Source organism: Sinohyriopsis cumingii, chromosome 8 (genome assembly GCF_028554795.1).
Source record: "Sinohyriopsis cumingii isolate HCF-2022 chromosome 8, ASM2855479v2, whole genome shotgun sequence".
In the NCBI taxonomy this organism is placed as follows: domain Eukaryota; kingdom Metazoa; phylum Mollusca; class Bivalvia; order Unionida; family Unionidae; genus Sinohyriopsis; species Sinohyriopsis cumingii.
In genome coordinates, this window is record NC_142968.1 from 21,730,631 (window position 1) to 22,011,074 (window position 280,444).

The 280,444-nt window shown below is 34.8% G+C and overlaps 2 protein-coding genes across 6 annotated transcripts; one reads left to right on the top strand and one right to left on the bottom strand.

Moving 5' to 3' along the window:
• The first annotated feature begins 1,377 nt into the window (after positions 1-1,377).
• Positions 1,378-123,594, top strand: LOC149793122 (disintegrin and metalloproteinase domain-containing protein 10-like). Of its 5 annotated transcripts, none has more exons than XM_089967031.1 (19): positions 1,378-1,583; positions 34,094-34,238; positions 37,388-37,509; positions 39,457-39,637; positions 42,356-42,494; positions 43,869-44,048; positions 48,764-48,904; positions 51,205-51,400; positions 56,195-56,367; positions 59,252-59,450; positions 60,635-60,803; positions 65,696-65,794; positions 70,479-70,563; positions 79,001-79,106; positions 93,386-93,523; positions 98,847-98,986; positions 101,883-102,092; positions 107,059-107,088; positions 114,755-123,594. In XM_089967031.1, exons 1-18 carry the CDS (start codon positions 1,520-1,522, stop codon positions 107,083-107,085), a joined length of 2,514 nt encoding a protein of 837 aa, XP_089823157.1. In that variant the 5' UTR covers positions 1,378-1,519; the 3' UTR covers positions 107,086-107,088; positions 114,755-123,594. The 5 variants fall into 5 exon arrangements, with proteins under 5 accessions (XP_089823157.1, XP_089823154.1, XP_089823156.1 ...); XM_089967028.1 differs by lacking the exon at positions 107,059-107,088 and adding an exon at positions 110,599-110,646; XM_089967032.1 differs by lacking the exons at positions 1,378-1,583; positions 107,059-107,088 and adding exons at positions 12,477-12,493; positions 110,599-110,646.
• A 24,272-nt stretch (positions 123,595-147,866) lies between these two features.
• Positions 147,867-254,101, bottom strand: LOC149793123 (disintegrin and metalloproteinase domain-containing protein 10-like). The gene is made up of 18 exons (XM_089967038.1): positions 253,844-254,101; positions 230,055-230,199; positions 229,125-229,246; positions 225,275-225,455; positions 224,426-224,567; positions 220,919-221,095; positions 187,803-187,943; positions 185,701-185,896; positions 184,986-185,146; positions 182,869-183,049; positions 182,187-182,343; positions 176,329-176,427; positions 170,188-170,272; positions 165,970-166,075; positions 159,128-159,277; positions 157,473-157,612; positions 154,375-154,583; positions 147,867-149,346 (listed from the first exon to the last, which is right to left on the bottom strand). Exons 1-17 carry the CDS (start codon positions 253,905-253,907, stop codon positions 154,395-154,397), a joined length of 2,436 nt encoding a protein of 811 aa, XP_089823164.1. The 5' UTR covers positions 253,908-254,101; the 3' UTR covers positions 147,867-149,346; positions 154,375-154,394.
• Between the last annotated feature and the right edge of the window lie 26,343 nt (positions 254,102-280,444).

Consider the following 280,444-nt stretch of genomic DNA (forward strand, 5'->3'; position numbering starts at 1 on the left):
AATCGTCTGCTTTTTTTATCCCTCTATTTCATCAATAGTGCTTTGGGTAAATCTATTAAACAATTTAAGTTTTTCTTTCCTTTCTTTCTTTTCTTTTTTTGTAATTGGTTCTTTGCCTTCAAGTTCTGGTGGAGGCTGAGCAACAGCTGTAGCCGGAAGATATCTTAAAATCGTTTTTGTTTGTTTGGTTCTTCTTGCTATCTTTTCAGTTTGCTCACCAGTTTGTTTTAATGCCGGAAGAAGGCCTCCGTAGCTTCTGCAACTCTTTCAGTAACCTTTGTAACAGATTTAAATAATTTTTCTGTACCTTCTGCATATTCACTTGTGCTTCTCGACGTTCCTGCAGTTTTTGTTTGAGAGCATCACGAACAGGAAGATATCTCCTGATTGCTTCTAATCTTTCTCTAGATAATCTACTAGTATAAGATTCCATTATTGATATAATACTGATTTAATTACTCACACATTTATAGCAGCAGAGAGGGTGCGACCACAAATAAATATCACGGTGGGTAAACAAAACTTTCAAAAACACGAACGACAAAGTAACAAAAAAAACCAAAAAAAAAACCTAGCCCAATTAGAGAACCTTTCGGTTTTAGTTAGAGGCTTCGGTTTGACGTTATTGACCTTTTCTATTCATTTTTCGTATGAAGCTTTCGTTTTCAAAAATGGACCTTCCAGCAAGTGGTCTGTTCATCCTCTCTGCTAATAACCTCATTTATTCTAATATCAATTTTTCTGTACTTAGATCGACTAATCCATGTATAGGTTGTTCCACAGAGAGAGAGAGAGAGAGAGAGAGAGAGAGAGAGATTGAGATTTCAGTCAATATTATTTTTCAGGTGAATATCGTATGTGTGTACAATGGGAGATTTTGACAGTCCAAGGTGTGATTGTAATTTATATCTTTGTGTAGTGAGCAGGAGTTATAATTTACATCAAATAGCTGCTATATAACCAAACTGTATTCACATGAAGTCACGATTTCTGTACATCATGCTTGCGTTAGGCATTAGTCATTGAAACCATCACACGACTGTGACGATTTAACCTAATTATGTATCATTCGTGTAGTGTATACACAACAAAATCTAGACGGATGAAAAGTGGAATCGAAAAATATTAATTTAAAAAACAAAAACATTAGGTTTAAATTATGTGATTTAAAAAAATATATATTTATATAAGAAAACTATTGGGCCTTGTTATTAAGTGATCTCATTCCTGTCATGTTTTTTGTGACTGGGAGCGTCTGCTCAACCCGGAAATAACGCCACCTGGTGCAGGTGCTCGACTTGTTCCCAGCACAGGATAAGAGATACAATCTATAAATTTTACTCATCAATTGTTACAAATGATCTTGAACACCAGTCAAGAATTTGTGCGCTTGCGCGAGAGAAGCCGAATGTGAAATGATTCAGATAGAAAACACATCTTGACAATTTTGTTTTATTAAAATCGACTGTAGTAGGATAAAACTCACAGAGTGAAGTCTCCTGGGAAGAATTTTGCCAACATGTTACACTTTTCTGTGATATGTAAATATTTTATATTCTGTTTGTTAGCAGTGGAATTGACAGGTAAGCATTACAAAAGCCAAACCACTTGTATGTCTATGTACACTTTTATCACCCCATCATGGTGGGTGGGGAATATAAACAGTGCTTCATGTTCATGAGTAGGTGAATTTGTATTCGTCGCATGTAAGTCGTAATTTCAGACACTTGATAGTGTGCATCACATTGAGGTCCCGATTACAGTGTCTAGATAGATGAAATGGTCTCGAGCAAGGAATAGTCTTGAACTATCATGAACCAATAACTTTTTTATTCGAAAGATAACTCAATCAAAATTCGCACACATGTAATGCTATTTGAAAGAAGCATCTGAAAGTTTATTTTATGAAAATATGTCAGAAATTTTATTTTTTATGACTTTTAAATGTCGACTTAATACTGTTTCAAAATGAATTCTTTTTGTGACAAAAAGTGGTATCATACCCAGCGTTTTTTTTATTTGTAGAGATATCAAAACCAAATTTGGCACATTTATAAAGGTTAATTAGCTGTTTATTAAATGTTTTGTTTTTTTAAAATTTGGACCACAAAGAGATTTTCTAGCTTTTTTAATATATTTTAGCAATTTTTAACAAGGGAGGACACTTCTCTCCTTTCTTGTGCGACCTATTTAACAATAAATGCTTATATTTCAAGCGTCATTTTGTGTAGTGTCATAAATTTGGTACTGATGTTTAGCCCAGGCATTTGACTTTGTATGCATATCCGAAGTTAGGCTTACTATCATTCCTTTAAGGAATGCCAGACCATTCTCTCATGCTAGTACTCAATATCGTCATGATCGTGTGTGCTTAATATGCAAGAACAGTGTGCTTAATGGACTACTGCCTTCTCATTGGCAGCTGAAAATAAGTTATAAACAAATGCAGGACATCATTTTCTTGTAACCAATGAGAGGACAGTATTCCATTAGCAGGATTTCACTTGCATAGTAAGCATCAACTTCCATCTTGCACCCACAACCCCTCAATTGAAATCAAAATAAGTTAAAACACTTTATGGTAATTACACATAAAATCCTTGAAGGTATGTATTTTTAATTGATTGAGCTTCAAAGCTAAGCTAAAATTAAAGCAGAGCAGAATCTAGTACTATGGAAATCAAGTTTCTGAAACTTTCAAAACAATTGGAATCCTCAATTCCAGCAGGTTTTTGGAACATAATGTGACTGCACTACAAATTTAGTATATCAAGAGTTTATATTAGATGTTAATTTTAAACTGCCAGTGAAAATAAACATGTGATTCGGCATAATAGAACACCCTTGAGAGTCCATTCAACGTGGACATGATAGTGATACTGTTGTTTTTAGTGCAGTAAGAATTGTGTCCCTTGCTGGTTCATGCTACTTGAACTCCCACAGAGAAGTTTTGAACTTTCAAATGGGGTTAACCCATATCTAGACTGTTAGGTGGTTATTTATGTGGTGGCTTTGTTCATAATTTTCAGTGTTCAGTTATACAATATACATGGCTGCTATGAACATAATTTACCTTATTCTCTAAACATGGTGACTAATTTATTACCAATAAGAAGAACTCTCCTTCCTTGCATTTTTGTTTCATTTAATTATTTTGTAAATGCAAAAGAAAGAAACCAGCAACAGTGAGAAAGGTCTTAACTGATACAGAGACTGAAATATAACATATAATGTGCAGTGTATTCATAGGCAGCTGTTAGAATCATTTATAAACATCTTTGGTATGATGCAGCCAGGGTTCAAATCTTCCACATCCAAGGCTGATGCTCTAACCACTAGGCCACCAGAGCAGTCATCTAATATATGCTGTTCGCTGGGTCTTTCTGCCTCTGTATTCAGTCATTGTAAATATCAGTACATTTTCCTGCCACTCTGCAGCTAGTCAAGTCTTGGAACTTGCCGCCAAGCCATTGGGTCATGTTCTTCAGATGTACTCTTAAAATGACAACATCAGCCACTGAATTTTCTCTTTGTAAATATCAGCACAGTTAAAATGATCATTTGATCAACACATTTTCCCACTCAGCAGATGGTTGAAGCAGGACTGGCAAGCCCTTGAATTTGCCGTCCTGCAAATGTGTGTGTATGGAGGACTCCTTTAAAAGTGATTTTCTGCCTCCCAGGTAAAAAAATGGTTGCATCCAGATACGTGTGATTAAGCATTTCTGATACCTCTGAGTATTGTAATCTAACTGGTGGAACCCACATCATCCAAAGATGAGGTAATGGTTTAGCGTAAGAAAAACATAGTTTGTGCAGCCTTGGTTGAAAACACAACTGGCAACGTTTTCAAAAAGAAGTTGAGTGAAGAATGTGACAGTTAAGATGCCATTATAATTTGCCATATATATACAGAGGCTAAAAAGAGCCACCATGACCAAATGTGCAAAAAGCAATAACTTTCAGAACAAGGCATGATGGGTTGCCAGAACACAAACTGCTGACTGAAGGTCCACAACACCAGGCAGATTTGAGTACATGGTTGCAAAAACATTCTTCCAAACAAGACATAGCAGTGAAAGTGCAACTTAAGTGTCTGTGTACATTGGCTGAGTGTAGAAGACATCCATTGTTTTAAAATACAATTATCCTCTTAATTTAATACACAACTTAGCTGCTGAAGAAATTGATGCCATTGGCATTTTGAAGAATTCACTCCACTTCCACTGTAGCTGGTCCTTTGACTTTCATTGGATTTACCTGTTTTGGTCCTCACTCTGTGCGTAGCACATAGATTCACAGATACGTTGATCTCATGATGAGTACGTCTCAGAATAATATGCCGCAGAGATAATTCGTCACAGGAGCTATTTTCTCCCTTTTTAAAAAAATATAAATAGAGACAACCTAAATTTCCTGTTGTTTATGAATACAGGGACTTGAATTATCCCCCTCTCATTATCAGATCTTACTATTGGTGCTAAACAGATGCTTAGGCTATCAGTCAGCTCCACATGTCCTATAATGATCCTAGTTAGTTTAATGGCTAATTCATCACGCATTAACATCACACATTAACACCATATGAGGCATAACGGTTCTGAGCCAGCCTTAATTTACACAAGTGAATAAATGAGATACATTACATGGCTTACTATGTCATTTCAGTCAATACACACTGTCCCTTAATCATATGTGAAATCTTCTAAATTCGGTGAATTCACACGGATTCTCGTAACTCATATTAACTAATGTAATGCATGAAATTCTTAGAACCTAATTCTTATGCAAACAATACGACAAATTCAAACATTTTGTCAAACTTATCTAAAGAACTCAACACAGTTATACCTCATAAAGCAGATTGATATACGAACGTAGAAATTAAATTCATGCAAATATAAGCAAATCAGCAAAGCTTTATATATGGCATCAACAAATTACGTGGAATTGTCACAACTACCTTTGTGCCTTCAGTGTTCCTTGCTTCTACCGCCAGATTTGTTTGTCGGTTTTTTCTCGACAATAGCTTTCTTGGACAACAGTTTTACGAGACAATTTTTCCCAAATTTCTCTCGGATTATTCTTTACACTTGTTTTTCTTTTGCAGAAAAGCTTAGACTGATTAAAATTTTCAATGTGGCGATATTAAAACTAGGAAATTTAGTGTGGGAAACATGCCCCTTATATAGCGTAACCAATCAGGATTAAGTATATTTGCCACCTTTTTCCAGAGGCGCCAAATCTGGGGTCAATTTGACCTTCTACATTGTGACTACGGGTTAATGGAAATTCTCAATTTGTGACTTTTTTACCATGAAATCAAAGTTTACCATGCCCTAGTAGTCCGTTTGGCTGCTGTATAAACAAATGCTTAATTAAGAATAAAATTCCCCCCCTCGAAAAGCCAATACCAATCCTGGCAGTCACATACGGCAATTCTCTGGTCTCAACTAATGTGTTCTTCATAGATCGCCAGAAATTTGCCCCTGTACAAGCACCTATCAAACTTTGTTGAGGATAGTCTTATACGCGACATGCAAAAATTTGTCATTTGTGACAGCGGTGGCAGATGAAAGCACTGACAATTATCCAACAATAAATGCCTTGTCATATATGCTCAGATTATGTCTGATGACATGAAACCTTCAGCAAGATTTTTAACAAATATATAATGTTCAGATGCTTCTGGCTTTAGTCACATTATATAACTATTTTCTTTGTGTATTTAAACAATGTAATTATATTTTAAAAACTACTGAAAACTGATCATCGGCTAGAATAAGACCCATAGGTTTGGATTTTGACTCTGTTCTTTGCCTTGATGAGTCAAATGACTTACGTGAAGCCATTTGTAGATAAAAACACTGGGAGTCTTTCAAATTTCAGAACAAAATTGTGATGAAAAATTACTTGATGGTTGAAAATTTAGATTATATTTTTTCGTTCCCACTTTTTTTTAATGGAAAGAGAATTTTCTCCCATTTTAGAATAGACGCTTAATAACTATAAAAGTGGATTACACACAAAATGAAAACAAAAGCACTCATCATTCAACAAAATGGTGTCAAGCAGATCTTCTGCATGCTGGTCAGCTTGAAAATCTTGTTATTGCCATTTCTGGATGGATAGTTGTAGCGATATGTGGTTTTCAGTTAAAGATTTCCTGTGTTATGCATTTGTTCCTAAATGTTTTCTTATTTCATGGTGTTTATTTTTTTGTATTCATATCGTTATATGTTTTTTATCTTATAGGTGTTGTCTAATGTGAAGTGCTTAGAGCTTCTAAAGATTAGGCGCTATACAAAGTCCTCATTATTATTATTATTATTATTATTATTGTTGTTGGATTTTGAAAAAAATTATTTTAGGGTTACAAGTCTTTTACTGATAAATAGAGAACAGTATATGGAAAGAAAGTAACGACAAAATTTGATACATCAGACCTCCTGACCAGAGACTAGGAAGTGGGACCCTCACTACTAAAATTTCAATACAGTGTTTACTGTTACACAGCAGCTATAACTTTTCTCCCAAGAAAATATAATGGGGTGGGTTGGGAACCTGGCTTGTATATTTCTTCGAAATATTTAAAAGTTGGGGAGTAATGAACTTACCATTACAAATTGAGACTGACTTTAAAAGCCATGCTAAGTGTTCACCTCTGCGTGGATATAGCATTTATGCCAAGAAAAGTTGCTGTAGGGGGCAGATTGATCTCTACATTTCTTATTATTTGAATAATATTTGTTTAATGGACTTGTTAGTGATCTTGGAGAAAAAAGTTTGAAAAAGAAATTATTTTTAAAAGTATAATAGAAGAAGTTATTGATTTGAATTTATTTGTTAGACAATCCAGATCCTTTTCCATAGTGTTAGTGTTGTTTTCCCAGTGGATATTTGATTCTTTTTCCCCATTTCATTCACACACATCCAATCTTCCAAGAGCCTCTCGCTGTCTCTCACCAGACTACTTAAACACTTTCTTAAAATTTCATGTTTTTTTTATGCAAAAAAAATGCACTTTGTTATAAAAGTGCAACTTCCTTCAACAAAAGTGCCCCATATCCCCTACACTCTGTAAAAAATACCTAGCTGAATAATGATATCAGATACATTTATGAAGTACTAAATGCTCTCAAAAGTAATATCATGACCATAGTCAGGTTATCTGTGCATGCACGATCACTTCCTGATGTATTTCCTGTATGTAACATAAACATGTATTTATTGTAAACATTGACCTCTTGTGCGTAACTTCCTGTTGTTATGATATGGCAGATAGTTTAGTCATACATGTACTTGCTTTTTTTGATTAATAAAAACACATTAAACCATAGTGCATAATATATAACATTTTTGTGTAATGAGATTTCCAGGAACTGAAATATTGCATAAAACTGAAATTATAACTTCATACTTATAAAATTCAGAACAACTTTCAGATATGTAAACAAAATTTTCATGAAGATATATTGCATGTTCCAGCAGATTTTAGTCATTATCTGACTTGCGGGCTACCAGAAACAAAGAATCTGTTTTGCACAGCGGGTTCAATAGCCAAGAGAAATCATTTTAATGTTAAACTATTCTGCTCAAGAGTCATCTGGGATACCTAAATCCAACAGATGATAGCCCAACCTATGTCTTCTTGTAGCCACTCTGAATACAAGACTTGCTGGACCCAGCCAGAAGTCAAACTTGTACACTTCCTTTATATTGTATGTAAATTTCAAGAAAGCAACATATAACCCCACTTACCCATGAAGCATTTTAACGTGTTCCAGCTACCTAGCTTTTTTATTACCCAGGTACTTGGTTGTGGTGCACACTGTTATATGAAAGGATTGATCAGAAACAAACACTGTAGTGATCTTTCTGTAGAGTTACTAAGTATGCATGCAACTTGCAGCTTGTTTTAGCAAGAGTAAATCAGATTACTTCTTGGCACCCATATATATATATATATATATATATATATATATATATATATATATAAAAGCAGGGAGTCTTCACAATTACCTTTTCAAGCCAGCAAACCTCCAAATACCTGGCCAACTTAATTTCAATGGCCTACAGAAAATAACCAAATATTACACTTACCATATTTCTAATGATGACGTTAGACTGCCATTAACCAAACATGTATTGGGTTAAAAATAAGAAAAGCATTGTAGATGTAATTTTCTTTAATTTATTCCCTCATAAAAGACTATATAATAGAATTTAGAAGTTATTCTGACATCTCCATTTCATAATATATAAAAAAAATCTTCACTTCATCAGTTGTCTGACTCCAAAATGTCTCCAACTTTTTTACTTCACTTTGATGGTAAAGTAAAACCTGTCTTGAAAGACCACTGTTATGTGAGATCACCTGTCTCGAGAGACTCGGTTCTCCATGCACAGGTTTATTGATTATATAGTGTTATGACCTTTTATGAGAGACCACCTGTCTTGAGTGACTATAATTTTTGGCAGAAGGGGTGGTCTTTTAAGACAGGTTGATCTGTATGCATTGGCTAAAGTTTTTACAAATGTGGATGCTGGCTCGTCATTCATTTAGCTTGAACCAACATCCAGGCCTTTTGCTTTAGTGTGTGTGTGTGTGTGTGATTTGGATTTTTAATGTAGCTTTAACAATTTTTCAGTCATATCGCTATGATGTCTGCAGTGTGGCAGTTTATAGTGATGTCTAGCACTGGGGCATCATGCCACAGACATGTAGATTAATGTCCCAACCAGTTCTAACACTAACCTCATTGCTGAGCACCAAGCGAGGCAGCTGTTGGTACCATTTTTAAAGGTCTTTGGTATGACTCAACCAAGAATCAAACCCACAGCCTCCCACAGCCAAGGCAGACGCTCTTACCATTAGTCCCGGACCGGAGTGGTCATTTTTGCTTTAGTAAGAAACACACTGTTGTACAGAGGTTGGTTAAAACTCCTATTATATTTTAATAGGGTTAGTAAGAAACATATTGTTCTACAGAGGTTAGCTAAAGCTCAATGACATTTTACTAGGGTATGTGCAATTCAAAGTTTATAACCATTTTGCCATATTCTGCTTGCTTATACAGGAATAAACAAGGTACTACTATGCTATTAAAAGAGAGATACAGTTTGCAAGCATTTTAAAAGCCTGGCGAGTTTAGATGGAGTTTGTTTTGCATGAAGAAAAGTACAGGATTTATTTCTCCTTGTCTTACCTCAAATTTGGGTTGAACGGAATACCATCACCTAGTTTGTTCATAGAATCATTTAGCATGCTGTGATTGCAGTTCATCTGGCATTTACATGGTCTTTTGCCATGTCTGCCTCCTCCCCAATATTGTACAAAATTCATTAAATGGTAACAACTAAAAATACTGTTAGAAGTACTGAAATTGGGAACAAAATAGGATGGTGTCAGGAAGCATTGAATTCAGATACTTAGTAACTTGAATAATTCAGTGCCCTCCATCCACAATGTGTGGGCTTGAAATATGCTTCATGTGCTGCCTGAATGAGACAGCCAGTTGGATATGTCCAATAAGGATGGTACTTATGATTCTTCACAGTATAAATATCTGGGTCAGTATTGATACTTTTAAATGGGGGACTATGATAATGATTTTGGGGTCAGATGGAGCATTTGCATTGATGGGCAAGGAAAAAGGAGCAGCAGCAATATTGAGAAGGGAAAATCTTCATATGCATAATGTTCACTGTGTTGCCCACAGGATGGCACTGTGTATCTTCCAGGCCGGAGAGAAAATAGAACCATTAAAAAAGCATCAGCAAATATTGTGTGATCTTTTCTACTATTTTAGGGGAAGTAGTCAAGAAGAGGCTAGACTACATGCCATACAGGAGGTTTTAGATCAACCATGTCTCATATATAAGGAGCTCCATTCAGTGTGGTGGTTGTCTTACTTTAGTGCCCTGACTGCTGTATATAGAACTCTTGGTAGCTTGCTTACCTACCTTGCTGAAGCCAGTCACAAGGATCACAAAACTGGAGGGATGAAGAAAAATACAGCTACTGAAAGTTTTATTTCTACAACATACATGATGATGGATGCAATGGCACCTGTAACCATTCTCAGCCAGTTCTTCCAGAAAGAAAATGTGGATGTGGCCCTTGTGAATGTGTAAACTGATGAGTGTATTGCTGATCTGCAGAAGGTATATAGCTTTGAAACTCCATACATGCAAAAGCTCCAAGAAGACCTGAAGGGCAGTAAATTTAAGGAGCATCATCAGGTCACAAAGAACAACTTCATCCTGGAGAAAATCACTAAACTCTTCATTTACTCATTAGTTGAGAACATTTAGTCTGGATTTCCAGCAGATGACCTACTTAGCAAGCATTGGTATCAGCATGATGTCAAAAATAGAAGTGGATACATACAGAGATGAAGAGATTGACAGGCTGTGTACATATTATGGATTTGGATTTTTTTTAATAAATGTAGCTTTAACAATTTTTCAGTCATATTTCAATGATGTCTGCAGTGTGGCAGTTTATAGTGTTGTCTAACACTGGGGCAAAGTGCCGCAGACATGTAGCATGATGTCCCACCCAGTCACATTATCCTGACACCAGGCCGACCAGTCCTAACACTAACCTCTTAATGCTGAGCGCCAAGCAAGGTAGCTGTTAGTAACATTTTTGTAAGTCTTTGGTATGACTCGGTTGGGGATCAAACCCACGACCTCCTGCATCTGAACCAGACGTTCTAAAACTAGGCCACCAGAGCGGTTGTACATATTATGGAGAAGCAAAAACTGTACAATGGGAAACTGATGGAAGTATTAAGAGAAAAAAACATCAGAACCTGTTATTCACTCTGTTAAGGCAAAAATAAAGTTGACTTTCCTTAAGAAAGTAGTTCTTGCTGAGAAGTACCCACAAGATGTGATGTGTTAACTGTAGGATTTAATTGACTGCCACCACAGAGAGGATTTTCCAAAATTGCTCAAGTTAGTCGCACTTGCACTAACAGTAGCAGTACAAACTGTTGGATGTGAGTGTGTGTTTTCTTCTCAGAACAGAATCCTGGTTAAAGCTAGAAACAGGCTGAATATTGAGACTCAGTACAAATTGATAGCTGTAAAACTGTGTACTTTGCCATTTGATTACAAGTCAGTATTACAGGCCTGGAGATCTAAAATGACAGGCGAATTTATGAACTAAATAAAGTGAAGGAGTTGTTCTTGTAGTTTATAATGACCTTGTTGTGATAATTCTGTATCATAAAGAAAAATAATGCATCTCAATGTGTATGCCATTTATTAGCAGAATCATTGTACTTATTACATTTGAGCAGGACTCCTTGTTTTAACATATGCGAGTCCTGGGACTCTTTGGGATGAAATTGTAGATTGATCACTGTCATTGGTTTGCAGCCAAGGTAGATCAGTCCTGGACATAAAACCACTGTAATTTTCATTGCCCTCTGATTGTATGTCATTATATTGTTATAATTGAGGGAACACGACATTACCTGTTTTAATATTATGTGTTTTGTGTTTGTCGAGGTTTCATGCCAAGCACAAACAGGTTTTCTTCTTATTATTGTGTAAATGAATTGCAAAAATAGTAGTTAAGTAGTCATTTACATATTAAAATTAATTAATAAACAGAAGAAATTTGAACGTGAAATAGCTGTAGTTGTTGAAAAGAAATAACAGTATTTATTATTAATATGTGCATTTGAAATGGGATTTATGTGTGGATATGACTTCATGGTCATTTGATAAAGTTATTTAAAAACAAAGTAGGTTTTAAATATGGTGACAAACTTATTTTTGTGTGAGATATGTCAAAATATACAAAATTGTGATTAGCTCATGGCAAGTTTATGTATTATTAATATACAATCCAAGAGCCCGACGTCCGGAACTATACATTTTCGAAGTCGAACAAGTACACGTTTCCAAGACGCTGGTACGGGACAAGTGTGGCATACTGTAAGCATTTGATGTAGTCATTCATGTCCTATGGACAAAATAGATAAATGAATCTATCTTCATTTACTCAGTCACGTCTTTTGTTAAGTCGGTAAGTAGTCTCTGACAGTTGTCGCATGTACGCGAGTTCTCTTATTGTTTGACTGCATTTTAGGCTCAGCGACCAAATTATCAGCCAATCAAAACAAATCTGGCGTGATTAATCGGCTGAACTTGTATGTTTACTCAACCGATACTCATCACAAATGGCTGACGAAGCTAAATGTTGAAATATAAACAATAGCCCGAAGGAAAATCACGACAAGTGGCAAAAGTCCGTCAGATTACTCATATTACCTATATCAGTACCGGACCCGTTTATCACTCCTTCTGGCTATTGATAATTATTCAACATTTACGATTCGTCTAGCGGAAGCCACAGGTCATATTCTTGAGCGGATCTCTCGTGGACTTCAATCCATCGAGTCCGTGCAATCAAATAATCAAAGGCATTTTATGGTCACGGTGCCCGTTTCCTTTATAAACTGAAATGATGACCGTAAGACGCTTATATATATTTTTTAATAATTGGTTATGCCTTGAATTCGACTTTAAGGTGCGATAGTGCATTTGTCAAATTATGTGGTATTTTCTATTTGTATATTATAAGTTTACGAAATTATTTCGCGAGGAACGTCATAAAGAAGATTCAGACAAGGAAAATTCACATAAAAGAAGTAGGGTAAAACGTAAGACTGTCACTGTCAGAGGTAGACCAACAAGTAAGTCTGTGCTTTTTTGTTGTTGGCATTACTGGTAGCAACCAGTAATATCAGATAAAAAAAAGTGGCGACCAACTTGTTGGTCTATGTCAGAGGCATCTATTCTTCAAGAGACATAAGCCATGGACTCTAAAGGAAAGATGTTTTGCAGTTTCATACTAAACTGGCCATGCACATTCATCAGTGGAACTGAAAAATTCAGTATTTAGTCCAGCAAGTCTGATGACAATATTAGACATGTATGCCATGCAGCATTATACACGACATTAGTGAGCATGTGCACAAAAAAATACCTGAAGTTAGAGTTGCATACACATCACTAGGAAAATGTTTTAAAACTAAATGACCCTGAAATGAAAAACAAATGAGTGCTCGTTTTAACATAGCCAACACATGAGTACAATATGGAAAACCATTTTTGATATAAAAATGCGCTGTCCACTCTTGGAGAAGAATGGTCTTCATGCTAATTATAGGAACAGATTGAGGGCAAGAGACTTTGTTCCATCAATTGATTTAGTCTTGATAGAAGAAATTAGGGATGGTCTAAATTACACAAAATTACTTAACATTCTTGAAGACAGAAGTACTGATACAACCATATTGGTGCAAGAAATAGTGTACATAAGATACATACCTTGACAGTAAAAAAAATATTAAACATTAAGCCATTTGAAGTAATAAATATGTTGTACAATTTCTTTTGTTTTTTAATATTAAAATACATCTTATCAGATCTAGACGAGAGACTGAAGGTGGGGGCACACCATTTCACAGAGTTTGCTGCATTTTAATCATAGATATGGTATATCCAGTGCCCGCCCTGGGACACGCTTAAGCAAGCACACACTTGCACTGGTCATGGGTGCTGCATCCTGTTTTAGTGCCAAACATATTTTTTTCAGGTGGTCTTATTTTAAATGAGAATATTCTTTTGTATAAAGTTTTACAAATTATCTTGATAAATTTTATTATTCTTGCTGTAAAGTACTGTATTTGGTTAAAATAGATGGGTAAATCCGTATTTACTGTTACTTTTAGTAACTAATTGCAGTTAAATATGATGTTATCTTTAGACCAGTGGCAAACATTACAATCACCCACAACAATGAAACCCGGTGTGTTCATTGACTACAATAAATCACTGATTGCAAGTTTCCCTTATTAACCAACATTTAGTTATTATCACCTTTTCTTGTGAAATTTGTAGCCTAAAATAGAGTTAAGTAGTTACAGTTTAATACAGCTTATAAGTAATTATGGGCACTTTGTAATTCCAGTGAATAATTTAAATAAATGATTCCTCTCAAGTTATACCTGGATTCCTCAGACTGAACTTAAAAACAGGAGTGAATAATTGTTTGCCTCAGCCTATTTAATTAATATTTGTAGAATGCCCATGATGTGGACAATTTAAAATAAAAAATTCCATTGAAATTTACAAAAAAGTTCTATTCAGGACACTAAAAGTTTGTAAATTAGGTTAGGCCTTGAACTCAAATTCAAGAGAGCATCTTTTTAAAAAACGACAAAAGTCAGGTAGGCCAAAACTGTACCTTCAATTGCAGACAAAGGCAAAGTACACAGTATAAGTTAAAGATACATAGCAATATAATAGAGATAGATAAATGTCAGCAATTGATACAAGTTATTGATATGTTTTAGGTGGCGCTCACCAGATAATATGTACTTTTGAGAGAGTGATGTATGTAAGGTGAAGTAGTTGCAGTTAAAACATGCACAGTGGAGAGAATGTTGGCATATCTCTATGCTACATTAATGTAATGTGGATGATATTTCTTTTGGATATTGTACTTTTGGAAATTTTACATGATTTAAGTACACTGCTAACTAAAATGACTGCTCCCTTGTGTTAAAAAATCAGTCTGAATTAGTCTAAAGTGCGCTATACATAGGAGCTATTAAAATAGGGAAAATGAATTTTGCCAGACTAGACAATATCAGCTTCTGAAAGTGCATTGAATGAATTACCAAATATATAAAATGTAAAAAAAAGTTATTGGCTCTTTTTTATACAATTGACCTCTGAAGTTCAGGAAGTGAAAATGACCAAGTAGAGCTAGCACTTTTTTGAAAGGTGCACATTTGAAGTAAGGCCAAGCTGTATACTCTCTAACCCATAGTACACCCATCAATCATACACCAAAATAAAGGGAATTAAAGGTTCTTTGCATTATACCTAAGATATACAAGGTCTTTTTAAAATAGCCAGTGTAACCAGTGAGGAGAGTCGGGGAAATTCTTTTTCTTTAAAATCCTAACCCTATGCAAAATGCGAAACTGTATAGCGCCACCTTAAACAAAATGTAAAAATGTTTGCAATTATTTTTTATATTTTCATATAATTATGTATGATGTTCTGAATAAAATGGTACATTCATATTGATGTTAAGCATGAAAATAAGCTAATTATGATCATTTTTCTCTTGCTTACATAATTTGCCTTGAGGTATGTTTGTGTGAGTAGTGACCTTAATTGTGGGGAAATTAGAAGTCTTAGAATGTAGGAATAGAGTCAACTTAAATTTAAAACTGTTGCAATAAGTGACAGAAATATATGGTGAAAATGTTTCTTTTCATTTATTTGCAATGAAATAAAAAAATAAATGAAGAGAAAGTGAATTCGCTTCTTCCATATTAAACAATAGGCAAATATTTTACACTTTGACCTTTGACCTTTATGAACCTGATGAGTTACCTCCCTTTTCTAATTGTAAAGTTCATTGTTGATCTCTCTGAAATAATTCTGGCTAGTTTCATGTTCCTGTCATTCAGCATAACATTGGTTGCTATGTTTACAAAATGTAATGTGCATTCTTAAAATAGCTCACTTTTATCATGGGGGGGGGGGAGGCTGGACTTGTTAGAGACTCTGACACTCATAAATACTGTTCTGTTGGGGGAAAGGCAGGAGAATTATTCAAAAGGATTGTTTTGATGCTTGCGACTTAAATGTTTCAGCCATATAAACATAATTAAATTATACAAAAATAATACCTATATCTTCTTTATGGTGGCACTCACCAGATAATATGTACTTTTGAGAGAGTGATGTATGTAAGGTGAAGTAGTTCGCATTTAAAACATGCACAGTGGAGAGAATGTTGGCGTATCTCTATGCTACATTAATGTAATGTGGATGATATTTCTTTTGGATATTGTACTTTTGGAAATTTTACATGATTTAAGTACACTGCTAACTAAAATGACTGCTCCCTTGTGTTAAAAAATCAGTCTGAATTAGTCTAAAGTGCACTATTCATAGCAGCTATTAAAATAGGGAAAATGAATTTTGCCAGACTAGACAATATCAGCTTCTGAAAGTGCAACGAATGAATTACCAAATATATAAAATGTAAAAAAAGTTATCAGCTCTGTTTTATACAATTGACCTCTGAAGTTCAGGAAGTGAAAATGACCAAGTAGAGCTAGCACTTTTTTGAAAGGTGCACATTTGAAGTAAGGCCAAGCTGTATACTCTATAACCCATAGTACACCCATCAATCATACACCAAAATAAAGGGAATTAAAGGTTCTTTGCATTATACCTAAGATATGCAAGGTCTTTTTAAAATAGCCAGTGTAACCAGTGAGGAGAGCCGGGGAAATTCTTTTTCTTTAAAATCCTAACCCTATGCAAAATGCGAAACTGTATAGCGCCACCTTACTCACATTACGTCTAGAAAAGTCTTCAGTTAATGCTTTCTCTGAGGTTCTCAAGTTTGATTTACAAGCTACGGTCAATCATAGTGCATCGAGTCAGCATATAGAACTAGAGGGTTCATGTGGAATTAAATCCATAAAGAAATGCCCTCTCATTTGTCTAGGTCCCTAACTGAAGCACATTTAACTCGAAATATGCTCTACGACTCACCACCCTTGACCAGATGGTGCTCTTGACTGACATCCAGAGGGGCTTCTGTGTATTTAATCTGTTGGACATCATCTTGCATTTTGGACATCATTTTGCCATCACTAACATCCATTTTTCATTTTCAGTACCCTTTTTTCTCTTAAATGCACCAGACGTGACTACCTTACTTACAATACCCTGACACTGTATGGCAACCAGCTTTCAACCTTATTGTCTCAGAACGTCACTGAATTGGATTAGGAAGATTCAACTCATGATACATGCAGAGAACAATCAAACTTCAAATTTTCACAAAAGCAGCACTACCTTGATCTTTTTAATTGACTATGTTTTGGGTTTTTTTTAACATGCAGATATGTGTCATATATAGTTTTACTGTCTGGACACATTTATAGTCAAGTCTGACTGCAAACTGCACAGACCCAGATCTGCCATCACATAATGCACTGGCAGATCATTGCGTATTGTGTCGGAAGTGATGGGTTTTCAATAGGACTTCTTTTGATGTCTTGTCAGTATTAAATGAGAATGGAGCCTGTCTTATATCCTGTATAGGTGCCATGGCAGCCATGAATGGATAGGCATTTCAGCTAAATGACTTTCGATGATATCTAGTTGGTCCTTCATGAAGTGGTTCCACATGGACATCCAGTATGGCCGCCAAGGCATACAGTTTGAAAAGATTGGTATTGCTATTATTTCAGAGTGAATAGTCATAATGAGACATTTGTTTCACCAGAAGACTTCTTATGTCTAGTTGGTCCAAAATAAAGATGGTGCCAGCTGGACATACAGTTGCTGCTCCATCTGAATAGTTGATTATATGATCATAGGATTTAACTATAAGACTTCATATGATGTCTAGTTAGACCTCAGTTAAATGGTTCCAATCTGACAGCCAGTATAATCACAACAGCAATCATCCTGAAAGTCTTTTTATTGCTACTCCGAAAGAGAAAGGCATATCAGCATGGGGTTTTCACTGGAAGACCAAGTAAAAATCTGAACTCTACCTCTATATGGAAAGTCATCTCAGCATGGGGTTTTCACTGGAAGACTAAGTAAAAATCTGATCCCTACTTCTATATGGAAAGTCATCTCAGCATGGGGTTTCCACTGGAAGACCAATTAAAAATCTGATCCCTACTTCTGTATGGAAAGTCATCTCAGCATGGGGTTTTCACTGGAAGACTAAGTAAAAATCTGATCCCTACTTCTATATGGAAAGTCATACCAGCATGGGGTTTTCACTGGAAGACCAATTAAAAATTTGGTCCCTACTTCTGTATGGAAAGTCATCTCAGCATGGGGCTTTCACTGGAAGACTAAGTAAAAATCTGATCCCTACTTCTATATGGAAAGTCATCTCAGCATGGGGTTTTCACTGGAAGACCAATTAAAAATCTGATCCCTACTTCTATATGGAAAGTCATATCAGAATTGGGTTTTCACTAGAAGACCTCTTGTGGTTACTAGTTTGTACTAAATGAAATGGTGTTGATCAGACATTTTTCATAGCTACCATCTTGAAAAGCTTGATAATGCTACTCCTAATGGAAAGTTGTATTGACATGAGGTTTTCACCAGAAGACTAATTTTGATATCAAGTTGGTCCTGAATGAATATGGTGCCAATCAGATCTCAGATATAGCTGCTTCAATGAACATATAATAAATCTTGTCTCTAATTTTACAAAATGGTCATCTTATTATCTTGACACTACTCCATGATGGACAAGCATGACATTTTCACGCAGTCTTCTAGTGCCATCCAATTAGTCCTAAATGAAAACAGTGCTGATTTTATATTGATTATGGGGTCCCTGAGTGGCTGAGTGGTCTAAAGCACTCACCGTTATGGATCATTGCCATCTCACTTCAGCCTGCGTGGGTTCGAGTCTCAGGTTCGGCCAATGTGGGTATGTGAAAAAGCATGCCAGTAGCTTCTCATGGTTTTGCTTGGTTTTTTCTGGGGTTTTCCCGGGTTCTTCCTCTACCATTGATACTGGTGGCCATGTACAGCCTATCTTGTGCTGAAAAATGACGTTAAACCCTACAACTACTTCTGCATATCCATTATGACTGCCACAGTGACAAATGTAACAGTTGTATCACTCAAGAATATGAGAGATGGTTTGAACAATCAGTATTTAAAAAGAAGAATGGGTCTTGTATCAGGACTCTTGTTTCATAATATTTTAATATTTTTTTATACATATAACCTATCAAAAGTCTTCCACATCTTTTCTGACAAGACACAAGTTGAAAACGGGGGAATTGAATGTAAAATTCATGATATTTTGAAAAACCTTGAAAATTGGGGAATTTAATGTAAAATTCATGATATTTTGAAAAACCTTGAAAATGACAAATTTACTTTTGATCATATCATATTCATGACTATTTGTATAGCAAATGCTAGTACTTGATCTAACTGGACTGAATATGACAAGCTGTCATCCTTCATATGTGATTAATCAGTCATTGAATGAGGAATTGACAAAGGTATTCAGGAAATGGCTTCATGTTATTACTAGCAACAGTTACTGTAATATTTAATTTCCTGCTTTATCCCTATTTCATTATGGTTTTTCATGTTGCTTTTGCCATTACACAATATATTTTGGTCATAGAAATCAAACTGAGTGCAACAAAAGCTGCACATTGTAATAAATTATCAAAGCTAGTATGTAATATCTGTATTACATTATGGTTATTACAAAAATTTGTTCACTTAGTGAACTTCCAGCCAAAATTAAAGTCCATCTTGATTAAAATTGATTGTCCAAACAAATATTTTTCAGGACAAACTTGTCACATAATACTCTGGATAGTTGATGTTTTAATATTTCTTTTTAATGGTAACTTAGACTTCTTTTGATGTGTAGGATTTACTTAATGGTGTTGATCTGCCATTTTTCATGGCATCCATTTTGAAAATCTTAATAATTGAATACACTGCTGATCCTATATCCATTATGACTGCCAAAGGGGCAGATGTAAGTCTTTGTCACTCAAGAATGTCAGAGATAGTTTCAACACTTGGCAGTTGAAAAAGATAGGCTCATATCTTGAAATCTCGGACAGTGGAGCATCTATCCCTTTGGACTATATATTTCATAATATTGTAATATATTTGATACATAATGCTGTTGATAATCAATGTAATAATGGATGTTATTTTTTGTTTTTAAAGGTGGCATCATGTAGAAAAATGTGATTTTCACATATAATACTGAAAAATAACTTATGTGGTTTAAGAAAGCTTGGTAATCCCACATCATATTAGTATGTAGAATTGATATGTTTTTGTACATATCATGTCCTTGGATGAGCATGATTTAAGCTTTTCAACTGGTTCATATCGATTCTAAATCCAGACCAGTGGAGATCGGATTTAATAATTGATCCATTAATATGAAAGCCGACAGTAGGTTTAATTGATTACAACATTGTAACCCTGATCATGTTGTACAGGTATAAGATGTACATGAATGAGTATTGTTAAGTAGGTTGTATTTGATCTTATACTAAGTTTCTGGTAATTGCTCACAAAGATTTTTTAGGATCATTGGAATTTAGATTCAAGTCAAGTATTTTTGGGGGAAAAAAAAGATTAATTGGAATACAGTTTTCAAGAGTACTTTTAAAAACTTGGAATGACACAGGATGCATAAATAGTTTATTTTGCGATGGGACTGTGTTGGTATCTTTAGTGAGGACTCATAAGAAGTCTTTAAATGGTGCATTTTTGTTGTCAGTCTCTATGTTATGGTTTGTTTATTTGTGCTTGAAGAAACATTATCTTGATTATTACATTGCTGTTTTAGGACAAAACAGGGGTCATGAAATGACATCAGTATTTCTGTATGTGTATATATTATGTTACATCTAGGATACCATGTGCATGTACACTGTCTCCCATGCTCCAAACCTGATGGATAATCAACATTTTTATGGGAACAAAGGAAAATAGTAGATAGTATACATTGATTATGCTACAATTTTTTTTTTTTATAGATAATTCTGATTTGAAAGTTTTCTCACCTTAATTTTGACCTCAGCTGTTTACTATCATCTTTTGTTATATATACAGTTACATTTTTGTAATACACATTTTATCAAGTGTGCAAGAAATTCATGGAAATATTAACAGGTCTTTTTTCATATGCTGAAAAATGGCATTAAAACCCACAAAAACCTATAAAAAATTGAAATTTTTGTGTCTGTATATTTGATTCACCTGGAATTGAGCTGCACTATTCCAGAGCTTGTTCTCATTTAACCCAGTATTTACCAGCATTTAACCCAGTATTTACCAGCATTTAATTAACCCAGTATTTACCAGCATTTAATTAACCCAGTATTTACCAGCATTTAATTAACCCACTATTTACCAGCATTTAATTAACCCACTATTTACCAGTATTTAACCCAGTATTTACCAGCATTTAACCCAGTATTTACCAGCATTTTTTGTAATAGTTCCTGAAATATTTTTCATTTTAAATTATTAATTAATTGATTTAGTAATGATTTGAGTATTTCCATAAATTTAGTTCTTTTTGTCATTATTTAGAATTTGCAAAAATGGAAATCTTCATCGCAGCAGGTGGGCATTTAATGTCAAGAATACAATTAAGCTATCAAAGACATTGCATTATAGCAGACTGCCACAAACATTGGACTGTTTATTGTCAAACATGTTTTAAAATGGATATTAATTACCATCTTAACGGTTTTTATTGTTGCAAGCATCAGTAGCCATATGCTTGCATCAGCATGGTTATGGATTGATGTGTATTGATTTGGCTCACTAAGCCCATGGGGTGGAGTGCATTTAGCAGTTTGTGGTATTTTTCCAGAGGTGGGGGGGATACTAAATGGGACACATCCTGGGCACCGTTTTGTCCAATCCAAAGTTGCAATGGCCATGAGTAAGGTGTGCTTGCAAGGATCCAGAGTTTTTGCTGAAATTAATAACTGAACATCAAAAAACAGAATCTTTTTTAGAATATCTGAATATTTGTTTATTGGTCAAATGTGCTCACTGTTACAGATCACTGCCATCTCACTTCTGTCTGTGTGTGTTTGAGTCTTGGGTGGGGCCTATGTGGGTATGTGAGAAACTTGCTAGTACCTTCTTGATGGTTGACGGTTCTTTCCAGGGTTTTCCTGGGCTCTTCCTGCACCATTTATACTAGCTGCCATGTATAGACAGACTATCTTGTGCTGAAAAATGGCATTAAACCTTACAATAACAACAACAACCTGTCTAGTTGACAATATTTCTAACAGAAATACAGATTGAAATGTGAACTTATGCAACACTGAGTCAGAATTGTGGCATCCTACTAAATGTTATCAAAATACAAAAATTATTTAAATTTGTGCTAATAAATTTCAGAATGTCTTGATTACTTAAATTTACCTATTTGTTTAAAACTATTTCATAAATTGTCCTATTGCAAATATCTTGCCAGTTTGGTCATTCTTAAAAAAACATAAATTGGAGCAGATATGCACAACTAGGTTAAAAATTTTCATCATCCACTTTGGAACTGTAATATATTCATCTGTTTTGTTTCAGTCAGTACATTTTTTCTTTTACATGTTTATGGTTAAATATCTTGGTGATGATTTTAGTGTTAACAAGAAAAGATTTGCTTTTGATGTAGAAATGACATCATAACTTATGTCAGGCTTTCCAGATTTGTATATACATGTATTGGTCATCTCTGAAAAACATAAGGATTATGTTACGCTTGGAATAAATGCATTTGCACTGCATAATTTATTGCTTTTAATTGTTATTGTAGGGTTTAATGCCATTCTTTATTGAGCCATCCTGAACATCTGCATGTAGTGAAATAAGCAGCCTTTATTATTTTCTTTATTATTTCACTGACATTTGTTTCTTCACATGGTTTCTTCTACAAACTTAAATAAACAAAGGGAATTCATTGCAACTCATTTCTGCTTTTTAAAGAAACGTGTTTACAAATTGATGTTGGTTAATATTTTTTAAACTTAATTTTTGATAAACACCCAGACCTTAGACGGTGTCTACTAATTCTTTTGTCAAAATCTGCACCATTTGAGAACTGGTTGTTGTCAAGAACTGGTGGAAAATTAGTACTGCTTCAATCAGTGTATCTTGATTTCATTGATTAATGAACTTAACTGCCACCTGTTTTCCTTATTGTTTTCATTGTAAACTGCTATGCTTTGAGATACTGTAGTCCAAGCATTCAACCAAACAAGTACTGTAGAGATACTGCCTTTATTTGATTTGAGCTCATCTTCAGCACTGAGGAACATTGTTTTTAGCTTTAAAGAAAAGCTTTTGGGATGGTTAGTTTTCTTTGTGTTTGCCCATCCATTATGACCAATTCGTTATGGCTGCTTCTCCTAAACTACTTGGAGGATTAACCAGAAACTTTACACACACACACATTCATCCTGTGGTCTAATTGGTCCTAAATGAATATTGTACGGGATCTGACATTCAGTATGGCCACATTCATGATGGCCATCTTGTTATTGTTGCTGCTCCTAAATGGAAGGTATATATACATGGGGTTTTCACTAATAAAACATGATGTCTAGTCGGCCCTAAATCAATATGGTGCTCATCAGAGCTCCAACATGGCTACAGCAACAGCCAACATCCTGTTATACCTTCTCTTGAACAGAAAAAGTCATATTGACAATAGTTTTCACTTCAGGACTTCTTGTAATTGGTCCTAAATGAAAATGATGCCAATTTTACGTCCAATACAGCTGCCACAGTGGCCATCTTGAAAATCTTGTTATGGCTGCTTTTTCACCAGCAGCCTTCTTATAATGTCTTATTGATTCAAAATGAAAATGGCGCCACTTGCACATCCATTATGGCCACCATGGCAGACTTCTTGAAAGTCTTATTGGCCAAGCCTGAGACTAAAACCCACTCAGACAGAGGTGAGACGACAGTGATCCATAATGGTGAACGCTTTAGACCACTCAGCCACTCAGGGCCCCTAAAATGGAGTTAAATACACCTATATAAGGAAAAGACTAGCAAGGTGGTGTCTTTTGGTAGTGATTTATAGCTTTTGCAAACAAGTCATGCAATTTAACAGTAATAAAATAATAATAAGATTGGCACATTAGAGAGAATGAGAGTGAAGTTACATGAAACGTCATTGCTGTGTTTCATATCTCAGCTATGAATCAGCAAATTTGTCTCACTGCTTTGATGATGCACAGTCCAAAATGTAACATGTTCATTTTAGAAAATAACCTCATTTATTGACCACAATTTGCTTTTAACAGGTGCTAAAGGTGAATGCATGATACATGCATGAGTATCTAGATAAGTGAGCTTCATGTAAATAAAAAATATTTAAATAGCACATTAGAAGTATTGTATGTCATTTCCTGGCAACATGTGTGCCTTCTGTTGTGGAGATTTTAAAAATGTGAACACACCCACCAGATTTAATAGCTGTACATGTAAACAGAAGTGGTCATGATCACATGAGTTTGAAAAGTGAGCCACTATGTATTTTGTCCAAGTACAGATTTCCTTAAAGCTTGCTGTCTTTTAGCTGAACCAATTGGGAACCATTTGAAAATCCATTTAATGAATGGAGTAACATCTCAGGGTGGGGTAGGTGGTGGGGATGGTGGGTGGGTGTCACTGAGGAATGTAGAGGAATTTCTGTAATTGTACATGTCTGGAGAACAGCATTGTGTAATATGACCTTTACATGTATTTAATGAATAGATGGGAACCTTTGACACAGTGCCTCAAGCATGCATTTTCAGTAACATCTTTGAAGAACCTTTGAAACAAAGTTAAAGCTATTCATTGCAAAGTTTATGGATGTGAAAGAAGATTAGCTTGTGTTTGACACCATTTTTCAGCATATGACGGTCTTACATAACATGGAGGCCAGTATATTTAGTGAAGGGAGAAACACTGTCCCATGGGGTGCTGTTGGCAAACTTTAGTGCATACCATGGTGGTTGAGCTGAGTCTAGAACCCACATGGACAGGGGTGAAATGTGAGTGATTTGTAAAGGCAAGTGCCTTAGACCACTGTTTTACATGGGGCCCCAAATGTGGAAGCAGTCAAGGAGCAGAAATGTCTCACAGGGATATTGAAAAGCTTTACCAAGCAAGTTGGGCTTGCCTTCTGTGTTTTTCTTAGCTTCATATTTTTACTGCTGCTATCCTGACTGTGTGTTTAGGGGTAGAAAAATTTATTTCCAGATCCTGGGACAAGGAAACTTTCATGTTGCACAACCATTTTCCCCAACATGAAGGCCTGGTATTACGGTAATATTAAAAACTGATCATGATAAAAATTATTATGGACTTGTTTTCCAGTGATAGATGCCTGAATTATCCTCCTTCAAGTCCATATTTAAGTGTTGGGAGATTGTTGTTGGTAAGATGTTGCATTAATCCCCATGCATCAGCTGTTGTTGGTAAGATGTTGCATTAGTCCCCATGCATCAGCTGTTGTTGGTAAGATGTTGCATTAGTCCCCATGCATCAGCTGTTGTTGGTAAGATTTTGCATTAGTCCCCATGCATCAGCTGTTGTTGGTAAGATGTTGCATTAATCCCCATGTGTCAGCTGTTGTTGGTAAGATGTTGCATTAGTCCCCATGCATCAGCTGTTGTTGGTAAGATTTTGCATTAGTCACCATGCATCAGCTGTTGTTGGTAAGATGTTGCATTAGTCCCCATGCATCAGCTGTTGTTGGTAAGATGTTGCATTAATCCCCATGCCTCAGCTGTTGTTGGTAAGATGTTGCATTAATCCCCATGCATCAGCTGTTGTTGGTAAGATGTTGCATTAGACCCCATGCATCAGCTGTTGTTGGTAAGATGTTGCATTAGTCCCCATGCATCAGCTGTTGGTGGTAAGATTTTGCATTAATCCCCATACGTCAGCTGTTGTTGGTAAGATGTTTCATTAGTCCCCATGCATCAGCTGTTGTTGGTAAGATTTTGCATTAATCCCCATGCATCAGCTGTTGTTGGTAAGATGTTGCATTAGTCCCCATGTGTCAGCTGTTGTTGGTAAGATGTTGCATTAGTCCCCATGCATCAGCTGTTGTTGGTAAGATGTTGCATTAATCCCCATACATCAGCCTGTTGGTGGTAAGATGTTGCATTAGTCATCATGCATCAGCTTATCATTATCTCATAAATAATATTAGTATATACAACCAACCCCTCAGGATGAACTCCTAAAGAAGCAAGACTCACAAATGTTTATATTTTGTCAACACACTAAAATATGGGAGTTGTCTCAATCATATTTGGCTTGATGCAATTATAATACCTTTAATCTAGTATTACCCTAGACTGATAAATCAGTCATTATCACTACAATTGTGTGGCTGATTTATCAGCCTAGAATTATGCTTCCTCGTTGGTGTTACACTTCTCACTGATGTGTAGGGCTGACAGGAGGGGCCAGGGAGCCACCAGTGAAATATCCGCTTTGCCCAGGCCCATAGAGGGACCCGGGCTAAACAGCACTTTTTAATTTTATAAAAGAAAACTTTTGTTTGAACAAGAACTAGTAGAGGCCCAAGAGTTCCTTACCACAGGGCCTGTGATCGCTTTCTACAGCCCTGGTGATGTGTTGAAGAAATTGGCACTCCATGTGGAGCACAGCAACTGTTGCTTCCTTTGGCTAACTTTAACTAAGGAATATGGCAAATTTAAATAATGAAACCAATACACAGTTGTTGTTGCAAGGTACATGTATCTTGGCTTCTTGGGTTATAGCTGAGCAAAATCACACGTGAATAGTTTATATATAGTTTCCTGACAGTCTTGACACCAGATTAATAATGGATTAAACTTGGACAAACTTGTGTGATGCAGTCATTGCACTTACGTAAGCCACTAATAGAATATATATTCTTTTTATTATTAAAAAAATAATTGGAGAGACTTGTTTAGACACATCTTCTCCACCTCCTTCCCATCAAAAGTTAATATTTTTTTATCATTACTGCTAATGACTGTTGAATATTTGCTGCATTAAAAGATATCTTTTGACCCAAGTTCTATAGCTACAAGCCCTTGGTTTGTGATACATTTGTCAACCAGCTGTGCCATTGTTTGTGGCCATAAAAGCATTTATGCATGCTTCACAAAATGTTGAGAGATGTATAAACCTCACACTGATGAAACAGGGATAATAAAATTAGTCAGGGACTTGGAGTAATTACACCATCCCATCAGACAGGAGGGAATGCCTCCGCATTCCCTGAGGCAGTACCTTTATATAATTTTAACTTAACTGGAAGTGAAGGCGACCCATTTTGGAATATAATCTTTTTGTCAGTGATCACAAATTTACCGATGTGAGGATTTTTCTTCGAGTTTAGGGGCATCTCCTGTCCCTTCTGGCACTCACATAAATCTCTTGTTTGAACATAATTATTAGCGAAAAATTTATTTTTTGCCTCACTTTTTTTTTTTACACATTCTGTATTCTGTGTACAGTAATACTGTCTGTGATCATGTGACTGAACTGGATTAATCATTGCTAATTTCACTCTTGATCATGGTTTCATTATTTGAAGTTTGTTGATGTGGATTATACTCTGTGTGAGCAGAAGTAATCTGAAAAGGATTAAAGATGTGAATTGATTGTGGTTGGGTTACTAAAGAGCTCAATCAGCATGAAGCAATGAACACTACTTTAAATCTCTGCAAGGTATGTTCATCTTGGGGGTTGAGATGGATTAGAGTCTATACTATCTATGATCAAGAGTAATTTGGACAGGATTAAAGATGTGAATCAGTTATGTAATACTTGAGAGCTCAAGTGGCTAAAACATGCCAGTGTCAAAACACCAAAATCAGAGCAATGGAAATATCACAAAATCTAGTCGTTTTTTGGAAATGGAAATTTCATTGCTTACAGTCACATTCATGAATATGTATTCTGATCTTACTGTAAAACTGATTTTAAAGTCTGTTATGGTGGCAAGAATGGCATTGCTTGTAATGCTGTATCCGAATATCATAAAAGTATATTAACCATAACAACAAATATGCCATCACTGAAATCCATTTTCACAGAATCTACATCAAATGAGACACTATTTGCCAGCTATGTAGCTGAGCATAATATCTTGTGAGTGACCATGTAAAGAACATGACCCGCTGTCAAGATTTTAGGTAAAATATGCACTTGACACTACTCTGAATAACTGTATCATAAAAACTGATATGAACAACACTGATCTCTATTTAATCCTTTGTAAACTTGAAAGTAAACCAGACTAATATACATGTCAATAACTGCAATTGTAATCTGTATTGCCTGGGGTGAATGGGATCATTGTCTCAGTTTATAATACTAGAAAGTGATAATCATGATTGTCATTATTACAGAGTGGTGATAGTGATGATAAAGGTGATAGCTGATGTTTCTAAATTAGGCTTAAAGTCACAAGGGTGTGATGGTAAGTGTTTGATTCATGTGAGGAATCTTACTAACATTAAAACAATATTAGAATTAGGCCAAGACAGTACTGATGTTGAGCAGTTCTGACAGACAGTCAGCAATTTTAATCTGCCCAAAGGATGAAAATGATTTAAACTTCTTGGTGGAATCAGTTGAGTTTTGCTGACATTGCCACATTCCATTGCAGATACAAAAAATACATTTTCCCTTGAGGAAAATTCAGGCTGACTCGACAGGAAACTTGGATCCAGTAACATTACATCAGTTGTAATTGTAAAGATCAATGATAATGAGAACTGCCACCTATATAAACAATCAATGGTCTAAACAAGGCTTGTGTTGCATATAAGAAGAGTTTGAATGGCAACAAGTTACTGTGAAAGGTCCGAATTGATGAGATGGTGTGCATATTTTAATATCTAAAAGATGTTCATTTGTTCAGTAGTTGTAATTTTTGTCCATTTGAATGCTGAAAATTAGGTCAGTGAAAATCCTCCATCATCTGAAGACAAAACTGACATAATTTTGGTAATCACCCGATCTGTCTGGACCTGATCTGTTTTTTCTATCACAGGGATGTACTGAGAGTAATTTGAGTCTCTATGGGAGGGCATCAGCACTATTTAGAGTCCCGATGGGAGGGCATCAACACTTCTGTTTAGCGTCCCGATGGGAGGGCATTGGCACTTCTGTTTAGAGTCCTGATCAGAAATAACCTGTCCTGGGCATCAGCACTTCTGCTTAGAGTCCCTATGGGAGGGCATCAGTACTTCTGTTTAGAGACCCTATGGGAGGGCATCAGCACTTCTAACTAGTATGCTACCAAAAACTAAAGATTAGATAAGATGCCACCAAAAACTGGATGACTCAGTGTTCCCCAAAGGTAAAGCATCAACTGCTTCCTAAGCATTTACTCCCCTTGTTGCAACAACACTAGGAAAATCCTATCCAAGTGTATCAAGTTACAAAAGATAACTGACTGCTCCAACAGTGCAGCACTTAAAAGCAAAGTGTACAAATTGCCCAGACTTTGAGCCTTCCTGGAACAATATCTTGTATGTAGCCTTGAAATAACTAGCCCAACCTTGACCCACACACACAACAGAGCAGATGCGTATGAAACAGTCTTTAAAAGTCCGGAAAAAGTTTGAGAGGGAACCTATTTGCAAATGAAATACTTGATTGTAATATAAGTTGCTCTACATGTATTTTGCATTTGCATCAACACTCTTTAAAAGCACTTATACATACCTCAGATATACTTCAAATCAAGAGGCCATTGTATCAAGTGTAACATTATTTACTCACCTGCCACACATGTGGAAAATAAAATGTGTAGGTGAGACCAACAGGGAATTTTAAGTGACAGTAAAGGAGCACCTTGTTGACATTCTCAGAAGGAAGGATAACCCAGTTTCAGAACAGTGTTCAGTGTCAGATAATATAAATTATTTCATTGGACTCGGATCTTTAAGTAGAAAAATCAAGCTTATGAGTTGAGATGATATATCCATAGCACACTGCAATTTGTACAGGAATCAACATTAGTCTTAAATGGGAATCCAGCCATTATGTTTTGATTTGGATAAGTTTTTGTTAGGGGTGGCCAATTACTTGAAAACTGATGGACATTGAGATAGTGTCTGGAAGAAAATTTGATGATAAAGCATTGCTCAAATAAGAAAATTTTCAGACACAGGCCATGGCTGTTGATTAAAAAAAGAAAAAACAACCCCTGACTCAAATTCCATGTGCCAAAAAGATGCTTATATAAATTTGTTTCAGGTACAGGCCCAGGACAAGCCACTCAACAAAACACTAATCCTAACTCAAATTCCAATATCCCCAACTCCTATTCCGTTTGCCCAAAATGGCCTGATTAATTTACTTAGGATATTAAATGATCTTTCCAATTCCGTTTGCCCAAAATGGCCTGATTAATTTACTTAGGATATTAAATGATCTTTCTAATTCTGTTTGCCCAAAATGGCCTGATTGATTTACTTAGGATATTAAATGATCTTTCTAATTCTGTTTGCCCAAAATGGCCTGATTAATTTACTTAGGATATTAAATGATCTTTCTAATTCTGTTTGCCCAAAATGGCCTGATTAATTTACTTAGGATATTAAATGATCTTTCTAATTCTGCTTGCCCAAAATGGCCTGATTAATTTACTTAGGATATTAAATGATCTTTCCAATTCCGTTTGCCCAAAATGGCCTGATTGATTTACTTAGGATATTAAATGATCTTTCTAATTCTGTTTGCCCAAAATGGCCTGATTAATTTACTTAGGATATTAAATGATCTTTCTAATTCTGTTTGCCCAAAATGGCCTGATTAATTTACTTAGGATATTAAATGATCTTTCTAATTCCGTTTGCCCAAAATGGCCTGATTAATTTACTTAGGATATTAAATGATCTTTCTAAAGGCTTTACTGTATTTTCTTTATTTTGATACATGTTGAAATTGCTGTAATTTAAAAATGAAAGAAATCAACAATATCATATGAAATTGATTTGTGTGTTTATTTGCTGCTAAATTGTTTTTTGTAAAAGCACTATTTTTCTCCACGTCCTGATGTCAACTATTGTCCATTTGCTCCAGTGCTCAAAGAGCATTGTTTGAGACGCTGACCTAGTGTGTCTGGCTTAAAAAAAAATTACTTGCTTTGATCTAAAATTCTCTTAACCCAGTGAGGTCACATTTTTTTACATGCTAACCCCATCCAGAAAAATTTAAATTGGTTGGCCCATTATAGATGTGATAATATTCACAAAGACTGAACACTTATTCATGTTGTGCTGAAGAGGGGGTCACAACAAACGAGATCTCCAATAGCTTCACAATTTATTTATCCTCGGGCAGTGAATTCTCAATAGTTGTGGCACACACCTCTGCTCTTCCGATCTCCAACTGTATACACTGAGCTATTCTGTCATGTTGATGATCATTTTGACTTTTTTCGACACGATCTGTGCACATTTAGAGTAGTTAGAATACCTTTGTTTTCCAAATGCTGCAAACATTTTGCTGTTTTTCAATCAAAGTTGAAAACAGAGTGGAGTTGGAGAGGCATTGATTATTTTCATCAGTAGTTTTAAGTTTTGTAATTTGTTTGTGTGATAGTATTGTGGGTGAGTCACAGATTACCCCCCCAATATTTACTCCATATCAGCCGAATAGGTAGCTCCCAACTCTTTGAAGTTAGATGGATTAAAATAAAAAGTGATGTTCTCAGTTCCTTTAATGCAATAATATTGGGGGCTTTCATGCATCACTAATGTCCTAGCTTATCTTAATTGTCAAAGCAATCACATGGGTTCTGCTCTGTAAATTTGATCAGTGATGCATTGTGAACTTGACATGATTAACGGACAAATTGTTTGTTACCCATGCTGTGTAAGAGAACGCTAATTGTAGATAAGTAATGAAATATAGAGAACATAAATAGTATTGTTCCCCTTGCATTGGTCATGTGCTTCACTTTGTATGTACAAAGTTTATAGCTTTTCATGTGTGTGTGTGTGTGTGATTTGGACCTTTCAGCATAGCTTTAACAATTTTTCAGTAACATCACTATGATGTCTGCAGTGTGGCAGTTTATAATAATGTATAGCACTGGGGCATCATGCCACAGACATGTAGCATGATGTCCCACCCAGTCACATTATCCTGACACGAGGCTGACCAGTCCTAACACTAACATTTTAATGCTGAGTGCCAAACATGGTAGCTGTTAGTACCATTTTTGTAAGTATTTGGATATTACTCAGCCATGGATCGAACCCAAGACATCCCACATCCGAGGCTCTAACCACTAGGCCACTATAGCTTTTAATACAATCAATTAAGAAGATGATCTAAATAATGTGAAGGGGCCTACAGATGCAACCCCATCAGGATATTGAATATTAATAATTTTCCAGTGTCTTTTATAAACATCAAAATAAAAATGATGCATTTCATTGGTGGAGCAAGCTTTATTTAAAAACAGATAACCTTTTTTTGGACAGACCCAGCAGGCAGCTTAAAAAGCTTAGGTAACATTGTTTTGGTCAGGCCCAATGGGCAGCTCAGAATACAAGAAAGGCCCCAATTTAGATTTGGATGAGTGTTGGGCTTTATTTGCTAATCATTGGTAGTTTAATTATTATACATTTGTGAGTTATATAATTTCCTTTACATGTCATGGTATATATATATATATATATATATATATATATATATATATATATATATATATATATATATATATATATTAGATTTATGTGTGACAGAAGTTATTGGATGATTTTGACTGTGGCAATCTTGGAGGGCAAATGCAGTAATTTTCCAGGCAATGAGAACACATCTGCTGGGTAATCAGATTTTCAATGCTGGTTATCTAGGAACAACCATGAATTCTGAATTTTGTTTTTACTCCTGGTGTTTTGTTGCTTAATTGAACACTAGGTGATCAATAACAATCAATACAAAAAATACCCATATTAGTTATTGGATATACACTGGTACACAGCTGGTGTAGCAGCAACACAGTATGGCTTGTTTGAAAAGCTAATACATGTTAATCATACAGAGGCATTATGCAATGCCTCCCATGCTTCTCACTTTGGATTACTTTTCACCTTTAATAATGCTGCTGAGAAAGCTATAATTTGAGATCATCTAAAAAATGTGCAAAAAAGTGTTTCTTTCTCAATTTACCTTGTTTTTGAAATTTTTAAAGGAATTGCAAAAAGCAAAGGATAAAATATGCAAATGTATAAGGTGGCAGATTGATTGCTGTTATGGAACATTTATTGATTTATTGATTTTTTTTCTTGAAACATTAATCTCTAAAATAACAAATAGCATTTCAAAAAGAGGTGGACCCTGCGATCAAATGGTTTGTGCAGCCACTTCTCACATGTTTGTGGTTCTTCCAGGGGTTCTCTTAGGTTCTTCCTGCACCAAATATGCTGGCTGTGATGTTTAACCTACCATGTGTTGAAAAATATGGCTAAACGCATAACAACAGGAAAAACAATACTTTGAGCACAAACCCATATCGTATACAGTAGGATGCAATGGACTTAGTACCACTGAAAAACAAAATACATCAACGTACTTTACCATCTGTATTCCCTTATAAATCAGATCCATATGGAAACTGTAGAGACCCAGGTCTGCTGTTGCATAATGCTCTGGCAGATCTGGGTCTAAGCAGATTGTTATGACTAATAAGTGGAACAGACAAGATAGAGCCTCATCTGCCAGTGCATTATACTTTGGCAAATCTGGGTCAGTGCAATTTAGAGTTGGGCACAACTTGCACATGCATATATATGCTAACTAGTCTGATATGTATACCAGTAGTTCAGGAAGGAGAATTAATATAAATAGACATACACTTAAATGTCATAAATTGGACAGTACATGTTTTGGGGAAGAAAATAATTGTTATGTAGAAGTTGTTATTAATGGAGATTCAGTTATTGATAGAACATGCACTAAAAGGGGACTAAAATATTGGCCAGACTGTAGAGGAGGTGGGGTTACAGAGGGGCAAGTTCATTATACAGTCAACTCCGCTTATATGCATAGCCTCAGGACCGGACCCAAGCTATGCATATAAACGGAGTATGCATTTAAGCAGAATTCATGTATATTTACAATGAAAAACGGGACCATACTTTCGCTATGCACTTAAGCGATCTATGCACTTCAGTGATATGCATTTAAGTGGAGCTGACTGTATATTTAATCCAAACTTTCATATTAATCTAATCTCATTAATTTCTTCTTAGATCTTCTGATCTCAAGCTGGATTGTCAGATTGTTATTTTTGTAGCCAGTTGGATGCCATTGGAAAAGTTTTTCTGACCCATAGTATCAGAAATGGTCCAGAATTCTTTGAGAGTTTTCATTGAACCATACTAATATATCACAGGTACATGTACTTGTATTACTATTTGACAGATTTTGATTTTCTTACTGTTTGCAGTTTGCTCAGGAGGCTTCAACCTTGATGACTATATTCTTCAATATGAAGAACTAAATTATGATTCCGCTGCTCTACACCAGCACCATCTACGCAGCAAACGCTCAACAGATGATGCTGTCCACTTGGCTTTTGATGCCTTTGGAAGGTAATAATAAAAGTTCTATAAAAAACAAATGTAATTAACATTAAAAGAATTATTACAATTTGTTAATCAGTTACACATGTTGCTATCAAAAAAAAATTGTGGAAATTTTCTTTGTACATTTGGCAGTGTTAATCTTTTATTTCTTGAACTATTTTCTTTAAGACAAGCAATCACATCATAGAAAATTTTTCAACTTGTCTAATCTGGACAATTTGTACATTTGGATCCAAAAAGGTTTGAACAAACAGATTTCAATTTTGCTGGGTTTATTCAAAAGTGATGTAAATCACAGGGACTAAAATGTACAGATTTGACAAGAATTCAGAGTAGCCAGGATTGAGAGGTTTCATGGCAAACTAAAACATGTGTATACAAAATACTGCTATACATTTAAACCTGGTCCATATAATGAGGCAGGCATGCTTGTATTTATGTACTTATGGAATGTGGTCTTGATATATGTGCTGTATTTATATGCCACATGAATCTGTTTGCACTTGAGTCCCAAGAGTCCATGTTACTTTTTGAATACTGTGTTATGAGTCATGATGGCTGAGTGGTTACCATGTGAGATTTGCATTCAAGTTTGCAGGTTTTAATGTTGCTCAGACCAGCCTGGGTCGGCTGCCACATTGTGTCAGTGAACAAGGCACTTAATTTTCATGGCTTGACGCTGAATGTTTTCACCAGCTGATGTGTTGTTACAGGACAATGAAATAATTTAGTTCAGACTGTTTCCCTTAAAAAACGTTCTTACACCTTCTTTTCATGTTTCAGTGATCAAGTTAATTCTGTTTAGTTTGATGCACACTCACCAGCTTGTACAATCATGAAACTAGGTACAAGAATTGAACCTGTTTCAGTTGTTATGTATATTTATGTGTTTTGTAACTCCTGGTACATGATTTTCTCTAAATATTTATACAGAATATCTTCATTTCATTTTGTCTATGTGATCGAATGTGTTTAAGATCATAATATTGCATAGGATCTATAAATAGATGTTTACATATGTGTTGACAAGTGTTAATAAGGATCTTAATAATTTGACTTATATGGCGCTTCAGGCTTAATTTCTCAGTGACAGATGGGTTTTCTATGTTTTTAGAATAATTTTGTAACTAGCCTTTGATTGGGCTAGGTCATATGAATAGGCTTAAGTGACACATTGAGTAGTGTATACTGTCACATGGGATCTGTTGCAAAATACAATCACAATATACAGTGTTTATAAGGAGAGCATTAATCAATCAGATTCATTCCAATTTTGGACTCGTTTACACTTAATGTGTTCCTGTTGTAAGTCTGGAGACATGTTTTATGTTGTACTTAGATATTATTTGAGAGGAAGAACATTCATTTGGAGTGATCATTGGAAATAGAAAGTACTCATTATTTGGACTATAATATTATTTTGGAACTGTTATAAATTATTTAAAGTAATTCTGGACAACGCCATCTTGATGTCACGGTTCTTGGAGAACCAGTACTGTTCAGGTTTAGAAATTTATAAGGAACTTTTCATTCATTTAGGACTTTTATAGACTTTTATAATGACTAGTTTGGATTTACATCATAATACTCTCACATTTTCATATATTTATAACTTTGATAATTAAATTATTTACTTAGTTTTATAAAACCTGTTGGGTTTGCTTTTTCCTTTCCTGTTGCTTAGTTTGTGACCATGGAGTCATAATTGAAAATTGGGGGGCTCATCTGGGATACAAATTTTAGAGAAATAGAAATAATTTTCTCTGATCTTTTTTATTTTTCATAGTGAAACCATCAAGCTTTCACAGTGTTAACTAAAGTGGAGAACTATTTTAAATCTTAGTCAGGAATGTTTAGAGTCCTTCAGAAAATGATGAATTGCTCCAATTTGCCAGACAATATGATCTTTCTGAGGCAAAGACATCTTCATTAAAACAAGCAATAAAACTATCTTGGTTCATTGTTTGATAGAAAAGAATATTTTAGACAAAATTGCTTTGGGTTTGATTAGTAAGTCTGATTCTGGCTCTGAATTTTGGAATTGAAATTAAAGTACAAGAATGAAATGAAGTTAAGAAAGGAAAATAAAGAGACAAATTCAAAAAGAAGAAAAAGAAATGAAAATACAAATACAATAAGAAGACATGCAAATGTAGGAAAAAGAAAGACAATTGAAGGAAAAGGAATGAGACAATACAGAAAAAAAAAGAAAGAGATACAAATTAAATTACAAATACAAAAAGAAATAGAAGAAAGGGAATTTCAAATTAGATTAAAAGAATTAGAACTGACAAGCATGAAGCATCCTACTCATGAAAGTTCAGTTTTTTGATGTTACAAAAATTACAGATTAGTAGCTCCTTTTAAAGAAAATGATGTAGATCTATATTTTTCTCATTTTGAAAAAATACCAGGAATTTAAAATGGCCAGGAGAGTGCTGGACTTTATTATTACAGAGTGTACTTATTGGCAAAGCTCATGAAGTTTATACTTCACTGTCAGTTGAAGCAAGTGCTGCATATGGTTTGGCCAAGGAATGTATCTTGAAGTGTTATGAGTTGGTACCTGAGACATATTGACAGGTTTTGGAATTGCAAGAAAGAAAATAACCAGACTGATGTTGAGTTTGCCTGGGATAAAGAACAACTATTTGTCAGTAGGAGTGCCTCTAAGCAGATTAATAAAGATTATGACAAACTTAGACCATTCATATTGGTCAGAGAGTTCAAGAACTTGTGTCCAAAGTGATGTCAAAATTTACCTTGATGAACACAAGATATAATTTCAAAAATGTAGCTCATTCAGCTGACATTAATAAACGTGAAAAATTTTGCACACAGACAAAAATCCAGGAATTTGTCTGGATATCAGGAATTATCACATGTATGCCATGCCATGGTGACAGGTCATTAGTCAACCTGATCATTTTAAGGTCCTTAAAAGCTTAGTACCCAAAACATTAGGTAATAAATCGAACAGAGCCCAACATAAGGTCCATCAGTTGTCCATCAGAATGGGCAGTGGTTCTTTGGAATGTTGAATAAACAGTGCTTGATGGACAGGTGGTGTTACGCAGTTAGAGCTTGGGGTTTCATCAGTTGCTTTATCTTAATGGAAGAGATTTAATTTAATACAAATGATGAAATTCTTGCAGGAACTTTAAATTGCGGTTACGTAGAGATACATCAGCTTTCACACCACAGTATATGATGAAAGAAGATGATGGCACGCTGAAAGATGTAGACCTTTCTTTTCTCTATACAGGAGAAGTTGTGGGTAAGTTGAACAGACTATGATGTTGATGATGTTGATATGTGTTTAGGCTAAGTCATGCCTTGCACCAGTCTCACCACTATTTGAGATGGCGCAATTTCCTTAACTCGCATGAATCAAATAGACATAATAAAATTCATGAAATTTTTATATGAATAATTTTATTCATGACAACAGCTGAAGGTTTATGACATGACCAGGTGCAGGAGTGTGGATGTATTATGGGTATCAGTGATTTACATTGGTTTGTTTATCATCCTGTTTGATGGTGCTGAGATATAAGGATACAGATGTGCAACTGTCTGTCCATTCAATGTTAGATGGGGTGGTTTCTGCAGCATGACTTGACTATTGTCTTTCATTCTCAAATATCATTTTTTTTACTCATGAGCAGAATCAGAAACCTATTTGATTTGCCGCTGCTAGGTCCAAGGACTAGGTCACTGGAGCTGAATATATGTGATGTTCCTTTTTGTGTGATAACATAAATTTCATCAGACTCCTGTAGTAGACTGAATGGTCAGAGGCTACCCCCCCCCCAAAAAAAACGGTGAAAGTTGAATATCATTGGTGGTGTTATTGTAATGGTGTGGGGTCTGCTTGACAAGTTAAGTTTCTTGGATCCAGTTTTCATGAACTTTATAGTTTACACATGGGTGTAGGCACCTCCCTTCAAATTCTTTTTCACAGTGATCAAAGGTCAAAGTCACTGAAGCTAAAACGTTCATTTCAAGCTTCATTTTAGTCAAGTTTCTTTCCGCAGTGTTATGAACTTTATTGTTGCATGACACTTGACAAAGGGCAGCTCCCTTTTGAGTCTATGATTGATGGACCAAAGGTCAAGATTACTGAATGTGAAATTGCAGAATTCTGTTAATTTTAATTGCCTGTCTCTCCTCTATAAACAAGCACCCCTTACTCCAGTTAAACTTAAAAGTTTGGTCCATATTGAACGTTTCTAATACTATCAAGGAGTTAGATTTCAAATTTTCAGTTGACATCAGTGTGTTAAATTTTTGAGAAAATGAACATGTTTTGTACATTAGTTGACCAGTACACAACACATATGGTTCTTGATTGAAGTTAGCACCAAATTTCTCAACAATTTAGATTATCTGCTTTGTGGCATTTTTTTGAGTCAAATATTCCTAAAAGCTGCATGTGATACAAGCAATCATATGTCTTGCCAATACAAGCTAGCTTAATCATTAGTCTTGCCAATACAAGGTAGCTTAATCATTAGCCTTGCCAATACAAGCTAGCTTAATCATCAGTCTTGCCAATACAAGCGACCTTAATCATCAGTTGTGCCGATAGAAGCTACTTTAATCATCAGTTGTGCCGATACAAGCTACCTTAATCATCAGTTGTGCCGATACAAGTTACCTTAATCATCAGTTGTGCCAATACAAGTTACCTTAATTATCAGTTGTGCCGATACAAGCTACCTTAATCATCAGACTTGTACTAGGTAGGCATAAGATAATTATAGCCTGCTGGAAAAAATCATAATCGTGTACATGCAGAGGCAGAAGTTTATGAAGGTCATGGCAAATTAAAGACAAATTCAAAACTGATATTGAAGCCAATTGCCTGATCTCTAGGTAAATAACTATACATATTAAGTTTCCCATGCATCATTGATTAGTAACCTGATCAATTAATGATTAGTGGTTTGGTTCCTCAAACATATATAAAATGTCCAGAAATCTGTATCTCCAAACATGTCACGTTTATGGAAATTTTACTGTATTGACGTTTTTTTAATTTTATAATTCTATACAGAAAAATGTAAATGTCGTGAACATCAGGATCTTTTTTAAATTATATTTTTAGAACTATACTTTTAATTGGAACTATGTACAGTAATCAGGATTGTGCTTACATGTTGATAAACTTTATACATACATACATATATAGATTCATATATACATACATTCTGTTGTACAGGTATACCTGGCAGTAAGGTCGATGGAGCTATTATTCAGGGAATGTTTCGTGGTGAAATCCATATTCCTGGAGACACAGTGTATCACATAGAAGTCAACAACCGATTTAATAAATCGCAGCTACGTGCAGATCACCACTCTGTCATATACAGGGATAAGGACCTAAATTTGGACCCTTACAGGTACACCATTATTCAGATTCTTTATGTATTTTTACAAATAATACAGTATAATTTTTGAATAATAATAATAATAATAATAATAATAAAAATAATATACTTTTTTATTGTTGTTAACTCAGCTAATTAAAGTACATAAAAAAAGTGGGTAACTGTAACCTGCATATTTAGCTTACCTGTCTTATGGCCAAATGTGCTGACTCTGCATCCGTTGTGTGTAGTTTGATGCGTGTTGTCCACTACAGCATAAAGGACTTTAATTTTATACAAATGATGCTGATCCATTGTCAAACAATGCCACTGTTTGATAATAAAACAACTGAAAAACCCCAATGAAATAAACTTCTTGAAAACCAATTAACAAAAATGGATGTAACTTGACAGAAAACATTCTGGTATAAAAACCATTCTGTGGGATCAGTTATGGTATTCTGCCATCAGATAGTTGTGAAGATACAAACAGTGCAGTAACTTGAAATAGTTGCAGGTTTAATCCTGCAGTAAAATGTTACAGTGGAATTTATAATTTTGTATCGCACAACAGTCGTCTGAGGGAATGTTGGTTACATAGGTTTCTGGTGTTTCTGACATACTACCTTTGACTACTGCTGTCCTTGTTTCATTTATTTCATATGCCCCATTAAAGAAGATTAAAAATTAATCTCAAAGACGTTTGTGTATAGTGTAAAACAAACATAGCTGCATAATTTATTTCTTTTGTAGAGATGATAGCTTTTGTTGGAGTATAAGTGGTGGCAATTGCTGTGTTCTGTATTTTAAAAAACCCAACTTTTTTAGAATAAATTCATAATATGAGACAGGGGACCTGAAGACATGTGTCTGTTTAATCATCAAACATAATATAAATCTAGGTTGCATTATAATAATTATTTGTTACTTACAGTTGTTTTTGCTAATAAAAGTTCTCTATAATTATGTACCATAATGACTGTAAGTTTTGGGACATGAAAAATAATAATTATTTTAATTCATGTCCCAAGATTTATGTGCATTTAAAAATTATAGCATTTTTGATGTTCCAGCACTTATAAATTATGTTGAGACAAAATGGGCAAGATTGCCATACTGCATACAGCAGTGACCAGCTCTTGTTCATTTAGTAACATCAGAAAAGTATTATGTTTTATAAACTACTACAATTGTATTTATGTTAGCATTTTGCTTGTGCATATTTTCAGATTTTTTGAAAACATGAAATAAAATTAAAGTAAATAAAAATTGTAATAATTCATGGGGCACTTAAGAGTTTACCTGGCAACAGGTACTATTATATAGTATACTGACCATTGCTTACACAGTGCAGATAGCATATCCTTGTTTATTCCCAAAAATACTAGATGGAGATTTTTGCTTTCTTCAGTATTTTTGCTGTATCTCATTCTTCCAAACCACATTTATAAAAGATGTCAGTGGCTCTTTTATTTATTTTGACCTGCGTGCTCAAGAGTTACTGTTTTTTGCAGATATAAGCGATCCATCAACATGATGTAAATCATATGAAATGACAAACATCTTTAATTATACAAGTCTCATAACCAGCATACAGTATATTCACTTAACTGATCATCATTAATACATTTTAGCTGTGTGTTTCGGCTTACTGTAACACAAATTCGTAACTTTAAACACGGTACTCATTCCACTTTTGATTTTGGACAGCTGGTTGTCTCAGTGTTTCCTTTTGTTTATAATTGGCAGATTTGTCTACTGACAGGAGACCAGGTAATTGTTTGATCCATGAAACTGGCATGTGAAGTGGGTGATTTTTGTCTGGCAGCAATGCCATTAACCATTTGTTCTACAACATACCCCACACAAATTAACTGTTGGAAAATCTAAAGTGGGTTGAGCAGGATGAGATGCCCTGCATAATAGCAGTACTAAATTAATTGGTCCCCCCTCAAATTATATTGGACTGACTGACCATTGATGTCAGTATCATTGTCAGTCAATTAAGGTAGGAACACTTGTTCTGTTGAGTAGCACGATTACCGATTACCGTAGCTGAGTAAACAGGTGCTTATTTATGTGGTCACTTAATCAAAGCAAACTATGTCTGAGCGTTTAATATATTACAATTATTTTCAAAGCATTATTTCTGAAATTTCTTTATTGTATTTGGAGGTATTAATATTTTTAGAAATGTATCAACCAATATTTATTGTTGATGTTGTGAGTCTGTTCGTTGTTGCCATGTTGCCGTATTTCCTCGACAAAAATGTCCAGCATATGTTTTGTGGGGTGGGTGGGTGAGTGCATGTATGTGTGTTTTTATACCACATGTAGTTTTCCTGTGCAAGTTCCCACTCCCCACCTGATTTCCAAACAAAATCACTATCTCTTCTTAACAAGAAAACCTTCTCAACCTTTCACAAATCTTTCTCAGGGTGTGAGAAAATGTGTTCATTTAGCCAGGTACCATGAAATATTGGATTTGGGTTTCCATGAGTTCAGTTTAGGTGGCCTTTTTGGGCCATAATATTATGCCATAAGGTTTTTCAGTGTAATTTTTAAACCACAGATATTCACATATTTCATGTAGGAAATAATTTATTATTACTTACAACAAAGACAAAGAGAAGTAACTCTGTCTCATATTAAAGTTCCTTCTTTGTGCTATTGATACGATTGGTTATTAGAATCATTTTCTTGAAATCCAATCTTGAACTTTGTTATCTAATTTTACCTTTTATTTTGAAGGAGTAAACGGGAGCGTGACAGAAGAGAGGCATCAAAGGCAACATCCACATCTGGTTACTGTGGTTATGACCAAGCTGTCCAATGGATGAGGTCAGTTGTTGAATCAGAAGTTACACAGGATGCAAACAGGAACAGGAGGGTAAGTTGGTGTCCACTTTTTAATACATATTTCACACTTGCAATTTAGGTCTTGGACTAGGTTTCTTCACACATTTAAGAGTTAGGCTGGTCTTGTACATATTAATTCAGGGTCGGCCCTGGGTCTGAAGTCAGTTCAGGGAGAAAGTACTTAACACTGATATGACAGGCTGTTTCAGAGATTATAATTTTTAAGTGTGAAACTAGTCAGTGAGAGTGCATAGATAAAAATGATGGCGGAAATGAAGAGGCAAAGAAGATTCTAGAGGAAAACTAAATTGTGTGGTTATTATTTTGGCCAACAGTGTTGAAATATTTATGCTTCCAGAATCTGAGGATAGAATTACACTATTGTTCTCATCAGAATTGATTACTAACTGTATGCAGAGGCTCATAGGAATATGCAGTGTGATTGTAAAAGTTCTTCATTGAAAATGTTATAAATTCCATTTTTGATACATAAAAAAAGGTTTTTTTTAGGAATCCTTCTTATCATTTCTCTGGTTAGCATCTCTGCTATTGAAACTACTATTCATATTTTTTTCATGGGGGAAAAGGTTTATGTGGGCAGTTAATAATAATAATGATGTTGGTTTAGTACAGTGCTTTATCTTGAGAAGTTCTAAGTGTTTTACAATATTAGTTAACACATAAGAACATACAAGATTACAAAAACAAACACTGAAATTACATAACAAAACCTTGCTAATAATAATTAAGGGCGTAAACAGTATTAAGTCTTTAAGTCTGTTCTTGTTGCAGAAATAGGTGAGGTTTAAGAGCACTCTTGAATGAGATGTCCTTTTGTCTCAGATCTATGTGCAATTCATTCCATGTAGTTAGGCCTGGTACGCAAAAGAATGTTGTCCATGTGGCTTTGTTTTAACAGTTGGAACAATAAGAATACAAGTATCAGAAGAGGAGCATAAGTTTCTAGATATGGGGTGTACGCATGGGTGAGGTCAGAGAGTTATATTGGACTGGAGCCTATCAAAGAAATGTAGCATAGTGAACAGATTTTGTGTTTGACTCACAATTGGACTGGTAGCCAGTGAAGGTTGAAGAGCAGGGGGAGGTGTGCTGAGTTCTTTGTACTTTAAGGATAATCTGAGCAGATATGTTTTGAAGTTTCTGTAGTAGATGTTGACATGAACCAGATAGAAATGAATGAAAATAGTCAAGTCTTGGAAGTATATCACTCATTCTCTTCCCCCCCCCCCCGACACCCATGTTTAAGATTCCTGGCTAGGTAAGTGGTGTTAAGTTGACAAATAACAACTTTATAAATATTGCAAATGATTGGTAATAGAATGTTTTATGTCTTAACATCTTTATAAATTTGTCAGAAGTGTTGAATCAGCACTTATCATTTCAGAGTGCTGTGCAATGGCAGGAAGTGTATGACTCCCGTAACCAGCACAATGCTGAGCATAATATGTACAGTGCCAGATTGAACCGGCAGAAGAGAGGAGGCCTAGGCCAGAAAAATACCTGTGCAATGTATCTCAGATCAGATCCATTGTTGTGGAAGCATGTTTTGGCAAAAAATTCAGGGGTCAGTATGCATGCATTATTTGAGGAAAACACATGGATACAGTTAAGATTTTGTTTTTCATCTATACACTGATTCATTAAGCACATTCAAGAAGCATACATACAAATTTGCTGATGAAACTTGTGTTTTGCTTTTAAAATAAGACCTTACACTTGAATAGACAAAATGAATTGTATAGGCAATGTTTTTTATGCATGTATTGATGACCTGATCAGATTTCTTTCATCCTTAAGATAATTGTGTGTGTTTTTAACCTTCTGGCCCACCATCATAAATATTATTCAGTAATTGGAGAAATAAAATACAGCTCCAGACTTGGAAATCTTATTCGAAATGTACAGATGCTGTATTTTGATTAGTCCAAATTGCTTCAAGTAAGACTTTGAGTTGAGTAAAGTTTTATGTTGTAGGGGCCAGGACTTATTGATATTTGGTGAAAACCTGGTAAGCACAATCATGCAAAAACTACTTGTTATAGACAAAAAATATTTGGTAGGCTTATTTGTATACACGTGCAGAATATCTGATTAGATTTTCATGTCATTTTATAAGTTTTGTTGAACTGTTTTAACTTAGACATTTTTTTTATTGAAACCTTATTAGCTTATTAGCACAAAAAAAACACTGTTAGCATACAAGCACATGATATTTGATAGGCTTGCTTGTTTGAATACAGTATTACATATTTTCGATTGCCCACTCCACACCATGGATGAGTACACATCACATAAGGAATTAGGTATCATCTATGGATGGTGGATATCCACTACATCTAGAGAAAGTCCATTTAGGCTAGTGTTGCTGATTTTATTACTGCCTTAATGGGTTTTATGGAACCCCTCATTGCTTTTTGGCATTCAGCCTGCAGGTCACCACAATAAACAAAAAGATGGGTGAAACCCCAACAGTCTAATCTTGACCATGGAAAAGATGTATATTACAGTAAAGATACCATGTTTTAAATTTCTTGCATGTATCCCATTCATGCCCCATGATAGAGTATATATCAATGTAGCATGACGGGTTTGTTAATGCTGCCACTGTGGTAAGTGTGTTATGGTTGGAGTGGGGTGCTTCCAATATTCTATTTCAATTATTATAAAATCCCACCTAGGCTCGATTTTGGTTGGAAGTTAAATTAGTGAAAGATAGATATAATGCTCTGAGCCCCCAGTCAGCAATGCCGACAGTTAAATGATTGAATATACAAAAGAGTGAAATTCAACGAATAACAATTTAAGAATGATTCAGTAGTCAAGTGCTTCAAATTTCCCAAGTATTCTCCTTCCGCTCAACCCTGTGATAGCCTATTGCATCATTTGATTAGTAGTGTGAGATAGCTTTCCACCTGTCCTTGTATTCTACTCATCTGTGTATTCTTCTTTCCTATTCCTCCAATTCCTTCTCTTCCTCTCGACTTCCTCCATATTCCCTCTCCTCCTTGACTTCTTTATACTCCTCCTCCTCCACTTTCTCCTCCTAGACTTCTTTTGCTCCTCCTTCTTGACTCTTTTTACCGACTAGACTTGTCAACTCTGACTGCTTTGCTAGTCCCACTTCCATGTCCCCTCTTAGAGACTTGGGACTCAGCTGAACCAGAAGTTCTGTCTCCCCAAAAGCTTCCCGTGAAAACACAAGTAGGGTACAATATTTTCCTGCGCCCTCTCATCTCACACTACACCCAGCCAAATCATCAGATAACGGCTATTAAATTTCTTCAGTCACGCATTCATTTGCATTGAAATACTCATACATTCTTGTATAGTAAAACAACGTTGCAGTAAAAGCACAGTTTCAGTTACTTCTCATACATAAATCAATAAATTGTGTCACATCAGTACATATTCCTAATAACATTATACTAAACAGTATCACATCAGACACATTTCTTTACATCGCAACTCATACAGAGTACACAAATATTCAAATATCCATGCATCCATATTAACTATTCTTACACGCTTCCACCATTTTCCAAATTCACAATTCAGGCATGTGTAAATTCTAACATATCACACGAATAAATGCGCTAGTTTACTACGAAGTAACCTATTAGTAAATTACAAAATTAATTCTGACCACAAGCTAACAATCTACATAATTATCTACATAATACTCAAATACACATGTAAATGAACACTACAATGGTACTTCTACATACTAAATAATCCTAGTAATTAAGTATACCTACTTCACCTGATTACAATTACAGTGCCGTAATATTCTGCAAAAATCGAGCAAATAACTTACTGACCTTTACGAAGCTTTATCTTTCCTTAGAATCTCCAAATTATGAGTGGCTTCCTCTGAGTAACCCTTTATTGCTCAGCAATCTTCCAAGGCAAGACTAAATTTTCACTTGCTAGTTTGAAGTTATAATTTGGATCAAAAATGTTATCACACCTTCTATCTCAATTCTGATTGGGTGTCACTTTGACCCAATCCAATCAAACTTAGCAGACAATGTCCTTCTCACTGTCTGTCCATGTGGGGATGGATTTACAACATGCCATATTTCCCCCTCACGGGTTCCTCTGATCTTAGGACTAAGCTGTAACACATAGGTAGGAAGTCGCACGATCTAACGCCTGTGCCATTTTAAGATACCGGATCTTCTCTCTGGTCACAGTATTCTTGCATAAGAGATTAACTCTAGCCTGCGGCAATGTTTAGACACCAAGCCATGGCTTGTAATAATACCTTAGTTTATACATAACTTAGTAACTGGGGCTGAGCAAACCTGATAATCAGTGTATCCCTGTTGATGGACTACATATTCATGTTAGCATACAGGAATTTGCATCCTGTTCTATATCAAGAATAAAGTTGATATTCTTTCTCAGTAAATGGTAAAGTTCCTTGATAATTCTTAATGGGATGGTCTGTTTTCTGTCTTCTGTCATCTGTTGTGTTTCCATCCATTAGGACACATTTCTTGTCATTACTACTAAACTACTTGGAGGTTTGCCTTAAAAACTTGACACACCCATTCATCCCATGATCTAGTTGATTCAGAATGGAAATGGTACTGCTTGGACATACAATCTTGAAAATCTATTTATTGCTACTCCTGAATGGATGGTCATATGATCATGGGGTTGATGTTTAGATGGTCCTAAAAGAAATGGTGGTAGGCTGACATCCAATATGACTACCATGGTAGCCATTTTAAAAGTCTTTTTATTACAACTCTTTCTGAATGGATGATCATATCAACATGGGGTTCTCAGGTAAAGACCCCTTATGATGTTTAGATAGTCCTAATTGAAACTGATGCTGATCTGATGTCCAGTATGGCCCCAATGACAGCCATCTTGAAATCTTGTTATTGCTACTCTTTCTGAATGAATGGTCATTTCAGCATGGGTTATTCATTAAGCTACTTTTTATGATGACCATTGTGTTATAAACTTCAAAATTTTATGCAATTTCAGTAATAAGCAAGGTGCTTGCATATTAATGAGTTGATGTTGCTAAGATTGTTGCCACTTTAGAAAACATGTTTCTGATCCCATTTTGATCAAACTTGAAATATTTACATGTATATTCAGGATCACAGTAACGAGTGAGATCCATGCATGCTTATTAATCATTTAATTATGGATTTGACTGGCTGAGCATGTTACTTTACTGGAAGCCACATTTGTAATTCGATTTTGATCCAACTTGGAATATATGCCTATATCACGCTGCATAGAATTTTATTTTATTCAAGTTGCTATAAGGTGGAGCATATCATATTTTGAAGTTCCTATTTTGTTTCTGCACTCTAGTTTTCCACTATCTACCGTTACCAGACTTTGCTTGCATTTTGATTTTGGGTTAAGAAAGTTAACGTCAAGTTCACTGACTGACTTAATACTGGTTTCTGCACAGTACATTTAGTTTTATTTAACAAATCCTTTCATTGGTTTTTTCTTCCAAGTATTATTGCAGTAAGGACAGAACTATATTAACTTGTATTTGTTTAACATTTCTTGTGCATCAGGCTCTGATGTCATCAGACCTCTCTGGTGACCTAAGTGGTTAGAGTGTCTGCCTCAGATGTGGGAGGGCACAGGTTCAAACCGTGACTGCATCATACCAAGGACTTATAAATTTGGTACAAACAGCTGCCTCGCTAGGCGCTCAGCATTAAGAGGTTAGTGTTAGGACTGGTTGGCCTGGTGTCAGGATAATGTGCCTGGGTTGGACATGATGCTATATGTCTGTAGCATGATTCCCAAGTACTAGACATCACTGTAAACTGCCATATTGCAGACATGATAGCAATACAGCTGTAAAATTGTTAAAGCTTTGTTCAAAATCCAAATCAAACTCACACACTCTCAGTGTTAAAATTTAATATTTAAGTTTTGTTTTATTGCAAGACATGCACAAGAGGGAATATTATTAACTGGGTCACAGATGAGGCACTACACTCTTGAGGTTTGTGTGTGAGGCACCTAATTTATTGTTACAGTTTAGGCACCTCATTCTCTTGGGCTAACAACTAAGGTACCTCTTTCTTTGGGGGTCACAGGTAAGACACTTTATTCTTTGGGCACTACAGGTGAGGCATCTCATTATTTGGGGGTCACATGTAATGCAATCCATTCTTTTCACAGGTGAGGCATCTCATTATTTGGGGGTCACAGGTAATGCAATCCATTCTTTTCACAGGTGAAGCACCTCATTCTGTTAGCTAACTCCTTACATGTCTTTTTTTTTTTCAGAATCAAAATATAGCCAAAGATGAAATCCTGGCTTTCTTCAGTAGTCATGTTAAAGCCATTAACAGAATTTATGGACAGACTAACTTCACAGACGGAAATGTGTGGTACTCTGGAGTCCAGTTTGCTGTGCAGAGAACAACAGTAAGGATTAGAAGTACACATTTTGCAAGAAAATAATTGGTGGGGAATAATTTTAAAACAACTTGTTCACAGTGTGTTAAAGTACTAACAGATAAAGAACATTGGGTGTGAAACAAGATTGTCACTATTTCAGTGCAGAGAAACATGTTAAAGTCTTGAGGCAGACAATGCAATTTTCATCACTCTGTAAATTGCAATCCTTGGCATCAGATCAATTATGTCAGTTTTCTTTTTCTAGTTTGACCAACAAAAATTGGAGCATCTTGATGGACCTAAATACCAAGAGTATTTTGGTTAAAATGGTGATTTTAAGTTAAGCATTGTGATCTAACAATTCATGTTTATTTTACTCTTAATACTTCTTTCTTTTTTATCTTTAAGCAAGTCGATATACACCTTGATATCTTTGATAGATCAATTTGCTGAGGGCTGTTCCATTTAAACATACATGGTACTCTGGGAAGATAGTTTATTAAAAAATATATGACAGGGTACTTTGATTTCAGAGTTCACATTAAGATGATAAGAAAATTCTAAATTGCATCTATGGGTGAGTACCTGACTTTAAAAGTGCCTTCCCTGCATCCCATGTAGGTTTTAATGGAACAGCCCTGAGTCATGAAAAGGCTTTGCTCATGCTTTAAAGATAAAGAACCATTTTAATACCTATAATGGGACATTTTTTGCACATGATAAATTTCTGCATAATATCTATTTTTCTATCTATGAATTCAAATCAGATTTGATATACACTGAAACTTGTATGTGATAGATCAAGCAAGTTTTATCCTTTGTAGACCTGGGTTGCAGATATGTAGGGTGTTTTAAATACAGGTGTCTGCTTAGGTATCTTTTCACCATAGCTTCATATTTAAGGATTGCTTTTGTTGCTTAGAAATGATATTTATTTAATGACTGATTTTAGTTTAGTTTAATTTATTATTATCAGAGATATGATAGGTACTTGATTTGTTAAATCAAATATTGCATTTATCTAGTGTTGGAATCATTTGACAGTTTTCCCAATCAGTTATGAATTGATATTTTTCATTAATAGGTGAAGAAAAGATGTAGGACCACCCATTAACGATGCTTATATTCAGTAAAAAATAATTTTTTCTCAGACACTTTATAAGCTGATCTTGTCCCAAATATATTGGAAATTTTTGCCAGTAAAAACAGGACAATTTTTTATCTCCATTTTATTTTTGTATGCCATCTGTATGAGATGTGCCCTATAATTGAACCTTTATCGTCACTTATGATCTAGAGTTATCAATGTAGCTGATGGTTTTGTCACATTTTTAGTCAGAAATACTGTGCACCTTTTTAAATCTAGGTTTTGAATTTAAACAAATGCTTCAGAAATGACCACAATATGATAGTTTTTTATTTTTTACCTTTTTTTTTTGAGAAATGGAGATTCAGGTACATAAAGTTACCTATTACCTGGCAGATTTCTCTGTAAAATCTTTCTGGCAAAACTTTTCAATTTAATCTGAAACATTTGGTACACATTTTTGCTTTTGTAAACAAGGCATTCATTTCAAGGAGCATAATGCTAGAAGCATCCAGTACAAACTGAATGCATAAATAACACAAGAGATTCAAACCAACAAAAGCATTCTTTGATTTTTCTTTAGTTACAAATCTAGGTGTTAAACTATGTAACAAAAAGAAGCGAAACCAGCAGGTTTAGTAAAATCCAGCAAACAATTTATCTAAGTTACAAAGTGAAAATTTAAGAGACACTTAAAGTATTGTGAATTAAATCCCAAACAGTTGTAAATTTTCCATTATGAGTGCATAATTATAGAATGTTTTATATTGATTCCAATAGTCTTGAATGTCCTGATATACAACTAGTCTTGAATATGCTGATGTACCAAATGTCATGGCTGTGTTCACAATAATCCCAAAGTAATAGGTTAGTCCAGATGCCAGTGAGCACATGGTAATTTTACTGAATATTTTAAATAAATACTCCTCTAGAGTTATATCTGAACAGAACTATTAACTCTGATAATAGATTCCCAAAGACCATTATGTTGAATAAACTATGTAAGTATGAGGATTGAATGTTGAATAAACTAAGTATGAGGATTGAATGTTAAATAAACTTTGTAAATATGAGGATTGAATGTTGTGTTCTTTACATCAATAAGATGAAGAAAAAAAAAAACAGTTGCTCACTTGATCATTTCCACAATTCATTGAATTTGCATGTAAACTGTTGCATGTTCATATCATGAATGCTGAATCAAACCTCATGAAAGTCAGCATAATTCTGTCTCTTGAAGGTGATGACAACAGACACTGCAAAGTGTGATGATGCTTTTAACAAATCCCCATATTGTGAAGACAACATTGATGTCAGCAACTTCCTGAACCTCAACTCTCTGGAAAACCATGATGATTTTTGTTTGGCATATGTCTTCACCTACCGAGATTTCACACAGGGAACACTGGGTCTAGCTTGGGTTGGGGCACCATCACGTAAGTTTTAAAGATTTAAGCTTTATGTATTGTACAAGTATTATTAAATATATTTTAATAACTTAAGTACTTCTGATCACTTAGATGTTGTCTTAGGGACATAATGAACTTGAGAACCTGGATCACTTCAGTTTTCTTGTATGTTTTTATCATATTTTGTATGGAAATTTCCTACACAATGTGGATCTTTATCATAGCAATTTATCAAGCAGGATCTTTTTCTGACAGTGCCTGAGACATCATGTTAATTTATGTCAAGCGGATTAGTAAGGAGTTGTTAGGAACTGTGGACACTTGAAATTAAAGAAATTTGATTTACTTATTACTCAGATATCAATAATTAAGATTTTCCTCCATGAAATTTGACATTGCATTTGCGGAACTAATTAATAGGTTGTCTTTGTGGGTGTGTGCGTGGAATGATTTGCTGAAATCAGCAGATTGATAGCGCTAGAAATAGTCTCATATCCACTTTTGGGGCCCCGAGTGGCTGAGTGGTCTAAAGCGCTTACCATTCCAGACCACTGCCATCTCACCTCTGTCTGCGTGGGTTCGAGTCCAAGGCTCAGCTAGCGTGGGTACATGGGAAAGCCTGCCAGTAGCTTCTCGTGGGTCGGTGGTTCTTCCCTGGGTTTTCCAGGGTTCTTCCTCCACCAGTTATACTGGCCGCCATGTATAGCCTATCTTGTGCTGAAAAATGGCATTAAACCCTAGAACAACAATGATAACAACAACATATCCACTTTTACATCATTGACTGGTTCAACTCTGCCTTAAGAAACTCAGTTGAGATCACATATTTCTTGACTAAAGTTTGATGCAGGTGTAAGTAAGCTTGTGATTAATTTGCTTTATGATTTGAAGATAGAGTACATCTATTGGCAAATAAGCATTAGGTATAGAAATGCCTGAATAATAACAAAGATTGCAGCAGAGTTGTGTGTCATAGATAAAGAAGAGAAATTTGTACCTGAGTGTGTGGAAACCCAATGAATGAAATTAAAAGCACAAACAAATAGTTAATATATACTAAAAGTAAATATTTGCAATGCATTCTGTTGAATTTTTTGGTGACTGTTTTTTTTTAAAAATATTTTCCACATAGTAACATCATGTTTCTTCTTCTTGTCTGATATTAATACATTAGGAGTACATTCACTAACTTGCAGATGTAGCCCTCCCAAGCTAACAATGATGTTTATGTCTTATGGCATGTTTTAGCAAAACTGCTAAAAGGATCATCTGCAAGTCTGGGTGGAAGTTACACTGGAGTGGTCTCCCCATAGATAAAGGAATTTGTGCCAAATTTCATCAGTCATCACTTGCATCTTCTGCTTGTGCTGGTCAGGAAACTATTTACAAATCTTTGCATGTACCAATCTACTTTGAGCCTTTCATCATTTTAAATTTTTGGGATGTTCTTCCATCAGGTAAGTTGTTGTGGTGGTGGGTTTAACACCATTTTTAAGCACACATAGGCATGGTGACCAGTATAACTGGGGGAGAAAAAACCTGTGAAACCCATGAAAAACCTTTGATGGGCAAGCTTTCTCACATTGTCCACATTAGCCCAAGACTCAAACCCACATCAACAGAGGTGAGATGGCAGTGAGTGGAAAAGGCAAGCACATTAGACCACTCAGTCACCCAGGCCCTTCTGTCAGGGAATTATACTCGGTCATAACATTGCTTTGTATTTGATCACAAACAACTAGCTATTAGCACATCAGATCTCAAAAACATCTCTTTTTCATTCATTTTTTATGATTCTATATAATGTTCTAGGATAGTGCAACTGCGGCATGCTATTTGTAACAACATAGATTTGTACTCTGTTATGTTTATATACTAATGTGGCATTTAGAATGCCTATCTTAAGGAATTAATCAGTGCCAACATACTGATCTCTTTGACTTCTATTTAATTGTAGTAATCAGAGATTAAATATCAATACTTTTTATGCATCTTGCCTTGCAGTCACAGAGATAATGTGCTGAGTCATCTATTTGTAACAGTTTGGTAGAAGTATTGCTTTGAATTAATTATCTCTTCTTGGTTCAGAAGTAAATAAAGCTTATCAGTTTAATTCAGTCTTTGTAATATTGATCTCAGTGCAGTGTGAAATGTTAGGTTCTTTTAACAGACATGATTTTTCTCTGTTTTAAAGCAGAATTCCACTTTTTTCTTGTCTTTAATAACATTTTTCTTGATATAGTCTGTTTTATATCATCTCCAATCCGGTTTTTTAAAACGGTCTTTCCAATCCCATTCTGCAATGACCCTTGTAAATTATTCGTTCCATATATTAGTTAGCACATGAATCTCGTAAAGAGTATTCTGATTGGGTTTAAATTCATCCAATGAATCTTCGTGTAATGGAAGCTGATGGCAGTGGAAAGAAGCATGCTTGCAAAACATGGCCTCCCCAGTTGTTGAGAGGAACCATGACACAAAAAGTTTAGATAAAGGTTTTAAAAAAACATATGGAAATGGGAATGGCTGGAGCGAAAAGTTGATGGAAATTTAGTTGGTCAGTTTATAAGACAACTGATTGCTAGAGGACTGACCTTTTGTGACCTCTGCAAGAAAGATCTGAATTACAGTAATCACGGTTGGGATAGTTTGGAACAGCACCTACAAAAGAAGCTGCATATGGAAAAATTGAAGCTCAGAGGCATCTGGAAAAAGTGCAATTAATTACTATAAGAAGAAAGATTTCTTGCATGAGAGAACAAATGTAGCCCTCTGTCAGAATATATGCACTGCATGTCGCCAATACATGCACCAGCTTGAAAGGAAAAAGGCTGGCATTGAGAAGGAAAAAAAAACGATTGCACATTGAGCCAAAAAAGTCAGTGGTGACAAAAAGGAAGGCGAAAGAAATCTTGGCCAAAGTCACAAAAAGAGCTCAACTGGCATATCAGCAGGTTGTGTTCATTGAAGAAAAAAATAAGTGAATGTATGGGATTATTTGTATATAGTTTATGATCATAAGTTGCACCAGGAGTAGTTTTTTATTAGTGTTAATTTGCATTTTTGGCTGGATTACCTATACCCTCTTCCTGATAACAAGAGTGCTCAAAAAGAGCGATTTTTTCAGCTGTGGGGAGGCTAATGGTAGACTTGTTTGCAACAAGGGCAAACAACAAGCTGCCAATTTATGTCTTTCCAGTTCCAGATCAAGTGCATGGGCAGTGGACACCATCTGTCTGATGTGGGATTTATTTTATGTGAATGCCTTCCCACCTTTCAGAATGATTTGTCAAGTTCTTCACTGAATCAGGACTGGTAAATCATAGCTTATCTTGATATGGTCCAAATGGTCATGGTTCAGTGGTCTTGACATGTTGGTAGATACATCTTGATATGGTCCAAATGGCTTCCAGGGAGGTAACATTGAGGATGGAGCTACTTTTGCAACACACTGCACTCTCTGGACAACTCTCCAGATTCTTCACCTTCATGCCAGGCTGATATTGAATGATTTATCTGCCAAGATCATTATTTTATTGGGTTTGAAGGCAGATAACTTTCAGCATGTACTATTCTGGATGGGGAGTCTTCTGTTTCTAGTGGAGTAGAGAACACATTGCTTTAATAAGCTCCTCTTTGACCACTTGATGTTTTCTTTTCTTCTCAAAAACTATGATTGCACTGTTTCCATTGTTTGGGGTTATAGAGCAGCCCTCTTCAATACCCTGGATTTGTCTGTTGGTTCTACCATGGGGTCTGATGACCATTGTTCAGAAATGATAATGCATTTTGAGCTTCAAAGACCAATCTCTCTCTCTTTTAGTCCAGGTGGAATGTTTTTTCATCATCCTCTTACTGAGAGATCTTTCCATAATGAGAAATAAAGCTAGTAAGGTTTGGGAATTGCTGTATCATAGGCCTAAGTCATATTTGGGGGTAATCTTTGCAATCTCCTCTGCCTTCTCTTTGACCTACCTTCTTTAGCGCCAGAGGAGCTATCTACCCATTAGGCCCATTTGTGTCAGCCCAGCAAGTCATCCAACCATCTTTATGTGTGAAGTAGAGCATTCTACTGACAATGGATGGTATGCCAACACAGACAATGATGACTATGCATGACTTCATCAGCCTCCTACCAGACTGCAAAACATCAGCATGTAATAATAATAATAGATAATGTATTACTGATATTAAGATGTTTTTTTTGTTGTTGGGGTGGTGGTGGTGGAATAATTTTAATTATGTGATACTTACCTGTATCCCTCCACCTCCACCCCCACCCCTCACATTCTTATGTCTGTTTAGGTTAAGTCCAAGTCAAAGAAGCACAATATTTCAACTGACAGAAGTGAATTGAATTTACCTTGAACTTGGGTACTGGTACCAGGGAAATTGAAAGCAAGCAATAATAAGAGTTAAGCATTACATAATTAAAAATAGTTCCTCTCCCCAAAAAATACTCTACATTGAGGCAAAATAACTTAAGTATTGTGGTTCAAAGAAAACTTGGTTTTGCCAAATAAAGTTTGTTGTTCAGTAATTTCCTTGACCAGACCAAACTTTCTGGTTGGCTTATACGTAGGGCAATAATAAAGCCAATGGATTCTGGTTTCTAATGATCAGAGGCCATGGCAAGTCTAATATGGAAAAATGGTTTCTGCACATTACATTTAGTGCATTGCTGCATAGCTGTCAGGGTCATAGAGATCCATTGATGAATAATCTTCAGTCAACCATATCCTAGTCATACCTACATTGAGGATTTTTAAACATGAGCAAACTTTTAATGTACTATTCACAATACTATTTTGCTCTTAACAGAGGCTTCCGGAGGGGTTTGTGAGAAATACAAGCAGTATATGGAAGGAACCAAAGGGGTAAAGAAGAGTCTGAACACGGGAATCGTTACCACAATAAACTATGGAAAGGAGGTTCCTTCCAGTGTCTCCATGCTAACATTTGCTCATGAAGTTGGACATAATTTTGGATCTCCTGTAAGTAGGGCTGCAGTGAGTTACAAAAATATGACTGCATCACTCAAAGTGGCAGTCAGCACTTGGACTTGAGTCCTCAAAATATGAATTTTATTAGGTAGTGTTTAGTAATGATTAAAGACCATTTGAAATTTATGGGGAATTAATCATAACATGTTTTTTAAAACAGCCTGTTGGAGTTGTCTCCCCCATTGCATAAACTTTATCTTGCTCGTACTCAGGTATGCAAGTGCACATTGATGAACTGCCTTTAAACATATCTATCTGTGATATAAGAAACATATTTTCAGGCCTTTTCTCCATTTGTTATAAGTGAAATTTTCTATCTATTATTTGTGGCATACATTTTGTTTTAAGAATTCACTAAAATCTTTGTTGAAAGCAGTGCTCACAGAAAAAATCTTTTTAGACACAGGCCCTGGGTTATTTATTTAAATAAACTCACAAGCCCTGACTGAAATTCCACAAGCTTGGACTTGATCATGCCCTTTAATATTGTCAAACAATGTTGCAGTTGTTACAATGCAAATATAAATTCAATGTGGTTTAAAGGGTTTTGAAGGTAATGCAAGTGTCATTCATTTTCATTGCTACACTGGCTTGCTTCACAAAGTAAAACTCAACCAAGAGTTCTAAAATTTACTTTTGTTGGGCTTGCTGATAGCAAATTGCTTCCTAAATTGGCTTAAAAAATGTATTACACTTGAACTATTCCGACAACTGAAATGATCGTCCTTTACATTTTATATATGCTGTAAAATCCGACTTCAAAGAAATATTCCTGCTGTTCACAAACTTGTCAAAAATATAATACAAATGGCTTGAACATTATCATTGTTCTTGTACATGTATCTAGGATCAGTTTCAGTTACCTATAATTTGATCCATTTTCAGATCCTACCTGTGCAAATTTACAGAATTGGCTTACCCACTGCAGCCTTCAAACAGATCTCACTAGCTGTTGTCAGATAATTAAGTAATATGTGCATTGGTGATTTATACCTGACATCTTTCCCTTTAATTGCCCAAGGGATAATTTTACTTTAGCTCCAATCATGACTGTTTACAGTTTATATTTGTAATGGGCATATACTGAAAGTGTTTTTTTTTGTATTTGAAGATTACTGAAAATTGTGTTTTCTCAAAACATGGCTGTGTCAAGGGGTTTGGGAGTACAAAACCGTATTTTTAGCATGACATGTCATGATTCAATTTGATTAAAATTAGATCTCAGTTTCACATAGAATAGTGGTGATCTGGCATCAGGCTATCAGACTTTTTGAGCGCTGGTTGAAAGTCATCTAACGTTAATTTCTGGTGGGTCACATAGGTAAATCATACAACCTTGAAAAGTCTTGCAATTTGAGGGCATGCCTTGAAAACCTAAATTGCAAAAAGTTGTTTTTTTTATTACTTGAAAAGTATTTGAATTTGCTGGACAACCCTTGAATTTATCTGTGGGAATATGAAACATTGCCACTGAGTAAAATACATCACTTTATATATTCAGAATATGTGTTCTTTATATTTTTCCCAAAAATAAAGAAATAAGAGTGCATGGACTGATAAACTTTCGACACTGCTAGCTACTGGATGGAGTAGGGTCCCTTTCCTGTATTGGCACAGTTATGTGTTTTTCCATTTCTTTTGTACTTATTGATGCAATGATAAACAAGGTAAGTTCATTTTCCATAGAAAAGATTACCTCTTAAAGCTTTCAGATGTCCTTGAAAAATAACTCCACTCTTGGCTATATGAAGAATTATATATGCTTATGACAATTATCCACTGACTGACAGCAATAACAATGTGATTATGCTTATGAAGTCAGACATCTGCAACCATTTTGGCTATTGGAATATTGAGAAGACAATTTTGGGTTTGTGAACAGAAATTCTTGTTTGCAACAAATTCTTATTCTCTATCCGGTGATATAAAACTTTCAGAAAACACACGGTCATTGGTTAAAATCTGTCCTGATGATACCCTTTCTCCCCAGTAATCTTTTCTGATTAAAATAGAGAGGGCAATAATTTTCATTATGTCAGCTGGTGTTGGATTGGGAAATCCCTCCAAGAGAAGACAGCTATAGATTGTACAGAACCAATATACCTGACATCTTTCCCTTTAATTGCCCAAGGGATAGTTTTACATTAGCTCCAGTCATGACTGTTTACAGTTTATACAAGCATCTACAATTAGCTAGACTTGGTGGATAGCTTGCACTTGGGTAAGCATGAACCCTATCAATTTTGGGCTCAAAATGTCAAAGGCCAAAGGTATTTGAAATAAAGGAATATAAATAGTTGCAATGTAACCGAAATTCTGTACAATCTGTAGTTACCACACATTATGGATGGCTTGCAATTGATGTAAGGAAGATCCCTGTTGATTTTAGGAGTCAAAAGGTCATGAATGCCTTCAGGATGTCCTATGTTTTTAATTTTGAAAGGAACATTTTGCTGGCCTATAAAGAATAATTCTTGTTTACAACAAATTTTTTGTTGTAAGTTAAACTCTTATGCTGTTTCTAAGGATATAATGACATTTAAAAACACTTCTGTCTATAAAGCTGTATTCATAATGACAAGCATATTTATTTTGCCAATACTTTTTCCTAATGTGAAACGAGAGAAAATAATCCAGCATAAGTGTTGATAGAAAATTCCATCTTCAGAATTGGAATTTGTGTGTGGAACTTGGCAAAATCTCTTTCTTACCCACATATTCTGACCATCAGATTTCCCGATCACACACCAACAAATATGTAGTGTTTTATTTTCAGCATTCCTTGTTATATTCCTTTAATTTGAATTATTGCAGCAGTAAAACAAAATGTATATTGACTAAGTACTTTGAATTTTATCTCTGTTTCTGTTGCTAGCATGATTCAGGAGCTGCATGTGCCCCCTTTGGTACTAATAGACAGGATGCTAATGATGGAAACTATATCATGTTTGCCAGTGCCACCATGGGCGACCGTCCACACAATGACAGATTCTCCACCTGCAGCAGGGGCAACATTTCACAGGTACTGGATGCTGTTTTAAACCAAAGGAGTGGCAAGGTCAATTGCTTTGTTGGTGAGTATAAAACCAGTACATACTACTCAGAAAATAATTATATGGAAAAAATAAGTCTTCTCAAATCATTCTTAAACTTTTGGTTCTCAAATATTTTGATGCATGTTGCCAGTTTCAAGGTGACTATACAATAGTTGTTAAGTAAATGGATAAAATGAGTGTTTGCAAATCCTTCTGTTGTGAGTATTAATATATCATTACAAGCAATCTTGCTTTAACTTTAATTCTTTCTTTCTCTCTCTCTCTAACTGTTAAAAATGTAGCTATTTCCTCTTCTTTTCTACCTCTCCTTTTTTGGGGCCCCGAGTGGTCTAAAGCGCTCTCCATTATGAATCACTGCCATCTCACCTCTGTCTCAGCCAATGTGGGTATGTGAGAAAGCTTGCCAGTAGCTTCTCGTGGGTCGGTGGTTCTTTCCGGGGGATTTCATGGGTTCTTCCTCCACCATTAATACTGGCTGCCATGTATAGCCTATCGTGTGCTGAAAAATGGCATTAAGCCCTATAACAACAACAACAACAACAACAACCTCTCTTATTTTCTGTCTACATACATGTACATAATCTGCTTTTGTTCTTCTGTGTTTGCTCATGCCTTTAAGTTGCCAACAGAGATAAAACGAAAACAAATGTTTGAATAAATATAACATGATTTCCTTACAATACGTTGTATTTTATCCTATTGTTTTACTCATGTTGGGGCATCATGTTTGGGTAAACTCAGATTTGTCATGGGCATGTTCAGTTTTCCAGTTAGATTACCCAGGGCAATCTGACTTTTATAACATTTTGTAAATCTCTGCCCAAGGTGATAGTTACTTCAACCAACAAATGGTTAATGGTTTTTGTGCAGTAAAGTGAGTTATGCATTGTATACCTTAAGCAAACATTGCAAGATAATTTGTTTGCCCCTATCAGGGATTATTTTCTTGCTATTTTCTGCAAAATGAAACCTACTTTTTTTTCTACAAGAAATAATCACAGAGCTGGGTGTGTCAGTGAAAATTTGCAATATCACATTTACAGATTCTAGGGAAGGCATGTTTTTAGAACATATTTTTTATTGAATTATTGAATTTATTCAACAATAAAGAATAAAATATCCGATAAATGCCCATGAGACATTTGGTTGTCTGTATTATCAATAATTTCATCTGGATAAATACAAAGTGTGCTGTATTTCAGACTCACAGGCTGCATTTTGTGGAAATGGCCTGGTGGAAGATGGAGAAGAGTGTGACTGCGGTTATGCAGAGGATGACACAGGAAAGTGTCCTGATAAATGTTGCAATGGAAGGACCGATGGTATAAATAAACTTTCGAGCTGTAAAAGGAAAATTGGTGTAACCTGCAGGTACCTATATTTGCCAAGTTTACTGTGCGAAAAATTACAGTTAATTTGTTTATTGCAGTGGGCATCAACTTCTTGATTTTGTGAAAATGTCATTTTCATTGCTACTGTTATTCATGAATCGGGGAAGGGTCCTGTTATTTTCCTCAGAAGGGTCATGGTTTGCTGGATATTTTAATTTATGGCTAGTGGCAACCTAAATGTCCATGAAAGTCAAGACTGACAAAGTGAATTCATAGTATGCCAGGATGTAAAGGAAATGTCATTTTTGTCCTTCATGCAAAAAGTATGGTATAAATTATAAATTAGATGTTGGCTACTTTCAGTGAATGGTTATATTGACATGGGGATTTTCACTAACGACATCTGGGATCTACTGGGGTTTTCACTATAGACATCAGGTATCTACTGGGGTTTTGACCAAAGAGATTTGGTTTTCACTAAAGACATTTGATATCTACTGGGGTTTCCACCAAAGACATCTGATATCTACTGGGGTTTTCAGTCAAGACTTCTAATGAGATCTACTGGGGTTTTCAGTAAAGGCTTCTAATGATATCTACTGGGGTTTTCAGTTAAGGCTTCTAATGATATCTACTGGAGTTTTCAGTAAAGACTTCCAATGATATCTACTGGGGTTTTCACCAAATGTCTTACGATATCTAGTTGGTCCTAAATGAAACCGATACTGAGCTCACATTGAACATAGCTGCTATAGTGGTGATGTTGAAAATTTTGTTTTAGATTTAGAATATCAAGCAAGGTTTCAACTTTTGGCATTTTTAAAGAAGAAATGGTCCTAGGTTAGAGTCCTGCAAATTCTTTTCAGACAGTAGAAACTTCAGGGTACTCTTGTTATGTGTAGTTGCCAAAATTTTCTTAAATTAAAAGTATTGATAAGATTGATATCTTAGTGTCAAGATAAGGGGACTGCATGGTAGAATTTTGGTTCTAGATCTTTGTCTTGTTGACCTTAGCCTTCTCCCACCGTATCACTGCTTGTTTTGCTACTTCTCACATTTTTCCTACATAGATTTTGTTTTCAAAATGAGTTATAATTTCAAATAATCACTTTTAAATAATCTTTTTTCAAACATGGTAGTGTCGGCTTCAGTTACTGTGATTTCTGCATACTAGAGATGCCAGTCTTTTACTTTTTGTTGTGTCTTTGGATTTATTTGTACAAAGCAGAGGGGGGAAAAAGTCAAGAAAGAAGAATAAAGGTATTTATGACATCTTGGTAAAAGATTGAAGAATTGTTTTAATATTAGGTGAGGCATTAGGTGGGGAAATTGAGGGTCAGCAATTTCTAATTTTTGAATGTTTCGGACAGATTTTCTGAGTGAATTTCTTTAGTATGTACATTTTTGGACCATGGGAAAGATGTTTATTGTTACCTCTGCCAGGATCTACAGATCACAGTCAATGGCTTTTCAGTTGAAATAACTTTGATACTTTGATGCAAAGATTGGTTTACATTGGTACGAGTCTGTGCTCTTAAAAAATGTAACAGAAAAAAGTGAAGACAACAAGCTTTGTAAAATGTAACAAATAATTTATTTCCCTAGAATAAAAAAGTGAAAAAAATGTGAAATAAGAAGTTACAGTTTTATTAATTAAATCCAAAAATAATCCAAGAATTAAAAAAACAACAAGTCCTATCAGTGAAAAGTTCTAAGTGAATCTCAGTTCAAATCCCAATGAAATTCAAGATGGAAGGCAATGATGTCTGTAATAGTCAGAGCACTTTTGTATTTCCATAGAAAAAAATCACTTGAATTCAATAATTTGGAGAAAATAAAATTAGCCCAAACTGGTCACAACATAATACAAATTAATGTGTCAGATGTTAAAGCACGACTGACAAACCTTTATCAATACATTAGTTATTACAACTAATTAAGATGCAAAACAGATTTTCAGATGAGGGTCAAAGGTTCATCCTTCTGGAAAAAATAGAAGTTTGTTTACCAATTGACACATGTTTGATTTCGTGTTGTCCAGGTATGACCTTGACTGAGTTTGATGATTTTAACTCTGAGAAAGATAATAAATTTTAAAAAATTTAAAAAGTTGTTTACCAAAACTTCACTGATTTTGGAACTAGGTCAGCACCTAGATACAATTTTTTATTATTAGTTGTTTACATCAGTGAAATAATTTTTTTGTAAAAAAGATCAATTCTGGACAGTGTCAAATCCAGTAAACAATGTTACATTACAATAGCATGTAATGGAACAAAAAAATTAAATTAAAATTAACAAACAAACAATTAAATTAAATATACATAACATCTGTACCCTTCTTTTTCTTGAAAAGCCAGGATGGTTGTATTTGTGTTTCTGTCCATCTTTTCATTTTTATGTCTTCACACTTTGAGAAATGAAACTTTGCACATTCATACATCATTGTCATTAGAGAATGTAGTGTTCCATTTTGCATGTCCTAATTTCAAGGTCAGGGTCAATGTTCACTATTTTCATTTTTCCATCATGCTTCCATTTTCCTCTTAATAATTTTGAAACCCATTGAGATTATGAGATGAAAGTTAGTATCCTTATACATTTTTGTTAGAAGGCATATCATTCATAGGGGCGTATGGTTTAACCAGTATGTTGGTATATGGTTACAGATCCTGCAAGTCCATGTACTGTGTGGTACATTGTGAATGAACCAGTTTTTGTGGTATTTTGATAAATTCTATGCAAGATATTAAGTTATACAGTTTTTATGGACTTAGTTCATGGATGTGATATGACTGAAAAACTTTAAAACTTGTTAGGTCAGGAAAAGGATGGATCAATATGCTTTACAAATTTCAAAAGTAGATTATGAGAGTGAAGTAATAAAGCACTCAGGTTCAGCACATATTATGCTTATTGTGGAATTTGTGGGGTGGACTTTAAAATCACAAAGTGAAAGAAATCTGGATTAGTTTAAGTGAGTGTTCTGTTTATATATATATATATATATATATATATATATATATATATATATATATCTTGCAGTTTATTGTAATTATGTCACATAATAGATCACATTTTTTTAAGCTCAGATTGCACTTTTTTTCCACTTTTGTTATGCTTATACCTCTCTAGGGGTTGGCAGGTATGTGATAATTGTGTATATGAGCTGTTTTTATAAGTAACAATTCAAAATATTTAAATAACACATGCTATTCAATCTCTTCACAAACTGTCTTGGAAAAGTTAGAATTGGTGGGGCTACACTACATATTTTTTTAATCTGTGAGAAAAATCAATGATGACAGATTGCATATATGCTGGACTGCAAGTGGCATTTTGATGCATACACCAAGTTATGTTCTTTGCAATCTACATGGCCTTTCCTTGTATTCCTAAAATTATGACTAGATTATGTTCTCTGTCCAGATTAACTCACCTTTTAATGCCAGGTAAGTGTATTACTTCAGGTGTGGAGCCATGGAAATTTTCTACTTTATGAATATGAGGTAATTCTCCAGGTATAAACAACTTGTCCTTTTAATACTTGGAAAGTGATTCATACATATTGTCTAGCAAACTTTGCCCCAACAGTTTCACATGTGAATTTGCCTCGATAAACTGACCTGTTAACTGTCCAGATGATGTCAGGCTACTCAGGCCTCTTATTAATGTCAACTGCTCTGGTGGCCTAGTAGTTAGAGCATCTGCCTTGGATGCAAAAGGTCATGGGTTCAAACCCCGGCAAAGTCATACCAAAGACTTATAAAAATGGTAATAATAGCTGTTCTTATGGCACTCAGCTTTAATAGGTTAGTGTTAGGACTGGTGGGCCTGGTATCAGGATAATGCAGCTGGGTGGGACATCATGCTAAATGTCTGTGGCATGATGCCCAGTGCTAGACATCACTATAAACTGACACAGTGCAGACATTGTAGCAGTATGACTGAAAAATTGTTTAAGCTACGTTAAAAACCAAACACACACACACTTACTAATGTCTGCTTGCATATTTGATCTCTACATAAGGACACCTGTCCATGAAGGACAAAGTGTTGTGATACATGAGTGCCCTTTATATAGAAGTTTCATTTTCTTGTTGTTGTTGTTGTTGTTGTGGGGTTTAACGCCATTTTTCAGCACACGATAGGCTATACATGGTGGCCAGTATTAATGGTGGAGGAAGAACCCGGGAAAACCCCGGAAAGAACCACCGACCCACGAGAAGCTACTGGCAAGCTTTCTAACATACCCACATTGGCTGAATCTTAGACTCGAACCGCTGCAGACAGAGGTGAGATGGCAGTGATCTGTAACGAAGAGCACTTTAGACCACTCGGCCACTCGGAGCCCCTTCATTTTCTTCATGTAATGTCTGTTTTAGAACTGAAATTTTTTAGAACATTGGCTCCCCCATTCATTTGAAAGAAAGGTGATATTTCTAAATACATGAGGAATTTAATAAGGAAGTAAAAGCAGGTCTTGCAAAAAAATGTTTGCAGATTTGGTTATTTTTTGGTATGAATCCTATGATCACATCTTCTAGAACAGTACCTATTAATGTTGCCTACCAGATGACTTGGAGTAATGGGTAACTGCATGTGTTCGCAGATCAAAAGAGCAAAAATTTATGCAAATGTGTCTGGAACAAAGCTTCATAATTAGGTTTCCTTCAATTGAAAGAAATTAAATTCCCAGATTATTAATTAAGGAGTTAAGTATTTAAGTCAAAAGGTCAAAGATCATTGTTGTTGTTTAAATATATTTCCAGTCAATGACTTGTGTTTAAAAGATACAAATTTTGTGTGAATCTGGAGTTGTATATTAACTCACATGGTACTTAGCCATTTTTTATTGTTTCTTTTTGTATATTACTAATACTGTGTGCATCTTAATCATCTTTTTGTATATTTATGTGTCTTCTTTTGTAGCCCTTCACAAGGACCATGTTGCACAAGTGAATGTCAGTATGCAAACAACAATTATGTCTGCAGAGCAGCTGAAGAGTGTTCTTCTGAATCAAAATGCAAATATCCTTTATCATATTGGTGGATGGATGGACTGATTGATGGATGGATGGACTGATGGATGGATGGATGGATGGACTGATTGATGGATGGATGGACTGATGGATGGATGGATGGACTGATGGATGGATGGATGGACTAATTGATGGATGGATGGACTGATTGATGGATGGATGGACTGATTGATGGATGGATGGATGGATGGACTGATTGATGGATGGATGGATGGACTGAATGATGGATGGATGGACTGATTGATTGATGCATTATATAATCCATTTCATTCATATATGGAATATTTATTTGTATTGCATGTATCTAGACATTCCTTATATTTATGTTGTATCTTATTAAATTATTCATTGTACCTAATTAAATACATTATATTTCCCATTCATTCTAAACAGATGTTATAATCATACATTATATCTATTTATCACATAGTTGGTACACTTTGCCTATAGTGTATGCAGTTAATATTTTTAATATTATAGCATGTTAACATATCACTGTATGTGATTCTGATAGGTCCAAATAAGCCCATGGAATTATTGTGCAGTATTCCCTATACTGATTGGCTGTGATAGTGGGAAAGCTTTTTTAACCCTGCCTTCTGGAACGTTTTGTTTTCGGTGAACATTTTGGTGGCCATTTTTTGATTCAAGTAATGAAAGAAATTGTCTGAATATGGCCAATCCCAAGACAAGAAGTAAAACTAAGGGTATTGCTCAGTTGATAAAGGGTGTGTGGGGTGGGGGGTGGAGATTGGTGGTATACTTGTAGCATGGACAGAAGAATGGATATAAACTGATCTCTGAACTGACAGAAGTTTATCCAACCACTGCATATTTATGCAGTAAATATGTGATGCAATTCCAACTGAAAATGATGGGTTTTTTTTACATATTCTGTAGTCTACAGTTCCAAATCAAGTACTGCCAATATCTGGTCACAAATACATTACAGTAAATATGGGAATTTCTGCATCCAGTAAACCTTCTTTTACATGAATATATTAACAATGTAATGTTTAGTTGTGAAGGTGCAGGGTTTGCATGGTACTTTGAAAAGTACTTGAAATTCAATTCGTCCTTGAAAGTACTTGAAAATTGTTCTCATGCTGAAAAGTCCTTGAAAATAAGCCTCGATCCTATATATATATAAAATCAATCAACAAATGAATGTACGAAAGTTTCTTTTCATACCATTATGACGTAATTGAAATAAAACTGTTCGCTATTGAGTTGTTTAAACGTGACCAATCAGATATTTATAATTGCACATGGACCTGATTATAGAGAGCATTAAAAAGTGTGCGAATCTTTTCCAATGATCATTCTTCTTCGTTGATTTATTTTTTGTGGCAGTGGTACATCTTCGTACTTTAAATCATGGCGAAGCAGCTGTTCAAACTCTCAAAACAAAAGATAATGAAAAATATACATAAAAATGGTCACAATATGTTCTTATTGTACGTCTAAGCTTCTGATTTTCATTGTAAAATCCAAAATTCAGAAGTATACTGGAAGTCTATTATCGACCAAACTTTGGGTGTAAATTACAACTGTATGCCTGTTAAAAGAAAGGCGCTTTCTAAACAATGTACTTACAGCTATGTGTAAATGTACCTGTAAAATTTTTATGAGCGATCAGGCAACGGCAGATATAAAAATTTAGATGCAGCATACTTTCGTGGCGGATGATTTTAAGAAGCCATATGAATGCATCATATCATACATCAAAGTAATTCTAGAAATCAATTTTGTCCACCACGGATAACTTCAGGCTTGCATAAATTATGCAAATCGCTATATATGAGGTTGCTTGATGCGTTTTCATGAAGTGTGTCAGAGAGAGAAGGCGAAGTTTTCAAGCAAGATAGCTGTATTGTTCAGGCCCAGAGATGGTCTACTTCCATTGTCTGTGATGCCAAGTGGAGAAGAACTGAACTAAATGCCTTGTCTATAGAGGAAGGATATTCACAGTTCATGGAAATTATGATTCTCTTACACCAGATTATGTTGTCAATAAAAAGCTAACTTCCCTCATTACTACCATCTCCAATACAGATCCCCAGTTGTAGTCACATCTGTGCAGGGGTGGATCAGGATAGACTTTTTTTTCCCATTTATGATACTTTGGCACCTTCAGGGAAGGGTAGGAAATGGCTATTTCTTCCTTTAAAGGGTTCGCCTGATATTTCATCATCCACCATCCCTAGATAGATGTCACTTATTCAAGATAGCTTGCAGCCACTCACTGAGAGAGAGAGCTTTTGTTTATGAGAATTAAAGCCCATGAAGTAAAGACTATCGCTGCTTCTTGGGCCTGTGTCATTGAATGATTGTCTTATTGCCCTTAGAGGACAATATGAAGGCATTGTTTTGGTGGAAACATGCTACCTTCTCCTGCTGTTTCCTTCGGTTCATATCAAACCAGAACCAAGGTATTTTCTTCTCTTGGTCCAGTAGCTGTCTTTCATTAGGCAGGGTTCTAGAAAACAATGAGGTTCTAGTGTGCATGGCCTTGTGATGTGGAGTCAGTCTAGGTTGATGTAACGTTTTAAAACTTTTTGTATGGTACACCTCTCATGAATGAGGGTTTGTCCATTTGCATTGCAGAAAGTGTAAGCTATACAACAGGAACAGGTAAGTATTTCTTTATTAAAATTTCTTTTACCTGTTAAAAGACTACATATATTGTTCCTTCCATAATTTGTAATTCCTAATACATAACAATTTTGTTTTCAAAGAATGAACAATAATGTGTATAGACTTTATTATTTTTGGATAAGAATCATGTATGGAAAAACAGATCCATCATTGAAGAGGATTCCAAAACATGTACAAGATTGTCAATATTAAATTCATGTGCATCTAACAGAATTCTCTGAAAGCATCAAACACTGGTAAAATGTCATTTTTGCATAATATATATGAAAATTTAAAAATAATTACATTATTCCTTCATTTTTATAAATACATATTTCGAATTTAAATATTCACATTATTTGCATTCATATGTATTCCATTCAGTTTAAATCCCAATAAGTATAATATACAATGCAAAATTAGTCACCTTTATATTTAATGTGTTGTGTTGTATTCTATGCATGGAAAATAATCTACATCCAATCACAATACCCTTTGCTAATAAGTTCATGTACTCTTCCTGTAACCTTCTCTGTGTGGCATCAGGTTTCTAGTTGTTACCTTGTATTCAGAGATTTTAAACTTTTGTCACGCACTACATTGATGTCACTGAACTGTTAAAAAACTTACTAGAGTATTACTTGGCGTATACAGGTCTATCAAATACATTAACACAAGACACACCTTGTTAAACTACCCCCCCCCCCAATCATCCAAAATATAACAAACAGAACAAAAACTTATTACATTGCTTGTAGAAATCTTGAGATAAAATGGTGACTTTGTATAGAGAGAATGCACCTGTGGTATTATTTCATTTGAGAATCTTTGAGATAAAAGATGTGAACTGCTGTAAGTATGAACAAATAAGCTGTAGTCATTTATACTTAAGAAAATCCCCACCAGTTTAATGGAACATAGCTGAGAAGCAGTCAAGCGTATTTAGTAAATTTTGATGGTTTTCATGTATAAAGGAGTTTGAATTGTATAAAGCAAAGCCCATTTCTACAGATGCATTACATATCATTTTGTATACAGAGTATCATATCATTGTATGCAAAGACACTGACTTGCTTACAATAATGGCATTAGGATTTTTTGAATGGCATACATGCATTGCTGTAATTATTTATCAGCACTACATCAAAATTTGGTTTCCTTTAAAGTGCACTAGTATGTATTATTTGAATATGATTAGAAACTCGATAGACAATGAATTAGATTTACAAATTTGCCAGAGTTCTTCTAGTAGTTTCATTTGATGTACATCTGTTGAAAATAGCCAGGAATTTATTTTGTATACTCTAGTCTTTCAGAGGAATTCTTAAAATGGCATTAATGTACCAGGCAGTATTGGGAAGTATTTTTGTAAACATCTGATTATATATTATACAAATTTTTAATCTCAAGTATGTGGATCTTCTAGTTTTAGATTTAATTGGTACACAAAATTATGTACTGAAAAAGAATAATTTTTATGGATTGACTCATCTTTGCTAGCTAAGGTTTCTATATGTTAAACTATCTATGCCTTGGCAGATCGATCAGATATTGATGTGCTTCTGGTCTGTGAATTTTATTGGATGCAGTTTCAAGCCACCGCATCCAGTCAAAATCATGTTGTTTCATACATGATCGAGTCAAGGGGAGTGCACAATAAATAAGCAATCTTCCACTGCAGATTTGCCTAAATAATCCTTTCCCTCGAATACACCTGTAATGACTTCTCTCTGGTACATAGTCATACATTCAATGTTAATCTTATGAAGTGTCCATTTGAAGTCAATTGCCTCCACCATTTATGGTTGATGAACAATGCACTGCATTGGTTGGTTTGCATTACATACAAACTCCTGAAATCCGATAGCTGTCTTGGGGATAAAGCATTGAAATATCCTGATGATCCACCAAGGTGTAGATAGGTTAACATATTGGAAACTTGGCTTGCGAAGATGGGATTGACTGTGCTTGAACAGAAAACTAAAGAGTAGGAAAAATTGCATAAATTTCTATAATAAAGTCCTTAACAGTCTAACTGGCAGTTCTTTTGCATGTCCTCCTTCCAAAAAGGCAGATGATGGCACGTATTGCAGTAATTATGGATACACCTGTAAAAATGGGGTAAGTTCTACTTGCAAGGTAAATAACAAATTTTCATTTCAGCAGTATGATACTGTATTGTTGTCATGCCTGCTTTAGTAGATAAGGAGACAAAGAGAGAATTCTCTAAGCGGTGGTGTCAACAGTATTAATTCGTCTGTTGAACCCAGACTAGTTGTTGTCATGCCTGCTTTAGTAGATAGGGAGACAAGCGGTGGTGTCAACAGTATTAATTTGCCTGTTGAACCCAGACTAGTTGTTGTCATGCCTGCTTTAGTAGATGGGGAGACAAGCAATGGTGTCAACATTATTAATTTGCCTGTCGAACCCATACTAGTTGTTGTCATGCCTGCTTTACTAGATAGGGAGACAAGCAATGGTGTCAACAGTATTAATTTGCCTGTTGAACCCAGACTAGTTGTTGTCATGCCTGCTTTAGTAGATGGGGAGACAAGCAATGGTGTCAACAGTATTAATTCTCCTGTTGAACCCAGACTAGTTGTCATGCCTGCTTTAATAGATAGGGAGACAAGCAATGGTGTTAACACTATTAATTCTCCTGTTGAACTCAGACTAGTTGTTGTCATGCCTGCTTTATTAGATAGGGAGACAGCAATGGTGTCAACAGTATTAATTTGCCTGTTGAACCCAGACTAGTTGTTGTCATGCCTGCTTTAGTAGATAGGGAGACAAGCAGTGGTGTTAACAGTATTAATTCTCCTGTTGAACCCAGACTAGTTGTTGTCATGCCTGCTTTAGTAGATGGGGAGACAGCATTGGTGTCAACAGTTTTAATTTGCCTGTGGAACACAGACTAGTTGTTGTCATGCCTGCTTTAGTAGATAGGGAGGCAAGCAGTGGTTTAACAGTATTAATTCGCCTGTTGAACCCAGACTAGTTGTCATGCCTGCTTTAGTAGATAGGTAGACAAGCAATGATGTCAACCATATTAATTTGCCTGTTGAACCCAGACTAGTTGTTGCCATGCCTTTTTTATTAGATAGGGAGACAAGCAATGGTGTCAACATTATTAATTCACCTGTTGAACCCAGACTAGTTGTTGCCATGCCTGCTTTAGTAGATAGGGAGACAAGCAATGGTGTCAACATTATTAATTTGCCTGTTGAACCCAGACTAGTTGTTGCCATGCCTGCTTTAGTAGATAGGGAGACAAACGGTGGTGTCAACAGTACTAATTCTCCTGTAGAACCCAGACTAGTTGTTGTCATGCCTGCTTTAGTAGATAGGGAGACAAGCAATGGTGGCAACAGTATTAATTCACCTGTTGAACTCAGACTAGTTGTTGTCATGCCTGCTTTAGTAGATAGGGGGACAAGCGGTGGTGTCAACAGTATTAATTTGCCTGTTGAACCCAGACTAGTTGTTGTCATGCCTGCTTTAGTAGATGGGGAGACAAGCAATGGTGTCAACATTATTAATTTGACTGTTGAACCCAGATTAGTTGTTGTCATGCCTGCTTTAGTAGATGGGGAGACAAGCAATGGTGTCAACAGTATTAATTTGCCTGTTGAACCCAGACTAGTTGTCATGCCTGCTTTACTAGATAGGGAGACAAGCAATGGTGTCAACAGTATTAATTCTCCTGTTGAACCCAGACTAGTTGTTTTGTCATGCCTGCTTTAATAGATAGGGAGACCAGCAATGGTGTTAACACTATTAATTCTCCTGTTGAACCCAGACTAGTTGTCATGCCTGCTTTAGTAGATAGGGAGACAAGCAATGATGTCAACAGTATTAATTCGCCTGTTGAACCCAGACTAGTTGTTGTCATGCCTGCTTTGGTAGATAGGGAGACGAGCAGTGGTGTCAACAGTATTAATTTGCCTGTTAAACCCAGACTAGTTGTTGCCATGCCTACTTTAGTAGATGGGGAGACAAGCAATGGTGTCAACAGTATTAATTCGCCTGTTGAACCCAGACTAGTTGTTGTCATGCCTGCTTTAGTAGATGGGGAGACAAGCAATGGTGTCAACAGTATTAATTCGCCTGTTGAACCCAGACTAGTTGTTGTCATGCCTGCTTTAGTGGATAGGGAGACAAGCAATGATGTCAACAGTATTAATTTGCCTGTTGAATCCAGACTAGTTCATGTCATGTCTGCTTTACTAGATAGGGAGACAAGCAATGATGTCAACAGTATTAATTTGCCTGTTGAACCCAGACTAGTTGTTGTCATGCCTGGTTTAGTAGATAGGGAGACGAGCAATGGTGTCAACAGTATTAATTTGCCTGTTGAATCCAGACTAGTTCATGTCGTGCCTGCTTTAGTAGATAGGGAGACAAGCAATGATGTCAACAGTATTAATTTGCCTGTTGAACCCAGACTTGTTGTTGTCATGCCTGGTTTAGTAGATAGGGAGACAAGCAATGGTGTCAAGAGTATTAATTCGCCTGTTGAACCCAGACTAGTTGTTGTCATGCCTGCTTTAGTAGATGGGGAGACAAGCAATGGTGTCAACAGTATTAATTCGCCTGTTGAACCCAGACTAGTTGTTGTCATGCCTGCTTTAGTAGATGGGGAGACAAGCAATGGTGTCAACAGTATTAATTTGCCTGTTGAACCCAGACTAATTCAGCTTGATATACTCATTCCTGAATAAGAACCTGCAGAGGAAAAACCATTTGGGCCAGTTTTTAAGCATTCTTATGTAAAAATTTAGTTCTTCACATTCTTGGATCTAATGAGTCTTTCCCTATTTTTTTGGTAGAGTTATTTTGTTATATTCAGTTTTCTCTTTTAATAAATTAAATTCATCCAAGGGTTTAGAGTTTCTAAAGTTTGGGTAATTTCTGAGTAAAACTTTCAGCCTGTTTGTACACTGATTGTGCCTGATTTAAAAAAATTATTAAAGTTTTCTTCAAGATTATGCTGGTAATATTTTTTTACATGTAAATTATTGTTGATCATACAAAAAAAGGCAATGACTCTCAAGGAATGAGCTAAAAAGAGTAGTACAGCTTTGGAAATGCATATTACATTGAATCGACTATGATGTAATTTTGTTTGCACTATTGTTGCCTGTATATTTTATCAGAGCTGTGAACTTTAGATTGAAAACAAATTTATTTTTGGGTCAACAGTAGCATTGTGGCTACTGAATTAAGGTAAATAAATTTATGTTGATAAAAATCAAATGTGAACTTTAGCTTGGATCAGTATTTTTAGCAGAGGCAGCAAGTGGTGATTGTGAGCTATAGGTTTGCAATCAATTGTTTTTGTTCTGAAAATTATGAATTTAATAGCAAAATATGTAAACAGTAATCCAACACTAATGTTATTGTTTTTGCTATATCAGTAATCCAACACTAATATTATTGGTTTTGCTACATCTTTTCCTGTCACAAGTCCCCAGACCAGGGAGATTATTCCTTCCAGTTAGTAATTGAAAGTCGAGAATAAGAAACAACATGATCTAGGTTTCATACCTTTGTCAGCTTCTACCAAACAGAATATCAGCCTTCATTTTCTAAAACTTGTGCAGTTCTCATGCGTCTCTTGGGCACTCGTCATTTTCATCACAAATCTTTGGACATTTCTACCATTGATTGTATCCTTTTTTGTTTTATTTTGTTATTTTCTCCCCACTCATAATTTTTTTTATCTCTGTCCCTTTTTGTTGAGTTCAAGGGTTTTGAGTATGTGTACTATGCTAAAGAAGAGGTATTGTTTTTCAATCTTCTGTTAGTAACTGGTGTTAGGGTAAGTATTACATAACCAATTCTTACTCTGGTTCATTGTTTATTTCTTATATTTTCTTTCACTATTCAGTATACTTCAAGGTTTATGTATTTATAGTCATAAAAATGATTATACGGATTTGTTGCCCACCTAATTAGTGTGTACTCTGTGTGTGAAAACAGTTGTCTAGTTTGTTGTCTTTGCCCAGATGAGGTATGGGACCAGAAAGTCACCATGCCTGTAGGGACAGAGAGTAGTGACCCACTCATTGTCATTGGAAGACTGCATTCATTCCCAGGCGGTCTCTGGCACTTCATGATGTAGGGAAGTCGCAAGCATCAGTAAGAGAGTCATCTGTGGAAGTTATCTGCTTTCACAAAGGTGGGATCATTGAAATAGGGAATGGAGTTGTCTTGTTATCTCCAGTGAGGGAGGGATTCTCTTCATTTTCTGTTGGAGGGAGGTTGCCACCATCCAGTAATGACTTCCACCCTCCTGATGCAAGGGAAGTAGACCTGTGTCTAAATTGAGGAGAGATTATTATGTCAGAGTCAAGTTCCCCAAACAGAGACTCCCCACTAAGGTTTACATTGTCTGACTGGTAATTGCCCATTGACTGGTTACAAGGTACTCTGACCTAGTCATTAGTTAGTTTGTTTAAGTGACAGACACTGAGGGTCTTTCACCAGGCAGCAGTCACTGGGTAATATGTCTAGTGACAGTCATCAAAGTTTGTTCATAGTCAGCTGGTATCAGACTCTGGGAAATGTGTCAGGTGACAGTTATAGAAGGTCTGTCACCTGTCATTGGGCAACAAGCACCAGGTGCTATGTGATGCCCCATGCGACAGCTACTTAATGTCTGTCACTGGTCACCAGACACAGGGCACCAATCAGAGATCACCAGATATGGTGATTAGTAACTGCCATTTCTGTTTCCGGTCACCGAGCACATAGCACAGAGTTTTGACTGCTGAGATAGGTTCAGTAAACCCCTTTGTCAATGTTTGTGTTTAATACCTATGGGGAACAGGCTCAGAATTTGATAACCTGTCTAAGGAAGAAATCAAACACTCGGCCTTGTTCCCATTCAGCCCCTGTGGGACTTGAAGACTTCCACCATCAGGTGATGAGTTGATCATGTCTCATTGTCCTACAATGACACCATAGATGATTTTGCCATAGCTCCATGAATCAGAATACTGGGCATGCTGCATGTCATCATTGGCTTCTTTGACCATGTTATTAAGGGAAGGGAAGGGGTACAACCACTTCCTGTGTCAGCCCTCAGCTTGTGAGCATCGAGGGAGTCTCATCTCAACCAGAGAGCAAAGGCAGAATGATGAACTATCAATTTTGTTTGACACAGATGAGTTTCCAGAAGAACCGGTCTTGATATACCCATCTCTTTTGGGATCTTCATCATTGTCACACTCCACAGGTCAAGCGATGGAGGAGGAAGAAGTGTGGACCTTCTGACATGGCAGTAAATGTGGTTTACCACCTCCTTATCTCAGAATTATGTCCCAAATCCTTGCAATCATTGGATGCTGTAATCCATTTGTTGCTACCTTGGAACTGAAGGTGTGTACACTAATTACTCCCATGTGATCTTTTTTTGGCTGCCTTCTTCAGTCTTTAAAAAAAGAATTTTCACCTCCCACTGCATTGCTGAGATTGTTTGAAGTCTTTGAAAGACACTCAGCTTTTTAACCTCCATTGGGATGCTTTCTCCAATTGTTCTTTACTTTCAGTTTTGATCATTGTTGTACCAGACTGAGGGCATGTTTGCTTGGAACCCAATTGCATCAGCCTAACAAGGCATCAGGCCATCTGCCTAACAAAGCTTAAGGCCATCCGCCAGTCTGCAGTAGAGCACCATACTGACAACAATGTTAAGTTCACTTTGATAGCAGTCAACCAACTTACTTGGTTGGCAAATTCAGCAATGAATTAAATACAGGTAGTATATTACTACTATCAGAATGTAGCTGGTGGGTTATAGCAAAGCTTTAATTATGTAATACTCACCGGCTATTATTATCTAGTTCCTTCCTTTCTCCACTCTATGCCCTTTCAGTCTTGGTCTTTGTCAAAGAAGGATGGTATGTTGGTTGTTGGAATTTGAATGAAAATATCAGGCTGTTTTATATTCTAGACCCTCTGTTACTAGTTGGAGTAAGTAGGGAATAATCTCTTTGGACTTGGAACTGGTGTTTCAGGTGGGATGTGTTCTTGTAGGATTTGTGTGAAATAGATGCCAAGTTCAAGCTGAAAAGAGATTTAATGCACCAAACATGCTGTAAAATCAAATGAACAAGATGTTGTTTCTTTTACCTTAAATCTGATACAGATGCATACAACTAGTCATTAAATATCCAAATTACATAATTATCGTTTTAATGAAAATGAACAAAATCCATGAAGGGATCTTCTTGGATTGCACTGTTCACTATGCTTGGACTGTCTGTTTTCCCCCATTTTCTTAATTCCATATATAGCTAAGCTCTGGATTGTCCAGAAATAGTTGTATGCCCATTATGTTCCATAATATTTCTTGGTTGAGAGGTTAAGAATAAGATTGGCATGTGACTGCATTGCAGTAGTCTTTATGAAAAAAATGTTGAACAGATTTATATAACATATTAAGGTAGCTTTCATTCATGTTTTATTAACATTTGTGACTAAAAGAAACATTTGCAGTCACAGTGATTCTTGTAAGCATGTGCTTCCAGTCACAGATATGTAGTGGCATTTATCCTTTTAAAATTGCAAAGTTTCGCTAAGATTGGATGTAAAATGTTGGGTAAATGACATTTTTAATCACCCCAGTATCATGCTCCAATTGTGAAAGTCATCATAGTGACGGCAGACAAGAATATTCCATTGAACAGGCTTTTAAATCTACAAAATCCAAGACAGAATTCAAACAGAAAGTGAAGCTTTTAATGAAGAAAAAGACAAAATTGTCATGACATCAAAAAAATGCTTGAAAGCTGAAACTTCGGAAAGAGTGATGACTTTTATATTGGAGTAGCATCAAATTTTAGACTTTGACTTCCACGCTGTTAGGCATAAGAGAGGATTATAGTACTTCCATGCTGTTAGGCATCATATAGGATTATAGTAAAGATGGTTATTTATTTTGTGTTTTATGCAAATAACATGTCAAATGGACCACATAAATGATATATATAATTTTATTAAGGGTTGGCACATTATGATCACACAATTGGCCCACATTATCAAATAAAGGGTACCAATTAGCCTCTTGTTTTGTCAAACCTGGTTGAAACACTGTAAGAATATATAGCAACACAGTAACTGTGGGCAAGTATTACATATATAAAGTTGATTCACCCCCAAATAACTGCATAATAATGAATGAATAAAATTCCAAAAGACCTTTTCTACTGCAAATGGTCTTATTTGATCCCCAAGCGCTGACACAAGTTGTAATTTCTTAATGTAGAAACATGTTTTAATCCTTTTTGTGAATGTGTTACTGGTTTATATCTTTCCTGTAGCTCCAAGAATTCAAGACAATAAAGATAGCAAGGCTGGAAACATTTCATTGTAATGATTATAGTTTCATAACATTTAATATTTTCTACAACAGCTGCCATATTTATGTCAAAGCAGAGCATCTTCATTCAAGAGTTATTTGCTGCTGATGATAGTGATTATTTATTGGTAGAAATTGATGAATAGGATCATGTAATGAATTAGATGATGGGATATATCTGATAGTGGAACATGATCATTTGAATTAGATGATAGGATATATTTGATAGTGGAACATGATCATGTAATGAATTAGATGATGGAATATATTTGATAGTGGAATATAATCATTTGAATTAGATGATGGGATATATTTGATAGTGGAACATGATCATGTAATGAATTAGATGATGGAATATATTTGATAGTGGAACATGATCATGTAATGAATTAGATGATGGAATATATTTGATAGTGGAATATAATCATTTGAATTAGATGATGGGATATATTTGATAGTGGAACATGATCATGTAATGAATTAGATGATGGGATATATTTGATAGTGGAATATAATCATTTGAATTAGATGATGGGATATATTTGATAGTGGAACATGATCATGTAATGAATTAGATGATGGAATATATTTGATAGTGGAATATAATCATTTGAATTAGATGATGGGATATATTTGATTATGGAACATGATCATTTGAATTAGATGATGGGATATATTTGATAATGGAACATGATCATTTGAATTAGATGATGGGATATATTTGGTAGTGGAACATGATCATTTCAATTAGATGATGGGATATATTTGATAGTGGAACATAATCATTTGAATTAGATGATGGGATATATTTGATAGTAGAACATAATCATTTGAATTAGATGATGGGATATATTTGATAGTAGAACATAATCATTTGAATTAGATGATGGGATATATTTGATTGTGAACATAATCATTTTGATGAATTAGATGATGAGATATATTTATTAGTAGAACATGATCACTTGATGAATTATATGGTGGGAATATATTTGGTAGTGGAACACGATCATTTGAATTAGATGGTTGGGATATATTTGATAGTGGAACACTGGTTACAGGTGATATCATGTCCATCCCATGTCATGTTTAACCAAACATGTAACAGGCAAATAGGAATATTGCATTGGCAAGAAAGACTAACTTCATAATAATGTTAGTTGCTTTAGCTAATCATAGTTATCATTGTTGTAGGAGTGTGCTGGATCCCTTTGTGAGCGTTTTAAATGGCAGGAGTGTTTTCTGACTGGACCAACAGGTTCTGTGGCAGAAAAGGAAAAACTGTGCAAGCTTTCTTGTCGTAAGTATTTGGTAATGTATATTACAATGCACAGATGTTTTTTTATATAATTATTTTCATTGGTGGCTTCATACTTGTTGGTTTTAAATACTGTTATGACTCTATGGTCTTAAACTAAGTAACAGAAAAAAGTGAAATCCAACAAATTTAATAAAATTCAACAAATAATTTATTTCCCATGAATATGAAGTGACATGTTAAAAGCAACTTAGAGAATTGTGAATTAAATCCCAGTTAGCCATTTCACTGGTGTTCGGAATGAATTCCAGTCTTGAAGGTGTTGATGTACAAATAGCCTGCAAAGATGTTGTCTTAACAGTCTTGATTATCACAGTGATATAATTTTTTTTTAACTGTACAGTTTTATCCAACAACAGTATTTTATTCCACTCTACTGCTTTTAAGAATTAATTAATAATAGACAACAAGCTAACTTATTACCTTTGAAATATATAATACTTAAATGATAGGTTTTTCTGGGCCAATTTGACAGTAAGGTTTCAATAGAACCTTTCTGCAAATAAGTCTTGGAGAATGACAAAAGATAGTTGTTTTTACCTATAACTTTTTATTTTTAATTGGGGCCAGTTCTACACATATTTTCTTTTAAATGTCTCATAAATGCTGCCACACAAGTATAGTAAAAGCAAATAGATTGGATCCATAATTGGAGGGTTTGACAGGGGGAGCATAATTTATTCCAACCCTTCATTATGAATGTCTTCCATTGTACCCCAAATCCATGTGTTAAAAACCACGTTTATTGAGGATTGGTGTAATGTCTATATTACAGACCCAGGAAATTCTTTCAGATAGAGTATTTTTACGAGGCCAGGAGATGACTTTCACATCACTATTTGGTGCATTATCACTACAGAATGGTTACATGATTGGATAAATATAATGGCAAATTAATTGTATGGGGTCCGATAATTATAGACACAAAGTTGTCATGTTGCAGACATGTCATGTTAGCAAATGATCATTTCAAATCATTTATGAGATGTGTCAGCAAAGATTGTTGATTTGGAATCTCTCATATATATATTTTACTTGTGCAGCTTATATAGTTGCTGAACAATAATCTTGATTTTGTTGCAGAACAAAATAACACACGTATGTATTATAGCCTATCCCATTTTCTTGATTCTTGACTGTGTTGCTATTCCTAGGCTTATATTCTTGCAAAGTCAATATCTACTTTGGATGCTAGTATGGATGTAGTTTACTACTTTCTAAAAATATTAATCTCTGGTAAAAAAAATAAAAAATTCTTCTGATAAATGCAACAAGGACATTTATGTATTATCCACATGCATTATCATGCGAATAATGTGATATTCTATCTTAAATCACATTGTAAAAATTCAGCAAAATTGGTACATTGTGTAACCATGAATTAGCCTCTTGTGACATATACATAATATTTGGATTGTTGTCTTGTCAGGAGTCCCTGTGGTTCAAAAGTAAAATACACAGACTTAGCAATATAATGCCATTTTTATGGTTAATGCAAGACACAATATATATAATAGATTTTTTCTTTTCTGCATAATGTTGGTGTAGAAATGAAATGGAGGTGGGGTAATGTTTAACACAGAGAAGAGGAATTTCCCATGGAGAACTGTGAAAATAGCTTTAATTTCGACCGAGTACAGCCAATGATAATTTTAAATATGTTGAAAATCCCATGGCTACTTTTGCCAATTTATCTACTTTATTATGAATCAATGAAACTGCATGTGCTCTAAGATGCCAGCCTTTGTTCCAAGGTTTTATCTGGTGCATTGTAATCACTTACAATAACTGTATATCATATTTAAATAGCCACACTTGTCCAGGGTTAATTTGGTTGATGTCTTAAGCAGTTTACAAAAGTAAACAAAACCCCATAAATATTTTACAAGCATAAATATGGAAGGAAAAGAGAATTTCGTTAAGTAAATCTTTTAGGAAACTTAATCTAGGATTAGACCACTTTAACCACTCAATTAACAGCAAAGTCATTACATTGTATAATTTGCAATTTAATCACTCAATTAATAGCAGTCATTACATTGTATAATTTGCAATTTAATGACTCGATTAACAGCAGTCATTACATTGTATAATTTGCAATTTAATCCCTCGATTAACAGCAGTCATTACATTGTATAATTTGCAATTTAATCACTCAATTAACAGCAGTCATTACATTGTATAATTTGCAATTTAATCCCTTGATTAACAGCAGCCTTTACATTGTATAATTTGCAGTTTAATCACTCAATTACCAGCAGAGTCGTTATGTTCTATAATTTGCAATTTAATCGATTAACAGCAGAGTCGTTACGTTGTATAATTTGCAGGTTACAGATGAATATATTAGGCCCTCTTATTCGGACAGCTAAAAGAACAAAATTCCTTGATAATGTGAATATGTGAAGTTGAACAAAATGGTTTAGATCTTATAGATAAAATAGTGCAATTATGAAAGTACCGTAGTGTAGATTATATAGATTTGCAATGTGAAGGCTGTTTCATTGAAACACATGGGACCCAGGGAAGGCACTTTTGAAGTGAGGTACTCACCCATAGATGCAATTTATAATTTTCTTATCATTTTAATATGAACTCTGTGAAATCAAATTTATAATTTTCTTATCATTTTAATATGAACTCTGTGAAATCAAAGTACCCTAGCATATATTTTTTAAAAACTGCCTTCCCTGGGTAGGTACCATGTATGTTTAAGTGGAACAGCCCTGAAATAAAAAGAGTAACTTAGTTGATTATTCTTAGGCAATGGACAGATAGATACTGTTATGCCCTCCATCTGTTCATTTGTCTGTCTTAATCTACAGCCTCCTGAATCGCTTGAAATAAATCCTCAAAACTCTGCAGCCGGCTGGTTCATATTTTAAATATGTGTGATGGGGGTATTTCTTTTTGGCATTTGCTATTAGGGTTCTTGAGAAATGGATCAGAAAGTCACATGTACTCAAATTTAAATTTGTGACATTTTGAAATATTTTTAATTTAAAAAAATTCATCAGGAAGATATGTAATATATATAACTGATTTGGGGTTGTTACTGCTGGGTCACATTTAAATAGCAGAGCAGAGTGGACTCATGAATGATGTTTTAAATTCAAATGCAGAAGATTTGGGAATTGCAAATATAAGCCAAACAAGTTTTCCTTAATTGGTATTTTGATAGTTTAAGCTTTATAGAGCAATGTAATAAAAGTTGTTCTCTGCTTTATTTGCATTTTGTCTTCCTGGTTTGTATCATACCTGCCATACTCCCAAGCAGTGTTGTGGAGTTTTGGGGCTCAAAAAGTGTGTTTTAATGTCACAAAGGGGTCAGTATATGTGACCTAACAAAGTGACATTGTCCAATTGAAAATAAGCTACTTTTCATACAAGCCTCTTTAAAAATACTGGAAATTCAAATTTGATAAAGACCAAGCAAGAGCTCTATATTCTTTGAAGCATTTAATACATCTACAAACCAAATATAACTGGTGGATGTAAAACATTTTCAAATATCATCACCTCACACATGTGCCCACACACACACAACCACATATACATTAAAAAAAAATCAAGTATACCAAGTGTTTGTTTTTAAAATCCATTTGACAGTGGAATATTTTCTTAATTAGATGCAATCTTTGCTGCTCTCAATACTTCTGTAACAAGATAACCGGGTGGGATATTTCGGATTAACAACAGAACACGTTTTGACGACACATATATGGTTTAATGTGGCGATTTATATGAGTAGTGGATGATGAAGATATGTGCGTATTTATAATCCAAATATTGGATCTATTTAACAAAAAAACCGCACAGTTTCAAAGATGAAAAAAAATGTACAAATAAATTTAGGTCAGTAACCCTAAAACACAGGATAAATGATTTCACAAATGATTCAATAATGGAAAGATGAATATAGTTCACTCAAATAGTAAACAATGTAAGCGTTTACACATAGTAAAAAAAATGTATTCGCTCAAGTAGCGAAATTATGTCACTAAACAAGAACGGATATACAATCTATCCTTCCAGTCCTGAATAATACACTGGGTCTTACTAACCCAAAATTAGCATACAGCTAAAAATACATGTGTGGAGATGCACTCCGTCACCCGTGCACCATATCCGCTCCACAGCTCCTCCGAATCAATTTCACAACCAATATAGACTCCGGACCCTCGGAATACCATGATCACTTGAAACATTAGACCCTCTGGACACTTGAAATATTAGACCCTCCGGTCCCCCTGGTCCTTTGACGGCTCTATGGCTGGGTCACCTTAGTCACTCTTGACATTCCGGACGCTAGACATTAGACGCTCCGGCACCTTAAACGCTCCGGACACACGGATGTTTCTACCCTCTGACAACACCGGACACCCCGGATATTCCTACCATCAAAAACTCAGCTGAAAATATACCCGATACAGTGTACTAAACTTGATACAGACATAACGTAAGGATGTTATACATGGTAAGTTAAAAAGATTATATTATAATGGCAATTACAAAACAGAGGTTCAATAGTAACCTAACCCTGCTTGATAAGACAATAGTAAACAATTCTTTAAAAAAAATGTAGCTTTACATTACCAATATAAGTCCTGCACTACGTCGCAACAAGAATAAAAAATGCACGCATTATGGTATGTAAAGAAACTACAACAAACATGCAAAGGAAAATATGGTAATACACTAGTTATCACTTAGAACCCAAAACATTACCTACCCCTACAGCTGGAGTTGTGCGAATCCTTTAAGCAGGCCGCTTGCTGACAAAACCATTAGTATTGTAAAGGTCCTTTACATGTAGTAACGTATTTATACCTTTAGAATTTTCGTTATTCTTTATCAAAGGCACCTTGCACGTGTGGCACAGGACGAATCGTACTCACGATTTCGAAATACATAGACCATATTATAATCACCCTCGGGTATCGTTGTACAGAGAAAAAGAAACGAAACCCGAGTACATGTATTTAATTAACAACATTTACACCATTCCGTGACAACTTCATTGGCTTGAGGGAGTGTGTTGTTTGAAGGTAATACAAATGTCATTTGTGCTCTCATCTTTGTACTCGTCAGAGACTAGATTATACTGTTGTCCATGAAGATTTTGTTGAACATTTTCTCAGCATAGAAATTTTTCTGCATCTATGTTTCTATGGTGTTGGTGCTGACACAGTGACTAATGTTGATATAGTGTGCAAAAAATTAAATGCTCCCCTTGCTGCTGAACTTCACAAAGTCAGACTATGTCTAGGAGTTCTGAGATTTTGTTTAGCATAGTTCTGTTTGTTTTGCAGTTAGTATTTATTATATTTTCCTAAATCACAGCAACATTTCAGCACATAACCTTTGTACACTATTCTATCTGCCGAAGAACATTTGCACATAATATATGGAGTAAAATCCAACTTCAAAACAAATGTTGCCACTTGTCACAGACTTTCCTATATTCTTTAATAATGGTGGCTTAAACGTTCTTATTCAAGGTATTGATGTGTAATAAATTTTGTTTGTCAACACATATCTATTTGGTTGTACCTGGCTCAAATGAATTGGTTCGTTCCACTCTGTGTACTTTACCTATGTAAATTAGTCTAATGGGCTCTACCACATTTAGTGTTCTAAGGACTGAACACAGCCTCATCCTAGTTAATTAAGTACCATGTTATGGTTACTTAACTCTGACCGCTTTTCCTTTTGATTGACTCCATGATAATCAGCTACCCCAAGGATAGTTTTACAAGAGCTCTTAAGCTGGACAGATTACTATTTATACAGACTGTACACTTTATGGAGGTGGAAAAAAAAATGTGTGGTTTTTTAAATTAGGATTATAAAAATTGTTTGTTTTTTTCTATTATAAACAATCATGTGAGGGGACTCAGAGTGCAGAATCACATTTTTGACATGACATGTTAGGGCAGGTATGGTACATGCTTGTTTTTCAGATGACTTGTTATGGTAGGTATGGTACATGCTCGTTTTCAAAGGACTTCTGTTCAAGAGCTCCTTCTCCCACCAGAATACTTTTCTCCCTATATTTTACTCTGAATTGCCCAAGAGATTAATCTCATCTTATGCTTGGCATTTCATCTGATATATAAATACAAAGCCAAAAAATAAAACTATTGACATATCAGTTCTCAATAGTTTACTTCTTGGTTACAGTGGAGTGCAAGCTTACTAGTTCTTACAGCTCAAAATCTTTTCTGCAAATTGAGATTTCTGAACATCTTTTTTAATGCTTGGTTGTTAACAATGATTTTTTTCAAGGTTTGGCATGCATTAGGGATTAAAATACATTCATCAAAATCTTGACTTTTTCTTGAAGGAATATTATCTAATTTCTAAAGAAATTTTAAGAATTCCCTCAATCTGAGGAACACCTCAGCTCCTGCTTTCAAGATCCAAAAAGTTTCCATTTGTTAAATTTTAAAAAGTGATTTTGCATCCTTCTGACAAACATATTGATAATGTCTGAAGTATTGTAATTTATGTACAATCTCAATTTGAGAGGAAATTTTTGAGAATTTTAGTGGAACTAGGCCTGGACATTGCTGCTCTCTTTAACATACACAAATTCATGTTTCTGCAACTTTTTTAATTTTTCCCATCAACTTTAACAAAATGTGTCTTAATAACTTGGTAGTGTTATTAAAGTACAAAATGAATTTTTACACCAAAATCTTTCATTTTAAGGTAGTTAACAATTATGGTAATCAGCAGGTGAACTACAGTCTGTTACGTCATTTAATTGTCTAGTTTTATAGATGTGAATTTTTCATGTGACATTACTGTAACTTTTATTAATCTATTATTTTACATCTGCCTACTTGTGGTCACTTTTCATAAGGTTAAAAAAATTGTTTCCTATTGCACTGGTTTTAAAATTAGGGTTGTCTTGTTATTTTTTGTGATTTTCTTTTGGCAATGGGAAAAAAAAATTTGGTCAGCAGTAAGAAACAGGGATGGTCTACTGACCAGAAACACGCATATTTGTTTTAGCCATATACAGAAATAAATTGCTTATGAGGGGATAGATCTTAAGGACACATGTAGAGGATAAAGAAAGCAATGTTATTATCCAACACCCATTTTGACTAGTGCAAGGAGAAATACATACATTATCATCAGATTATGAGAGTAATATTGCTGGACAATTTATTTTAATGATTCAGAAACTGAATTATAAATGTTCTCTATTTTGGAACTCAAATCCTTTCCAACTGGTTTAGTCATGTCCAAATGGCCAACCTTGTTTTACTTATATGTATATTAAAATCAATAGGACAACCTCCTGTACAATTGTCCATTCATGCATAACTAATCCATTTACTTGGCTGTATAGTTCAGAGATATGCAAACACAGTTTTAATTTTATATTTAATATTTATTCCAAAATCAGTATATTTTTAGGCTTTGATCAGTTTGTAGGTAAGAAGAGTTTATGGGATGGTCTTTCATCCATTATCCATATGCTGGTGATAAGTTTTTTACCGCAGCTTTTCCTAAACTACTTGGAGGACTGCAATGAAACTTTGCACCTACATTCTTTCCAGGGTCTCACTGGTCCTTTATGATGATGGTGCCACATGGAAATTCAGTATATGCACAACACAGGCTATCTGGAAATATTTTTATCAACCCTTCTGATTGGCTGGACATGTCAACATTGGGATTTCACTAAAAGATGACGCGATCCATTTTTTTGATCCTAAATGAAAATAGTATCTATTCGACAACCAATATGGCTATCATAGCAGCCATCTTGAAAATCCCATTATTGCTGCTACTTCTGAACAGAAAATTAAATTGACAAGGGTTTTCACCAGAACACATTTTATGATGTCTGGTTGGTCCTAAATAAAACAGGTACCAATCTGATGTCCAGTATAGCTGCCACTGTAGCCATCTTGAAAATCTTATCGCTACTACTCGTCCTGAATGGATGGTCTTATATCAACATGAGTTCTTTACTAAAACACTTGAAACTGATGCCAATCTGATAACCAATATGGCCATCACAGCAGCCATTTAAATTATTGCTACTTCTTATGAATGGAATAGCTGTAATGAGAGTTTCATGATATTTCTAGTTGGTCCTAAATGAAATGGGTGCCACTTATACATACAGTATGACCACCAGAGTATCCATTTGAAATTCTTGTTTCACAACTCCTTTAGAAGGGATGGTTGTTTAATCATGGGGCTGTCTACTAATTGACCTCAGTTGAATAATGAAAATGGTGAAGCTCAGACATCTAGTATGGCCATGACAATGTCGATCTTGAAAATGTTGTTATCATTACACCTGAATGAGTGGCTGGTCATATTGATATTGTTCTTTCATCAAAAGACTTCTAATGATGTATTGTTTCTCCATTATGGAAGTCTTGCTAATCTGATATACAAGATAGTCTTCATGGGAGCCATCTTGAAAATGTGACAGAAATTCATATCAGTATCTGATTTCCACCAGAAGGCTTTATACAGTCACTTGTTGGTCTGACACGAGGTCATGTTTGTCATGTGCATTTGTCCCCCTCTTATAAGGCCACCCCTTCTGTACTGGGAAAGTGGCCTTATAAGACGGGTGGCCTTTCCAGAGGGGAAGTAAATTTTTTGTGAGAAGTATATGTAATATATATATAGTAAAAAAGCTACATACTTCAAAGCATTTAATATCTTCATTTAATATCTTCGTTTAAAAGTAACATGATTATTAAAAGGTTCTTCTTGTTATAATAATAGACTTATTTCAACTGAATATACATTAATAGTTCTTATTCTTGACGTAAGCGTGATATGCGAGCGGGTATTGTCATGTACATTGCAAAATCATTCAAAAATGTTATTTAAATCTTGGTACGTACATAATTTTCTTTCCATTTGCTCCATTTTTCCCACTGCTGCTAATCTCCTTACTGGTTATGATGTTGTAAATTTGAGTTTTTTCAACATAAAATTGTTTTTTTTTATAAATCTTTTCTACATACAATTGTTTGGCAAGTCCCCATCTCCCCCTATTTCGTCAAGTAGAATAACTTTCTTCTAAAGTCTTATAGTCTCTGATTATGTGATGACATGTTAATGTTTGGTAATGATTTATTCGGATGTTGCTAACTGTATGCGATTTAATTATGCAGACGAAACATTTGTTAATTGGACAAAATGCATTCTTTGTAAAGGAAGCCATAATTGTGTTGTCATGTGATTTTTTGGTCTTTGTCTGGTACTGTTTTGTTCAAGCTTAATTTCTGTGTGTGTGTTAATGCACAAATCTATTTTTAGGCTATGATGACATTTACGTCTGGTTGTAATTATCAAAGAGAAGAACTTGACAGATGTGTGAAGCCCAAAACATTATCATAACATTGTTAAGCCCATTTCCTGTAAACGTCGACTTTTATTGACAACGATACAACATTAATCTAAATGTTACATGTTTTGTAGTCAACACTTCTTTCAGTAACTGAAACTTGACATTGGGAGACATGTATGGATGGTAGAGATAATCTGATTAAGTACCTTACATCACGATATGAATTAATTATAGGTTCTGTATACATTTCAAAAACAAAGTGGCCACTCATGAGGGGAACATTCTACAATTTTGTACTAATATGCTGGCCGCTGGTCACGTTAGAGGGGTGGCCATTCTTGAGGGGTACTTTTGAATACAAATTCATCGGTGCCAAGCGATTCTGGCCGTAAGAAGCTGGTGGCCACTGGTAAGGGGGACAGTTCAAGAGGGGGACTACTGTATGAAAATGGTGCCAATCTGATGTTCACAGTAGCAAATTTGAAAACAGAGATAATTTTACCACTCAGCACTTAATATGAAGAAATAATTCTTGGAAATTCTTTTGGCCAGTAAATTGCCAGCCACTTTCAAGGATTGTTGTTTAGTTGCACTGGTCCATCAGCTCCTAAATTACTTCGAGTATTACCTTGAAATTTTATGCACACATTCAGCCCATGATCTGGTTGGTCATATATGAATGTAGCGCTGATCTGATGTCCAGTATGACTACCACAGTGACTATCCTGAACATTTTGTTATGGCTACTCCTCTTTAATGGCTGACCTTATCATTGGGTTTTCACTGAAAGGCTTCTTAAGATGTCTAGTTGGTCCTGAATGGAACTGGTACCTATTTGATATCCACTATGGCCACGACTGCAGCTGTCTTGAAAGTCTTGTTACAGCTACTCCTGAAGAATGGCAGCTGGTCGTGTCAGAATGGGGTTTTCACAAAAAGACTTTATATAAAATCATGCAGACATGATATCTACCACAGACTGCTCCGGTGGCCTAGTGGTTAGAGCATCTGCCTCGGATGTGGAATGTTGTGGGTTTGATCCCCAGCCGAGTCATACCAAAGACTTATAAACATGGTACTAACAGCTGCCTCGCTTGGCGTTCAGTATTAAGAGGTTAGTTTAAGGAATGGTCGGCCTTGTGTCAGGATAATGTGACTGGGTGGGACATTATGCTACATGTCTGCAGCATGATGCCACATTGATACACATCACTATAAACTGCCACATTGCAGACATCGTAGCGATATGACTGAAAAATTGTTAAAGCTACGTTAAAAAGCCAAATCACATCACATATCTACCACAATGGTCATCTTGACAATCTTATTGTTACTCCTCCTGAACGAAAAGCAATATTGTCATGAAGTTTTTATCCGATTTAATTGGGTTCTAAATGAAATCGTTGCCACTTGCACATCTAATATGGCTACCACAGTGGCCAGCTTGAAAATCTTATTGCTATTCCTTTTGAGTATCAACAAGGAGGGATTTACTGATGTCATATGATGTCTAGTTGGTCCTAAATGAAAATGTTAGCATTCAGACATTCAGTATGGCTGCCACAGTGGCCATCTTGAAAATCTTACTATTACTCCTGAGGGAATGGGGTTTTAACCGAAAGACTTCGTATCCTGTCTAATTGGTCCTAAATAAAAATGATGCCAATCTGATTTCCATTTTGACTGCCAAAATAGCCATCTTGAAAATCTTGTTATGGCTGCTTCTTTGGGATGACTGGTTATATTGATATTATGCTATGACCAAAATGACTTTTGATGTTTAGTTAATCCTAAAAGGAAATGATGCCAGTCTGATGACCAATATGGCCACCATAGCAGTCATCTTTTTTATTGTTACTTTTTCCAATGAATAGTCATATCAACAAGGTAATTTCACCAGAAGACTCTTTATGATGTTATATTGGCCATAGACCAGAGGAGCTGATGCAGTGACCTTTCTTCTGCCATCAGTCTGTTGAAACAAGTTTGTTACAGCTACTGCTCATAAACTTCAGGAAAGATTAACATGAAACTTTACATACAAATTCATCAAAGGTCTAGTGGGTCCTAAATGAAAATAGTGCCCCTGAGGCATACTGTATGGCAGAAATTGTTCCATCTAAAAAAAAATACTATTATTACTATTTCTTGTAAACAGACGGACAAATCAACAATGGATTTTGCTAAAGACATCTTACATTTTCTCATCCAGAATATCCATCCTTTACTGTGACTTCCATCACTGATCTGTTTAAAGCCCAGCTTAGCAAATTATTGAAAGCAGGGACGTTAATGTACTGATAATAACTTTATTATACCACTGTTATAAATCATTTATTGTAAGCAGGGATCTTAATGTACTGATATTAAACTTTAGTTTATTATACCACTCTTATAAATCATTTATTGAAAGCAGGGATCTTAATGTACTGATAATAACTTTAGTTTATTATACCACTGTTATAAATCATTTATTGAAAGCAGGGATCTTAATGTACTGATAATAACTTTATTATACCACTGTTATAAATCATTCATTGTAAGCAAGGATCTTAATGTACTGATAATAACTTTAGTTTATTATACCACTGTTATAAATCATTTATTGAAAGCAGGGATCTTAATGTACTGATAATAACTTTATTATACCACTGTTATAAATCATTCATTGTAAGCAAGGATCTTAATGTACTGATAATAACTTTAGTTTATTATACCACTGTTATAAATCATTCATTGTAAGCAAGGATCTTAATGTACTGATAATAACTTTAGTTTATTATACCACTGTTATAAATCATTTATTAAAAGCAGGGATCTTAATGCACTGATAATAACTTTAGTTTATTATACCACTGTTATAAATCATTTATTGAAAGCAGGGATCTTAATGTACTGATAATAACTTTATTATACCACTGTTATAAATCATTCATTGTAAGCAAGGATCTTAATGTACTGATAATAACTTTCGTTTATTATACCACTGTTATAAATCATTCATTGTAAGCAAGGATCTTAATGTACTGATAATAACTTTAGTTTATTATACCACTGTTATAAATCATTTATTGAAAGCAGGGATCTTAATGTACTGATAATAACTTTATTATACCACTGTTATAAATCATTCATTGTAAGCAAGGATCTTAATGTACTGATAATAACTTTAGTTTATTATACCACTGTTATAAATCATTCATTGTAAGCAAGGATCTTAATGTACTGATAATAACTTTAGTTTATTATACCACTGTTATAAATCATTTATTGAAAGCAGGGATCTTAATGTACTGATAATAACTTTATTATACCACTGTTATAAATCATTCATTGTAAGCAAGGATCTTAATGTACTGATAATAACTTTAGTTTATTATACCACTGTTATAAATCATTCATTGTAAGCAAGGATCTTAATGTACTGATAATAACTTTAGTTTATTATACCACTGTTATAAATCATTTATTAAAAGCAGGGATCTTAATGCACTGATAATAACTTTAGTTTATTATACCACTGTTATAATCATTTATTGAAAGCAGGGATCTTAATGTACTGATAATAACTTTATTATACCACTGTTATAAATCATTCATTGTAAGCAAGGATCTTAATGTACTGATAATAACTTTCGTTTATTATACCACTGTTATAAATCATTCATTGTAAGCAAGGATCTTAATGTACTGATAATAACTTTAGTTTATTATACCACTGTTATAAATCATTTATTGAAAGCAGGGATCTTAATGTACTGATAATAACTTTATTATACCACTGTTATAAATCATTCATTGTAAGCAAGGATCTTAATGTACTGATAATAACTTTAGTTTATTATACCACTGTTATAAATCATTCATTGTAAGCAAGGATCTTAATGTACTGATAATAACTTTAGTTTATTATACCACTGTTATAAATCATTTATTAAAAGCAGGGATGTTAATGTACTGTAATAACTTTATTATACCACTGTTATAAATCATTCATTGTAAGCAAGGATCTTAATGTACTGATAATAACTTTATTATACCACTCTTATAAATCATTCATTGTAAGCAAGGATCTTAATGTACTGTAATAACTTTATTATACCACTTTTATAAATCATTCATTGTAAGCAAGGATCTTAATGTACTGATAATAACTTTAGTTTATTATACCACTGTTATAAATCATTTATTGAAAGCAGGGATCTTAATGTACTGATAATAACTTTATTATACCACTGTTATAAATCATTCATTGTAAGCAAGGATCTTAATGTACTGTAATAACTTTACTTTATTATACCACTCTTATAAATCATTCATTGTAAGCAAGGATCTTAATGTTCTGATAATAACTTTAGTTTATTATACCACTGTTATAAATCATTTATTGAAAGCAGGGATCTTAATGCACTGATAATAACTTTATTTTATTATACCACTGTTATCAATTATTTATTGTAAGCAGGGAAGTTAGTGTACTGATAATAACTTTAGTTTATTATACCACTGTTATAAATCATTTATTAAAAGCAGGGATCTTAATGTACTGATAATAACTTTAGTTTATTATACCACTGTTATAAATCATTTATTGTAAGCAGGGATCTTAATGTACTGATAATAATTTTAGTTTATTGTACCACTTTTATAAAGCATTTATAATGCTTAATCAGTCAGTTCACTCTGTTCCATGTCTTATTTATTTTTGTTCACTGTAACAGCATTGCACTGTATAATTTTTGATGGAAAGAAAAAATAAAAAAGGTACTGCAAGAAAACATACTAGGATAAGAGTATAGCAACATTTATGAAGTATTTTCTCTAAAAACTCCAGTCTATATGTGGTGCAGATTGTTTCTTTTTCAGAAAAGTTTGGAAGAATCAGTATTTTTGTTATTGGTAAAGAATATTTTCTATGTTACAGTGAGCAATGATGGATGCATACCATCCAATGACCCAAATCTTAAGAACAAATCAGCTGATTACTACAACATGGTGGTAGAAGTTGTTGGCAATCGATCAGATGGTGGACAAGTGTCTGATGGTGTGAAACTTACAGCAGGTAAAATTCACATAAACAATGACCTTTTTATATATGTGCACAGGTTCAATTTTTTTGTTGTGCATCCAGCAAACAATATGAATTTTAAGATCATAAAATTGGCACAGAATTTAATGTGTGTGCACAAAATTGAAGTTTAGAATTCATCTTCATTGCATGTATTCACATTGTCTTGAAGCATGATCAGGTTTAAAGATATATTTATTTGAAATGTTTATTTAAATTATGTTATCATTTTATAAGCTACACCAATCAGTCTCTCTTATTCCAGTTCCAAAGTCCAATATTCTCATTTACTGTCATGAAACTTATTCAACATTTTTAATAACTATTTGGAGATTTACTCCAGAGTTAGAAAATGCATACTTTTGAGTGTTCAGAATCATTACAAGCCTGATTTGAAGTCTGGTATATTTTATGATGGAGGGGCCTAGATTCTGATTATCGAGCTGCTAGTATCCAGTCATGTATGGAAACAAATTTCTTTGGTTATTGATATTGCTTTTCTTTATGGCATTGTCTTTCCATCCATCCATAAATATCTACTTGTTCAGCCCATGACTTGTTGATATTTACGGTTATGTTTGCGAAACTTTACATGGCTGTTTCTACAGGAATTAAACCTTTTAGCATTATTATGTTACAACTAGCTTGTTTCAGCTTGTTGCTGATACTGGAAAATATTTGTATTGACCTAGAAATTGATGAGTCATAACGACATCTGTTATTTTATGTAAATTTATGTAAGCACAAATTATATCCCAGATATTTCATTGTTATAGTAGTCATAGGTTATTAAGCAAATTTAGGGAATAATTAAAAGAAAATCTATCGACTGCAAAAGATAATTTTATTTGTGCATATATATATACATATATATATATATATATATATATATATATATATATATATATATATATATATATATATATATATATATAAAATTGGCTAGATAGTGTGTTGTGTACTAGTTAGGTTCCTAGGTTCCTGGCTTCAAGATTAAGGTCACAGCAAGGAATAATGGAATTCTGTGGCCTGTTTCTCCAGCCCAAAAGCTATTGTCACTGCAGCGGTAAATGTAACTCTGTGACCAGTTTCTCTGTCTGGGCTGATATTACTACTACTGATGTCAAGGTCACAGCTAGGAAAAATGTAATGCTGTGACTTGTTTCCATGTCATTGATGCCACTTTTGAACATTGAAGATATTTTAATGAAACTTGGTACTGCTATTCATCACAATTTGTTAGTGTGTTGCATAATAGTCTTCTGCCTTAGATGCGTGAGGTTGTGGATTTCGATCCCTGATCGAGTCATACCAAAGACTTACAAAAATGGTACTAAGAGCTGCCTCGCTTGGCGCTCAGCATTAAGAGGTTAGTGTTAAGACTAGTCGGCCGTGTGTCAGGGTAATGTGACTTGGTGGGACATCATGCTACATGTATGCAGCATGATGCCCCAGTGCTAGACATCACTATAAACTGCCACACTGTAGACATCATAGCGATATGACTAAAAAATTGTTAAAGCTACGTTAAAAGTCCAAATCATACATGCACACACACGCATAATAGTCTTGAGCCCCTACTTTAAGATCAAGGTTGCATGAAAGGGAGAATGTATCTCAGTAACATCTTGCTTTGCTAGGGATGGTACTTGAAAACTGGAAGATATTTCATGATACTTTTGCCAGATGTACATCATGACTAGACTTGGTCATCTTGGGGAGAAAAAATTAGATATGTGAAGTATTTTCTTAATTTCTTGAGATATTGATGAAACTTTTTCCAAGTATACATCATGAGTAAACTGTGTGTTATGTACCAGGGCTCCAAGTATACATCATGAGTAAACTGTGTGTTATGTACCAGGGCTCCAAGTATACATCATGAGTAAACTGTGTGTTATGTACCAGGGCTCCAAGTATATATACATCATGACTAAACTGTGTGTTATGTACCAGGGCTCCAAGTATACATCATGAGTAAACTGTGTGTTATGTACCAGGGCTCCAAGTATATATACATCATGACTAAACTGTGTGTTATGTACCAGGGCTCCAAGTATACATCATGAGTAAACTGTGTGTTATGTACCAGGGCTCCAAGTATATATACATCATGTGTAAACTGTGTGTTATGTACCAGGGCTCCAAGTATATATACATCATGAGTAAACTGTGTGTTATGTACCAGGGCTCCAAGTATACATCTTGAGTAAACTGTGTGTTATGTACCAGGGCTCCAAGTAGGTCCAATGTATTGGTCACAGAATTGCTACCAACTTTAAAAATAATGTTGCCATTTGCAACATTTGGTCACCAATTATGAAAAAAGCCATTTGACAAGAAAAAACACAATAAAGGAAACTTTATAAGCATTTTATTAAAATTCTTATTTTCTTTTATTGTATCCTTTTTCCTACTACTTCCTTGAAAACCAGATGATTGTAAATAAGCTTCTTGCTTGAACACCATATTTAAATGGTAGTGTTTAAAAAATTCTGTCAAGCATTTTCAGTATCACTGAAAGAATACTGCAGCCTTATTAGTGACTGAAAATAAAGTTATCAGTTATCACTGCGCATCATTTTGGTTGACCAATGAGAGGGCACTATTCCATTCAATGCATTTTACTTGCATATTAAGTAGGCACAGTCATAGCCATGTGGAGTGTTATGAAGGGAAAACTGTCTGGCATTCCTTAAATTGTAGGCCAGAATTTGGAGGAGCATATAAGTTGAAAGCCTGAGCTAAACATCGGTACCATATTTATTATGCTACGCAAAAAGTAATTTGAAATATTAGCATTGCTTCTTAAAAAGATCACGTGAGAAGTGAGAAATGCCCTCCCTTGTAGTTTTTTGTAGTACTTTAAAACCTGTTATGAGAGACTACCCCTTCTGCCAACCAAAAGTGGTCTCTCAAGATGGACTGGTTTCCAGGGTCAATAATTAGCATTGTTGAAGAAGAAAAAACATACTCACTGTACTTGTATCTTATCCTTTATTCATAAATCTTGTTAAATATTGCATACATTCCTCTCAAAATAACTTTATATAATAAAGATACACATCTATCAAACATTGTGAATGAAATTTATATTTGAACATCACATGAATATGTATATATATTATTAGTACATGTACATGTATATGATTTGTGAAATGAATAAAAACTGCACAGTTAGGTAAGATGTATATATCTTATTCCAAGCACTTAATCACTTTTCTTTAAGAAATCCATTATACTTTTTTGTTGGTATTAATTCTTTCTGCCATTGTTATTAGTGTTGACATAATAACGACTAGATGTATTTCGGTTTTGATCAGGTTTGGGGGAAATGTGGAATAAATATATATTATGTACCATTGAATGAAACCAAAAGATATAATTAATTCATCAAGAAACAATACATTTATTTTGAGACGAAGTTTAAATCACCAGTGTTATAGCTCAATAAACAAAGGTTGCGACCATCTGCACCTGGATAAACAGATGATGGCTTGGTGAAACACTGTAACAAAAGAAAGAAATAAATTAAAAAAAGTATCCGGAAATGATTCTCACTTACTAGTATTAAAGACAAAGAGCTCGTTCACACACCCCCAGGCATTACGGATTAACTGGAAAGACAAACCATGTACTCAACCCTACACTGAAGCCCATTCAAAAAATTTCTCACTGGGACATTAGTACTACTGGTGTTGTGTAGGTTTTCACAAAGATAAAGAAAAAATACAGACCTCTACATTGACTGTATATGTCCATCATTACTCCCTTTGACGATAATCACCTCTGTCTGAGGTGGTTCGAGTCTAAGATTCAGCCAGTGTGAGAAAGCATGCCAGTAGCTTCTCGTGGGTCGGTGGTTCTTTCCGGGGTTTTCTCTGGTTCTTCCTCCACCATTAATACTGGCCGCCATGTATAGCCTATCATGTGCTGCAAAATGGCGTTAAACCCCACAACAACAACAACAACAACTTTGACGATAAAATGTTTGATCTTACTGGCTATTCACATGACTTCGGCACTACAGTGGCAGTTAGTGACATGTACTTTAGTCTGGTTTACTGCAGTTTACAAATGACACCATACGCTGGACTTGTAAATTTCACAAAACTGGTAGCTAGCCAATTTTTATAAAAAATATCTTATTAGAAAAATCATTACTATTTATGCGATCTTTGTTACAAAGGATTAAATGATGGTTAGTGGTGTTTATCTCGCTATATGGTTGTTCAGCTGTAGTGTTATTTAATGTGCACTTTGTGTGCATACTACATGTATCCTGAGCTCTCATGTTTACAAAGGATTAAATCATGGTCAGTTGTGTCAGTATTTTTTTTGGCAATGCAGTTGTTCATAGCAGTGTTGAAATTTCTCCTTGTCATCACTATTATTATATGGAGGAGATCGTGTTCGCATAGTGACTGGCTCATATCCTTGTCATCACTATTATTATATGGAGGAGATCGTGTTCGCACAGTGACTGGCTCATATCTCCTTGTCATCACTATTATTATATGGAGTTCGTGTTTGCACAGTGACTGGCTCATATCTCTTTGTCATCACTTGGACATGATTACAGTTTATCTTTGCATTGTATGTAGATAATTCTTTTTCATTGGAAAAGAAAAAAGATTTAGGTTTTTTTAGGATGTTTTCTTTTTGTCCATTCTTTATTAACTTTGATTTCATATATACACTGTGATGTGCAAAATTTTGTGATTTGTGCAGATTCTTGCAATAAATCTGAAATAACCGACGTGAGCGAGAGCAAGCATCAGCACTACAAAATATCATGATATTGATGTGTATCAATGAACCACATCACATTTCTATAATTCACAGTATATATTTTGATGGAGCTTTATCCAGATATGCATGAATTCTGTATGTCAATTTGTTACATTTCTTGTTAGCTTCCTAACCCAAGGGTCAAATGGTCACAAAGAAAATATCACAAGAGGAATACATCATGTGCCATATATGTTCTTTCTTGTTTTATACAATACGTTGGATTTCTCATTTATTGATAAAAGAGGAGCAAGAGTCCAGTTTCTTTGGATCCCTATTTCATTTTAATTCTATTCATACACCATAGTTAAAATATTTTGGAAAGCATAAAAGAGGGGGTTATGTAATAACTACAAAACCACTTGTTTTTTTTTTCCAAGTTGGTGGGGAAGGAACTGAATGAATACATTATAGGACCATGACAACTTTGTCTTATCCATGTGCCATATCAAAGATATTTTTGTACCATCTTTGAGCAAGAGACTTTGTAGTTTCATGTATTTATTATTCATCATTAATTTTTCAGGATCACCATGCAATAACTTCCAGGGCTACTGTGATGTGTTTCATCGCTGTCGAGGCGTAGATGCCGAGGGACCACTAGCCCGTCTAAAGAATCTCATTTTTAGTCCCCAAACTTTGGAGACTGTTAAAGACTGGATAGTCGTATGTATCTTAGTGTTAATCTGTGTCTAAATATACATTTTGTCTTGCATTCATAGCATAAGCTTAACATATTGTCATTTGTGTAGGCAATAACTTTAGAGGTTTTACATTAGCTCCATTCTGCAGAAGTGGATTTATAACTCGTGAAAATATTAGAAACCTACTTTCACTCTGCATTAGGAATGCTGTAAATTCACTTATTTTTGTGAGTTGTCAGTTTTAACTTTACATTAGGAAATACTGTGAATTCAGTTTTTTGTGGGATATTAGTTTTGACTTTACATTAGGGAATGATATGAATTCACTGAATGATGTGAGTACACTGTCTTTTGTGAGATGTCAGTTTTGACTTTACATTTGGGAATGCTGTGAATTCACTGATTTTTGTGGGATGTCAGTTTTGACTTTATTTTAGGGAATGCTGTGAATTTGCTGCTTTTGTAGGGCATCAGTTTTTTAACTTCACATTAAGGAATGCTGTGAGCTCACTGTCTTTTGTGAGATGTCAGTTTTGACTTTACATTAGGAAATGCTGTGAATTCACTGTGTTTTGTGGGATGTCAGTTTTGACTTTACAGGATGTTTTGAATTCACTGCTTTTTGTGGAATGTCATTTTAAACTTTACATTAGGGAATGCTGTGAATTCACTGCTTTTGGTAGGATGTCAGTTTGGACTTTACATTAGGGAATGCTGTGAATTTACTACTTTTTGTGGGATTTCAGTTTGGACTTTACATTAGGGATTGCTGTGAATTTACTGCTTTTTGTGGGATGTCAGTTTGGACTTTACATTAGGGAATGCTGTGAATTCACTTTTTTGTGAGATGTCAGTTTGGACTTGACATTAAAGACATCAGTGAATTTACTATTTTTATTGGATACTGTTTGTTGTATTTATAGCTTTTAGACATCACTCTTGACAGTTTTTCAGGATTTACAGATTCATTTTTGTATTAACTGGACAAACTCTATTCTTTGTTCTCTGCTTTCAAGATAAAATTGTTATGATTGCAGTATTATAAACTCTGTTTTGATTGGTTCAACTGAACAGTGACTGCTTTCAAGATAAAATTATTATGATTGCAGTATTATAAACTGTTTTGATTGGTTCGGCTGAACAATGACTGCTTTCAAGATAAAATTATTATGATTGCAGTATTATAAACTGTTTTGATTGGTTCGGCTGAACAATGACTGCTTTCAAGATAAAATTATTATGATTGCAGTATTCTAAACTGTTTTGATTGGTTCGGCTGAACAATGACTGCTTTCAAGATAAAATTATTATGATTGCAGTATTATAAACTCTGTTTTGATTGGTTGAAATGAATAAAAGCTGCTTTCAAGATAAAATTATTATGATTGCAGTATTATAAACTCTGTTTTGTTTGGTTCAACTGAACAATGACTGCTTTCAAGATAAAATTATTATGATTGCAGTATTATAAACTCTGTTTTGATTGGTTCGGCTGAACAATGACTGCTTTCAACATAAAATTATTATGATTGCAGTAAATTAAACTCTGTTTTGATTGGTTCGGCTGAACAATGACTGCTTTAAGCAGTGAAAAACACCATATTAAATAACTTGTCAAGTGCACATGTCTTAGCAGATTGGAAAGTTAGGGAAGTGGTGCTTTATTAAATTTTGTTTCTTCTTAGAACTGGTGTCAGGGTCAGTATCCCCAGCACATTTTTGGTTCCAGTTCATTTTGTCTTTGTGAATTTTGTTTTTCAGCTTTTAATTATATTGTAAGGTGTGGGCAAATTTTAACATAGTAAGACCCCGTGTGACACTTACCTCCTGACTATTGTGCACTATGTGTAATCACCAAGAGTTGTCCCTTAAGATGTGTTTGGGATGAGGCAGTGTGGAAATTACCTAAAACCACTGGATAACTGACACTTGATACGATTCTGCCAGCCATTAGGGACAGGTCATTAGTACTAGTGGTGGTGTCTCATTAAAGCAAGTGTTCTCACTTTAACTGTCTGAAGCCATCTCTGTCTCTAGAGTATTTTCTATCAGATCATAATTTGACAGGCCTTTGACCTGTCATTGGGTACTGGTCACTTGTCACCAATCATTGGACGTAGAGCACCAGTAACTGGACAGTGCTCCTCAAGCAGCTGGACATTGGGTTTTGACTAAATGTCTGAGGAGAGGGATTGAGTCAATGCCTTCCTAACTTGTCTATGTTACTATTTAATCCCAATGGGGATATGGAGTGGAGTTTTGCTCACCTTTGTAGTGAAACAAATCAGATAAGTGCCCCCCTGTTCTATTTTATTTTTTATGAGAATTTGAGAACTCCAACTAGCTGATAGTTAGCCCCACCCCACCCATGATATCACTGATGTATTCACCTTGGTTCCAAGGTATGTTTAATGGGCAGTCTTCTCCATTTTCTTTGGTCTTGTCTAGCAGAAAGGAAGCATGCCACCACTCTCAGGCTTTACTGTGTCATTTTTTTTCTGTCTTGGAAAATAATATGGCAAGACATGTATCACTTTCCCAGTAGCTTGATGGGTGTATATTCATTGTCAAGGTGACTAATCATCACATGCAGAGAGAGGTCACAAGGGCCTACATGTTACATGCAGAGAGAGGTCACAAGGGCCTACATGTTACATGCATATGGTTAAATTAAGTTTTTGCATCAGCTCAGTTTATCTGTCACTCAGGGTCATGAAACTTGGCAGTTGCATTTATCTTGACAATTACTTTTCACAACAGTCAAAAGTGGATCACAGGGATGTACTTTTCTTGCTCAAGAAACTTTGCAAAGATTGTGGATTATGGCATGGCAGAGTTGGCAATATATAGCATTCCACAGAATTCTTGTCTTTTCAGTCAGCTTGGCTTAAAATTATACTTTTCCTTTTCCCATACAGGAACACTGGTGGGCAGTGTTACTGATGTCCTTGGGGTTAGTCTTGGCCATGGGCTTATTCATCAAATTCTGTGCCGTCCACACTCCCAGCAGCAACCCTAAAGCCAAGCCAGCACGTAAACTTAGTGAGACAATGACACTACGCCGACGACGAAACCAACATCAGCAACAGCAGCAGTATCCACAGCGACAGCATAATCCATATCCACAGGTATGACATGTTGGATCAAAATTATTCAGTCTATAACTTGCTTGTGGTAATAAATAGAGCACTTTCCTCAAAGTATTGGTAAATAAAATATTGAAATTATTCTTTGCATGTCATTATTTTCTTTTAAAATGTAATGGAATGAAATAACTTTGAGGACCAATCATGCACCTAAAGTAAACTCTCCTTAAGTATTCTTCCTGTTATCGTGATTTGGGATGTCATTAGGTGCTACTGTACATGTATGCGTAATAATAATGAAATGGTTATCGTAGCCCAATTTTCATAGAAGTTAGTGTATCTAACATGTCAGTAAACTTGACATCTGCATTAAAGACATGTACCCAAATCTAACATGTCAGGCAATAGAGTATACAAGTCCCTTTGAATGGGATTCCAGTTTGTTTTAGGTCAGTGCACATGCACACGCATGCATGCACATGCAGATACACAGAAGAACCGGTACTCATTTACCATGTTGAAGTGCAGACAACAAAGTTTCATAAATCTTTAGTTTTATTCTCATCCATATGTGTCAGAGTGATGGTCAGTTTGCCATATTAAGCAGAAATCACCAAATGTAGGCAGTATGCTTTGTGACATCAGGTTTTTGGACTTATGGACATACACATTTTTGTCTGCATTGATTCAGAGAGTTGTTGTTGTTGAAATGGGTTTAACACTGTTTCTCAGTGCAAGATAGATAGGCTATACGTGGCAGCCAGTATATTATGGGGAGAAGAACTCAGGAAAAGCTAGGTAAGAACCACTGACACACAGGCAGCTTTCTCACATATTAACATTGGCCAAGCCAGAGACTTGAACCCTTATTGACACAGATGAGATGGCAGTGTACAGTAATGGTGAGTGCTTTAGACTAATTGGCCACTGGGAGCCCCTAAGTCAGAGAGAGATAATCTAGTGTTTTATGTCACTTTTCCTGGAAACTGCATACAAGTTTGGCATCTAAAATTTCTTTTTTCTTGAGGTTAATAATTTTCAAATGATAGCATTTGAAGTGACAGATTTTGTTGTTCCTATCAACTAGAATCCTCTCTTCCCATTGAGAAAATGTGCATTAGTTGACATTTTGTCTGACACAACTCCCCTCTCCCATTTAGAAATGCTTGTATGTTTAGATATTTTTTCTCAGTGGAACTTTTTGTAATGCTCACTGTGTTGAAAACTCATTGCAATCACACATGTTTGTCACCCCTCAAGATTTCTCGAGTATATTTGGCCACAGTTATGTAGCTTGTTACAATGGATGCCCCTTGATGTATGGCAGTACCAGCTTACTAAATGCTCAAGATGTGCTTGACATGCTGGTCATAGCCAGCTTTTGTTAATTGACTCACCTGTGACAAATGTTGTACAAGGTGATACATATTGGTGACATAATCTAGTTGGCATCTATTTTTGGAGGTTTCTATTTATTTTGTAAAAGACATTATTTATGTTTTTGTCAAGGGATTAACAGATTTTGTTAAAAATTGATCGTAGTTTAAAGATTGCAGAGGTTAATGGATGAGGAGCTTTAAGGTAACAGGAGGAATTTTAGTTTTCCTGGTCATAAACCAGAAGAGCTTGCAGGATTAACTTTCATCCATTTATCCATTAGCACAAGCTTTTTACTGCTTTTCATCCTAAAGTACTTGAAAGATTGCCATGAGACTTTTTATTGCCATGAGACTTTTTATGCATATTCATTTCATGTTATAGTTGATCCTAATTGAAAATGGTGTTAATCATACATCTAGTATGGCTGCCATGAGAACTATCTTGAAAACTTGCTGTCACTACTTCCACAGAGTACATGCTTAAATTTATATAGGGTCTTCATCTAAAGACTTCTAATTATGTGTACTTGGTCCTACATGAAAAAGTCTGACATCCACCACACCAGCTACTTTGAAAATCTTGTCATTGCTAAGAATATCAGAGATAATTTCAACATTCATTTAAAATGTAAGAAAAGATCAATCTGGAATTTCTCGAAATTCTGTTCACCCCATAGAGCATCAGTCCCTTAAAGGGATTCCTGTTTAGGTTTTAGGTGGGTGGTCAGTTGTTCAAGTATTTAGCTTACTGATGAGGTGAAAATAAATGTGATTCCTATTGCACTGGTTTTATTCAAGTAAAAGTGTCAGCAACTACTGGAGTAACTTACTGTGAGACACACATTATTGAACGTTATCTCAGTTTTAAACATTTTGATGATGTACCACCAGAGAAAATCTTGGGACTTTGTAAAAGAGTGTGGTTTAATTTATTTACAAATTTTAACATGAATATTTTTGTGATTTCACATTGTTACCATTGCCTTTGATTTTCTCAACCTTTTAAAGAAATGTAACATGTACATACATGCATGCATGTGTGAATTCATAACCATTTATCATTGAAGTTTTTCAGAGATTGTATTCGTAAAGATTAGCGTCTGAATACAGCAGGCAGAAAAAAATGTACAGTTATATGTTTAAAGTTAGTGACTACAGTATCTGAGTTGGTAGACTGTTGGACTTGTAATCAGGGATTATGGGTTGATGGCCTGGCCAGGCCAGGCCATGTTGGCTGCTTTTGCGCCACAGCATTATATGGCCAGTTATGTGTTCTAAGTGCTGTTTAAAACCAGTCATTGTCAGTTTTTAGTGCACATGGATTGTTTCTGAAGTATAAAATGATAAAGCAACATTCTTGTTAACTTGTACACCAAGCAGTGAGACCCTGTTTAATGTGCCATGAACAGATTACACTTGTACACCAAGCAGTGAGACCCTGTTTAATGTGCCATGAACAGATTACACTTGTACACCAAGCAGTGAGACCCTGTTTAATGTGCCATGAACAGATTACACTTGTAAACCAAGCAGTGAGACCCTGTTTAATGTGACATGAACAGGTTACTCTTGTACACCAAGCAGTGAGACCCTGTTTAATGTGCCTTGAACAGGTTACACTTGTACACCAAGCAGTGAAACCCTGTTTAATGTGCCATGAGCAGATTACACTTGTACACTCAGCAGTGAGTCCCTATTTAATGTGCCATGAAGCAGTGAGACCCTGTTTAATGTGCCATGAACAGGTTACACTTGTACACCAAGCAGAGACCCTATTTAATGTGCCATGAACAGGTTACACTTGTACACCAAGCAGAGACCCTGTTTAATGTACCATTAACAGGTTACACTTGTACACCAAACAGTGAGACCCTGTTTAATGTGTTATGAACAGGTTACACTTGTACACCAAGCAGTGAGACCCTGTTTAATGTGCCATGAACAGGTTACCCTTGTACACCAAGCAGTGAGACCCTGTTTAATGTGCCATGAACAGGTTACCCTTGTACACCAAGCAGTGAGACCCTGTTTAATGTGCCATGAACAGGTTACACTTAGCATTTCAAGATCAACAATCATTTTCAGTGTAATGTATGCTTTTTGGGCTTACTTTCTTTCTTTATATTTATTAAATCATTGTTTCATTATTACAGACATAGTCTTGGGAAAAATTTATACTGCAGAATCAGTCTCTTAATTTGGATTATGTGAATCAATATGCAAAGATAGCATCAGCTATTTCTATTTTGGGTCACATTTCTAAATCCTCTAATCTCTAATTGGCTATTTATGACTTGTCTAATACACCAGCATGTGCTTTGGCATGATATAAACTTTTCCAGAAAGCATGTCTTACTTGAGACGTGCTGATATCAGATCGTGCTATGAACTGATCATGCATATGGTGGTTGTTAATCACACACATCCTGAAACGTGTATTTTCTTTGCCAGTAGGGATTTGTGGCAGAGAATCAGCTGTCTTTGATTGCACCTTCTCCCACTGAAATCCCAAATCTCTCTGGTATCTGAGCTGGAAACGATCAAGATGGACTCCTTTGACAGTTAGATCTTTGCTGTTAAAATCTAGCAAATTCACGAAGGAAAAAATAAAGTCAGTACTATCTATTTGTCACAGTTAAGGTCCTTGTGATATTTTGTCAGCCACCATCTTGACATGGTTTGTTCAGACTATTAAAAGAGCTAAGTAATCTTTCATAGAGAGAGATCTCATTTTTGAAAATCAAAGCCCATGAGGTAATGGCTGTTGCAGCATCCTGGGCTTTTAATCTTCCTTCTTCCTTTAGTGGTGTACAAGAGTGAGTTTATTTATGATTTGGGTCCAATTATATCAGCTCAACAAGTTTCTTGAGCCATCCTTCAGCCAGCGGTAAAATATCCAACTAACAGCAATCGTAGGTTCACTTGACAGCTTATCTTAAATCCTCAATCTCCCACTGGGAAAACAATGCAGTAATAGCAAGTGATATGTTACGGTTATTAAAATCTAGTTTTGGGGATTCCAAAACTAATTATAATTATGTTATACTAACCTCTATTATGGCAAAATTCCCATCTTCCTCCTTTCTTATATGCTTCAGTTAGGGTCAGAAAATGACCAAGTCAGAGGAAAAAGATAATTTGATTGTTGGAAGTTGACTTGGGTATCAGACAGGGGTCATATTTTGATTGTAGAACACCCTTTACTAATTGGAAGAGGAAATAATGTCCTTGGACTGGGTGCTAGTGCCAGGAAAAGATACAGCGATACAAATATATCATCAGTATTTCATAAATAAAATTAGTCACCCCCTTTTCAAAAAGCCAATTGTTACTTATTTTTTCTCTCAAGAACTTTATAGTCTTATAAGAGTCACCTTTTTTAATTAAGAATTTAGCAAAAATATAAAATTATAAAATGAACTTTTTTTTATTTTTTATATGTAGACTCCAAATAATTATTGCAGGACTGCAAAAATGTATGTATGGTATGTTGATTTTCCAATTGCCACACATTGTGTGTAATATTCATAGCATTATTGCAGAATATGAAGTCCCCCTCCCATGATAATGCCATAATTTATTGGAATTTCATTTTATAATTTTATCATTCTCCATTTTTATTACATCAGACTGAAACGGTGGACATGCATGCATAGCAGGTAAACTAAGGTGTCGGAATAGTTTTGATTATTACTTTGTAAAATTGAAACATATCTGAACCTAGAATTTTCCCAGTAACTACTTGTATATGTCTAACTTTACTTGTATCTCATGTCATGTGCATATATATCCTGATATCTGTTTATTTTATTTCCCTTCAGGTATGGTACGAGGGAGTTAAACTTTGTTTGTTTGTTCATGTATGTCCAGTACATGAAAATGTTCACTGTCCAAGTATGATTGACCTTTGTTTTAAGTTTGTATCTTAAGTTTTTTTTCATGCACTTATGCTAGAAATCTGTAATGGCTGCATCTTGAATGCAGTGTCTTTGTTACCTGCCCCTGACACATCCTATATTTTTAAGATACATATTAAGATCAGTTCAGTATGCAGTCTCACCAAGTCTGAGTATTCAGTTGTACGTTACAAAAATGTAAATAATGAGCAGCCGCGTATTTTGTTGTTATGGTATAATAATTTATGATATCAGAGAGGCTCGTTGATCTGCCATCACTAATATCAATGCAAGTAATAGTACAAGGGTATTGAGACCAAATGATTTCAATTTTTTCGTTAAACATTTACAATTTAAACTGCATTTATATCATTGACAGTCAAATGTCAAGTGTTGTTTTCAGCACCTGTTTTTTTATAATTATATATATGATTTGCACATCTGGCCAGGCATTCATCTTCCAGTTATTAACATGTCTGAGAATTACCAGTACATTTAGCTCCAGGTCACTTTCAGAGAGTCAAGGTTATTTAAGTTACATTGGAAAGAAATGATGATGTTCCCATTGCTGACCTACTCAGTACTCTCACCAGTCTTTCTCTTGTCATCTGTGTAAGAGCTACAGTATTGGACCAGCCCCAGTCATGTTGCAAGTCAACTCATTTCAATTGATCAAAATGAAAATTGTTATAAATATGATTGTGTACATAATATAATTAAACTACCTTGAATTAGCTTATTTATTCACTAGTGGGATAAAAAATAGCAATTCATCCAAGTGAAATGAATACTTGGTGGAAAAAAAGCTTTGTTACACAGATGTAGTTCATTATGGAGAAGCAGTTGGCAGTTTCCAGTTACAATTCCTAGAGTGGTACTCAGAGATTTTATCAAGGGAGAGGAGTTTCACTATTCCTTGCAATGAAATCACAGCATGATGATTTTGTTTATTGAATAATATTTTTAAAAAATTGAGTTCCAGCATTGATGGTTATTTTGCAAAATAAATGTCCCAGGTTTTTAAAGAAAGAAATTTTGGTTGGTTGTGAATTTAATCAATAACAACAAAAGCCAGTAATGTAATTCACATTGTTTTCATGTACATTTGATGGTTGTTGAAACCAGTTGGAATAATGTTAATGATCTTTCTGATGTTGAGCATCTTGGAAATAAGGTAATTTATATGCATAAAAGCAGACAACTTTATTAGAAAAGGTGCTTTATTGACAGTAACTCCTAACATGATTATAAAACAAGTATTCATCCATTATATGACTCAGTTGCCCCCCACCCCCAGTTTTCTCAATATCCTGTGGGCATGGCATCATTTCTTACTTTTTTTTGTGGGTTTCCTCAGCAACTTGCACCCTCACTTACAGTGAGGTGTATGTTTCTGAACCCCATTGTGCATCAGTTATTGAGGGAGAGCCATAACGAGTTATTTGATTGCAGAATAGAAAGGTACATGGTTTTGCTTCTCTTGGCAGTACTGGATGTAAGTTGTTGAGGGGTTTTAGGTGGCCATAAAGAAGAATTAATGGAATACACCCTCCTCATTTATTTTTCCTTTTATTTTCAAAAGAACTACTTGTCAAAGTAGAAATTTTTTATCAGTTGATAATCGTCCCTTTATTTGTTTTGGGAATTATTGACAGAATTCACTGTATGTAATTAATTGATTATTATGTCATCTAACAAGGTATTTGGTGCATTTTACACAGTTAAAAATAAAGTTTAAGAATCAGATCATTATTCATTAATTAATATATTTTATGGCCATTCAGCCTTGTGCGACACATATGGTAACTATTCACTTGATTTATTTCATAGTATATTGCTGTCATATGTTTGGAAAGTAGTTTGCAAGTATCTTTAATAATGCAGTTTTCCTTGTGATATCTATATGCAAGACTTTCATGTATACATCATTGTGGATGCACAACACAATACTGTGGCCATCTATCTTGACAAAATTGGAATTTCTTGCAATAGTTTGGTCACAATCCCACATCCCATATTATTTTCCTGAAGTGAGGATTGATCTGTAGTTTTCATTTGCCAGATGTGGTTTTAATTAATCTTTAGAAACAGTCATCTTTGTCTGTCTTTGGCCAGATTGCAAATAAATTTTGGGTCATGGATTGATATCTATCTATCTCTTTGTTCACTCATTTGGCATCACCATTCTGGGATTACATTTAGGTCATTTTCTCTCAAACTATTACTAGTCGAGTCACATAGGTTAATACTTCAATGAGTCATCTGGAGTACTTTCAGTACAAATTAGGTCAATGAGACCTGGATTTAACAGTTGATTGAATATGGATAATCCTTGCATTTAGCTAATTTTCTCATTTTTTGGCTTTGATGTCATGGAAATTTAAAAATAATAGCGTCATTAGGAGCACTATAGCCATCATATGGGCCCCGAGTGGTCTAAAGCACTCTTCATTATGGATCACTGCCATCTCACCTCTGTCTGCGTGGGTTTGAGTCTCGGATTTGGCTAATGTGGATATGTGAGAAAGCTTGCCAGTAGCTTCTCGTGGGTGAGTGGTTCCTTCCGGGGTTTTCCCGGGTTCTTCCTCCACCATTAATACTGGCCACCATGTATAGCCTATCATGTGCTGAAAAATGGCGTTAAACCCTACAACAACAACAACAACAACAGCCATCAGGAACTTTAAAAATAATAGTGTCACTAGGAGTACTACAGCCATCAGGAAGAAATAGGTCACAGACCTATATTTCATTGTTCTGTGATTTACTTTTCTTTTGAACTTTGTTAATTTAGGTAATGGTTTGCTTTTGTCATTTTCTTATAGAGTGTTTCTTGTAGAGTCACATAAGTTATTATTTAGATGTGTTACATGGAGAATAAATCTTTGAGTGAAGATTAGGTCATTGACCTTTATTTCTTGGGCCATTGATTTTAATCAACCTTGTGTTTAACTCATTTTCTCATGTTGAATAGTGCAGATGCATAATTAAGTGTACTACGACCATCAGTGAATACTAGATCATCATGAATGATCTTTGTGTTTTTCAGTGATTTGTGCTTACTTAATTGGGTTGAGTTAAATTTTGCAAGGTTAAGGTTAGTGTTTAACTTTTTTCAGAAACTATTACTCACATAAGTTAGTATTTAGATGTATCATCCCATAGATAAAAGGATTCAAAAATCTGCACCCCATGATTAAAAATTCATTTAAAATGCTGGTGCCATTAGCAGTTGTCTTGTTATTTTTGTCCTAACTACTATAATTTTAACAGGATCGGGATTATGACTCATTAATGCTTCACCCTTCCCAGTTTGAAAAGGTAAGAAAGAGAAATGGACTTCAGATACCTCCCTGGCTTTCACTCGTAGGGCTTTTCTTGAAGGTGACATAACTTGATTACATATCCTTAAATCCTTTTCTTGTTGTCTCAGTAAGGGCTGTTCTATTTAAACATACATGCTACCCAGAGAAGGCTGCTTTTAAAAAAAAAATATATGCCAGGGTACTTTGATTTCACAGAGTTCATATTAAAATGATAAGAAAATTATAAATTGCATATGTGGTTGAGTACCCCAATTTAAAGGTACTTTCCCTGGGTCCCATGTATGTTTGAATGGAACAGCCCTCACAAAATTATTGCAAAAACATAGCAAGACATTGGTCAGGATATTGCAGTAGTGCATGCTTTGCATTTCTTTTGGCCCAGCTTCAGTTCCCAGTATGGATACATGTGATGGCAGGTGTGTATCCAACATTGATAGTTGACTCCTGAGTCTTTGCCCTCTGCATGAAAGATCATTATACTCATTATGATGAGTTATCTCCCCTTACAGCAAGAATAACATTGCTGCCACCACAATTTAAAATCTGCTAGAGATCTGAAGACTGGCCTTTTCTCAAGTTAACCTTGTTCTCCAAAGAATTTGACAAAAAGTAATGGATAATATAAAAAAATTCACATCTAGGTTAGCAGAGTTTGCACTGTCCTTTTAAAAATGTCAGCATTTTCAGGAAGAAGTCATTGCTAAAATGGCAAATTATCATTCAAAGCAAGACTGACCCCATAGTCAAACATTTTATGCCGGTCTTGACATTGCATAGCAAATTATCATTCAAAGCAAGACTGACCCCATAGCCAAACTTTTTATGCTGGTCTTGACATTGCATAGCAAATTATCATTCAAAGCATGACTGACCCCATAGTCAAACATTTTATGCCAGTCTTGACATTGCATACAACCACATATCATCAGTTGTGAGCCATTAAAATATATATTATATAAAATAAAAAAATTCAAGTAATTGTTGTAAAATATGATACATATATGATGTAATGCTGACAGTGATTTAATGGCATTCTGGCAAAAACTGTTAAGTCATGCCATGATTTCTGGCTTTTGTTTATCTCAGGTTAGTGGAAGCTTGCATGGTGAATATGTGCATGTCTGTCCAGATCTTCATATGGACATGTCTTTAGTCCATCCTTCAACACCTTTAATTCATTGTTTAAGACCAGTGGTCAATATTCCATCTATGAAGACAGTTAAACCCTATTCCCCCAAATGAAGAATTCATATACAAATGAAAATGTATTTTTCTCTTTAAAACCACACAAACTTGTACCTACAGCAATAAATGTATGTACAGTACATTATTCATTGTAGACAACAAGAAAAGGAAGGCTGGTTTTGAATCAGAACCTGATACAAAATCGGTTCTTTCTCTTTGCACAAGTTGATGCCTTAATTTGCCATTACATGTGAAAATGGATCTTATAACAATAACAGAGGTGTTTTCTTGCTGTGTAAATTAACATTTTGCAATTTTTGTAGGCTTTTTATTACACTGTCAGGAAATAGTCTGCCTTTTATGGATATACTCATGCTTTCTAAATATAACTTTGGACAAAACTGATATTAAATGCAAATCTTGATAAACGTTCCCCAAAATAAAGCTTTTCGTTGCATCAAATCATTTCTCATCTTTGGAGCTTAGGCAAAACATAGGTATCACTTTTCCAATTGCATAATATATGTTGTTATCAGTGGTCTGATTGACCTACTTTTTACACTCTATTTGAGATACGCCTTGGGAGAGCAGCTCAGACATAGCATTCCACAGAATTCTATTGGAGGGAACATATTTTAAGTTGATCATAATGTTTTAACCAGACACTCCAGTTAATGTACAACACATGTAAGAGTCAGCCAAGCCAACATTATGCTTACTGTAGAATGAAAGCCATAATTAGGCAATGCCTAAATTCTGCTTCAATCCTGCTTATATTCCTCAAAATCCTAAAATTCCTGAGCTTGACACTTTGTGTCAGACAATCACAAATACTTATGTACCATCATCTTTGATTTTCTGTGAAGGAAAGTGCTCACTGAAAATTGATTTCAGAGCTTTCTTACTCTCAGCTATAAAGATATAGGTTTGAATCTACCAGACCAATCTGGAGTACCTGATGTGGGGATACCATTGGGAAAGGCACTCAAGTACAGTTGTCTGGGTGCAATATTGCTTTCTATTATAATGATAATACCAATCATGCATTTCAGCAATCAGATTTCGATTTAAACCACATAACTGATTCACTCTGTGCAGACTTCTTCAGCTATAGGGCACTTCTAATTAGCATAGCTGAATAAGATTGCCAGTGTGTTTGGAACATTGTTACAGATTGTATGCCACATATTTCTTTAAAAAATTTTTACAGCAGTTTGCCAGTGATGTTAATATTAACCTGTGTTACAAACTGTATGGCACATTCTTTACTCTTCCTCAGCAGTAGTTTGCCAGTGATGTTAATATTAACCTGTGATACAAATTTTACAATATATTCTTTACATTTTGACTACTGTAGTTTGAAGGTGATGTTATTATTAAACTGTGGTGAGGGTGCTACTTGTCTGTGCTCCCCATGTCTTGCATTCTTTCACATCCTGTATTTACCTATGTAACAAGGGCACTAGTGATATTATATGCTGCTGTTATGATGGATTCTCATTGGATTTGGCAGGATGGTAATATTGTTAAAATATACTAGAGGTATTATGTAGATATGCACCACCACAATAACCACGGTGCCAAACAACATTGCCACCATAAATCCCTTTCCATTTTAGTGCACTTCATAGCACAAATGCAGTGTAGCATCTTTGCATTATCCAGCTATGAACTCATCATTAGTACATTTCTTTTCAAGCATGTTTGCTAGATAGACTGTACATAAATAGTAACAGTCAAAGGCAGTAACCATGGATTTGACAGGCACACAAGATTTGCTTCGTAGAGAATTTTATATGTCTAAAATAGTGTCAGCTTTATGATATGATGACACTGATGTGATGAAAAAGTTGTAATATCACAATGCAACCTAAGGTTAATGATAACATCACTAGAGAACACCAACCACATACACAGAATAGACTCCCATTGTAGATAGTGTTATCCAGCAGGTCAGGATCTATGATTTCAACTGAACAGGAGTAGATCTTGATCTGCTGTCAAAGTTCTCTTGCCAATCCTGCTTTTCTTTCTTGTAACCAATCACTTCATTCTGAGATAATTGGAGATTCCTCATTGCACAGGTGTGGGTCTATTGACTATTTGTATTCCTCTGCTTTATTCTGTGATAGAGTTGCTCTTTATTGAATTATCTATTCTGCTGTTGTCTGTTCTATTATTCTCCTTATCTTGAATATGAACATTTTAAGAATTACATGCTTTTCATGAATTTAATTTATAGCACTTGTTAAATGCAACAAAATATCAAATGAAGCAACATCTCCCAGTGTTATCTTAACAGATCAAGTAACTTGTAGGATACCTTTTAGCAATCAACTTGGCTGCCCCTGTTGTTTGTTCTACTGATGACTTGTAACAAACTGCATAGACCCAGATCTTCCTGCACATTATTTGCTGGTCTTGCAGTTCACAGTTTTACTTGACATAAAAGTGAGAATATATGGTGTACCTGCTTAAAGAGAAAGATTTATATTGCAGAAACTAAATAAATAAACATTATTTGTCACCAAGTTCAAATCTGAAAGCCGTACTACAAATATATGCAAAATAAGAACACATTTGTTACTACACATTAAGTAATACAAGACAGATATTTTCCTTTTAAATTTTGTGATTTCTAGGGATCTGTATTTTATCAGATGTATTGGTTCAAGTTACGCCACTCACAAATCTTGGATAGAAACCCCAGTCATGGCCTGAACTAAACAGAAACAAAATCATGTATATTTTAGAATGTGACAGTTACATATATTAGCATTTTTTTCAGATTAGCAAATTAAAACATAAATAGCATATAAATTGTAGATCAGAAATCGCCACATTTGTCATCGGCAGCAACAACAAATGATCGTTCATATTAGTGTGATAAAATAATCTTTAACGCTTCTCATTTCTAGGGACCTCAGGGACCACCTCCTCCATATCCAGGAAGCAGCATTCCAGGGGCGCCAGCTCATGGTCACGGCAAAAAGGGAAATAAACCACGAGGCAGCAATTTTGAAATGAAAAGAGTATAAAGAAGTGTTCATCTTAATAATTAGCCATTAGTATATTTTTAATTTATGAAATAATTTCATTTTCCTGCATCATATTGTAAGAATCATATTTGAATCATTATTTTGTCATAAGAAGTACTATTAACATGCTTGTATTCTTGATAAATAAAATCATGCTATTTTCTTGTGAAAATTTCTGGTACCATATTGGATAAAATGAAAGAAAGCATTGCAATTCATGCAGGGTTAATCATGAAATACCTTTACTTTATCTACACTGACAAATTAAATCCAATACACAATCTTCAGTATTTAATCTCAGCAGCTAATGTTAAGGATGAACAATTATAATGCTGGTTTGGGTAATTGGTTAAATTCACCATCACATCTTCGTGCTATCCCAACAATCTTAATTGGGTTCATTGATATTGCCCCCAGTCAGCATAATGAAGTTTATATGTACATGAAGACAACCTGGATATAATGACTACCTTTAGCTGGTTCCTTAAGTAGATGTTATACACAGGTTTATATGTAGATAAACAGACTTTCCTCTGATATTTTCTCATCATCTGTTTAGATAATTTTGAAAAAAGAAAATTGACATTACACAATTAAAATAACTTATTTTCTGTATATTTGTAACAATTATATATTCTCATTCATTACTGTTTTGTTTTATTGTATTTTATACTTCGATTTAGATCAACACTGATCAGTTCAGTTTTTTTTGTGTCCAGTAATTTATTATATAATTGTGCAAATGAAGTGTGTGCAATGCCACTGTCTAGTTGCTTATTTCTGATTTTCGTTTATGATGTAAAATATTTTAGTATTAAAAAGAATATGTTCTGAGGTACAAAAAATAAAGACATCATTGCTAAACTGTTACATATGGAATGTTTCAACTTTTGTTGAATATTTTTTTACAGGCTTTTTAGATAGTATGGCAGATATAAAGCTTTGTTGAGCACAATGTTTGAAAATCATTTTGATATGTCACATTATAATTAAAAAATTTCATATTCCTTAATATATATTCTTTTCCATTCATAATTAGCATGAAAAATTAATGAACTTAAGATGATTTTTTTAATGAAAGGCAATCATGTGATTGATTATTTTTAATCAAGAGATTGATTTCCTTGTGAAGAGGAAAGTAGGAAGTTTTGCCAGAAGAACTTCTCTTTAAGAACGATAAAAGTATTTGATAGTCATAATGGTTGAGAGACTGCAACAAGCCATTGAGCTGTATAGGGTTTGGAACTAAAATTTGTGCACTGTACTAGTGGTAAATAAAGTCTACGCATACTTTACAGACTTTTCAGGTGAACATAATGTTTATTGCTGCTGCACGTTCCAGATACCGAACTTTTAATTACTTTTTCCAGCTTTGCAATAGCAGTTTATGATATTTTGTTACACTTTACTTAAAACTGATCAAACTTATGGAAAAAAAATCAACTGCCTTACTGAGATGGACTCGTCAGGGTTGGCAGGTCTGCTTGATTGTCATTCTTTAGTTTATTTCATACTGTAATAGGTCAGTCCTTAAAGCTAATAAGAAATTAATTGTCTGTTGTCATCTTTCATTTAATCAGTTCTAAATTAAAAATAACACTATCTTTCTGGGCCCTGGCTACATACTTTCGAAATATCCCTAGGTTTAAAAGCCTTGTCTTATGCACATTCCATAGTTTTCCCCTCATTTTCCCGTTTTTCAACATATGTACCACCATTATCTTTCTGTACTCATTCATTTTTGCTTTGTCTACTTTAATACTTGTTTTCTTTATTTAAGAAAAAACACCATTTTATTTCAAGCCTATATTTTCACTTTAGTACTATCTTTTAAGTCATATTTTGCCTGTACAGCCCATTTTAAAATATCATTAACCTGTCATTATTAAAATAATGCAAGTCAGCGAACATGATTTCACTTAACTCCCTGTGATTTTGCCTCCATGGGAACAGGTAAGTACAACAAAATAAAGGGAATATGGGAACTGCATTATCATTTTGAAATTAAACCTATACAGCTGTAAATAATGAAAACTTTGTACATATTTTTATTATGTACTCCAGTGAATGTTTTACACAGTTTTCTCCTGGTGTTGAATGATGTTGAGAATAAGGTTTAATTGCAAGAGTAAAGTAGATCTGAGCAAATCTAATCAAATATTCCCAGAATGTCATACTTTATTGATGGAAGTGTGCAGTATTATTTATTTTATCAGTCTTTTTGTGTTTAAATTTTGAATGTTTTCCTTGAAAATCACTTTTCATTTGATATATTTCTTGGTTTTTAGCTAAACACAGATTAGCTTGATGGCAAAATGTAATAAATAATAAATACTGTTTAGTAACATTTCAAGTATAATTCAGTGTCATTGTTTGAAAAATATTAATAATAGATTTGTAACTCAGTACTATCCAAGTTATATTTCTTATTTATGTTCATGAATAATTAATGTTAAATTTTAAACAGTATAGGCCCAAATCTGCTGTCGCATAGTGTGCTGCAGAGATGGATCTGTGATGTTCATTGCCATATCACATTATGTTTTTGAGTTCCTGTTAACTTGTGTTTCTATTATCTAGCAAATTAGAGAGATTAATTTTTCAGACAGTGCATATATCGCTTTGATTCTGGGACAGTATACCTGACTACATTCAATTCATCTGTTTCAGTGGACACTTATGCCACGTGCCAGTTTGACACGACTTTATGTCATTTGATTTGCTGTATCTATTATTTCTTTCTTTGGGAACTGTTCTCCTATGTCATTGTATTGTAGAATATAGTGTCCTGGCCTTTGTCTCAGGCACTAGACCCATCTAAACAACATCGTAGGAGAAGGCAGTACTGATATTACTATTAGCAAGTGAACAGTGTAGACTTTGATCCACTGGGCATTATACCACCACATTCTGAATGGAGTATTTTGATTGGACATGTACAAGAGCAGTGTTTTCACCTAACATGTGTAAACAAAATGAATTCACTACAGTTTATGTCTGATGCTTAAATAAACATTTTTTATAAGTTGCTTATGAGACATTTGAAAGGTCCGATAGACCATGACAATGTGTAAAAAGTAATTTAAATTTCAAATTCTGTACAGTTTGAGATCCATAACAAGAACTAGTCTTTGAGAACTGACTGGGTGCCAGTAGTAGGTGATACATTGTCTGTATAAAACTGTTGGAAAATAATTAGTTGGAACTCAGTATCATTAATAGAAATATAACAAAATGGCAAATATTGGTCTATGCTGTTCACATTTCAGTACACATTCTTTGGGTTTTTATGTTTGCTCCTTCTTACATAATCTCCTTTGTAAACATTTTCTTCACACAAATTATCTAAATCCATAACTCATTCGCATATCCATTTAACTGATGAAATTTTTAAAATTTTCTTTGATGTAGATACTTGTACAGGGTCTTTTTTTTGAGCATGTGAATGATTTACACTAGTTCTGATAAATACCATGCAAATAACTTGGCAGTGTGTAGAAATCCTGCCTTTGTTTACCTAAGTAAATCCCCCTTTTAGTGAATGGCAGGGTGAAATTCCCTTTCCGTTAATTTTCAGTTCTAGAATAGACCCATCATTTGAACAAATATAATAATAGTTATCATTTGTAAATCATGATTATACCAAGTTTGCATTCATGCTAACTATAAATTAGGCAAATTTCAGGGTACCTTTCTGTTTGGTATTATCATTTTCTTTGAATAAGATTTTGTCATCAACTTATTAGATTTTATCATCAACTTTTTCATCATTTATTTTTGTTTTTGTTTTTACTTTTGTGACAGTATTGAAAGGAATGCAACATCATACCTTTTAAAAAAATTACTTTGACAACACATTTACTTTAGGCATAGATATATCTCATATATTGTTTACTTATTCTATAACTGACAATGTGACAAAGGATATAAACCAGATTAAACTATATGATGTGAGAAGATCTGCTTATTTGTATGCGAGTGCAACAAATAGAGGAAAGAAATGAGAAAAATTTCAAACATTTTGAAAGTATTGCTGTGCACATTTTATGCTGGTAATTTCATTGTTACAGTCACGGTTTTGTTTCACATCTGTTTCTTTGGTAAAATTTGTTAGGTAGTTTTAGTCGCTAGTTTTGATGGCTTGTGTCTCAACAATATTAGCATAATAAACAATGGATACTATTCATTCACCTGCAGCGTAGGCCATGTCAACAATGCAGTGATTCAGCTTTAAATAAGTTATGTATGGTCCACATTCCCAGACTTTGGGAAGGATAACTTCAGTAATCATACTTGGACTGTGGAATCATAAAGCTGTGCTGTTTGGTATTCATGCACACCTACCCTACTTCTGACCATTAGGCATGGTCAACATCATTTAAAAAAGAATTATTTTTTTTTATACCAGATAGGGGAGAGGCAAGACTTAAAGTCTCTGAATTGTTTTGGTTTTATTCATTCCTTTTAGAAGTCTATGTCAGAATCATAGAAGCACCTGTTACAGTCAATTCGATTTTTTATGACTTTGTATATGTTAGATTTATTATCTCGCCGGCTTTAGCATAGTTAAACATCAGTGGCCTTAATATTAATGTTTCGTTTAAGTTTTTCTGTGGTTAAAAGTCCTAAACCCTTGGAGGGCATCATGATTGTCTTCTTCCAGAGTCATTGGAATAGCATGGACTACAGAAAATGACTTAGAGGTAGTCATAGTGATAATTCCCAAATTGATTAGTTTTGGTGGACAGCCTTTTGTCTAGATGCACAAGAAATAGGTCTGTACAAAGTGATAGCTAAGGAAAATAACAGTCAGTGACCTTTCAGCTGTCAGTGAAAACAATTTGAGAGAAAAAATAATTTAGTTTCATTAGCCTGAATATAATGCTTACATTGTTATTAGTGAGAATATATCAGTGAGTGGCTGAATATAATGCTTACATTGTTATTAGTGAGAATATATCAGTGAGTGGCTGAATATAATGCTTACATTGTTATTAGTGAGAATATATCAGTGAGTGGCTGAATATAATGCTTACATTGTTATTAGTGAGAATATATCAGTGAGTGGCTGAATATAATACTTACATTGTTATTAGTGAGAATATATCAGTGAGTGGCTGAATATAATGCTTACATTGTTATTAGTGAGAATATATCAGTGATGGCTGTGAGGTTATTATCATGGGCAGTTAAAAATGAATGCTGTTTATGCCAGGTCTGTTGCAAGAGCAAAGGTTGATGGCTGTTACATTTGGCCTATAGAATCAGGCAACTCTGCCTTGTCATATCAATGCTTTCCTGTTATCTTTCTGACCTACTGGCAAAGGTCAGGGTCATTTGAAAAGCTTAAAGATTTTGTTAATGTTTTTCTTTATTTAGTCACAAGTTTCAAACCATTTGTTCTCATATTTGGACTGACTGAATTAGAGAACTTTGATGTTTCATAACCCTTCTCCCCAACTCTTACTCAGACACAAGGGCAAGGTTAAGTTTTCCATTAAAGTTTACTTGTATGGTCGTAAGTTACAAGTCCTGGATGAGATGGCTGTCATACTTCATTTGAGAATTAGCTCTGGCCTTTCATAATTATGTACTCCAACCATCCGTTCGATCATCATGCAAGGTCAAGGCCTAGGTCATTTGAATGAGAAATCATGCATGTAACTGTACCAAGCAGGTCAGTGGGTGATTTTATATATATATATATATATATATATATATATATATATATATATATATATATATATACATACATACACACACACACACACTTTTGAATTTCCTGTATTGGTTCCAATTGACTGTAGGTAGTTTTCATACAGTGTTATCCATGTTTGTTTTTATATCCTTCCTGTCCCAGATTCTTTTTCACCACAATAATTCTAGAAGGACATTATGGGTTAAAGCCAAATTTAATATGAGGGTTTACATTAAAAAAATATAGGTCATACTTGATTTTTATAATTTTTCAACAAATTTGTATGGAGTTATGGCCCTTGTTTGATATGAACATAGCAATTGTATCATATTAGTAGGGACACCTTTGTTGTATGGACAGTATTAGCCAGGTTCTTTCAAGGTGTTATGAGAATGTAAATTGACATCATTCACACATTATTTGTTTTTTTAAATATTGTAAAGTTTTCTGTGATCAGATAACAGAATCTGAAGTTTGTTACCCAAAAGGGAGATTTGTAATTTGATCATTTGGATAATCAGCAGTTATAAAAAGAACAAATTCTAGGGTTTACTTACAAGTCCTTACTTACATATTTTTGTCCCAGCTCCTTTTGCAAACATTTCATGTAACTTGATAAGAATATTTTATGAAAATAGTTAATACAGAACATCTCCAGATCATTTCATTGCATATTTAACATTCATAATGCATTTTTAGTTGAGGAATTTTGTATCATTTAGTACCTAAATGTTTAGAGCTCAACATAAGACTGGTTTTTTAAGCTAATATTATTAAAGTTTGCTCATTATGCTTATTAATTTTCCTGGTAAGCATATGATTGGGGCCCCAAGTGGTCTAAAGCTCTCACAGTTACAGATCACTGCCATCTCACCTCTGTCTGTGTGGGTTTGAGTCTCGGGCTTGGCCAATGTGGGTATGTGAGAAAGCTTGCCAGTAGCTTATCATGGGTTGGTGGTTCTTTCCGGGGTTTTCCTGGGTTCTTCCTCCACCATTAATACTGGCCGCCATGTATAGTATCTTGTGCTGAAAAATGGCTTTAAATCCTTTAACAATAACAACGCATATGATTTAGTTTTCCAGTCCAAGGAAAGACAATCTTTCATAAGCTTTTTGTTTCTTTTAGATTGCACTGATTTCATTCTCGAATTCATTCATTCATTAGAATGACCACTATGCTCTGTCACAATGCTGTCGGGGGAACCTTGTAGGCTGCCTTATAATGAAGTATATGTGATACTTATAATTTTCTACCACTTAATGAAATGGGACCCATGAATATGCTTGTTGAATAACAGGAAACATGTTATAATGAGGGGCATTATAGTGAGGGAATGCGGTATAGATATAATTGTGTGTAATCATAAGGCAGAAAAAGAACATAAAAATTAATTTCTATAATAGACTTATCATCAGCCTTATTAATCATTTACATCTATGCGAACACAAAAAGTTAAGCATAAAGTCAGTATATCTCTCGTAGAATTAAGGAACTTCTTCTACAATGGTCCCTCAATATAAAGCACCCCAGTATACCTCTGCCCTTCTAATAAGGTCGGTTTGGTCACAAATCCCATTAAATTGTTGATTTATCGGTACTTGTTAAATTATTTCACTTAAATAAGCTTTTGGCTTGTGAGAACGAATTTTAGTGAAATTTCACTTCATTTAATACCATCTATACTCATAATTCAGGTAGAACTGCAAAGGATATGGACTGTGATCTACTATCACATAATGTGCTGGTAGATCATGGTCTGACATGTTTGTTTTACTGATTACCCCAAGCAAACTGCGTGGCCTTATATCTGCTGGTGCATTATGCAATGGCAGATTGGAATCTGTACAGTTGGATCTGATGGGAATATATATATATATATATATATATATATATATATATATATATATATATATATATATATATATATATATATATATATATAGTACCCAGTTTATTTGCAAACTGGTACTTCACTTGCAGTGTTGGTCATGTCTTTGGCCACATTGGCAGTTTTATAAAGAAAAAACACTAACTTGAGAGAGAGTACAGAATATTTTTGTATATTCTGTGCAGATAAGCTTTAATACTTGTTTTTGGTTGACAGCTTTGTTAATGGCTGGAAAATATCAGACGAAAATAGTTTTTTTTAAAAAAAGCTGCAAATGTTTAACAATGTCCAATCTTTTTATGACATCAACTAACATTTGTCCATTTTTGACACTTTATATTTGTAATCCTACATTTCATTAATGAAGTAAAGTCTTATATAAAATTAATTTGCAACAGCCGTGTTATAGAATTCCTGCTGCATATAAAATTTATAAAAAGACATTTTTTGCCTCATAGTTTTAATGCTTCTTCTCCTACTGTAATATTTTTAAAAAAATTTTTGTTGTACTGAATTGATGCAAACATTAAAGAAAACATTTATTTTAGACAGTAGCAAGACAGCAGCTACATTTAGGTGCAAAAATAGACAAGTGCCAGTGAATTTATTTAAGAGGAACCTGAAACTTTTGTAGAATGAATCTTGTTTTCATCATTAGGAGTGCCTTGAAACTCTCAGGAACTTGAATTAATTGGATTATGGTTATACCATTTATGGATGGCTCAGATTATTGATGATTGCTTGCATTTGACTGATATCAAAACTCTATTTTCATACTGTGATTGAGCAAAATATGTATTTTAAAGGGAAATTAACTTCAGAAGTTCAGTCTTGTATAAAATATTTTGGGTCATTTGATGAACATGCTTAATTTAGGACTCCAAGTTTATCTGATTGATGATTGTCTCTCAACACTAGTTGGGTGGTCACTGCGCTGAGATGTTCTGGTAGGGTGGACCTTGCACCGAATTACATCAGTCTGTACAGAATTTATTTAATGTAACAATCATTAGAGAGAATGAGAGAGAATACCTTGAGTATGCAGCTGTTGTTAATATATTTCCATGGCAAGTCTCATTCTATTATATTATTCAGTAGTGTGACTGAAATGAATAAAAGCCCTTAATCATGAATATTTATTTCAAAATGTTTTTCTTACAAACCCAAGTTCTTTTGCTTTAAGATTAACAATTTCCTATCTCTATGATATTCTGTGTTGAAAAGAGGGAGGGAGAGTACAGTGAAAGGCTATTTCATTAAAAAGGTCAAGTTGTGTTTGAGATCAAAAGTGCATATGATCTGGCAGAAAGACCAGTTAAAATGGACATCTCTTTTTGTCGTCTGTCAAAAAATGTAAGATGGAAATCAGCCTATTATTTTTTTTATCATAGCTCTGACAAAATGTATCTAAATTTGAAGCTTTGGGGCTGCTATTTCTTGTGAAGTCATACCTGATACAGAAAGTATGGGAATAACTGACAGTCTCTTTTTCTTGAGCTGTGGTGGCTGAGTGGTCGATATGTTTGACTTGTTACCAAAAGTCTGCAGGTTTCCCACCATTGGATCACCCAGTTTAGACTACCATGTTGTGTCCTCTAATATATAAACTCTTGTACATATTATGTTATCACTTGTTTCCAAATCTGTCCATCCGTTTTATTTTTATAGCAGTAATACAATACCAAACTACAGTTCAATTGCTTTCCTTTTCTGGGAAGTACTAGGAAGTACTCAGTCAAAGGGAATTATTCTCTCCTGCATATAGTATTGGAGAACCAGAATTGAAAAGAACATTATCTCAGTCTGACTCCTTAGTCATAGCCAACACATCTTCCTCTCTTTTATATGGACTACGATCCTAGTATATATGTGCCAGAGGGTCTTGGTGATGGATGCTTTCAGTATAAAGTGTAATTATTTGTACATGTATTCCTTGCTACCTTTCAAAGTGATTCTGCAGATGCTCCACCAAATCCAGATCTCCACTTCTTGAAAATACAAACAGTAGATGGGTGAACTCAAGTTTGGGAATTAAGAATTCCCATTACCGACTTCATGCCATATTCAAAAAGACTGAGCAACTTATCCCTAGCATTGCCAGTAATGTGCATGCTTGGGATAATGGTCTTGATCCAATTCAGCTATCCCTACATGTACCATGCACAGATTTGTGTAGGCAGTATAAATATGTTGTTGAGCACCATTGATGGTCCAGAAACGTGAGACCATTACATGTGGATAAAAAAAACCTTCCCCAGATGGTGTACTGGGCTTGGCACAGCAATTACATAAAGAAAGTTTCTGTGTCATGCGGCCTGCATGATATTAGATGACAACCCTGGCAGTGGAGTGCCAGTAGCTTCTCATGGGTCAGTGGTTCTTCCCTGGGTTTTCCAGGGTTCTTCCTCCACCAGTTATACTGGCCTCCATGTATAGCCTATCTTGTGCTGAAAATGGCGTTAATCCCTAGAACAACAACAATAGGTGGTGCATGGTCAAAGATAAAGTAAACATGGAAGTGATAGGACAGTCGGAAGAGTAATGGTAAGAAAGTCAGAAATAAGTAAAAGTGTTTCACTGTATGCTTTTGTCCCTTCACACTCATACCAATCCGGCTACCATAGCAGCGATGAGATAAGGAACCTCAACCGGCATTGCCCTGGAACTCACCAGGTCTTAATTGTAGCTCACTAATTCATTAGAATGTGATTTTGGAAAGCTCCTGCTTGTGAGATACCAAGTCAGGAGCTTCTGCAATTATTGATGGTAATTTGTTCCAAGTCCCTATTGTACATGGGAAGAAGCTGAACTTGAAACAATTTGTCGATGCTGACTTTAATTGGAACTTTTTCCCGTGGTTTGCCCTAGTTTGGCTATATGCCAGGGTCAGGTATTTGTATGCTGGTACGTTCACTAGGTTGTTCAGTCTTGTGCAACAGCTGGGCCACGGTTAGTCTGGATTCGTGTGATTCCCGCTGGTGATGTTCAACATTTCCCTGACACTGCTGGTGTTACGATATTTATTTGTCGTGAATCTAGCAGTTCTCCTCTGAACCATCTCAATCTTTTTAGATCTTTATTATGTGGGTTCCATACTGTCGAGCAGTACTCAAGACCCGGTCCTCACCCACCAACGTGACCTGCGATGACGTTCTAAAGTTTTCCACGCCACGCTTTCAGGTCTACCAGTGAAAAGTTTCGGGATCACTCGTGCATCACAAGCGCATACAGATTTTTTGCACACACTGCACGCAACCTGCTGCTGTGACTTTACCCATCACGAATACAAATTCTGTTTGTGCTTCATGATGTGTGCGGGTATGGTAGTCGCTTGATCAAGCAAGGAGTCTCAACAGTATCGAATGCAGTAATAAGAGTAACCCAACCCATAACCCCCCGAATCATGGAAATATAGTTGCCGTTCTGTCTTGGCCAGGTTCAGTTCATTGACTCTGCAGTTTCTTCATTCCAGCTTGAATAAACAAGTTAACAAACTTGCCGGAAGTGAAGATCGTTTTACGATCAGTCGTCGAATTTACCGTACGAGTACATGAACGACTGGAAGAAGTTGTATGAAACTCATTGGCCATCGATCGAGGAATATTCATTGCAATCCCTCAAAGATATGTATATACCTGCATTGGAACAACGTCTAAACGACACAGACGAAACCTCGGTGACTAACTAGAAATGTATTTGTGTAAGGATGTAACGTTGCCGCAGATCTTTTAGACGTTTCGTGATATTTTCATGCGTGTATACAATCTCGACCCTATGCACTTCTAATTATCGGGAATGGCCTATGACCCGCTGTTGTCGAAATTCCCTGTGGAGTTGGAACTGTTATTAGGAGACACTTATAATTGTCAGGAATGGCATATGACGCGCTGTTGTCGAAAATCCCTATGGAGTTGGAACTGTTATTAAACACCTGATCTACATATGTTTGTCGAACTTTTTTATTCGCGGCGGAATTTATTTGGTGAGTCATCGATACGCTTGTGCAAACAGTTCACGCGTGGACGGATACAACCATGCCCTCACAAGCAGTTACATCGTGTACCCTCGATTCAAACAACCTGTATGGGCAATGCAACCCATGCCCGTAGGAAAGTTTACTTGGGTCGATCCCGCCTATGTGGACTTGCACACATACTCGAGTGCGACAGCAATAGAGACGTCGGATACATTTTTGAAGTAGACCTGGAGTATGCAGACGAGCTTCACCACACTCACAATGATTATCCGCTGCTTCATGAAAGTTGATATCCCCGTATCAGTATGTGCTTGTGCAAGTTTACCGATGTATGAAGCTGGTTCTGAACCTGCGTCGGAACTCGACTATGTTGTCCACGTACAAAGCCTTCGGGGATATTTGTGTAAAGTTCACTATGTGCTATGGTTTTGCCGAAGCACGTGGATAGCTAGCTATGTACGAATTCAATGCAGTGTTAGAAGAACATGTGCAGTCTGCGAAAACGACATTGAACATGACATATTTTGCAGGATCGTTGTGGATCCTGCGTTTGAGACGACCCAATGACAGACTCGTTGCCGTACGCAGCAAGAAATCCCGGGTAAAGTTGACGAAACCAAAATGATCATGAGCGAGTTTTACTGCGATACGATTAAACTGGGACAATGTCAATATGCTACGCACAGACACTAACTCGTTGCTCATGCATATTAAAACCAGTGAAGTTTTCAAGAACATGGTTGAGAAATCGGTCTCTTATGAGTTTGGCACGAGCTAATATCCGAATGCGTGGTCAAGCTCTTAGAGGAATACGTGGAACTAAGACTCAAAATCTACTCGATCATAGCTGCCATGGAAGGAGCTTGAAGCTCTAAAATCATCAAAAACTCTAAATGAGTATTTCGCGTGGTTGCATAAAAGGAGCTCCGGCACAACATGTACTTAGAGTGCTTGTGAAAACATCGCATTTGTGCGTACAGATGCACCAAGGTGTTTTTCTCCGCATGACACCAAGCGGTGAATTTACCCTAATGAAGTTACCACTGATCGCATATAGGCACCATGTGATTGACATCTTTAGATATCTGCGACAATAGGGGTAATTCAGTAATTGTGCACAAATGCTGTATTTGGTTATGAGAGGGACTTTGTCGCCACTACCGTATCGACAGACCATACCGGTCAAACCAAGATGATGTTCTCCACTGGACACCAAGTTATGGATTTTCCCTAATGGAGTTACCACCATTTGGTCCAAGATTGAGTTTGCTTGTACTGACCATACCGGTCAGTACTAATATATTGTTCGCCTTTCAGCTCCACCCGGGGCATACAGCTGTCCTCAACCAAGACCAATGCGGATGGCTGAGGCGGAAAAACATGTGAAACGGTTACGGTTGTCTGCTTAACAGTGGGTCTTGAATAAGGGATCGTACGTGTGGCTTCGTTGTTCGACTCGACTATGGCCAGACAAAGACGCGTCACCCACTCGCGAGATAGATTATGACTTGGCAATTCTTGGCGTAATGTACCCAAATACTTACCCCAAAACAGTACGGCTAATTTGTTCTATGATTGCCTGTTCGCGAAGCGCTTCGGCATTTTCACGACGAATCCGAACATGGTATGTCGTCAACAATACATCAACTGCTCCAATAAATTCTTTATCTGCGTCCACTTAAAGAAAGTGCAGTCATATTAGTGGTCATCGAATGCATCTGCGACTCTTAATGAATCATTCGACGTCAACGACTTGGCATCGTTTGCAGCTGCTGACAACATGCATGGCGGTGGACGCGTGTTTGCATGTACGCGAACATACCCGATCCTGTGGGATAAACAAGATATCCCCTAGCGAACTTCATTGTGGGTCATCACATTAAACCATCTACATGAAATCTTTCTCGGGGCGGGTAAATAAATCTACAACGACACTTGTTTGGTCAGCCACGCTCGAGTAACCTCGTGGGTAATGTTTGACAAGCCAATTTTCTAACGGCTGCTTCGCCCTTCCAGTAAATGCAAGGATTGTATTATTTCGCGGACAGGTTTAAGGTGGCGAGTTCGGCATGCATGTTTTGTTATATCGACACTATGTCTCCACTGAGTGAACTTTTATAGGGCAAGGGCAGAAACGGGAATCGCTCAATTGGCATGGGTAGATTACGATAAAAAGTGCAGAAGAATGGACATACTGAATTATGGGTATAATGCGGAATCATATATATATATATATATATATATATATATATATATATATATATATATATATATATATATAGCGGCCCTGAGTGGCCGAGTGGTCTAAATCGCTCACCGTTACGGATCACTGCCAACTCACCTCTGTCTGCGTGGGTTCGAGTCTCGGGTTCGGCCAATGTGGATATGTGAGAAAACTTGCCAGTAGCTTCTCGTGGTCGGTGGTTCTTTCAGGGGTTTTCCCGGTTTCTTCCTACACCATTACTACTGGCCGCCATGTATAACCTAACTTGTACTGAAACATGGTGTTAAACCCTACAACAACAACGATATGAATATTTATAAATATATAAACCTTCATATCACGAGACTAAAACATGTTATAATCACAACCTTAATAATTATTGTTTTTTCAAAGTTTTTTTAAGCATGAATGTTATTAATAATGTTGCTATTTTACATATATTGCAAACGTAACTGGCATATTTTTTCTTCACAACTACACATATTGGACAAACTTCACTACCGATCCAATGATAGACCTTCGTTTTTCTTTATTTCCTAAGTTGGTGGTGATGCTGGATCGCATAAGTGAGACATATCATCATTTGGCCTTGAAGATGTTAATGGTTTAGATGGAATGTTAAATTCTTCTCATATTGTCGTTACGACGATCGGTCTTGAGGGTATTAATAGTTTAGACAGAATGATAAGTTCATCTTGGACCGTCGTTTGGCACAAACATTCAGCAACCAATAAGCGTCATTCACAAATTTGACCCTAATATTTTTTGGCAGATTGATTAACGCTTTTACCATCCGCGAACATTTTATATAATGGCTTCGTTCTGACAGATCTACTCTGATTGCTGATATCTGATAGTAGTCACTTTGTCCTGTGCGGCTTGCCTTCCAAGTACAATTTTGACCTTCATGTCTCTTTTGACAATCCTTCTGTAATCTGTTTCTCCGACAGTTGGGTCCGCAGTCGTATTCAAGTGATAAATTAGATCCACGTCGACGATTTGACGTGCACGAAGATCACTTGATGCCGTTATACCCGAGTTCATGTCGGTGATATGGAGCATCGACGCGATTCGCATGTTCTTCTCTGGGCGCTTGTTCGTTATAGCGCATTTGTATATGTAACTATGTTCCAAATCCAAAATAATTGCATCCCGTATATATTTGTCACCAGGATATTTACTGGGAGCTATGTTAACACAGCAGCAATATCATTGTCATGCGTGTATTTTTCCACGATCGTAAACTGTTTTTCAGCACACTGGACGCAAGTTTCAGCGATTGCGGCTTAAACATCCCGTTTTCGAACCCAAACTGTTTGTACGATACGTGGTTTTGTGTAGCATTGCATGCAACACGAAGGCATACTGATAAGCGTACAATAATCGGTCTTCATGTACACGAAAGAGAAAAACCGCAAATGATTTCACCATTATTGACTTGTCAGCCGCCCAAGTATAGTTCCATGTTTCCAAACTCGATTCGTGCGTTTATTATCGGCTCGGTCGGATCCGGTAATACTCTGGTCATTCGACAGTTAAAGTGGGGATCAGTTTTACGTGTTTACGCCATCCATGGACGAACAACCATGATGTGAAATACTCAGAAATTTCACGCGCCTATGCCATAAGTGGGATCTTCGTTGTCGACCACCAAGTTCTTTTCCACGACCGATGAATTCCTACCATCGGCGTCCTTAATCCGGACGCGAATAATCTTGTCGTGTACTTTGATGCTATGCTTGACCACCAGAACAACAAGGGGAAATATTTCACAGGGCCAACACAAGAACACAGATGTGATCTATATGAGACAACGACATACACATGTGCCAAAAGTAACCGGGGAAAACTGCAACGTGTTTGTGATATTTTATGAGATTGACGTGCACGGCCTCGCAAACATTCGTTGGTATGCCATTGACCAATCATAAAATGTTCCGCTTTTCAGCAGCAATGTCATAGGATAATATGCGTGTATATGCCGCTAAGCCGTCCATGGTCGATTTGAACTTCTTTGCGATTACATAAATGTTCGGGAAGTCTCCAAAAATAATCTTCAGTTATGTCAATCCGTATGGGTAGATCTATCAGCGACGCTTTGAACAAACGTTTACTCCTCTGATCGACTTCGCACGCCAAACCGCGGAGGAGGTAAAGACCATCACCGAGATGGTAGGAACAGAAGGTGAACCAATCACGATTGTTAAGACAGCTCTGCCCTTTGAATATATCAAGAAAGCCACGGAGCAGATTGAACAATTCTAATAAGATCTGGATGCACCAGAGGCGACACCGGAAAACTCGGAGAGGAAGTAGGTATGATCTCCAAAGGCACCCAGGTACTCGATGATAATTCCAGACAAACACTTGCAAATATCTTACCATGACCTCCTTCGTACAGTACAATAATGGAATCAAATCAGCAATTATTTACCGAAGATTTTCGTTCAGAAGATTTATTTAAAAAAGAGTATGAAGGATTTATGGTAATGTGAAGAAATTAAAGCGGCTAGAGAGTAAATAACCACCAATAGGAGACGGAATTGGTGCACCGTGTAACCAGCAACAGGTCTAAAAACCTGTGGATAGCTGAAAACACTCGGCTGGTTGTTTGGCACCCGCAAAAGTACGCTAGACTCATCAGTGAGGCCACCTAAATTCGTTGCGCGTTGATGCACAAGCTCACTGAATGTATCGCTGATGTATATTATACCGATAATGAGTTCTGAGGATACATTCCACGATGAAACATTCATCATCTTACGTGAAATCAATACTGCGATGCAACGTATTGTTGCAAATATAATATATAGTGTCACCTCGATGAATTCGACATGGTTTTCTAGCATCGATCGGGGTAGGAAAATCCAGTATACTCAACATGATAATAATCTCGTTTCGCGTGTACTACCTTTAACCTAATATCTGATTGCATATGTTCGGGGATCCTCGGTGCGAATACCTCGATTATGACAACATCAGTGGCAACTGCTAAGCCTTCGGCTATAGCATGACTTTTCAAAGTTATTTGTTGTTTGCGTTTCTCCCTGAATGCTCCATTTAGTGTTTTTCTGTAGCTGAAATCCGCAGCATCCGTGTATCTTCCATGCAGCAATCTCCGATCGACGCACCCTTGCTTTTCCTCGTGGACCATGATAGGCACATGCTTTCCCTGCGTCGGGGAACCTTCCATGACGAAACAACGTGCATTAGAGATTTACCTTATATTTTCTAAAATGACCATTGTAGGATGGCATCCTTCACTCGCACGCGTGACATCCGTGCAAGCCATCAATGCGAGAAGACCCGTGTACCTGACATATTACTGTAGTGACCTTGGCGGTGTTATCTGTGGACTACTCATGGGAACCCCAAATGTTCTCGTGAGGTTGGCTACATGCGTTGCGCCAGTTGCAAAACAAGTTGTATGTGAATCGTTGACAACATCAGAAGCGCTGCCGTAGATCGGTTAACAAGTCTGGAATTACAGGCTGTTTCGTGAATTCGAGATTGACAACGACAGTGGATGACTCCGTAACCAAAGGCTGTCGTTGCTTCCATCCACGGCAACAATGCCCGATTCGGTCAGTAAAATCATCAATGAAGCTGCTCAACTACGTGTAGTAATTTAGCCAAGCCAGTACTGATTTGATGATTGGAAATCTGGCAATGGGAAGCGGATCACAATCACGAAGGTATTAGATGAAACCATAGATATATAGGTGGAAACATAGATATAACAATGATACAATTCAAAGATGTATCTGATCCCGGTTTTGACACGGACGCGAATGTCTTGCGAGATCAAAGCATCCAAAATTTTCAGTATTAATCATGCCAAGCTAGGGAAATCCGACCAACAGCAACGAATATAATTACAAGTGCAAAATACAAAGCTTTCTAGTAATGCCATTGGTAATCGATGGAAAAATTATACGGTTGACAATATTGTTTATGTCACTAATATCAAGTTTGGATTTATCAACAACAGCATCACTGAGTTGTTCATAATCACGTTTTATCTCACCGACGAAAAGGAAGCACGTTTTCGACCAGATCAAAGTTGCCACAATAATGCGTGGACTCACTATATACAGCGATGATTATGCAAAATATTCTGGACCCGCTAGGATATTTTTGAAGGATACATACATACATGCAAGCTCAACCAATCATTAGTTCAGCGTCTTTTCAATTTCTTCCCGCAAAAAAAAAATGTATAGCTCTAGCACAATTACGAGTATATCACAGTTGGCCAAATAGTAGATCAAATTCATTCAGTGGATTGCCAGCAAATAATTCTCTGGTATTTTCGCATAAAAATCAAACCGATGCAACTAAAGACTGGAATGTTGTGAGTATACCTGCAATCATGTATCAGATCGAACAAATCAATAATTCCAGCGCAGAATCAAATCTATGATAGAAAAAGAATCCAAAATTAATATTACTGTTCATGAACCAACATTATCATAATAAATTTATTGTATTATTCCGTTGATTTATATCAATCGTGAATCCGAAGAGTATTGTGATGGCCAGAGATACCACATGTTTATCAAGGACCGTTAGAACCTCAACGTGTCAATTTCTTCACGGACAAGAAAATATTTTTGAAGCCTCCAGAATATGCAAAAAATAAACCATGTAAGAGTGATCCAGAAGCTCCTGTGAGTTTTTATGTTAGTGATGAAGAAACTAAATTATCTTTGCTTACTCCTGAGCCTAATGATGAAAAAAGAAAACCATATATTGACGTTGAAATAATTAAATTGTATCACGACGTTAAGTATGAACATAAGCAAGTAAACAGTAAACTACAAACTTTATTTTCTAGTATCATACACTATTATGACAATAATGTAAAATAGCAAATTATTGAAACGATAACATCTAAACCAGGTTGGGAATATATTAATAACATTTTTATTCACACAGTGATTAGTGACGGTGAATTGTTACTTAGAAATTTTGATGGACGCCTATAAAATAACAGAAAATCAATTACCAACGTTTGTGTCTTACAAAAATGATACTAACAGCTGCCTCGCTTGGCGCTCACATTAAGAGGTTAGTGTTAGGACTGGTAAGCCTCGTGTCAGGATAATGTGTCTGGGTGGGACATCACGCTACATGTCTGCGGGATGATGCCCCAGTGCTAGACATCACTATAAACTGTCACACTGCAGACATAGTAGCGATATGACTGAAAAATTGTTAAAACTACGTTAAAAATCCAAAATCACACACACACACACACACACAAAAATTGCCACAAATATTGTATAATAGTTACGATGACAAAAGAAATGCTGAGGCCTTTACGCAGTAACAAGCGGGGTAACTACCTAATTACTCTACCGGAGAGAAAGCTTTGCCTGACAGAGTTATCTCCCTTGCAATATTGATGTGTGTAATACTAAAATGTTTTTTGTTTATATTTCTTCGAATACGCTGATATGGTTATATTATTTGCAACAAGGTATATTGAATTCCTACAAATATCAAAATATTTGCCAGCTGCATATATGGATTGAAATTATATTTCTTCGCAAGTCTCTACATTTGTTGATACAACTGCTTATGCACTCTTATCATTACAGCTAGTCTTACCAAATTCGCAATTCTGACTCTGTGTAATTACTCGTAAATAATTTAAAGAATTATCTTTCGGATCTGAATTAATCTGAATTATTATGATCGATCACAAAACCCTTTTCGATTAGTTCATGAAAAATTCATATATAAATTTATGACAAGATTACATTTGATTTCCCCAGGTATTGAATATGAGATGCCCAGTATTAATGACAGTACCGACTGTTCTTTTTTAGTCGACAGTTCCTGATAATACCATCAAGAGATGTTTAATAATTCTTGATGGGATGTTTTGCAAACTAATTTTGCTCCAATTTATATAATAACAATATTTGTCTAAATAATCATTTTTGAAAATATGGCGAGATAGTCCTCGGCGTTTTTTTTATGACCTAGTACATATTTGCCTTAATTATAATATTTAGAAGTTTGAGAGGTTATCAACAATCAAGCCTTCTAAAGCTAGATTCGATCTTGACAGAAGAATCCCTAACTTGCCGAGGCAAGCTCTGGTTGATCCGACTAATAATCAGTTTGAAAGTATTTGTGGCGCCAAGAAAGATAATCGCGGCGATGGTGCATCTCATATGTGGTCAACATTTAGAATTATACGCGACACCGAAGGTGTTGTCGATGCTACAATGATTTACTAATTTTGACGATTATTAAGTATCTCGATAATCGAAGATATTTTTAGAGTAAAATTTGTTGTAGTGGTAGATATCGCGGAAAGCGATACTTGGATTACCAGTGAGAAGGGTGACCATGTCCGTCTTCACACTGGAAATATTGTTATATTAAATAAAAATTCCAAACCAGGAATGTTGAATGGTATTGACAAACCGTATTATAAATGAGCGTATCTTGTGGCTGCAGTTATTTATACAATATATCTAAAAAAAAATGAAAGTCTTAAAACTGGCGATCTCATGCCGATGAGATTTTCTAAACTGAATTGCGTTGCAGAACGAGTAATGGAACAATTAGCAAACGCAATACGTGGAAATAAACTAATAGATGTACGAAGTGAAAAAATATACAAATGGGCTGAATCAGTCAAAGATAAAGGAACTACAATAAATGATGTTGCAAGTTAGAAACAATAATAAAATTCCCAATAATAGTAAAAACAATAACAGGATAAGTATTATACGAACCGAAATATTTTTCGAAATGCATGGACTTTTGTTATAACAATATTTCCAAGAGATAGAACCGTTAGATTTTACCAAGGAGATTTATTTGGTTTTTATTAACGAAATAAGTAAGAATGATCCTGTATCGGTGTAGTTATTTCCGAGTTCAGAAGAAAATTACGACAAATTAATTAAAGCTGATGGAAGTATCTGTATCAAAGAAAACAAATTTGATCAGTTTATGAGACCTAATGGTGAGATATATCGAACATAATTTCTTCACACAAACATGAAAGATCTTGCGTCGAAATACACCAATGATCATGAAAGTTTACGCAGTAATTGCTTTACGATTCCATCATTCGCGGCTCATTTTGCTAGAGGGAAAACTTCATGGAACCTGGTTTGATTTTCTCAATGATATACTATAAAGACTTGTCGAATACGGGCACGTTGGATTATGGAATACCACATACGATTATAAGGATGTTATCTCGGTTGACATAGTTGCACGTTATCCCAGACGTTTTCTCCGTAAGGATGAATTTTTTGAATATTTCACGTGATTTGGACATCCAGTACACGAGATGACCAGAGTAACGATAAATAAACCTCTACCAGATTTTTATATAACTGGATTTGAACGAATTACTTCATTCAAGTTTGCAGAAGGTCTTCATCCGATTGTCGCTGTTTGTTTTGGAAAACATTTTTGCGAACGCTGTTGGGCTCCAATAATTTTATTAAGATATATGCTTGATGTAAAAATATTAGTACCGTTGGTTGTAAGTGAAGCAATTATATCATCTAGTCCGCAGAAGAGTTTGGTTACCACAACAAAATAAATATTATGATGATGAAAAACCTGATATAACTGAATTTGAAAATAAAATCGCAAAAGATTTTGGCAGAAAAATAATTGGCATATTTACCCAAAGAGGATCATATTACCATAAACGACATTGTACAAAATTAATTATAGGTGATGCTGAGCTTGATTTTATAATTGCTGATTCAAAAGAGAGAAACACATCTTTAAGTGGAAGTAATGCTAATTTATGAGACGGAACTAAATTAGGTACGATTGTCAGTTACACTGATGGTGAGTCACTGCAGTTTACTAATTTAAGATCTTTCAATGCTTGCGTACGTTTCAATAGATTTATTATCGATGATAAAAATATTTACTCATGCCGCTCTTAGAGTCGCCACAGATTCATTTTATATCAACTAAAAAAATGCAGGATTGCTAGGACAATTACATATCGGCGCTGATGCGTCATGGGACGAATGGAGGATAAAACAAGAAAATATACTTAGTTAATATGCCGACATTGAAATTAAGGATATTTGTTACCAAAAAAAATCAAATATCAGAATTGTCATCTGCACCATCCGTATATGATCATGTGAAATGAACAAATGAGGAGTTAAATCTTATACTTATCACAGCTTCTTCCGATGGAAGGGAGATGTGTGGCCCTCTGAACGAATGGGTGAATAATATATTCCAAACATTATTATATTATCTGAGGTGAAATATGTACAGTGTCGCTGAGACATTAAAACTATTTCTTGATTGGTTGTTCACAAAAAGTACTGCTGTTATCATGTGTAACTATCATGGTCAACGGCCACCTTTTGTTGGATTGTCTCCACATGAATGGCTAAAAACATTTGTTGATGATTATGAAAAAATAACGGATGATTAAAGAGCGCTTGATTTATAATTAAGCGAGCTTAAGAAATGAATCAGACTTCAAACAAACAAAATTCAGTGTGAAATAATGCGTGAAATAATTTCAGAAACTCCTATGAACGATTTTTGGAATATGTAGAGACCAGATGATTTGATAGTTGCAAGTAGAAAACTAGTTCGTGATGCACTTCAACAACAATTATTTCTGTTACATAAAGTAAGTTTTCAAATCTATCTGTGCCATTGTGCTATCGACCAGCAGATACGCGACGGCAAAATATCGACGATGACATTCTAGGCTGCGGTAGTAAACAAAATCTTGTGTCAAATAATATTGTTTTAGTTCCTGTGAGTGTTGTTGAAAGCGCGTTAATGATGGAGAGAACTGCACGGACTCTATGATATGCTATATCGATTCACTCGTCACAAGGAATAAGTATTTCTGATACGAAAATTTGGATTGTTGATGATCGTATCCAGTGGTAAAACTTAGCTTATCTTGTAGTGTCTCGTGTCAAAAGAATATCTCAGCTATGAAGGGTTATTATAACCTTCACAGAAAATAATAATCAAACTGCTAGCAATGGTGATGATATAGTAAGAAAACTTTAACTGGTTGTAAACAATGTGGCCAAAAAATAATGAACGCCACTTGGATCTTGATGCTGAATTTATCTTGACGCTGAAACACCAACAGAATAATCATTGTGCGAGCTATCACACAGTAATGTTGTGGCAGTATTCAAAAAATAATTGAAGACAGTTTACCGTAGATAAAATTAATAGTAGCCGTGGTCACACACGAAAATGTGATGCTGACCTGTCTTGATTGTAATCAACGTCGAGGCGCCAGTTCACAAAAAAGAATGCGGTGGTAATTATGTATCCTCAGGAATTACTTGTAATTGTTCACATAAAAATCAACGCTGAGGAGCAGTTGAATCTAGTCTGTAGATTGCAGGTCTACCCGTGGATCTTACCACACTGGAAATGTTGTGTTGTCACACTCCAAATAGGATCAGTTGCTTTTTTTTTTTTACTACCTTCAAGTTCACCAGCTTCATATAAATATCTTACAGTCACGTTACCTAGTACTGGATTTTTGATAAGGAGTCATATCGTTGTATTGGTACATGGTTTTTTTTTTTTTGGTGATCGCATTTATGGGTTTCATAAAAAATGCACAAGCAATTTCATTTTTTAACGCAACTAGCACACTTGGTAGTCTTACAACCCATTTACGAGATTTCTTGTCTTTCTGAATTATTTCCTTTGCATACTGACATCGTAACAAACGCTCAGCAAGTGTTTTATTAAATCGTTCAACAATTGCCTGATCGGGATGAATTGTGATATGACCTCGTCTGATTTTGACGTTATGTTGTTGATACTGCACCAAACATTCCTTGTCAGGATCTACCTACAACAACTGTGCCCATCGTAGACCACCTTGCAGTCCAGATTTCTTGTTGATAAATGTGAGGATGCAAATTTATATCGATCTGTGAAGAACACATTAATTTGGACCAGATAACAAATAATTAGATTTATGGGGACAGGTGCTTGTCAAATCGCTATACTGCAATGATTTCTGATGTCTGTGTCGGAAGATGAAGTGATTCCTTATTAAGCCTTCGTTTACTTAACCGTTAGATGACTAGAATGAGTCGATTAACTTCGATGTTATACCAGAACTGTCAGAAGCTGAGTTTTTCCAGATCTGTTGTTTGGAATTCTATAAGTCATGCTGACCTCAATTTTTCGCGCTTAGTTATAAAAGGCGGTAAATATATTTAATCCTGATTTGTTACGCTAAATAAAGGGCATGGTTCCCACACGAAAAATCCTTGGGGTTAAATTGCCCTCATCGAAAAAGTCTAGTCAGTCTGCAATTTTCCTGGAAGAGTGAAAATATAAGGGACTCCAAGACTGAATTTGGAAGAAATTCTCTCGCAAAACATTGGTCAAAGAGACCAGATGTCTGGAAAGTCAGCGGACACAATTTTGATGGGAGAAGTGAATAAAGCTTGAAAGCACAAGGTATTTGCGTCAATTTCACGTAGTTCGTTGATACCAATATAATGATTTGCTGGAATTGTTTATATTTGCATACATTTATTTGTTTCAATTTGTAGATCAATATTCTTGATACGAGTATAACTGGAGTTCAGATGTCTGAATTCGTATATTGAACTTCTTTATATAAGTTTGATGAATTGTTTGAATTTGTCATCTTGTTTGTATAGGAAATGGGTACTTTAAGATTTCATGCATTACTTTAGTTGATATGAGTTACGAGAATCCGTTGAATTCACCGATCTTAGATGAATTTAAGTATGCTAAAGACTTAATTTGTGTGTATTCGCTGAAAATAATATAGTTAGGCATATAATGAATTTCATTCATTCAGTTGTGTAATTGAGATGAGAACAGAACTGTTATGTCTCGTGTAATGTTAATGAGAATCAGTGATGAAATAGCCATTAGGAAGTACATTAATCTTATGAAACTAGGTTTGTTTATGGTCTGCCATGTTTAGTTTGACCAGATAAACTTTGGTCTGTTTACATTCCGATAGAACGATATCTGACATAACGAGAGGGAGTAATGATCTGTTCCCAGTAGGACAAAAGATAGAATATTACGGCTGCTTCCATTTATTTTGAAAGGAGAAATACCTACATGGACGTATCCAAGGAAGTATCCACTGAAGTATCTACCTATGTATCCACCTACCCACACATCGTTTGAGGGCCTAAAAGAGGTGAGACAGTAGGGAGGTCGGAAAAGGGAAAAAAGCAAAACGACCTAGAGGAAGGACTATAGTGAAGTTGGAGTGGACCGGAATAAGCAGGTTATTAAGTTGTACAAGTCAATGACTTCGATCGTTCACTCAATTACATGATGAACTAATTCTATCATTTAAAACAGACCGGCTATTTATATAAATATATTTGTGTTTGTAATTCGGTGAAAGATTTATTCCAAAATGATGTCATCTTCCTAATGTTATGTATTATCCCAGTTGTTCATGTAATTTATTAAACATTTGTTTTTCCATATATGAAGGCTCATGTCATTCTGTTCTATATATCTGCCAGATCTCTATTTATTCCATCTATGATTTTACACTTAATTCTAATATTTACTCAATCCAGGAAACAATACTGAGGGCGATCACCATCTAGATAACAATAGCCAAATAAAGCAGACATCTGGTAAGAATGTACAATTTCATAACACCATTACCAGTAGCAACCGCTACAACAAATTCATTCAAACGCAGATGCAATTTCAGTTGCTGTTTTAGTTCATAGTAGTTCTGCTTCTTTATACCTATACAACGTCCATGCATATTTATGTGTGCCTGATTGACGTCTACCAATGGTATTATTTGGTAAAAACAAAATATGATGAACTTCATTGGGAGTGATGACATCATAATGTCCGTACTGAATTTTGTAGGTGGTGGTAGATAAGTTTGCCATATTGCCTGTCGTGCTAAGCAATTTGCAGCAACAGAACGTGTGACATTTGCTGCAACAGCAAGTTTACTAATCATTGCTCTACCCCTCCAATATCCTTCTTTTGGTCAGTTAGAGGCTGCGATTTGATGTTACTGACCTCATATTTTCATTTTTTTGATACAGTTTTATTTTCAAGGAAGACTTGCTCCAAAACTGGTCTGTTCATCCTCCCTGCTGCTAAAGGTCCAGACTAATTCTAAAGCCCAGGTATGAAATCAACCTTATCCATGTGTTTGGGATTCTGACCACATACACAAACTTCAAACAAAGTCTTAATGAATTTTCTATGAATTTAACCTTGTTTGTGTGTTGGAGTGATGGTTGGAAAGGAAGAAAACACAAGAGCAAACCTTCCTAATTCATCTTTTTATGTATGACAACAAACATTCCTAGTGTAGGGGGCTTGTGACTATACAAAAAAAGATAAACCTAAAATTTTAAGCTAGATGTTTGAAATTACTTTAAAATTGCCAGAGGGTCACAGAGTATTGGGATGCATGAAATTGGAGAACTTTATGAATCTAGGTATGACATTTCTTTTCAAGATGAACAACTTGTGTCACTAGAGTAACAACCCTTTGAAATGACCATGACCTTATCCAAGAGACATAGAGAGGGTAAGGGTGTAAAAGGTACAGCTTCCCAGTTCTATGGTCAATGTATGCTGGCATTTGGAATGTTCTTGGGTCTATGGGTCAATGTATGCTGGCATTTGGAATGTTCTTGGGTCTATGGTCAATGTTTGTTGGCATTTGGAATGTTCTTGGGTCTATGGTCAATGTATGATGGCATTTGGAATGTTCTTGGCTTTTTTTTAGTCGCATGCTAGAAACTAAGGTTATTAACAAGAGCCATTTTAAACAGACTCGAGCCCGTTGTAATTAGTCCAAATAACTTAACTGATGACACAACCTTATTACAATGCATCATCACTATTTGCAACATAGCCATTAGATTATTTAAACCACATTTCATCAATTTTATTTTCATTGATATTAAAAATTTAAAGTGCAGTTAATTTTCAGCGAAGGATAAATGAATTATTAAGGGTTATTTTTGACCCTTGTCATTATATATTACATCGACATGTTCTTTGTACATTTAGCCAGAAGTTAGTCCACATAAATGTGGGAAGTAGTATGTTGATTACTTTCAACAGAGGCTATATTTTGTTTAGTTAAATACAAGGACAGGATTCCATACTTGTACATATTTATTCAAAAATTTTATATTCTGAGGTCATCAAGTCACATGTTCAGGGTTTCAAACCTTGGACCCCTGTACTATGAAACAAGTGCTGTACCATATCAGCTATCATAGATGATGCAACTTAACCGTTTATGAGCCAAATAGAGTGTACATAGCAAGATCGGATTAGACATTAAGCATTTCCTTCTTTTGGCATGATACAAGTTTTTCCTTTTTTCTGCAAGGGTACTGGTATTTCTATGTGCAGATATCCATTTTAAATGGATGCATGTAACAGTAAAATGATGTATACAACTATAAATTCTTGTGCATTTTGAGCAAAGTCACTATTTCATATAGGCTGATTAACACTTTCTTTAAGATCATCTTCAAACTTGAAAAAATGTTCTTTCAGCTATATTTGTATAGTAAGATACCTATTATAAGAATTACTTACCTTGCCAGAAAGGGAAGTAACAAATACAGCCAACAAATGGGGCATTAATCATGTAAACAGAAAATTACATGGATGAGGCAGTTCTTCATAAGAACTTTTTAAAATTTGTTTTTCAAAAAGATTTCCATATATGTTTGATTATTTGGTGGAATAAACCTACTTATTCCATTTTTTTATTCAAGGTACATAATACTCAAAAGAACCAAACATAGCAGTCAACTCCATGGGAAAATAATTTGTTTGTGTCAGAAGAGCCAACATACTACACACTAGAAGCTCCCTCATCACTTCATAATCCTATACAAAACACCCAAAACATGCCCAATGCATATGTCCCATCTGCTGTAACACAAGCAAAGAAAACCCATGACGCAACAATGGAAAGGAAGTTATAATGAAGATATCAGCCTCTATCAGGACTCCTGCAATTATGAGCAAATGAACAGTGATCAAATGACAACTCACACAGTCATCAGCAGCCAGGAGAAGCAGCAACCTCTGCTGCCACCACCAAAACTGATAGTGTCGACAAGGCTGAGCAAATGCCACCCATTCATCACCAGGGAGGTCACCACGAAAGCTGTCTGCACAGGAATCACTAGCTTTGGGGACTTCGTCTTCTGGAGTAAGTAGAACGATAATGATGAATCAGATGGCAGCAAGTATCCAGTATTTTTTATCCACTTTGTGATGTGGGCAGGGATACACTATGTTTGTCCATCTAAAAGAGCATATGTATGTGGACAGAGGTGCGATGGCAGTGATTGGTAAAGACATGTGCTTTAGACCACTCAGCCACCAGGGGCCCCCATTTTTACATAAATGTTATGCAAACACTATCAAATGATCCATTTTAAGCACAAGAATATTGCTCCAATGAAGCACACAAATTTCTGCTATTTAAATATGCTGATGTCACACCGATGAACACATCACAGCCTGAACAAGCCCTTTCATGTACTTTCAAGAATTTCATGGAAAACTCTTAAAATGGAGCCAGGAACACTGCCTTAAGTTAAAGCATATTTCTATAATTGGGAGCATCATTAGATGAAAAATTTATAACTCACCAAACCTTGGTCACTTGACCTCTGACTTCCAACATTTTATATTAAAAAGAATGCTAGAATAGTATAAAAATGTAAAAGATCTTGATATTATTTGCCACATAAGTTATATAATCTCTAACCTATGTATAAATAGTTTGTAAAACAATATAACATACTTTGTAAGTTTGATCAGTTATTTCCAAAAGCTTGTTAATAATATTTTCATACAATTCTTTTCATTTTCAGGAAACAAAACTCCTAAGTTCTTACGATATCATGGTGGACAGTATCAGACTGAAGCATGCCTTGAACCATGCCAAGAAAGCAAGCCGTCTAGGATATGCCCTCATGAGAAAATTGCTACCGCTGGTGTTTACTGACAAGGAAATGGCCCTTTCCCGAGGTCAAGGACTGCTGAAATCTAAGAAAGGAAAACAAAACACGCATATCAGCATGTAAAGGTGAGATGCATTACTGATGAGCATCTTTATCCACAATTTGTAAAAGTTTTTTTTTCAAGTTCTATTTGTATAATTTGTTTTTGGTTTTGTAAGAAGTATATCATATTCCGTGAATGATATTTGGCAGCAAATATAATTAATGCATGAAACTGATATTTCAATAATATTGCTTCTCTGCATGTGTTAATAATATTGTAAAAATTAATTTATCTCATTATATTCCTTCGTTTGGAACCATGGTGGCTTATTGGTTAAGGTGCTGGACTCGTGACATTAGGGTGGGAGTTTGATTCATATGTATGTGTCCTTGTCACTTTCTTTTCGCTCAGCACAATATAACATTAAACATGTTGCTGTGCTGTAAAACCACCAAACCCAAAAACTTTTTAAATTAAAATTTGTCAGAATTGATATGCTAAAATAAAGGTTTTGAAAAGCGAGCCAGTAGCTCGGTGGTTGAGTGTCATCCTTGTAATCCAAGAGTCACAGGTTCGGTACTCAACTAGGTCAGCTGTCTTGGTGTATCCTTGGTAAAAGTACCTAGCTCCCATTTCCTTAATAATAATAATAATAATAATAATAAACTTTTTAACGAGGATAACACATTTGGTCATGGCTGACCCATCTGCCATGTGGTCCTCAGTTTTTGTAATCGACTATGTTAAAAAAAATATATATTTAATACATAAAAATAAAATAAAGAAAAATACACAAGATATAAATAGAAGACCATGCACATAACCAGGTAATAATATAGCCAGTAACATGTGTAATGTGCCATTAAACAACAAATTCAACCATCCATTTTCATAACATATTCCCTACAAATTAATATCAAATACATAAATTAAAAATTAATATTTTTACTTCATTAAATGAATTAAATTCATTTTCTTACCATATATATCTTTATTTCAGAATATGTGAATGTATGTTGTAGTAAATGTGGATAACAAACCCATTAATGACTGATTTGAATGATGCTGTGACTGAAACCATTAGTTAATCTAGAAGAAAATGTAGATAAAACTTGATGAGTGCAGAATCACAATAAAACATCTTTGTTCAGCAGACAAAGAACGTGGCTCTGTTTTGCTAAGAATGATTCTGCCAACAACTGTATTTGTGTTATGTTATTAAAATCAACTACACTGTTCATCTATTTTGTCTGTTTTCATTGCTTCATGAGGAAATTAGCTGGATATACATTTTTCAAATAATATGCCTCTTGCATAATACTCTTTGTTTGAAATGAATATAAAATATGCCCATACTCAAGATCTGGTTTATGCCAATGTTTTACACCTGTAACTTTGGGTTTGCTTTATGCCTGTAATATGCACCTGTACTTTTGTATGGTTTACATCTGTAATATTACTCTGATATGTTTTACGCCTGTGATTTACGCCTGTACTTGAATGTTTTATGCCTGTGATTTACGCCTGTAAAACACCTTATTACATTTATGTATTTGAATACAGGCATACTAATTTAAATAATTCGCCTCTGTGTATGTCTAAAGTATGCTAGTATTATGCCACAGATACACTAGTATTATGCCTGAGATACAATGTATTACACTTTTCTCATATTCTCATAAACCAAAGAGAGCCCACATTTTAGGTGCAGAATATGCCTGTAGTACGCCTATGATACAGGCATATGATTTCATATGGGGAGTGAACACAAAATAGACTTACAAGGATTTAATGTTGATATTGCTGCTGCCAGAATTAGTGGCTCCTAACCTATGCTATAGCAGTCACAGCAATAAATCTATCATATTGAAAAGACTTAATGAAAATACCTGACACTAACAGCAGTTTTTTTTTCTTCTATATTTTTAATAAACTTGTGTATGAAATAAATTATTTTTTAAAACATTTTCAGGAATTCTGTCTCATCTGCTCTGTATCTAAAAGGATAAGAAAGAAACAGATGTGAAACTAAATCTTGCAGTGTGACATAGAAATTACCAGCATAAAATGTACACTGGAAACATTAGTACATTATAAACATTTGACTCGCACGTATTGCACTCTCTCACTCTCATAGAAATGTGAGGATGGTCTACTATTATAGATAGTTTCATTTCTTGACATCTTTTGACATATTAACAGCTATTGCATAGGTAATAATAGATGTATATTAGTTTGTATATATACTGTAAATAAACCTGTGCTACGTGATTTTATATACTGTATGATGATTAAATCATTATATATTGTCTCAAGAAAAGGTAAATGAAAGAAAGGCCATACAAACCAAATATACACCACACTTTTAAATATAAAGTTTTGGGAATAAAATCTTGTCCAGTGCGACAGAGAATATGAGACAGAACTAGAACCTGAAATTTGCAGAATGCATGGTTAGTGCCACTGAAAAACAAGAACGAAAACTTGTTGGTACCATAATTTACAAACATACAAAATAAAAGAGTAGTCTAAGTTGCTCAACCTGACAGATCACTCACACAAATCTGCCATCCACGTGAGTTCGAGTCTCTGCTGGACCAATGTGGTTATGTGACAAAGTTTGCTGGTAGCCTCCGGTGGGTCACTGGTGCTTCCTGGAGACTACTTGAATTATTGATGTACCAAACATACTTGCCGCAACATATAGCTTATCATGTACTTAAATATGGCGACAAACTTCTCAAAACCAAAACAAACCATACTAAAACACGGTCTATTCTAGAACTGAAAATTTGAGGTGGGGTATTGCTCTCACCAAATGAAGCAAACAGGGATTTATTTAAAATTGAGGGAGTATTTACTGATATGAAAGGTATGGTTTGCCAGTATCTGACAGGATTTCCATGTATTTGCTTACATTTGTTGTATTCCCTTTAGTAAAATAGCACAATTCATTCAATCACACATCCTAGAATAGAACCTGCACATGTATGAACATTAAAAATAAATATGAAATAAATTTAAATCATTAAATGGGTACACAAGTTAATTCTTGTACTTGTGTCATAATAAAATAATACTGCTTTTAAACTATTACTTATGTTTCTTCTAGGTCTTTTGGGCCATAAAACCAATTACTTACATTGTTTTGGGGCCTTTATGGCCATATAACTAATTACTCCTGTTTCTAGCCCTTTCATAAAATTATTTGTTTGGCCCTAAAGGTCAAGAAAAACAACATAAGTAATCAGTTTTGCGGCCATACCAGGCCATACATCTAATTAATTTTTTTTTCTAGGCCTTTAGGGCTGTACAAGTAATTATGTAGGTTTCCTTTAGGCCTTTATGACCCTAAAACCAATTATTTAGGTTGTTTCCAGGCCTTTAGGGATATACAACTACAGTAAAACCTGTTTTGAGGGACCACTGCTATGAGAAACCACCTTTTTTGGGAAATCAGAATCTCCATGCACAGATTTATTGATTCTATAGTGTTATGACCTGTTATGAGAGACCACGTGTCTTGAGAGACCATTTTTTGTTGGCAGAAGGGGTGGTCTTTCAAGACAGGTTCTACTGTAATTACTTATCTTTCTAGGCCTTTACGTCTGCAAAACTGATTACTTAGTACACTGTTTTTCTCCACCTTTAGGGCCATACTGATAAGTTTTTTTCTAAGCCTTTAGGGCCGTACAACCAATTACTTGGGTTCCTTTTGGGCCTTAGGGCCATAAAACCAATTATTTAGGTTGTTTCTAGGTCTTTAGGGCCACACAACTAATTACTTTTGGGCCTTAGGACCATACAATGAATTACTTCATTTTGTTCAGGGCCTTTAGGGCCGTACAACTTTAGGTTGAAGAGCATTAACTAATACCAACTTGTAAACATGGTTGAAAAAAGATCAGATGAGAATGCAATGCAGTGATATGGTTTCCATAACTTTGGGGGAGGAATTAGGTGGATTAAAATAGAAGAAAAGCTGGTGCTACTTTTTGTGTGAAAGGGCACGGGGAAAACGAACTACTTTGTGTGTGAAAGGGCATGGGGAAAACGAACTATATTGTGTGTGCAGCAGAAGATAAATACAGATGAAAACAATAAAATTCACTTAATAGACACAATGTGTATGTAATGGATGACTATATAAATATATGCATTTAAGAAATAAATTTGCATATCAAATGCATTTATTCCATAGCAATGTTTGCATAACATTTTTCTGTGATTCACATGTATGTACATATTTGGACAGCAACCAATGCGAGTCACGTCTTTTATAGCTCTACAGACCAGCTTGGCACAAATATCACTTCTAAGTTAATTAAATATAAAAACATTAAAAGAAATAAACAAATCATTCAACTGAATATATTACAAGACCGTAAATGTGGATGACTAGGACTGTTTCCACAGATGTGCTCCAATTTTAAGCTACTTTTAGAGACTGCATGTATTGCAAGATACATTTGATAGTCTGGTTGGAATGTAGAGATACATGTACATTACTTTTATGTTTAAGAAATGAAAGTATTCAGAAATATGACTTTGAAAAGTTAATGATAGCATTCTTGATGAGCACCGGTAGGGTGACAGCAGCATTTACACATTCCAAATCACCACAGTCTGAAAAGTTGAAACTTATTTATGACATCAAATAAATTATCCTCACCCCATCCAGTTCTTGGGAAGTTAACATTAGTTTATAGAAGAGAAAAAAGTGTATTATTCAAATATTATACAGAGCTTCAAGATGGAAAAAAAAACCAAAAGGCTAAGAGTTGGTGGTGGCATTTAAAAGCATGCAGGACTACCCACCATGGTTAGAAGACACTTAATTACTTGATCAATGAAAGTATGAAATACAATTTAAAAGACCGATCAATGAAAATAATTATAATTTTACTATTCTAATCATTACAACATATACTGGAAAATATATTATTTTTGAATTGGCTACAAAATTGGGAAATTCTTTTATCTTATTCATATTGATATAAGCAGATGGTGAGAAAATATTACATGATATTCTGGTTACTAAAACATTTGTACAATGTCCACTCAAGGGACAAGCAAATGGTAGCTATTATGGCCAGGTTGTAAGACACAGGTACACTTCATATAGTACTGACTGGGGAAATATCAATGAATCCAATAAAAATTGTTGCATTAATGCTGATAGAGAATTTAACCAATTACCCAAAAGAAAAATGATCCCATCATTCAATAGCAAAAGAGAATAACTTCTGATGATGGTGTGGCTTCAAGTTATCACTATCGCTAAATACATGTAAAAACTATGTCCTTATTACATGGGCCGATGATACAAGAATTTCTTCAATTTGATCAAATATAGTATCATAACAATTGAAGAATTTTACAATAATTTGTTCTAAAACAAGATACATATTTATATTATATATTACTTTCGATTACAAAATCATGACTCAAATATGATTCTTAGAAAATTATTGCAAGGTTTGTTTCATAATTAAAGATATACTAATGACTAATTATTCAGACTTATTTTTCACTCTTGTTATTTCAAAAGTGCTTCTCTGGTCTTTATTATTCCCCTTTCTTGCCATGACCATGAGGTGGAGGCCCCGGAATTCAACTTCCTTGACATGGTGGAAATGGTCGATGAGGTTCCTAGGAATGAGAATAATTAAAGTTTATTTTCTTATGCTCTTTAATATGACTGGCATTTGCAGCAGTTTCTGATCCACAAATTTATGTCCTCCATGTTTCCATTTGTAAATCTGACAATCAATACCCACCTCACCCGCACAAAAGAAAAGAAAGCTAATTCTTTATTTTGAATGTTTTACATTTCAAAATTATATATAATTTTGTTTTCTTAGTTATGTTCAAGAATGTTGACCTTTTATCAAAGATCATGTGGTTTTATCAACTAATAAGGTATATCATATTGTTTATTAAATAAATAAATAAATAAATAAAAAAGGAAAAATCAGGATGAATTAACATGGAGTAGGAAACTTTGTGAACAATCCCAGTTTTGAGTCAGGATATTTGTCTTAGCTTACTCAAAATGTACTGATTGAACATGGGTGCCTCACTTTAGTGCTTGAACATTGATCTATATGCCGACACATCCAAGATTAGTTAGTCATGGAAATAAACTTAAAGATCAGAGTTTTTAGTCAAATTTTGTACCGCTGGAGGTCATAAGCTTCCACTTAAACTGGAACTGTAGTTATAGAAAATTGGTACTGACCTAGCCACACAGATCAACAACAACACTTTATTTAATGTGTGTCCATTTTTAATCAAATACAGTTGCATATGTAGGTGAAATGTTCACATTAACTGGTATAAATCTGATTCAGAAAGTCAAATTGTGTCCAGATGTCACAGCTAGACCAGTTGTCAAAGATGAAAGGGCAAATGCTAAAGTTATATGTGGGACAGAACTAAATTAAATATTGATGAAAAAGTGACCATTGATCATTATTGAGCTCTTATATGTAAAATGTTTTTCAATCTGTTAATTTCTTTCTTCAAATTCTTCAAAAGGTATTCAGCTGGAATGAAATTTGTTACACGTACACACCCACTGCCTCCACAATCCCTTATGTGACAGGGATAGGACAAGGGGATTTAACATTAGACCACCATGTTGAAACTGATACAGGCAAGAGAGAAAAGAATGCTAAAATGTCTATAGAAACAAGATAAAGTTAACATTGGGCCTAAATGCCAAAACAGTTATTATGATATGTGGAATTTAATGTTTCAAAAATGTTCATGTGTTTAATATATGGGCTGCAAGGGGAGTTTAACACAAGTCTTTTCAGTTTGGAAAATTTATAGGGACAAGGGGAATATAATGTTAACAATGACCTTAAGTTTGTAATGACTGATCTTCATGGGTACAAGATGGAAAATGATATACTATCCTATGCCAGGTTATCTATATACAACAACTTATTTACTATCCAAAACTGAGTTATCAGCTAACCAGTTAACCTCCGTCCAGTATCTTACATTTACTATCCAGCATGCTGTTTGGTTTCATAAAGTTTTATAATTTTTAGTACCCAGTTATCTACTATCCATCACTTAGTCATCAATTATCCCACCACATCATTTTTTTCATTACTATCCAACAACCAGTTACCAACATGCCATTTGGAGTGAACAACATACAGGTATCTGCTTTTCATCTGCCAGTTATCTACTATCCATCACATAGTCTTCTACTATCCAACACCTGTTTACCTGTTATTCATCATCCAGTGATCCATTATCCAATAACCACTTTTCCTATCCAACTTGTTATTTGGAGTGATCAAAACTCCATATTTACTAGTCAGCTTGACATTTTGAGTGATCACCACCAATTCATCCACTGCCAACACAGAACTGAATGTTATAAAAGAGCTATACAATAGAATTTAAATCCCTTATAAACAAAAAAACTTTATCTATCACCCTATACCTTAACGATTATCCCGTTATAAACAATGGTACATCTCTAACCCCAATTACTCCCCATTCATCAAGATTAATTTCCCTGTCATCCTTATAATCCCTATGACTCTAACAGTGAAGTAGTTGTTGTTGTTGTTGTTGTTGTTGTAGGGTTTAACGCCATTTTTCAGCACACGATAGGCTATACATGGTGGCCAGTATTAATGGTGGAGGAAGAACCCAGGAAAACCTCCGGAAAGAACCAGTGACCCACGAGAAGCTACTGGCAGGCTTTCTCACATGCCCACATTGGCCAAATCTGAGACTTGAACCCACGCAGACAGGTGAGATGGCAGTGATCCATAACAGAGAGTGCTTTAGACCACTCAGCCACTTGGGGCCCCCAGTGAAGTAGTACCATCAGAAAAAAGTGTATACTCATTTGCACAATTATACAAAAGTACAGTATCACACGCTGAGTGAATGAAGAAAAAAGAGTATGAGTGCTGACACAAGTATGCATTAAACAAGATGAAGAGATCAAACCCCCATTTAAATACAAGCATTCCCTTAATTTTACAATCAAAGAAGCATATCAAGATATATCTCTTGTCACATATTGTGTGGAGACGAGTAGACTCTCAAGCCTATTCCTAGAAAGGAAAAATTTAAATTTATAGACAAACTTTCATATCATCAATACGTACCATGTTTAAAATATTTATTTCATGCAAGTTTACTTCCATTCCTTTTTGCATGATAAATAAACTGTTTCCTATAGAGAGGAGTGAGTTATGTTTGCCACACTGTCAAAATAAGCCAGAATTCGGCATGAACATAAGCTTTTACTGTTGGGACATTTTTTCAAGTTTAGAAATGGCAGAAACTAAAATACACTGACGTTGTATACCGTACAGGGAGTGTTTGTACTTGCCAAGAACATACTTTTTCTGTCTATAAAATGCAGTGCCTCTGGATCTAGTAAAGAAAATGTTATGTAAGTTTATATTGTAACAGTTGTGACTTTTTTTTGTTGTGTTAAACATTGGGATTTTTTGTGCCAAGAGAGAAAAAGAGAGAGAGAGAATAAAATATTAGTTGAAAGAATTTTTCCCCAAAAGTAACAAAAAACAAGCCAACATGATTTTTACTAATCACTTTATTGTTAGAAAAAATAAGCTCTGCTAACTCGAACATCATCTTAGATATATAGATAGAAAAATAGATAGAGACAGACAGACAAAGAGATGATAGATAGATAGACAGACAGACAGACAGATATATATATATATATATATATATATATATATATATATATATATATATATAAGATAGATAGATAGATAGACAGATAGACAGATAAATAGTTAGACAGAGACAAGACAGACAGACAGATATATAGATAGACAGGCATACAGATATATAGAGAGATAAAGAAATGATAGATAGATAGACAGACAGACAGACAGATAGATAGATAGATAGATAGACAGGCATATAGATATATATAGATAGAGACAAAGAGATGATAGATAGACAGACAGACAGACAGACAGACTTATATATATATATATATATATATATATATATATATATATATATATATATATATATATATATATATATATATAAAGAGATGATAGATATATAGATAGGTAGATAGATTATAGATTATATTAGAGACAGACAAAGTGATGATATATAGATAGATATATAGATAGACAGACAGACATTAGATAGATAACTAGAGAGACAGAGAGGTGATACATAGAGAGATAGACAGACATATAGATAGATAGACAAAGAGATGATAGATTTAAGATAGATAGACAGACAGACAGATAGATAGATAGATAGATTGATAGATAGATAGATAGATAGATAGATATAGCATTATAACTAGTCCCTCACTCTTCTTGTACAGTTTGCCACATGAACATGTCGACAAAGAACATATTAAATAAATAGAGAAATCTATTGGACGATAAAGCATGTCACATCAACTGCCATCATATCAATGTCTAATGACCTATTGTAAGGGTAAAATTCATGTAGTTTCTTTTCTGGAAAAGTGGTACAGAAGATTAATCTTTGAATATACTGCAAATAAATCAGCCTTTGTTTAGAAAGTTCACAAACCTGGCATAGATAGCAACAAACTCATGTAAATTGCATGGACATAGTGTCTACTATATCTCTCACCTCTTGTGTAAATGAGATCATCCACATAAGCACATTAAGATTTGTCACTTTTGGTCATTTCTGCTTGAACATTGTAATTGGCAAAATTACAACTTGCGATATTGGAAAGTGGAATATGTATGCTTGTGACTGAGGAAATAGTGACATGTGATCAAGTGTTTGTCAAGGTGGACTATGTATTTAAAAGACAATGGTTTATGTTTCAGTATGACCATGCTCTCCTGCCATTTTATAAGCATCTGATTTTTAAAAAAATTCCAGTCACCTTTGCTGCAAATGTGTAACAGCTTCACCTCTCTGCGCGCATGTGTGTGTGTGTTTGCATGTGTCTGTGTGTTTGCATATGTGTGTGTGTTTGAATGTGTATGTGTGTTTGCATGTGTGTGTGTCTGACAGACAGAGAGAGAGACCTGCAACAGAATGGCATCCATAGCAAAGAGTCTCCATCCCTTCGTACTGTTGAAGAATAATAAAATTCAGCATTGCGTATCACTAGAATTGTTCGAAATGACTTTCACTTTCATCTTTCATGTAAATGTTAGATTTTGATGCTCATAAACACTTTCTTTACTTTGCAAAAGTGTTAGGGTTTTGTTTTATCATGGTATTAATTTTGCTTATGACAATCTGATTTGGTATGAAATGTTTATAGTACGATAACATTTCACATGCTTACAACTTAAGTCAGTATGCCCATTTCACCCATACAACATGTGTAAATAAACCTCATGGCATCACCAGTTGTACAATAACATCATGATGTATGTAAGGCAACTTTAGGTATCTGAGTGTCAACCAAAGTAACTTCATTCCACAAGTATGAAGTTTTAGAAAATAAAATTTGTAATTCTTTTCACATTGTATATCAAATCTTACGTCAATGCTAAATTTAAGCAAAGATTTATGAAGCCTCTTGAAAACTATCCATCTGTTATTTTTACTTACCAACTCTTGTAAATTGTCATTTAAAATGAGGACTGACATATAATCTTATCTTTGTAACAAATGTAGACTGAATAATTCTGAATCCATGTGTCTTACCTGTGAATAAAGAACTGCAGCTAGAATTGGTTTTTGCCATAATGCTGTTGATGAATCTGGTTTGGTCTTCTGCGTATTCTGTCACTAAGTCTACGCTCTGGCTTGGCTTTAGGAATGCTGCTAGGTGTGTAGACAGCAAATAACTTGACGAATAAGCCCATGGCCAGGACTAACCCCAGGGCCATCAGTAACACTGCCCACCAATGTTCCTGAACGTGGAAACAAAATATCCAAATTTCATTTAAGTCCTTAGGATGGACAAAACTTTTATGTAATGTTATGTTTTATCCTCTCTGCCATGCAATAATCCATATAATGTTATATTTTATCCTCTCTGCCATGCAATAATTCATATAATGTTATGTTTTATCCTCTCTGCCATGCAATAATCCATATAATGTTATGTTTTATCCCCTCTGCCATGTAATAATTCATATAATGTTATGTTTTATCCTCTCTGCCATACAATAATTCATATAATGTTATGTTTTATTCTCTCTGCCATGCAGTAATCCAGGATTCATTCAAAATAAGAGGGAGATATGTGATCTAAATTTTCACGTGGTGAGAACCATTCCTCAATATAAATGCACCCATTAAGTTTCAGGATGTACATGCAAAAATGTCTCATCAACAATGCTAAATACACAAATTTACTTTAATTATCTGAGCATGAACTTTAGGTCACTGTAATTTCCTTATTACTGTGTTGAGCAGTACTTGACATGATAAATACACCTATCAACTTTCATGATTGTGCATATATCAGAAAATACAAAAAATTGTAGAAAAATGGCATTAAACACTACAACAACAACAACTAGAACAACAAAAGAATTGTACAGTTTAGATCAATTGAACTCATTTAGTTTGTCACAGTTTTTGGTTCATGAAGACAATCACACCATGCCCCACCAAAGTTCTGCTAAGTAAAGTCTTGGAATTAGATTGGGAAAGTTGTCTATGTTTAGAGGTGGTCTCTTTTGCTAGAAACAAGAAATAACAGTTGCTTTACATAGGTAAATTCTGGAGGTTGTCACATGGAGAAAATATTTTATAGAATCCATTAATCAACCTTGAGGGTATATCAACCATTCGAATGTCATTAAACATCAACAGTCAGTGCCTAAATTCATCAGTTGGGGGATGTGTTGTACTGTTTCCACAGAAGGATCATTGCTCAGAGTGTCTTTAAATGCGTGGTTTGAACAACCCTGAAATTGACATAAACGGGTGTCTCACAAAATTAGTGGATTAAAAATCATTCCAAGATGTTAAGCAACAGTAGGCTTTTTAATAGTGAATTCACAACATTCCAAGATGTCATTTGAAAGTAGATTTTCAAGAAGTGAATTGACAGTGTTCCAAAATGATACGTAACAGTAGTTTTCTAATACTAATTCAGATTATTTATAGGTTACTGCATTTGTATGGGAAAATATGAAAGAGTTTTCTGGATGGAATATTGCATGACCTTGGGAGTGCAGTATTTCCATCCAACAAAACGAGTTCATATTTTCCCATATGAATGCAGTAACCTTTTTATTATATGCTCATTTTCTTATTCTACCTATGGTTTAATTATGTAAACAAAATACACTACAAGAAACAACGTAAATGAATGTATGTCATATTCCAAACTAAATACACAAGCGCATATTCATCATTACACAACATTATTACTGCGCACATAACTCTGCCCAGATAAATTTGAACTTAGTCATGTGCTCGACATAACTTTCGAGAGAAAATGATGTGTCTAGTTAAAATTGAAATTTGGAGTCATATTGTGAATGAATGTGCATTGCAACAACTTTTCCATTTGATCTGGAATGAATAGATTTTGATATTTTTTCAATTCTATGAAAAATCATGATTATGGACTGGATTTGTATGTGACAATTCCACGTGAAATACATGGAACTGAAGAAGCTAGGGAGAAGCGTGTTGACATCTGCAAATGTGTTTCTGTTTCTGTCATTGTATGTTTGAAATCATAATGTGAGAAAAATATAAAGTCTTTCAATTGCAATTATCAAAAAGAAGCTATGGAATTGAATGCTTATTTCATTTTGAGTGCAGCAAGGAGGATGTAACTGTACTCATCATCAAAATTACAGTACAATTTTGAAATGTGTAATCGAGATTGAGAACCTATGACATGGCTCATGTAATTCCAATTTGCAGAACTAAGAAAGTACATTATGAGGAAATTCAGGACATAAAACTGTAAGTATATTCTTTTTGCCATTCTTATCACCAGCTAAAGAAGACAGTAAATGACTTGTCACTTGTATGTTATTTGTAAGGACCTTTTCTTGCATCTGTTGTATACTGTAGCTAGCCTAAATCCGAAACATTGTATCAACGTGGAATGTGCCAAAGCAGCTGGTATGTGGCAGTCCATGAAACATCTGTTTTAGTTCATTCAGAAACAAATTTAAACAACCACAACGTAAAGCACCTCTTACACGTGCGTACATGATTTGTTTACAAATCAAAAGTGCTGGTGTCTGCGTCCATTGTTTGTTTACAATAGAAAGTAGTTCCTTTATGCACATGAATGCTATATGTGTATTGGCACGCGGGTATCGGGTAATACTGCATGATACTGACAATGTAAAGTTAATGGGGAAAAAACTGAGCATATAACAATCCCAGATATTAAGTGAAAGCAAGTTTTCACAACATGAGTTCACAGTTTCCAAATGTTACTGAAGGTAATTGGATTTGTAAGAGTCAATTCAGAGCATTCCAAATTGTTAAGTTAAAATAAAGTTCCCAGTTGTTAAGCAAATGTCTTTTCTCTAAAGGTGAATTTACAATATTCCACACTATTAGTGAACATAGTCTTTTTTCAAAACATAATTTCACACTGTTCCTTGCTGTTAAATGAATGCAGTCTTCTAATAATAATTCATGGCATCTTGGATCTTAACTCAAGGTAGGTTTTCTAATGACCTTATGATTTATACATCTACTTCAGTAAATTGGAGCTAACGAAAATTATCTACATGATCACAATACAATCACCTGTGCTTTCTAATACTTTCCAGGCAAGATGACAAGATTATAAAAGACAGAGTTAAGAAACATACAATTATCCAATCTCTAACAGTCTCCAATGTTTGGGGATTAAATATGAGGTTCGTAAGACGTGATAGTGGTCCCTCTGCATCTATTCCTCGACAACGATGAAACATGTCACAATAACCCTGGAAATTATTGCATGGGGATCCTGAAAAATAAATAAATAGCTAAAAATGTTCTGTTGCACGTCATTGAAAGAAGATCAATATGGCGAATGGATAAGTTCATGCTATCAGGTCAAACAATATTGAGGTGATATAGCAAACAAATTCTTTCCTTCCAACTTAGAACAAAATGAGAATGTGGTTTTGTATTTATTACATAATCTCTTCCATTATGATTTTAAAATATTTTAGCTATGTTGTGTAAGTAGAATTAAAACCAAAAAATGCATCCCATAAATACTGATGTAGGAACATTAGCAAAGTACATAAATAATTCCAATCGGAATATGCAATATGGAAATGCAGATTAAATCCTTATGAGACAGGCCATGTTAAGGAACAAATAAGTGATATGATATTAAAAGTAGACAGGCACCAAGTAAAGTGAAACCCATTTAATGGAAACACTTAATCTCACTGCTTTTGTATGGTTAAACTTACACATTGCTTCAAACAAAAGGACCATGAATAGCTTATTTTGGTACATTTTCTGCTTATCATTTGATCCTGTTCTAGAAACTTGTCAATGCGACAATCAGTACAAATGTCATCATACATCTCTTGGTAAAGTTCCATTATTATATAATATCTACTATTGCAAATTCAACAGATGTTTCAGTTCATCGAAGGACATCACTGTTGTTATATTTATTGGAGTAATTATTGGACCACAGTTGCAACATAGACAAAAAGTAAAGCTCACAAAGCAGTATTACAGTGGTCCTTGCATCTTGAAAATATTGCTTGTTTCAGCTATCACACTATGTGTACAGTTATATTTTCTTTCTTCTTTCTGACCTTGAACTTTAAACTATGAAACTTACTTTGGTATACTGTCTACTCATACTATATAAAAGTTGAACGCTATATGGAAATATCTCTGAATGTTAATACAGTAAAGGTTCATATATTTAAATAGTCTCTCAAGTTAACCTTTATCTGCAGTGAATTAACCTTTGACTTAGCTAAACAGTTCGTGGTGTTACATTTTACCTTGCTGTGTCATTAAGCTTTGAGCCAGGGGTAGTAAGCAAATGGAAACCATACTATAAAAACTCAAGCAGAAATTTGTTCTAAAAAGTGACAAACTTAAAGACAAAGGCAGCTGGATGAATTGAAATTGGTCTCTCCTTCGTAAAGCATTACACGATTACAGATAGGATTGCAAATATTCTTACCAATCAACATGATGTACGTTTTTGACCTGAATAATAATCTGAAAGTCTGGATGATGTTCAGACATATGCTACAATTTTGTTACGTAGGAATCAATTGTTATATGAGAAACTAATCAAAATAGCTTATAAAATGTTCAGGTAAGTTTCATCAGAATATCAAATGAAGTTAGCTTGGTGATGAAAGATGTTGTACATAAAATTGTGTGCTCGTTAAATGCTACACCAATATTATAATTTTAGAATTCATGTTCTCTGCCCTGCGTAAAATAAAAACAAAAGTACCCATGCTGTAGATTAGCAGGTTACTGATCCTAATTTTACCTGCTGCAAGTTTCACACCCTCATCAGCCTTTCCACCTTCTGAACGGTTGTGAACAACTTCTTCCACCATATCGTAGAACATTTTTGCTTTGTTCTTAAGAACTGGGTGATTTGATGCTATGCATTCATTAGTGGACCAGGTGCTGTTAACTGCAACATAACATTGTTCTTTTTAATAAGAAAACCAACAGTTTCTTCCATATTTGTCAGGCATTTAATACATATTTGCCTCGGGGGATTTGACCTATGTTTCATATACAACTGATGGGAACAGTCTCAAACACGATTCAATGATCATTAAGGAAGGGCTTACATTTTTCAAACTAGTTTATAAAGAAGTCAAACAAGTTCAAACCTAGTGGCATTTAACATGAAACTAGTATAGTGTGACCCCGCTATAGCAAGCACAATTTTACATGTATTTTTTCAAAAGTACGAAACATAATTTTTTATTATTATTTTGGGGAAGAGATTACTCATGAATAATACAAGGTGATTGTGGCATGGCTTCTGAAATTTTATATGTATTTTTCTCGTGTTAGAAAAAATAGTTTTCTCTTCTCAAAAGTAAGAAAAATAAAGTGTAAAACATTAAGTCTAGGATCATGTAAGGCTTTGCCAATCTCACAAACTGTGATTTTATTTTCCTTATTGGCAGCAAAATATACCATCTGGCAATTTTTTGTATTGGCAACATTGTTGGCTGTTTAAAGTTGTATATACAACCATTGGTTTGGAGTGGAGAAATTCAGAGGCCCATGAAAGGAAGCCACAAAGCTGATATAAAATGCACTCAGATTTATCTATTGTTACGTAAACAATATCTTTGTCCATACTGACAAATCACCTTAACAGTGCATTGTTATATTATAATCTGCTTATGTTGACATTGAGCACGAGTACTGTATGTTGTGAGATATCCGCTTTTTTGTTGTTGACATTTTTGGTAGCAGAGATCAACCGGACGAGGCATTATCTCATAATCTATCTTTCATCGGATTTTCGGCCGCTCGCTAGTAATTAATATATTTACATAGACTGACATTTGTATGTGGATGGTAAGTAAAATTCCTCTTCTTTCCACTCAGAATTAAATCCTTCAGAACACCCACATTTTCTGTACTAATCCTTGTCATCAGACTAGAACACATGTGTCTATCATCCGTTGACCCTTTGTTAAATTTCTGATGCATGAGTGGAAGGTAGTACCACTCTGCTGCCACAAATGTAAAAAACAAAAACAAAAAAACACAAAAAAAACCATTTTACTTGTTGGTCTATTCAATAGGCAGGGATGAACTGTAACTACAATCGACCAAACAACAGCTAATTCCTTTTTTTTTAAATTGTACCCAGATAAAATAGTTTGCTGAAATTTCTAAGAAAATATTACCTTTGAAGAACCAACTGTTATGAAAACTTACTAAGCAAATGGAAAAAAATCAGTCATAATCATGCAATACAATTATTTGATGTTGCTGCCACAATAAGAAGCGGGCATTTGTTTGGTTCTCCAAGGCTAGCCTTTAGTGGTGACTTCAATAACGCATGCACCTTTCATCAAAGAAAGCCAACTACAATCTTCAATATAAACGAAGAACTTTTTTCAAAGAAGTTAATACCAAACTTAAATAAAAGCAATGGAATCTGATGGATTTTTTTTTCAGTTTCCAACGTGACTGGAAAATGTTATCTGTGCTGTGAAAGTTTCCTTTTTGCAGGGAAAAAGTTTGTGCTTATGAACGCTACCAATGTATTTTACCACCCGCATTTATTACCTACCCCACCCCACCCCCACAAATGTTTTAGGTATCATGCATAATTTTCTTAAGCTAACTGACCTGGTTGCAGACCTGCCGACCCTGACGTGTCCGTCTCAGTAAGGCAGTTGATTTTTTTCCATAAGACCAGTTTTCAGCAAGGTGTAACAAAATATCAATAACTGATATTGTAAAGCTGGAAAATGTAATTAAAAGTTTGACGCATCAACGATAAGCATTATGTTCAACTGAAAAGTTTGTAAAGTATGTATAGACTTTCTTTACCACTAGTACAATTGCACAAACTCTAGTTCCAAACCCTATGCAACTCAATGGCTTGTTTCTATCTCTCAACTTGATATAGTTCTTGGAAATGCTTTTCAATTTCACGTGACGATGGCAATCATATCTCCTGCCACGAGACATACTCAAATTGGCATGTGATGTCCAATAAACATAATTGAGTCCTTTCCAGCTTTTATTCATAAGAATCTGAATACTCCTTTTTATTCTTCTGTGTTGATTATTAACACTTTTCTTGAAGCTTATTTTCCCTTTCGTCTTAAACATGCATTGCTGTATGGATGCCATTTTTACAAATTCTATAATCAACAGTTTGATCATGCAGATGCTTTGCATGAACAAATAGGTGCATTTTAAAGCATCTTGGGCGCTGCTGTAAAGTTAGTCTGATTTCCTGACTAATTTCACTAATTCTAAGATGAAACCCGGATCCAAACAAAACATGCATAAACCAGTTATCTGGATTTTTCGGCAATGATCATTTTCTCATAGTTTTTACTAGTAAGGTGTAAGTCCATATTTTAAGGGTAATTTTCGTAGGACTTCCGGCAAAATCATAAGAGTTGGCAGGTCTGTAGTTGCTTATAACATGATTCGGTCTATATCACAGTCAGGTTCTATGGCTCACAACTACCATGTTATAGTGGGGTCACACTGTACTGATAATCAAATTTTCAGTAACTCCTTTATAAGTGTTGCTAGAAATCTATCTAAATATTTTAGGCAATACCTTTTTAGTTTACGATTCAATGATCATTACGGAAGCGCTTATATTTTTCAAACTAGTTTATAAAGAAGTCAAACAAGTTCAAACCTAGTGACATTATTCAAAACTGCCATAGTAAAGCCTCTGCTGAAGAAACCAACACTAGACCATAATGATTTAAAGAACTACCACCCAGTTTCTAACCTCCCATTCATATCAAAAATCTTAGAAAAGGTTGTTATATCCCAGCTTGTATCTTATCTAAATTCAAACAGTCTTTTTAGCAATGTACAATCTGCATATCGCCCTTGTCACAGTACTGAAACTACTCTTCTAAAAGTAGTTAATGAAATTCTGTCTGCTTTGGATAGCGGAAAGATTACAGTCCTCACCCTCCTTGATTTGTCTGCAGCATTTGACACAATAGACCATGATATATTACTTCACCGTCTCCAGCATGCATTTGGCATTCATGATACAGCCTTAATGTGGTTCAAGTCCTACTTTGTCAACAGGACACAAATTGTGTCTGCAAATGGAATACATTCCAGCCCAGTTGATCTGTGTTGTGATGTTCCACAAGGGTCTGTTCTTGGACCTGTTCTCTTCATTCTATACACTCAGCCGCTCTCAAGTATCATAGATCATCATCCAGTGTCTCACCAACTGTACACTGATGACACCCAAATATACAAATCTATCCACCCAACTGAAGTTGATGCTACCATCCAAGGTGTAGAGAGGTGCATTTCTGATGTGAAATCATGGATGACATATAACAAGCTGCAGATGAATGATGATAAAACTGAGGCCATTCTGATCACAACACAAAGACTTTCTCATTCACATCCTTTACCTCAAACAATAAATATCAGCAACACCAACATTAAATTCACACAATCAGCATGAAACCTAGGTGTTACTCTGGACAGTACTCTCACATTGCACCAACATGTCATGAACATATGCAAGGCTGCATATCTTGAGCTGAGACGCATCAACTCCATTCGCAAATATCTTTCAGTTGATGCCACTAAAACACTTGTGTGTTCATTAGTACTTTCAAGACTGGACTACTGTAACTCAATTCTGTCTGTTTCATCTCAATATCTACTCCAAAAACTTCAAAAAGTTCAAAACACAGCTGCTCGGATCATACTTAGATTACCACGATCAGAGCACACCTCCCCACTGCTCTGTACGCTTCACTGGCTATCCAGTCGATCCAGAATGAAACACAAAATTTGTTCTCTGTGCTACGTTTCACGGATGAACTCTAGTCCAACATACCTATCCGACCTCACCCAAGTGTATACACCAGCAAGATACTTACGCTCCTCTTCTGACAATCGTATACTCATTATTCCCACTATGAAAACAAAGTCATATGGACAGTGTTCTTTTGCATACCAGGGCCCAGCAACGTGGAATGAATTGACCACTGAACTTAGACACAAAGACAAAGTGATCCCATTCAAGAGTGCTCTCAAAACTCACTTATTTCGACTGCAAGAACAAACTTAAAGACCTAATAATGTTTCCTACCTTAAATATTCTCAGCATGTTATTTATGTTTTCTAATTTCATGGTGTTTGTGTTTGTAATCATATCATTATGTTTTTTTATCTTAAAGGTGTTGTCTAATGTTGTAAAGTGCTTAGAGCTTCTATAGATTAGGCACTATACAAAGTCCTCATTACTATTATTATTATTATTATTTAACATGAAACTAGTATTCATAAGTGTTGCTAGAAATCTAAATATTTTAGACAAAATTTAGACAAAACCATTATTACAAATAAAGATATAACAAGCATCAGTATGAAGTTAATAAATTAAAAAAGGGAGTATAATAAATGTACTGCAACAATGGTGTAATAAACTCAAGTGATTAATGATTGGTTCATTAAAAAGATCACTGCTTTCTACAATTTGATTACCAAGGCTATTAACAAAACCTGTGTTTGAAAACCAAAACTAGAAGAAGATGCGGACTAAGGAGGAGACATAACTGTTATAAATGATGACTTTGCTCTGCTGAAGACCTAACTCATTCAAGGTCTATTCAATACAATGATAAATGTCAAAGTATAATGGAATCTATACAGATTGGGCAAAGTAATGCTGCAGAAACTAAAGACGGATAAGCAGGATTTATAAATCCTGGAAATGAAGTTGTGGATTAATTATAACTCGAACAGCTTCAGCATTTCATCAATATGGAGGTGCATGCTGAAAGCTGAGATTTAAGAATTGGTAATAAAATTATAATACACAAACCACAATAAGTACTATCAATACCATAACCTGTCTACATTATGCTGTTGGAAAGCCCTTCAATGTTGTTATCAATATAAACATTTATTCCAAAATCTGTTTGAAATCCAGCAAACATTTATACAGAAATGTTGCATAAACCAACGTCAGGAGCATGGGCACTCAGTAACACCTATAAATGATCTCATGTAATGCTGGAAATTATAAGCATTTTAGGCTGATCTATGCATGGATAGGTTGATAAGGTGGATTTTCATTAAAAAAAAATTTATTTCTAAGAAACTAAAGTCAGTATGGTAATCAATCAGGATGCATAACTCACGTCACAGAAAGGTTTAAAATTGAGGTCGCTCAAGCTCTAATCAAAACGAAAACTACATGGAAAATTTTACTTAAATACAACAAGATAAAGTCATGCAGCTGCAGATCCGAAGCATCAGTAGAATATATACTTATGGGACATAACTACTATAGATGGTGTTGTAAAATAATGGCAGTATGGTAACTAAATATGGTCTGCACAAAAAAAGCTGTGGAACTCAAAACACCCCATGGGCCACATGAGGGCAATTTCAATAGCCCACGGGCTGCACCACCTTCATTATCTCTCATGACATACTGTGATGCCAATCATTCTGCGGGATACAGGATATGGCTGAGCAGGCCACATGTAGCCCGTGTGTTCAAGATCCCTGCTTTAAGTGGAAAGGAAAAATGAGGCAAACAAAGTCACAAATAACCATTGTTGAAGTATATTACAAAGTGTAAAGTATTCTGATGCTAAGTACTTGTTGACATCAAATTCTAGAATCACATTTTGTTGTAAATGAAGCCATGTATTTTGTTTACTAAAGTACACTGTAAGACCGAAATGATTTTGAGAAAGAAATGCATATAGAAAATTATTTTTGAACATTTTCATCTTTAAATTTTTTTTACATCTGCAGTGTTTTTGCATGGTACATTTCATCTTTTCACTATTATAATTATCGTATCTAAATAATTTGTTGTCCCTTGGCTAGTTCACATTGACAAGAAAAATATCTCTTTATCCCTTCAGTATCAAAAGCACCTAATGCATTTAATTCCAAGTCAGTATCATGCTTATCAATGTCATGAATGTGTTGTGTTGATAGTGACTATACTCTTCCAATCCAGTGCCCAGTTTCTTAAATATTTATTAAATTAAAACTCGTTTTTGCTTCAACATTTATAGTGAATATTCTCTGGCTATATGTTTTTACTTTTAGGCTATATGTGCTGTTTACCCATGAATCTCTGTAGAGTAAAAATTAAAATTGTCCAACCTGTATGGTAATAATTATATATATATATTATTACTATCTGCTTGATATTTACATATTGTTATGTCATGGCAAACACATAATGTCACTTACCGGGACATGGCGAAAAATATTATTTACTTTGTAATAATGCAATCTACAAATTAACTATATATAAACCCTGATTAATAATCCTAATGCTGGATAAATTTGACTACCAAACTAAATAATTGAATATGTTAAAGCAAAATGATCAGACCGACTGTAATTATGTAAAAACCTGATGCAATAGATCCTCATGTGATATGGCATCCGTTATACAAACTATTTCTTTGTAACACACACTACTAAATATTTAGACCAATGTATATAGTGCCTTTAATACACACTATTTCATTGCAACATACATTACTAGAATATTTAGAACCCAACATCTGACTCGCTGTATCCTTCTCTGATACTGCACAGCTAAGACATACTGTTGCATTGCAACATACGTTAGTGAATACTTACAACAAGCAAGAATGCACAGCTTTTCCTTTTCTGCCACTGAACCTGCTGCTCCAGTCACAAAACACTCATGCCAACCAAAACGTTCACAAAGGGATCCTGCACACTCCTATAATAACAATAATTAGATTATCTGTAGCCAGTAACACTGTTCTCAAGCAAAGTTTATTTGTCGTATGTCGTATGTTTTGTTATGAAGCTGGAGTAAAAGTTTAAGTTTTTGTTATAAAAAAACTATTTAGAAAATGACACTGCTAGTAAATATTGTACATAACTCTGTTTCGTGGATATGAATGATTGAGATTTTTTAACGAATGAATACATTAGTCCTTAAATTATATATTTCATTCATAGTCCTTAAATATATATTTCATTCATAGTCCTTAAATTATATATTTCATTCATATGCGACATATTTCCCTTTTAAGGCACTTTTAGTGAACAAGTGAGATCCTGGTGTTTGCACATCTGTGTCTCTGTTTTGTGACAGGATTTCTTCCTCAGTGTTTAAAATTACATTCTCCTATTATGATATTTAAAATTAAAGATTCAAACACTAAAATATGGCTGGGAGTGAATGTAAATATGGAACATATCCTTACATTTCCATTCAGCACCTGTGTGACACATACAAGATTGGCAGAACTAGGGAAAGGTTAAGAAATGAACATATACAGACACGGATACCACAGAACGACGGTGACTACAGGTAGACACATACAGGTCAGCAAAATGTAAATATGATGCTCACAAAACATGGAATGCTTGAGAAATCAAGCACCCAGGTTGATATAGATTCTAACCAGCACTACACACTGCTTTGGCCGATTACGCTACTTAAGAGTAAATTAACTCATAATGCAGCCATGTTGTTCGTGACTGAGATGTTTTGTTTGGAACCATAATCCATCTATAGGAGCAGCCAATGTTAATAAACAGTATGTAGGTCTGTATGTATTTCCTGTCAACAACCCTGTGATGTATGCTACATTAGGATGTATGCATTTCCTGTCAACAACCCTGTGATGTATGCTACATTAGGATGTATGCATTTCCTGTCAACAACCCTGTGATGTATGCTACATTAGGATGTATGTATTTCCTGTCAACAACCCTGTGATGTATGCTACATTAGACTACATTACGATGTATGTATTTCCTGTCAACAACCCTGTGATGTATGCTACATTAGGATGTACATATTCTTAAAAAGAACTTTTACTATTCAGCCTGAATAATTGGATCATGACAGATTACACATAAGTTAACATTACCTAAATCTTTCATGACAGATTACACATAAGGTAACATTACCTAAATCTTTCATGACAGATTACACATAAGGTAACATTACCTAAATCTTTCATGACAGATTACACGTAAGGTAACATTACCTAAATCTTTTATGACAGATCACACATAAGGTAATATTACCTAAATCTTTTATGACAGATTACACATAAGGTAACATTACCTAAATCTTTTATGCAGCTATATCAATGGTAAGAACATTACTTTGAGCATAAAATGATAAAGTCGACAAAAAGTATATGGCACCTTGGAAAATGTCTTGTGAATCAGACTCACAGACTTTCTGTTTCATAATTCTGAAGTGAGCTCATACTGAAAATATCCATTAATCATAACACACTTTTCTGCATGTATTGAATATGAGAGATTGTAATGTTGGCAAATTTGATGAAATTGTACATGCTCATACAGTCTTTGTCTTTTCCTTTTTCTATAAAATTTCTATCAGATAATGTCAAATGGGTAACAGTCATCAAAGTATAAATTTTTTTGTGCCTTTCCATTATTTCACCAGTGCTCATCCTTAAATACAAAACATTTAGTACTGCATTCTTTCATCAAGGTGTAGCGCTACCCACTGAACAATGGTAATCTATTACGATCAGATAAAATATGACAAAAATCAAAAGTATTTAGTGAATGATATATGTAAATACCCATAAATGAACATACCTGACAGTGTTCTAATTAAATTTATCATGTCAAATATTCTAGAACTGTTACCTTGCCATTTTGACATAAACATGATGAAGGAAAATGAAATATTTAATTCTGTTCGACATTTTCCACACAGTTTCTGAAAAAAGATGATATCTGAGCTAAAACTATTATCTGGAAAGTGAATGAAAATTGAAGGAAGTGAAATTTGAATTTAGAACATTATTAACGGAAAGTAGGTGTTTTCAGAAAGACTATGAAATTAGATATCAGTGGAACATACTGTGGGGAAAAAGGTATAAATATGCATTCATTGTAATTTGATATTATAAAAGAAACACATAGACAATCTTCAATAAAGGTTACCAGAAATCATTCTGATTCATAACTGGTAGGTGTCGAGTTATGTTACCAGTTCGAAAGGCAACAGTTCCTTTACCCTTTATTGATATTAAATTAACAAAGTAGAAACACATTCAACCAAAGAGTCTGGAAAAAGTGTTAAGAATCATGCTAAATCATGATTTCAGCACAGAGATGGAGACTGACGAATTTGTGCTACTCAAGCTCCCGCCAGCTCTGACAAAAGTAACCTTTTTTAAAATATCGTCTGATATAGTGGTGCAATAGGGGCAGTGACACGATACATTATGGAGCTTTGTAGGCATTGGACACGAGAAAAAAGTATTTCCCCATTGCTTAACAGTTACTTTGAGTGTATGATTCCATTTGGTCTGACCTGTTTTATCTATCCATATTTATCATACTGCAAAGATAAACACGGACAACAAATTTGGGGCTCTTTAATATGTATCAATTAGGTCTGCTCAACTTGTCTGATGGTAGGCAAGAAGAATAGTTTTGTTTTCATGGCATTTAGTCACAATCGTTTTCTCTAAACTTCATGTATGTTGTATCAACTTTGTTGGGTACTCTAATCTTTCTGCTCTCAGAAGGAAAGGTGCTTGGTGATCGAAGCAGTCCATGATGAAAAGAGTACTTTGGTAACTGAATTTTTACCCTAGCACTCTCAGATTCCAAGGTGTAATGCCAAAACTATGACAATTATCGTCCCTTGGTACAATGTCACCTCTTGTAGATTAGTACCTTTCCATTTTCTCTAAAATGGAGAGCCACTGGTTATCTATGAAACAGTCTGTTCAGCATACAAATTGTTTTCCAAGCAATCTGAACATATGCATCATTATTTAGGAAGAGTCTATGTAGATGCAAGTGTGCACTCTGTTAAGTTTTTGGTAAAATTTGGCCTGACAATGAACTGTAAATGCAAGTCCACTCTTAGTCTACTGCAACCCATGTTCCACTATCAGATATATCCCCATCATCTATCACTTGTATCCCATGTTCCACTATCAAATATATCCCCATCATCTATCACTTGTATCCCATGTTCCACTATAAGATATATCCCCATCATCTATCACTTGTATCCCATGTACCACTATCAAATATATCCCCATCATCTATCACTTTTCACCCATGTTCCATTATCAAATATATCCCAATCATCTATCACTTGTATCCCATGTTCCACTATCAAATATATCCCCATTATCTATCACTTGCATCCCATGTTCCACTATCAAATATATCCCCATCATCTATCACTTGTATCCCATGTTCCACTATCAAATATATCCCCATCATCTATCATTTGTATATCATGTTCCACTCTCAAATATATCCCCATTATCTATCACTTGTATCCCATGTACCACTATCAAATATATCCCCATTATCTATCATTTGTATACTATGTACCACTATCAAATATATCCCCATTATCTATCACTTGTATCCCATGTTCCACTATCAAATATATCCCCATCATCTATCATTTGTATATCATGTTCCACTCTCAAATATATCCCCATTATCTATCACTTGTATCCCATGTACCACTATCAAATATATCCCCATTATCTATCATTTGTATACTATGTACCACTATCAAATATATCCCCATTATCTATCACTTGTATCCCATGTTCCACTATCAAATATATCCCCATTATCTATCATTTGTATCCAATGTACCACTATCAAATATATCCCCATCATCTATCACTTGTATCCCATGTTCCACTATCAAATATATCCCCATTATCTATCACTTGTATCCCATGTTCCACTATCAATTTGAATCATTATTTTCAAAAGTAGGCAAGAGAAAATCATCGTGCTACTTGATGTATTGGAGACTTGATATTATACATTGCCAGTACAACTTACCCCATTTTTACATGTGTATCCATAGTTACTGCAATACGTGCCATTCGGGACTTGAGAAGAAGGAGGACACACAGAAGAATTGCCAGTAAAACTGTTAAGGAATTCATTTACTAAACTGATGTAATTCCACACAGGTTTTAAGTTTTTGGTATAAAGTAGGTAAATGAAAATCATTATTTTTTATACCTTCATCTTTTGCTCATAGAAGCTTGTTTAATTACTGAAAAGTTCTAATTATTGACAAATAACAAGTTTGAATTAGATAGTCATATAACAGTTAAAATGATATGCTAATATTGTACAGATATTAATACAGAAATGCTTTAAAATGTTTCATATTTAATTTATTCATTGACTTATATTTTATGATTTTAGCATCTAACAAAATGCATATTTAGTTGAAATTACTAAAATAACTTTGGTCTTTTGTAAAACTGAAATCATAAGCTATTGATTTATTGTCATATGAAAATAATAGATACCAATTCTCATTCCATGCCTGCCAAATTTGGATGAAGTGCTGAGACATATTGACAGTAATGTGTCTATTACATTCAGCAAATCCTAATGCAAATCAATTGGAAACATTGCCATAGCAATAAGTGTTACAAAGTATCATTCTTAGTACCAAACTGATAGTTATTGTATATACAAATAAAATCACATGTGTTGGTTCTGTGCATTGTATTATTGACATTAAAATCACTTGTAAGTGAAAAAATTGAGGAAACATTCAGGAATTAATGTGACTTATGATGTTTGACTGATGATTGGTCAGTAGAAATAAATAATATTTGGATAAATATATTATGACATCAATTCACATTTGCCATCTCAAGATTCATTGGTGCCTTAAATATTAAATTATCTTTCCTCAGACAGCCCCTGTTCTATCTCACCCTTTCTCTGGGTTAACTCCTTAGAGAATGGCCATTGTTTGCCAATCAGTCTATTTATTTACAATTAGCCTTTGTGCAGCTTGGTAAATTTTGGATCGTTCTTTGTTTTATTTGATCAAGGCAAGTTTCTGTTAATGTATACGAAGGATCTATACTGGCCAAGTCAGTTTCATAAGTGAATATTGACATCTTTGAAGTCAGTGACAAAATTTTCACATTCATGAGCAGAAAGCTTCAATCGCAGCGTGGTGCTAGTAGAAATGAGAAACCCAATGCCACGTAATTAAGGTAATGAGAAGTGTATATGTGCTTACTGACAAATGGTGTTGTGGTTGGAATGTATGACATGGTTTCACCTGACAAATGGTGTTGTGGTTGGAATGTATGACATGGTTTCACCTTCTGAAAAGACAATACAATGATAAAATGTGAAAGGTGACTAATGTTTCGTGGAATCTGGAATTTAACAGAATATAGGGAGTTCAAGTAACTGTAAATAATGTAACAAATTCAATTAGAAATACACAATTATAGATCTGAAACTGACATATTAATGTTTTTTTTTCCAATCTCCATACATTATTTTGTTTTTGTTTAACCTTCAACAAAAGCATGAGATACAAGAGGACATTTTTGAACTTATGGTATATTGAGGTAAATGGAGTAGAAATGAGTAAGTTATCACCCTCTCTTATCAAAGGTATATTGAGGTAAATGGAGTAGAAATGAGTAAGTTATCACCCTCTCTTATCAAAGGTATATTGAAGTAAATGGAGTAGAAATGAGTAAGTTATCACCCTCTCTTATCAAAGGTATATTGAGGTAAATGGAGTAGAAATGAGTAAGTTATCACCCTCTCTTATCAAAGGTATATTGAGGTAAATGGAGTAGAAATGAGTAAGTTATCACCCTCTCTTATCAAAGGTATATTGAAGTAAATGGAGTAGAAATGGGTAAAATAGAACACTCTCTTATCAAAGGTATATTGAGGTAAATGGAGTAGAAATGAGTAAGTTATCACCCTCTCTTATCAAAGGTATATTGAAGTAAATGGAGTAGAAATGGGTAAAATAGAACACTCTCTTATCAAAGGTATATTGAGGTAAATGGAGTAGAAATGAGTAAGTTATCACCCTCTCTTATCAAAGGTATATTGAAGTAAATGGAGTAGAAATGAGTAAGTTATCACCCTCTCTTATCAAAGGTATATTGAAGTAAATGGAGTAGAAATGAGTAAGTTATCACCCTCTCTTATCAAAGGTATATTGAAGTAAATGGAGTAGAAATGGGTAAAATAGAACACTCTCTTATCAAAGGTATATTGAGGTAAATGGAGTAGAAATGGGTAAGTTATCACCCTCTCTTATCAAAGATATATTGAAGTAATGAAATGGGTAAAATAGAACACTCTCTTATCAAAGGTATATTGAGGTAAATGGAGTAGAAATGGGTAAGTTATCACCCTCTCTCATCAAAGCAAGTGATCCAGCCCCAAAATGGTAGAAAACAAGCTGCCATGGACGTGATGCTGAAAAAAGGGTATTATAAGTTAACTACTGATTGTCAGCTTTATGAAACATCATACAAATAGGATATACTGAGCAAAATGGTGATAGGTTAACAATACTGTATGTACAATATATATATATTGCTGATCAACACTATGTTCCCATTTGATGTCACATTATATTCTGAGCAAACTAAGCAAGTGACAATGCAGTGTATACTATGATCAGAATGCAAAGTAATAAATCAGATTTGAGGATTTAAGGCATGAATATGAATTCCAGTGTGAAGACATTATAATTAATAACCACTGAGCAGAGGATTTAAGGCATGAATGAACTCCAGAAAGAAGACGTAATAATTAGTAGCCACTAAGTAGAGGATTTAAGGCATGAATATGAATTCTAGGAAGAAGACGTTACAATTAGTAACCACTGAGTAGATGATTTAAGGCATGAATGAATTCCAGGAAGAAGACATTATAATTAGTAATCACTGAGTAGAAGATTTAAGGCATGAATGTATTCCAGGAAGAAGACATTATAATTAGTAACCACTGAGTAGAAGATTTAAGACATGAATGAATTCCAGGAAGAAGACATAATAATTAGTAACCACTAAGTAGAGGATTTAAGGCATGAATATGAATTCCAGTGTGAAGACATTATAATTAGTAATCACTGAGTAGAAGATTTAAGACATGAATGAATTCCAGGAAGAAGACATAATAATTAGTAACCACTGAGTAGAGGATTTAAGGCATGAATATGAATTCCAGTGTGAAGACATTATAATTAGTAATCACTGAGTAGAAGATTTAAGGCATGAATGAATTCCAGGAAGAAGACATTATAATTAGTAACCACTGAGTAGAGGATTTAAGACATGAATGAATTCCAGGAAGAAGACATAATAATTAGTTGTTGTTGTTGTTGTTGTGGGGTTTAACGCCATTTTTCAGCACGATGGGCTATACATGGCGGCCAGTATTAATGGTGGAGGAAGAACCCGGAAAACCCCGGAAAGAACCACCGACCCACGAGAAGCTACTGGCAAGCTTTCTCACATGCCCACATTGGCTGAATCTTAGACTCGAACCGCCGCAGACAGAGGTGAGATGGCAGTGATCCGTAACGAAGAGCGCTTTAGACCACTCGGCCACTCGGGGCCCCACATAATAATTAGTAACCACTAAGTAGAGGATTTAAGGCATGAATATGAATTCCAGTGTGAAGACATTATAATTAGTAACCACTAAGTAGAGGATTTAAGGCATGAATATGAATTCCAGGAAGAAGACATTATAATTAGTAACCACTGAGTAGAAGATTTAAGGCATGAATGAATTCCAGGAAGAAGACATTATAATTAATAACCACTGAGTAGAGGATTTAAGGCATGAATGAATTCCAGGAAGAAGACATTATAATTAGTAACCACTGAGTAGAAGATTTAAGGCATGAATGAATTCCAGGAAGAAGACATTATAATTAATAACCACTGAATAGAGGATTTAAGGCATGAATGAATTCCAGGAAGAAGACATTATAATTAGTAACCACTGAGTAGAAGATTTAAGGCATGAATATGAATTCTAGTGTGAAGACATTATAATTATTATCCACTGAATAGAGGATTTAAGGCATGAATATGAATTCTAGGAAGAAGACATTATTAATAGTAACCACTGAGTTGAGGATTTAAGGCATGAATGAATTCCAGGGAGAAGACATTATAATTAGTAACCACTGAGTAGAAGATTTAAGGCATGAATGAATTCCAGGAAGAAGACATTATATTTATTATCCACTGAGTAGAGGATTTAAGGCATGAATATGAATTGTAGGAAGAAGACATTATAATTAGTAACCACTGAGTAGAGGATTTAAGGCATGAATGAATTCCAGTGTGAAGACAATATAATTAGTAACCACTGAGTAGACGAGCTAAGGCATGAATGAATTCCAGTGTGAAGATATTATAATTAGTAACCACTGAGTAGATGATTTAAGGCATGAATGAATTCAAGTGTGAAGACATTATAATTAGTAACCACTGAGTAGAGGATTTAAGGCATGAATGAATTCCAGGAAGAAGACATTACAATTAGTAACCACTGAGTAGATTATTTAAAGCATGAATATGAATTCTAGGAAGAAGACATTATTATTAGCAACCACTGAGTAGAGGATTTAAGGCATGAATATAAATTCTAGGAAGAAGACATTATTATTAGCAACCACTGAGTAGAGGATTTAAGGCATGAATATAAATTCTAGGAAGAAGACATTATTATTAGCAACCACTGAGTAGAGGATTTAAGGCATGAATATAAATTCTAGGAAGAAGACATTATTATTAGCAACCACTGAGTAGAGGATTTAAGGCATGAATATAAATTCTAGGAAGAAGACATTATTATTAGCAACCAGTGAATAGAGGATTTAAAGGCATGAATATGAATTCTAGTGTGAAGACATTATATTTATTATCCACTGAGTAGAGGATTTAAGGCATGAATGAATTCCAGTGTGAAGACAATATAATTAGTAACCACTGAGTAGACGAGCTAAGGCATGAATGAATTCCAGTGTGAAGACAATATAATTAGTAACCACTGAGTAGACGAGCTAAGGCATGAATGAATTCCAGTGTGAAGACATTATAATTAGTAACCACTGAGTAGAGGATTTAAGGCATGAATATGAATTCCATTGTGAAGACTTTATAATTAATAACCACTGAGTAGAGGATTTAAGGCATGAATGAATTCCAGTGTGAAGACATTATATTTATTATCCACTGAGTAGAGGATTTAAGGCATGAATATGAATTCCATTGTGAAGACTTTATAATTAATAACCACTGAGTAGAGGATTTAAGGCATGAATGAATTCCAGGGAGAAGACATTATAATTAGTAGCCACTGAGTAGAAGATTTAAGGCATGAATATGAATTCTGGGAAGAAGACATTATAGTTAGTAACCACTGAGCAGAGGATTTAAGGCATGAATGAATTCCAGGAAGAAGACATTATAATTAGTAACCACTGAGTAGAAGATTTAAGGCATGAAAATGAATTCAAGGAAGAAGACATTATAATTAGTAACCACTGAGTAGATGATTTAAGGCATGAATATGAATTCCAGGAAGAAGACATTATAATTAGTAACCACTGAGTAGAGGATTTAAGGCATGAATGAATTCCAGGAAGAAGACATTATAATTAGTAACCACTGAGTAGAAGATTTAAGGCATGAAAATGAATTCAAGGAAGAAAACATTATACAATTATTAACCACAGAATAAACTATTTAAAATATAAATAAGAATTCTGGGGAGAAGATATTATCCAATCATTGACCACTGAGTAGAGTATTTAAGTCATGAATATGAATTCCAGGGAGAAGATAGTATACAATTATTTACTTCAGAGGTGTTTGATATTCTGTGTACAATTTTTGTTTATAGAATCCTTGGAAAATACAGTGTGTATTATGTATATATTATGTATGAAGTGTAATGTCTGTCTGGAACTCAAGAAGATTCTAATCCATTCAGTTTTGATACTATTTATAAAGAATACAAATTAGATGCAAAATAATTATAACAAAGTTCAAGTTTTAAATTATCTTCAGTAACATACATGGAGTAAAGGAATGTCACAGTTTCTGTTCATAAATCATATAATAAATACATTTACAATCATCCATCAATCAATCTGTGCAAGGATATCTGCAATTTGAGGCAAGTAAACACTCTGTAGCTTCCCTGCAGGTAAAAGTTTCGTTTGCATAGACACAATCGTCTGTACAGCATGCTCCTTCTGAAGGGCTAGAAATACAAGATAGATGAAAAACAAATGATTAATTAGATATACATAATATTAGTAACATCCACATGCAATGTGAAAATGCTCAAGATATAAGAGATTGAGTTGTGACTTCTTCATGTAAAAACAGCACTTTTCTGTTTCAAAAATATGAATGAATATTGGAAATATATATAAGCGTTTAAACATCAGTATAGATCTTTGACCTCAAAATTTCATTCCCATGTTAATAATCCTGAAAATAAATTCTTTAGAACAAAAAAGGAAATCTAAAATGAAGACTGTAAAAGAAAGGATCGAAGATAAGCTCTGAAATAGAACACAATTTCATAGTTGCTACAGCCACATTTACATATCCAAGTTGTCTGTAAAGTTGGAAAATGCAATCACATTGAATCATCAAAAATTGTACGTAAAATTAACTTGGTGAACAAAAATCATATCTTTAAGCCATAATTTTATGTCTTCATTACATTCCTTACAAATTTAAATAATTCCCCCATTTCTTTAAATGACTGAGAGAAAATTTCCCTCTATGTTTTCAGTTTAAGAAAAGACTCTGCACAAAGAGTACATTCCAACTTGTGTATGAAGGAAACAATATATCACAATATCTTTTCCTCTGTGGACAGCTGTCCTTCAAACAGAGTTGAAATTTGTGAGGAATCTTATACAAGAGACAGAAGTGGGCCTGATATTGCTTTCTTGGGCAGTTGACATAAACAGGTGTGGCACAGTAATAGTTTTATAGCTATGACCAAGAGACAAAGTTGTATGTCCCAAAAAAATAAGTCCAAACCACCATTTAGCATTTGCTGACACCTAAGACAGTTTATACACACCAATTCTCAGACATGTAGGTCTCATTTCAAATTTATGAAGAATCGCTCCACCTGATCCCCAGGGCTGAATACATCTTTTTAAACAATTGAGCATATCTAAACAACATTGGAATAATACCCATGTGTCCAAAATCGTTATTTCTAAAGATTTAGTTAGCATCGTAGAACATGCTTGCATGCAAAGAGAGGGAGGAAAACATAAACTCCACCATTTCTTCAAAAATGTGGACATAATTAATGCAAAAAAACAATCCAGACCATCTCAGTTGTTGCTTTGTCATTCCAAGTAGCCTAAGTGATCACAATGTCAAACTTCAGCAAAGGAGGCTCATAAAAAATAGTCAAGGATTTTATAGATAGGACTCTTGTTCTAGTAAGTGACATACTTCCATAGCATGGTGTATATGTATCCCAAAATGTTATCATTTAATCTCGAAAGCTGATCACAAAAAAGGTGAGGAAAGGAACAATACCATGGTGTAGAGATATAAAGCCATCTTTGCACCATAATTACATCATCTGGAGAACTTTTATTTTTCAAACAAGCTTCAAAAAGTTACTAACAAACACAAGTGTACCATACTTACTGTATATATTGGGACAATTTATAAGCTTCAAAAAGTTACTAACAAACACATGTGTACCATACTTACTGTATATGTTGGGACAATTTATAAGCTTCAAAAAGTTACTAACAAACACATGTGTACCATACTTACTGTATATGTTGGGACAATTTATAAGCTTCAAAAAGTCACTAACAAACACATGTGTACCATACTTACTGTATATGTTGGGACAATTTATAAGCTTCAAAAAGTTACTAACAAACACATGTGTACCATACTTACTGTATATGTTGGGATAATTTATAAGCTTCAAAAAGTTACTAACAAACACATGTGTACCATACTTACTGTATATGTTGGGACAATTTATAAGCTTCAGAAAGTTGTTAACAAACACATGTGTACCATACTTACTGTATATGTTGGGACAATTTATAAGCTTCAAAAAGTTACTAACAAACACATGTGTACCATACTTACTGTATATATTGGGACAATTTATAAGCTTCAAAAAGTTACTAACAAACACATGTGTACCATACTTACTGTATATATTGGGACAATTTATAAGCCTTTATTTTCTTTCCTTGAACTAAAAGATACACCCCCAAAATTTGTCCCAAAACTTCAAAACATTTACAAGTACCAGTCTGGACCTCATGTGCCGAATGCTTTATCTAATAAGTAAATAATTCTTCAATCTTTGATGAGAACATCATAATAACCTGATTCATCTTTTTGGTTTGCTTTTCGTCTTTGCTTATGCACAAATAAATCAAAAGACCAATAACAAACAAACATATATTTGGCATTTCTGCTATGAACTCATCACGGTAATTGAAGAGCAACTACAGTGTTTAAAATAATTGTTTACACATGATCAAGTTATAAATCACTGTGCATTAAAACATTCATTATTGCTTCAGTTTCCTGTTTTTGACATCACCTATTCTGCTCACCATAGTAGTCAATATCTTTATAATTCTTGAATACCCATTTGTTTGTCTTTATACAGCACAAAAGCAATGCAAAAATCATCTTCATTTTGTATGGTGTCATGTATATCTGATTTATATATATTTTAATTTAATTGTTTCTTTGTCAATTTTAATTTTTTTTCTTACATGCTATTGTAATGCAAATTTATTCAATGGAGATGATATTTTTTCAGAAAATTGGTTGACCTGAATCATTCTTTTCATAAACACCAGGTGTTGGTCTGGATGCTGACTTTGATTCAAAATTAGTAAACAAAGTTCTATTTTATTTTAAAATGATTGGTTGTTGTCAAGGTCATGATGGGACTACATGGGTTAAGAAGTAAACACTTTTTTATTTTTATTCTGGGAATAAAATCATTGGTCTAATCAAGACCATATTCTGTGTACGTGATATAAACACGATCACGTGACCCCCCTTCTGATTTTGCAATCTGGGAGAATTTCGAAACTGAGTCTTATAATATAATATAACCTTTATTTTAGAGAGTAATCTCTCAGTTTTAGGGCTTTTTACACTGATGTCAAGTTAGTTTGTTGTAGCCAGATTTTGAGCTATAATTTTCTTCAGATCAGTTGGATTTCAGAAGGATTAATTTTTTTTCCTCTGGAAATATTTTGAGGAGTGCTTACAAAGAAATTTTGGAAAGACATTGCTTACAAATTTAATTTGGATTTCCAACACCAGAGTGCCATTATTTGTATTTCCACAAGGAACTGTAGATAAGCACAGTACTGACTACAGCATATGTCATCATCATCGATCTTGGATTTTTTTATCAGGATTCGAACTTGAAATTATTAGAACATTTATTACTAGGACTTTTGCAATTTAATTCATGGATTATTCTTAGATTATTTTGGGATTTGATTCTTGAAACCATAAGTTCTTCTCCTTTTTTCACATTTACAGAATTTTTCCAGGAAAATAAATTATTTGTTAAATTTTAAAAAGCTTGTTGTTTTCACTCATTCTGTGTTACTGTTTATTTGGCCTAAACACGTAACAATGGTTTCTCTGAAGATGATGAAACACAATCACATTTGGGCTATTTTAATTGTGCAGTACTTTTAGCAATATGGTTACAGCTGATTGTTTGCAGTTAGCAGAATAGTTACAGCTGCTTTTTTGGAATGGTGTTAGTATCCTACGGGTGTCAGCAACCTACTTCATGCACACCAATTGAGACTCATTGGAAAGGCACACTGTATAAATTGTAGTTTTGTAATTTACTAAAAACAATAATAAAAACTGTGCTATAGTATTTATAAAAAGGTGTAAATACTGCCTTCGAATTTCCTATTCACTCCACAGATTTATATTCAACAGACTCTTTTTTTCTAATGGATACCTTTTTTTATAAAAAATCACCTCATCTTGCATTAGTTTCATTTAAAGTAAACATATGAATATGACTCTTATCTTATCTCATCTCATTTCACCTCAATTCATCTCAACTCAACTCAACTCATCCCATCCCATCCCATCCCATCCCATCTCATCTCATCTTAGCTATTTAAGAGTCATATAAAGGTAAATTAACTATCCATGATCATTCAACAGCAACAAATCAAGACCATGGAAGTATACCCAAGCTTTAGTCATGAAAAATAAAGTCATGTTTCTAAGGTTTCAGTGTATTAAATAGTTATTTTCAAATAATTATGGTGCCCCCACATTTACAGTCTCCACAGACCTGCCAACCCTGACGAGTCTGTCTCAGTAAGGCAGTTGATTTTTTTTCCTTAAGATTGGCCAGTTTTCAGTAAGGTGTAACAAAATATCAATAACTGCTATTGTAAAGCTGGAAAGCGTAATTAAAGGTTTGATGCATTGACGATAAACATTATGTTCAGCTGAAAAGTTTGTAAAGTATGTGTACACTTTATTTAGCACTAGTACAGTTGCACAAATTTTAGTTCCAAACCCTATGTAGCTCAATAGCTTTCTGATATCTCTCAACCTGACATAAATCTTGGAAAATCTTTTCCATTTGACACGACAATGGCAATCATATCTCCTGCCATATTCTCAAATTGGCATGTGATGTCCAATAAACGTAATTGTGTCCTTTCCAGCTTTTATTCACAAGAATCTGAATGCTCCTTTTTATTTTTCTGTGTTGATTATTAACAATTTTCTAGAAGCTTATTTTCCCTTTCATCTTAAACATGCATTGCTTTCTGGACGCCATCTTTGAAATTTATATAATCAACAGTTTGATCATGCAGATGCTTCGCATGAACAAATAGGTGCAGTTTAAAGCATCTGGGGTGCTGCTGTAAAATTAGTCTGGTTCCCTGACAAATTTCACTAATTCAAAGATGAAGCCCGGATCCAAATAAAACATGAATGAACCAATTATCCAGATATTTTGGCAATGATCATTTTTTCATACTTTTTGCTTGTATGCCGTAAGTCGGTGTTTTAAGGGTAATTTTCAAAAGACTTAAGGCAAAATCATAAGAGTTGGCAGGTCTGTGTCCATTATAAACTGTAAATGAATCAAATACTTATGAATAAGAAATCTGGTTTTGAATAAGGACATGCAGCAGAAATGCATAATCTAACCCAAATAATACAATTCATTAGGTTTGAAATATAAATGTAAAGAGAATAAGTGATACATTATGATGTTGCAGAAGATGGCTAAAGCTAAACAAGAATTTGTGGCTACCATAGTCATTATCCCTGATGTCTTTCACTTAAAATCTGGAAAACTGGAAACTAGGTTTTATTACTTAGTCATTCAACGATAATAACAATATTGACATCGTCTATAATCCAGCAAAATATGAAACGTCAAAGCCAAGACGATTGAAAACACAGAGAATACATATAGTTCAGTCTCACAAGCTATACAAATGATCTAACTCAACAAAAGGTTATGCAAATTATCTAACTCAACTAAGGCTATACAAATGATCTAACTCAACGAAAGGATTATAATAATGATTTAACTCAACTAAAGGCTATACATTTGATCTAACCCATCTAAAGGCTATACAAATGATCTAACTCAACTAAAGGCTGTGTAAAATAGTGTATAAAGTTTCTAATTATGAAGTTCAGTTATGAAGTTCAAAATTACTACAGCATTTGTTTTTAAAAATAGGACACACTTGTCTTTCTTATGCATCCTTATATAACGTGAAGTCACTAATTGTTATTGCACGCCACTATTCACGGATTTCATCCTTTCACATGGAAACAATAAGCCTCGTTTCCTGTTTCAGGAACAATAGAAACAACAACAATTTCTCATTTTTGTATAATTGTGAAAATTGATAACAATGGCATAAAATGAATTGACCATAATTTTTTGAATAGTAAACATGCAAATATAGGTACCTGCAAATTGTATTAGCTTTCCTTTTACAACTCCGATCTTTATTTAAACCATCAGTCTTTCCATTGCAACATTGGTCTTTGCAATCTCCTTCATAACCACAGTCACACTCTTCACCCTCTTCCTTCAGACCATTTCCACAGAAAGCTTCCAGTGAGTCTGAAAAACAGCAAATTGTTAAAATTCAAATGCAAATTATTAATCTAGGATACCAAATGCTGAATAACAAATGTCACCTGAGTCCTAAAAGGGGCTTTCCATATGCAAAGTTGGATGTATGTATGTAGGGGTGAGCTCAACTGATTGCTTAGAAACCATTTTCCTGTCTTCAGTCTTTGGAACGAACTGTTCTGCATCACTGAAAGCCAGGGGCATGGTCATTTAGAATTTTACCAATTTTATAAACGTTCACGACCATTAAACTATGCAAAGTCATTTACACTTGAAAACAATTTCAGCCTTGCCAGTAGTAATGTTTGAAAGACAATTGCTTAAATACAAACCCTAACCTCAATGTTGATACCAGACGGATAGCTCGATGGATATCTGGACAAGCACTGTCAAGCAATAATCCGGAATTACTTGGCACTATGGCTAATAGGAGATTGCATTATTGGAGCATCTTTATGTTGCTAGCAAATGAAGCAGCCTCTAAATACAGGTTCTGCAATAATATATACTTACTAACAAAGCAGGAGACTTTGCCACTCTTTTGGTTGATCACAGCATCCAACACCCGTGAAATGTTACCTCTGCTACAAGGTGAGAATTTGTCATTGTATTCACGGTCGCCCGTGGTGGCACTGGGAAACATTATATAGTTCCCATGGTCACCAGCGGGGGCACATGTAGCTCCTGAATCATGCTAAAACAATAATAGAAATAGAATTGAAAGCACCTTCTTAATACAAACTTTATTCCTGCTGCAGTATCTCAAATCAAGGAATATAACAAGGAATTTAGAGAATAATGTGAACAACTCCATGGTGTATTATATTCAATTTTAACATGATTGAGGTATGTATACCCTTCCAAGGACAAACTGAAGCATCAATCTTATTCTGGCCTGAGCGTGTATCGAACCCAAATAAAAATGAGAATAAAATAAATACATTACAACACAAGAACCCAATTATTTTTGTCCAAGTTAAATGAAAGTAAATTTTAGTTTGATGTAGATATAGTTTGAAAAAAGCAAATTCCTTAAGGTGTCTTTACAACTTACTTGTCTGTAAGGTATCCTGGGTAAAAACCATAGAATAGTATACGTTTAGCTTATCTTTATCGTAAAGAAACATATTTAAAAGCATAGCCTAATACCAGTCACGCTCATGATTCTGTGAATAAAATTACCCATAATGACCTATCAAGACAGTGCCAGTTTGTACGGGAAATTCCATTGCATTAGAAATAGTCTGCTGGAAATCATATTGTAACAAAGATTAAAAAACATTTTCTATCCTGAAATAAAAAGGCTCTATGTTGTCAAGGTTTGTGGTTGTGCTGAACATGGTAGAATATTTTTGCAGGATACTGGTAGTCTATTAACTTTTGTGAAATACACCTTTTATTTCTTTCAGACAGTTTAGTAAATGCTTAAATTTGTTGACTCCGAATAAGTATGAGATAGGAGAGATTACTATGATTCATTATGTATTTGTAAGGCATTGGTAAAACCAACTGAAAGGTCAGAGATATAACAGCTCAATGTATCCTACACAATAAAATACATGAAAAATAAACAACAACTATAGCCTTAATATGTATATCCCACTTAGTCTTTGAAACTTGGGAAACTGTGTCACACAGTTTGGAATGAGGAAATGAAAGAAGCCTATATGTATTTGGACAGGATCCACCCCAGGAGCACACAATTTTGCCAAGTAATTTAGTTTGCTTGCTCGAGACCTGGCACAAATCTTAATAATCCTATCATTCACACACACATGGGACAATGTTTTCTTGAGTAATCACAAAACACGTTCAATATTCAGCTTCCTATACAAGATTGCCCAATTGACATAGCTATGTTTGGTAGGAGAGGGAATGAACTAAATATGTTAAGCTTTGGGTGAGAATTACATGATGTGCAGCATTATCAAAAGTCCAAGTTTGGTAATATGAGAAAGAGGTCAAAGTGGCCTTGTATCACTCATATAATACCATTATCTCTTCCAGAATTGGGATGGTTATGGAGGAAAATGTTATAGTTTTAAGCATGTGTAACAAATATTACAGCAATATTTCTCAGTATTTCAAATGTCTAGTAAAAAGACTGATTAATGTTTGACTTTACCATGAAGTGAGCAGCAGTAGAATTATAGAATGAGAATGGGAAATAATCTCTGTAATGGCTGATTTGCTTCTGAGAAAATCATAATAACCAAAATTGATTCAAACGTTGCGATTGCAGGAACTTTTGTTTTTAATGGAAGAAATAATAATTTGTGTGCAATATAAAAGCAGAAATGTCAAAACGTATTGCAAATGAACACAAAAACTGAAACTGTTTATACTATTTCAGAAATAAGCGGACAGTTAATTCAGTCTTTAAATGTGCATCAGTGCCTAGCCAAGCACAAGTCAGGTATATCTTAAAACTGATTACAAGACAAAAAGGGCAAATATTCCTACTGGTCATTTGAAATACATGATACTTAGCTAATTCCTCTGTAAATTGGAATGGTGTGTATTTTTATCCACAAAGTGCATGATACAATTCCAGTAATTAAGGCTGACTGGAGTCAGTGGCCTTGAGCAATCAAGTCTTACATTTTTTTACACAATGCAGTGCTACTTACAGGAGATCCAAAATTATGTCCAACTTCATGAGCAAATGTCAGCTTGGACACACTGAAAGGAACCTCCTTTCCATAGTTAAGTGTGGTGACGATTCCTGTATTCAGACTTTTCCCCACACCTGAGTACTGCTTAAATTTTTCACACACCCCTCCTGAGGCCTCTGTTCAAAAAGAATATAGTCAAATATAGATTAATATACATGCACAAGTTCACAGCACCTGCATCACCTTCTTTGGACTTCTACCACATATATCTCCTTTCAAGAGGCCCATGATGGGATAAATAAGATAACAAATTAGACTCACAAGTTTGACACACAAACAGACACACAAGTCGAGCTATTTGATAATCCAGACACAAACAATACACATCACTGGCCACACAAAACCAAACTCTCAAGTGCTTCTGTAAAGACAACAAAAGCTAGAAATGAGTTATGTTAAACTGGTTTCTTCTAACTTTGTTGAACACCCACAATCTGCCCCAATCGAATTAAATATAATAATGCAATTGCAAATGCAAACTCCTGCACTTACCAACCAGAGTTCATTCATCACATGCTTTTCCACATAAAGATTTCCATGTGGCATGAAATGTTGCACTAAGAAAACGTGTTTGGCTATACGTATGGCAATCAAGAATTGTTATCTTACGTTTTAGTATATTTTGCATAAATTAAGTGTATTACATAATGGTTAAATGATTGACACTTACGTGACGGTGATCCAACCCATGCCAAGCCAAGTGTCCCCCCTGCAAAATCTCTGTAGGTGAATAAATATGCCAAACAAAAATCATTGTGATTTTCCAGTGAATGGAGGTTAAGGAAGTTGCTGACATCAAGGTTGTCATCACAGTATCGTGATTTGTGAAGTTGGTCATGACACTTTGCTGACTCCCATGTCATCACCTTTAAGAGACAGAATCACAATGAAGTTTTGTTAGTTTTATTGACAGTGACTTAAAAGTAGCATTAGTAATGTGATGAATGCAGTAGCTCACTTGCAAATTCATGAATCATGTTTGCACTTCTTGAAAATCTGACAAGTGAGCTACTGTGTTTATCACTCGTGTATAGTGAAAAGAGTAACAGATTCTTATATATATATATATATATATATATATATATATATATATATATATATATATATATATATGTGTGTGTATATATGCATGTGCTGAACTCATTTCTGATATTCTTGAGTCAACCAAGACTGAAAAGATTAAGAAAATCTTCTAACGCTCTGATACAGTTTAGAGAACAAGCTTCCACCTCATGTACATTCTGCAGAACATGTTACAATATTTAAGAAGAGATATCATGCGTATATATTGCTAATAGATTACACTTCAGGCCTCAAAGAAAAAAAATACCTTGTTCATCTTTTTTTGTTTAAATACGTACATTTTTTATATATCACCTTCTCAAGGAAGCCATACAATCAATAGCATGTTCAGCAATATGCTGTACCTGGAAAGAGCTGCATAATGGAATTTTCCATTCCAGGCTCTGCCCTCACTTACTGCCATTAATTTGAATATCCATTTAAATATCTCATATAACTTATTTGATAATGAAACTTTATTATTGTCCCCGAGTAGCTTTGCCAGTGGATAAGGGACACCGTGTTCACATTTCCTACGTATCTGGGGGACATGAAGAATGTCAAAGGATGCAAATAGTTGAAACACTTGTGTTGCTGAAACAAGATTTGATAATGGCTTTGACGTTTTTTCCCGTTTTAATGTTATCTGCACAGCACTACCATCATTAATGTTGATTCTTAGATTATGGATATAACAAGTGCTCATGGAAACCACACAACAATGACATCTTCAAAAACCTTATTTACCTGAAATGTGCTACCTTTATGAATTTTCCTTTCCAGATTCTGTTCTTTGTTATCGCGCTTAATGTAAATACCTATACATTAAAATATAATATTTTTCTTATGTAATTTACATTATAATGAATCTGTATTATTTTTGTTAATATCTTTTTTGGACAAAAATATCTCTGTGTATTTAAGTATTCAGCAAGTTAGTCATGCTTGCTAGTATGTTGGCTAGATAAATTAACTCACATGTTATCATTGTATTTAAAAATGAGTACACACATGACAATTTTTCCTTACTGTTTTTACAAGTAAAAAATCTTGGCTGCAGTTCTTTTGTTTGAGTTTGCTTTTCTTTTAAAACTATGTCAATGAGTCTGTTTGTGTACATCTGCATATACTGATGTCGGTGATAAATGTGTGCAGTGCCCATCTAAAATCAGTGACCATCCCTAAATGATATTGCTTTAATTTTTGTTAACTATGGGGATGCTCTCAAACTGTGTTAGATATGATTTTACTTAATCTGTTCCAGAGATTAATAATATATCGATCATCACCAGAAAAATCAATCTATACTACTGATCTTGGGTCTGACTGTAATGTAGGTTGAAGCGAGTTCTAAAAATGAGATTGTTTCACAAAGTAAAAGTGACTATGACCACAGAATGCATTGCTAGAAAAGATATACCTTTATTCAAATTATCTCTCTCAACTCTGAAATTGTTAAAGAGAAGCCATTGGTATTCTTTGAAGAATACTATACATGATTTTGACATTAAAACTCTTAATATAATGAGGATTTTCCCAAAAGAGAAAATGAACAAAAACAGTGAACTCTCATACTTCTTAATGATTGTTGCTTATGTATTCCTGCCACAACAGGGTGTGAACAAATGTCTGTGATTGCCCCATTTTTAATAAAGAAAACAGTTAACATTTAACACTGTAGTTAAACACTTACTGTAGTTTAACACTTACTGTTGTTCTCTGCACTGCAAACCGGATCCCATAGTACCATACATTTCCATCTGTAAAGTTAGTGGACCCATAAACGTCGTTAAGGGCTTTGACATGGCGGGCAAAGAAAGCCAGAATCTCATCTCGGATTATATCTTCATTCTGAAGAAGAAAAGTAGTGAGTAAGCAAGCAAAGTTCTGCTGGTTGAGATACCCTGCCTGAGACCCCCTAGATTGAGGGCTACATTCTGTTAACCCCCAGAAGAGGGAGATACCTCACCTTTGACCCCTAAATAATAAGATGTCATTGCTGTGTTCCCTGAAGAATGATGGGCCACGCATGTCACACACGAAGAATGAAGTGCCTTGTCTGTAAACCTTGAGGCATCTCTCATGTGACCCCCAAAGTATGAGATGCCTCACCAATGAGCCACTAAATAATGATGTTCCACACTTGTGACCCTCATAAATGAGGTGCCAACCCTGTGATATATGAAGTTTTAAGTGTCTCATCCTTAACCGTTTTATAAGGAGGCACCTCTTCATGTGACCCCCAAGAATGAGGTACCTCACCTGTGACCCTCAAGAATGAGGTGCCTCACCTTTTGCCCCCAAAAATGGATTTTCCATAGCTGTAACCCATAAGAATGCCAGGTCTCACCTATAACCCCCGATAAATGTGATGCCTCACCTGCGACCCCAATACAATGAAGTGCCTCACCTCTAAAACCAAAGAATGAAGTGCCCCACCACTGACCCCTAAAAGTGGATTTGCCACAGGTGTAACCCATAACAATAACAGGTCTCACCTACAACCCTGAATAATGAGGTGCTTCGCCTGTGACCCCAATATAATGAAGAACCTCACCTATGACGGACAATGAAGTGCCTCATCAGTGACCCCTGATACATGAAGTACCTCACTTGTCATCTCAAAAAAATGAAATGCATCAAATGTGACCTGTGCAGTTATGTATCGTATCAGAGTTGCAAAAATCTTCAATACAACACCTGAACAATGAATCAGTTTGCTGATGATTAGTCCAATCTTATAACTGCTAGAAACGTGATACATGTATCTCACCACACTGTCACATATGAGACAATAACAGGAAGGTCATCAAACAACTTAAAACATCACCCATTAATTAGGTTCCTTAAACTTTGCCTACACTTATTTTACATTTTTAATGAAATTCAGTTAAAAGGTTATAAGTTCAGATGCAACATATCTATTTTACTTATAATTGTACGTAAGGCACTAACTTAATCAATTTAGCATATGTTACATTGAATTTTCTGGCTATAGGTGCATTTCAATTAAATGATTGGAATATTTAGTGGAAGCCACCTTTTGAAAATAGCAGAGTTTTTTTCTTCTGTTTTTAGGAACAGTAGGCATTACTAATGGTGATATGGTGTTGTTTGTTTGAAAGTTTAACGCCTTCGTGTCAAGGTGTTCTCTGCCAACTTTGGTTTAAACTGCTGCAGTTGTTTTTGATAAGCACTTGTTAACAGACAATGCATGATAAACTCAGGACCATACAGAAATGTGCCCTTCTAAACAATGAGTGTTTCTTTATCTTCCATAATTATTTTTTTGGGAAGGAAGTTAATTATATGTTTATTTTTGTTTATTTTTAGTTTGAATTTATTTAGAATTGTTTCGCTATTTTGTTTAATGTGTATTCATTCATTATAAAATTGTTGATGTTTCCTTTTTGTTTTCTCTCTTTTTATTTATCATTATCCATATATATATATATATATATATATATATATATATATATATATATATATCTTTATTTATTACTGTGACCTGACCACACATTGGAACACAGACACACACAAAGACATTCAGACATGAATAAATTAAATATACATTTTGTACTACAAAGAGTATCAATATATTTAAAATTTCAATACATGGATCTAATGGACCTTTCATTCTAAACATTTATTTATTTGCCTTTCTAGCTTTCTTTCGACATACATACATACATACATTCTGCGCTGCATGTGCTATAAAGAATTATGCAAAATAATCGTATTCTGTGGTATAATATGTATCTGTTATTATTATTTACATTATTGTTTTATGTATTTATACATGTATTTATTACTCTGAATATATTGTACACAAGAGAAATGTTTGCAATAAGAAAGATACAAATATATAGTAATATTTTGAAACCAACATACATGTATAAATTAAAACAAAACAGACAAGCATTTTAAGTGTATTTTATATTAAAGAATAAACAACATTTTCTCGCAAATTCGCAAGAGAAACATAACATCATTGTAATATTGATTTACTGAATAAATCTTCTATTGCAGTATTAAACATTTGTAAATATTTTATTTATTTGTTTATTTATTTATTTACTTATTTATTTATTTACGCCAATGATATTTAGCTACCGGTATATACAGGTTGGTTTGTAAATAAATTAAAATTGTCTTCAAGTTCTTTTGCTTAGTTACCGACGTAAATTCTGTTGCTTCACCATAATGTCCAATGTTTGATCATATAAAATTAAGCATATTAAAATAGACAATTTTCAAAATATACCATCAATAGTTTCTATTACATAATAAAAAGCAACTTACCTGCAAGATTAAATATCCATATGCTGATTGTTTTCCATAATTTCACCGGCTAATTGCAAAGTTTGCTACGAGAAAATAATACCACTCCAAAATACAACGGTAAATCTGAGAAATTCATGGAAATAAATTGTTCGTTTTATGGGAGGTTTCAAATTGATATAGTCTAGCAAACTGTAAATAAATGTAATATTCTATTGTCAAAGATAATATTTACTTTATTAATATGACATTTTCATATGGGATTTGCTAATGACGGTCAAGATTATTATTTACTTTATTAATATGACATTTTCATATGTGATCGGCTAATGATGGTCGAGATTAGTATTTACTTTATTAACATGACATTTTCATATGGGATTGGTTAATGACGGTCGAGATTAATATTTACTTTATTAATATGACATTTTCATATGGGATTGGCTAATGACGGTTGAGATCAATATTTACTTTATTAATCTGACATTTTCAAATGGGATTGGCTAATGACGGTCAAGATTAATATTTACTTTATTAATATGACATTTTCATATGGGATTGGTTAATACAGTCAAGATTAGCATTCACTTTATCAATATGACATTTTCATATGGGATTGGCTAATGACTGTCGAGATCAATATTTACTTTATTAATATGACATTTTCATATGGGATCGGCCAATGACGGTCAAGATTAATATTTACTTTATTAATATGACATTTTCAAATGGGATTGGTTAATACAGTCAAGATTAGTATTTACTTTATTAATATGACATTTTCATATGGGATCTGCTAATGATGGTCGAGATTATTATTTACTTTATTAATATGACATTTTCATATGGGATCGGCTAATGACGGTCGAGATTAATATTTACTTTAATAATTTGACATTTTCATATGGGATCGGCTAATGACGGTCGAGATCAATATTTACTTTACTAATATGACATTTTCATATGGGATTGGTTAATGACGGTCGAGATTAGTATTTACTTTATTAATATGACATTTTCATATGGGATTGGCTAATGACGGTCGAGATTAGTATTCACTTTATTAATCTGACATTTTCATATGGGATCGGCTAATGACAGTCAAGATTAATATTTACTTTATTAATCTGACATTTTCATATGGGATCAGCTAATGACAGTCAAGACTAATATTTACTTTATTAATATGACATTTCATATGGGATTGGTTTTCATATGGGATTGGCTAATGAAGGTAGAGATTAGTATTTACTTTATTAATATGACATTTTCATATGGAATTGGCTAATGACGGTCGAGATTAGTATTTACTTTATTAATATCACATTTTCATACGGGATCGGCTAATGACGGTCGAGATTAATATTTATTTTATTAATATGACATTTTCATATGGGATTGGTTAATGACGGTCGAGATTGGTATTTACTTTATTAATCTGACATTTTCATATGGGATCGGCTACTGACAGTTAAGACTAATATTTACTTTATTAATATGACATTTCATATGGGATTGGTTTTCATATGGGATTGGCTAATGACGGTAGAGATTAGTATTTACTTTATTAATATGACATTTTCATATGGAATTGGCTAATGACGGTCAAGATTAGTATTTACTTTATTAATATCACATTTTCATACGGGATCGGCTAATGACGGTCGAGATTAATATTTACTTTATTAATATGACATTTTCATATGGGATTGGTTAATGACGGTCGAGATTAGTATTTACTTTATTAATCTGACATTTTCATATGGGATAGGCTAATGACAATCAAGATTAATATTTACTTTATTAATATGACATTTCATATGGGATAGGCTAATGACAGTCAAGATTAATATTTACTTTATTAATATGACGTTTTCATATGGGATCGGCTAATGACTGTCGAGATCAATATTTACTTTATTAATATGACATTTTCATATGGGATAGGCTAATGACAGTCAAGATTAATATTTACTTTATTAATATGACATTTTCATATGGGATTGGTTTTCATATGGGATAGACTAATGACAGTCAAGATTAATATTTACTTTATTAACATGACATTTCATATGGAATAGGCTAATGACAGTCAAGATTAGTATTTACTTTATTAACATGACATTTTCATATGGGATCGGCAAATAACGGTCAAGATTAATATCTACTTTATTAATATAACGTTTTCATATGGGATCGGCTAATGACTGTCGAGATCAATATTTACTTTATTAATATGACGTTTTCATATGGGATCGGCTAATGACTGTCGAGATCAATATTTACTTTATTAATATGACGTTTTCATATGGGATCAGCTAATGACTGTCGAGATCAATATTTACTTTATTAATATGACGCTTTCATATGGGATTGGCTAATGACTGTCGAGATCAATATTTACTTTATTAATATGACGCTTTCATATGGGATCAGCTAATGACTGTCGAGATCAATATTTACTTTATTAATATGACGCTTTCATATGGGATCGGCTAATGACTGTCGAGATAAATATTTACTTTATTAATATGACGCTTTCATATGGGATCGGCTAATGACTGTCGAGATCAATATTTACTTTATTAATATGACGTTTCCATATGGGATCGGCTAATGACTGTCAAGATCAATATTTACTTTATTAATATGACGTTTTCATATGGGATAGGCTAATGACTGTCGAGATCAATATTTACTTTATTAATATGACGTTTTCATATGGGATTGGCTAATGATGGTCAAGATTAATATTTACTTTATTAATATGACATTTTCATATGGGATTGGCTAATGATGGTCGAGATTAATATTTACTTTATTAATATGACATTTTCATATGTGATTGGCTAATGACTGTCGAGATCAATATTTACTTTATTAATATGACATTTTCATATGGGATTGGTTTTCATATGGGATAGGCTAATGACAGTCAAGATTAATATTTACTTTATTAATATGACATTTTCATATGCGATAGGCTAATGACAGTCAAGATTAATATTTACTTTATTAATATGACATTTTCATATGTGATTGGCTAATGACTGTCGAGATCAATATTCACTTTATTAATATGACATTTTCATATGGGATAGGCTAATGACAGTCAAGATTAATATTTACTTTATTAATATGACATTTTCATATGGGATCGGCTAATGACAGTCAAGATTAATATTTACTTTATTAATCTGATGTTTTCATATGGGATCGGCTAATGACAGTCAAGATTAATATTTACTTTATTAATATGACATTTCATATGGGATTGGTTTTCATATGGGATTGGCTAATGACGGTAGAGATTAGTATTTACTTTATTAATATGACATTTTCATATGGGATTGGCTAATGACTGTCGAGATCAATATTTACTTTATTAATATGACATTTTCATATGGGATTGGCTAATGACGGTCAAGATTAGCATTTACTTTATTAATATGACGTTTTCATATGGGATCGGCTAATGACTGTCGAGATCAATATTTACTTTATTAATATGACTTTTTCATATGGGATCGGCTAATGACTGTCGAGATCAATATTTACTTTATTAATATGACATTTTCATATGAAATAGGCTAATGACGGTCGAGATTAGTATTTACTTTATTAATATGACATTTTCATATGGGATTGGCTAATGACAGTCAAGATTAGTATTTACTTTATTAATATGGCATTTTCATATGGGATTGGCTAATGACGGTCGAGATTAATATTAACTTTATTAATATGACATTTCATATGGGATTGGTTTTCATATGGGATTGGCTAATGACGGTAGAGATTAGTATTTACTTTATTAATCTGACATTTTCATATGGGATTGGCTAATGACGGTCAAGATTAGTATTTACTTTATTAATATGACGTTTTCATATGGGATCGGCTAATGACTGTCGAGATCAATATTTACTTTATTAATATGATATTTGCATATGGGATAGGCTAATAACAGTCAAGATTAATATTTACTTTATTAATATGACATTTTCATATGGGATTGGTTTTCATATGGGATAGGCTAATGACTGTCGAGATCAATATTTACTTTATTAATATGACATTTTCATATGGGATAGGCTAATGACAGTCAAGATTAATATTTACTTTATTAATATGACATTTTCATATGGGATTGGTTTTCATATGGGATAGGCTAATGACAGTCAAGATTAATATTTACTTTATTAATATGACATTTCATATGGGATTGGTTTTCATATGGGACAGGCTAATGACGGTCAAGATTAATATCTACTTTATTAATATGACGTTAACATATGGGATCGGCTAATGAATGTCGAGATCAATATTTACTTTATTAATATGACGTTTTCATATGGGATCAGCTAATGACTGTCGAGATCAATATTTCCTTTATTAATATGACGTTTTCATATGGGATCGGCTAATGACTGTCGAGATCAATATTTACTTTATTAATATGACTTTTTCATGTGGGATCGGCTAATGACTGTCGAGATCAATATTTACTTTATTAATATGACATTTTCATATGCGATAGGCTAATGACAGTCAAGATTAATATTTACTTTATTAATATGACATTTTCATATGGGATTGGTTTTCATATGGGATAGGCTAATGACAGTCAAGATTAATATTTACTTTATTAATATGACATTTTCGCATGTGATTGGCTAATGACGGTCGAGATTAATATTTACTTTATTAATATGACATTTTCATATGGGATTGGCTAATGACAGTCAAGACTATTATTTATTTATTAATATGACATTTTCATATGGGATTGGTTTTCATATGGGATAGGCTAATGACAGTCAAGATTAATATTTACTTTATTAATATGACATTTTCATATGGGATTGGATAATGACAGTCAAGATTAGTATTTACTTTATTAATATGACATTTTCATATGGGATTGGCTAATGAATGTCGAGATCAATATTTACTTTATTAATATGACATTTTCATATGTGATTGGCTAATGACGGTCGAGATTAGTATTTACTTTCTTAATCTGACATTTTCATATGGGATCGGCTAATGACGGTCAAGATTAATATTTACTTTATTAATATGACATTTTCATATGGGATAGGCTAATGACAGTCAAGATTAGTATTTACTTTATTGATATGACATTTTCATATGTGATCGGCTAATGACAGTCAAGATTAGTATTTACTTTATTAATATGACGTTTTCATATGGGATCGGCTAATGACGGTCGAGATTAATATTTACTTTATTAATATGACATTTTCATATGGGACAGGCTAATGACAGTCAAGATTAGTATTTACTTTATCAATATAACATTTTCATATGGGATTGGCTAATGACGGTCGAGATTAATATTTACTTTATTAATATGACATTTTCATATGGGATAGGCTAATGACAGTCAAGATTAATATTTACTTTATTAATATGACATTTCATATGGGATAGGCTAATGACAGTCAAGATTAATAATTACTTTATTAATATGACATTTTCATATGGGATCGGCTAATGGCTGTCGAGATCAATACTTACTTTATTAATATGACATTTTCATATGGGATTGGCTAATGACGGTCGAGATTAATATTTACTTTATTAATATGACATTTTCATATGTGATCGACTAATGACTGTCGAGATCAATATTTACTTTATTAATATGACATTTTCATATGGGATTGGTTTTCATATGGGATAGGCTAATGACAGTCAAGATTAATATTTACTTTATTAATATGACATTTTCATATGTGATCGGCTAATGACTGTCGAGATCAATATTTACTTTATTAATATGACGTCTTCATATGGGATCGGCTAATGACTGTCGAGATCAATATTTACTTTATTAATATGACGTTTTCATATGGGATCAGCTAATGACTGTCGAGATCAATATTTACTTTATTAATATGACATTTTCATATGGGATAGGCTAATAACAGTCAAGATTAATATTTACTTTCTTAATATGACATTTTCATATGGGACTGGTTTTCATATGGGATAGGCTAATGACTGTCGAGATCAATATTTACTTTATTAATATGACATTTTCATATGGGATTGGCTAATGACGGTCGAGATTAATATTTACTTTATTAATATGACATTTCATATGGGATTGGTTTTCATATGGGATTGGCTAATGACGGTAGAGATTAGTATTTACTTTATTAATCTGACATTTTCATATGGGATTGGCTAATGACGGTCAAGATTAGTATTTACTTTATTAATATGACGTTTTCATATGGGATCGGCTAATGACTGTCGAGATCAATATTTACTTTATTTATATGACATTTTCATATGGGATAGGCTAATAACAGTCAAGATTAATATTTACTTTATTAATATGACATTTTCATATGGGACTGGTTTTCATATGGGATAGGCTAATGACTGTCGAGATCAATATTTACTTTATTAATATGACATTTTCATATGGGATAGGCTAATGACAGTCAAGATTAATATTTACTTTATTAATATGACATTTTCATATGGGATTGGTTTTCATATGGGATAGGCTAATGACAGTCAAGATTAATATTTACTTTATTAATATGACATTTCATATGGGATTGGTTTTCATATGGGATAGGCTAATGACGGTCAAGATTAATATCTACTTTTTTAATATGACGTTATCATATGGGATCGGCTAATGACTGTCGAGATCAATATTTACTTTATTAATATGACGTTTTCATATGGGATCAGCTAATGACTGTCGAGATCAATATTTACTTTATTAATATGACGTTTTCATATGGGATCGGCTAATGACTGTCGAGATCAATATTTACTTTATTAATATGACGTTTTCATGTGGGATCGGCTAATGACTGTCAAGATCAATATTTACTTTATTAATATGACATTTTCATATGGGATAGGCTAATGACAGTCAAGATTAATATTTACTTTATTAATATGACATTTTCATATGGGATTGGTTTTCATATGGGATAGGCTAATGACAGTCAAGATTAATATTTACTTTATTAATATGACATTTTCGCATGTGATTGGCTAATGACGGTCGAGATTAATATTTACTTTATTAATATGACATTTTCATATGGGATTGGCTAATGACAGTCAAGATTATTATTTACTTTATTAATATGACATTTTCATATGGGATTGGTTTTCATATGGGATAGGCTAATGACAGTCAAGATTAATATTTACTTTATTAATATGACATTTTCATATGGGATTGGCTAATGACAGTCAAGATTAGTATTTACTTTATTAATATGACATTTTCATATGGGATTGGCTAATGAATGTCGAGATCAATATTTACTTTATTAATATGACATTTTCATATGTGATTGGCTAATGACGGTCGAGATTAGTATTTACTTTCTTAATCTGACATTTTCATATGGGATCGGCTAATGACGGTCAAGATTAATATTTACTTTATTAATATGACATTTTCATATGGGATAGGCTAATGACAGTCAAGATTAGCATTTACTTTATTAATATGACATTTTCATATGTGATCGGCTAATGACAGTCAAGATTAGTATTTACTTTATTAATATGACGTTTTCATATGGGATTGGCTAATGACGGTCGAGATTAATATTTACTTTATTAATATGACATTTTCATATGGGATAGGCTAATGACAGTCGAGATTAGTATTTACTTTATTAATATCACATTTTCATATGGGATTGGCTAATGACTGTCGAGATCAATATTTACTTTATTAATATGACATTTTCATATGGGATTGGCTAATGATGGTCAAGATTAGTATTTACTTTATTAATATGACGTTTTCATATGGGATCGGCTAATGACTGTCGAGATCAATATTTACTTTATTAATATGACTTTTTCATATGCGATCGGCTAATAACTGTCGAGATCAATATTTACTTTATTAATATGACATTTTCATATGAAATAGGCTAATGACGGTCGAGATTAGTATTTACTTTATTAATATGACATTTTCATATGGGATTGGCTAATGACGGTCAAGATTAGTATTTACTTTATTAATATGACATTTTCATATATGATTGGCTAATGACGGTCGAGATTAATATTTACTTTATTAATATGACATTTTATATGGGATTGGTTTTCATATGGGATTGGCTAATGACGGTAGAGATTAGTATTTACTTTATTAATCTGACATTTTCATATGGGATTGGCTAATGACGGTCAAGATTAGTATTTAATTTATTAATATGACGTTTTCATATGGGATCGGCTAATGACTGTCGAGATCAATATTTACTTTATTAATATGACATTTTCATATGGGATAGGCTAATAACAGTCAAGATTAATATTTACTTTATTAATATGACATTTTCATATGGGATTGGTTTTCATATGGGATAGGCAAATGACTGTCAAGATCAATATTTACTTTATTAATATGACATTTTCATATGGGATAGGCTAATGACAGTCAAGATTAATATTTACTTTATTAATATGACATTTTCATATGGGATTGGTTTTCATATGGGATAGGCTAATGACAGTCAAGATTAATATTTACTTTATTAATATGACATTTCATATGGGATTGGTTTTCATATGGGATAGGCTAATGACGGTCAAGATATATATCTACTTTATTAATATGACGTTATCATATGGGATCGGCTAATGAATGTCGAGATCAATATTTACTTTATTAATATGACGTTTTCATATGGGATCAGCTAATGACTGTCGAGATCAATATTTACTTTATTAATATGACGTTTTCATATGGGATCGGCTAATGACTGTCGAGATCAATATTTACTTTACTAATATGACTTTTTCATGTGGGATCGGATAATGACTGTCGAGATCAATATTTACTTTATTAATATGACATTTTCATATGGGATAGGCTAATGACAGTCAAGATTAATATTTACTTTATTAATATGACATTTTCATATGGGATTGGTTTTCATATGGGATAGGCTAATGACAGTCAAGATTAATATTTACTTTATTAATATGACATTTTCGCATGTGATTTGCTAATGACGGTCGAGATTAATATTTACTTTATTAATATGACATTTTCATATGGGATTGGCTAATGACAGTCAAGATTATTATTTACTTTATTAATATGACATTTTCATATGGGATTGGTTTTCATATGGGATAGGCTAATGATAGTCAAGATTAATATTTACTTTATTAATATGACATTTTCATATGGGATTGGCTAATGACAGTCAAGATTAGTATTTACTTTATTAATATGACATTTTCATATGGGATTGGCTAATGAATGTCGAGATCAATATTTACTTTATTAATATGACATTTTCATATGTGATTGGCTAATGACGGTTGAGATTAGTATTTACTTTCTTAATCTGACATTTTCATATGGGATCGGCTAATGACGGTCAAGATTAATATTTACTTTATTAATATGACATTTTCATATGGGATAGGCTAATGACAGTCAAGATTAGTATTTACTTTATTAATATGACATTTTCATATGTGATCGGCTAATGACAGTCAAGATTAGTATTTACTTTATTAATATGACGTTTTCATATGGGATTGGCTAATGACGGTCGAGATTAATATTTACTTTATTAACATGACATTTTCATATGGGATAGGCTAATGACAGTCAAGATTAATATTTACTTTATTAATATGACATTTCATATGGGATAGGCTAATGACTGTCAAGATTAATATTTACTTTATTAATATGACATTTTCATATGGGATAGGCTAATGGCTGTCGAGATCAATATTTACTTTATTAATATGATATTTTCATATGGGATTGGTTTTCATATGGGATAGGCTAATGACAGTCAAGATTAATATTTACTTTATTAATATGACATTTCATATGGGATAGGCTAATGACAGTCAAGATTAGTATTTACTTTATTAATATGACATTTTCATATGGGATCGGCTAGTGACGGTCAAGATTAATATCTACTTTATTAATATAACGTTTTCATATGGGATCGGCTAATGACTGTCGAGATCAATATTTACTTTATTAATATGACGTTTTCATATGGGATCGGCTAATGACTGTCGAGATCAATATTTACTTTATTAATATGACATTTTCATATGGGATAGGCTAATGAGAGTCAAGATTAACATTTACTTTATTAATATGACATTTTCATATGTGATTGGCTAATGACTGTCGAGATCAATATTTACTTTATTAATATGACATTTTCATATGGGATAGGCTAATGACAGTCAAGATTAATATTTACTTTATTAATATGACATTTTCATATCGGATCGGTTAATGACAGTCAAGATTAATATTTACTTTATTAATCTGACATTTTCATATGGGATCGGCTAATGACAGTCAAGATTAATATTTACTTTATTAATATGACATTTCATATGGGATTGGTTTTCATATGGGATTGGCTAATGACGGTAGAGATTAGTATTTACTTTATTAATCTGACATTTTCATATGGGATAGGCTAATGACGGTCAAGATTAGTATTTACTTTATTAATATGACGTTTTCATATGGGATCGGCTAATGACTGTCGAGATCAATATTTACTTTATTAATATGACGTTTTCATATGGGATCGGCTAATGACTGTCGAGATCAATATTTACTTTATTAATATGACTTTTTCATATGGGATCGGCTAATGACTGTCGAGATCAATATTTACTTTATTAATATGACATTTTCATATGAAATAGGCTAATGACGGTCGAGATTAGTATTTACTTTATTAATATGACATTTTCATATGGGATTGGCTAATGACGGTCAAGATTAGTATTTACTTTATTAATATGACATTTTCATATGGGATTGGCTAATGACGGTCGAGATTAATATTTACTTTATTAATATGACATTTCATATGGGATTGGTTTTCATATGGGATTGGCTAATGACGGTAGAGATTAGTATTTACTTTATTAATCTGACATTTTCATATGGGATTGGCTAATGACGGTCAAGATTAGTATTTACTTTATTAATATGACGTTTTCATATGGGATCGGCTAATGACTGTCGAGATCAATATTTACTTTATTTATATGACATTTTCATATGGGATAGGCTAATAACAGTGAAGATTAACATTTACTTTATTGATATGACATTTTCATATGGGACTGGTTTTCATATGGGATAGGCTAATGACTGTCGAGATCAATATTTACTTTATTAATATGACATTTTCATATGGGATAGGCTAATGACAGTCAAGATTAATATTTACTTTATTAATATGACATTTTCATATGGGATTGGTTTTCATATGGGATAGGCTAATGACAGTCAAGATTAATATTTACTTTATTAATATGACATTTCATATGGGATTGGTTTTCATATGGGATAGGCTAATGACGGTCAAGATTAATATCTACTTTTTTAATATGACGTTATCATATGGGATCGGCTAATGACTGTCGAGATCAATATTTACTTTATTAATATGACGTTTTCATATGGGATCAGCTAATGACTGTCGAGATCAATATTTACTTTATTAATATGACGTTTTCATATGGGATCGGCTAATGACTGTCGAGATCAATATTTACTTTATTAATATGACGTTTTCATGTGGGATCGGCTAATGACTGTCAAGATCAATATTTACTTTATTAATATGACATTTTCATATGGGATAGGCTAATGACAGTCAAGATTAATATTTACTTTATTAATATGACATTTTCATATGGGATTGGTTTTCATATGGGATAGGCTAATGACAGTCAAGATTAATATTTACTTTATTAATATGACATTTTCGCATGTGATTGGCTAATGACGGTCGAGATTAATATTTACTTTATTAATATGACATTTTCATATGGGATTGGCTAATGACAGTCAAGATTATTATTTACTTTATTAATATGACATTTTCATATGGGATTGGTTTTCATATGGGATAGGCTAATGACAGTCAAGATTAATATTTACTTTATTAATATGACACTTTCATATGGGATTGGCTAATGACAGTCAAGATTAGTATTTACTTTATTAATATGACATTTTCATATGGGATTGGCTAATGAATGTCGAGATCAATATTTACTTTATCAATATGACATTTTCATATTTGATTGGCTAATGACGGTCGAGATTAGTATTTACTTTCTTAATCTGACATTTTCATATGGGATCGGCTAATGACGGTCAAGATTAATATTTACTTTATTAATATGACATTTTCATATGGGATAGGCTAATGACAGTCAAGATTAGTATTTACTTTATCAATATGACATTTTCATATGTGATCGGCTAATGACAGTCAAGATTTGTATTTACTTTATTAATATGACGTTTTCATATGGGATTGGCTAATGACGGTCGAGATTAATATTTACTTTATTAATATGACATTTTCATATGGGATAGGCTAATGACAGTCAAGATTAGTATTTACTTTATTAATATAACATTTTCATATGGGATTGGCTAATGACTGTCGAGATCAATATTTACTTTATTAATATGACATTTTCATATGGGATTGGCTAATGACGGTCAAGATTAGTATTTACTTTATTAATATGACGTTTTCATATGGGATCGGCTAATGACTGTCGAGATCAATATTTACTTTATTAATATGACTTTTTCATATGGGATCGGCTAATGACTGTCGAGATCAATATTTACTTTATTAATATGACATTTTCATATGAAATAGGCTAATGACGGTCAAGATTAGTATTTACTTTATTAATATGACATTTTCATATGGGATTGGCTAATGACGGTCAAGATTAGTATTTACTTTATTAATATGACATTTTCATATGGGATTGGCTAATGACGGTCAAGATTAATATTTACTTTATTAATATGACATTTCATATGGGATTGGTTTTCATATGGGATTGGCTAATGATGGTAGAGATTAGTATTTACTTTATTAATCTGACATTTTCATATGGGATTGGCTAATGACAGTCAAGATTAGTATTTACTTTATTAATATAACGTTTTCATATGGGATCGGCTAATGACTGTCGAGATCAATATTTACTTTATTAATATGACGTTTTCATATGGGATCAGCTAATGACTGTCGAGATCAATATTTACTTTATTAATATGACGCTTTCATATGGGATCGGCTAATGACTGTCGAGATCAATATTTGCTTTATTAATATGACGTTTTCATATGGGATCGGCTAATGACTGTCAAGATCAATATTTACTTTATTAATATGCCATTTTCATATGGGATTGGCTAATGATGGTCAAGATTAATATTTACTTTATTAATATGATATTTTCATATGGGATTGGCTAATGACGGTCGAGATTAATATTTACTTTATTAATATGACATTTTCATATGTGATCGGCTAATGACTGTCGAGATCAATATTTACTTTATTAATATGACATTTTCATATGGGATTGGTTTTCATATGGGATAGGCTAATAACAGTCAAGATTAATATTTACTTTATTAATATGACATTTTCATATGTGATCGGCTAATGACTGTCGAGATCAATATTTACTTTATTAATATGACATTTTCATATGGAATAGGCTAATGACAGTCAAGATTAATATTTACTTTATTAATATGACATTTTCATATGGGATTGGTTTTCATATGGGATTGGCTAATGACAGTCAAGATTAATATTTACTTTATTAATCTGACATTTCATATGGGATAGGCTAATGACAGTCAAGATTAGTATTTACTTTATTAATATGACATTTTCATATGGGATCGGCTAATGACGGTCAAGATTAATATCTACTTTATTAATATAACGTTTTCATATGGGATCGGCTAATGACTGTCGAGATCAATATTTACTTTATTAATATGACGTTTTCATATGGGATCGGCTAATGACTGTCGAGATCAATATTCACTGTATTAATATGACGTTTTCATATGGGATCAGCTAATGACTGTCGAGATCAATATTTACTTTATTAATATGACGCTTTTATATGCGATCGGCTAATGACTGTCGAGATCAATATTTACTTTATTAATATGACGCTTTCATATGGGATCGGCTAATGACTGTCGAGATCAATATTTACTTTATTAATATGACGTTTTCATATGGGATCGGCTAATGACTGTCAAGATCAATATTTACTTTATTAATATGACGTTTTCATATGGGATAGGCTAATGACTGTCGAGATCAATATTTACTTTTTTAATATGACATTTTCATATGGGATTGGCTAATGATGGTCAAGATTAATATTTACTTTATTAATATGACATTTTCATATGGGATTGGCTAATGACGGTCGAGATTAATATTTACTTTATTAATATGACATTTTCATATGTGATCGGCTAATGACTGTCGAGATCAATATTTACTTTATTAATATGACATTTTCATATGGGATAGGCTAATGACAGTCAAGATTAAAATTTACTTTATTAATATGACATTTTCATATGTGATCGGCTAATGACTGTCGAGATCAATATTTACTTTATTAATATGACGTTTTCATATGGGATCGGCTAATGACTGTCAAGATCAATATTTACTTTATTAATATGACGTTTTCATATGGGATAGGCTAATGAGAGTCAAGATTAATATTTACTTTATTAATATGACATTTTCATATGTGATCGGCTAATGACTGTCGAGATCAATATTTACTTTATTAATATGACATTTTCATATGGGATAGGCTAATGAGAGTCAAGATTAATATTTACTTTATTAATATGACATTTTCATATGTGATCGGCTAATGACTGTCCAGATCAATATTTACTTTATTAATATGACATTTTCATATGGGATTGGTTTTCATATGGGATAGGCTAATGACAGTCAAGATTAATATTTACTTTATTAATATGACATTTTCATATGTGATTGGCTAATGACTGTCGAGATCAATATTTACTTTATTAATATGACATTTTCATATGGGATAGGCTAATGACAGTCAAGATTAATATTTACTTTATTAATATGACATTTTCATATGGGATCGGTTAATGACAGTCAAGATTAATATTTACTTTATTAATCTGACATTTTCATATGGGATCGGCTAATGACAGTGAAGATTAATATTTACTTTATTAATATGACATTTCATATGGGATTGGTTTTCATATGGGATTGGCTAATGACGGTAGAGATTAGTATTTACTTTATTAATCTGACATTTTCATATGGGATAGGCTAATGACGGTCAAGATTAGTATTTACTTTATTAATATGACGTTTTCATATGGGATCGGCTAGTGACTGTCGAGATCAATATTTACTTTATTAATATGACGTTTTCATATGGGATCGGCTAATGACTGTCGAGATCAATATTTACTTTATTAATATGACTTTTTCATATGGGATCGGCTAATGACTGTCGAGATCAATATTTACTTTATTAATATGACATTTTCATATGAAATAGGCTAATGACGGTCGAGATTAGTATTTACTTTATTAATATGACATTTTCATATGGGATTGGCTAATGACGGTCAAGATTAGTATTTACTTTATTAATATGACATTTTCATATGGGATTGGCTAATGACGGTCGAGATTAATATTTACTTTATTAATATGACATTTCATATGGGATTGGTTTTCATATGGGATTGGCTAATGACGGTAGAGATTAGTATTTACTTTATTAATCTGACATTTTCATATGGGATTGGCTAATGACGGTCAAGATTAGTATTTACTTTATTAATATGACCTTTTCATATGGGATCGGCTAATGACTGTCGAGATCAATATTTACTTTATTTATATGACATTTTCATATGGGATAGGCTAACAACAGTCAAGATTAATATTTACTTTATTAATATGACATTTTCATATGGGACTGGTTTTCATATGGGATAGGCTAATGACTGTCGAGATCAATATTTACTTTATTAATATGACATTTTCATATGGGATAGGCTTATGACAGTCAAGATTAATATTTACTTTATTAATATGACATTTTCATATGGGATTGGTTTTCATATGGGATAGGCTAATGACAGTCAAGATTAATATTTACTTTATTAATATGACATTTCATATGGGATTGGTTTTCATATGGGATAGGCTAATGACGGTCAAGAGTAATATCTACTTTTTTAATATGACGTTATCATATGGGATCGGCTAATGACTGTCGAGATCAATATTTACTTTATTAATATGACGTTTTCATATGGGATCAGCTAATGACTGTCGAGATCAATATTTACTTTATTAATATGACGTTTTCATATGGGATCGGCTAATGACTGTAGAGATCAATATTTACTTTATTAATATGACGTTTTCATGTGGGATTGGCTAATGACTGTCGAGATCAATATTTACTTTATTTATATGACATTTTCATATGGGATAGGCTAATGACAGTCAAGATTAATATTTACTTTATTAATATGACATTTTCATATGGGATTGGTTTTCATATGGGATAGGCTAATGACAGTCAAGATTAATATTTACTTTATTAATATGACATTTTCGCATGTGATTGGCTAATGACGGTCGAGATCAATATTTACTTTATTAAGATGACATTTTCATATGGGATTGGCTAATGACAGTCAAGATTATTATTTACTTTATTAATATGACATTTTCATATGGGATTGGTTTTCATATGGGATAGGCTAATGACAGTCAAGATTAATATTTACTTTATTAATATGACATTTTCATATGGGATTGGCTAATGACAGTCAAGATTAGTATTTACTTTATTAATATGACATTTTCATATGGGATTGGCTAATGACTGTCGAGATCAATATTTACTTTATTAATATGACATTTTCATATGGGATTGGCTAATGACGGTCAAGATTAGTATTTACTTTATTAATATGACGTTTTCATATGGGATCGGCTAATGACTGTCGAGATCAATATTTACTTTATTAATATGACTTTTTCATATGGGATCGGCTAATGACTGTCGAGATCAATATTTACTTTATTAATATGACATTTTCATATGAAATAGGCTAATGACGGTCAAGATTAGTATTTACTTTATTAATATGACATTTTCATATGGGATTGGCTAATGACGGTCAAGATTAGTATTTACTTTATTAATATGACATTTTCATATGGGATTGGCTAATGACGGTCAAGATTAATATTTACTTTATTAATATGACATTTCATATGGGATTGGTTTTCATATGGGATTGGCTAATGACGGTATAGATTAGTATTTACTTTATTAATCTGACATTTTCATATGGGATTGGCTAATGACAGTCAAGATTAGTATTTACTTTATTAATATAACGTTTTCATATGGGATCGGCTAATGACTGTCGAGATCAATATTTACTTTATTAATATGACGTTTTCATATGGGATCAGCTAATGACTGTCGAGATCAATATTTACTTTATTACTATGACGCTTTCATATGGGATCGGCTAATGACTGTCGAGATCAATATTTACTTTATTAATATGACGTTTTCATATGGGATCGGCTAATGACTGTCAAGATCAATATTTACTTTATTAATATGCCATTTTCATATGGGATTGGCTAATGATGGTCAAGATTAATATTTACTTTATTAATATGATATTTTCATATGGGATTGGCTAATGACGGTCGAGATTAATATTTACTTTATTAATATGACATTTTCATATGTGATCGGCTAATGACTGTCGAGATCAATATTTACTTTATTAATATGACATTTTCATATGGGATTGGTTTTCATATGGGATAGGCTAATGACAGTCAAGATTAATATTTACTTTATTAATATGACATTTTCATATGTGATCGGCTAATGACTGTCGAGATCAATATTTACTTTATTAATATGACATTTTCATATGGAATAGGCTAATGACAGTCAAGATTAATATTTACTTTATTAATATGACATTTTCATATGGGATTGGTTTTCATATGGGATTGGCTAATGACAGTCAAGATTAATATTTACTTTATTAATCTGACATTTCATATGGGATAGGCTAATGACAGTCAAGATTAGTATTTACTTTATTAATATGACATTTTCATATGGGATCGGCTAATGACGGTCAAGATTAATATCTACTTTATTAATATAACGTTTTCATATGGGATCGGCTAATGACTGTCGAGATCAATATTTACTTTATTAATATGACGTTTTCATATGGGATCGGCTAATGACTGTCGAGATCAATATTCACTGTATTAATATGACGTTTTCATATGGGATCAGCTAATGACTGTCGAGATCAATATTTACTTTATTAATATGACGCTTTTATATGCGATCGGCTAATGACTGTCGAGATCAATATTTACTTTATTAATATGACGCTTTCATATGGGATCGGCTAATGACTGTCGAGATCAATATTTACTTTATTAATATGACGTTTTCATATGGGATCGGCTAATGACTGTCAAGATCAATATTTACTTTATTAATATGACGTTTTCATATGGGATAGGCTAATGACTGTCGAGATCAATATTTACTTTTTTAATATGACATTTTCATATGGGATTGGCTAATGATGGTCAAGATTAATATTTACTTTATTAATATGACATTTTCATATGGGATTGGCTAATGACGGTCGAGATTAATATTTACTTTATTAATATGACATTTTCATATGTGATCGGCTAATGACTGTCGAGATCAATATTTACTTTATTAATATGACATTTTCATATGGGATAGGCTAATGACAGTGAAGATTAAAATTTACTTTATTAATATGACATTTTCATATGTGATCGGCTAATGACTGTCGAGATCAATATTTACTTTATTAATATGACGTTTTCATATGGGATCGGCTAATGACTGTCAAGATCAATATTTACTTTATTAATATGACGTTTTCATATGGGATAGGCTAATGAGAGTCAAGATTAATATTTACTTTATTAATATGACATTTTCATATGTGATCGGCTAATGACTGTCGAGATCAATATTTACTTTATTAATATGACATTTTCATATGGGATAGGCTAATGAGAGTCAAGATTAATATTTACTTTATTAATATGACATTTTCATATGTGATCGGCTAATGACTGTCCAGATCAATATTTACTTTATTAATATGACATTTTCATATGGGATTGGTTTTCATATGGGATAGGCTAATGACAGTCAAGATTAATATTTACTTTATTAATATGACATTTTCATATGTGATTGGCTAATGACTGTCGAGATCAATATTTACTTTATTAATATGACATTTTCATATGGGATAGGCTAATGACAGTCAAGATTAATATTTACTTTATTAATATGACATTTTCATATGGGATCGGTTAATGACAGTCAAGATTAATATTTACTTTATTAATCTGACATTTTCATATGGGATCGGCTAATGACAGTGAAGATTAATATTTACTTTATTAATATGACATTTCATATGGGATTGGTTTTCATATGGGATTGGCTAATGACGGTAGAGATTAGTATTTACTTTATTAATCTGACATTTTCATATGGGATAGGCTAATGACGGTCAAGATTAGTATTTACTTTATTAATATGACGTTTTCATATGGGATCGGCTAGTGACTGTCGAGATCAATATTTACTTTATTAATATGACGTTTTCATATGGGATCGGCTAATGACTGTCGAGATCAATATTTACTTTATTAATATGACTTTTTCATATGGGATCGGCTAATGACTGTCGAGATCAATATTTACTTTATTAATATGACATTTTCATATGAAATAGGCTAATGACGGTCGAGATTAGTATTTACTTTATTAATATGACATTTTCATATGGGATTGGCTAATGACGGTCAAGATTAGTATTTACTTTATTAATATGACATTTTCATATGGGATTGGCTAATGACGGTCGAGATTAATATTTACTTTATTAATATGACATTTCATATGGGATTGGTTTTCATATGGGATTGGCTAATGACGGTAGAGATTAGTATTTACTTTATTAATCTGACATTTTCATATGGGATTGGCTAATGACGGTCAAGATTAGTATTTACTTTATTAATATGACCTTTTCATATGGGATCGGCTAATGACTGTCGAGATCAATATTTACTTTATTTATATGACATTTTCATATGGGATACACTAACAACAGTCAAGATTAATATTTACTTTATTAATATGACATTTTCATATGGGACTGGTTTTCATATGGGATAGGCTAATGACTGTCGAGATCAATATTTACTTTATTAATATGACATTTTCATATGGGATAGGCTTATGACAGTCAAGATTAATATTTACTTTATTAATATGACATTTTCATATGGGATTGGTTTTCATATGGGATAGGCTAATGACAGTCAAGATTAATATTTACTTTATTAATATGACATTTCATATGGGATTGGTTTTCATATGGGATAGGCTAATGACAGTCAAGATTAATATTTACTTTATTAATATGACATTTTCGCATGTGATTTGCTAATGACGGTCGAGATTAATATTTACTTTATTAATATGACATTTTCATATGGGATTGGCTAATGACAGTCAAGATTATTATTTACTTTATTAATATGACATTTTCATATGGGATTGGTTTTCATATGGGATAGGCTAATGACAGTCAAGATTAATATTTACTTTATTAATATGACATTTTCATATGGGATTGGCTAATGACAGTCAAGATTAGTATTTACTTTATTAATATGACATTTTCATATGGGATTGGCTAATGAATGTCGAGATCAATATTTACTTTATTAATATGACATTTTCATATGTGATTGGCTAATGACGGTTGAGATTAGTATTTACTTTCTTAATCTGACATTTTCATATGGGATCGGCTAATGACGGTCAAGATTAATATTTACTTTATTAATATGACATTTTCATATGGGATAGGCTAATGACAGTCAAGATTAGTATTTACTTTATTAATATGACATTTTCATATGTGATCGGCTAATGACAGTCAAGATTAGTATTTACTTTATTAATATGACGTTTTCATATGGGATTGGCTAATGACGGTCGAGATTAATATTTACTTCATTAACATGACATTTTCATATGGGATAGGCTAATGACAGTCAAGATTAATATTTACTTTATTAATATGACATTTCATATGGGATAGGCTAATGACTGTCAAGATTAATATTTACTTTATTAATATGACATTTTCATATGGGATCGGCTAATGGCTGTCGAGATCAATATTTACTTTATTAATATGATATTTTCATATGGGATTGGTTTTCATATGGGATAGGCTAATGACAGTCAAGATTAATATTTACTTTATTAATATGACATTTCATATGGGATAGGCTAATGACAGTCAAGATTAGTATTTACTTTATTAATATGACATTTTCATATGGGATCGGCTAGTGACGGTCAAGATTAATATCTACTTTATTAATATAACGTTTTCATATGGGATCGGCTAATGACTGTCGAGATCAATATTTACTTTATTAATATGACGTTTTCATATGGGATCGGCTAATGACTGTCGAGATCAATATTTACTTTATTAATATGACATTTTCATATGGGATAGGCTAATGAGAGTCAAGATTAATATTTACTTTATTAATATGACATTTTCATATGTGATTGGCTAATGACTGTCGAGATCAATATTTACTTTATTAATATGACATTTTCATATGGGATAGGCTAATGACAGTCAAGATTAATATTTACTTTATTAATATGACATTTTCATATGGGATCGGTTAATGACAGTCAAGATTAATATTTACTTTATTAATCTGACATTTTCATATGGGATCGGCTAATGACAGTCAAGATTAATATTTACTTTATTAATATGACATTTCATATGGGATTGGTTTTCATATGGGATTGGCTAATGACGGTAGAGATTAGTATTTACTTTATTAATCTGACATTTTCATATGGGATAGGCTAATGACGGTCAAGATTAGTATTTACTTTATTAATATGACGTTTTCATATGGGATCGGCTAATGACTGTCGAGATCAATATTTACTTTATTAATATGACGTTTTCATATGGGATCGGCTAATGACTGTCGAGATCAATATTTACTTTATTAATATGACTTTTTCATATGGGATCGGCTAATGACTGTCGAGATCAATATTTACTTTATTAATATGACATTTTCATATGAAATAGGCTAATGACGGTCGAGATTAGTATTTACTTTATTAATATGACATTTTCATATGGGATTGGCTAATGACGGTCAAGATTAGTATTTACTTTATTAATATGACATTTTCATATGGGATTGGCTAATGACGGTCGAGATTAATATTTACTTTATTAATATGACATTTCATATGGGATTGGTTTTCATATGGGATTGGCTAATGACGGTAGAGATTAGTATTTACTTTATTAATCTGACATTTTCATATGGGATTGGCTAATGACGGTCAAGATTAGTATTTACTTTATTAATATGACGTTTTCATATGGGATCGGCTAATGACTGTCGAGATCAATATTTACTTTATTTATATGACATTTTCATATGGGATAGGCTAATAACAGTCAAGATTAACATTTACTTTATTGATATGACATTTTCATATGGGACTGGTTTTCATATGGGATAGGCTAATGACTGTCGAGATCAATATTTACTTTATTAATATGACATTTTCATATGGGATAGGCTAATGACAGTCAAGATTAATATTTACTTTATTAATATGACATTTTCATATGGGATTGGTTTTCATATGGGATAGGCTAATGACAGTCAAGATTAATATTTACTTTATTAATATGACATTTCATATGGGATTGGTTTTCATATGGGATAGGCTAATGACGGTCAAGATTAATATCTACTTTTTTAATATGACGTTATCATATGGGATCGGCTAATGACTGTCGAGATCAATATTTACTTTATTAATATGACGTTTTCATATGGGATCAGCTAATGACTGTCGAGATCAATATTTACTTTATTAATATGACGTTTTCATATGGGATCGGCTAATGACTGTCGAGATCAATATTTACTTTATTAATATGACGTTTTCATGTGGGATCGGCTAATGACTGTCAAGATCAATATTTACTTTATTAATATGACATTTTCATATGGGATAGGCTAATGACAGTCAAGATTAATATTTACTTTATTAATATGACATTTTCATATGGGATTGGTTTTCATATGGGATAGGCTAATGACAGTCAAGATTAATATTTACTTTATTAATATGACATTTTCGCATGTGATTGGCTAATGACGGTCGAGATTAATATTTACTTTATTAATATGACATTTTCATATGGGATTGGCTAATGACAGTCAAGATTATTATTTACTTTATTAATATGACATTTTCATATGGGATTGGTTTTCATATGGGATAGGCTAATGACAGTCAAGATTAATATTTACTTTATTAATATGACACTTTCATATGGGATTGGCTAATGACAGTCAAGATTAGTATTTACTTTATTAATATGACATTTTCATATGGGATTGGCTAATGAATGTCGAGATCAATATTTACTTTATCAATATGACATTTTCATATTTGATTGGCTAATGACGGTCGAGATTAGTATTTACTTTCTTAATCTGACATTTTCATATGGGATCGGCTAATGACGGTCAAGATTAATATTTACTTTATTAATATGACATTTTCATATGGGATAGGCTAATGACAGTCAAGATTAGTATTTACTTTATCAATATGACATTTTCATATGTGATCGGCTAATGACAGTCAAGATTTGTATTTACTTTATTAATATGACGTTTTCATATGGGATTGGCTAATGACGGTCGAGATTAATATTTACTTTATTAATATGACATTTTCATATGGGATCGGCTAATGACTGTCGAGATCAATATTTACTTTATTAATATGACTTTTTCATATGGGATCGGCTAATGACTGTCGAGATCAATATTTACTTTATTAATATGACATTTTCATATGAAATAGGCTAATGACGGTCAAGATTAGTATTTACTTTATTAATATGACATTTTCATATGGGATTGGCTAATGACGGTCAAGATTAGTATTTACTTTATTAATATGACATTTTCATATGGGATTGGCTAATGACGGTCAAGATTAATATTTACTTTATTAATATGACATTTCATATGGGATTGGTTTTCATATGGGATTGGCTAATGACGGTAGAGATTAGTATTTACTTTATTAATCTGACATTTTCATATGGGATTGGCTAATGACAGTCAAGATTAGTATTTACTTTATTAATATAACGTTTTCATATGGGATCGGCTAATGACTGTCGAGATCAATATTTACTTTATTAATATGACGTTTTCATATGGGATCAGCTAATGACTGTCGAGATCAATATTTACTTTATTAATATGACGTTTTCATATGGGATCGGCTAATGACTGTCGAGATCAATATTTACTTTATTAATATGACGTTTTCATGTGGGATTGGCTAATGACTGTCGAGATCAATATTTACTTTATTTATATGACATTTTCATATGGGATAGGCTAATGACAGTCAAGATTAATATTTACTTTATTAATATGACATTTTCATATGGGATTGGTTTTCATATGGGATAGGCTAATGACAGTCTAGATTAATATTTACTTTATTAATATGACATTTTCGCATGTGATTGGCTAATGACGGTCGAGATCAATATTTACTTTATTAATATGACATTTTCATATGGGATTGGCTAATGACAGTCAAGATTATTATTTACTTTATTAATATGACATTTTCATATGGGATTGGTTTTCATATGGGATAGGCTAATGACAGTCAAGATTAATATTTACTTTATTAATATGACATTTTCATATGGGATTGGCTAATGACAGTCAAGATTAGTATTTACTTTATTAATATGACATTTTCATATGGGATTGGCTAATGAATGTCGAGATCAATATTTACTTTATTAATATGACATTTTCATATGTGATTGGCTAATGACGGTCGAGATTAGTATTTACTTTCTTAATCTGACATTTTCATATGGGATCGGCTAATGACGGTCAAGATTAATATTTACTTTATTAATATGACATTTTCATATGGGATAGGCTAATGACAGTCAAGATTAGTATTTACTTTATTAATATGACATTTTCATATGTGATCGGCTAATGACAGTCAAGATTAGTATTTACTTTATTAATATGACGTTTTCATATGGGATTGGCTAATGACGGTCGAGATTAATATTTACTTTATTAATATGACATTTTCATATGGGATAGGCTAATGACAGTCAAGATTAGTATTTACTTTATTAATATAACATTTTCATATGGGATTGGCTAATGACGGTCGAGATTAATATTTACTTTATTAATATGACATTTTCATATGGGATAGGCTAATGACAGTCAAGATTAGTATTTGCTTTATTAATATGACATTTTCATATGGGATTGGCTAATGATGGTCGAGATTAATATTTACTTTATTAATATGACATTTTCATATGGGATAGGCTGATGACAGTCAAGATTAGTATTTACTTTATTAATATGACGTTTTCATATGGGATTTTATGGTCTAAGGTTGACATTTCCCGGGGTGGGAGTGGGAGAGAAGTGCCCCAATCCTCCAAAATGCCCCATACGGCCTGCATCTCTTACTGCCTCTGTCAACTAAAATCCAGCTCCTGGCCTTCGCGAGTGGCTTAGATTTGAAGCCCGGCAGACCATGTTTTCTACAAACAGGAGAAGGGGTGAAGGCGGCCCACTGGCACCTTAAAACCAGTTGCTTTGGGTAGATGGGACTCGTAAACCTTGGATGGTAGCTCATCTAGGAGAAGGAAAACTCCGATTCCAAACCTCTGCTGCCTTGTGGCTATACCCACTCATGGGAAAGGCTAAGGGAGTAAACCTCGACAGAAAATGGAGTCCCTAAGGCGGTATGACATTGACTTCAATGTCATTCCGGCAACTCCTGCGATGCTGTTGGTGCCAAGCTGTATCGGCATTCGTCGTTCCCTTGGACACACCAGCTGCATGGAGAGGGGGGATCTGCTGCATGGGCAACAGCTAATTCTCCATACCACCCTGCCCAGGCTTCATAGCTCCACTGGAGAGGACACTCCAGCGTCGTCGTACGGCGTTGGCACAACACGAGAAGTAGCAGTTTACCGGTTCTAAGTCAAAGCTCGATTGGCATAGAGCTTGGCGCCTGGGGTTACTTCTGATGGTGGGAGAGATCATCAGGTCTCACTGGACAGCTACCGCCCGCCTCAAGCTGGGCAGCCCCCAGTCAGTAAGGTGCTGCCCGCCATGGCCTGCCTGCTTCACTGGGTGCGTGGAGCTTAGAGAACCATCTCGACAAGTGGGCCACAAAACTCTGCACCAGGAAAGACTAAAAGTAGAAATAAAAAGACTCCAACTCTTCATTTTGCAACCTGGAACATCAGGACCTGGATTGACCACTGACCTACAGCAGATCGACGATGCATGGAAGACTGCCGTCATTGACAGAGAACTCTCCCGACTGAACATCGACATTGCCTGCCTCCAGGAGACCCGACTGGCTGACAGCGGCACCATCAGGGAAGCCAATTACACATTCTTTTGGCAGGGGAAGCCCTTGGATGAACCTAGGCAGCATGGTGTAGGCTTTGCCGTCAAGAACACGCTAATCGCCTTCATTGAACCTCCATCATCAGGTACTGAGAGAATCCTTGCCCTCCAGCTGTCAACATACTTAGGCCCGGTCAACATCTTCAGTGTGTACACCCAACCCTCTACTCCACCTACGAGGAGAAAGACAAGTTTTATAAGGCTCTGGATCAGGCAATATCCAGTATCCCCAACAATGAAAGCCTTTACTTACTAGGAGACTTCAATGCTAGAGTGGGAGCTGACCATGAGGCCTGGTCCACCTGTCTCGGCTTTTACGGAAGGGGCAAGATCAATGAGAATGGTCAGCGACTGCTGGAGATGTGCTGCTCCCACAGCCTATGTGTGACCAACACTTTCTTCAAATGCAAGGAGATCCACCAGGTGTCGTGGAGACACCCACGTTCACGCCACTGGCACCAGCTAGACCTCGTCATCACCAGGCGTGCAGAACTGGCCAGTGTCCTCCTTACCTGCAGCTACCACAGTGCCAATTCTGACACGGACCATTCCCTCGTGGCCAGCAAGGTGCGAATATTACCCAAGAAGCTGCACCACGCCAAGAAGAAGGGTCACCCGCGTATCAACACCTGCTGTGCAAGCAACCCAGAGAAAACACAGCAGTTCATCAGCAAAGCCCTCACCAAAGTGACACCATTGATTCCAAGTGGTCCCATATCCGTGACTCTGTGTACAATTCAGCCATCACGGCTTACGGGAAGAGGGAGCGAAAGAATGTCAACTGGTATGAGGCAAACTGGGAGGAGATGGAGCCCGTGACTGAGGCAAAGAGGAAAGCCCTCCTGGCATACAAGGCTGCACCTAGCCCCAGAACACTACAAGAAATTGCAAGGAATAACGCCCAGAAGACCGCCCGCCACTGTGCCAACACCTACTGGCTGAACCTTTGCAACAGTATACAGATAGCTGCTGACACCGGGGATACAAGAGGAATGTATGAGGGTATCAAAAAGGTGACAGGCCCCCCCAGCTACAAGACCGCCCCCTCAAGTCCAAGACGGGCGAAGTCATCACAGACCAGGGGAAACAACTGCAGCGATGGGTTGAACACTATCTCGAGCTATATGCAACCCAAAACAATGTCACTGGAACTGCCCTGGACACCATTCCAGACCTGCCTGTCATGGAGGAGCTAGACACACAGCCCACCCTGGAAGAGCTCGGAAAAGCCATCGATTGCCTTGCCTGTGGGAAGGCTCCTGGAAGCGACGGCATTCCGCCTGAAGTCCTCAAGAGTGGAAAACCAGCACTGCTCCAGCCCCTACACACACTCCTCTGCCTTTGCTGGGAACAGGGATACATCCCACAGGACATGCGTGACGCCAACATCATCACTTTGTACAAAAACAAAGGAGACCGTAGTGACTGCAACAACTATCAGGGCATCTCCCTCCTCAGCATTGTCGGAAAGGCCTTCGCCCGTGTTGCCTTGGCGCACTTGCAGATCCTAGCCTCCCGCGTCTACCCAGAATCCCAGTGTGGATTTCGAGCCGGCAGGTCACCTGTAGACATGATCTTCTCACTACGTCAGCAGCAGGAGAAGTGTCGCGAGCAGCGGATGCCTCTCTACATTGCCTTCATAGACCTGACGAAGGCGTTTGACATGGTTAGTCGGAGTGGACTCTTCAGACTCCTGCAGAAGATCGACTGCCCCCCACGTCTGCTTGCTGTCATTATGTCGTTCCACAAGAACATGCACAGCACAGTGTGTTTCAATGGCGCAACATCTGAAGCATTCCCAGTCATTAGCGGAGTCAAACAAGGCTGTGTCCTTGCACCGACGCTCTTTGCCATCTTCTTCTCCATGCTTCTCCAGTACGCATTCAAGGACTGCAGCGAGGGAGTGTACATCCATACCAGGGCTGACAGCAAGCTGTTCAACATCGCCCGTCTCTGTGCTAAGACTAAAGTCACAGAGGTACTCATCCGTGAATTGCTCTTTGCCGACGATGCAGCCTTGACATCACACATGGAAGATGGACTTCAGCAGCTGGTATGCTGCCTCTCCCATGCATGTAAGGAATTTGGACTGACCATCAGTTTGAAGAAAACGAATGTCATGGCACAGGACACAGACTCCCCTCCCTCTGTCTCCATCGATGGGTACAATTTGGAAGTTGTCGAGAACTTCACATACCTTGGGTCTAACATCTCCAGCTCACTCTCCATTGATTCTGAGGTGGGCAGCAGGATTGCCAAGGCAGCAGCAGTGATGGCCAGACTTAACCAGAGGGTCTGGAACAACCCCAACCTCACAGAGAAGACCAAACTGCATGTCTACCAAGCGTGCGTGCTCAGCTCACTTCTCTACAGCAGCGAAACATGGACCACCTATGCAAGACACGAGAGAAAACTCAACAGCTTCCACCTGAGATGTCTGCGGCGCATTCTGCACATCCAGTGGCAGGACAAAGTACCCAACACAGAGGTTCTAGAACGCTCCAACATGAACAGCATGTTCTCCATACTCAGCGAGAGGCGCCTTCGCTGGCTCGGCCATGTCAAGAGAATGGACCCAGGTTGCATTCCCAAGGACCTGTTATATGTGGAGTTAGCAGAAGGTGCACGACCAACTGGACGACCACATCTGTACTACAAAGATGTTTGCAAGAAGGATATGAAGACAGCAAACATCAATGTCAACGACTGGGAGAGCTGTGCAAACAACTGTTCCAGCTGGCATCTAGCTGTCAGGCAGGGAGTTCAAAACACAGAGGAAAAGAGAAGAATAAAGCAAGCTGAAAAGAGAGCTAAAAAGAAGGATAAGCAAAAGCGTACTTTGGAGCTATGCCATCGTCTCTCGTAGACGGACGGATGCCAAGGATGGCGTTTTCATATGGGATTGGCTAATGACGGTTGAGATTAATATTTACTTTATTAATATGACATTTTCATATGGGATTGGTTAATGACGGTCGAGATTAATATTTACTGAGCCTTATGCTATATAAGATGGAACAAAATCGAAAGACAAAGAGCTCACTCGGGAACAGATGCACTCCCAGATAAATATATCAGTCTCATATATTTTTTAGTCTTATTATGTTGCTTGAATATAGTCAATACAACGAAGGGATTTGTACCTAAATATCAAGTTTTCAGTTGAAGAATTGCTGTAAACATGCGACCATGGTTGCAAAAAGAACAATTTTAGCTTCATGAATATTCATTCAGAGTACAGAAGAAAATTCGTCAATGGGTTTAAGAAATATTTTTAAAAAATGTAATACGGCAAAAGTTGAATGCGAATTTGCCATAACTTGAACAGTGGTCCCTGTGCCATAGTGGTGTGAGAGATTGTCGTAGAATAGATTGACTTAGCTTCAGGATCATAGATCTAGCGTATAAAGAAAATCAATGAATGAGTGAAAGGAACTGTAAATTGAATAAGATAAACAATTCAAACCCTTAACTCAGATTTTATATGTGTGTGACTTTCACCAAAGGCCATAAAGCAAATAGAGTGAATTATTTTCACCTGATCATGTGTCATGTTGAGTATGATTACTACCCACTGACAAGATCAATGCAAATGAAAACAAAACTTTAACCAAAACCTTAATGGAAGTTTATATTACTAAGACCTTATCTACGGGGTTAAAGATGTGCAGAACATGCCGTGGAACAAGTTGTATTAGTGTCATAATGATTCCTCTCATGCATGATGAGAATTGATCAAGGGGCCTTAGTAAATATATGCAAATAAAATTTGTTAATGACACTTTAAAAAACTTTTGACGCCCGATAGCGGTACCAGAAAGGTTACGTATACTCTATCAAACTCCATAATATGATGCACAAATGGGACGAGCTTAATTATATCTATGTGTTGTCTTTATGGAATGCCGGTATACTGACATGAGTTTTTTCCTTTACATGATTCCACAGCAACGGATCGGATTTGAGGTGCAAAGTACATGTGTTCTCCTTGGTGAGAGTAAGCCTCTTCTGCCGATGTAACGTAGAGCTGTAGATATTGTGATCAGCATTGTGATGGTTATGAGCATCATACACTTCCTGCCATTCCATAGCACTCTGAAATAAAAAGTGAAGACTGAGTACATTTAGCCCATGGCACCACAAAAACACATATTTCCTGCCATTCCATAGCACTCTGAAATAAATTACAGACTGAGCACTTCTGATTTTTTGCGAGCATAAAGTTGGATCTCTACAATACACAAGACACTATGTTACCAATAAATTATTCTAAACATTGAAAAGCCTGTATGTTGAGCCTGCAGTCGAAAGATTCCTTCCAAGCTTGAAAAAAAAAAAGCCGTAGCAAACTGCTGACAACATCATAAATGTGACTACTATTTTACTGTCCAAATAACATTAGCTCAGCAAAAATAAAACACACAAAGTGTGTTTGTCTGGCAATGATTTTGTTCCATTTTAAATGATAGACTGGACAATATATAAATATTTTCAGTACCTGTCTTCTAACTTTTAATCGTCTTGCCATATTCACATCAAAAACTGATCACTCATTTTTGGATATTTGCCATTTGGAGTATGTCATGTTTGCTAAGCATCCAGCTACAGTCATGTATAGGCTATAATCCACCTGTCTTGGGAATATTACCACAGCATTGTGTTTGATCTCTAAAGATTGCTGCAGGGTTAATGTTGAACTCTTACAAGATTACCATGACCAGCCAGAGACTGGAAACTTGAGTCAGCAAAGGTGACTGGTCGCATGCCTTAAGAAAGGCTTGCCGTTATCACACCTATATGTTAAAAGATTATTTCAAGAATCAAAAGGAAAGTCCACAGAGTGAACTGGGTGTGTTCTTATCCGTCCCCACATTGAAAGACAATGAGAGGGACATTTTCAGTTAAGTTTGAATGTACCATCCTTGTGTTTTCACCAGAATTTTGTAAAGGAAAAACAGAACTTCCAGTTACATTGGATCCATAGTCTTCAAGAGTTGGAGATGGAATTGAGACTGTAGCCAAGACAGTCGAAGTTGATAGATGTGTAGTAGTGGGCAAAAAGTGGAGGAGGAGAAGGAGTATAGAGAAAATTGAAGAGGAGGAGGAGGAGAAGGAATTTGGAGAAAGGTCAGGGAGGAAGAGGAGAAGGAATTGGGAGAAAAAGAAGAGAGAAAGGATACAACAGATGAGTAGAAATACAAGGACAGTGGAAATCAATCTCACACTGCTAATCAAGTGATGCACTAGCCTTAATAAGGGGTCAAGCGGATGGAGTGTAATTGGAAACTTGAGTCATTTGATTATTGAATTGTTATTAAATTGTTATTCATTGAACTGCATCCTTTTTGTATATTTAACCATCTAACCGTCGGCACTGCTGACTGGGGGCTTTACATCTGTCTTTCACTAAATTTAACTCCCAACAAAATAGAGCCTGGGTAGACTTCGATAATAGTTTAAATAGAATATTGGGAGCACCCCACCCCTACCGTATAGTTTGTCACACAGTATTTAATTAAAAGTTATACACACTGGGTTAGGACTTACAATCATACGGATAAATTCTGGCCAAAGACTTAACTAAGGTTGAGACTGACATTCTCCATATAGTCATACCCCAAAATGAATCACACACACACATGCATGCACGCACACACACACACACACATACACATGTGTATGTGTGTATTACAACTGTATGTTCCACGGCCCAAAGTACAAATATACTTTTTAATTAATTTATGACTATCTGTTTCATGGCTCAAAGTATGTATGTACTATTTAATTACAACTGTCTGTTCCACAGTTCAAAGTATGTATGCACTTTCCAATAACTACTTTATGTTCCACGGCTCATTTTTGCATACAGGTTTTTCTGCAAATGGTTCCCAGTCTATTTAAAATCAAGATATCTGACACAACAAATTTGTAATGGAAATCCATAAAAGATAATGACCCCTGTTGACCTTTATTTTCAAGATGCAGATTACAACTCATATTTATGAAAGAGACTCTTTAAAAGTCAAAATATTATTTCTACCAAATAAATCTAATATGTACAACATAGCTTTATATGATGTGCTACTAAAACTAAATGGACTGTGAATTCCAAAGGACAACATAACACACGCCTGTACCAGTACCCAGTCTAATCTAAAAATTATCAGTAAATCTTGAGTGTAACCACACTGAATATTTCATTAATATTTCAGGCTTTACTCATATTTTTTACTTTAATTCAAATTGTCCGATTTGATGGGAACTATCAGTGATTTAGATGTGAGTGTTCATTTTAGCATTTTGAAACAGGATGTAGGAAGGACTTAACATGATATTGATAAACAACCTAATTAAAGCAGTGCACACTGATAATAATCATTCAATAAGATAAGCTGAGAACTAATTTCAGATCAAGGTAGTAGTAGGCTAATTGTCCATGAAACATGTCTGATATATATATATATATATATATATATATATATATATATATATATATATATATATATATATATATATATATATATATAATAGTACAGTCATCTAAGCATTTGATTGAGGGGCTACAATATTTTTTTAAAGTATTTATTCTACAAAGTTCGATTTATACGAGCCCTAGAAGCCCTTATTTGGCTGTATATGCCATATGTATTGTTATGTTCCAAATAAGGTGTCACCTGGATTAAAAGTTATTGACACAACACATTATGGACCCTGTGAATTGGTAACTTCCAAGGACATGACGCACAAGACGAACTGGTTCAGCATGACGATTAAAGCTTATCACACACGTATCCTATTTCTGGACTCCCGTGTATTAAACGCAGGGACGTAACCAAAGGGAAATAATAGTTTAGAGTGAATGAAGATATTCAATTAAATAAATTTTCTCTTATAAAGTCAACTGAATGAGTGGTTAATATTGGAAAATACAAATAATCAGCAAAGCATTCAACTCATTGACCCCATGGTTCCAGATACGAATGTAACCCCATGGTAATAATGGTAAACTGGAGAAAGGAGCTGAGGGATCAAATATGAATCCTAAGATTAGGTCAATTTAATGAATGTTATTAAAAGATGGAAAGAGAATATACATTTTGAACCATAATGTATCCTTTATATCGACCCCACCGCCCAACACACATGACCTATGATTCTACAAAAGACGGTAAAATCAAAGGCAGAGTTTGGTCTTCTTTGCCACATTGTAGATTAGGCATTCTGGAAGTTCTTATTACTTCCTTGTATTCTTCAGTATCTTCCAGTCCAAAAGTTCACCTTTAACATCTAAAGAACGCAGTGCTAGAGCTTGTTTCTCAAACTATTGTAAAATTGCGAGAAATAAACAAAGAACTGATAATTATCTGATTTTTCAGTACACACAGAACACAGGACATGTAGCTATAGAAGTGGACAGAAACATACCCGAATTTGCCTGTTTTTATCATCATGTGTATCTTCAGACTGGACCACTGACCTCATCCACTGGACGGCTTGGTCATTACCACAAAAACCAGATGTGGATGCTGAGCTTGATACCTCTCTTCTATCCCGCTCCCGCTGACTCCTTCAAAATAAAATGTCAGATCAGGTAAGAATTAATGTCAAACAATGTATCTATTTGCTTTTAAGGGTGCCTCAGCTCGATAACGAATACATGGTGACAATGAAAAGTGAAATTTAAAAATTGTTAAAAACAAGAATAACATAAAATCTTTATGAAGATAAACCTTTCTGCATACATATAAACATGAAGCACAACAAAGTAAAATATAAAAGGTAAAAAATGTCAAAATTCTGTAAGAGGTAAGTATGATAAAACAATGGTAGTGAATTCTAATCTTTAAAACATGATCATTTTTGTTTATAAAACCGCATGCCTCATAACATCCAATTTCTTCATCGAGTTCACATATAATTACGTCTGTCGACACACTCTAAGAATGTGTTCCACATATAATTACATCTGTCAACACACTCTAAGAATGTATTCCACTGTTTGTGGACACTGGCAGGAGATGCACATCGGAAGAGTTCCACATTTCAGAAGGTAGGCATGATGGTTGCCACATGATAGACAATACACACTGCAAACAGATCCACACTAAAAGCTCACTTTTAAAGGTCAGGTTATTGAAAAATCATTGTTGTAATTATTGTCAATGAAACATATATCATTATTATTATTATTATTATTATTATTATTCAGAATTGAATGTATTATTTGTAAAAATATACTGCTTATAACGATTTATGTCAATGCAAATGATGTACCTGTAAGGGTCCAAATTGACGTCTTTATCCCTGTATATGACAGAGTGGTGATCTGGGCTTAACTGAGACTTGTTGAAGCGGTTGTTGACTTCTACGTGATACACCGTGTCTCCTGGAAGATGGATTTCACCACGAAACATTCCCTGAATAATAGCTCCATCTACCTGACTGCCTGGTGAACCTGTAAAAAGAATGTACTTTTCTGAGACCTATCTTAATGCATCCTTGATACAGAATTTGCAACTTCTCTGCATCCCAAAAGAAAGGCTTTCAGAAATAGTATGCAATCTGTATATATTCTTGATGGCTTCACTTCCAACTTGAAATTTAAATTGTCAAAAGTATTGCCATTCTTGAACCTAAAACAGCTGAGGATAAAAATATTACCGCTTTTACAGAATAAAATAAAGCTATGGATATTTCACTATATCTGATTCCATGTGACACATAGCCATGATTTTACAGTTAGCACCTAATAGTTTATCAATGGATTTTATTGATGAAAAACAAGATGTTTAACAAATCACGATGCAGAAGTCTTAGAATAATACAGAAGACATTTCATATTTGCAGAGTGATTCACAAGTACCTATGTTTAATGAACTGATTAATTGTTTGAAATCATAGCCATCATTGCCATTATTATTGTTATCATCATTTTGATCATCATCAGCAGCATCCAGTGTTCAGACCAGAATTTTACAATCAAGAATCATAACTGCCTGTTGATTAGAAAAAACCCACAAAAGCAGTCAAAATTTTTCTCATCGGATGAACCAGTGGTTTAACAATCGAAAAAGCTGGAAATACTAAAATACAAATCTTACCGCTAAATATTATTTCACAAAATTCATATAAGAATAATCTCAGGTCTAATCAAAAGTACGAATATATATATATATATATATATATATATATATATATATATATATATATATATATATATATATATATATATATATATATATATATATATATATATATATATATAATCATGGAGAACGTGTCTAAATAATTGGTTCTTTATTCATACACATAAATCATATGATAAAGTCTGTGATTTTCTGATAATAACTGGACAAGACAAGTGCTAATGTCTATGACCAAGAGTAGCTGTGACATGATTGTAAAATTAATATTCTGGAATTAGACATTAGAATGTCAGTTACGTGCCATTCCTCAGGTGTAATGCATCTATGAAGTTCATCATAAATGTACGAGGGAAACTTGAGCAAAGTTGGCTTATCTTATGACACAATGTTGTTTTGCCAGAGTAGTTTAACAAAGGAATAATACAAAAACAAAATAATTTTAGATCTAATTTAAATTATGCAATGCTACTCCTGAAGAGGTGTGTCAAATTGACAGAAGAACCAACAAAAAAAAATAATCACCTTGCTGCATATGTGGGTCTTTATGTGTCCTCTTAAACCACATATTAATTGCCTTACTGCATATGTGGGTCTTTATGTGTCACCTTATGTGTGCTCTTACTGTATATTTGGGTCTTTATGTGTCCTCTTACTGCATATGTGGGTCTTTATGTGTTCTCTTAAACCACATATTAATCACCTTACTGCATATGTGGGTCTTTATGTGTCCTCTTAAACCACATATTAATCGCCTTGCTGCATACGTGGATCTTTATGTGTCCTCTTAAACACATATTAATCACCTTGCTGTATATGTGGGTCTTTATGTGTCCTCTTAAACCACATATTAATCGCCTTGCTGCATACGTGGATCTTTATGTGTCCTCTTAAACACATATTAATCACCTTGCTGCATATGTGGGTCTTTATGTGTCACCTTACTGCATATGTGCATCTTTGTGTCCTCTTACTGCATATGTGGGTCTTTATGTGTTGCCTTACTGCATATATGGGTCTTTATGTGTCCTCTTAATGCATATATGGGTCTTTATGTGTCCTCTTAATGCATATGTGGGTCTTTATGTGTCACCTTACTGCATATGTGGGTCTTTATGTGTTGCCTTACTGTATATATGGGTCTTTATGTGTCCTCTTAATGCATGTATGGGTCTTTATGTGTCCTCTTAATGCATATGTGGGTCTTTATGTGTCACCTTACTGCATATGTGGGTCTTTATGTGTCCCCTTACTGCATATGTGGGTTTTTATGTGTTGCCTTACTGCATATGTGGGTCTTTATGTGTTGCCTTACTGCATATGTAGGTCTTTATATGTTGCCTTACTGCATATATGGGTCTTTATGTGTCCCCTTACTGCATATGTGGGTCTTTATGTGTCACTTTACTGCATATGTGGGTCTTTATGTGTTGCCTTACTGCATATGTAGGTCTTTATGTGTTGCCTTACTGCATATGTCGGTCTTTATGTGTCACCTTACTGCATATGTGGGTCTTTATGTGTTGCCTTACTGCATATGTGGGTCTTTATGTGTTGCCTTACTGCATATGTCGGTCTTTATGTGTCACCTTACTGCATATATGGGTCTTTATGTGGTCACCTTATGTGTCCTCTTACTGCATATGTGGGTCTTTATGTGCCACCTTACTGCATATATGGGTCTTTATGTGTCCTCTTAAACCACATAATGTAGTCAGTGAAAGTCTGATTTAAATAAAAGCAGTTTTAGATACAGTGACCTTAATAGGAAGCTTCCTTTCCTCAAGTACACTATGATTTTGATATTGGGTGTAGGGAACTTCATGTAACTGGGCTTTGGTCTCTGGGCTTCAGAACTGACATGGATGTACCATTCTCCAAGTGCACACTGCCAGTACAAACATTTAATTAAAATTAGATCCAAGAAACTTGACGCATGGAAAGAAAACAAAATATCCCACCACCACCATTTGGCGTCAGAATAAAATTGAATCTACCCCTGACTAGATTAGTGTACCCAAGATACTTGAAAGTTTACTTATTATTCATCATGCAGAAAGGAAAAATGAAATCTCATTTTCACATGGTGACCTTGACCTAGGTCCGACAGTCAGATGGACATTGCTTTTGTCTTGTAAATTTCTTTAGGGAGATTAAAACACACCAGTTTAGTGACTGATATTCGATAATAATGTTTCAGCACCTGGTCTGTGTTATTCATCTCATTGTATTGTAACCAATTTAGATTGAACAATAGTTAGACATCGCTGTTAATATAGTGTTAGATTGGTTCCCATTATTTTAGTGTGTGTGTGTGTGTGTGTGATTTGGATTTTTCATGTAACTTTAACAATTTTTCAGTCAATTGCTACGATGTCTGCATTGTGGCAGTTTATAGTGATTTCTAGCACTGGGGCATCATGTGGCAGATATCTAGCACGATATCCCACCCAGTCACATTATCCTGACACAAGGCCAACCAGTCCTAACACTAACCTCTTAATGCTGAGCGCCAAGCGAGGCAGCTTTAGTACCACTTTTATAAGTCTTTGGTATGACTCAGTCAGGGATCGAACCCACAACCTCCCGCATCCGAGGCGGACACTCTAACCACTAGGCCACCAGAGCAGTCTTATTTTAGAGATGTGTTATGTTAAGATATGAGGCAAGATAAAGAATGGGGGCAATCAAGGCTAGAATTGTAAAGTCACTTAAGTGCAGATAGTTCATTACAAGTTGTAGTTCAGGAAAAAATAACAACAATCACCTCACATAGTTTAATTATCACATCAAGTTTTAGAGATTGTCATGAGTAACACTGATTCATACATGCAATTCGTGTGAATTTTGTTATACCTAAAGGTAGTTAGGAAAATGGTTCATCTAAAAAATGTTATTGGCTGAAGTACATAGCCTAGAATAAACGCAGCATCTAAATCATCTTTTTCATCATTATCATCATCATGGTCAGTACAACTTACCCACAACTTCTCCCGTATAGAGAAAAGATAGGTCAACATCCTTCAGCGTACCATCTTCTTCTCTCATCATATACGAAGGTGTAAAAACGGATGTATCTCTACGTAGCCGCAATTTAAAATTCCTGCAACATGTGCATTAATTGTATTCAAACAGTTCATTTTAAAATTATGATTCAAAAGTAAATAGCATGCAAATGACAAATCTCAAAACTTCATCTTCCTACCACCAGCTGTTGCATATGCACCATTTTAATGGACCACTTCCCAATCTCCAAAGGATCATTTCTCACATTACAATAGACCACTGACCATTCTCCATTGGACCACTGTCCATTTTTAAACTTGCTCTGTTTTATGTATTAACTAAAAATATTAGAGTGTGAAGCTTGTCTGTTTGTAAACAGATTTGTTCATCTGATAGTCTTCTGTCTAGGCCGCATGTTTGATAATTCCCAATTCCCCAAGGCATTCCCGAGATTTAATCAAGGTTGCCTATTTGGCGGGTTTTTGTTAGCAAACATCTTCGTTTTTAACTCTCAAAATGTGTTTTGTATATAAAGTTTCGCTCAGAAGTCCATTTAGAAAGAAACAAGTGCATGTTACTAAGGTCTCAGGTCTGAAAACAAACTCAAAAGTTATATACTGCTCCTTGCGATCAAAAGTTCATCCTTGCAGAAATTGCACGGGCTATTTTATTTGACCTCTGTGTATCATAACATACTATTATGCATGTGTTTATCTACATGAAATGATAGACAAAAGTTGACACTGGCAAAATCCAGAAACATATTGCAGATTTGAACAGGTTTTCAGCATAATTCAACAAACCTTGACACAATATTAAAAATAGCAAAGCGATATTTGCATGATCTACTCTACTGTAATAATGTCTTAGAAGTTTTATTACATTTAATAACTTTTGATTATTACCTTCCAAATGCATCAAATTCCAAATGAACAATGCCATCTGGTGAGCGTTTGCTACGTAGATGGCGCTGGTGGAGAACCGCTGAATCATAATTTAGTTCTTCATAGTGTAGAATATAGTCATCAAGGTTTGAGCCTCCAGAGCAAACTGCAAAAAATAAAGCAATGCAAAGTATGTGTGGTATATAAAAGTGTGATGTACAATCTACAGACTTGTGGGCCACCACAAAGACTCGCTCTAGGTCTGACGGTAAAATATAGTGCAGTCCAGCTTTAGAGCACAGGGGTTCGTTACAAAGAAACTTAGTTGTATCCGTCCATGAATCAAGGGATGGGGGTTCTAACCTGTGTTATATTGTTACAGGTTAGAACCTGCAGCCCAAGTCCTACAATGTAAGACATAGTACATGTTGTTTTTGTTTTAGTGCTATCACCCCCCAGCCTTACGTTGTAGGACAACCCCCTCCCATAATTCATGGATGGATACTCCTAATTTTATTTGTAACGAATCCCTGTGGCTTTAGACCATTGCCTCCAAGAAAGAAATAATAAGATTAATATGAAATTGTTTGCCTGAAGACTTCCGACGATGATGATGATGATTATTTATTATTATTATTATCATTAATAATGTTATTAAAATGACAAATTAAATCCATACCGCTTGCAACTTGAGCTTTAGAGAATAACTCATGGGCATAAAACATTACAATTTTCTATAGTGTAAACGCAGACTGTTGCATATATATATATATATATATATATATATATATATATATATATATATATATATATATATAACATGCCGATTGGTCAAATAGATACATACTGTTTCATATATAATATATATATATATATATATATATATATATATATATATATATATATATATATATATATATATATATAACATGCCGATTGGTCAAATAGATACATATCACTAGTAACTCTGAACTTGTCTCCTCTGGTAGAAAGAAGGGTAGTCCTACAATGTAAGGCATAGCACATCTTGTTTTTCTTTTCACCCCCCAAACAAATATATCGGGTGATGTGTAGTACGTTGTAGGACTAAAAGAAGGGCAGATTGATACACTTCACATTGGGTTACCTCCCTTGGTTAAGATATCGCCACTTCCACAACGATGCACATTTGGGTGTAAAAATGCTACCTGGTAAAAATCATACGTTTTGATAAGTACATCTGATTCAATTTAGATTTCATTCTTTGCGATCGTTTCCTTACAATCGCATTAGTGCACAATGGCCAGATTTTGCCAAACACCCAGGAGGTTAAAATTGAGAGTTCTATACTTGTGATGATGGAGCTCAAGAATTGGATGTAACAAGGTAGCATGCGGCAGGTTTCTTAATAAACCGAAGACATTGCAATGAAGCTTAGTGGATTGTTGCATGTTCAACGTTGCATAATGTAACATTAGTGTTGTTTTTTTATGGGATCATTCATCATTTAAGTCCAATATTTACTTATTCATATAACAGCTCCGGTAGCATAAGTTGTTAGAGCGTCTGCCTCAGATGGAACGTCGCGGGTTCAAACCCTGGCCGAGTCATACCAAAGACTTATAAAAATGGCAACAGCAGCCGTTTCGCTTGGCGCTTAGCATTAAGAGGTTAATGCTAGGACTGGTCAGCCTGGTGTCAGGATAATGTGATTGAGTGGGACATGATGCTACATGTCTGTATCATGATGCCCCAGTGCTAGACATCAATATAAACTGCCTCACTGCAGATATCGCAACGATTAAAGCTACTTTAAAAATCGAAATCACACACACACACACACACACACACACACACACACCTATTCATATACAATTGCTCTGATATCTAATTAATAGTGTGGTCAATCATATTCGAAATACATGTCACTGATGCAAGACATATTAAGATATAAGAAGGAACACTTCATATTGTTTCTTTCCAATGTTTTTATCCCTATACGTCTTTATCAGAAGTCATTCACTTAGAATTTATATAAATTATATAGAACAAGTTGTATTTAACTGGTATGCATTTTTTTCTCCCTCTGATATATTGTATTATTCATTTGCAAACCTTGCTCATATTTGCTGCTGTTCGATAATAAAAAAATTATACAAAAAAAATTTATCCAAACCAAACTATTATCTTCTTACACGAGGTTATAATATATATATATATATATATATATATATATATATATATATATATATATATATATATATATATATATATATATATATATATATATATATATATATATATATATAATTTTTTTATTTTATATTTCACTGTCTGATTACATAACAAAGACAATTACATCGATGTATGGGGTCAGGGATAGAAAAGTAGTGCATGGAATTTGTAAAATTAGTACGTAGGAGGTAAAGAAAAAAAAACTAACCAAAACAAGTTACATTATAAGACAAGCCATAATTAGCCCGTTTAAATGTTAAGTTCCTTACTAATAAATAAATATTTCATACTTTTCCCTTTATATATATTGCTAGAAAATGATCATTTTTTCTCGGTGTTCTGTGAGCTATACATTATATGTTCATAAATTACTTTTCGTTAACATTTTGCACATGTATGTGCATAGGTGCAGTGTCGGATTTGGGTATAAGCTAAAATGGCAGAGAGGGCGAACAGACATTTTGCTGGAACGTCATTGTTGGAAAAAAGGCTTCCTACAAAAATGAAAATACAAGGTCAATAACGCCAAACCAAAGGCTCTAACTAACCGAGAGTTTCTCTAATTGAGTTACCGTAGATTTTTTGTTACTTTATTAATGTCGTTAGTGTTTTTAAAAAGTATGCGCGTGTGTTTACCCACAGTGATGCTTTACTGAGGTCGCACCCTCTCTGCTGCTGTAATTAAATCAGTCTCTAATCGAAAACATTTACCAAGGTCAATACAATATCGTGATCGGGATCATGTAAATTTATTGTTATATTATCCGTGCGGGGATAACTGTGCTCGCGAAAAGAAGTTTTTAAATTTAATTATATCCATGTCTCCGCTACACCAAGTTTAGTGAATATTTCGCAGAGTATGTGTATCAACTCCGTTAAATACAACTAAAATAATCCAGTTGTCTCTGATCACTTTTGGTATTTGTCTATATCATTGAGTAACATAAATCACGTCTGTGTTTTTATGTCTGCCTCTGGAAAAATATCTAGCTGGATTTGACTGCTTATCCAGCATCACATCATCATAAACTACAAGATAAATCCATCAATGTCATCTACCGATGGCGCTTCATCAATATCAGTAATAAATTCAATAATATCATTGCCATCGTCATTTAACAATGTTGCATTTTCATTAAAATCTTTAAGTACTTCGTAGCATCGTTGGTCATCAACTGACGGAGCAACTAAATACAGCTTATCCCATTTGATCCATCTCATTATGAAATTAAGTAACAATTGCGTTTGTCCAGACCCAGATGGACCTATGATAAATTGCTCTGATAGAATTTGGTAACGCTGGATGATGTTTGACTGGTTTTTGCTTTCGTGTCGCTGAGAAATCAATTACGTTCATATAATTATTATATGGATCTATATTGTGTAAAATGCAGAACATCCACCCCCACCCCCCCAAGTGGATTAACAACTACGATAACAAAAAATAGCAAGCGTGCGGTTACAGGCAAGTGTGTACGATGTGGTACAAAAAATGTATATTTATTTCCCTGACACAGTCATGTGGCGATATTGCTGCTTCGCTAGGAAAATTGCCAGGAACTCCATGGGATAAATATCCAGTAGAAAGACATCTTCCTGGATATAAGTATTGTGGTCCTTGGACCAGACTTGATATTCGACTTGACGAGCGAGAGCAACCAAGAACTGGTGAATATCCAATAAACGCTATTGATAAAGGATGTCATACTCACGATGTAGCTTATAAAAGTAAAGATCTTCAGCAACGACATATTGCAGATGTGAAATTAATTCACTCGTTAAATTCTTTTTAAAAAAATCTTCCACAGAATCATTAGATTTTTGGTTGTTAAGATCTGCGATGAAAGGTAAATTATTATTCTGAGCCAGTAATTAATCAACCAATTATTGAAATAATGGAATCGATTTATTATAGCCCAAGAGGATATTGGAGGGGTAGAGCAGTGATTAGTAAACTCGCTGATGCAGCAATTGTTACACGTTCTAATGCTGAAAATTGGTTAGCAAGACAGGCAATAAGGCAAATGATCTACCATTGCCTAAAAAAGTTCAGCATGTACATTTTGATGTCAGTGTGCCAAATGAAGTTCATCAGGCGGATATATTATTTTTACCACACGATACTATTAAAATTGGTATACGTCAATTAACATACAAATACGCGCTGACTGTTGTTGACAATGCAAGTAGGTATAAAGAGACAGAGCTATTATCTACCAAAACAGCAACTTAAGTTTCATCTGCGCTTGAACGAATTTATCAACGAGGACCCTTACGATGGCCACAACTGTTACAAGTTGATCCTGGTAAAGAATTTCTTGGAGCGGTATCATCGTTGATGATAAACATAACGTCACAATTAGACGAGGGCATACTGCAATTCATCGGGATCAGGCAATTGTTGAACAATTTAATTGAACATTTACTGAACGGTTATTTGGATATCAATACGGGAAGGAGACAATTCAGAAAAGTATAAGATCTAGCTAATGGGTTGCAAGATTACCAAGTGTGATAGCTGCATTAAATAATGAAATCACTCGCACAACTGCCATGAAACCAGTTAATGCAATTACAAAAACATATACCAATAAAATGACATGAGTTTTCAAAACAACCAGTATTAGGTAATGTTACTTTAAGATATTTATATGAACCCGGTGAACTTGAAGATGGTAGAAAAAGAGCGACTGGTCCTATCTGGAGTATTAAGACACATACAATTTCTAGCGTGGTAAGATCCACGGGTAGTCCTGCAATCTACAGATTAGATTCAACTGCTCCTCAACGTGGATTTGTACGCAAACAATTACAAGTAATCCCTGAAGACACACAATTACCACCGCGATCACTTTTGTAAGCTAGCACCCCTACGTCGATTACATTCAAGACAAGTCAGCATCACATTTTCGCGTGTATGACCAAGACTAGTATTCATTCTGGCTACGGTAAATTGTCTTAGATTATTAAGAATATTGCTCCACAACATTACTGTATTACAGATCGCACAATGCTTAGTTTGCTGTTGTTTCAGCGTCATTATAAATTCAGCATCGAGAGCAAAGTCGTGTTTATATTTTTGTCGCATTGTTTATAACTAATTTTTTCTTGCTATATCATTGTCAATAACATCGCCAGCAACAACTTTATTGTTGTCGCCAGCAGTTTCTGTAAAGTCTGTGACAATTCTCCGCAGATGAGAAATTTTTCTGACTCGAGACACTGCGAGATAAACTAAGTTTGACCATTTAATACGATCATCGACGATCCAAACTTGCGTATCAGAAATAGTTAACCCCTGAGATGAATGGTCACTGCGTATCCTACCGTACACGGAGTTTTATCCATAGTTAACACGCTCTCAACAACACTGACATGAACTAAGACAATATCATTTAATACAAGATTTTGTTTCTCTGATGATCCTGTTATATCACCGTCGATATCTTGTCGTCGCGTTTCTGCTGGTCGATAGCACAACGGTACGGGTAGATTTGAAACTTTTGCTTTATGTAACAAAAATAACCACTGTTGAAGTGTATCACGAACTATCTTTCTACTTGCAACTATCAAATCGTTTGGTCTCCACACTTGCAGAAAATCGTTCATAGAAATTTCTGAAATTATTTCACATTGAATTTTATTCGGTTGTAGTCTGATTAATTTCTTAAACTCTTTCAAAACTACTTCAACAGATCTATGATCATCGTTTATTTCTTCGTAGTAATCTACAAAATTCTTTAACCATTCATGTGGAGACAATCCAACAAAGGATGGGGGTAGATCATGATCGCCACAAATTATTACAGCAGTATTCTTCAATAACAGCCAACCAATAAATATTCTTAGTGTTTCTAGCGACACTGTACATATTTCATCCCAAACAATAATCCTTGAAAAGTATTTTTCGCCCATTCGTTCATGAGTCCATTTATCTCCCTTCCATCGAAAGAATTTATGATAAGTGCACGATTTATTATTTCTTTCTCTCATTTCTCTTGCGATTCTGTGTGTAGCTGTTAATACAATTATATCGAAATTCCTAAATAATTCAATCACACGAGTTGTTTTACCTCAACCGGCTGGTCCATTGAGATAAACAATCGTATGTCTGGATACTGGTTATATACAGATGGTGCTGGTGACAATCCTGGTCGATTATTTTGTGATAAATGTCTTTAACCGCGACATCGGCGGACTCGATATAACTGTGTATCTCTTCTCGCTTTATTGTCCATTCACCCCATGAAGCATAAGTTCTGATATGTAGTTGTTCTAGTAATTTTGTATTTTTTTATTGATATAAAATAAATCAGTAGCGACTCTGACAGCAAACTCAGAAACTCTATTTATCATTGATAATACATTTATCTAAACGTACGCAAGCACTGAGGATCTTAAATGAGTAAACTGCGGTGACTCACAATCAATATAACTCTAAAGTGTATCTAATCTAGTTCCATCTGATAAATTGCCATTACTTCGACCTATAAACGTATTTCTATTCGTTGTATCAGCAGTTATAACTGCTTCGATTACAATCAACGATATCAGTATTTTTACATCGATCATATATTGTAATAAAACTATTGGTGCCCACATTTTTTTCTGAAACGTGTTCACCAAACCAGACATAATAAATTGGATGAAGACCCTTAGCAAACTCGAATGACTCGATACAGCCGAATCCAGTCCAGTCAAAATCCGGTAATGGTCCATTTATCGATACTCTGGTCATCTCGTGTGTGGGATGTTCAAATCTCTTAATATACTCAGAACACCCTCCCATACCAAGAAAACGTCCCGGATAACATGTAACCATATCAACCGAGATAACATCTCTTTAATCGTATTTAGTATTCCACAATCCACCGTGTCTATATTCTATACAACTACGTTGTATTTCTTCAAGAAAATCAAACCGAGATGGTTTCCACGAATTTTTCTTCTGAGGAAAATGAGCCGCTACTGACGGAACAGTAAAACAATTAATCAGTAATTGTTCAGACCTGACATCGTCAGGGTCATGAGGTATATTCAGCGACAAATATCGCCGCGCAAGATTTTTCGTATTTTCTTGGAGAGATTCTTTACGATATATTTTGCCGCTAGGTCTTACAAACTGATCAAACTTTTCTTTGATACAGTTACTTCCATCTGGTCTAATCAATTCATCGTCGTTTTCAGAACTCTGAAATAACCATAATGATACAGGATCGTTCTTACTTATTTCGTTAATAAAATCGAACATATCTCCTTGGTAAGATTTAACAGTTCGATTTCGTGGAAATGTTGGTACTGCATTAGTCCACGTATGCGCCTTATGATCAATAATTTCAATTAACGCCTCCCTCGATTTATTCCTTGATTCGTACAAAATCTCTCTGCTTATAGGTTTTAATGTTATTGGGAATTTTAATTTCATTCCTAATTAGCAACATCATTTATTGTAGCTCCGGTATCCTTGACTGATTCAGCCCATTTGTTTATTTTTTCACGTCCCTGATCCATTAAACCATTTCCACGTATCGCGTTTGTAAAATGTTCCGTTACTCGTTCGGCTACACAATTTAGTCTTGATAATTTCATCGGCACAAGGTCATCGACGCTGGGTTTATCATTCAGCAAATAAATTCCATAAATAACCGTCGTCACAGGATACGCTCTTTCATGATACGGTTTGTCAATACCATTCAACATTCGTGGTCTGTAATTTTTACCTAATACAGCAATTTTTTTCGTTATGAAGAACAGGGTCAATTTTGTCGTGGATAATCCAAGTATTATTGTTTGCTTCTGCTAATTCAATAAACATTATTCTAAAATATATCTTTGATCGTTGGGATAATTAATAATCGTTTTCGCTCGATCATCTTTCATTGTAGCATCGATAACATCTTCGGCGACACCATCGATGTTGCGCACGATTTTGAATGTTGACCACACATGAGATGCACCATCGTTGCAAATTCTTTTAAGCATTTTGAATACTATTAATCAGAGTTTTCGCCGGCCATCAATAGCTCGCATCGGTAAGTCATGGGTTCTTCTGTCAAGATCGAATCTATATTCAAAGGGTTTAATCTAAATCGCTGATAATATCTCAATATTATAATTAAGACAGCATTTATAATGATTCAAACAAAGAGCAAAAGTAGGTGGCTGATGATAGGCTTTACAACTCCCTGTAACAAAGTCTGCGTAAATGAATTCTGTGGACATCATTTACAAAGCGTGCGTTGTGGAAGTCTAGGACCAAAACCGTGCTTACGGCGTGGTGTTGTAGTTAGAGGAGAAACGTAGTTGTGCGTGCAATTTGATGGTAAATAATACAGAGAGCTGAAACGATATTATGATTAAAAATATAACACCGATAACAATAGGGTTAAAAGAAATGGGAAAGATTATCTAGCTAGATTTGCAAATAAATATTTAGACAAATAATATATATATATATATATATATATATATATATATATATATATATATATATATATATATATATATATATATATATATATATGGAGCAAAATGAATGGGAGAGTCATCCTATCATCAAGAATTATGAAGCATCTCGTGAAAGTGTAATCAGAAATTGTCGACTAAAAATTAATCGGTTTTGTTTATAGTATTTCTGGTTATCTAATGGTCAGCGCTGAGGGGAAGAAAAAGTATTTCTCTCATAAATTTGTGTACGAATGTTTCCAAGGGGAGTAATCGAAGACAGTCTTGTGATCGATCATATTGATGGAGAAAAACTCAATAACTCTTTACGTAACTTGCGAGCTATAACACAGAATGAAAATTGCAAATTTAGAAATACTGGAAAATATAAAAAAATTCCTAGGGTAGTTTAATCGTAAATACAAAGACTGGCGAAGAAATTGTATTTCAATCAATGAATGCAGCTGGCAAGTATTTTGATATTTGCATACCTTCAGTACAATCAGTCGCGAATAAAATATACAGATCGGCATATTCAAAAAAGTATAAACAAAAAGTATTATTTCAATATCTCCCAATTGTGTTAGACACAGACAGATGAACAGATATAACACTGTAATGGATACGTCAAGCGCTAAAGAGTTATCGCCTGTATTTTATAATAGTGTTTGCTTCTAAATAATATAAATATTTGTGGTTAATTATCTTGCCTTCAGTCCAACAAGAAAATCGGCGTTACAAATAATATAACCAAACCGGTATTTTCAAAGAAATACAAACAAAACTATATTACTTCAAAGACATTTAATGTTTTATGACCTCGTCGATGACAAAGTCCCCTGATTATTCCCCTTGACTGTCAGCGAAAGTAGAGTCTGTAATCTTTTATTTACTGATTAATGGTGTTTTTGGTTGCTTTTAAGAAATAATATCCTTATTGTTCTGAATCTGTCGGGTTTCTTGCTTCATCTATATTTTTTCGGCAATTATAATTAAGAAAAACAAAAGAGCGAGAATAAGTCACACCATTTTCTTAAATATTTTTAGATCTATTTGTTATGCAAAAAATAAGTTTCTTTCAACCCTGACTTTGTCAGAACAGAAATACGTTTATTAATGTTTTTTACAGCGTGTTTCGAAACAGAAACAAATTCACGTCCAACCCCAAGATCGAACTTCAACAGAACAAAAACACATCCTCCCAATATGTCACCACGTGGTGGTTGCTCTTTTGCACTCTCCCGGAGTTGATTATGGGAGAGGGTGTGCAAAAATCTGTTGAACGTAGAGAAGGCTCTCCGTATATGTAATGTGCCGTCCTTGGAATTAAGTTAGAAAAGATTGTATCTTGTGTCGTCCTTAGAATTTAGTTGTGTATTATTTTATTGTCCTAAGAATTAAGTACGGTGTCGTGCCTTCCTTAGAATTAAATTTAAGTATCGTATCGTCCTTAGAGTTAAGTTAGATAAGATTGTATGTTGTGCCGTCCTTAGAATTAAGATTGTATATACTGTAAATATGCTACTATATTTACTGTGCCGTCCTTAACTAATATAAGTAATGTGCCGTCCTTAGAATTAAGATTGTATATACTGTAAATATGCTACTATATGTACTGCCCTCTGTAGTGATTCACATGGGGGTTGTGTTGTTTAAAAAATAATTATTTTAAATAAATATTTATTTTATAATTAACTATGAAAATATCAATGATTTAATTTCTGCAATTAAAAAATTAAAAATGACGGCATAAAAATATCTGATGAACTAAATCCTGAAAAATTATTTGTGAGTTTGAATCATTACAAAGGCGTAAATTCGAAGATAGATATACACTACTAGCGGAGTACAAATTCATTAAGCTAATTCAACAAGCTAGCAGTCAAGGAAAAAGAAGTGAATAAATTCGTCTCACTTTCACGCGCGATCGAGAAAATTAGATTAGAATTGTCTCACGAATACGAAACAATAAAATTATGAACGCTCGTGTGAGACAATTGAGAAAGATTGTCAGAAAATGAAAATAATATCGATGACTGTAGTAATGAAAATAAAAGTTATGGTCCCTTTCGTGAAAGTGAAAGTCAATTTTTATTCAGATTTATTTTTTTTATTCTGATTCAGATTTATTTTTTTAATCTGACTTTCTTAGAAAAAATGCGAGATTTTAGTCAAATTTAGACAAAATTCATAGTTTTTTCACTGATTTTAGTCGATTTGTCAGTAAAAAATAAGTGAAATTGCAGATTTTCTAAGGGTAAAACCTCATGCAGTTTTCTAAACGATTTTAGGATTTATCGATAAATTTTCATGAAACACAGTCCAACGTAATTTGGTTATTGTATTGAATTATGTCTGATTTTGATTGTTTTCTTTAGCGGAAAAGGGGAAATTTATCGATAAATCCAAAATCATTTAGAGAACTGCACGAGGTTTGACCCATCAAATTAACGATAAATCAGTAAAAAAAAAACATATTATGATATAATATACTATTTGATTCGACCTTTTCAAGGATTATTATTCAGAATTAGACAAGATTTTTAAGCCGATCAAATTCAATAAAAGAATGTGCATAATTTTGAATCTGATCTCTGTTACATGTAATCATAGAAATATTCTCTTGCTGCAGTTCAAATAATTGTTCCTGCGTCCAAAAAATATTCATTACCGTATTCATCAATAATTATATTAACACCAAATTGTTCTGTATTGACTTGGGGCGGTGTCATTATTGTTCTGATGGCATTTTCAAGTACGTCTTTTATCGTGTATAAAAACGCTCACATGTTGGTACATTATACGATACATCTTGATTAAATAATTATTTTTGTAAAACACTCTACACGATTTTTACTCATAATTTCAATTCTTAAATCAAGCAAGTGTCCGGTCCGGTCAGTTAGTTTGAAATGTATCCTTGATAATAGTCGATTATGAATGACATCGTAGACAGACCGGATTATCGGTTCTTGCACGATCAAATATTCAGGAGGAACTTGAGGCGTAAAAGTATACAAAATATATCCTTGCTGAGCTTGATTTGATTTTTCAAGATCTGTTTGATAACTACCATCGATTGCATCACATATAAAATTGATTGCGATCGTTGAAGTTATATTTACAATTTCCGGTGAAATATGCCGACCTTCGCCGTATGGAATATTGTTATATCGGAGAATACTTGGTGGTGGGGTTATTTTTTCCCACACTTCTGGTATTTTAGGAAAATATTCATCCAGGAAAATTAAATGTTGCTAGATCTGATTCTGCTATTGAATATTTACTGAACAATATTTGCTTGAATCTGTTTTCGACCTAACTACTATTTGCACAACCCTATCGCGAGCAAGCTTAAAATCAAATGCAATTTAATTTAATAGTTCTGTTTAATGATTTCCCCGCTTGTAGACGTCAAGTCAAGAATATACTCGGTGACGCGCTGACGTACTTGTTTTCGTTGTTGTTCATCCTCACAATTAATGTATTCAAATATGAGTTGAACGTCATCATTGCTAGCAATTCCTGCTACAATTATTTTTCATCATACTTCCACGACACATCATCGAGACGGTCAACTAAATAACCCCTGTCCGGGTTTGCTCTTATAAATCTCCACATTGGAATACCAATTTCATATTATGTGGTAATTCCCCAGTATAAGCGTTTATCCGAAGTAAAATCAGACCGTGTTAGCTAAGGTATTGCTGTAGGCGCTGGCGGTGCTTTTTCAGGCCATCCTAATACGTTTCCGATTGATGAAGAATAAATATCAACGACTTCATCTGCTGAATTTATTTCTATCGCGGCTGATAACGTCTGTTCGTAAGCTATGTTTGATTCTCCTTTTGTTAATAGATTATATTGTGCGCTGAAATTCATCATTGATTTGTTCGATTTGATAATTACCTGTCGGTATTCCTACAACCTACCAGTCAGGAGTTCCATCGTCGAGATTTCTATTTGCAAACACCAGAGAATTATTTGTTGGTAATCCACCAAATGATTTTGATCTAATATTGGGCCAGCTGTAATACACTCGTAATTGTGCAAGAGCTATTTCTTTCACTGTAATCGCAATTGAAAAAAGAACGCTGTATTCAGGGTTGGTTGAGCTTACTGATATCATCGTGGTTTTCAACGGTGCTGTATTCGTGTTGGTCTGTTGAAGTAGTTCCGTCAGTATTATTTAAATCCCGATTATCTAAATCAATCACATTCATTACTTCTTTGTAAATTTCATTCATCGCCGTGAACTCAGAATGTGTTATCGTTCCATCGTTAAGGCCTGACGATATAAACCATGATAATTTAATGTATGCTAGCGTTGTTGTATGTAATTTTACTACATAACTTTGTAATTTTGCATTCATACACGTAGATATTTTTCTCGCGATGATATTACAAATACCAGCAATCGTTGTTGTGGTTGAAACACACATTGTCACAACTGCCAACATGGCGTTAACGCTGATAAGATTACACCGGTTCCATCAATAACAGCAGACGCCGAATACACAATTACGTCAACGACAACTACACGTCTACGATATTTTTTACTGTTGCTGCATATTCGTCCACGGTATTTTTTTAATAGCTTTGTTTGCCATTCAAGCACATGATTGTGCCTAAAATTTTGAACATTGATTGAAGTGCTCGTTATATTTTATTTAGTAATCAAATGAGGTGTTTCAGCGACAAATTCCAGACACCACCAGTAAAAGACACTACGGTTAATTTTTTTAATCAGATGATTCCAGTATAAATATTTATCCGCCTCCGCTATTTAACACAATAGACACAGTTCCAGAAAAACTATCGGTTGAATGACGTCAAGGATAGGTAGTAAATATACAAAATTTGCACCGCTGAACACATGGAGCCTATACACGCCAGTGACTTCTGCGGTGTGTTTGATAGTGTTATTTTGCTGTGACATTTTTGAGAAGCTTGATTACACTGTGTATAATATGTTGGTAATCTGCTTGTGGGGCATTTTAATCAGATTAATTTTTTTCACGATATCAAGACTTCCACTTATAACATATTCTAGTCTTTTTCTAATCGTTTCAATATCTGATATAGCTGTCTTAATATCACCGGGTTTTGTGTTAATATCAGAGAGTTTCACGTCAACGGTCAACCGACTTCCAAAGAAATCATCTGCGATTTCATTAAGTTTTCGAAAGTTTCTACGGAGATTTGTAAACATACTTGCGTGAGCGTCATATTCAGCTCGTAGCGTGGTTAATTTAGTATCTACTCTATTATAGTTGTTGTCTACATATTTTTTGTTGCGGCATCTTCATCAGATGTTGGATCTCTTAAAACAACTATTTTATATCCATTCATGCGGAGTTCACCTGTCATTGTATCACGGTAGATCGTAAACGATTAGCAACACTTTTTGCAATTTCGTTTCTAATAGTTGCAATTGATAAATTTGAGTCTCTGATTCTACCACCATCAGTAAATACTGGAATATTATTCGTGGTAGCACCGAGTACTCTACGAAATATGTCATTCCATTTGATATTACTCGTCTTTAAAACACCGTATTTATCCTGAAAAACAGCAACTTCATATCCGTCAACTCCAGAGAGGATCATAATATCGGCAAGTTCATCTTTAGTCGCAAAATTTGACAAATCAATGTCGCCAAATTTTTTCTTGTCTTTGAACGAAGAAGATCTTCCGTAAATATCTTCCGTTATACTTTAAGATCTATTTAAATCGTCTACTTGTATAATCGTGCATGACGTTATAAGGTGGCAATGTTGATATTGATATAGCCTCGAGTACAGAAATTGCTTCACGGCCGCATATTGGCGGATCGGTTATTGTCTGTGTTGGTAATGTTGAATACCAGACTGGAGTTTTTATTGATTTCACGTAATTCATAAATTCTTTTGGTGGAGCCAACCCATACGAATCAAAATAAACAATTCCACATGGATCAATCTCGTATGCCACCCAATGAGTGCCAACGCCGGTACTATTATCGAGATTAATAATACCTGTTTCAATATTGTTTGGTTTAAAAGGTAACTGATCGCCTATAAAAACACCTCTAAATATTGTATATTTAATTTCTTATCAGCATCAAGTAAATTAAAATTTGACATTGGAAAGACTAAGGATTTTTTCCTGGAAGTCTCAGACATTTTCCGTATCGATAATAAGTTCCTATTAATCTCAGCCCGCGGCCCTTTTTTTATTCCTTGTCCTGTCGTCTTTTTTAATGCGATTACAGCGGCCGTTCCAACAGCATCTAACGCGGCTGCCTTTTCAACAGCTGAAACTTCAGCAGCTGTTAATGCCGGTATCGCCGCAAGAAGTGGAAATATACGCCTGTTTTAATTGAGTCTTTTATGGCACCCGCAGAAAGATTAACGCCGGTTTTTGATTGTTTGGCGTTATTGAAATACCTGAGTTGACGTTCAGTCAGTGATAATTTATTCTCACCAACAGTGATCTGATCTCGCTTTAGTGATATTTTCATTCCACAGTTCTTTGCTGAATTTGACTGAAGCTTTTTAATCTGACCAGGAGTCAGACTGACACTAACATAATGATTTGACATTATAACATCATGAGTGATTTAATTACATGTTCAGAAAATATTACATAATTTCCACTGGAGCTATAATAACTCTCATTCTTCCACCAGTACCTTCAAGTAACGTTGCTTTGTCACTGAGTATAACAGCGATTGCTCTATAGCCACCAGCGGGTAGTCGAGCTACACGAGGTCGGAAGTGTATATCAACGACAGATTGCCTGAATAAATCTAAATGTTCCAACGAAAAATAATAGATTGGGTACAGCGTTGTGAAATCCCGCTGAGATATCTGCAAACCAGTATCAACATTCTGATCACGCCCCATAAATGTCATCAAACGATGATATGCACGTGCTACATGATTGTGTTCAAAATTCAGCAACACTTCTTCAGAAGGTTCTTGTTGTCCGTTTATCCTCAAAGAAATTTCAGAAAGTCCAAGTGAGTCAAATACCATTGGATTTCGTTCCTGAGAATCAACTCTGGCATTTTCCTGTAATGCGATGAATATATGTTGTGGTGCCGAAACTCACTGTTGTGATGCTATCTGGCATGTGAATGATCCAGTAGCATTATTTTGAATACTGTATGTGGTCACCGTCAACCATGATAACAATGACCGACCACCTGAGTTCATAAAATAAAGTAATTTTTGTTCTTTAGCAAGCGATGGATTCATTACTGGCAACCACAACGACAGTTTTGTTAGTATTACTTTACCAACACCAACGGCAGCATCACGCCATATTGCGTCATTGTCAGTGGCTTTTTTAACAAGTACCACGGTGTGTTTAGCGCCAAGTATCACCTTTCTAACATTTCTTTAAAATCCAAAAATATGAGACAGTGGAATTGCGCATGAAGACTCTTAATCACCGTTCAACATTAATCGACGTGAGGAAAATCCTAAGTTGTGATTTTCATTCATTGATGCAACTTAAGTTCAAGCTGCATTCATTGTTACGTTTCTCTTTTCTCGATAATCAGTTACGTCTTTTTGAAACAGTATTGTTGGACCGGCCGATTTCGTATAATCATCGCTGTATCGCGCAAGACCAAGTATCGTCGTGGCAACGTCGACGTTTTCGACACAAGTTTCGATATTTTTCCGACAATCATGTATATAGCACTGTTAAATAACGCCATAACGCCATTGTTAACAAAACCAACACGATCACCAATTCCGTATGCTGTATCAGCTGCTTTTAAAAGTCTACCTTCTACCTCGATAAATGACTCAGTGGGCAAAAAATATATACTTGTATCCTGAACTTGTAATTCGATTTTTCCACGTGCGTTAGGTACACGTGCATCATAAGAATAATACTGATAATCACGCACAGACTAATCTTTGAGAACTGCTGCGTCCATGTCAAATGCTGGGTCTGATACACGTCTGAACATTTTATTATAATTGCTATCGTCTAACACGAAGACCACTTCCGGCTATCAGACTTGCAATTATATTTTTTTTTCTTTTTCTTTTTCTGATAGTGGCACACCAGCCAGCTCTGCTAGTTTTTGATTTGCGGCTTGATTTATTATTTTACTGACATTTTGCAGGCATAACTTTAGTGCTTGACAGTTTCGCTGGTTTTCGTCGTGTTAATCGTGCTAGTCTATCCTTGATTGCTGAGAATGCTTTACCGGTGACATCACCAACAGCGCTAGAAATATTTTCACGAACAAGATCAAAAGATTTAATTCCTAGTTTTTTTTTTGCAATCGGTATCGCTTTTGGGGCTATCCTTCTGAATAGACCCTGAACAACATCGCCGAGCCCACCACCGTAAATCGCAGGTCCACACTGAGCATTTTGTACGATCATTTTATTCATTTATCTAATTACTGTGATAATCATCAACGATCTCATCAATGAGAGACCGATACACATCGATGTCCATGATACAGCCTGTAAATAATCTTCGACAAATATCACCTGCTTCATTATTAATTTCTGGAGAATTATTTCCAGCACGTTTCCTCCCTATAAGGATTTCTAGTCGTTCTACGTCAGAAAGAACATCGTTAGGACAAGCAATAAGACCACTTCTTTGAGTAGAAAAACCACTTTCGGTTGCTTCTTCTTCCTTAGTTATTGTTTGATCCGCATGTTTTTCCATAGTCTTAAGTGTGATCTTTCTACTTTTGCTTTTTTAGATTGCTGCTTCCTTTCTTTATTCCCCGTTTCCTTTCTTCTCTAGACTTTTCAAGTTCCAACATCATCTCTTGCTGCTGTGAAGAAGATTGTTGGCGTTCTACTTGTTGCTGCGGTGGAGGAAGTTGATATGAAGACTCTTGCTGGGGGGGGGGGGGTATGGGGGTATAGTCTTTGTTGTTGAAGTTGTTCTGAATAAAATCTATATATGTCGTTAACGTATTCATTCTATATTTCATCATCATTTCTAGCCTGGGGTTTGTTATAATACACACGATATAGCCGTTTAAAATAACTAGCAGTATTTATGTTAATATACTCAGGTTTTAAAATTTCAGACTTTTGAGAAAACTATTATATCCAAAACGAAATAAATCCTTCCTTTTAACTTTTTGTTTACGTTCTTCATTTAATACCATCTCTAAATTTACTAATCAGTTCAATATTTTCTTTTCTTACTTTACGTTCAGATTATTTTTTTTCCACATCGGCTATTTCAGTACGAACTTTGCCAATACCTTCAAGTATTTCTTCATCTACAGGGGTAGGTTGTGCGGCAGCTATCTCAGTTGGAAGATCTCGTAAAATCCTTTTTTGTTTGTTTAGTTCTTTTTGCTATTTTTTCAGTTTGCTCAGCAGTGTGTCTTAGTAATGGAAGAAGACCTTCAGTAGCCTCTGCAACTCTTTCAGTAACTTTTGTAACAGGTACACATAACTGTTCTGCGCCTTCTGCAAATTGAACCTGAGATTCTTGATGCTCTTTCAGTTTTCGCCTGACAGAATCACGAGCAGGAAGAAATGTTTGATTGCTTCTAATCTCTCTCGAGCTATTCTAGCTGTATAAGACTCCACAGCTTGTGCCATTATTGATATAACAGTGATTTAAGTACAGCAGCAGAGAGGGTGCGACTTCAATGAAGCGTCATGGTGGGTAAACACGCGGATACTTTAAAAAAAAAAAACATCAATAAAGTAACAAAAAATCTAACTCAATTAGAGAAACTCTCGTTTAGTTAGAGGCTTTGGTTTGGCGTTATTGACCTTGTATTTTCATTTTCATAGGAAGCCTTATTTTTCCAAACATGACGTTCCACAGATGTGAGATGGCAGTAATCCGTAACGGAGAGCGCATTAGACCACTCGGCCACTCGGGGGCCCCCTCGATAGATTGTACTCTTATTCAAAACTTAATGCACTATAATGAAAGAAGTAAAATATAATTCGTTTACCAACATTACTACAAGAATTAAAAGCTACAAGCAAACAGCACAGCTTGTATTATATATTATTGTACATAAATCACTATATAAGACTACATTTAATGATATTATTTAGGTACAACATTAGGATTTATAAAACAACAAAATTAGGAATAACTGCAGTAGATTGCATATTGCAAAATCTCCACACCCGTATATTCACCCGACCCCCCACCCCACCCCCATTTCCGAGCAGTGACCAACATGATCCATCAAGCAAAAGGTCTGTTCACCCTCTATGCTGCTGCTCAACAAGTTACAGCTTAGGGCCTCACAGTCTGAAGGGGCCTCTCATATTTATTTTATACCAAATAGGGCCTCTACAACTCCCTTAGCTTAGGGCCTCGCTATATCTAAATCCGGCACTTCGTAGGCGAACACAATATGATAATAAAAGTAAAAACAATGACTCATCTACGCTGAAATTATTTCTTAGGTGAATGTGATGGTAGGTTTCTTCAGCGATTGATAAGGGTAGTGTACACAGGTATTATTTGCAATAATTCAAATGTACAAATCTGCTACTCAGTAAACACTTCAAGCAGAGCTGTGGCTGTTTGCTTGTAGCTTTCAATTCTTGTTGTTGTTGTTCTAGGGTTTAACGCCATTTTTCAGCACAAGATAGGCTATACATGGCGGCCAGTATAACTGGTGGAGGAAGAACCCTGGAAAACCCAGGGGAGAACCACCGACCCACGAGAAGCTACTGGCAGGCTTTCCCACGTACCCACGCTAGGCGAGCCTTGGACTATAACCCACGCAGACAGAGGTCAGATGGCAGTAATCCGGAACGGTGAGCGCTTTAGATCACTCGGCCACTTGGGGCCCCTTCAATTCTTGTAGTAATGTTTGTAATTCCAGAAGATTAAACTTGCTGCATTCTAGATAGATAGATTGTTGTTGTTGTTGTTGTAGAGTTTAACGCCATTTTTCAGCACACGATAGGCTATGCATGGCGGCCAGTATTAATGGTGGAGGAAGAACCCAGGAAAACCCTGGAAAGAACCACCGACCCACAAGAAGCTACCGGCAGGTGACATGGCAGTGATCCGTAACGGAGAGCGCATTAGACCACTCGGCCACTTGGGGTCCCCTAGATAGATTGTACTCTTATTCAAAACTTAATGCACTATAAATGAAAGAAGTAAAATATAATTCGTTTACCAACATTACTACAAGAATTAAAAGCTACATGCAAACAGCACAGCTTGTATTATATATTACTGTACACAAATCACTATATAAGATTACATTTAATGATATTATGTAGGTACAACATTTGGATTTATAAAACAACAAAATTAGGAATAACTGCAGTAGATTTCATATTGCAAAATCTCATCTAATACCCATATATTCACCCGATCCCCACCCAACCCCCATTTCCAAGCAGTGACCAACATGATCCATCACAGATATGTCGTGCCTACCTGCTATGGCTGCAGTGGTGAAATTTGCTCAGAAAATATTTGAAAATGTGTACATTTAACCTATTCCCAGGGTTCGCAGAAGCGGGACTCCACAGTAACAATCCTCTCGCTGATAATCGCAATAGGAGCGTCATAACTGTGAAGTCCGTTAATATCCACCAGTAGTTTATAAGAAAATTTACGGACAAAGGTAGAGATGGGTAGAGAGGAGGCATATAAACAGAACCCTTATAGTTTTAAAAAAGCGTCGTTGACTTTCTGCATATCCACATTAGCAACAACTACAGCAGAATAAACACTGCCATCGCCATCGCCATTGCCATCGCCATCGCCATCAGCAACGATAATAATGATACTAATTATACTATTGATGGTATTAATACTAAAGTGAGGAGAGGAAGTTAGCTGACCGCAAAATCCAATGTTACGACAAAATGTAGAGAAATACAATTTGCATGATATATTTACTTTAATTTTGTATACACGACTGTTGTAGATATTTTCTGTCATTTCTAAGAAGTTAAAGTCCATTTATCCAACTTTTAATGAACAAAATCTTGCATAGCTCAAGAAAAATGCAAACTACAAACATCTCTTTTACTATATTTGATATCGCGTTTCATAACTTATCTTCAAACTCGTTTTGCTCTTCCAGATGTTGATGATTGTTATGATGAAAACATCAAATAATATGATTTCTGTACTTCTTTATCCTCGTCGTGCTTTAAACGTTGTAATAAATGTATATTATCATCACAGTCACGTCGAGCTGTCATTATCAGAAAATCGAAATCATAACGAGACACGAAGCGTCGAGTCATCATCCGGAGTCATCATCCGGATTTTTTAATGATGAACACAAGAAATGATCTTAAAGTGATCTAACAATCAAGATCTAATTATTATGACAATGCTTTTTTGTTTTATACTTATAAATTTTCAGATAAATTTATACAATCATAAAACATAATATATAAAAAATGAAATTGCTTATGGTATCAACCTTTCTGATACAAACTTCATCTTAACATCTTAACTAATAATCCGAACTGCACTTTTTTTAACAACGTATATGCGCTTGAATATCAGTTTTATGACTGAAGAGTGTGTAACAAAAATAATTTCCACTACTATCATCAATGTTAAAAACACGAGTTCTACGACGCAGCAGACACATACAGGTGATTTAGAGCTATTGTTCAGTTGTCAAATTTTGCATCACCAGCTGAAAAACTCGGAAAGTTTATATCCAGGAAAAATTTGACAGTACATTTAGAAACAGAGGCGTAGCTATGATATTTTGCGCCCGGGGACGAACTATAAAATTGGCGCCCCAGCCCCCTCCCCGTTTAATCACATTTTTGAATATTACCCTTGTTTACTTATTATAATGTAACGTTGTAAGCCTCATTTTGGCGCCCCTGTACCTTGGCGCCCGGGGACATATGTACCCCCCTGCCCCCCCTCCCCCAGCTACGCCTCTGTTTAGAAATTCCATAGAACGTTCCGAATTAGCGCATATACCGAACTGGCTACCCGGGCATCATCAAATACCGTTCTTTTATATCTATGTCCTTTTCATTTTCAATGAATTGTTTAGAAAAATTAGACTTAGCTACAACATTTGTTGTGGAAACTCGGTGATGTGCATTACTATTGTGGTCATATGTTAGGTATGAGTTGTGGTTCTTTTGTGTGGACGAAAGAAACATTTCAAACCATTTAATGCATCTTACTTATTAACCTCTCAAGTATACTTGCTGTCAATATAGAAATAAACATCAAAGAAATGACTGATCTCCCCCCTCCGATACACACACACATACACAGACACTGACCTTTCGTCTCTGGATCGCACTTGATAGATAGTTGCCCTTCTTCAAATGGAATGCAACAATGAAGATGTCAAAAATTTGAAAGAAGGCTTACATAAGAAAAGGAAATGACGATTGTAGCCCATGTGATCTTGATTTTGGATCTTTGGACTTGAGAATCAAGAATACCCAAATTTAGACTAAGTATGAAGTTTGAAAAAGTGGATTACCAAAGATGACAATGTTGGTTACAGTTATCTTAAATTTCACCTCATTTCCTCCGAATCAACATGGACCTGCTCCTGCCTAAGGTTAGTTTATCTTTAAATTTTGAGTGTACGTCGTGTGAGGCAAAGCAGTATTCTCTTTACTAATTGGCTGCGATCGCGGGGAAAGCTTTATTTTAACTCCGCCGTCTAGAATGTTTTGTTTCGAATGAACATTTTGGCGGCCATTTTTTCAACTCGACTCGCGAAAGGAAATTGAGGAAAAATTATCTTGGCTGTCTTAATATTAATATCTTACCCCCACTGGGCTTTTGTTATGTCATGTATAACAATATCATCATGAGAAAAATGGCGAAAAACTACAAGACAAGATAAACATAAGACGTAAAACTAAGAGTATTGCACATTTTATATTGGCTGGGGGAGGAGGGTGGTGTATCTGTAACATAGATATAGAATCCACCCTACATACAAGCGTGTTTTAAATGTTAATTTGCATAAGTTAATAAACTCAACTCTGTTCACAGAAGAATGTAGAGGTAAATGGGTCTCGCCCAACTGACAGAACTTTATCTAACCACAGCATATTTATGCAATATATATATATATATATATATATATATATATATATATATATATATATATATATATATATATATATAGGATGCAAATCCGACTCAAAAAGCAATTTACGTCTTCTATACAGTCTATTGTTCCAAATCTAATACTGTAAATATCTGGTCACAAATGCATTATAGTAAATAATGGAATTTCTGCATCCAGAATGAAAATCGCAACAATTTAATGTTTAGTTCTGAAAGTGACATTTTAGGGTAAACATGTACTCTATGCCTACTGTGTATCAATATGACACCACATCGCATTGATCAATCTATTCTGAAAAATAACCGATTTAAACTGATGACGTGATAGCCATCTTTTCCTAAAGCACCCATTTTTTTAAGAAACAATGAACATTGTGAGTTGATGGATGGAATCAAAGTAACAGAACAACAACAAAATAAATAGTTGTCTTTTGTTATCCAGTAGTTGTTTAGTGTGTATAATAAACTCAGTATCAGTACAGTAACTTCTTCTAAGTGCTTGTATCGCGTCTCGTTTGATAGTTTAAGGACATCGGATTACGCTCGATCCTTCGGCTCTCGCTAGACTCCATATCTTTCTGCTTTCAAACTAAGTTCAGTGCAAGCAGCCATATTATATTACTGTTCTGAGAACGTGTGTGCTATGCTTTAGATAGAAAGGCGACTTGCGTCCACATTCACCATGTATATACAATCATGTTAAGTACTGTCATGCATGCTTGACATGTATATAGAATACGAATGAAAAAAATACGTACACTGTACCCGTGTATATATCCACTGTCAAGAGCATATTTCGATATAGTTGTATAAGTTGTTTCATTTTAGATGATAGAGAGCAACTCCAACATTCCTATAGTATTCTCTGAGTTTTTCTTCTATATTTTTGGGGATCTATTTGTGCATATTTTACTTGGAAAAGTTTGTAGGGTCGGTCACGTACGCCCACGTAGAATCTAGTGCTCGTAATATCGATTTACTTTTAACAATATTAAAATCACCTATCTGTCAAGTATACATGTTCATACCTCCTACCCAAGACAATGACGTACTGAATTTATTACATACATGAGCGTTTTTACCTTTGTAATGCTTACCTTTCAAATCCATTGCTAACATACAGAAAACAAAATATTTCCATATCGATGAAAATTGTGGCATGTTGGTAAATTTCTCATCAGGAGACTCGTGTCAGATTTTCATATTTCTACTTCGATCGACTTTAAGGTATATCATAAATCAATTCCCAGTCGCCTTATCTCAGGCAGGTACGCAAACCTTTAAAGGTTTATTGGGTCGGGTATGCACTTGAAAGTACAGCCACATTTACACAAACAAAGTATGTCGAAATGTCATCTTACACAAACACACACCATATTATCAAACTGAAAATCGCGATGGGCAACAGCTTTATCTCCTCTCTCTCTCTGAGAACTAGTTGCATTAATAAATAATATTATTTACACACGTTGCCTGACCATTTTCTGGCTGTCATCTGCAGAGTTGCTACTAAATACAGTATACAATTTATGAAGTGATTAGAATATGACCCGTGTGCAGCGTAACAGAAATAAGGCGTCCGCAAACTTCCGCATTGACAGTGTTACCGTTGGTAGCCAAGACCGTCAAATTAGATTCTTTGCCGGCAGAATGACGTGTAATGTTCCATACATGTTACCTGCAAAGAGCATTATATGTGTCTGCTAAATCTTATCCAATGACCCCAGCGGGTACCAGAATGCTAGATACAATTCTGGTGTATTACGTGCTGACGTCAGACAGCCAAAATAGCAGAATTTGTTTTCCTCACGTTATTTTAAAAGGCGTTAAGGATATTGTCTATCAGTCTGTTCTTCAAACAATCCATCGATTCATTTCCCTTTTTGTGGAGGTATGGTGAAAGGAAAATTATTTTTAACAATGTCCTCTGAGCCCTGCTCATAGACTCCATGGGAGAGGCAAAACGGTCATAGTCCTCTTGCTGATGGTAATGTTATAGTCTTTACAAAGGTAATGTAGGCCACGTTTCAGAATTACATAACACACATAGCATTATCAAACTAAATGCATATGGGTAAGACAGAGCAGCAGGGAGGGCGAATCCTACGAAATGTATAAGGTTCCAAATGTCGAAATAAACCCTCCAAAAAAAAGGGTTTTCAACCGGAAATAACGTCAACTACGTTTCAAGAGGAATTCTCGGAGGGAGAAACCTCCTTGGGAGATCCTCCTGAGTTAGTCCAAATGTGGTTTCTGGTTGAAAAACCCATTAATGGCGCTTCGATTACAAAAAATGAACCAATTCGTTGTCGTTGCCCTCCCTGCTGCTATGAATTAAAAATTGCTATACCAAATAATGGTGCATTCGGAATTTTACACAGCTAGACTAGCTACAGAGCGAGAAGAAGCACTTAAAAAATATATCCCTGTAAAAGAGGAGTTCAAAAAAATGTGCAATCGCGGCAGGAAGCACAAGTTGAGTACGCAGGGGAAACGGAACAGTTATTTAAACCTGTCACTGCGGTTACTGCAGAGGTTTTAACTCCTATTAGGGGATCTAAGGGGGAACCAGGCGAGAAACAAGAAAGTCTTATTCAGGTATTAAAAGAAACTGTTGGAAAAATAGCTGCCGTGCAACCTCAACCTGAAGGTGCTGTTGGTGAAAAACCAAAAAAAGGAAAAAAGGGAGTTGATTTTAGGAAGAAATTTACTGAAGGAGGTATAACAACAATAAAAAAAATTCCAATGCAAACACCTGATGATATAGTCAATTTTGGTATGTTTGCTGCTGCTGGTTATGATTCAAAAAAAAAGATTTTTTAAAACCCCAATATGGTAAAACTGCAGGTTATAATGAATGGATTGATTGGGTATATAAAATAAACAAAGGTGGTGGTCGATTAAACACAAAAGAATTGTCTTATCGGACATATTTATCAGGAGTAAATAAATATGATGAAATAATGCAGAAACAAGAAGAACTACTACTAAAACAAAAGAAAAAAAAATCTTCTGCTACTATTACTGTTCCGCATTGTGAGCTTTGCTCACCTGAAGAAGAAGAAAAAAGTGAGAAAAAACATGAGGAAGATTTCTCCTATCAACTTCCTTCGCCACTGCAACAAACAGAACGACAACAACCTCAACCCAAATCTCAACTCTGGTCCGAATTACCATTGAATCCTGCAGAGATGTTTAAAGAAACCCCTCAAAAAAAATCTTCAAGTTGCATTACAGGGTCGTTTAATCGATATTGCTGCGAGATATGATTCTAAGAGTTATTTAAAACCTGAATATTTTGAAAAAGTAACATCTGAGCATTGGCCTGCTGCAGTATATTTTACCGCTAAAAAATCACATGTTAATCTATCCGATCCTGGTTACTTATCATTTATGAACAGTGTATCCAAAAATAGACAACAACAATCTACAAAAAAAAAAAACACCCGGTGCTACTGGCAGTGGTTTGGGAAGTGGTTTTATTCCCTGCCCTGATAGTATCTTCAATGATGTTTCGCGATTAGAAGTTCTCATGGGAGGAAAACGAGCCGGAAACAACTCACCAGAAATAATTAATGAAGCAGCTGATATCTGTCGGCGATTGTTTCAAGGTGGTGTCATGGATGCTAGTATTTACCGAGAACTCATTGATGAACTCGTTGATGATTACAGCGATTAAACAATAGTAAATCGCATAACATGGTCATATATAACAGATATACACCTGTGCAGATCAGAGCAGTAAACTCACGATTACCAATCTATAGAGCAGCTTACGGAGACGGACTTGGTGATGTAACTCAAAGATTATTTGCAGGGTTAGCACCAAAATTTGGTCCTCTTGCAAAACAATTATCGATGAAAGCCATTAATGTTGTTAGTGAAAAAGCTCCTGGTGCAATTGTTGATGTTGCTGGTAAGGCACTTTCGGCAATCAAAGAAAGACTAGCACGGTTAATAAGACGAAAATCAGCACCGGTGAAATTACCGAGCACTAAAATTATGTCAGCGGATGTTAGTAAGGTGATAAATCAAGCTGCAAATCAAAAACTAGCAGCCGTAATAAATCAGGAATCTGACGCACAAAAAAATATAACAGCAAATTTGATAGCAGGAAGTGGACTTCGTGTGCGACGACGATAATCACCATTTGGAAAAATACGCAATTGTATAAAATGTTCAAACGCATATCCGACCCAGCATTTAACATAGATGAACCGGTCGAGCAAGATTATTCAGTGGGTGATTATCAATTTTATTCCTATGATGCAAAAGAACCAAATCAACGAGGGCGTATCGAACTTCAAGTTCATGATACAAGTAGATATTTTCTACCTCATGAGGCTTTTATTGAAGTAGAAAGTAAACTTGTAAAAGCGGATGGTACCAACTACGGTGCCAATACCCGAGTTGGTTTTGTCAACAATGGAATTATGGCATTGTTTAGTAGCGCCACTTACATGATTGATGGAAAAAATATCGAATCGATTCAAAGTGATGTTGATATTGCTACAACAATAATTGGTCTAGCAAGATACTCTGACGACTTTATAAGATCGGCTGGTCCATCAATGATGTTTGCTGAAGATATTACCGACAACGCTGACCATATTCAATATATCAAGTTGCGAACACCACGAGATACTGCATCTGACCCACAGCCAGGTGATGATGGTCCTGAGTATGAAGGTAGACCAGCTGGTGCATTTGATATAAAAAAAGGTATTAGCGGGACTTACAATTTAGGATTTGCAACACGCCGCTCGATGTTGTCAGGGCCCAATAGGATGTTTTCGTGTGCAATTCCACTAACTCATATCTTTGGATTTCGCAGAGATTTTAGAAGGGTTATCTTTGGAGCTAAACACACAGTTGTGCTTAACAGAAAAGAAAGTGATAATTATGCGATCTGGCGAGGAGTTGGTGTTGTTAATGCTGATGCTGCTGCTGATGCTCTTCTTGCTGGCAAAGTAGAGATAACAAAACTTTCACTGTGGATGCCGGTATTAACTCCATCGATCAGGAAGAACCACGACTACCTTCTTTTATGAATCAAGGTGGTAAATCATTGTTATCGTGGTTAACAGTGACCACAGACACCGCTTAAAGTTCTGCCATGGGTTTGTTTACTTGGCATATAGCATCACAATAAGGCATTTCTGCGCCACGACATATTTTTATTGCGCTGCAAGGTAAAAGCCGGGAAAATAAACAAAACCGATCTCATATGATATTTGACAACCTTGATGTTACCGAGGCTTCGTTAAGAATAAATGGACAACAAGAACCATCCGAAGATATATCACTAAATTTTACACAAAATCATGTAGCGCGTGCATATCATCGCTGGCTGACGTTCCTGGCGCGTAATACAAATATAGATACTGGGACGCAAATATCACAGTTTGATTTTACAAATCTGTATCCGATTTATTACTTTCCGTTGGAGCATCTTGATTTATCCAAGCAATCTGTCGTCGATATATACCTCCGAGCTCATATTGGAAACCAATCAATTATCAATCCTAATCCGCTAACTCGTGAGACCGGTTACAAAGCAATCGCGGTCATACTCAATAACAAAGCAATGTTACTTGAAGGTATTAGTGGCCGAATGAGACTCGTTGATGCGCCAGTGGAAAATATGTAAACTAAATATCGTAGACAATTAGATCAATCGCGTTTATTATAAAATGTCATACAGTCACGTTAATGTCACTTTGACTCCTGGTCAGGCGAAAAAATTACAATCAAAAAACGCAAGTGCATGTTGGGCAACGATAACACTAAAACAAGATCAAATCACTAGAGGTGGTCCAAACAAGTTATCGCTGACTAAAACCCAACTAAAACATTTCACTAAAGCAAAACAAGCAAAAACAGGATTTCAACTTGATTTCGCTCCAAAAGCTATCAAGGATATGGTTAAAACCGCTGGTATATTTCCACTTCTCGCAGCAATACCAGCATTAATAGCTGCTGCTGCCCCAGCTGTCGCAAAAGCAGCCGCGTTAGGAGCTGTTGCAACAGCTACTGGAATGGCATTAAAGAAAGCAACTGGAAAAGGATACAAAAAAAGGACGGGGTCTAAGACTTCCAGGAACTCCACCATCATGGTACCCAAAACGGTTTTAACACAATACGAAGTATTGCACGCACCGATGTCAAATTTTGATTTCCTCGATGCTGATAAACAACTTAAAATAAAAAAATTTCAGAGGTGTTTTTATGTGAGTTCAATTACCACAACAACCGAATAATCTAGAAACTGGAATTATTAATCTCGATAACAGCGAACGCCCTGGAACTCACTGGGTTGCTTACGCGATCGATCCACATGGAATTGTCTATTTCGATTCGTATGGGTTAGCACCGCCAGTTGAATTCCTCAAATACGCACGAAGTATTCCCATTCCAGTCTGGTACTCAACATTACCAACACAAACACTAACCGATCCACCAATATGTGGTCGTGAAGTATTAAATGTTCTTGACGCGATATCAAAATCAACCAAACCGCCTCATAAAGTTGTACAGGAGTATACAGCGGGCCGATTTAACATTTTAAACAATCCTTAAAGAATAATGGTAGATATTTACGGAAGATCTCTCATCGAAGGAAAGATAAAAAAAAAAAACGCGGTGATGTAGATTTATCAAAATTTGCGACCAAAGATGAAATCGACAATCTTTTATTGTTATCAGGGATAGACCCAGATGAGGTTGTTATTCTTCAGGACCGACATGGCAAGCTAAAAACCAGCAATATCAAATGGAATGACATAGTTCGCAGGGTTCTTGGAGCTACCCCGGATAACATCCCTGTGTTTACTGACAGCGGAAAAATCAGAGACTCAAGTATATCGTTTACAACCATCAGAGATGAAATTGCAAAAAGCGTTGCTAATCGCCTAAAAAATACTGGTGACACAATGACAGGTAAACTCAGCATGAACGGAAACAAGATAACAGTGTTAAGAGATCCAACATCCCCGGAAGATGTCTCAAACAAACAATATGTTGAGTGCATTTCGCAACCCTAGAAGCGTTATTATCAAATCGCCTAAATAATACATGTGATACAATGACAGGTGAACTCAACATGAACGGAAACAAAATACTGGTGTTAGCGGATCCAACATCCGACAAAGATGCTGCAAACAAATTATACGTCGACACCGTAGACAATAAATTATCCACGTTGCGGGCTGAGTATGACGTTCACGTAAACGCGTTTTCAAGGCTTCGTAGAAATTTTCAAAAAATTAATGAAACCGCAGAGGAATTCTTTGGTGATCCACTCACCGTTGACATAAATCTTTCTGATATCAAAACCAACATTGACACGATCAAACAAACACAGCAAGATATCGTAAGTGGGATTCCTGATATCGTTAATAAAACCAGTTTGATTAAAATCCCACATGGAGTTACTCCTGGGCATTTCACCAACATAGTATACACGGTATCATCTGGGTTTGCAACATAGTCTAAACAAAATAATACTATCAAATACACCGCAACAGTCACTGATGTGTATAGGTTTTTTGTGTTCAGTGCTGCAAAATTTGAGATTTTCACAACATATCCCTGGCGACATTCCACCGACAGGTTTTCCGGGGTTGTGACTATAATAATAAATAGCGGAACCGAAGAAGAGTTTATACTGGAAGCAGCCGATAAGACATTAAACGCAACATCTTATTGGTGGTGTTTGGAATTTGTAGCTGTAACACCTCAGTTGGTTACTGCGTAAAAAACATAATTGGCGCTCTTAACGGAGTTAAGAATGACATCATCAACGACAACATTAGATGCACAGCAATATAGATATGATCCAGTACGCCAATGGCAATCAAAGTTAAAAACCCTCATCGACAAATACAACCTAAAAGTAGAGAAATATAAACGACGAGCAGTTATCCTGGATGCGTTAGTATACTCAGTATCCGCGTTAATTGCATCCACCGGAGTAGTATTATCAGCACTAACACCAGTAACAACTGCAATCTCAGTAACGATATGCGTTTCATCATCAGCGGCAATTGCAGGTGTTTTTAATATAATCGCGAAAAAAATATCCTCATGCACGAGCACAAAATTGCACGATTATGTCATACAACTAAACACAGCCACGTGCGCATACTCAAAATTATCGTCGTTGATATCATCAAGCTTCAACGACGAAACAATATCAGATTCCGAATTCGCGTTAATGGTTAAGATATACGAAGACTGCACCCGCCATTTAAAAACATCAAAGGTAAATAATGACGGAATTACTTCAACAGATAGTCGAAAATACAAGCCCTCAAAGAACTTCAATGATAACCGTAAGTTCGACTAACCCTGAATTTAGTGTTAATTTTCCAACTGCAATTCCCGTGAAAGAAATCGCACTAGCACAATTACGAGTATATCACAGTTGGCCCAATATCAGATCAAAATCATTTGGTGGATTACCAGCGAATAATTCGTTTGTTTTTGCAAATAAAAACCGACCCGATGGTACACCCGACTGGAACGTAATTGGGATACCAACCGGGTCTTATCAAATCGAAGAAATCGATGAGGAATTATAACGTCGAATAAAAAATATCACAGGAAAAGAATCCAAGATAAAAATAACCGTTCATGAACCAAACCTGTCTGCTGCAATTGAGATAAGCACCCCCGACTAAGCTGTGGATATATATCAGAGTTCGATCAGAACAGTGTTAGGATGGCCTGAAATACCACCTGAAGCACCACCGATACCACCAGAACCGAAAAACTCTGATTATGTCACAGACAATAAGTCATATCACGAAGTTAAACCATTATACAAACAACATCTACTTAATATAAATAGATCAACGTTTGCTGATGGGTTTAGATTCCTTGACAAGGATAAGATAGAATGGCTTTTTATGTTTAATGAAGTTACCACAGGAAGGGTAGATTATACGATTGATTTAAGTCAAATCATTGAATATTTTAAAATCATTAATAAAGAACACAAAACACAACTACAACAACTACGGCAAAGTTTCCAAGAACATCTTTTTGATATCTCACGCAGCGAAATTATTAAACGCGTAGAAATATTAAATCAGCTTGTATCCGACATGGAATATCTTAACCGGCGAGTAATTAGGATAATAATTAATTTTCTCGAGATAGACATAAATCGTTACAAACAAAGATTTTTGGAAGCTTACTCGCTGACAGAAGCTACGCTGCCAGATTTTAAATTTCCCGGGTATAATGCAGAATGGAGAAAAACACTGCCACCAGCAACTATTCTCCGGCACAACAATGACCCAGAAGGGACAGGCCGACATGTATCCCCCGAAATCGTAAATATAACCCCTGTGGTCGCGGTCAATCTTGTGTGTGATGTAATCGATGGCAGCTACAGCACGGACACAACAGTATCAAATCAAGCCCAGCAAGGATTTGTTCTTTATTCATTCACCCCGAAAGAACCATATGGATATCTGATTGTGCAAGAGTCGATCAATCAGGTTTATTTGCAGTGTTGTAATCCACTGTTATCAAGAATAAATTTCAAACTAACATACCAATCTGGCCACCTTCTGGATTTAAGGCATGAAACACTACATATTAATCTACTTGTGCGATCGTAACGATCTGCTATCGTAAAGATCTCATCCTAAGGATTTTGTCTTAAGACTTTTATCTTAAGGATTTCTATCCTAAAAATCTCATTCAAGAAAAAAAAATAATTCTCCTGACAGTCAAGGTGGATATTTTTTTTTACTGTCGCTTAGAATTATAAGAAATTTATTTTTTACTGAAAAACTGTCAAATTTCTCAATTCTGAAGGGTAATTAACTGGTCAAAATCATGAAAATCGTCCGATTTGCTAATTCGGAAGGGTACTTAGCTAGTCAAAATCATAAAAATCGTCCGATTTGTTAATTTCACAGGAGTGTTTGCTAGTCAAAATTATGCGAATTCAGTAAAAAGCAACAAAAAAATATAATATTTTATTGAAATCTGCAAGTGCATGAAAATATTATAAGAAATTTATTTTTTACTGCACATGGACTGATTTGCTAATTTTGAAGGGTACTTAGCTAGTCAAAATCATGAAAATCGACCGATTTGTTAATTCTGAAGGGTAATTAACTAGTCAAGATCATGGAAATCGACCGATTTGTTAATTCTGAAGGGTAATTAACTAGTCAAAATGATGAAAATCGTCCGATTTGCTAATTCTGCAGGGTACTTAGCTAGTCAAAATCATAAAAATCGTCCGATTTGCTAATTCCGAAGGGATGTTTACTAGTCAAAATCAAACGAATTCAGTAAAAAAATTATATCTGCAAAGAAATTTATTTTTTCCTGACAGACCCTGATTTCTAAATAATCAAACGAGTATTATATAATGTACCACCATATGAAAGTTTTCATACACGACAAGCAAGCACTTGAAAACTACATCAAAGAGGTGTTTATGCAGTCCCCGGTCAGCACAGTTGATTTAGCTATTGATGTATTCGGTAATGAAGACTTTTTATTAACGCAGGGACAGTTAGATGAACTGCAGCAAAAACGTATTTGTATGATCACATGTGAGAGAGATCAGAGTTTTAATTACGCTCATTCCTGAATTAAATTTGTTCGGCTTAAGAAAATATTATTAAACTCATCAGATGCAGGTCAGATTGATACAAGTGAAAATAACTCATAAGATTGATACAAGTTTTTAAAAAAATCAGATTGATGTAGGTAAAAAAAATATTATCTGTATCAGATTGATGCAGGTAATATTTTGTTACTTTCGATTTCATTTCCACATACTTGACTTCCATTTCCCAATCAAGGGATCTAACTCTCGATCGCTTCACAATCTGACATAATTTTTCTCAATTGTCTTACACGAGTATTAATTAATTTTTTGATTAATTTTCTTCAGACAATGCTGATCAAATTTTTTCAATCGCACGAGACAACCAAACAAATTCATTTATTTGTGCTTCTTCTGCTGCAGCCAGTGATTTATACATGGCAGTTTGGATTTTCTTTATAAATCTGTACTGAGCAGGCAAAATATACCGACCTTCCAATTTAGCCTCATACAATGTTTCAAAATCAGACATGATTTTTTCAGGATTTAATTCATCAGATATATTAATTCAGTTTTCTTCTAATTTTTTAATAGCAACAATTACATCATTGATATTTTCGTAATTCATTATTTATATAATTATATATTTAAAAGGGAAAAAAAATTTGTACACCATTTATGTGAACTTCTAAGTTGTCTTATAACATCCTAGCAAGTCCAGAAATGGTGTGCTTTTGTTTACACTATTTACCGTGCCCTCTCCAAATTGTCTTTTGCACACCTCCCCCAAAATCAATCCCGCGTGGTGCAAAATGTTACCGCGCGCGGTGATAACGCAGAAGGTGTGCAACTTTTGGGGTTTCGAAACCCCAGTATATAATTCGGACGCTATAGTATATAAACTGATACTTGGAAACTCAAAAATAGCTCACATGGTGGGCGTGGTTTTTCGTATTTCTTATCTTAAATATAATCGCAGAAAATATGCAGATGAACCAAGAAACCAAACGAGTTCAGTAAAATAAGTATATTGTTTGTGAAAAAAAATTGTAAATAAACGATTACGCCTGCCGTTATTGATAAAATCCTTGACTTTGTCAACCTTGACTTTGTCACCTTGACTTTGTCAAGGGAAGTAATTGGAGATATTTACTTTCGTGTTAGGTAACACGGAGAACTATTTACCTGTTGTAGAGTGTATACAATAGACGATTCGTTACAGTTAACTGTATAACGTATCATTTGACGTTTTTGGTTCTTGCAAAATAATACTTGAAATTAGTTATACTTTTCAGGATAATACCCGCAGAGGATAATGACATGTGTTACGCAATCTTCTGAAAGTCAAGGAGAAAACTAATTGCATGACATATACTTAACGGAGTTATCTCCCTTAAATAACGCTGAAATTTATATAAAAATCCTTGGATTGAAGTACACAATCTAACAATAATGAAAAACAATCTTTTGATTATAGTTTTTACACAGAGCGGATTTGGTTATATTTTCTGCGAGTTTTCGTATTGAAGGTACACAAATATCAAAATACTTGCCAGCAGCATACATCGAACAAAATATTTTTGTTTCGTTTGTCTTTAGATTCACAGATACAACTGCTTTGGCGCTATTATCATTACAGCCAGCGTTTCTAAGTTCACAATTCTCGCTCTGCATGACATTTCTCAGATTGGATAAAGAATTATCGATTTTAATATTGTTGATGTGATCGATCACAAGACCATCTTCGATCTCTCCGTGATAAACCTCGTACACAAAACGATGACAGAGATATTTTTTTCTTCCCAGCACTAAATTGGAGATAACCAGTATTAATAACAAAACCAACTAGTTTTTTCAACCTGCAATTTCTAATTTCACCATTACGTGACGCTTCGTAATTCTTAATGATGGGGTGTCGGACAAATTCCTGATTCATTTTGTATAACAGTGTTATTTGTCTAATTTATATTTCTCTGAGAACTTAGTTATATAATCGCGCTCACATTTCAGCGTATCATTATTATTTGTTTTGGTTATAATATCGCTTAAGTTCACGATATCTTTTCCCTGCGCAACTTGCACATAACTGTGTTTTACCCCTGATTCCAATACCACATCGCAGACACGGTATTGGTCCTAAACCCCCTTTCCGAATGCTTTGTAAATGTTCTCCGCAGAATTCCTTTCTGCAGGATTTATTACAAGGAATTACAGATCCCAATTTAAGACCATTGCACTGATTGTTTTGAGGCATTATATATATATTTCTTATTTAAATGTTTGTCTTAAATATAATATGGAGGAGTTTGAGAGATTATCTGCAATCAAGCCCCGGAAAGCTTCTAGATTTGATCTTGACAGACTAACCCACGATTCGCGGAGGCAAGCCCTGACTGGTCTGTTTGATATTATCAGAGATGCCAAAGAAGAATTTCGTAATGATTGAGCATCTCACGTGTGGTCTACATTCAAAATGTCCTTAATGCTACAATGAGTGATGCACGAGCGAAAACAATTATCGATTACCTCAATCAAAAGTATTTTTTCAGAGTAAAGTTTATTATGCGTTCGGATGATGACAGGTGGATTATCCGTGACAAACGTGACCCTGTCCTTGCTAATGGAAAAACTGCTCTGTTAAGTAAAGATTCCAAACCAGGAGCGCTGACTGGGATTGATAAACCATATTACGCTCGATCATATCCTGTGACCGCAGTCATTTATGGAATTTATCCGATAAAAAAACCCAACATTAATGATCTTGCCCCAATGAAATTTTCAAAGCTGAATTGTGTAGCTGAACGAGTAACAGAACGTTTTACAAATGCGATGCGCGGAAACGGTCTAACTGCGTTACGACATGAAAAAATAAACAAATGGGCTGAACGGGTCAAGGATACAGGAGCTACAATAAACGATGTTGCCGAGTTAGAAAAAGCATTAAGATTCCCCATAACCATAGCAACGATAACAGGGGAAGTATTATACAAATCAAAATATAATCGGAACGGAGCTCCAATAAATATCATTGATCATGACGCTCACGCTTGGATCATTGCAGTCACAATATTTCCACGAGATCGAACTTACAGATTTTACCCGTCCTAGGAAAATTCCGAGGGGAGGAACTCTGAGAGAAACATGTTTGATTTTATTAAACAGATAGGTGAAAACGACCCTGTGTCATTGTGGTTATTTTCGAGTTCAGATAATGAAATATATGATCAGTTTGTACGCGTTAACGGTGAAATATACCGTAAAGAATCTCTTCATGAAACAATGACAAAACTTGCTCAGAGATATTCAAAAGATACTGGCCGATTACTAACTAATTGTTTCACTGTTCCATCAGTTGTAGCCCATGTTGCCAGAGAAAAAAATTCGTAGAAGCCAACCCGAAGTGAGTTTCTTGAAGATATACAATTAAGTTGTTGTGAATACGGACACGGCGGATTGTGGAATACCAAGTATAATTACAAGGAAATGATATCAGTTGATATGGTTGCGTGTTATCCAGGAAGTTTTCTCGGGATGGAAGAGTGTTCTGGATACTTTAAAAGATTTGGACACCCCACAAACTCGATCACGCGGGTGGCTATTAATGGACCATTACCCGATTTTGACCTAACAGGATTCGCTCGTGTAGTGTCATTCGAAATGGCTATGGGTCTTCATGTTATTTGTTATGTTTGGTTTGGTCGGCATTTTAGTGAAAAGCGCTGAGCACCAACAGTGTTGTTACGATATATGCTTGATTGTAAAATACTGATATCGTTGACGGTCAGTGAGGCAGTTATATCATATCGGGCACAAACTGAAGTTTGGTTACCAACACCTGAACTGGTTGATTGCGAAAGTGATGATTACGATACATAAATCGCCAGCCTCGAAGAGAAAAGAATCGCGAAAGATCTTGGTAGAAGAATAATTGGTAAATTTACTCAAGGCGGTGCATATGATCATAAACGACATTATGCAAGACTGATTATAGATCCCGCCGAGTATAAATTTGTGGTCGCTGATGCAACTGCGAGAGGTATATTTGTAAGTCGAGAAAAAGCTTATTTATCTGACGGAACTCGGCTGGGTACGATTGTAAGTTATACTGATGGCGAGTCACCTCAGTATACTCATTTAAGATCTTCAATGCTAGCTTATGTTTCTATAAATTTGCTATCGATGATAAATAGATTCCCTGACACTGCAGTTAGAGTTGCAACGGATTCGTTTTACATCAACAAGAAATGCCTGAATTCGGTAACTCGTTTTACAACTGATGATGCATCATGGGGTTCGTGGAGAATAAAAGAAGAAATGGTATATGATTATTGTGAGTCCGCAGATGCTGAGATCAAAGACAGTTATTATAAATCAGAATTATTAGAAATGTCGAGTGCACCATCTGTATACGATTCAGTGTCCAGACACAAGACTGTTTATCTCAATGGGCCGGGAGGGTCTGGTAAGACGACTCGAGCGATTGAATTATTTCGGAATTCAGATATGATCGTGTTAACACCTACACACAGACTCACGCGAGAGATGAAACAACGAGGGGTTAACTCGTGCACTTATCACAGCTTTTTCAGATCGAATGGGAGAGAAATATATTCCGAGGATTATTGTTTGGGACGAAATATGTATGGTACCGTTAGAAACATTAAAAATATTTCTCGATTGGTTATTAACAAAAAATACAGCTGTTATAATGTGTGGCGATCACGGCCAGCCACCGCCTTTTGTTGGATCATCTCCACATTTGTGGTTAAAAGATTTTGTTGATTATTACAAGGAGATAATTGATGATTATAGAGCGCTTGGTGCAGAATTAAACAAGTTCAAGAAATTAATCAGACTACAACCGAATAAAATTCAATGTGAAATAATGCGTAAAATAATTTCAGAGACTTCATTGAGCGACTTTCTGCAAACGTGGAAACCAAACGACTTGATAGTGGCAAGTAGAAAGATAATCAGAGACACACTTCAACAGCGGTTGTTTCAGTTACAACGTGAAAAGTTTCCAACGTTGCCAGTGCCGTTGTATTATCGACCAGCTGATACGCGACGGCAAAATATTGACGTTGATATACCAGGACAGACCGAGAAACAAAATCTCGTATTAAATGTTGTTGTTGCAGTTGATATCATTGTTGTTGAAGATGCACTGCGCGCTGATAAGTCCCCGTGGACGCTAGGATACGCAATGACGATATATTCATCTCAAGGACTGACTGTCTCTGATACAGTTGTTTGGATCGTTGATGATCGTATCGAGTGGTCAAACTTAGTTTACTTGGCTGTGTCCAGAGTCAGAAGAATATCTCAACTGCGAAGGATTGTTTTGGATGAGTCAATGGCTGATGAAATTAATAATGAAAACAACAGTGAAATAATAAGAAAAAAAATAGCTGGTTACAAACAGAGTGATAAAAAAAATAATCGCGATTTTGACCTTGATGTTGAATTTATCATGACACTGAAACAACAACAGAATAATCATTATGCAAGCTGTAATTGTCTAATGTTGTGGCAGTATCTGAGTAATAATCCAAGACAGTTCACCGTAGATAGAAAAGATAATCGTCTTGGTCATACACGCGAGAATGTGACCTGTCTTGAATGCAACCATTGTAGGGGTGCCAGTTAAGTGATCTGGGCGGTAATTGTGTGTCCTCGGGAATTACTTGTAATTGTTCACGCGTGAATCCACGTTGAGGAGCAGTTGAATCCAGTTTGTAGATTGCTGGTCTACCAGTAGATCTAGTTATGTTAGATATCATGTGTGTAGTGATGCTCCAAATAGGATCAGTCGCTCTTTTTTTACCGCCTTCAAGTTCACCTGGTTCATATAAATATCTCACAGTGACATCACCCAGTATTGGTTGTGCTGAAAAATCACGTCGTTGTACGGGTATATTTTTTTTGGTAATTGCGTTAATAGGTTTCATGTTGGTTGTTCGAGTAATTTCATTATTTAATGCAGCTATCACACCTCGTAATATTGCAACCCATTCGCGTGATCTCTTGTCCTGAATGAATTCCTTCGCGTATTGATATCCAAATAACCGCTCAGCAAGTGTTCGATTAAATCGCTCAACAATTGCCTCATCACGATGAATTGCAGTATCCCCTCGTCTGATGGTGACATTATTTTGCTTCATCAGCGATGATACTGCGCCCTGAAATTCTTTGCCAGGATCAACTTGTAACAACTGTGGCCATCGTGGACCACCTCGTTGATAAATTCGTTCAAACGCAAAAGCAACCTCAGATGCTGTTTTAGTCGTTAACGGTTCTGCATCTTTGTATCTACTCGCAACATCAACTACAGTTAACGCGTATTTATATGTTATTTGACGTCTTCGGATTTTAATAGTATCATGTGGCAGAAATAATATAGCAGCTTGATGAACTTCATTGTTCAGGCGGTGGTTGGTAAATTTGCCATATTGCCTGTTTGGATAACCACTTTTTAGCAGTATCGCGCGTAACTTTTGCTGCTTTAGCGAGTTTACTAATTGCTGCGCTAACCCTCCAGTATCCTCTTGAGGAATAATAAATCGACTCCATTATAATTAATTACCAGCACCTAGCGCTAATTTATCTTTCATTGCGGATTTTATTAACCAACTAGCCAATCTTTCCTTGAGAGATTTATCAGCGATGGAATTTAGTGCGTGAATTAATTTCACATCCGCGAGATGCCTATCTTGTAGATTTTTACTTTTATAAGCTACATCATGAGCATGACACGACTTATCAATAGCGTTTATCGGATACTCACCTGGTTTTGGTTGATCTTGGTCATCAAGTCTGATATTAAGTCGGGTTCCTGGACCGCAGTAATTATATCCTGGGAGGTGTTTTTCTCCTGGGTATTTAGCCCACAGAGTTAAGGTAGTTTTGTTAATTTTGCTGCGATGTCACCCCCGTGTTGCTTTATTTTTACTTGATTTTGGCTTTGACTTTGGTTTTGGTTTTGACTTTGGTTTTAGCTTTGACTTTGGTTTTGGCTTTGGTTTTGGTTTTTCACCTGACTTGTCAGTGGAAATAAATTTAAATTTCTTTGTACCGCATCGCTCACACTTGACCGTAACCGCAGATCTATTATTGTTTGTTGTAATGGTTGTTAGATCACTTGTTGGTGTGTGCGCCCTGTATTTCACACAATATAAATCCATATTTATTTTATATTATTCTAATGGAGATCATTGACTTTTCTGCTACAAGAAAACGAGAACCAGTTAAGCATTACGCAGCGCTACCAAATTCTATTCGAGTGATTATCATTGGTCCATCTGGGAGTGGTAAGACGCAGTTGTTACTTAATTTAATAATGAGGTGGATGAAATGGGATAAATTATATCTGGTAGCTCCATCTGTAGACGATCAACGATGCTATGATGTAATAAAAGATTATAATGAAAAGGCAAAACCGTTAAATGAGAACGGAGACGATGTTGTTAAATTTATAACTGACATTAATGAAGCGCCAAGTATTGATGCTATTGACGGGTCAATTAACAATTTAGTTGTTTACGACGATGTAATGTTGGATAAACAATCAAATCCTGCCAGGATATTTTCCAGAGGCAGACACAAAAACACAGATGTGATTTATGTAACCCAGCGGTATACACAAATTCCTAAAGTGATAGGGATAACTGTAATATTCTTACTGTCTTTAACGGAGTTGATACTCACACGTTACGAAATATTCATCAGACCTGGTGTAGCGGCGATATGGACATAAATAAATTAAAAAATTTCTTTAGTCATGCTAAAATAACCCCGCATGGGTTTATAACGATAAACTTACACGATCCTAGAACACGGTATCGAGTTGGTCTTGATAAAAAAAATTTAATTCATAGCAGCGGGGAGGGCGACGACAACGAATTGGTTCATTTTTTGTAATCGAAGTGCCATTAATGGGTTTTTCAACCAGAAACCACATTTGGACTAACTCAGGAGGACCTCCCAAGGAGGTTTCTCCCTCCGAGAATTCCTCTTGAAACATAGTTGAAGTTATTTCCAGTTGAAAACCCCTTTTTTTGGAGGGTTTATTTCGACATTTGGAACCTTATAAATTTTGTAGGATTCGTCCTCCCTGCTGCTGACAGAGATTACCTATCAACAAATTATGAGCTATGTCATCATTATTCCGCATAGATTTTCTTACACAGTTCATGGAATTCCTTTCTAGTTTTATGTTAGCACATCACAAATCTACCTATCTATCCATCTATCGATAGATCGATCAAGATATGATGGCAGGATCTGAACCTGCAGTGCTTCGATCGTGAGTCTAGCATGCAAAATACTGAGTCACAGTGGTTGAACAAAGAACTGGGATGCTTGGAGATAGGATGGTTAGGGATGGATAGTAGTCATTGGTAATGTTCGTCTTGTCGACACAGAGTGGTAATATTTGTCTTGTCGACACAGAGCTCTCTTTTGAATGGAGACTCTACACTTAAGTAGCTTAGAAGTTGTATTCACATTGCATTTGCAAGGAACAGCTACCAACATCCAAATAGGGACAACAGAAGAGTTGTTACACACTCTGGAAAAAAAAATAGGGATCTACATTCAACTCCTGAAATTTATCGGATATCCCTCAAATATACTTTAAAAGAATATGGAAAATATGGAAGGACATGGGCATTTTGGTAATTTTGAAGCAAACATACATATGTCATTTGTAAAATAAGTACATATTCTAACTTAAAATCTGCTCATCTAAGGATTGTTCTGTCTCTTATTACAATTTAACCATCTTAAGTCACGAGCATGCAGAATACTTCGGTTTTTTTTGCCAGTGGCTTTTTCGTAGTATATTGCGACAGTAGGTTGAAGGTTTTGAAGAAATCAAAGCAGCTCAAGACATGAAAGCCAACCAAAAATAAATAGCCATTTGTTATGGAAATCATGTATGCTGCAAACTCTACACCTTTCATATCCAGTTATACTTCCCGTAACAAGTTGAAATAAATTTTAAAAAAAGAATATTTCAGAGATCAACTTCTATAGAAAAAAATCTTGCAGCAGTTTTAATGCTATAACTAGTCAGGAATTTTCTGTTGACTTTCCATATGTTAATATATCTTTTATGAACCAAAAATATAGCAAAATAGGCTATCATTAAAGATATTTGTATGACGATATGTTTGAGCATTTTCAGGTACACTTCCAAAATATATTAAGTATCTAACAGCTTCAGTATATCTTCTTATGTATATTTAATTTGAAGTGTGTGTTGGCTTTTGTCCATGATTATATACTGTGTATCTTTAATTCGTATTGAGTGATTGAACTTCGTCCATAATTGAGGGTACGAGTTGGTCTACCTGACTAATGTATTTGTTTTGTAAACACCATATAACTAAACAGTGTCTATGAATTTAGATTATATTTTAAGATTATTTTTACATGGAGGTAAACCTGTTTACAGATGCCGAGTTCAAGGTCTAGTCGTTTTTAGACATTAAGAATGTTCTAGAAGCATGTTGCTTACAAATTTTGTTTACATCATTCTATTTCTGTTCTTGTGTCTTAGCATTTTGTATAAATCTTATTTACTTCAGAATTACTCATTCCGTATCTTAACATCAGTCTAGGTGGAATCAATTTAAGTTGTGTTTCAGCTAATATTTGAGAGGAATATTTATTCAAATTATTCATTCGAATTACAAAGTCCTCATTAATATTTTTCAAACTAAATCATTATTTTGGATTTATTATTAATTCATTAAAGGACATTTTAGATTATATCATTGTAATATATCACGACTGTTAGGGCATAAACACATCAGAAATTTTACGATTCAAATTCATTCGGAAAAGCACTGGAATTCATTCGGAATACTCAAAACTTTTGGATTTGTAATAGAACTGTTAAGAATAATTTGGGATATAATTCACAATACTGTAAGTTTTATTGAATTTTCGCTTTGTAATCTTGGGAAATTCTTTATTAGCTAACTTTTGCCAGACCTGCTCGTTTTTCCACTTTTCTGCTACATATTTGAATACCATTGTAATCTTTATGTATGTATGTAGCTATCACTCCACCAGTTTCCAATCTGTTCATTCATTTTCTTATCATTTGTTTTTGTGATTTTTCTTCACATACCCAAAATTTATTTCTACCATTCTCTCTCTCTCTCTCTCTCTCTCTCTCTCTCTCTCTCTCTATATATATATATATATATATATATGTGTGTGTGTGTGTGTGTGTGTGTGTCTGTGTGTGTGTGTGTCGATCTTCTTAATGTAACAGTAAGATTCAAAAGAGGAAGTTAAGATGTTCCCAAAAAGATGACTTTACTGTTGTTTTATCTTAATCTCTAAAAGTGTGATATAATTTGCCCAATTCTTTTGCCTAATACAGAGACTGCTGCTAATCTTTGACACTGTGTGCTTTACAATCAGCCTTCACAAATTAGGGTCTTGGTTGAATAAATGGGGATCCAAGTGAGAATATCCCTATTCCAAAAGAGGTGTAAAATCATGATATTCAACAGAAATACATTAATACTGACTAACAATAAAAATATTTTAGATTCATTCCAATATTCATAATAAATCATCTATTTTTAATCTGAGAATTGTTTCTGTCCATGTAATTACGTCTCCTGTAAGTTTGAGCTTTTTATGATAACTTTTAAGGAGTGAACATACATTCAAACGGCATGGTTTCCCACTAGACAACCATAGTGAAGAATATTTATGCCCAGCAATAACATTTAGGTGCCTGACTTAAAAGTTTGAATGGAAGTCCAAAACAACTACACAGTTATTCAAAATTGAAGAATAAAGTTTGTGAAAATTTTGTCCTACAAGTGAACTCACAGACATACGAGTTATTAGTCATTCACGTGGAGATCATTGATATTGTATGATGGCAGACAGTTGTTGTTGTTGTTGTTGTTGTGTGGTTTAACGCCATTTTTCAGCACACGATAGGCTATGCATGGCGGCCAGTATTAATGGTGGAGGAAGAACCCGGGAAAACCCCGGGAAGAACCACCGACCCACGAGAAGCTACTGACAAGCTTTCTCACATACCCACATTGACCGAATCCTAGACTGGAACCCACGCAGACAGAGGTGAGATGGCAGTGATCCGTAACGGAGAACGCTTTAGACCACTCGGCCGCTCGGGACCCCGGCAGGCATAGTTATTTTAAATCATGGCCTCAAAACCTGGCTGTATGGCTTGACTTTGGCTCTGATTCATTTCGTTGCCCTGTCGGTTGCAGGCTATGGATTTACCTAAATCTGAGTTACATTTTATTGAAACTCTAGTATATGAAGCACAAAGAGAGAGCTTTGTAACAGATACGACTAAAAAACCCAAATCTTAACAAATTTTAAACAATATTTTGAAAATGTAAAAAGTGATTTGAACTTAAATTAACACAAAAGGATAAGTATCATACGAAACGGGCTAAGAGTTGATTGCTTGAAAATAAACCTTTAAAGGACAATTGGAGCCTTTGCTATACTAGTCTTGTTCCCTGCTCGTATGCTCTCTGCATTGCACTCTATACAAAGTCCGGTGAACGCCGACGCCATATTGTCACTAGATCAAAACAAATGGCCTCACACGGGAGTGTGACTAAGGGGGCACTCACCAATTAATATGTACTTTAGAGAGAGTGACGTATGTAAGGTGAAATAGTTTGCATTTAAAACATGCACAATGGAGAGAATGTTGGCATACCTATATGCTACAGTAATGTAACGTGGATGATATTTCTTTGGATATTGTACTTTTGGAAATTTTACATGATTTAAGCACACTGCTAACTAAAATGACTGCTCCCTTGTGTTAAAAAATCAGCCTGAATTAGTCTAAAGTACACTATACATAGCAGCTATTAAAATAGGGAAAATGAATTTTGCCAGACTAGACAATACCAGCTTCTGAAAGTGCAATGAATGGATTACCAAATATGTAAAATGTAACAAAAGTTATCGGCTCTTTTTTATACAATTTACCTCTGAAGTTCAGGAAGTGAAAATGACCAAGTAGAGCTAGCACTTTTTTGAAAGATTCACATTTGAAGTAAGGCCAAGCTGTATACTCTATAACCCATACTACACCCATCAATCATACATCAAAATAAAGGGAATTAAAGGTTCTTTTAATTATACCTAAGATATACAAGGTCTGTTTTAAATAGCCAGTATAACCAGTGAGGAAAGCCGGGGAAATTCTTTTTCTTTAAAATCTTAACCCCAATGCAAAATGCGAAACTGTATAGCGCCACCTAAAGTGCGAAAAGTTACGAAAAGTTGCGAAAAGTTACGTTATAAAAGTTACGAAAAGTTGAGAAAAGTCACAAAAACGAAAAATTACAAAAAGATGAAAAACAAATAAAAAAATTTAATGTAAGCTAGGACGAGAAAAGTTGCTTTTAATTTATTATTTAAGCTTCTTTGTTCCCAAAAGCTATATCTAAAATTACATTAACTGTTTACAAATGATTTCCTTTATTTGATAATGTTTCAGAAGAAATGTTCTTTCCACAAATGCATCGAAAGGTTAATATCGTAACCGAAATCCAAATTTCCGTCGCTCAGAGTTACAACAAAATCATTTTCTCGACCTTTTTTTAATTAAAACAAGTAAATAATAGCAAAGATTTTCGTTATCTTCATTTGCATCAGTGTAAATATATATTTCGAAACTGCTATACAATAGACTGCACTTTACAATAATAACTAACGTATTTTACAAAATGTTTTTGTAACGTAGAATGGTAACGTATGTGTCGTAGTGTAAAACACGGAAATATGTTAAAGTTCAAACAACGTTTAGCCATTCCTCAAGACACTTTATCTTAATGCAATCATTTTCATTGATTTAAGGAGACATCATATAATTAACACAGCCTTACAACAGAAATTAATAAATTAGGTAAGATGAAAAAGTTACTTATCTCACAGTAAATACAGTCCGTCTCACAATCCAGTGAACAAACAGAACAATTATACTTCTTCGACATTTTCTCAACGAATGCAAAATACAAATAAAGGCAAGAATATACAGACCGCAATATATAATTTTTAATCTAGAATTTGTATACGCAACAATTATCATTATTTTTTAGTTTCAATACAAACTATGGATTGGTGAAGATATTCTTCTTTGATGTCACTGTCAGACATGGTCACAAATCTGTAACTCAATAATTAATTGTAAGATAATTACCGCATTCACAACTCTCCGTATGTTACCTACACATTAATGATTAATTATCATTGTGCAAAAGAACAGTTATAATAAACAAAAGCGTGATAATCAAGCCAATTTATCCATCGTGGACATTACAATATCGGCTTTGATTGAAGTTGACAGATAAAAGAACAGCAATCGGCTTATTAGTGGTCACCTTGCTTATGCCAGATGTACATACGGATATCTTGACCAGTGCTGACAAAATTTTCTATTAATCCAATTTAGGCGAATGAATGTTTTTTCCTTCCGGAAAGACTTCAAAGTCAATATCCTTTCAAACTCCATAATTCTTATTACATTTCATAAAATCGAAGTAGTGATTTACTAAACGAACCTAGAAACACTCGTTATTAAAACTATATGTTAAATGATTTTGAAAATCAGTAATTACACATTATAATTTCATTTCTGAAACAGAAATACTTATCTGCAACTGATAATAAACTATAGTCGATCCATTTCGCAGATAAGTATCTCAATGAACTTTTCGTAACGTTTCGCAACTTTTCGTAACTTTTCGCACTTTTCGTAACTTTTCGCATTTTAGTCATACCGCTCACACGGAGATACTTAGTTAATCTAACCGCGGAATATTTATTCCTTTAATATTCTGTTTTGTTGTTGTTGTTGTTGTGGGGTTTAACGCCATTTTGCAGCACATGATAGGCTATACATGGCGGCCAGTATTAATGGTGGAGGAAGAACCAGAGAAAACCCCGGAAAGAACCACCGACCCACGAGAAGCTACTGGCAAGCTTTCTCACATACCCACATTGGCTGAATCTTAGACTCGAACCGCCGCAGACAGAGGTGAGATGGCAGTGATCCGTAACGAAGAGCGCTTTAGACCACTCGGCCACTCGGGGCCCCTATTCTGTTTGTTAGTGACACAATGTGAATTTACAAGTACTTTCGATTAGAACTATAACATTAGTTAGCTTATGTTCAAGCTTAACCACCATTTCGGTCATATAATTATATTTACTAATATTTTTACTAGTAGGCGAAGATGAAGGAAAAGGGTGCAAACAACGATATTATGTAAATATCGCACATTTTATACAGCGTCATCACAAGGATTCTTTCCCCAATCGATTCCTTGATAAAAAAAATAACGACGGAGGTGATGTACGACATCCTAAATACAGCCAAAGATTAAGATGAAAATATCACCCGTCGTGTTCGAGGTGGTGAGGGTAACGATTGTTTTCCAAAAATGTACACTTCACACGACATCATCTACAATAATCTAGTTTCAATAAATTTCTTGATGAATTTTACATTGATATTGATAACTCGTTGTACATGACACCTGACTTTGTCAAATATTAGGATCGAAATAGCAATCCTATCCCAAGAAGTGGGTTGGGGGTGAATGTGGCAATATTTGGTTCAATAGTATACATTCCGACTGCGTTATGTAATTTATAAAGGATTCCATTTGCAATGAATTCCTTGATACCTTTTACATAAGAATTGATTTAAGGTGACAGATGACAGTAGATAAATATTGTTTCATTTTGAAACAATTACTGAAATTGTAAAGTATCAAAGAGAGCATTTTACTTATTGGCAAAGCTCGTGAAGTCACTGCAAGTGCAACAAAATGCTAATTATTATGTAGTTAAGTAATATATGTTCAAAGTTTATGAGCTGGTACTTGAGGCATATCGACAAAAGCTTAGGAACTGTGAAAAGGAAACAGGAAACACCCCTGCTGAATTTGCAAGAGAAAATGAACAATTATTTGATAGAAGGCACTCAGCCAAGATAGTTGATCAAGACTACGATAACATCAGACAACTCAAACTAGTTGAAGAGTTCAAGAATTGCGTCCATAGTGGCGTCAAAAGCTACCTTGATGAGCAAAGATGAAAACGTTAGAAAATGCTGCTAGAAAGGCTGACGATTATGCCTTGACTCACAGAGTTTCTTTTGTCAACAAGTCCTCCTCTCAGCAGTTATCTGGTAAAAAAACCCACCAGAATCATTCAAGCACTGCCAAATCTCAAGCTGGCACAACTTTTAGGAATTGAATGTCTGATAAGACCGATTACAAATCCTTATCTCGTCCTATGTGTACATATTACAAGAAGATATTGCATGCCATTTAGTATTGCTAAAGATTGAGAAATAAGCAATATAATCAAGGCAGACCTATTCCAAATGCATTTATTTGTAAGAGGTTAAGGATACGGTCATGCGTTGAAAGTGTTACTGGTCTATGCTGTTAAAATAAGTAACAAAAAAGAGTGCAAGGCAACAAGCTTTGTAAAATTTAACAAACAATGTATTGCCCTAGAATACAAAGTGAAAATGAGAAAAAATAACTTACGGTATTGCGAATTAAATCCCAAAATAATCCAAGAATTACAGATACAAGTACTAGTATTTAAAGTCCTGAATAAAATTCAGTAAAAGTTCAGAAAAAATTCTCAAAATGAAGTCGATGACGTGTCTGTGGTAGCTATTAAAGTGTTGATGTATCAACAGTCTTTTGTTTAATTACACAAATATCATTCCACGTTTGAACATACTATAAATTCCAGTGAATGTCTTTATCCAAGAAATGTATCAGAGCACTTCTGTATTTCCAGAGATAATAATCACTTGAATTCAATAATTTGAATAAAAAAAGATTCCAGCCCAAAACTAATTGTCGCAACATAAAATAAACAATTTGAAAGTGTTCGATGTTATAGAACGAAAGACCAAGTCCTCACAATCACAAGATTATACAGTTCTCTACTTGACCTCAGGTCACAATTAGCATTTTCAAAAAACAATTCCTAATGGAAAAAAACCTTCTAGAATGATTATATTGTTTACAAAACAGTAACCTGGATTATGTATAATTCACTTAGGAAACTCCAAACCCTCGACCTAAATAAACATATTTACCTCTTCTATTAATAATGATCCTGATATTAAGCCCATACACGGAGAGAATACTTTAGCTATGTATTAGTTGCTTGCAATGAATAAAATAAAAAGTCAATCAGGTCAAGCAGAAATGAACTCAGTTTTGGACAAGGTCTAGTCCAGCATACAATGTAACATTACAACAGCATGTAATGAAATTTTAAAAAATAAATAAAACTAACAAGCAAGGTATGGCAACATTCTCTCCATTGTGCCTGTTTTAAGTGCAAACAACATCACCTTACATACATCACTCTCTGAAAATTACATAATAATTGGTGAGTGCCCCCTAAAGCCATGGCAAAAAGAGCTCTTGAGAATGGTGTTAATCTGGATATTATTTCTTTACATATTTTGGTCGAGCTTTTGATGAGATCATTTCTGCTCATGGTATGGATCAATCAACAGGTATTGATCATGGTGATCCTCTTTATACTACTCATTCTCCTTGTTCTAATCAGGGTGACAAATGACAATCACTCATTGTTGAACAGTAACAAAAGACTGAGATCTTCTGTTTGTCTCAGAGATCGATTAGCGAAACTGAAGCCACACAGTTATGTTTTTTTGTTTTGTTACAGATGGGGTCCTTATGAGAAACTGTTGACCACCACAAATTGTTGTTCATAAGTCGCATAGATAGAAAATTCTTAGTCAAGCCAATACAACTTCTTTAGCTGTCCAATTATGGTCAATAATACTTCTCACAAAATCTTGAATCATTTGTATTGACTAAAATTGATATTTCTAAATACTTTAGATCATATCACACCTGACAAATGATAGGAAAACGAAATCAGAAGATACATAAAACTCACCTGCAACGTATTCCTGCATTTAACAAACCGAGTCTGTATCAGGGTATGACAGAAATACAAACGAAGGAAGTTTTCAGCCTGGTGATAAAGTTCTGACTATCTTACCTCATAATCCTCTTCAGGCTAAGTA

What these genes read in the sequence shown, in the direction of transcription:
- LOC149793122 (XM_089967028.1), top strand. Translation starts at nt 1,520, where the DNA reads ATGTTACACTTTTCTGTGATATGTAAATATTTTATATTCTGTTTGTTA. An exon ending in TTGCTGTGCAGAGAACAACA is followed by an intron (nt 48,905 to 51,204) that starts GTAAGGATTAGA and finishes TGTCTCTTGAAG; the next exon opens with GTGATGACAACAGACACTGC. An exon ending in TTGGGTTGGGGCACCATCAC is followed by an intron (nt 51,401 to 56,194) that starts GTAAGTTTTAAA and finishes TGCTCTTAACAG; the next exon opens with AGGCTTCCGGAGGGGTTTGT.
- LOC149793123 (XM_089967038.1), bottom strand. Translation starts at nt 253,907, where the DNA reads ATGCCACAATTTTCATCGATATGGAAATATTTTGTTTTCTGTATGTTA. An exon ending in GCTGTGCATTCTTGCTTGTT is followed by an intron (nt 159,278 to 165,969) that starts GTAAGTATTCAC and finishes GTTATGTTGCAG; the next exon opens with TTAACAGCACCTGGTCCACT. An exon ending in GGGTGTGAAACTTGCAGCAG is followed by an intron (nt 157,613 to 159,127) that starts GTAAAATTAGGA and finishes TTTATTTTTCAG; the next exon opens with GATCCCCATGCAATAATTTC.